Source organism: Thamnophis sirtalis, unplaced genomic scaffold (assembly GCF_051295495.1).
Source record: "Thamnophis sirtalis isolate CommonGarterSnake01/CBP01778 unplaced genomic scaffold, rThaSir2_p1.2 scaffold_10, whole genome shotgun sequence".
Lineage (NCBI taxonomy): Eukaryota > Metazoa > Chordata > Lepidosauria > Squamata > Natricidae > Thamnophis > Thamnophis sirtalis.
Genome location: NW_028261390.1, coordinates 54984460 through 55228118, shown reverse-complemented (window position 1 = coordinate 55228118; position 243659 = coordinate 54984460). Strand labels below are relative to the sequence as shown.

The window sequence follows — 243659 nt, the reverse complement described above, 5'->3', positions numbered from 1 at the left end:
CTGCAAACAGTCAGCATTTTTTTTTAACTTTACTTTAAAAAGGGAAAGATCGGAAAACAACCGTGCCATGTTTGATTTGCAGGAAAAATGTTATTTCTCCTGTTTCCATTTGCTGTATCTTTTCTGTCCTTAATGTTTCTCATGCCTTGGGCTAGGAGTGCCCTCAGAATATGGTTAAATCAAGATGGCATCTGCAATGGTGTGATCAGAGCTCTATCTGGTTTTGATATGTGTTCCATGCATGACGCATATAAAACCAGACTGGAACATTGTTCACACATCACCTCTAATTATACCTTTGCAGATCTCATCTGGAGTTTTATGGACATACATTGTGCATATTCCTGCTATGGACTTAATGTTTCATTAACTGATTGTCACTGAATGTTGTATTTCTTGTTTCTTCATATTCTGCCATAAAATATGGACTTAATCACAGTTTAATTCCAATAAAACATGAAAAGGAAAAGATTGGTAGATATTTTTCCATACAAACAAAAAGTGCCTATGACTAGTGTCTATCATATTACTAAAACTGGCATCAAAAGGCAGGTGTCCACATATTGCATGACCATTATGCATAGATGAACTCATAGATCTACACATCTCCTTTTCAAAGAGTTTTCCAGTTCATAATTCAATTTTCATACACAAAGAGTATGAAAGAGTATGCGCATACATGTTTGCTTACATATGTCAACGAAAACACATCCATGCTATTTATGTTTTCCACTGAGGATTCAAGAAACTCTAAAAACAAACAAAAAGGATTTTGACCATACTTTAAAAAGAGAGGTGGGTCTGTTGATAGTAATATTAATTAATTACTATAAAAAATAATAAAATAAAACAAAGTCAGTGCAGTTTAAATAAACAATTACTTCTTCCAGCACCAGTTAATTTTGACAAGGATGAAAATGATTCTTATGTTAAGCCCTTGTCCTAGGTACTTTTCAAAATGTACATATCTTAATGCTCTATAAAATTGATATATTTTATAATTATAATTGAAACCATGATATCAGTTAATATTTTTGTAGAAATTGGCTGATCTCCGAAACAATCAGCAAAGATGGAAAAATGTAATAAGCCATTTTCATTTCATTTTTTTAACAGTAATTCCCAAGTGGCCTTGATACATTTGTGGTCTAGATGGACTTTAAAGCTTGGCAGCTGTGACCACTATTTCTCATACTGATGAAAGGAATAAAAGTTACCAACACAGTAAATAGATGCAGATTGCCAATCTTTTATCTCCCTTGCATAGCAGAAAGGCAGAAAGAAAAGACCAGAATTTTGCAACTACAGATTTGATAGATAGATAGATAAATAGATAGATAGATAAATAGACAGACATATAGAGATAGATAGATAGATAGATAGATAGATAGATAGATAGATAGATAGATAGATAGATAAATAGATAGAGAAAGATAGAGGTATCTATCATCTATCTATCTATCTATCTATCTATCTATCTATCTATCTATCTATCTATCTCTATATGTCTGTCTATTTATCTATCTATCTATTTATTTATCTATCTATCTATATCTTTCTCTCTAACTCTCTATATCTATGTATGTGTATCTATATCTACACACACACACACACACACACACACACACCCCTACCTTTCTCCATAATACCTTGGATGATGCATGTGACCAGGCTTGCATAATGGATAGCCAGTCAGTGGGTATTAGTGTATAATTGTTATAATAATTGGTTACTGTATAGCAGAGGTTCACAACTGATTTGGGATGGAGCACATATTTGGAATATTGAAAGCATGAATCTGCAATATGGTGGATTCAGCCAATTAGAAAATGAGCTTTCATTAGAAGCAAATTGGTATAATGGCTCTTTGTTATGTTCTAATATTCAGGATATTTTCTAACCACTAGCCAAATCTTTAATTTTTAGCTGGCTAAATCTGACTAGGTGTTGTGATGTATATGCCTATGTGCATCAGAGGTGGGTTCCTACCGGTTCGCACCAGTTCAGTAGAACCGGTTCGTCAAATCTACTGAACCGGTTAGAAGAGGTTCCACCAGTGGACCCGGAAAGCAGGCCACACCTACAGAAGAGGTTCCAAAACTTTTTGAAACCCACCACTGATGTGCCTTTACGTATAGATATAGAGATGACATGATAGTAGTGTTCCAATAGCTGAGGCACTGTCACAAAGAAGAAAGGCTCACTTTATTTCCCAAAGCACCAGAAGGCAAGACAAGAAACAATGGATGGAAACTAATCAAAGAGAGAAGCAACCTAGAACTAAGGAGAAATTTTCTAACAGTGAGATCAATTAACCAATGGAACGGCTTGCCTTCAAAAGTTGTGGGTCTCCATCACTGGAGGTTTTAAAGAAGAGACTGGACATCCACTTGTCTGGAATGATATAGGGTCTCCTGCTTGAGCAGGCAGTTGGATTAGAAGACCTTCAAAGTCCCTTCCAAATCTGTTATTCTTGTATCTGATTCTAACGTATTCTCATTTATAGACAAACACATGATTACATGTTTCTAATGCCATTTCCCCCTTCTCCTCTGAACAATTGCAAAGTCTTGTGAACACTCAATCAGAATAGAGCTGGAAGGAACATTGGAGGTCTTCTAGTAATTAGCATAGCCTTTATTGTCATTGTACATCATGTACAATGACAAGAGCCGAGGTGGCGCAGTGGTTAAATGCAGCACTGCAGGCTACTTCAGCTGACTGCAGTTCTGCAGTTCGGCTGTTCAAATCTCACCGGCTCAGGGTTGACTCAGCCTTCCATCCTTCCGAGGTGGGTAAAATGAGGACCCGGATTGTTGTTGGGGGCAATATGCTGACTCTGTAAACCGCTTAGAGAGGGCTGAAAGCCCTATGAAGCGGTATATAAGTCTAACTGCTATTGCTATTGCTATTGCTATGTATACAATGAAATTGGTTTTAGCCTCACTGGTGAAATCCATGACAAAAAATACAAACAACATAAATAGTATAAAGAATAATCCCTGTGCAAGTAATTGGGGGGGGGGGGCAAGCCAACCCCCTGCTCAAGCAGGAGACCCTATACCATTTCAGATAGGTAGTTGTCCAGTCTTTTTGTAAACACCTCCAATGATGAAGCCCCTACAGCTTCCAAAGGCAAGCTGTTCCACTGGTTAATTGTCCTCCCTATTAGGAAGTTTCTCCTTATTTCCAGATTGTTTCTCTCCTTGATTAGTTTCCATTCATTGTTTCTTTTCTTGGCTTCTGGTGCTTTGGAGAATAAGTTGAGCCTCTCTTCTTTGTGGCAGCCCACAAGTACTGGAATACTGCTATCATTCACTCCTAGTCCTTTTCTCTAGACTAGCTCTACCCAATTCCTGCCACGTTTTTGTCTCCAGGCCCTTATAGTAGCTCTTCTTTGCACTTTTTCCAAAATCCCAGCATCTTTTTTTGTAATGAAGTAACCAAACTTTGATGCAATATTCCAAGTATGGCCTTACTAAGGCTTTATAAAGCGTTACTAATACTTCATGGGATTTTTATTCTATGCCTCTGTTTATACAACCAAGGATTGTATTAGCTTTTTTGGTGGCGGCTGCACACTGCTGACTCATGTTTAAGTGATCATCTACTAGGAATTCCAGGTCCCTCTCAAATTTACTGTTTTTGAGCCAGGTTTTGCCTAATCTTTACTTGCGCCTTTGGTCTTTCCTGCCTAGGTATAAAAACCTTGCTTTCCTCCACATTACATTTCATGTTGTTGGATAGGGCCAGCAGGTTCTGACACATTCTGGAGAACCGGTACCAGAAATTTTGAGTATTTCGGAGAACCGGAAAATACCACCTCTGGCTGGCCCCAGAGTGGAATGGGAATGGGGATTTTGCAGTATCCTTCCCCTGGAGTGGAGTGGGAATGGAGATTTTGCAGTATCCTTCCCCTGGAGTGGAGTGGGAATGGAGATTTTGCAGTATCCTTCCCTTGCCATACCCACCAAGCGACGCCAACAGAACCAGTAGTAAAAAAAATTGAATTTCACCACTGGGTAGGGCCCATTGTTCAAGTCTGTCAAGATCCTTTTGGATCATGTACTTGTCTTCTGAGGTGTTGGATACTCCTGCCAGCTTAGTGTCATCTGCAAATTTGATGAGTTCCCCTTCTATTCCCATTTCTAAGTCATTTATGAAGATATTGAAGAGTATTGGCCCTAAGGCAGAACCTTGTGGTACCCCACTCCTACTTCCCTCCATGTAGACATAGCACCATTAAGGACTATTCATTGAGTACAGTTTGTCAGCCACTTACAAATCCATCTGGTGGTGATGCTGTTTATCCCACATTTTTCTAGTTTACCAAGAAGAAGATTGTAGTCTACTTTCTTGAATGCCTTGCTCAACTCAAAGTATGCTATGTCCAAAGAACTACGCTGATCTTCTAATTTAGTCACTTTATCAAAGAATGAAATAAGATTGGTTTGGCATGATCTTTTTTTAACAAACCTATGCTGGCTACTAGTTATAACTGTATTTGTTTCTAGATGTTCACAGATCTGTATTTTGACTACCTTCCCAGTCTGTAGTTTCCTGGGTCTGTTTTTTTTACCCTTTTTTGAAGATGGGAACCACATCTGCTCCTTTCTAATCTTCTGGTAGTTCCCTAGTGTTCCAAGATTTTTTTTAAAGAAATCATACAATAGTTCTGAGATAACATCTGTCAGTAGGGCATGTCAAATTTTTCAGCTTTCAATTTCTAAACATTAGGGGGTGCTCAAACATTGTGGCATGCCTTGGAAATTGTAAAGATATTTTGGTTAATATAATATAATTTAGATGTGATTGGTAAATAACTACATAAACATCATAATTTTTTAACATTTTGTTTGTTTCATTTCACAGGTTCAACTGTCTTTTTCTTTTTGTTAAATGTTATTTTGTGTGAGAGTATTAATACTGCTGGCCTTGTTTCCTGTGAGTGTGATAACTGATCAGTAATGGCTTCTAAAAAAAGAACAAGACTGGGAACATTCATTCATATGAGCAACCTAATTGGGACTGGCAAAGACTTGTTGCTGTCTGAACTCCAAGACTGTGAGACATTCTCAGATATGGCCTACTGTTAAGAGGACAAAGTAGTGATGATGCTAGAAACTTCTCAGAAGACAGTCTTGGAAGAGCTATATATCCAAAAGTGCTTGAAAGGTGGAAATGAGCAAACAATTATTTTGTGATCCTGTTGTAAATTCACAAGTGACAATCTTGAACAAGATCCAAGAGAGCTAGGAACAAGCCCAAAACATATCTCTTAGTAGAGAAAAACTAGATGTCAAAGAGACTTTCACTATGAAATGTGACAAATTGTTTGACATCCTCAACTGTAAGTTTCAATTTGTTCTACGTGCTGAATATGGCTGCCTTGCTGGCTGCAGAAAAGAAGCTCACATTAACTGTACCTGCCCTAAGGAGTCGAAGATACCATTGAAGGAATTTGCTTTTGTTAAAGGTCAGAGAGACAAGATTGGTTTTTTGGATCACACCAGATTGGCTTGCCAGATGTTTCTGTGCAGAAACAACTAGGCAAAAGTGGCAAAATGCTGAGAGACAAAGGCTCACTAAATATAAGCAGAGAAGTATTCCAGACATTTTGATACTGACCAATGAAGTAATTATCTCTTATGATGGACAGATTATGAGGATGAAGAGAAATGTGATGGAAGTTATGAAGAGGCCTTAGACCAAACACACGTGCCCTCTACTTCAAACGAAAAGACAAAATAGATTAGAAATAACAAATGCAGAGCATAAGATATGGTATTGGTCTATGCACCACTGTTGCCATTACCACAGCCACCATCATAAATGCTGGTTTGATTACCAAAGAAGACAAGAGACTTGTAGTTGAGCACAATAAAATTAAAAGAGCCCAGGAAAAAAATATGAAGTCTCTAGATCCAAAATTTGATGAGCTCTGTAATAGCAATAGCAATAGCAGTAGACTTATATACCGCTTCATAGGGCTTTCAGCCCTCTCTAAGCAGTTTACAGAGAGTCAGCATATTGTCCCCAACAATCTGGGTCCTCATTTTACCCACCTCGGAAGGATGGAAGGCTGAGTCAACCCTGAGCCGGTGGGATTTGAACCGCTGAACTGCTGATAGTAGCTTGCAGTGCTGCATTTAACCACTTGGCTCTTAATATAAGGGAAAAATAAGATATCTTTATCATTTCCCTCCAGAGAAAGGCTCAAAAACAGGAAAACCTGCTCAAGTTGCAGATAATCTGGTGTATTTCATGAAGAAGAAAGCCATTGACAAAAGCTTGAAGGCCACTGGAGGAGATTCTACAAATGTTAATACTGGCTGTTAAGGTGGTGCCATGCACTGAGTAGAGGTCAAACTTGACCAGAGTTGATCTGGTTGGTGTGTACACTCCACATGAATGATTTACCAATCACAAAATTGGATGGGAAGACCTTTTCTAACAACAAACGGGCAGGTAAAATTGGCAACATGCTAGACATTGTAACACAATTTGACATTGATCCTTCATTCACCAGAGTTTCAGTTGGTGATCCCCTCATTGCACTGAGCAACAGACTTATGATCAGACACGGATTTACTATACCAAGTAAAATGTTGTGTGATTGGAAAAATAACAGCAGATTTGAATTCTTGGTGTAAAAGCACATATTTTTAGAACCCCTCACTGAAAAAAAATTGCAAAAATTAATTTTCACTCCATTAAATGACATACCCTAATCTGTCAGCTCCTTCAGAACTCTGGGATGTTATCCATTAGGTCTCGGTGATTTATATTCATCAAGGTCAGACAGGTGTTCTCTTACCATTTTCTTACTTATTTTAATGTTTATTTCTAGTCTTGCTTTTACACTTACGTTTTTGGGTAGGTTGGGCTAGAGTTTCTTTTTGCATGAAGACTGATACAAAGAAAGAGTTAAGTAGCTCTGCTTTCTTTCTCTTACCTGTTACTGCCACCTCCCCTCTTTAGTGAATCAAAAGCTTCCTTGACTTTTTTCTTGTTATTTATATGTTGAAAGAAACTTTTTTATCTTTGACTTTTGTTGCAAGTCTTTGTTCATTCTGAGCTTTTGCTTTTCTGGCTTCATCTTTGAAGATTCAGGCTATCTGCTGATAGTCTGTTATGCATCCCACTTTCCATTGTACTTATCCTTTTTGTCTTTCAGTTTGTCAGAGAGATCTTTTGAGCAATCATGCTGGTTTCTTCTTGGATTTCTTGTCTTTCTTTTTCAGTGGTATTGTGTTGGACTGGACTTTTAGGATAATATATTTCAGTGATTCCCATGTTCTTAAGTTGTTTTTCCTTTTAGCATTTTTATCCATGAGATTTTGCTTAGGGTCTCTCTGAGTTTGTTAAAATCAGCTCTTTAATAGTTTAGGATACTGGTTGGATTATATTCTATTGCTTGTGTTTGCATTATATTGAATTCATATGATGTCACTCTCGGCCAAAATTCCGGCAACAACTCCTTCTATCACTTCTCTATTAGTAAGAATTATATCCAGTACAGCATTTCCTCTAAGTCCCTGCCAAATCTAGTTTAGACTGTAAAAGGTTGATGAAATAAAAATGTTGTGTTTTGTTCCTTTCTGAAGTTTCTAGAGAGCCTTGTTTTCCTCCCAACAGCTTCAGTGGATTTAAGTGCAGTTCACTTTACCCAGAGAGAGAAGCTTATAAAATCTCCATGAAACCAGATGGTATACTCTTGAGCAATCTAATCCTATTTGGGTTGAATTCTTTTAAAAGAATTCTTCTTGTATATCAAACATTTTAAGACTGAAATTAATAAATTCAGCATTTCAGTACTTTTTAGGATCATAGGTGGCTTCCAAAAACTGAGATTTCCTTTCAGCATCTTTGTTGTTCATTTTAACAATAGTTGTTTTTAACTTCGCTTCTGGAGTGAGCTTCACAAATAGCAATCTTATTCTATAAACAATGAAAATCTATCATTATCAGAGAGTTAAAAAGGTGTTATTAAAAGGGCAGCATATTTCCCCCCTAAAGGGGAGGCAGAAACTCATCCCCCCCACTTTTGTCAATGGACCATTAAGGCCTGAGCCAGCCTATTTTACATAACAAAGATCTACCCCATTTCATTGCACCACCCACCATGTTTTAACCAAACTAGCACAAAACCTACAAAACTAGCTATAACCTCTGACAGCAACCAATCAGGATACTCTTCCTGTCCCCCGGGACATTCAAAGCCTATGAGAGGGCATAAAACCCAGGGACTCTCAGCATCTCTCCTCTTTTCAGCCAGGAGCTCCAAGGCATTTAATCCTGTCCACCATTAAACCATCTTTCCAAACACCCTCCATGTTTCCAGTGTCTTTTTCCCCACTTGGAACTGAACCCAGATGGACATTTCTTCCAACACCAGTTTATAGGGTTTGTTTATAGGGTTTGTTTTAAAGTTGCATTGAGGAGAAGCAGACATTTATAGGTTGCTGAGAGGGGTTACTAAACTGGGTTCTTTCCATTCATGTATTAGAGTAACTCATAAATTAGTTGGCTGGGAATGCAAGAATGATTCCTTTGAGTCTTATTATGTGAGAATTTAAGAAAAGGAAACATTGGAAACATTTGACTTTACTTTCATTTCCTGAAGCCGAGAAACTCATTACTGCCCCAGTTAGCATTAAAATCTGCTTGTTTACTTCCCTCTTTTGACTTAAATCTAGGATTAAATGGATGATGACAAAGAAATTAATGTTGCAGGTATTAATTTCCTTTGTTGTTCTTCCTGACTTTGGAAATGCAACAAATCCCTGAAGAGTTGTTTAGCCAGAAGCCATTGAGGGTGAAGAGTGATAAAGAACACACAACACACACACACACACACACTTTTTACCCTTTCAGTGTTTTATAGTAACTATAACCCAACTCACATAACCTTTGCTCAGATAGCCAAACATATTAATGAATTTCCTGATGATACACTTGTGATATTCATTTCTTGGAAAGAGATCAATTAAGGATCGTTTGGAGCCTCTGTAAGTTTTCAGCCAGGGGAGAAGCAGAAACATGAATGATGTGTGTTCCCTGCAAGGAAAATTCATATAGTGGAGCTGCAGCCTGAAGAGAGGTGCTGTTAGTATAGGTCCTCGAGCTGCACAGGTGAACAATTTTCAGTGATCTGACTATGTGTCAAGAACATTGAAGCAACAATACACATCCAGAGATGTACTGGATATATGGGTGGAGATTTGCTATTCCGCCTGGCTTCCCAACTCTGTTTGCAGAAACAAGGGAGAAAGAAAAAGGTTCTTTGTTTGCATACAGGATTAATCTAGTATTTAAGTATCTGCAGACATTTTACAGGAAGAGACATTTCTCCTCTCTGAACACCCCCAAAATAAACCAAAACATATACCTAAAGTCAGATCACCCTATGGAATGTACAAGAACACAGTACAAGAGGCATATATTTTAAAGACACATGTTTTCCTGGGGAGGCAGCTGAAAAGAATAGAGTGCTGCACATTGTCATGGAAAAACTCAGTTTTCTTGCTATTTTCCCCAAAGTTACTGTGTTTACTACAAATAATATCTGTGGGAGAGGACAAGAAATGAGTGAGCAATTTTCCATCATGAAAGTGGTACAGAAAAGGAAGGATTAGATCTCTGTGCTGGATGCTGTGGTTCTGAATTGGATTAGAACTGCTCAATGCAGCTAGTTCTGCTCAATGCAGCTGGTTTTCTCCCTGAAAAGAACCAAGTTAAGCACTTCTTTAAAAACGCTTGCTAAACATTTATAGTCTTATGTTGCAAGATGACAACTTTTAGTTCTTTTATGTTCTGACTTACAATAGTGACATTTTTAGAACTGAACATCCAGCAGTTCTTTGTCAAATTTCTACTAATAGCTTGACATTACAGAATCTAGGATTTAGTGCAAGGAATTGACAGATTCAAAAATCAGTCTTAAAGCTGCATAAAAAAATTGATGCAGATTCTATCCCTAGCTCTGGGAATGAATATTTTCTTTATTACAATCTTATTTAAAGCATTAATTTTTCATGAACGTTCAGATTTTGCTTCTTTGATTGTCTGGAAATTCTGCAAACTCACCATGCCAGTAAAGACTGTCGGATTCAGGCTATTTTGCTCAAACTCATCAAAACCTTCCAATCCATGAGGCCTATATCGCTTATATCCCGCTAAAAATATTTCACCATCAAAAGCCAATGCATCCTTAGCCAAACAAGGGTTCACCATCTTTTCTTTTTCAGGAAAAGTCTGGAAGTAATGATGATGTCTATCTGAGTCTGTCATTGTTGTGTAATATAGAATTATATTTTAGTTTAACCTCTAAAGTTCTAAAATTGCTTAAGAAACTAGTTATCTGAAGAATCATCTTTCCCCTTATAAATCCATTTAGAACTACACAGGAAAAGCTCTTTTGTAAATGTTCCCATTTCAGAGTCTTATTTGGCAGTCATATAGAAAAGGGTCCTTTGTTGAATTGTTCCCAAATTGTAGAACACAATTCCTTGGAGCTGCATAACCTCTTCCATCTTCATAAAGAGAATTTAGATACCTCTTCAGTCTTAAGTTTCTATTAAAATCTATAATTGTTTTTGCCTTACTATTTTCAGAAAACTACCACTTCCTTTTGCTTATCCTGATTGGGTAGGAAATACAAATAGAACTAAAGACTCATAGAAATAGAAATAAATAAAGGGAAAGAGGGTAAAGGAAAGGAAAAGAAAAGAAAAATCAGGGACTTTCAACTTCTTTCAGTGAGAAATAATAGTTTTAATATCAAGTTTATGCTTATCTAAAAGGATAAATATTAGCCATTTCTATTGGGTGGGTTTCGGCTGGTTTAATTACTGGTTCTCAACCCGCGCATGTGCGTTGATCAATGTAAATTGTTTTTTGCACATGCGCAGAACAATTTACAGTGAATTGCACACACACAGTCACTAAAAAACAAAATGGCGGCAGCCCAGTGACGGCGAGGGAACTGGTTCAGGGGCATGGCAGGCTGGGTCGCTGCCAGTTCTGTGCCCCAGGCCTGAATTCCACTACAGGTTTGGCCAAACTGGGAGCAACCCACCTCTGATTTCTATAATCATAATCTACTTAGTTGTCAAAACCCAAAACAGGTAAATAAGTGGCATGTAATTCTTTCCTATTCCAAATCTTCTTTTGATTTAAGGGTGGGTTTACCTTGAATAAAAGGTTATTTCAGCATATATGTAACACTTCCACCTCACAATCATTTCCTTTCTAAGGAAAGCCTCCTGGGGTGACACCCAAAGGGCTATTTTAAGAAAAAAATTCTTTATATTTATTCCAGACCCCATAAGTGAAATTTATTCCAGTCAACTTTTATTACAAACTTTAATAAGCTGAAGAGAAAATGTGTGTGTGTGTTTCACTTAGAATATATACTGCACTGTCAAATGGTAGTTATATAGAAAAAAAGCTATGGATTTAAGCTTACAGATCATTTGGCTAAAGAGATGTCACTATGATGCCACAGACACGTGTCACATAGTTATGATGTTGCATGTGGCTAAAATTAGACCCATTTATCTTGAGTCGATCATTCATTTTTCTTGAACCTGTACAGGAGAACTGATTAAAAAATTACATTCCTGTCACACAGACACACAAAAGCTATCCTGTACTCAGTCTTTGCATACTTGGCCCTACCTAACAAAATGAAATTTAGTAGTGATAAAAGTAAGTTTCTACATTTAGGCAACAAAAAACAATTGCATAGGTATAAAATAGGAGGTGCCTGGCTCAATAGTAGTAACTGTGAGAAGGATCTAAGAGTCCTAGTGGATAATCACTTAAGTATGAGCTAGCAGTGTGCTGCAGCTTCCAAAAAAGCTAACAGTCTTAGGCTGCATTAACAGGGATAGAATCAAGATCACATAAAATATTAGTACTGCTTTATAATGTATTGATAAGAGCACTGAATATTGCATCCAGTTTGGATGTCATGGTATAAAAAAGATGTTGAGATTCTAGAAAGTGCAGAGAAGAGGAACAAAGGTGACTAGGAGACTGGAGGCTAAAACATATGGATTGGATTTGTCTAGTTTAATGAAAAGAAGGACTAGGGGTGGCATGATAGCAGTCTTCCAATATCTAACATCTACAACAAGGAAGAGGGGTTCAATCAGTCTCTAAAGCACCTCTAAAGGGAGAACAAGAAGCAATGGATGGAAAGTAATCAAGAGAACAAACTAGAAATAAAGAGAAATGTCTCAAGAGAGAGAACAATCAGTGGAACAGCTTGCCTTCAGAAGTCGTAGATGCACCATAACTGGATGTTTTTAAGAAAAGTCTGGACAACCATTAATATGAAAAGGTTATAGGGTCTCCCGCTTGAGCAGGGGGTTGGTCTAATAAGGTCCCTTCCAACTCTGTTATTCTGTAGACAATGTTGCTGCATCGATGCTTCTTTTAAATAAAGCTAAACAGTTAATATTTGGAATGGTAGGCTACATAGGAAATACTAGAACTACCAGCTAGGCTGGTAAATTGAAAAATATCCTGGAAGAAGTCAGTGCTAAACCATATCATCTGTTATTATCTGGCTCAAACTAAGCTACTCATGATATGACTCAATTATATTGACTCATGTCTCAGATCATCCTCAAGAACACTGAAGCTTGGCTATTAGATACTATGGGGTTTTAACAGATTATCAGAGTCATCTAGTTATAGGTCATCTAGTTATAGGTCATCTAGTTATAGGTCATCTAGTCCAACCTCCCGCTCAAGCAGGAAACCCTACACCATTTCTGACAAATGGCAGCCCAATCTCTTCTTGAAAGTCTTAAGTGATGATGGTGGTAAGAGACTGCTCAACTTTCAGACACCAGGTGGTAGTGCAGGGGTCACATTCTTGTGAAAACTAATTTCCTTGAAGACAGATGTTGTTTGTGGATGGATTTTATCTCCTGCATTCTCTAGTTCCTCTCCGTGTGGGAGACATTCAGAAGGGAACCTCTCACCCATTGTGGTGCAATCTATTTAGCAACTCAAGACTGTGTTTTAGAATATCTTGAACTGAAGTCTGAGAAAGACAGAGATGTTGAAATGCTGGATGGAAAGAGATGCAGAATGAACTTTAAACTTAAAAAAATATGATAGCTCAGATGTACAATATGTAGAAGTTTATAACATCTTTATTGACCACAATTACGAATCAACTTGTGGCAAATGTAATTTCTTTGTTCTCAAATAGCTGGATTTATTTTATACACAAATACACATGCTGATTGGGCTATTGGATATGAAATATGTTCAACACGTTTTCCAAAGTTGTGTTCAGAAACTGAGCCAATAGGTTATCTTGTTTCACCACTTTCATTAAATGTGGAATATCTTGTACATCAGTGGTGGGTTTCAAAAATTGTTGGAACCTACTCTGTGGGTGTGGCCTCCTTTGTAGGAGTGGCTTGCCGCTCCATGTGACCGGATATGAAATTATGAATTAGTACTTAGGTCGGTCCAAGTAGCTATTCAGAAACTCTGGCATTGAAGCATGCAAGTCTTAAAGCTGTCAAGTTACAAGATCCTTGCCACTGGTGGGTTTCAAAAATTTTTGGAACCTCTTCTGTAGGTGTGGCCTGCTTTCCGGGTCCACTGGTGGAACCTCTTCTAACTGGTCTGGTAGATTTGACGAACCGGTTCCACCGAATAGGTGCGAACTGGTAGGAACCAACCTCTGTTGTACATTAATCCTACCTTGTAAAATATTGTAAATATACTGTAAATTCTTATCTTTCTTTATCAACCACTATTTAGTATCTGGGTTCTAACCTTAAGTTAAAAAAATAAACAGGCAAAGAGACATATTTAATATTTTTATTTAATATATACAGACTTATTAAAACCTTAAACAATATGAAATGTGTAGTGCTATAAATATGTTTCACATGCTTTGTTTTGTTCATTTCCCTAGTCATTCCAAAACCCCATTAATCTTTCTCGTGTCTCCACGAAGAAGTTGGGTTTTGCTGAACAAGTTGTCTTCAGTAACTAATAATCTTGGTTACATTGTCCTAATGAGATTATAATCCATTATTATTATTGTGTGCATTATTTTAGTAACATTTACATCTCAAGACTAAAATATTTCTCCATCAAAAGTATTTTTTTCTTCTGTTCTATGTGTCTGATTTTTGGAGACTGTCTCTTTCCTAGGGCTGAGAGAAAATGACTCGCCTAGTCATTTTCAGGTTACCCAGCTGGCTTTGTGCCTAAAACAGAATTAGAACTCATTGTGTCTATCCAGATGCCTTGACACTACACCAAACTGGTTCTTATCAAAAGTATAAAGACTCAGTAGGAAGCTGAAAATTACCACATGATAGAAAATCTAAATTTGAACACCACTTTTTAGAACTTTTCCTCACTGTAGTGCAGCTCTGAACTGAATACTATTTCATATAATTCATAAATAAAAGATTCGTTTATGAAAAACAACCTTGGGTCCCAAACATAGCAATCTAAAATGCAGATGAGCATCTCAGAGATGACTACTTGAAAGTGGCAGAGAGATAATTTTAGTATTTTTTTAGTATTTTATTGTCACTTATAGGCCGCTCTTTTCCCTGAGGGGACTCAGGGCGGCTTACAACTCATGGGAAGGTGGTGCAAGACAAAACGTAAAAATAATATGTGAGTACAAATAATAATAGCAATAAAACACAACATTCATTCAACATTCGGGTGGGGCGTATGAAGGTCTTATCCCCAGGCCTGACGGGATAGCCAGATCTTAAGGGCTGTGCGGAAGCTCTGGACGGTGGTGAGGGTGCGAATCTCCACGGGGAGATCGTTCCAAAGGGTCGAGGCTGCTACTGAGAAGGCTCTCCTCCGCGTAGTCGCCAGTTGGCACTGACTGGCGGATGGAACTCGGAGGAGGCCCACTCTGTGCGATCACATAATCACATAACACAACTACAACTCCCTTCCAAGATAGGTTTATACAAATAACAGTAAGGCTGCTCTTTTACTTGGGAGTAAAAGTGATTAAGAGCAACTGGGGGATATTTATAAATAGGCTAAGAAATCTTCCAATTGACTCTGTTCCCACATTTATTCGTACAGGCTAATTTCACAGGAGTGAAATCTCCTTATCAGTTGTTAATCAGCACTCAAACATGGTTCAGGGACACAACTCTACCAAGTTACTATTACTACAAGCAAAATGTCAAGACATCCTCATCCCTTTTCTTTTTGACTTGCCAGGCAACAGTTGCCATTGTGACCAGTCAGAATTTAAGAGAAGTCTTTGGTGCTCCCAAATTTGAACAATTAATTTGTAATGAATAAGCTTGCTTTTTTCAACTGTTCTGTTCATTTTGTTGTAGCTCCAGTTAAGCCACGTGGCTTGAGTTGTCCTACAATACAGCAGGCTTGATGGATTGGGTTCTCCTTGTGCAGAACTATCCCTGTTAAATTCACCTCCTAATGATTAATTGATTGAGTCAGTTGATCTCTTTCTGATGATCTTTCTACACATTCATCCATTTACTGTCCCGGTTAATTAAAATATTTGGGGACCTTTTGAAGTGAATCAATAAAATTAGTTATTAAAATGAATCCTGTCTATTAGTTACATTAAAAGATGATGGTGGTGGTGGTGACAATGGAAACTGAATGTGTAGATTCAGTGCTGGTCACCTGATGTGAATCACAAAATCTAGAATAGTGACAGCACCTGTAAATTTATTCCAGTATTGTACAGTTTAATTGTTACCTTATTTGTATTATGAATATCTGTGTTTTTTGGAAAAAAAACCTTTGAAAAAAATCAAGGAAGTAGGTTATGCAGAACTGTTCTTATATAACCCAATGTATGCTGCTGATGTCAATAAAACAATATATTATGAGAGTTCTTAATTATTTGGTGTGTGGCTTGTTTTACTTTCCCCAACAAGACTATGGTTAGCTTTGTAATATAGCTAACTCAATGATAATATTGAAGCTTAGACTTCATTTCAGATAAGAAAGTGGATAAAATATTGCTTTTATGCACAGCCATTTTCACTTCTTTCACTGAACATCAATGCATCACAACAGATGCTATTTTACTGATCCCTTTGTACCAGTACTTCCACACTTCAAACATTCTCTTCAGTGGTGGGTTTCAAATTTTTTTAGAACCTCTTCTGTAGGTGTGGCCTGTTCTGTGGGAGTGGCTTGCCAGCCATGTGACTGAGTGGGAGTGGCTTGGTAGTCATGTGACCGGGTGGGAGTGGCCACGATCATGTCACTGAATTCTTTGCCCCAATGAATGATCTACAAAAAGAAGATATAAAAAAGGAAAATTATTATTTTGTACACTTACTACTTAAATAAAATTAAAATAAGTACACAATAAAAGAGCTACTTACAGAAGGAAGATGACTGTCCTTGTCGGTCTTCTACATCACTGACCACACTTGCTCCAGTGAATGGCCTGCACAAAGAAGAGATACAGAAATGAACTCTTCAATTTGCATGCCCTGCATTAGGATGAAACAAGCACACAAAACAATAAAAGAGCTACTGACATAGGAAAGATGACTGTCATTGCCGGTTTTCTACATCACTGACCACACTTGCTCCAATGAATGGCCTGTACAAAGAAGAGACACAGAAATGAACTCTTCAATTGCATGCACTGCGTTAGGATGAAACAAGCACACAAAATAATAGAAAAGGAAGATGACTGTCCTTTTTTGTGTTGAAGTCACCCACTGACCACCTTGCTCCAATAAATGGCCTGCACAAAGAGACACAGAAAGGAAGACTTTAATTGCATGCATTACTACAATAAGGATGTAATCAGCACACAAAGCAGTAAAACAGCTATTTACATAGGAAAGATGATTGCCTTGCCGGTCTTCTACATCACTGACCACACTTGCTCCAATGAATAGCCTGCACAAAGAAGAAATGAACTCTTCAATTTGCATGCACTACATTAGGATGAAACCAGCACACAAAACAATAAAAGAGCTACTTACAGAGGGAAAATGACTGTCTTGCCAGTCTTCTGCACCACCACCACCACCTCACCACCTTGCTCCAATAACCTGCACAAAGAAGAGACACAGAAAGGAAGACTTTAATTGCATGCACTTACACCTTACATAAGAATAACACAATGAAAGAGATACACTCAAGTACTTACTTGTCTTATTGGTTTTCTGATTGAAGATATTTCCAGATTGTTCTTAGGCTTCCAGACTCCTCAGCTGCAGTTTTCTTGTTCTTTACTCGTGGATCATCAGCCATGAGATGGTGTGATCTGAGCCACTTTTTCACTGCAGGAATTGGGTCCCATCTCTCAACAGGCATGCCAAGAACACTTATCATCATCAGATTACTTACGTTTGGAACAATTAGGTGGGTTCTTTGCTCTGAACATATGAGGTTCATTTTTGAGAACCCACTTTCTATCTCTGCTCAACTAACAGCAATTGTGTTGACAATATCTCTAGCTTTTCTGATACCATCAGGAATTTTGTAGTTGTTTGGATTTTTGAGCACATTTTCCAAAAAAATCTCTGTAGTCATTTAAATTAATTTTGTAATTAAAAATTTCGCTAAATTCAATCAATGCTGCCTCTGCTTCTGCCCATGGAATGACTACATCTTCAATGTTCCAGTAATCCAGCTCCAAATATGTGATAAAGTGTAACTTGTTTGTGGCTGGCAATTGGTTACCTGTTTTTAGATGGTCGCAATCCACTAGCCTTTTATTCAAATTGGTGATGATGCTTGACAAAAGGTTTTCATGAGGAATGGCAACAAATCATTGATTTGGAGCTAAATTTATGTTTTTGAAGGCTTGTGTAGCTAGTATTGCATCAATGTTTTTTTCATATAGGCCCTTCCCTGTCTAAGCACTTCAAATGCTTTAATTGTTCGCAATACTAATTATTTGGCCCTGATGATATCTGTGTTTCTCCCCTGCAGGGCATTTGACAGAAGAGAAATCTCATTTAGAATATCGATCATGAGGGCCAAATCATTCAAAAATTTAAATTTTCAAAACAGGAAGCCATGCCTGGGAATTTTTTATTGCCCAGAAAAAACTAATGTAGCACTGGATAAGCACGCTACACAGCTATGGTTGACCTTAAACTACAGACAGCCCATCTTGGTCCCAAAACTCTGCCAATCTTCACAATTTCAATGCCCAATTGTTCAGAGATTTGGAAAAGGTCATTCTGGCTCTTGCAGGATTTGTGGAAACTGGTGTGTATTTTATCAAGGAAGATCTTGAAGTGGTTGAGTTGTTTTATTTATTTTATTGCATCATCCAGCACAGGTTGGAGACAGTGGTTCAAGCAGTGCCAGATTACGATGTTTTAGAAGTCTTGAGCTATGGTGCTGACTCCAGATTTTCTCACAAGCATAATGTTGGCACCACTGGAGCAGAAAACTATTAATTTCTTCTGCAGATATTCGGTGGTAAATCCATCTTTACATAAGCTTCCCATCACTGCAGAATATATTGTCTCCGCATCTTGTTTCTCCAATTCCAACAGCTCAACAAAAATGGTTGCTGGGCATTCTGGATCCTCCACTTTAACAAAAACTATGAGAACTGCTTTCATTGAAGGCTTCCTCAGTTATTAAACACACCTTTAGAGTCTTTGCAATAATCCTGGAAAACACGGTGGTTTTAATTTTGTTTGCAGTGAATTCAACTATTTTCACTGTGGATCTCCGTGAATGCAAGCCTACTCCAACATCTACTCCAATCGTAGTTAGCAAATTTATCTGTGCTTCAATGTCTGAGAATGGATTGCATCTTTGTGCCAGATCGTAAACAGTAAAAAATAATTTGCAAGTACTGGATAAATGTTTGTCAGTTGACTTATCTATGTATTTGGTTAAAGCATCCTGCTCCCATTGTTTACTGCATCATCCAGCACAAGTTGGAGGCAGTGCCAGATTATGATATTTGAGAAGTCTTGAGCTATTCTGGTGTTGACTCCAAATTTTCTCCCAAGCATAACATTGGCACCATCAGAGCAGAAAATTTTCTACAAATAAGGCGTGCTTTTGATTGAAAATGTTCTTCAATTTTTTTTCTGAGAGATGCTTGGTGATTCTCCTTAGTTGTCCCTGCTGCCACAACCTGGAAATGTTTCCACTCTCTAGAAACATGAATCCCTTTCTCTAATGAGAACATGGATTTTGCATAGTACTCACAACATAACTTTTTGTCAGATATTACTAGTCCATCATACTTCTCCTGGAAGTTTCTAAATTGCTGCAAACTCCAGCAGTCAGGAAATTGTGGAACTTCAGTGGAGGAGATGGACTTGCTGCTTTCTCCAACCTCAAGTGGTGGAAGTGGTTGTGCTGGTGGTGCTGGTGGTGCTGGGACTGGTGGTGCTGGTGCTGGTGGTGCTGGTGATCTTGATGCTGGTGACTGTTGTTGATCAGCTGATTGCCCCTCTCTTGGTTTTTTGGAGAAGAAAGAAGTCATACTCTGTTGCCTCTTCTTCATCCTGTTAAATAATACTAACTGCAAAAGAAATAAAACAATACTGGACTCGATTGTGGTTGTAAGTGGAGGACTACAGGTAACAAAAGGGACCTCTGTTTTCACCCAATAATGTACAGTCTTTTCAGGAAGAATGTCCCCCAACAAACAGGAAAGATATAGTCTTTCATCTAAGAAGTTAAATTAAGAATGAATGTCATAAGTAGATTCACAGAGCAATACAGATTTCTTTTTCTGAAATTTATTCCTCAGGTCAAAAAAACAGGACTATACGAATTAGGTTCAGTACTTAGGTCAGTCCAAGTAGCTATTCAAGAGTTAGTGGTGTCATGGTTAGAAGCAATGGTAAAGCAAGATATGAATTTAAAACCAGAAATATTTTCTTGGGTATTTCAAAGGGAATACAATACATATTTAATTTTACACATGTTAGCAGCTGCTGGAATTGTGTTTGCACAACAGTGGAAAAACAAAGATATGAAAATGAATAAATATTAGAATGTTCAGGAATGAATAAATTGACAATTAAAATGAAGGCATCTTCAAATACTTTTTCACGTGGGGTTTGTTTTATCAATGGCTAACTAACAGAAACAGAAATTAGAAATCTAAAAGTATGAAAGAAAACACCAATTATTTAAGGAAAGGTCACTAAAATGTATAAGGAAATATTATTAGTATTAGTATTAGTATTTTTAATGTGTAGATAATTGTGGGACATTACACACATACTATGACAGCGCCAGGAAAACACCAAAAGAACAACAGTTTTCCCCCAAAAGACTGCAGATAAAACCAGTTTTTCCCCTAAACCTAAGGACAGGAAAGACACAGCCACTGGAATAAAAACCATCAAGGCATTTTGGGAAGTTTTAAAGGACAGTGCCAGGAAGCTCACAGAAACAGAAACCACCAGACAAAAACCAGCTGAAAGGTAAATTTTAAATGCACCCATTAAGACAAATAGCTCTCCTGGCTCCCCTTTTCCTGTTTCCTGGAAGAACTAACCCCCAGGATAGGAAAGGAATAGGAATAAGGAATAAGTTTATTTATAGGCCGCCCTTTTCCCTGAGGGGACTCAGGGTGGCTAACAACTTATAGGGAGGGGATACAAACAGTAAGATATAACATAACACATAATTAAAAAGTAAACAACATTCATTCAACATTCGGGTGGGGGCGGATCAAATCTTTACCCCCAGGCCTGGCGGGATAGCCAGTTCTTGAGGGCTGCGCGGAAGGTCTGAAGGGTGGTAAGGGTACGAATCTCCATGGGGAGATCGTTCCAGAGGGTCGGAGCTGCCACTGAAAAGGCTCTCCTCCGCGTAGTAGCCAGCCGGCACTGGCTGGCAGATGGCACTCAGAGGAGGCCTAATCTATGAGATCTAATCGGTCTCGAGGAGGTAATTGGCAGGAGGCGGTCTCTCAAGTACCCAGATCCACTACCATGAAGGGCTTTATAGGTGGTAAGAAGCACCTTGAAGCACACATGGAGATCAACAGGTAGCCAGCGCAGCTTGCGGAGGATAGGTGTTATGTGGGTGAATCGAGGTGCACCCACAATCACTCGCGCAGCCGCATTCTGGACTAGCTGAAGTCGCCGGATGCTCTTCAAGGGCAGCCCCATGTAGAGCACGTTGCAGTATTCCAGCCTAGAGGTCATGAGGGCGCGAGTGACTGTTGTGAGTGCCTCCCGATTCAGGTAGGGTCGCAACTGGCGCACCAGGTGAACCTGGGCGAATGCCCCCCTGGTCACAGCCGACAGGTGGTGATCAAAGGTCAGCTGTGGGTCCAGGAGGACTCCCAAGTTGCGAACCCTGTCTGAGGGGTGTAAAATTTGGCCCCCCAGCCTGAGTGGTGGAACGCTAACCAAATTATTGGGAGGGAAGCACAACAGCCACTCGGTCTTTTCCGGGTTGAGTACAAGCTTGTTAGCCCGCATCCAGTCTCTAATGGCCTCAAGACCCTGGTTCATCACGTCCACCGCTTCATTGAGTTGGTACGGGGCGGACAGATACAGCTGTGTATCGTCCGCATATTGATGGTATCTTATCCCGTGCCTCCGAATGATCTCGCCCAGCGGTTTCATGTAGATGTTAAATAGTACGGGGGACAGGACCGACCCCTGCGGCACCCCATATGTTAGGGGCCTCATGGTCGATTTCTGCCCCCCGACCAACACCGACTGCGACATGTCCGAGAGGTAGGAGGAGAACCACTGCAAAACAGTGCCTCCCACCCCCACCTCCCGCAGTCGTCGCAGAAGGATACCATGGTCGATGGTATCGAAAGCCGCCGAGAGGTCAAGAAGAACCAAGATGGAGGCGTGGCCTCCATCCCTGGCTCTCCAGAGATCATCGGTCAATGCGACCAAAGCGGTTTCTGTGCTGTAACCAGGTCTGAAGCCGGACTGGAAGGGGTCCAGGTAATCGGCTTCCTCCAAGGACCGCTGAAGCTGGTAGGCCATCACCTTCTCAACAACCTTCCCAATAAAGGGGAGGTTGGAGACTGGACGGTAGTTGTTAAGTACGGCTGGATCCAAAGATGGTTTCTTCAGGAGGGGTCTCACCACCGCCGTTTTGAGTGCGGCGGTGAAGTGCCCCTCCCGAAGCGAGGCGGTAATAACCGCTTGGATCCAGCTCCGTGTCACCTCCCTGCTGTTAGCAACCAAAAGACCTGGGACCAAGATTAGCCCAGGAAAGCAGGGCAATCAGAAACCATCAAAACCCATCAAGCTGCAGGAGCTCACAAAGCAGCACACAACTCAACATATGAAAACAGCCATGCAGTCACTTGGTTATTGCTGCAAGAAGCAACCACCTCACAATTACCTCAACAACTAGGTATCACACAGAAACACACAAAATCTAGTAAAGCTGCCCTGCACCAACCTGACCTGCCCATAGAAAAGCAGCCACTTTGAGGCATATAAATTTTATGTGCCTGGATGAATGAGTTCCGAAATGTATGCTAAAATTCACGAACAGGTTCTGGTGTACCGGTGCGAACCGGGAGAAACCCACCCCTGATTCTCTTTCTATTTTTCATCTTTCTTAGTGGATATCTACCAATATGTATAAATTTATTTCCTTGTTGTAATTTTTAGCTACTTAGATCTAATTTGCAAATATTCACTATTTATCTCTGTTAAACACCATTCATATTCATTCTTGAAATTCTAAATAGGTCAGTCAACTTCTCTGTATTCTATTGTATGGTGCACACTCATCTATTCATGTCCATAGATGAGCAGAATAATTCTATGTAAAATAGGCTATTGCAAGCCAACATATCTTTTCTTGGAGCCCATCAACTGAGAAAAAACATGACTACTTTCAGGAGTTGCAGACAGGTGGTAGATAAATGCCCTGCATGCTCTGAAGCATCTTTTTTGCTTTTGAATCAAAAGCTGCCTGGCTTAATATGTACAATACAGAACCAAAACAGAAAGCTGTATAGGTTATTTCTATTGAGTATCTGTCAGGCTAAGACCAAGAATGAAGAGCAATTGAGTCACAGTTCAGTTCTTTATTTGCTTACACACAACAGACATAATCTTGCCAGACTAAACCCTTACTATTTTCTCCCAACAGAGATACCTTGGAAGATTATAGAGAGTGGCTATCCTTATTCGTTTCCTCAGTCTACTATTCGGTTCTGGGCTGTGCTATATTTTGTCTTGACCCCTTTTAGGGGTGTACTCCCTCCCTGAGAAACTCAAACCACACCCTCACAATGTCTGATTTAATTTTCAAAGGAATGTTAATTGTAAAATCAAGAATGACACATGGTGATTTTTTCGAGATGAGTTCTTTATTGTTTTACAACTACAGAGAAAATCTTGTCAGACTGAGCACTCAACTATCTGCATCTACAGTTTAACATGTGAACTACCCAATATTAGAGAGGGGCAGTCTTTACCCTCTTTCTCTCATACATCATATTTGGACTGAATTATTCTATAATATTTGGACTGAATTATTCTTCTGGAATGCAATACCTTCCTCCTAGGAATCCATCTGATAACATTCCATCACAAATACAGTAGAAAATAATTCACTTGCAATACTTGTTCCCTGAACAAGGTGAGAAAAAGGCATTACTTGAAAAATGCTGGATAAAACCTCATGCAAAATGTGAGTCTTAATTGGAAAGGCAGTGATTGGAAAAATCAACATTTTCTTTCATGCAAGTGGATTTTTAACACTGATTGCAACTGAGATAAAAAATCAAATTAAGTGGAATATTTATGTCAGATCTTACTCCAGTCACTAATGAAATGCTTTGTTATATTTAAGCTCAAACACCCCATTGAGATTTGTAATTGATATATTAGATGTAAGGGAAAATAATCACAATTAAAATGTTTTGTTTTGTGATTACTTTTGTTTTTAAATGAAATGTCTTAAGTGTTCTTCATAATAAATTGTTTGATATTCCATGATCTTGAAAACAATTTCATATAACACTATTGTCTTGTCCAACACCACAGACTCTCTCTTTGATGAAAAAGCCATAAAGATAAAGAGTTGGAGGCATGATGAAAATTGATACTTTACTGTCAGGAAAGCATGGGGCTTTGGACATACTACAGGACATCCTGGCAAAAAAAAACCTCTCTATCCCTTTTCTGGCCATATTAGGAAACTCCTCCCCCGCTTTGGATTTCTCTACCACTGGGAGGTTGTGATACAGAAGGAAATGGCCATCACATCCCTTTGGGGAAGAACAGACCAGAAAATAGATTTCAACGAATAACGAGAATTACATTGTATCACCATCGGCTATAAACAGAGTTTTCTCAATCTCAGCAACTTTAAAATGTGAGCATTTCAATTGAGTAAAATAATTCCATGATAAGTTCCACGATAAGCCAAAGAGTCCCCCCCGGCGGGGGGAATGTGGTTAATTCTCTAATGTTAACCTCTACATTAATCTCTTTCAGGAACCATTTCTCTTATGAGGAGAGGCCGCCTGTCAGGCCTGCAGTCATATTCCTTTCTGGATCTTTGGCCTGCCACACTGTCTATATTTTACTATGCTGTTTCTAATGGGGGGAAATGGGAAGGGGGATGCTATGGAGAAAAATGCTATGTAGCCAAAATAAAATTCCTTTCTAGAATCCAAGGTCATTCTTCCTCTCTACACCTCTGCACCTGACCGGAACTGGATGGGTGGATCTGCCAGCATGGCAGTGGAAGATTGGACATTGTGATAGACCTGTGGATGTAGGGGCAAGATCATGAACTTTCAACTGGGTGGGGGAAACCCAGGAAGCTCAGATTTAGGTTTTCCCAGATGTGCCAACATGACTCTCTTAATAAATTGGAACTTTGAGGAATACTTTACCTTGGACTCTGATTTAATTTTGGATATTATTTGGAACCCTGACAGGAAGATTTTCTGTGAGGAATCCTAACATGCTTCTAGGAGCTCTAAACTGCCCCTAAACCAGCTTCCAGGCATCTTTCTTTGCATTTCATCTTTCTAGGTTCTGTCTGCTTTAATTGCAAGCAAAATACATAACAAATATAACTATTTTTAGAGTGCTTTGAAAGCAGCCAATTCAGATAAAAATAACTCTTTGTGTAGTTTAAGTAGCAGCCTTCAGTTGCTAAACACAGAGATGTATTTTGAGCACTTATGTAAAGGAAAAGAAAAGCATTTGGGGAAAAACTATGAGAAAAATCATGCTTCAAAGAAGTGAGGTTCATTTTCCTAAATCTAAGGCTTTGAGGAGACAAAGACACAATCAAAATCAAAGACACACAAAAGGAAAAAATAGCCCAAACTATCAAAATAGTACTGTAAGGGATAGTTTGGGAAATCAAATCAAAATAGGCAAAAAAGTGGTAAGAAAAAACCCTATCCATTCTAGGCAAGTTCAAACCACCTGGATTACATCTCAGAGTTTTGAAGGAGCTGACAGATGTGATCTCAGAACCCCTGAACCAGTGGTGGGTTTCAAAAAAAATTGGAACCTCTTCTGTAGGTGTGGCCTGCTTTCCAGGTCCACTGGTGGAATCTCTTCTAACCGGTTCGGTAGATTTGAACGAACCGGTTCTACCGAATAGGTGCGAACTGGTAGGAACCCAGTTAAATGCACCTAGGGTGATAGGGTTTGTTTTAAATGGATAAAAAGATCTGTGCTGCTTGTTATCAAAATCCAAGTGGAAGTGAGGACACCACTGATCCTGATGCTGGTAGGCAGAGGCAGAATTCCCCCCCCCCCCATTAAGTTGTGTCTTATACTCCTGTGCATCTTATACTCAAAAAATATTGTTTTGCAACAAACAAAATATTTAGAAACTCTGTACAATCAGCAAAAACATACCCAGGCACAGGTTTACCATCTGATCATAATCTACTATTTGCCAAAGTCCAGCTGAAAGTTAAAATGATGAAAAACCCGAATACTCCTAAACCAAGAATTGACAGTGACTTCATCATTAAATATGGAGATGAGATAAAAGAAGAATTAGAAATTCATTTAAGAGAAACCAACAACGTAAATAATGAAGATGTAGAAGTGAATTGGAATAAATTTAAAAATGCAATAGTAGAGGTAACAAACTGAAAATAAAGAGAGAGGTATCACAAGAAACAACAGTGGATGGATGAAATTCTTCATCTTGTGGATGAAAGACACTCTTATAAAAATAAAGAAAAATACAATGAATTGCTGAAAACAATTAGAAGAAAAATTTGACTGGCAAAAGAAAAGTGGTTTGCAAAGAGATGCAAAGAAATAGAAGAGACAGAATGTATTCATGATAATTTCAACTTACACAAAAAAAGTGAAACAAGCAGCAGGTGTCTACAAAAAGAAAAATAACTTAGTTGACAAGGAGAAGAAATCATTTTGAATGAGGATGAAAAACTAAAAAGATGGAAGGAATATACTGAAGAATTTTTTGAGGACACCAGGGATGATATTGCTATGCGAACTTGTTGTGGCCCAGCAGGAGCCGTTGGAGCTGCCACCAGACTCCGACAGCGAGGGGCCCTATGAGTCGGCTCTGGAGGATGTGGAGGACCCTGGACAGGGTTCCGACTCCAAACAGGGTACAGAGAGGCTGGTTGGCCACCAGGTGGCACCTGAGCCTTGGACCAGTGGGGAGGAAACAAGGGAGAGTGAGCCGGACGCCAGCAGTGAGTTGTTCCTGGATGCATGGCACCGAAGAGCTACTAAGCATCAGGAACAGTTGCGCAGTTACAGGAGGTAACTGCACTCAGCTGGTGGTCATTAGGCTCCTCTCCAGACTATAAAAAGACTGCTTGTGCACACACCGCTCTTGCAGAAGTCAACGCAGAAACGAATGTCGGAGAATATTGCTGTGAGCTTGGCAGGCTGGATTGCTGCCAAGCCTTATCTGTGCTGGATTGCTGCCCAAGCTTGTCTGTGCCGGTTTGCTGCCAAGGACGTGTCTGTCTGTTAATTAAATGCCATAACTTATCTTTGGCTCGGAGTGTGCTTTGTTGGGGAGTGAGGGGGGTCATAACATGAACTATAACAACTGGACCAAACATCACTATGGAGGAGATTGAACACGCAATAAAAATAGCAAAACCAAGAAAAGCCACAGGACCTGATGATATCCCAGTAGAAAAATTTAAATTTCTGGAAGAAATTTTTAGTACAGCTCTTCAGTAGAATATATGAAACAGGAAAGATACCAAATGATTGGCTAATCCCCCCCCAAAAAAAATAAATGCAAAGAAGTATGGAATACAGAACAATAAGCTTAATGAGTCATGCCCTGAAAATATTCCTGAGAATAATTCACACAAGAATATACAACAAAATTGAGGAGTGTCTAAGTAACACACAATTTGGTTTCAGAAACAATCTTGGTACACGAGATGCCCTATTCAGTATTCAAGTTCTTGTACAGTGCTGTAGAGATATCAATCACAGTGTTTACATGTGCTTCATCGATTTTGAAAAAGCATTTGATAAAATAAGGCACAGCAAACTGTTACAAATCCTGAAACAAGTTTCATCACTGGAAATACCCATAAATATCTAATATTGTTAGATGTTGTTATCAATTATGTGGGTCAATGAAAAAGGTTTTTCAAAAAGCCTGCTTTGATGGGAGACATTTCCACATTCTTTCTACATGTGCTTTTCCCACCACAGCCAGGATCCTGGATACATACAAGATTTACAACAAACACAAAAAAATCATTTCAATTTAATCACTTGAACTCAACTGCTTGCCCTTTGTTATTTGGGATGCCCTCTTTTCCCCTTGTCTTATATTGGTATTTTCTTATTTCCATTTCAACCTATGCTATTTTGTCATGCAATATTGCTAAGAATTCTCTTTTCTCCCATGACAGAAACTAAATTGACATATTAAGGAAGATAGATGTCACAGCCAAGTGCAGAGACAAAAAATAATCCCATTGTTACTTCTAAGAGTAGACAGACCCTGCTGAAAAACTAGTATCTTGGGGGTCAACAAATTATGTTAGATAGAGGCCAGCTCTTGTATTCATTTATTAGGTTTTCCACCGATGCTTATTGGGAAGTAACATTTCCTTTGAAAATCTCTCTTCTGCTTCCTATCTCTCAATTCTAATGCTCCTAATTCAAATGCATTCAAGTGAACATTAATACTAGTCCCATTTTTTTTTACTATTCTTCATATTAGATCTGCTAATTCCTGTACTTATCCAACAGCTGAATTCGTAATCATGATTATTTTAGTTTTTGAACATTTTCAGAAATGTTATCCTGGTGTGTGATCTATACAATAATCACAAATTGAGGGAGAAAGGGTCTGAGGTCATGATGGCACGACATGCGATCTTGGTGCTCTGAGATTGCAGTCAATATTTCTGCCGCTGGATGGTCCATTTGGACCTAAACTGTCCCACAGAGATGGTGATTGAGAAGGGCACTTCCTGCTGATGTCAGGGACACCGCAAAGTCCCTGAAAGTTGCAGGAATAGCCTTTTTCCGGCAACAGAAACACAGCTAATGAAGCTGCTGAAGTTGGGACAGCTCCAGAATGGGAATAAAGTGAAAAGAGAAAGTGTGTCAAATTGGTGAGGAAATTTTATTATTAGAAAAAGAGACTACCCCCCCCCAAAAAAAAGTAAGTTAAATTAAAATTGAAGATATAATTTTTTCTTCTTTTTTCACTTTTTTTCATCTATGGATTAAAATTTTCCTTCTTTTTTATAATGCTTGATTGGATTGATTGGATTGTTCTTGATCGCCATTTAAGGGTTTTTTCTTTCTTAAGCTTAGAATTTAAAGAAGATAAGACTATAAAGGGGGTTGTAACAACAGGAGGAAAAGCAGTTACACTGCCACTTAGAGGCTGGAGGCTGGATACATTGTTTTTTCTTCTTTCTCTTTGATCACTTGAGATTCAAGGTTCTTTCAGTTTGTTTACTGACAGTGATAGTAGGAAGAGCACAAGTTGTTTATACAGGTGATTTTTGGGAGTTCTATCACTAGCTATTGGAGGGAAGATAGCACTTCCTCCCGTATCTCTGTCAAGTTGGGTTTTTCCAGCTGCACGTCCGGCTCTTCGATCACCAGTGGAATAGCATTGCTTGCATGGGCTCCTGCTGGCATCGGCACTGGCTCCTTCAATGGCTTACCAGTGGCCTCTTTCCCCTTCTTCTCAGCCATCTCTTCCTGAGGATTTCCCTTCCCCCTAAATTGATCAGGGTGGAAGCTCATGAGTCCTGAAGGTTTGATGAGTTTTAGGTGGGTTAGTTTAATGTCATGTTTCTGAGTAATGCTCCCAACCAGTTCAAGGCGCTGAGGCCTTGGCTTCCTCAAAAATCTGGTTTATTGGGTACATCATATTGGCACAGTCAGCGGTGAAACCAACACTGAATAATTCCCATATTTTTGATATAATTAATGAATAGATACAGTCCACACACACACCCCTAGTGGCAGAGGTCACATTTGCCAACCAAGGAGATGATGAACTTCTCAGCACTCCCTCCTGCCATTGCTAGGGCATGTTGATCTGGCCTTGGTTCTCAGGAGCCTTATTGTTGTTATGTCTGGCCAATTGGAGGAAAACATTCTACATTTCATAAGTCCCCCCCCCCCTCATATAAGCATGGCAACTAAGAAATGAAGCAAGAAAAATACGGCTTCAAGTAGAGTCATTTGGAGAGTTGACATTAACATTGTTTCCTGACAAATAAAAAAAACAGCTTGCAAATATGTTTCACAGTTAAATGAAGTGTTTCCTTGACATGAAGTAGTGGCAACATAATAATCTGGGCTCTTTTGCCAGTTTACACCTGTTGGTTTGGGTTTGTTGATTAAGATAGTGACAGCATGCCAGAAATTCTTGTGATGACATTCTCAGATATTGTGATAATATTCCCATTTTTATGTAACATCATCATAACAGACCCAGGCTGGTGCAGTGGTTAAGGCATCAGACTAGAAACTGCGAGAACGTTGTGAATTCTGGTTCCACCACAAAACCGTGTTCGACTAAAGCGCGCTCGATGAAACCGCGTACCTGACGTCATCACAGCGCGACAAAAAAAGCATGCTGTGAACGCTAAAGCTAAAATTAACCCCTAAACCTAAACCTAACCCCCCTAAACCTAACCCTAAACCTAACCCTAACCCTAAACCTAACCCTTAACCTAACCCTAAACCTAACCCTAACCCTAACCCCTAACCTAATGCTAAACCTAACCCTAACCCTTAAACTAACCCTAAACCTAACCCTAACCCTTAAACCAACCCTAAACCTAACCCTAACCCTAACCCTTACCTTAACTTGAATCGGCTTGCTTTCAAAGCGCTTTTTAAAGTGCCCTTTTTTCTCCGCGTTCGCTGTTGTCGCGCTGCTGATGACGTCAGCGACGCGGTTTAATCGGGCACGCTTTAGTGGAGCGCAGTTTTGTCGTGCCACGGTGAATTCTACCCCCATCTTAGGCACGAAGCCAGCAGTGTGAGTTTGGGCTAATCATTCCCTCAGAGCCCTGGGAAGAAGGCAATGCAAACTATGTCTTGAAAGACCTTGGCAATTGTATGGACTAGTCCAGGAGGTTGCCAAGAGTACAAAACAAAACAATGGACACACAGTGACAAGGGTAGGGCAGTTGCTGTCTCTTGTAATTTTGAGCTGATCAAATTTTTGAAGGATTTCTTCTTCCAGAGTTTTGCATCATCTGTGGATAGAACCCTGCATCTCTGAGTTTTTCCTTTCCATGGTTTTTCAATTCTGCATATTTTTAACAGACAAAACATCTCTCTTTTCCTACCTATATTGTTTCAATTTACCATTGCTACAAAACAAACACGGCATCTCCACCATAACAGTAATTATTCACAATGCAAAATGAATAAAATGCAATTCATTAACTGATTGCTGTCCAAAAACCGATGAAGCGTTATGGATTAGAAATTTCTGTTTCCAGCTTTAATTATAGGATGCGATTCAAAGTTCTGGAAATTATTGAGCTATGTGTGCAATTAAACTGTCAGAAATAACATTAAAGCAATAGCAGTTACTTACTGTTACATAGAATATTAGCTGGTTTGATGGGCATAATATGAGATGTGTGTGCAGAGCTGAATAAGGGCAGGAGAATATTAAAAAGTGAAAAGATATTAAAATTGTGGTTATTACTCCCCCTAGTGCCAATCTCATTGAAGGATATTTTTGAATTTCAGTTGTGTTAACAATTGAGTATTAACTGCAGGCTAAACAGATACATTCCGGAGATCTTGCTTCAATAGAGAATATTTGCAAAAATGGATTCAGAGAGAATCAGTGTCTTTATTTTCTACCTGCCGTTGCATATGGCTGAAATAAGGAGAAAGGAAATGTTCATTGGGAATTATGACACGCTGTGAACATATAAGACAGCTAATCATCTTCAGTGTGTAAATGAAGACTCAATCATCCAGGCCAAAACTATTTTAAAAAGTTAAATCATGGCAACTGCACTGAAGTTTATTAAAACTGAGATGTTTCGTAATTCATCCAAGTAACTTCTTCAATCTAAATGAAATTTTTGGGTAGGCATAATAAAAAAATCATTGGAATGTACTAACTCTTGCCATACCGACTTCAGGGATTTCTTCAGTGGTGGGATTCATATAATTTAACAACTGGTTCTCTGCCCTAATGACTGGCTGGGTAGGTGTGGCTGGGTGGTCATGTGACTGGGTGGGCGTGGCCAGCCCAACATCACTCAGGTTGAGGGGCATCTCTCCTTGCCCCTCCCCTGCAGCCACTCCTCACCTTGCCTGACTTCTCCTCGCAGGGTTGCTCACCTGATCTTTGAAATAAGGACAAGCACTTTGCCACCATTTGGGCTCTTTTCCCCTTAGCCTTAATTAGGGCTGAGGATGGCTAGAGCCATGACTGGACTCCTGGCAGCAATGCCTCCTCCGCTCAGACGAATGGAGCCTAGGCATCTTCCTCCTCACTTTCACTGGCAGCCTCTCATAAGAGAAAGGCCAGTGCCAAAGGCCAGAAAAACTAGGAGGTGCTGTGCTGCCTTACCTGCTGCTGCACATGAAAGAGACTCTGAGCAGCTGCTTTGGGGGCAGCCCGGTGAGGGAAGCCTGCCACATCCAGGCCTGGCTGCATCCTCTGAGCAGCAATCGCAGCCCCGGCCGCCACCACCTAGCAAGACAGCTAGCCTAGCCCGAGCCCACCAGGTGCTCCTAGCCACTGGCAGGGACCTTCTGCCACCTCCTGCCGCTTTCTTTTTTTTAAAATATTTTTTTTATTTTTATTTTTCAAAACAAACACAACCTCCTTCTTTACATGCTGTAGAAAGTGTATCAGTTGGTTACAAAAAGACTTCCGTGCATCTCTTCCACAGTCAACAAACTTAATTTATATTAACTCAAGTATTTTAACTCAGGTATTTATACATGTTACCATCATCATATCTCCATTTTCATTTGATTATAATTGTTTAAACATCTTTCATCATAAAATATACCAAGATTTAATACATAACCACATACTGGCCTTTCATTTACTATTTCTAAAATCCTCCCCTGAATCCTTATGTCCTATTCTAGCTAAACATCCATAATATTTAATAACAAAATTTTCTAATCCTCCTTTCCAAATCACTGTTTACAATTTACATCCAGTTTCCTTATGTTATACCCATATCTATATATATGTTGTTATCCTTATCCCTCCTTTATTTAACTATATCCTGTATCATAACATTTTCTCCCTAATAAACAAAACTTTAACTGTATCTAACTTATTTCTTTTTTTATTAACCTTTATATATAATCCAAAGGGATTTCTAATCTTCCTTTCATGGGTACCATTCAATATTCATATCCAATTATACTCATCATGACACTACACATTGTATACATTAGTAACATTATCAATTATTTATTTAACTATATCTATTATCAATAAATTTCACTAAGTTTAACTAGTTTTAAATTATACACTTCCATCTATCAACCTGTATCTTTCCAATAGCAAAACAGCCTCATATCTTCTGCCATTTGTGGTGTCAGTCCTCTAATCATCTCCTTGATCAACTTTGTATGGACTCCTCTTAGCAATTCCTTGCTTATAAGATCTCTCATGTAATCTCGATGCCCTTCTTCTGTTTCCTTAATCAGCTTATCTTTGATTGTCAGTAGTCTTATCAATGATATTGCTAATAAAATTTCTCTATTTAAATCCATAAATTATTTTCTTTTTTCTTCTTCTGTATTTTGCCATCTGGGCTAAATTTCCCCTCCATTTAATTTCTCTTTCAGTATTCCACTCTTTCCATTTTCAGAGACAAACCAATCACCATAAATATCAGCAAATTTAATTTCTTTATATTTATTTTCCACTTCAAATTTTTGGGTTTTAACCACCACGTTTTCCACTTGATAAACATCCTCAATTACTTCATCATATTTTTCTGTTAGATGCTCCAAATCTCCTACCTTCTTCTCTATCCTCTTATATGTATTTGATAATTTCTGTATTTCTAAGAATATCTTTTGCAAGCTTAAGGTTTCTTTCAGCTGTTGAAATTGTGCCATTATCTCCAGCTAACAAACACAGCTGCTCTAGCTTGGAAGGTTAATAAGATTAAGCATAGATTCACAATAACATTTTGTTTTCACTTTTCTCTAGTTAAAGATATACTTCAAATGGATATCTGTATGCTTTCCTTCTTATCACTCTCTATAACCAAACAGTGAGACTTTGTAGTGCCAAGCCAAAATAATCAGTGAGAAAAATAAGAGTGGTTCATTTCCAATACATAAACCTTCCAGCCTCTGAGAAGCAGTGTTATTGTTGCAACTTTATTTGTTTCTTTTTGTATCTTTTTCATATTTCAAGTTTTAAAAAAAGTCCGATTCTTGAATGAGTTAGAAGAACACCCACAGTAATGAAAGAGGAAAATTTTAGTCCATAGGTTACAGAGAATAATAAAAGAAAAAAAGTAGAAGAAAACTTAATCCATTTATTTTAAAAGGCTTGCATAAATTCCTTCCATGAAGATAGCATCTAAAAAGTAATATAACTCACCAAAACCATTCCAAATTTAATTCCACTGCTTAATTCTTCTGTTCTCCAATTTAAATTAATTTTAAGTTTTTTATAGGCAGTCTCTTTTTAAAACGGTAAAAGTTCCTCACCAGCTGGAAACACTTTTGCTTTCCGTATCCTTCCATTTTGGAGCCGCCTCAACTTCGTCAGCCTTGGCTAGATTTTTGTCACTGGCTTGAAGAACTTTTCTTCATCAATCAGGGACTTTGTGATGTCCCTGAGGTCTGCAAGACGTATTCTTCCTGTTCACTGTCTCTGCGGGACGGTTTAGGTCCGATTGGACCACCCAGCAGCATAAGTATCGGCTGCAATCTCAGAGCATCGAGACTGCACATCTGTATTGTTGCAATGTTGGCTCCTCATCCCCTCCTGCTGCTTTCTGCATTTAACTTTGGGGCCACTCGGGCAAAGGCAGTCTGCCACATCCAGGCCTGGCTATATCTCCCGAGCAACAATTCCAGCCTTGGGCACTGCCAATGCTACCTTGCAAGCCAGACAGCCTAGCCCTAGCCTGGGCCCACTGGGTGCTTCTGACCAGTCTCCCAGAGACTGTGCATGAAGGGACAATTGTCCTGTGTTGCCTAGAGAGGCTGTTGGGCAAGGCCAGTTGGTGAGGACTATGCATCCAACAAAGGGGCCAGGTGAAGGGCTTCCTCCCCTCCCTCTTTTATGCATATTTACAAAGAAAGGGCTGGGAACTTCAAGCCAGGTGTGCCCTCCAGCCCCAGCCTCACCCACCCCTGCTGGCAGCTCTGGGCTGAGCAGAGGTTCAGCTTTCCTGATTGGCCACAACCCCAATCCCCACCTGCCCTTTCCTTATTCCCATGGCTGGTGGCAGAGAGGAAAGCAAGCCAGGGCCAAGCTGCCACCTTTCAACCCTCTCCGCCAGCCCACATCTCCCCCCGGACTCTCTGCAGCTGCTGGGTCTTACCTGCTACAGCTGCCTGTGGGCAGCAGTCAGCCAGGGACTGTGAGGCAGTCACATGCTAGTCTACCTTTATTTCTTTGTCAATAAATATAAATTTAACAACTTCTGCTTATTTTCCCATCAACTTGTCTTTATCAAAATTAGCTTTTAAATTCTAATCTTTCTCCCCTCCCTCACTTTTTATCATAACAAGTGGCTTCCTAATATTACAAATAAAAGTGGCAATCACAAAGAAGAAAGAAACTTGTGAAATATCTGGAATTCTGAAAGGGATATAAACTTGAATGGGCTGACAGCTTTGGCCTCTCTCTCTCTCAAGTTTGTTATTTTTTTGTTTTAGTGTAATTTCTCATCTTTTGCCCTGGAAATAACTGTGAGGTTGGGATGTGAGAAACAAGAATAGGTTGAATGGCAGGGAAGGGATTTTCTTCTCACAATATCAAATTCAGAGATTTTATTTAACAGCTTCTAAACTCTTATGATACATTTCTTAACACAATAGGCATCCAGATATTTGTTTTAGAAATATAGGCGCCATCCCAAATCTAGATGAGCAGAAAATAAGTAAGGCTCCATTGCAAATATCTAGGATGATAACATTCATTCATTCATTCTGTGCCGCCAAGCCAGTATTGCTCTTAACTATCATATATGGCATCTAGATAACTTTTCCAAAGCTTTTGTTGCTTTCCTACCAAGTGCTAATCTGTAGTGTAAATGTCTATGGAGATTCTCAATCATCCAGGTCATGTTTCCCTCAAAGAAGTTCTAAAGAAGTTCTAACTTAAGAAGCTTCTTGGATAAGAAGTGAAACATTTTCAAATAAAAAATCCCCTAAGAAAGTTCAGTTGCCTATTGCAAAAAGCACCTTTGGGACAATCTGTAGTGTAGATATTCTCCTCAAAGGCAGAATATCTCTGAGAATTGTCTTAACTATCATTTCTAAACAGCTGAACTGTTTAGAATTTAAAAAAATGTTTTAAAAGTATTGGGAGTGGCTATGAATTGACTTCATTTGGAAGAATGTTGACTTTAGTTCATAAAGGAAATTTCTAGGCTCAAATGGTACTTAGGCTGTTGGATTTGGATTTGGGTAAATGAAAACCGTACAAATTTTTCCTGGGCTTCTCTGCTCACTTCTAAGAAATTGAAGTATATGAAATCAACCCCCTTAGAACTTATTTTCTGACTATGTTTGGAAAATTAAGAGCAGGCAAATTCTACTGTTGAGGGATGGTCATTGATATTGGATTTTATTGGGTAAATACATGGATGGGTACTTGCTGATGCTCTTTTCTCTTGTGCATACTCAGAATAGGCATACTTATCAACAAGCAGATTTCCACCGATGCCTCTTTTTTATCCATTAACTGAATGTGTCTCCATATTTGTGGAAAATAGTATCTGTTCACAAATTTTCCCCTTTGTTTTCATGAAGTGAGAAAAGGAGGGGAAGGAACATTCCGAAGTGGCGCACTGGTTAAATGCAGCACTGCAGGCTACTTCAGCTGACTGCAGTTCTGCAGTTCGGCTGTTCAAATCTCACCGGCTCAGGGTTGACTCAGCCTTCCATCCTCGGTAAAATGAGAACCCGGATTGTTGTTGGGGGCAATATGCTGACTCTGTAAACCGCTTAGAGAGGGCTGAAAGCCCTATGAAGCGGTATATAAGTCTAACTGCTATTGCTATTGCTATAGCTTCCTGCTAATTTTTTTCTTGTATCCCCCTGAGGAGAGCTCAGAACTGTGTGCTTATGCTAGTCTTCCTTTAATTTTTTTTTGTCAATAAATATAAATTTAACAACTTCTGCTTGTTTTCCCATCAACTTGTCTTTCTCAAAATTAGCTTTTAAACTTTCTTGGTGAAAGTATTCTTCTGATTTTCTCACCACTTCCCCCTTTAGTCAGACCTCAAAGCCATCTCCATCTGTAAAAGCTGTAATACTACAACATTGGTCAACAATTTACTCAATTAGTACGTGGAAGTTGTGTGAACACGTAAAACAGTAGCTGTAAAAGGAATCTGAGGAGTAAAACAGAATACTGTACTGAAGAAAAATAACACCAAAATAGGACACAGATGTCGCAGTGATTTGATAAAATGTTTTTGTCTAGTCTGAAAAATAACTGTAGCAAATACTTAATGTGTTAAAAGTTGAGAAACTGAAAAGTTATACAAGTTGGTCCTTCCAAATTGGCTAGTAAATTAATACAAAATTCTGAGAATGAATGCTCTGATATGTAAATGTTTATCTACAATAAGAATCCACTGTAATGGAGAAAACCTCACTGATATCATTCAAAAGTAGGTTGGTTTACCCTAATTAGATCTGAGCTATTACTTCAGGCATCTGAAATGGCAGTTAGATAGTAAAGCCCCCATTAAGAGTCTCATCGTGTGGACCAGAAATACTAGAAGAATATTTGAACTCTTTTCACTTCTGTTGGTGTGATTTTGGTCTGAATCAAATGGGGAATGGGAATGGACCAGTTGTAGGGCTTCTACAAGGTCAGCTAGATAATGAGGTTCAGGATGAGTTCAGATCATTTTCTTAAATAAGTCAACTTTAAATTTGTGGATTTCAACTTCCAGAAATCCCCAGCCTTCACTGGAAATTGATGTTCACACCTGTTAAAATGTGTGGGGGAAAAAACTTTTAAAAGGTTTGAAAACAGTAGTTTAGAGCATTCTCCTCAGATGAAACCTATTTTGATGTACTTTTTAAAATCTGACAATAATTGTACCCTCCGATATCATAATAAACAAAAGGAGATAGACTAGCAATGCATAAAGCTGAAAATGTTCCAAAAAGCAATGTGAAACAAATGTTTACATTTTAAAAGTGTCATGTCTTCAAATCAGAGTAAGTGTGTCAAAATAGAACTATCCTTCAAAATGTGCACTTCTTTTATGAATTTGTGTATGGAGGCTGGATCCACGAAAGAAAAGTTTCTTGTGTATCTTCTATGAGAAAGTATTTTGGCTTATACACTACACCTTCTGACCTTGGTGTAGCTGTACCACTGATCTTCCAAGATGATGCCTTCATCCCCTACCTCACCTTATGCTAATTCATGAGACTGACAGAATGCCTTACTTCCAAATGTTAGGAAAAAATATGATGAAACTGATAAATTATTTAGAGACTCCTTCTCCTATCTAGAGAAATGAGTCTTCATCTGGAGATAGAACTATCTCACAAGTAATAAATGTTAATTATTTTGTTTTATTGCATTAAGCAATCACATTTATAGTAATGTTAAAGGAGATAACAACTGAGGAATGCTCAAAACAAGGAAAGTAGGGTAAATGGATCTCTAGAAAAAACAGGTAAAGGAATATGGGAGGTTCTGAGTGGATTCAAAAAACAGTTTATTTTTTATTTACTTTATACGTTTACTAAGTAAATAAAGTGACTCTGGGCAGTGTGCAACCATTAAAATAAAACAAATATATAAAAACAACTATTAAAAAACTGAAATTATTGAAAAAACACAACAATTCAATACAGGACAGAGTAGATTAAACATAGTACTTGAGCCATCTAAGATATCCCTGCCCCTTTTGACTCCTAGGCCTGATAACAAAGTCAAATCTTGAGGGATTTACAGAACATTAAAAAGGATGGCACTAATTTTATTTGGGAGGAATAAGAATGTTCCATAAAGCATAAGCCATGGCAGAGAAGGCCTGCCTCTTGGGACCCAGCAAGTGTTAGTCCATATCAGATGGTACCAGAAGTCCAGTGGTAGGATTCAGCCAGTTCGCATCTATTCGGGAGAACCGGTTGGTAACTTTCTAAGTAGTTCAGAGAACCGGTTGTTGGAAGAAATCTTTTGTTTTTTTCCACTTTACAGGGCTAATCCTGTAAGGAAAGCAGGAAGGAAACATTCTAGTGTTGTTTCTAGCCTAATCTTTATTGACCTGCTTACAGAAACTGCCTCTCCGGTTAACCCTTGTTACATTGTAACAGCTAAGGCAAAGCCTCCATCGACCTGAGTGACCTTGAGTTGGCCACGCCCACCCAGTCACATGACCACCGAGCCCCACCTACCCAGATGGTCATTAGGGCAGAGAACCGGTTGTTAAATTATTTGAATCCCACCACTGCAGAAGTCTATGCCAGATCTAATAGGATGGGCAAATATAACTGGGAAAAGGCAATTTTCCAGATAACCTGGCCCATGTCATGAAGGGCTTTAAAGGTTATGTGAGAAGTTTTGAATCAAAATATATTTTATTCTTTATACTGTTTCCATCTTTCCTTAAAACATTAAGAAAATCCACAGTGGTCTGAGAATCAGTGTCTTCACTAGATAATTGATAGTCAAGCTGAAACTAAATTAATCAAGTAAAAATAGTAAATCGGGGGGGGGGGACTTTTACCCAAACTTCCTCAAACTCCTAATAAGTTGCTGAGAGCTAATCCACATATCAAAGGAAAAATAGGGTTAATTAAACTAGGTCTCCCAATGGAACTGCATGTTCACAAGAATGCATACATACATACACACATGCCCCTCATCATAGAATCAGCACCAAGACACTTCCACACCCCAGACTGTCAGCCCTGGATCCATCTTTGGATAGACTTTACAGGGCTGCCACAGTGGGAACAGGAGAGTAGCGAAGGGAGTAAATCATAACAATATTCTTTCCCATGATATCAAGGGGTTGCTGGCACCTGGAAGGGAGTAGGCGAAGTTTGGCAGCAGCTGAGACAGAGGATTGATTGGGCCATGTGGTGTGAATGTCACTGGATAAAGCAGGATGTGTTTTACTGTGGGTGGAGGAAAACACAGGAGTTCAGATTTGGGTTTTCCCCAGATGTGCCAATATGACTTCTCTAATAAAATCTTACTTTGATGGACTTCGTCTCGGAGTTCTGAGGAGTTAGTTGGAATGTTTACACAGACAAGCACTCCCAAGCATTGCCACTTTACTCCATTTCTCTGCAGCTGCATCAGAGTTGGTATTCAGTTGGTTGAGACCAGTTTGGTAGCAGAAATTTTGAGTAGTTCGGAGAACTGAAAAATATCACCTCTTGCTGGCACCGGCCCTGCCTGGTTGCCCGCTTGCCACTCACCCCATCTCCCCCCCCTCTGCTTGCCCCACCCCACCCAGTCATTCCTCATCTCCCCGCCATAGTACACTGTGTGGCTCCTTGTGTTGACCAAATAGTCTCTGCTCTGTGGCTTGCCTGCCTCCCAACATGGTGCCTGCAGCCCAACCAAGTGGCCCTGACCTGCCTGCCTAGGTAAGTAAGCCTGTGAGTTGCACTACCCCCCCCCTTCCCTGGCCTTCAGGTTGCCTGGCTTGCTTTGCTGCCTCATATCCATGTGGGCTGCAGCGCTCATGGCCTAGTAAGCTTCCCCCCCCCCCCCACTGTCCCTGGCCACAAGCTTGCTTGCCTTGCTTCGCCACCACGGCTGCATCCTATGTGGCACCAGAAAGCTGAATGGCTGTGCTGGCTGGAAGAACCTTCTCCCCCTGGCCAGGAAACTGTATGGCTGTGCTGGCTGGGAAAACCTCTCCCTCTGGCCAGGAAGCCGCATGACTGTGCTGGCTGGGAGAACACTCTCCCGCTGACCAGGAGGCTGTGCTTGCTAGGAGAACAAATTCCCCAAGGATTTCTTTGCCTACCTGATTTCCAGTTCCTTTGCGTTTCTTGCCATCGTGTGCAGGGAAATGAAAGTTTGTGGGGCTAAAAAAAAATTCATTCAATCAATCAATCAGCAGGTGGACCAGCACCACCTGCACCAGTACTACCAGCACCATCAGCACCACCAGCACCAACACCACAAGGACCATCAGCACCAAGACCACCAACACCACCAGCACTACAAGCACAACCACTTCCACCACTTGAAGAAAGCAGCAAGCCCATCTCCTCCACTGAAAGTCTTCACAATCTTCCTGTCTGCTGGAATTTGCAGCAATACAGAAACTTCCAGAAGTATGATGGACTGGCAGTGTCTGACAAAAAGTTAGGTTATGAGTACTGTGTGAAACACAAGTTCTCATTAGAGAAAGATGTTCAACGTTTCCAGAGAATAGAAAAATTTCTAGGTTGAGGCAGCAGGGACAAATAAGGAGAATCAGCAAGCATCTCTCATAAAAAAACAAAGGAACATTTTCAATCAAAATCGCACACCATTTATAGAGAGAACATTAAACAACGGGAACAGGATGCTTTAACAAAATCCGAAGATAAGTCAACTGGAAAACACTTATCCACTACTAGCACAATATTTTTTACAGTTTACAATCTGGCACAAAGATGTAAACTATTCTCAGACATTGAAGGGCAGGGAGATTTGCTAACTGCAATTGGAGTAGATCTGGGATTAGGATTGCATTCATGGAGATCCGCAGTGAATTTAGTTGATTTCATTGCAAAAGAAATTAAAACCACCATGTTTTTCAGCATTATTGCAAAGAATCTGAAAGTGTGTTTGAACATTGATGAAGCCTCAATGCTATCAATGAAAGCAGTTGTGATAGTTTTTGTTAAAGTTGAGGATTCAGAATGCCCAACAACCACTTTGGTTGAGCTAGTGGAATTGGAGAAACAAGATGTGGAGACCATATGTTCTGCAGTGATGGGAAGCTTACATAAAATTGGGTTTAACCACAGAATATTTGCAAAAGCATTTAATAGCATTCTGTTCTGTTGGTGTCAGCATTATATTTGAGAGAAAATCTGGAGTGAGCACCAGAATAGCTAAAGAGTTCCCAAACGTTGTAATCTGGCACTGCTTGAACCATCACCTCCAACTTCTGATGGATGACTCCATAAAGGACATCAAGCAACTGAATCACTTCAAAATATTCCATGACAAGATACACACCACTTTCCATAAATCCTGCAAGAGCCAGACAGAACTTTTCCAAATTTCCTCCCATCACCCCCAAATAAATGGAGGGTGTAAGAGAGCCAATTTAGTACTGGAACAATACCTTAGATACTATATTATCAACAATACAATTGGATTGATCTCTTATCATTTGCAGAAGTGGCATATAATAATCCAGTGCACTGGGTTTACTCCCTTTAAGCTGGCCTCAGGTCAGGACTTTGTAGCAATCCCCAAGCTACCCCTGGAGAAAGCCCCAACCCCCTCGTTACTAGAGTGAATGCAACAATTGCAAAATACAATGGCCAATAGCCATTTCCATAAATCCTGCAAGAGCCAGATGGAACTTTTTCAAATCTCTGAACAACTGGGCATTGAAACCATGAAGATTGGTGGAACTTTGGGACCAAGATGGGCTGCAGGTAGTTTAAGGTCAACCATAGCTGTGTGGCGTGCTTATCCAGTGCTACATCAGTTTTTTTCTGGGCAATGAAAAATTCCTAAGCATGGCTTCCCATCTTGAAAATTTAAATTTTTTGACTGATTTGCCCCTCATGATTGATATTCTAAATGAGATTTCTCTTCTGTCAAATGCCTTGCAGGGGAGAAACACAGATATCATCAAGGCCAAAAAATTGGTATTGCGATCAATTAAAGCATTTGAAAAGCTTAGACGGGGAAAGGACCCATATGGAAAAAGATTGATGGAATGATAGCTTCAGAAGACTTCTAAAATATAAAAGTTCAAAATCTACAATTTGTTGCACTTCCTCGTGAAAATCTTTTGGAAAGCATCATCATCATCAATTTGAAGAAAAGACTGATGGAACATCTAAAAACAGGTAGCCAATTGCCAGATGCAAACAAATAAAAATTTCTCACATACAGTATTTGGAGCTAGATTATTGGAACATTGAACATGCAGTCGTTCCATGGGCAGAAGCAGAGGAAGGATTGATTGAATTTGGAGAAATGTTTAACGATGAAATTGATTTGAATGACGACAGAGTCTTTTCCAGATGTTTTGGAAAATATACTCAAAGATCCAAAGAACCACACAATTCCTAACAGTGTCAAAAAAGCTAGAGATATTGTCAGGACAATTGCTGTTAGGTCAGCAGAGGCGGAAAGGGGGTTCTCAAAAATGAACCTCATATGTTCAGAACAAAGAACCTAACTGTTACAAAATTAGTAATTTGATGACAATAAGAGTTATTGGCATGTCTATAAAAAGATAGGACCCAATTCCTGCAGTCAAAAAGTGGCTCAGAGGACACCATAACACAGCCGATGATCCACAAGTAAAGAGCAAGAGAAGTGCAACTGAGGAGGTTGGAAATGAAAGAACAATGTGGAAATATCTTCAACCACAAAACCAATGACACAAGTAAGTACTTGAGTGTATCTCTTTCATTGTGTTATTCTTATGTAAGGTGTAAGTGCATGCAATTAAAGTCTTCCTTTCTGTGTCTTTCTGTGTCTTCTTTGTGTCTTCTTTGTGTCTCATTCATTGGGGCAAGAGGTGTTGAAGACCGTCAGGACAGTCATCTTTCCTCTGTAAGTAGCTGTTTTGTGTACTTATTTTATTCTTATTTAAGTAGTAAGTGCACAAAATAATAAATTTACTTTTTTATATCTTCTTTTTGTAGGTCATTTATTGGGGCAAAGTATTCAGTGAGATCAACTTGGTCACTCCTACCCGGTCACATGACTGCCAAGTGATTCCCACACAGTTACATGACTGCTAAGTGACTCCCACCAAGTCACATGACCACCAAGCACCTCCCATCCGGTCACATGACTGTCAAGCGGCTACCAACCAGTCACATGACTGCCAAGCCTCGTCCACAAAATAGGCCACGCCCATAGAATAGGTAATGAAAAAATTGAAACCCACCCCTGGATCTAATACACATCCAAGAAAATGCTTCTACCAGTATGATGTCATAGGAGACAGGCCAGACCTCATTGGTACATGGCCAAGCAGAATTTATAAGCCTCTCAAATTAGAATCCACAGATCCTTTTAGAGTAATGAATATATCTTTATGTAATGAAACAGGGAGGCTAGACCTTTTTATATAAAATATAAAAATAAAAAGGAAGATTGCATATTAAAATGAAAAAGTACTAATCTTAGCCAAAATTGATTGGTTTCTATAAATACTTTATTGCTTTTGCTTCTTACAGCTTTGTTTGGTTTAAAACACTTGTGAGGTTTGTATCATTCAAATTCTGCTAATCTTTATTGTTTCACTGGTTAAAGCATTTGGCCAAATAAGTATAATAAATTAAATAAAAACATGAAAATATATGTATAGAAAAGCATGCTGATTAAAATACAATTTGGAAAGCTTTCCTTTGTATGCCATTATTGTAGTCTTTAAATACATACATACATACATACATACATACATACATACATACATACATACATACATATGAATTTGAAAAATGTAAGATCAATGGATTAAATGATAAGGGAGCAGGAAAAATAATGTGGAAAAGTTTGATTGAAAGGGCAAAATCATATTGTAAATAAAATTTGTTTTTATTTGCTCATTTAAGGTCTCTTTTCCTTATTTTAAACTTCATATTGGAATTTTCAAAGGGGATATTAGTGACTACAAAAATATGCAGAAAAAAGATTACCACAGATGTGGGGATAAAATCTTGCAAATAATTCATCATACTATGTAGAAGAGCTTTTTTTAGCATTGACAATGCTGAAAAGTTGATCTTTTTTATTATTTTTTATTAATATAAATAGAAAGAACAACATGTTCAAAATCCATATAGACAGGGTGTTGTCTGGTTACAATTCTTTTGAGTAATGTTCATCATAAAAATAATAATAATATTGTCTAATAGTAATCTCATAATGACAGTGCTTTTCCCTCATAATATTAATACATATTTATTGTTAATACTAATCAGAATTAATCAAAATTAATAAGTTACAGTGATCAAGTCTAATAATAAAATTAATTATTCTCTTGTAATTTTAGAAATTCTAACTCCTGTTCCTCTTATTTAATCATCGATAAAACAGATCCCATACCTCAAAATATTCAATGTCTTCCTTTTCTTGAATTTCAAATGTTAGTTTATTCATTTCTGCACATTCTAAAATATTTGTTATTATCTTTCCCTCTGTGGGGATCTCTTCGCCCTTTCAATGTTGTGCTAACACAATTCTGGCTGAAGTTAACACATATATTATTAAATATACATTCCTTTACTGTATTTGTCTGGTATGATGCCCAACAGAAATATTTCTGGTTTTAAATCTACATGTTCCTTTATCATTTTTTCTAGCAAGGTGTGTATTTTGGTCCAGTATTTTTTTTACTTTCAGACATGTCCACCACATGTAATAATACAAACCTGGGGTTCTCCCCCAAAACTTACATGTATCTTCCTTGGGAGTTTGTTCTTTTTAGCATAGCTAGTGTGAATTCTGAACACTTCTTCTATCTCCATCCTAATCTTGTGTGTTGTTATCTGTAATGTTTGAGTCAATAGATCTAACATTAACTCAGCTATGTTTTCTTCTTTCTCTTCCTCGATATTCTGAAACCCCAGGAAGTATTCAGCCTTTTCCATTTGTAACTGGATTACAGTTCCTTCAAGTTCTTTATTGGCCTGTGTTAGTCTCTGACTTATTTTCTCTGTTTTTTTCCCTACTTGTTCTGTTTTTTCTTCAATTATTTTAATCTTTTCTTCATTTTTGGTTAGCATTTGTTGAAAAGTCCCCAGTTTTTCATCCATACTTTGCCTTTTTCCCTTGATCTCTCCCATCTCAGTCCTCATCTCACCCATGTCAGTCTTTAATTCATTATGGTTTTTGGATATGGCCTCTTATTGTGATTCGAACAATGTTTGCATAACTTTTTGAATTGTATTCATTTTTTCCTTATGGATTAAACTTTCTATTGACCTTTGGCTTAAAGGGTTTAATGTTGCTGATGATGGGGCAGATGATGGGGCAGATGATGTGCTGATCCAGTTCCCCCCCCCCAAGTTAGATAGGTTTGAATTTGACATTTTGAACTTTATCAATGTTTCAGCAACTTTAGATAAGGTGCCCTACCACCCTTCAAATTTCTTCCAAATTCTCCACTCCCTCTTCGTGCCATCTTTAATATTAAATGGTAACGCTCTTTCCCCCACAATATTTTTCCTCCCTTTCAATCCTTAACAAATTTCACTACTTAACTTTAATTTTAACTCTACATTCTACACAGATTGTAACTAAAATGCCCAAGTAGTCTCTTCAGTATCCCTCTCAATTCACTTATTCTTCATATAGGAAATTATATTTGTAATCCTCAAGGCCCACAAAAAACCCAATAGTTGCATGTCACTTCTATTCAACAGTTCAAAAAAATCTCCACTTTCATGCTGTCCAACGTATTTGTAATCCACAAAGAGTCAAATGCTCTTAAAGACAAGTCTCTATGTCTTCCCCATCTATTTCTAAGTATCCAGTGTAAGCAGTTTGCAAGTGTTAATTCACAGGACAGCACCCAATTAAGTTTATCAGCTCAGCTCAGTTCCAAGGAACCCAAGTCTTTTTTATTGCATCAGACTATTCAATTGTGCAAGGTCTTCTCCCTTTGCTTGACAGGTTCCACCAGCAGGTGATGTCCTTATTCTATTTCTCCACTTTCACCCAAATCCACTTCAAACCTTCACTTCTGCAAAGTTCACTTTCCAGAATTACAACATATACTATATACCAAAGTGTATCTTAAGTATCAATGAAGCTGGCAAAATATCCACCTGGAACTCTAACCCATTAAAGGTCTATTTTTTTTTTACCAAGTACTCTCTTCTCCTTCACTTGGGTCTGTCCTCAGCTTGTGTATTTAGTTGCTGCAATTCTAGAGAGGTGAATAAAGACCACCTTCTCTCTTTTAGAGTCTCATTTTCAGAAAGAAGTTAATTTCTGGGGTAAATTCCTGAACAGGAGTTGGAAATTAAGAATAGCTCACCCAGATCACACACGCTGTTTACTGCTCATCTCCTTTATTGCTCTTTCATTGAAGCTGTCATAGCTTGGGTCCAGCCAGCTTAAAGTCCATCTTTTACCCCCATCAGAATGAGGAGTTTTCTGGGATCAAACAGTGAGTTTGCAAGCTCCCTATGATGGATGACACTTCCCCCTCTGCCTCCGCCACCTCTCCAAGGTGGCTTGCAATTGGACCTCCTGCCAGGTGGAATACAATGTCTTAACATGGAGTTCCGTGAAAACTTGTCATTCTTGCCACAATGTCAGCTCTGCCTCTCCTGAAGAGTTGGTGTTTTAAATACCAATTCTTTCTTGAAATGATTTTGATATAACAGATAACTATGTATATGTTTTACAGATATATTTGTTGCATTTGTTTCCTACAAATGCAGGTTTGTTTCATAACAAACCTGCAAGATAGGCTAAACTGTGAAATAGTGATTGGTCTCATAATCTTCCATAAGTTTCCCAGTTGAATAAGAATTGAAATTAAGATCCAGCATAAAAGAGAATGTGTACCAATTATAGCAATAGCAATAGCAATAGCAGTAGACTTATATACCGCTTCATAGGCCTTTCAGGCCTCTCTAAGCGGTTTATAGAGAGTGTCAGCATATTGCCCCCAACAATCTGGGTCCTCATTTTACCCACCTCGGAAGGATGGAAGGCTGAGTCAACCCTGAGCCGGTGAGATTTGAACCGCTGACCTGCTGATCTAGCAGTAGCCTGCAGTGCTGCATTTAACCACTGCGCCACCTTGGCTCTGCCATATAGCCATCTGTCAGGCATTTATCAAATCAGTTCACTGAACCATGGTTTAAGGTCCTTCTGGAAGGCCAGCAGAATTCTGTCCAGCCTAATCTCAGGGTAATGATGTTCCATAAGGCAGTGGTCACAGCAAAAAATATTTTCCTCCTAGGTCTTTCAACAAAACTCCACCATAATAAATTCATTATAAGTCTGTCCAGATGCAGTTTGTCTAAGGCATCAGGCTACAAACCATAAGATTGTGAATATTAGCTCCACCGTGGGCACAAAACCAACAAGTAACATTGGACCAGTCAATCTCTCTCAGTCCTAAAAAAAGACAGTAGCAAATTATTTCTAAAATCTGGTCAAGAAAACTTCAGGGACTTGACCAGAAAGTTACTAGGAAACAACATTGGCTTCAAGGCAAACATAAAAAAGTCTGTCTCGAAACTTATTCTTACAGTTTTCAGGACTATGTTTTCTTCCAACATGCATTAAAGATGCCTTTCCAAAATCCATGTGATTCTTGATTCTTTGGCTGGCTAACTACATGGGCTCTAGAGATAAAATTTGGAACAGGATAGAGACACTCTGACATTCCCCCCTCTCAAATTCCTCAAGTGTGACCCCAAGAGAAAGATGGCAGCGGCTCAGAAAGCTGGCAACTGTTCCATTTATTTACCATCTTGTAAAGTGGCCCAGTGTGTGCTTCCCAATGCACACATACACATAGATGTACACAGAAGCAAATGGGAAAGCAGTCGCCATCACAACAGCTCACGTTTTTGTTGTTGTTGCAGAAATTACAAAGGCCTCCTTAAGCCACTTTTGGTAAAGGAATTAGAAATAATTTATTTGTTTAGATTATACAAAGGCTTTGATGTTGCTTCAGTTGTCAAGAATTAAACGAGTTACAAGCAATCAAAGACAATGCTGTGCGAATTTCTCACATAGCAATCTATGGCATGAAAAGCTTTAGGAAAAATTGGAGCTGTTCATCCTTTTAAATAGACTTTGAAGTTGCAATCACTGTGGCTTAAAATGGAAAAAAAACATTTGCTTAAATGGATGACTAATGCCTAATAGAAGCCATCTTATTAACGAACCATCAGGCACTCTGGCAAACCATAAGAGAAAAATAAGAGTTCAGTACAAAGGCTTCTGATTCATCATCCATTCAAACAGTAATGATAAATATTGGTGGTTTCTTAAATACAAGAAATGGTTCCTACATTAAACATTATTTTAATTATTCAGTGTTTTAGGGTGAAATTTCACAATGGAATTCTTTCATACACTTAAAGGCAAAGATATTATATCCAGATTTGTTTGCTAATAGTACAGAACTGTTCCCTTGGATAGCTTACAAAACCGTCAAAAATTCTAATTAATTTTATTTAGATCCATGAGCAGCCTAATTTAATATTTAAAATGATCAGATTGTGAATCTGCCCAAATATTGAACAGAATGAGACAACATTTCACCAAAAGCAGTGAAGTTGTAACCCAATGGTTATTAAATGTTATTAATACAACAAATTTTAAAAAAATCAATAATGGTTATAAATGTTTAATCAAAGATAAATATTTCCCAAATCACAACCCTTTCAAACCACCACCTCAAATGAATTGTTTCACTGAAAAAGAATATATGTTTCTCTGTATGTGTGTGTTTCATACACAGACACATGCACCAGAGGTGGGTTGCTATTTTTTTTACTACCTGGTTTTTTACTACTCTTGTACATGTGATGCTTCTGCACATGCATCAAGGAAGCAAGAATTGCATAGAATTGCATAGTAAAATATCTTTAATGGTAATCTCTGCTGAACACAGAATGTTGGAAACTCTGGGATTTCTAGCATCCATTTTTAGTCCATTCAATAAGACTGAATTTCTTTCAATGAACTGAAATGTTTCCTCCCAGGTTTTTTTGCCATTTGTTCTGAGTTGCTGTTTATAAGATAAGTGCCAATTGACTTGCCTACATTCTCCTGATTATTTATATGTATCTACTTTCCCTTCCATTCCTTCCCAGACTTGCCACAATCTCTTAGAACATTGATCTATTTATTCACTATGCTTGTGGTTAGGGTTTTTTACCATTGAAATTACTGATCTCACAAGCCTGGTAATATGAAATTCTTTAATCTGATAGTGAATGTGTTGCATAGACAGAGCCAGAAAGCTGTGGTGAAGCAAAAGGCATACATATGGTGGCATCATGCCTTTTGCTTCATAAGATAAAGAAAGTGAAATCAAATTAATTCCCTATCTTAGGCAAAGCTCCTGTATTTGAAGAAATGCCCAATTAGTTCCAACCTCATAAATGAATTATTTTAAATATTATTTAGTTTGAATGTATTACGCATATGTATTCTTTTAATATGTGTTTTAGATAGGATTCTTATGAAAAAAAATTAAATGTTATTTTCAAGGAATGTTTAAAAAAGAATTCTAATGTTCTCTGTTGCTATGGCAATGCCTAGTGAAGTGTTTTTTAATTAGAATACGTAATATTGAAACCTTTCTCTTAAACTGCAGAATTAATTGAGCTGCTAGTCCTTATATTTCATGCGACAAAAATAATCTGTTCACATAAAGACAGCACCAATAGGATGGATGAAAATGGAATAAACACAGCTTTGCACACATGTGGGAGTCATATTGAGGAAGATCTTGTGTGGAAATGAGCAGTGAAACTATGCTTCAGACAAGCCTCCAACCCTGCTAAAAAGGCATGCATTAGATGTTGATTTTCTATATGTTTTGGAATCGAATCCTACAATATTTGAAAGCTTACATGAATGGGATCAATATCCATTGGCTTCCCTTTTTAGATACTCATATTAAATGCATGAAGGTACAGTTACTTCTATAGATGATAGCTTGTTTTACAGTTCAGTTGAAAAATGTGAGCTATATCAAGTACTATTTGATAAGACAGCTCCAGATGATGTACTTCCTGCAGGCAGTAGAATACTTCCAAGACTAATGGGATGAAGAAACTAGGACAGTGTTAGCGAATCTTTTCTATACCAAGTTCCAAAATGGGAGCATGTGCATGCAGGGGGAGGGGTTCACTGGAAACTGGAAGACCAGCTCCCCAGTGTGCATGCATGGGAGTGCCAGAAATCAGAAGAGCATGCACGCAGGTCACCTGGTCTTCCAGTTTCTGGCGTGCATGCATGCACAAAGACCAGCTAGCCAGCACACATCTTCATGCTGGAAACTGGAAGACCAGCTTCCTGGCATGTACATGCACGCGGCACGACATAACCACGGTAGTCTAAAGCGCGCCAACAACACCGCGGGGCTAAAACCGCAATGTCAAAAGCGCGCCCACAACAGCGCGCCCACAACAGCGCGCCGACAGAAGCGCGATTTAACTTAAGGTAAGGTTTAGGGTTAGGTTTAGCGTTAGGTTTAGGGTTATTTTTAGGGTTATGTTACAGCGCGCTTCTGTCAGCGCGCTGTTGTTGGTGCGCTGTTGTCGCGCGGTTTTGACGGTGCGGTTTTGTCACCACGCTTTAGTCACACGCGCTTTAGTCTACCGCGGTTTTGTGGTGGAACCGTACATGCATGCCAGGGAGCTGCTCTTCTGGTTTCCAGTGCTCCTGCGCCCGCAACTATTGGCTAGGCATAAATTGAAAAATATTTTGGAAGAAGTCAGTGGATAAATCACTACAGTGGAGCTGCCCTGAATATAATCTGGATATATCCATTAAGTCACTACAAACTAAACATACCCTTGAAGTAGGCTTTGCTGTACATTATAGGTGTGAGAGAACTGATACTATATCCCACCCCCACCGCCAATCCTTCAAGGGGATAATGTTCAAGTCAGATGCCATTGTGGCCTTCATTCCCTTGTTAATGGTGGACAACATGAGAACAATGTCAAAAAAATGCAGGAAAGAATTCTATTGGCATGGTGGTAAATTTTATAAAAAGAAAAGAAAGAACTTGATTGTACAGCACCTTGCATTTCCATTTCCTAAGTGAAAATAATCAAAATATGCTAACATTATGTCACTATTTTGCTTTCATGAGTAAGTTTTGGTTGACTAGTGAGCAGAATATAAAAATATTTTCCCCAACATTTAATAATTTAGGATCACAAGATACAGACTAATTATAGATACCAAAGTAAACAGATAGGAATAGATCTTAGCTGTGAAAAGTTATGCAGTCCAGGAATACCTTGCATTATTTGGCTTACAATTTTTCTGCTGGGATCAGAGACCAATTAAACTCTGTTCATGCAGTTAATTTTAAAGTGTTTCAGTTTCTCAAAAAAATAAAAATAAATCTGAAATGTTTCCATGGAGATTAGCAAGAGATAGTCAAATGACGAACTTCTTGCCTGTATATTTGCTTTGGTTTCTATGGTTTCCAGATGGCAGAAAAAAATGAAGTTACGGATTTGTAAAATATAAAAGGTTAATACAGGTTCAAAGGGAAACAGAAATAGCCTTCTGTTCCATCAACAAGGGAACTCAGTAACTTCTTGTAAATCGTGTGATGATACTGTTCAACTTCATGCTTTTGTAACCCACTCCAGCAGGGGTAACATATCTGTTCAGCAGGCATATTATTTTGTATCAATGATGGATACAATATTTTGAGTGGGCAAAATGCTGCACAATCATCTTAGCCATTTGTTGAATTGTGCAATTAATGTTATCTTAGTTTTAATGAAGCAGGACAAATAACCTGACTACTCAAAGAAGTCAAACTGAATGACATGTAATAAAACACACAGGAGAGCTGTCGAAAATAGCAGCTTATGCCACATACTTTCTGTAACATATATTAATTCTTACCCAATGTGCTATTCTTATGTTTTTCCATGCTTAGGTCAAACTATATTTTCAGGTGTCACAAAGAAAAGATACCACACTATAATTTCAAGAAATAAATAGAGGTTGAACAAGGTAGCCTGTTTTCCACAACTGTCCCCAAATATTGATGCTTAAGCTATGGATCTTCAAGGCCAGAGACAGTTGATCTCAGGCAGATTGATTCAGTCTGATTTATTATCCTTAGTCTATTCAGACTGAATGATGTTGATGCAAACAATACATGAGATCAAAATTAGGTCATATGAAGTCAAGAGAAGTCAAGACAAGCTTCTTGTGCTTGTTTAGTCTTAGCAAGAATCAGATGCTTAGCAATCAAGATCAGGGAGATTCACCAGACTATTCAGCTGAGTCATAAAATAAGCTATTCTGAGCAGATGAACATTGATAATGCCTTGGTTCCACATCTTCTGGAAACTGATTCTAATTGTGTTTCTCATGCAACTTCCAACTTGTGACTGGTTGATAAGGGAAAGTTTTTGAAAGTGATCTTTAAAGACTATTTAAAAACAAGTGGAATAAAAAAATGATCTTGTGGGAGGCAACATGAGACATAAATCCATTATAAAATAAAATATTTGAACATCATTGCTCAATATTGGATTATTCTATTTTTTAAATTCAGCCCATCCAAAACAACGGAATTACATTGGTTTTCATTAAAGAAATGTATTGGATCTAAATTTCATTAAATATAAATTGCTGTAGATATGAGAGTTAAAGAATGGTTTTAAAAATATTTTATCTTGTGTCATTATTACCTCTTCTGTTCTGCTCAGCATATTTAATAAAAAGTCCTATGACAGCAAAGATTTTATTGACAGAAGTTCAAGGGATCAAGGTAGCCTTGCAAAGAAGGGTGGCACCCATGGGAAAGAATAATGTTATATTCTTCATGTGTATATTCTTCTCTTCATAGAGACACCTAATGAGCGATATGAGTGGGTCACTTTCCACCTGAAATATGTGGATTAGCAGGGACACTTTAAGAAGAGGAGGAGAAGACACAGCTGCCATTCTGCAATAGGTTGCATAGGGTTCCTCCAGAGTATAATCTGTAAACAGTGGCATTTTTGAAAAAGTCTTAAATAAAATTGTGCACCTAAAAAGACTTGTATAAAATGTAGGCATTTTATGTCAAGTTCCAATACCCCTCCCTTTTTGTAATTATTATATGTTGTCTTAAAAAGGAACTGCAACAGAAGCTCTTAAAACAGGCATTTGAATTTTGCATCTGATTTCCAAGTCTTCAAAAAAGGGGAAAAAAAACAGATCCAGGAAACTACAGACCTATCAGCCTGACCTCAATATCAGAAAAGATTCTGGAAAAGGTAATCGAGCAACAAATTAGCAAACACCTAGAAGCAAACAAAGTAATAGCCAAAAGCCAACATGGGTTTGTCAAAAACAGATCATGCCAGACTAATCTTATTGCATTCTTTGATAATGTGACAAAATTAGTGGGCCAGAGGAATGCCGTCGATATAGTTTACTTGGACTTCAGTAAGGCATTTGATAAGGTAGACCATAACCTACTACTAGATAAAGTAGAAGAATGTGGGTTAGACAGCATCACCACCAGATGGATTCATAACTGGCTGACCAACCGCACTCAACGTGTAGTCCTCAATGGAACTGCATCTTCATGGAGGGAAGTATGTAGTGGAGTACCCCAAGGCTCTGTTTTGGGCTCAGTACTCTTCAACATCTTCATCAATGATTTGGATGAAGGAATAAATGGGGAACTCATCAAATTTGCAGATGACACCAAGCTGGCAAGAATAGCCAACATTCCAGAAGATAGGCTAAAGATACAGAAGGATCTTGACAAACTTGAACATTGGGCACTATCTAATAAAATGAAATTCAATGGTGAAAACAGTAAGGTTCTACATTAGGCAACAAAAACAAAATTCACAGGTACAATATAGGTGGTACCTTGCTCAACAGTAGTAACTTTGAAAGGGATCTTGGAGTCCTAGTGAACAACCATTTAAATATGAGCAGCAGTGTGCAGCAGCTGCCAAAAAAGCCAACACAGTTCTAGGCTGCATAAACAGAGGGATAGAATCAAGATCATGTGAAGGGTTAATGCCACTTTATAATGCCTTGGTAAGGCCACACTTGGAATACTGCATTCAGTTTTGGTCACCACGATGTAGAAAAGATGTGGAGACTCTAGAAAGAGTGCAGAGAAGAGCAACAAAAGATGATTAGGGGACTGGAGACTAAAACATATGAAGAACGGTTGCAGGAACTGGGTATGTCTAGTTTAATAGAAAGAAGGACTAGGGGAGACATGATAGCAGTGTTCCAATATCTCAGGGGTTGCCACAAAGAAGAGGGAGTCAAACTATTTTCCAAGGCACCTGAGGGTAGAACAAGAAGCAATGAGTGGAAACTAATCAAGGAGAGAAGCAACTTAGAATTGAGGAGAAATTTCCTGACAGTTAGAACAATTAATCAGTGGAACAGCTTGCCTCCAGAAGTTGTGAATGCCCCAACACTGGAAGTCTTTAAGAAAATGTTGGATAGCCATTTGTCTGAAATGGTATAGGGTTTCCTGCCTAGGCAGGAGGTTGGACTAGAAGACCTCCAAGGTCCCTTCCAACTCTGCTATTGTATTGTATTGTCTCCTTCTCTAATGCTTGACATCCATTTTGTGTCTAAAACTGAAGCCCTTTAACACTGCTGTTTCCATTGTATGTTCTTTCTTCTAAGAAATGGATCAGCCACATAAAATGAGAATTATTATTGGGCTGTGCACTTCCCAAGAAGGTGAGAAGTTATTAATTCCCTCACACTCACGAGAAGTTTTTTTAAACTTTGCAAGGTTTTTCCCTGCACAACAGCTGAGAGACGCTCGCAGTGGGGCACAATTTGGGGATGGTGGATGGGGCAGGGAATGGAGCAGGGCAGGCCACGAGATGCACATCTTACCGGAGACGGGCAGCTCCAGCCCTTTCGGCTTTTTCAGGGCTTTCTTTTAAAAAAGCCTCTCCAGATGATTGTAAAAACTTCCAAGGTTGCTTCAGGATGGGACAGTCTGGCAGCCTTTCCCCCTCCCCTTCCCCAGGAACCTGCAGCCTCGGGGCGTGCCCAGGTGCTTGGTTAAAGTGCAGATTGGATCCTAATGCTCCATCACTGGAGGCTTTTAAAAAGGGGAACTTTTCGGCAGCCGACCGGCCAAAAAAGCTCTCAATCATGACCAGCGCTGCTGCCACTCCTGCTGGCCAGGCGGACAAAGGGAGCAGGTGGCAGTGGCCTCGGTATGGCACGAGCTGTGGGCCTGGCCTAGGGAGGTGGGGAGTGACTTGCCTGGGCAGTGCCTGCGACAACCGCAAGAGGAGTGCCCCTTTTGCCTCTGACAGGCCTTCCCTGTGGTTGCAGCCGCAGCACCCCCCTCCTGCTGGCAGCTGAGGGCCCGGTCCCACCTCGCATGTTGCACCCACCTCCCAGCCTTCGCCCGTGCCTCCATGCCATTTTCAGGCAACCTGTTTGCTGGGCTGCCCCCATACCCACTGCGGCACAGAGGCATGGGCAAAGGCTGGGAATGGAGTGTGTGTGCAACACACAGGAGATCCTAGGTGTAGTTTACTCATGAGCAACATTGGTTGGGAGACGTAGGGACAAATGAGCTAAATAAAATTGGAAAGCTCTTCCTAAATTTTAAATTTGCAGCAGTACCAGAAAGAAAGAAATTTGTAGGGATATTGTTCTGTATTTGGCAGACCTTCCATACTTAACCCAATTTAAGCAATTGATAATTTAAATATTCATTTATTTCTAAACTCCAGTTCTGATTTTTTTCCTTAGAAAAAATAGTTTTTGTTCTTTAACCAAGGCACTATAATTAAACGCATCTTTTAGCTCTCTCTATTTTGTTCTTGCCACTGATGAGCCTTCAGAAATGTATCTAATTAATTTCATGTAGCTTTTAGAGTCCTCAAATTAAGTTGATATGACTAGCTAGATTAAAAGTGCAATCAAAACATGAAAAATAAATGATGTTCCAAAACATATCAAAATTGTTCTTCAAGTCAGTTTGCTGGAAATACTCACTAATCTGGTAAACGGCTTTCAAACATCCAGAAATTGTTACCAAAGGTTAATGAAATGATTCTATCCATTTTATTAGATATATCTGAATATTAGCCTTTTAGTTATTCAGAAAACATGCTTTCCATGATATTGATGCAGTGGAGAAACCTTTCTTTGAAAACACAACTCTGATGAAATCAAATGTTTGGAGGTTGCTATTCTCTGTGATTAACACTTAAGGCACACTAATCAGATTTCATCTCCAGCCAGAAAGCTAATGGAATGACTGTACTCCCTTCGATTTCTGGATCTTTGCAACAATCAGGATGAAGCCAGTGCTACAAACATTTGCTATAGGCTTACTGGTGAAGTTTGTGCAAAATATATTGGGAAATGCAAAACAATGCTGTTGTTGCACAGACAGAAGAGCTGGTCTGGTTGGAATGGAGCATTGGCACTGCCTGTTTACCTTCTTTCTTCTCCTGGAGCTATTTTGGAGGCCTCATAATGAACAGTCCATTGCAGATGTCATACTGGGTGACTATGGGGAAAGTTGTACTTCAATCCCAGCAGAAGAGAACAAATGGGAAAAATCTGCCACAGATAGCAACCCAATTTAATATTAAATCTTAAGCTTCAGATTTTTATGATGTCCTTTCCTTTACTAAAACATACCTTAAATTTCATTCTAGGCTAAGGAATCTGACATTCAGTCTCATGCATGCAACCCACAAAATTAGAACATTTTCAAATATTTGCCTCCAAAGCCATTCCTCTTATACCTGGAAATGGAGACTTTTCCTTCCCTCCCCCCCGATCTGTAAATATTCAGTCACATGTTATCAAGACAGCTACCTTTATTGCGTACTACAGATGACTGTGGGATGATAAGGAGCAGAGGTGGTTTGCTCCCTGTTCAGCCCGGATCAAGCAAACCAATAGTAGCGGTGGTGGGAGGCTCCGCCCACCTGCCTGGATGGTTCTGCTCATGCGCAGAAGTGTTGCATGCATACAAGCAAACTGGTAGTAAAAAATGGAGACCCACCACTGGGTCGGCTCTCCCAAGCCTCTTGAAAGAGGTTCATAGCCTGAGACATCATAAGGTTCTCATCATCGGCATCCTGCCAAGCAGCTGCCGGCTGCCGATGTCACCTTGTGGTAACTCCAGCCGGAATTTCCTCAGGGTCATACTTCTGTCCCACTCCCAACGACCATCTGGGGCGGACGGATCATTCCTCCCAATTCAGATCCACCATCCGCTCGATCTCCAAGTGACACGAGGATGCAGCCCCATGTCGTCCTCTTGGTCACTGCCTGGGTAAGACATTCCTTTGAAGGTTTGGGTTTTATTTACAGTCCCCCCAGGAGGTGTTAGATCCGGGATGAGTGTGAAAGTGAGATCTTGCTTAATGTCAAGCCGGCCTCCCTCAGCAACCAAGAAAGAAACCACTTAACTCCATTTTGCAGAATTAAGAGTACTTTTACTGGTTATGAAGAGATAGCAGCTAAGCAAAGCAAGATCTGAGGCAAAAGCGCGCGAAATCATACATATCAATATGTGACCAACCCCCTCCCCCTGGTAACCCTTATCCCACTATCCAATCTGCAAATCCCTTAGGTGTCATGTGAGTTCCATCTTCAAGGAGCATCATCAGGTTGGTATGCAGGACGGTTGGCCTTGACTGACACCAAGCACTAATCTCCAGCATGCGCAGTAGACAGTGAGAACAAAACTCTCTTTTTACAATCTCTCCTGTACTTAAACTTTCCCTCCCAAATACCAGCCCCCTCTCCCCATTTCAATGGCAGCCGAAAGCAAATAGCGAAACAGGCTGATATCATCCCTTTTTTGCTTTTGTCTGCCAATGCGGTGTATAAATTGCCCAATTTTGCATGTTGTTTTTTAATATGTACTTCCTGTAAGTATATAATGTCCAATTTTAATTTCTCTAATTTATTAAATATTCTTCTTTTTATTGCCGAATTTATTCCATTTATGTTGATAGAAATTACTTTTATCTCTTCTTCCATATCTTACTTATTTGTAGGTTTAGTTGATCTAATTGTTCTTATCTCCCTTTGTTCTTTCATCTCCTTTACTTTTGCCTCTTCTCTTAATGCTTTTTCTTCCTGCTCTTTCATTGCCTCTTTTGGATCTTTCTCCTTGACTTCCTGACATTTAGCTCCTCCCACTTCTCTCACCCTCTCTTCCTCCTGAAGTCGTATATATTGTTCATAAAATAATTCTGCCTTCTCTAGGGAGTCTAATCTGTGTAATCTAATCAAATAACAATGTTGGAGGTAATGGAGGGAATTAAAAGGCAAAAGAAGGGGAAAACAACAAGACGAAATCATACATATCAATAGGTGATGAAACCCCCTCCCCCTGGATTACCAGCAGAATTATACAAAACCTTACAAGATGTACTAAGCAACTTAATGTTGGAACTATTTAATTAGTTATTAAGGGAGGCAAAGATACATGGTCTGAGGAGTACATAACTCTTATACCAAAAGAAGACTCAGATTTACAGCAAGTAAAGAACTACAGGCCAATTTCATTACTAAATGTGGATTATAAAATCTTTGCATCAATGATGGCAGAAAGAATGAAGAGACTCTTTAATGAATTTATACATATGGACCAAAATGGATTCATACCTAAGAGACAGATGAGAGACAACATGCTGATTGTACTGAACACGTTAGAGCGCTATGAAGCTCACCAAGAGAAACAAATGGTGCTGCTATTCTTGGACACACAAAAGGCTTTTGACAACATGAACTGGAAATTTATGATAATGGAATTACAAATGATGGAGTTTGGTGAGGGGTTTATTAACATGATTGAAACAATTTATAATAATCAATCAGCAAAGGTGATGGTAAATGGGGATATGACAGGAAAGGTAGCAATCAAAAAGGGAACACGGCAAGGGTGCCCACTATCACCACTATTATTTATATTGACACTAGAGATCCTGAATAGAGAAATAAGACAGAATAAAGAAATAAAAGGAATGAGGATTAAAAAAGAATATAAGCTACAAGCATTTGCTGATGATTTGCTGTTTATTATGGAAGGTCCAATAGACATAGGACCGAAACTAATTGAAATAATAGAAGAATATGGAGAAGTAGCAGGGTTGAAAATAAAGAAAGATAAAACAAATATTCTGGTGAAATTTATAACAGCAAAACAAAAAAAGAGTTAATGGGAAAACTGGATATACAGGTAGTTTAAAAAGTGAAATATCTGGGTATTCAATTGACATCAAGATGTGTAACAATAAAGGAGGATAACTATTATAAGGTGAGAAAACAAACATTAGAATTAGACTTGTACAAGTGGAGAAATTTACAGCTATCATTAATGGGAAGAATGGTGGTAATAAAATGAATATATTACCAAGAATTTTATACCTATTTCAAACAATAATGATGTGGAGCCGTAGTGGTGAAGCTGGAATGGTGGGGCTAGCGCAACTCGCAGGTTTACTTACCTAGGCAGGCAGATCTGGGCCACTCAGTTGGGGGGCAGGCACCATGTTGAAAGGCAGGCCAGTTTGTGTGGCTCCTCGTGGTGAACACGAGGAGCCATTCAGTGTGCTAGGCCGGGGAAGTGAGGAGTGACTGGGTGAGATGGGGCAAGTGGCAGGTGGGGTCAGTGGTGAATGACCCCACCCTTTCTGGCAGGGCCAGAAAGAGGTGATATTTGCCAGTTCTTCGAACTACTCAAAATTTCCACTACCACTTCACCCAAACTGGTCTGAACCGGCTGAATACCACCTCTGATCTAGACAGACCTGAACACTGGGCCCTATCTAATAAAATAAAATCCAGTGTAGAGAAAAATAAGGTTTTACACTTAGGCAAGAAGAACCAAATGTACAAGTACAGATTAGGTGAAAGCTGGCTCAATAGCGGTAACTGTGAGAGGGATCTTGGAGTCCTAGTGGACAATCATTTAAATACGAGCTAGCAGTATGCAGCAACTGTCAAAAAAATGCAATCCTAGGTTGCATCAATAGAGGGATAGATTCAAGATCACATGAAGTATTAATACCACTTTATAAAGCATTGGTAAGACCACACATAAAATATTGAATCCAGTTTTGGTCGTCACAATATAAAAAAGATGTGAAGACTCTAAAAAATATCTGGAAAGAGCAACAAAGATAATTAGGGGGCTCTAGACTAAAACATATGAAGAATGGTTACAGGAATTGCGTATGTCTAGTTTAATACAAAGAAGGAGTAGGAATGACATGATAGCAGTGTTCCAATATTTGAGGAGTGGCCACAAAAAGTTACAGATCACCCATGGAAAACACACACACACACACGCACACACACACACATCCCGTGTAACTCTTGAATGAATAGAATATGATAATATACCCCTTTTTAATAGAAAAAGATCATTATTTTTAAAAACCCAAATTATACAAAATATTACAAAATGGCAAAACGTCAGGAGAGAAAGTCACCACTGGTCATTGTGAAATTGTTTTTTTTTTAAAAAAATAGACATAAGCATTAATTCAAACTTTTGAATTTTTCAAATTCAAACAAAAAATAATTCTACATTTCTGGCTAAAAGCACCCCAGGATCTGTATCAAACTCTAAAAGACATAATGTTATGTTTAGAATAGATGTTGCCATTTGGGTTGTCATGGAAACTTTTAAGGTGTATAATTTTTCTTTCTGCATTACTGGGAGAGAATGAAGGAATAAATTGTCATTCGAAATGATCCAGGTTCACACAGGCATGACGCTTCTTGTTAAACAATAAAAAGAAGAAAACAGAGCTACCTGGCTTCTACATGGAACATTTGCTCATTCACATTTTGCAAGCACTATATATTTTCCTTTATTCACATGCAGTGGAAGCCACTGAGTTTTATTTTATTTTATTTTTTCCTTTAAATGCTGCCTTCTATTTTTGCTATTTTTGCTTTAAATGCTGCCTTCTAATATTGCTACAATTACATCGTAATACTCAGTAAGTTTGGTCCCTTGCTGTAACATCATCTTCTCATGGCTCTCCTGAATTTTCAGCTATTAACCAAAATATTAGGCATAGTTCTACTTTTTTCATCCAGAATTTCCTGATTGAGATTACTGACCCAACTCAGCAAAATATCACATTTGCTAATCAGCATACCGAGACTCAGATAATTCAGAAAAGCTGAATTATGCATAAGGCCATCACCTGCTGATTGATCCAAAATCCATTATATACCTCCATTGGTTTAAATGGTTTTTGGAAGACCACAGTGTACAGAGCGAAACTTCTCTATGCTTTTGAGAAATATGCCTCGCATCATCAAATGGAAAGTGCATTTACTAGCATAGTCAATAAAATAAAGAACATCGGAAATGTATATGCTGCATAATATTCTTTCCTGTTCCCTATATTATTCAAAGTGCCTCCCAACATTTCTTTTTCATGGATAATTGGCCAAAGTCACTTTGGACAGCAAGATGGATGGCATATAAATTTAATAATTAAATAATAAATAGTCAGTGAAGTGTCTACCGTTGCCTTTGATTACAAATTTAACAGTCCTTTTCCTGATCTATTCTAGCTGAGTGATTTGGCATCCAAAACATCTGAAGGCAATTATAATCCAAAATCCATCATATCTGTCTGGGTTGTACTACAGTATTAGAAAATGTTAGAAAACTGCTGTTTTATTGTCTTTAGTTAATATTAGCCCTTTTAACTTTAAGGCAAAATGTAAACATTAATGTTCTAGATAAAAAAATAATACAATATGCACATTTAATTATAAAAATATCAGAAGTTTGATCTTTTATTAAACCTTACAATTCTCCCCTAACCCAGGGTTCTTTCCTTCCTATTCAATTGTTCTTAATTTTTTCATTCAAGTCAAAATTTAGAGGCACCTATGTTAAGTTTTAGGAACATGTTTTCAGATGCAAGTTCCCAGCAGACCCAGCCCAACAGCGCAGCCTGGCATCTCTGCCCAAGAACCTAGAGATTGAGGCAGCTGACTGGAGGCAAGAGCCCAGCAGAGTGGTGGAGGTGAGAGCCCATCAGAGCGACAGGACCAAGTGGAGGTGAACCATCAACCTAGACCCGACAGACCAGGAGACCAGCTGAATGATGGCACTGAGCAGAAGTGAACCATTGACCCAGTCCAGTAGCCCAGGAACTTGTTGAGGAGCCCAGTTGGCCCAGGAACCCAGCCCTGTTCAGCAGCCAGATCCCCACACAGCCCAGGACCCCAGCCCCGCAACCCAGGAGCCACCCAGAGATCACAGATTCAGCAGAGTAGCATATTTGTTAGATTATTGGCATCCTTTGTTAGAAAGAAATCAGCTCTTCCTTTTGTTAGTTTATGTTATGTTATTGAGAAGAGATACAATTCTTAGGGGAGCAAAACCTGTTGTGGCCCAGCAGGAGCCGTTGGAGCTGCCACCAGACTCCGACAACGAGGGGCCCTATGAGTCGGCTCTGGAGGATGTGGAGGACCCTGGACAGGGTTCCGACTCTGAGCAGGGCGCAGAGAGACTGGTTGGCCACCAGGTGGCACCTGAGCCTTGGACCAGTGGGGAGGAGACAAGGGAGAGTGATCCAGAAGCCAGCAGTGAGTTGTTCCTGGATGCACGCCATCGAAGAGCTACTATGCATCAGGAACAATTACGCATTTACAGGAGGTAATTGTGCTCAGCTGGTGGTCATTATACTCCTCTCCAGACTATAAAAAAGACTGCTTGTGCACATGCCCCTCTTGCAGAAGTCAACACATTGACTAAAGAGAACTGTCATAACTAACTTGGCAGGCTGGATTGCTGCCAAGGTTTGTCTGACTTGCTGCCAAGGTTTGTCTGACTTGCTGCCAAGGACCTTATCTGTTTGTTTGCTTGGCTTTCAGCCACCGAGATTTTGGCTTCTTGCTATTAAAAGTACATTCTAGTTAAGCTTGTCTCGGCTTTCGTTACTGGACGGAGGAGGAGGTCAGAACAAAAACCAATCATCCATAGACTAGACATCAGTTTAGGGACATATGCTGTCTTCCTGGAGCAAAAATCAAAGATGTGGCTGAGAACCTTATTAAAATAATCAATCCCACAAATTACTATCCCTTTCTTCTCCTTCACATAGGGACCAACAACACTGCAATGAAGTCTCCAGAGGGCAAAAAACGGTCAAAAATGTAAACCAAAAATCAGCTGGACCAGCGTGTGGATGTGCGCTGAAGCGACAGGGCAACGCCTCACGTGTCCTCAGAAATAGCTCCATGTGGCAGGCGTACCATAGGTTTGCCATCATGGGAATAGGGTTTTCTGCTTCAGTAGGGCATTGGACTAAAGGATCTCTAAGGTCCCATCCAACTCTGGTATTCTGTTTGTCTCTTTGTGTGTGTTTGTGTGAGAGAGAGACTTCAGTGGTATTCCTTTGCATTTTAGTCTGGATTTATCCTTAATAATGCATTTGAGGGCATTCTTGTCAAAAGAACAATCCTATGAAGTTTTATTTAACATCTGACATAGCATATGTCTTTTAAATATATTTTTTATTTATTATTTTTAAATTATTCATTTATATTGTGTGTGAACAGAATTGGTTCTGGGTATCATTCGTATTAATCCAATTCACAATAACAATATTAATTTCTATCACGTTTCTCAAATTTAAGTAATCCTTATTATATTGTTCAAACATATATATTCAAAAAATGCCTAACTCCTCATCTTTATCTCTACCTTCATCTCTATCTTTCTTTTTCTATCGAAACATTTTTCTATTATATATGAACAAATTTAACTTTCATTAAATTGATCCAATTTACACTAACATTGTAAATAATCTCTATCACATTTTTCAAGTTTATATTATCCTCATTATATTATTTATAATCTCCTCTTTTGTACTTCAATTCTTATCCATTTTTTCATTTTAATCCAATTCACAGTAACAGTATGAACAAATTTAACTAGATATCATTCATGTTGATCCAATTAACATTAACATTATAGATTATCTCTCTCACATCAAATTATATAGTCTTGTTACATTGTAAAATATACATTGAAAGAAAAATACCTAACACCTGTAAACTTCTAATCTATTATTTTTATTCATTCTATAAGCAGTTTGTGTTTTAATATTTCCCCTATCTAATTTTATTTCTACCTCTCTAGCTTATAATAGGCTAATTTAATATTTAAGGGATAATTTTACCCATCATCTCTTCTCTTTTTTAGTGCTTCAATTCTTATCCATTTTTTAATTCTGCTCCCTCACTCCTCCTTTTTATCTCTATTTTCATCTACCTCTTTTTTGTTCACTCTAAAGATTTCTCCCAGTAGAATCTTCTACTGCCAATTCTCCCAATTATCTGCCCTTGTCCTAATCTCCTTATCAAAAGTATCTTCCTGCCTCTCCAATTGTTGATTTATCTGTTTTGTTTTCTTCAGTATTTCTTCCTTTGCCAGCTGATTTGTCAGTCCCTGTCACGGCTCCTTCATTTAATAACCAAGAAAGAAACCACTCAACTCCATAGTTCAGAATTAAGTGTACTTTTACTGATTATAAACGATGAGAAGCAAAGCAAAGCTGGATCTGAGCAAAAGAGCGCGAAAGCAATAGGTATCATTACATGATTCATTCCCCTCCCTTTGGTACCCCGGTCCATAGTCCAGTCATATACCACCCATCTGTCAGGTGGGAGACATCTTCAAATATCATCATCAGGATGGAATGCTGGACAGTTGGCCTCGGCGGAAAACTCCCTTTCTCCCACATACGCAAACGGATGGTGAGAACAACTCCCAATCTGCACAGATTATTTCCCTCACCCAAAGTCCTTGGTTTATTTGTTGATATATCCAATCCTTTTGTTCTTTCCGCTCCTTTTGTTTGTCCTTTATCTGATTTTCCTCTTCATCAAGCTGTTGCTTTATTTGCTGATTTTTCTGATCCATATTTTTCCCCTGTTCGTATTCTATTTGCTGACTTAAGTTGTCCATTTCATCCAATCTTTCTGTTGTTTCCACCAGGTCATGTACATTTTGGTCTTTATTTCTCATTCTTTGTGAAATATGGTCCATTTTCTGATCCATACCATCAATTAAGTTCAAAATATTTTGAAACACCAAGGCCATCTCATTAAGAAATTCTCTCGTTCCCAGCACTGTTCCTTCAACTTCAGCCATAATGACATAAACGTAAGGTAAACAATCACGTCTCAATCAAATCCAACATCCAGGGAGTCCAAGATCCTGGGAGTATGCTTTGATAAATAAGACTCTCCTCTACAATTCCCACACTGCCTTCTTTCCAGCAGATATTTATTTCACTCAATCTCTACTTTTTTTCAGAACAAAATCAATTTTCCAGATGGGTCAATCCCAGCATTAACTCTGTATTCTGTTAATCCAAAATATTTTCCGAGTTCCTTGAGTCTACTCTGTATTTTTTAGTCTTTTTTTTTCTAGCTTCCCAGGAGCTCAGTAAGTTTCCAAGAATCTAGGAGTCATTTTCCCTTCCATCAGTGGATGGTGCTCTCAACTTACTTTTCAACATAAATCTCTATAAGAATGGTATTTTCCGCGGCTTGCAATATTATTTTTAGAGTCTCTTCTTTAGGGTTTTTTCTTATCCTTGGGGTAACTTTAAAGAAAAAAGAATCATCTCACCAAGCAGCACAGTTCTGTTCACAGCTCTCTACTTTCCCGCACTGTCTTGGGTATTCTGGCTGGTTCCTGCTTCATAGCAGCCATTTTGACTGCCATTGCTCCTCATCTTCAGATGAGGAGGCTTTCCAAATCAGGGAGCAGAGATGAAGCTCTCCTCGTCCTGCAAGGCGGTCCCACTTTACTCCAGCCCCCCCATCAAGGGGGCTATGGCTCAGATTTGAGCTCTACAAAGGGAAGACCATGGAGCGGGATCATGGTGATTGTGTTCCTCACCTCCGACACCAAAGAAAGCTCAGCCTTATAGCATATATAGCATGTGTCTTTGGATATTGCATGTATTTTTGGAACTCCTTGCTATTGCAAAAGAGGTGATTAGTTGCTGTTTACTGTGTGCACTCAATTTGTTTTCCTTTTCCTTGGAGCCTAGGAAGGAAAGGAAAACATTTATAGAGAACCATTTTTTTTCACGGTTGCGACCACAAGCTACAAGGCGGGAGAACTTTGAGTTCAAATCCTCTTTGGCCATGAGGACTGGCTGGGTGATTTTGAACTGGTTATTTCCTCCCCTGCTCCCAGCCCTAGGAAGGAGGCATTGGTAAGCCACTTCTGTATCTGTTACCAAAGAAAAACTGCTACCACCATCTAGGCAGTTTCTAGCAACATGATTTCCATACCATATTACATCAGCGGGAAGCCCCAATTTAATTTTTCAGGAAAATGTTATGGGAATTTTCCTCCTTTTTTATGCTTTGGAAACTCTTTTACTTCCCTGAAAGCAAATGTTTTGTATCTTTTTTCTCTCCCTGCCTGATTTGGTAGAGTGGGCGACAGGGGAGGCAATATTTTCTCTTCTCTTGCTATGCTGTCCCCAAAAGTGATTTGTACTGTGTTTCCCCAAAAATAAGATCTATCCCGAAAATAAGCTCTAACGTGATTTTTACCCATGCACCTAATATAACCCTTACTCCAAAAATAAGACCCTGCCCACTCCGTCCCACTGTCTGGTTGCTCTAGGCCTCAAGACGGCAGGAGGTCGCATGGCAAACCAGTGCCGCTGCTATCAGATGAGGTGAGGCAGGTGGGAATGGGTGGAGTTGCCCCACATGCCTCGGACTTGTGGACCTCAGGGTGCCCATAGCCAGGCTACTCCCCCACTCAATAACCTACCCCCACCCATTCAATGACATGGCTACCTGTCCGCCTCTTCCCTTTCATTCCCTACCAAGCCAGACTGCCATGCAATGGAGAATGGGCAGGTGAGGTTTGATTCCTTAATTGATCCCCCTCTGCCATTTCTGAGCCAGGGTGAGTGACAGCAAAAGGCCTATGCATAGTAAAGTACATAGTATAGTACAGGGCAGACACCCTGAGTAAAAAGAAACAAAGCAAAATCCCTATGATAATAATAAAACTTTAAAAAAAATAATGCCGACTATGTCAAGATAAGATGACCAGGATATTTCATTTTTAAAAATAAAGGAAAAGGGGGCATTAACACATAATACATTATAAAACATAGCCTAAGTTAAAATCTACAAAAAAACCTTGGACTCTGGTAATGTCAGCCAGATTTCCAGCATGGGTTTGTGCAGCATGCTTGCTTTTGGCTGCCATAGAAACAGGGAGGGAGAATTGGGCATTTGCGATGGGGAAGTGAGCTGTTGTGTAGTAGCCCCTTGAGAACTGAAAGGAAGATTTGCACTCATGAATTATGGCATTGCTGAGTGAAGTTGCTTAATACTCCATCAAGGCCAACCATTCTGAGACTCTAGATGCGAGAAATACCTGAAGAGGAGCTTTCCCATAACATCATACTGGACGTTGATTGGATTGTCAGTACTGAACCCTGGGGGGAAGGATTTGGGGTGACTTTCAATCTAATTTTTATTCTTTACATTCTTTATACATATCACTGCATGAATGGTATGGTAACATACATTTCACTATACATAAACATAGTCTTATTATTCCTAAATATTTCATTTCATTTCCATTGTTTCATATTATTTATGCATATCCTTTTTGAACCATCTTTCTGTCCTTTTGTATATCTTAACATATTAATATATAATTATTATTTTCCCCCCACTATTTTCTATCCCTATTTTAACTCCCCGGCCTTTCATATCGCTATAATATTCAAAGATGTTGTTTTCCACCTGTTTTGTTGTTCATATTTCCTTAGTTAAATCAAAGTTCCATCCTTCATTCTTCCATTTTTCAATATCCCCTTATACAGTTTTAGTATCAATTATGATCATTTATACATTTAGGGTATTTCTATCCATATTCTTTCCAGTTCTTCAATCCATATAATTATACTATTAATATACATGTTTTGATTAATATATATTTATATATATTTCCCTAATTGCCCATTACATTCTAACCTTCCACTGTTATTCATATTTTTATACATATTTAGTAGTAGTCATTCAAAATCTATTTTCCCATTTTCCATATCCATTTATATTACAATATTATCCTGATATCTATCACACTGCTAAAATAATAATCCAACCTGAATAGTTCTGATATTAATACATATTATTGAAATATATTCATACAAATATTATTTTACCCTATTTTCCATTATCTTTCATCTCTTACCCGTTTCCGAACCTTTAATCTTATTTTCTTTTTAATTTCCCTCCCATATTTATTCCTTAGGTCTTTTGTTCCCTCTATTTGACTATGCAATCTAACTTTTCCGCCCAACTCTATCCTTTCCCACTGTCTAATTCCAGAACTACCCATTCCACCTCCTACCTCTTTTCCCCAGTTCTCTTCCTGTTTCTCCCATTCCCTTTTCATATCTTTTACATTATTTCCCTCCTTTTTTAGTTCCTTAATCACTATTCATTTTGGCAACATTTCCTCCTTGATATCTTCTTGCTGATTTCTCTCCACGTTCCCCTCTATTTCGTCTGGTAGCTCCCTTCTTTCTTTCTTCCTTGTCCTGATCATTGTCCATTATTCTTTGAATTAAATTTCCCAATTTTTGGTCTATACGATCAAATATTTTCTCAATGCTTTGAAAAAGCTCCATTCTGTTTAGGTTCTCCTCACTTCCATCTTATGTTGCATCTGTGTTTAGTCAATCTCTTTTTTAGTCTACTGCCCAGAGTTCATTAATTCAAAAAGCCAAGTCATGATTTTAAATGTCTCATCAGTTTATGAATTCATCACTCCAAACAATTTGAATTCACCAGAAGATTATCCACGCCTCTTCAAATTACCTTATATGTTCAATAATATTCAATGATGTTCAGGGGTTCTTAACTGAAGTCCCTAGTTAATAATCAAATCTCTAGTGGTCTTAGAGTAGGTCTGTATTTAACAGATATTTCCAGTCTTTTTGAATAGTTATTTTCAAGTTTGCATATTTCCCTTTTCATCAGCAAATGGCGCTTTTGCTTCTGTTTGCTTCAACCTCTCTGCAATATTGTTAACATTTCAAATTTGAATTATTTTTTCAATTATTCAAATTATTTTTAAAATATAAATCCAATAATTGAGCAATGTTTGTAAAGATAAATTTGGGGCTTTAATTCCAGCATTTTAAAATGCTCTTAATTCCACATCTTTTAGTTTTGAGGAACCAAGTTTCTATTTATTACTTAAAAAGCAATTTTTTCCTCCTTCAATTCTCCAGTATTTTTCCTGTGTGCCCTTTTGCAGCTTCAACAAGTAGCTTTAAATATGCTTCCCCCTTGGATTTCTGGGGTCAACCTCCAATAAAAAGCATCTTCTAACCCAGATCACACTCCATTCGCTTTCTCCTCTTCAGCACAGTCTTGGGTATTCAGGCTATCCCCAGCTTCATGGCAGCCATTTTGGCTGCTCCTGCTCCTTGACTTCAGATGAGGGGGCTTTCCAAGTCAGGGAGGAGAGATGCGGCTCTCCCTGACCTGCCAGGTGGTCCCACCTTACTTCACCAACCCTTCAGGGTGGCTATGGTCCAAAATTGGACCCTCTGACAGGGAAAGGTCAGAGCTGACTGCAGAGCTAGGAGATCAGGCTTCCAAGGGCACCAGAAGAACAACTGGAAGTTGGGGTAACTTTCACACATTTTGAATTAAATTTTGCCTTGCTTTTGTTGCTATCATTTCAAACTTAGTAAAAGTACCTCTTCTCTAATCCAATGGAGTTGGGGGTTTTCTTCTTGAGTTTTGAATGGAAGCAGGCCTGACAGGTAATTGGTTTAACAACTAGAAGTAGTCAGTGCACAAGCACCTTCTCTATATGCCCATTAAAAAAATCTAGGATCCTGTGATTCCAAATACCAATTAGAGACACAGAGAAGACTTCAATTAGCAGTATTGTAATGACATTGACTATTCCCAACAAAAATTACCATTATGTGGAGGGGATATATAGATCTTCCAGAGTCATCCTAGTGACCAAAAAATAAGATGTATCAAGAAAAAGGGACCATGAAGAGCTAGGGAACATCCAACAAAAAGGGTGGTTTACACACTCAGGGGACCATGAAGAGCTAGGGAACATCCAACATTGGTGGTTTACCCACTCAGAAATGTGTGTAAACTCTAAATGTACAACAAGGTTAGAGAACATTTTAAGAAAAAAAATAGTTTTCAAGGTCAATAAGTGACCTTAGTGTAATATTGGCCATCTTGTTTAGTATGTTTCATACAATAGCACTAGCACTTAGACTTAGTGTTATGTTCCATGCCCTGCAGTCCCTCTATTTTATGGAGCAAGAAATCCTTTTGTAGAAAGAAAAAGTAAATACAAGGTCAATTATCCCCACAAGTCACAACTGCTATGCCCAGTCTTCCACAAGTATTTCTTGGAGGTTCACTTGATGATGTTTCTGTAAGATGTAGTTTTCCTATACATTTATGTTTAAATACATGGAACATCAACAATAAATACACATAATCAATGAAATCATATACACAGTTACATACATACAAAGCAATATCCAAATGTTCACCATCCAATTGTTCTATGAAGCTAATATAGCATCAGTCCTAGGACAAAGTTAATATGGCAGGGCAGCAATGGCAATCTTGTTGTAGCTGGAATGGTGACCAGTGTATTCACATCTGTAGTGATCAGCAGGAAAAGTATAACCAAGTATAGTTTTCAGTAGTGTGGAGAACTCTTCCCAAAATGGCTGTCGTTTCTTCTGACAGGTTCCTATTAATATCTACTGAAGCAAAAGACAATCATTAGTGAGAGGTGGTGCTGACTTCATGGTGATACGATGCAGCTCCATGGGGCTCCATGGGATTGTGCTGAATTCAACCTACCAGGAGGTTCCGAGGGACCCAAATCACCCTCGAGTGGTGATGAAGACCCTCGCTGATCACAAGGAGACTGCATACTCCTATTTGACATGGAGGAAGCTCTCAATCCAGCAGGAAAAAAAGATGGCCATTGCTTGCCTGACCAGAGCTGTGGCAGTCAACTGATGCAGCAAGCTTGGAATTTGAGGAACAGTGTGATTGATCTGTGTGAGATTTTTCCAACTCCTGTTCTTTTTTTTACCTAGAACCAGGAAGAGACTCTTAGAGCTATTTGTTAAAGCAGCAAATAAGTACCTAGAGAAAAATCCCTGACCCGGAAGACAGGAACTAAAGGGAGAAAAGTAAAAAAACTTCTAAAACACAGAAAATTGGACTTTTAAATTGATAGGTGCTGGCTTAGGAGAGGCATTTTAAAATGCTGGAACTATTTACTTAAATATAAATTGAATCAAACGTGGTCAAATACATGTCAGACTGGAGACACTGAATCTTAAGCAGAGACCGCCACCCACTGACAAATGGAAAATGTACCATACCTCTAAAAGTCTGGAGAAAAATTGATAAGTGGATTAAACAATACCTGGAGACCTGTAGTGATATCTTCTTCTTCTGGATTTTTATCCACCTTATGACTACTGGAGGTTTAATTGTGAGAGCAAGGTTCTTGGACTATCTAAAAGGAACTGACTGATAAATCCTGGGATATAAAGAACTATGATTATTGTACTCCCTGAGGGACCGAATATATGGTTTTTGGACTATTGAGAAAGAGTGGGACTTATTAAAATAAGATGAGATGCTTCTTCAGAGGAAAATGAGTAGACTTTTACAAGAAATGCCATTGATGTTCCAGAATATTAATGATACTATGACAGAAAACCACAGGGAGATAAGGAATCTAATACATGGTATGGATGGGAAAATAGAAAATGTTTCACAAGAGATAATGAACAAAGATCAAAATGTCCAGAGAAAAGAGAAGACAACAGAAAGAATGGAGGAAAAGATAGAACTGAAAAATCAGCAAATAAAACAAGAAAAGAAAAAGGAAAGGATAAAGATAATAACAACTGATGAAATAAATCTAGGAAAAATATCTTAAAAGATTTTAAAATGAAATCAGATAAGCAGGAAGATACTTTTGAAAGAGAGGTAGGGGCTTGGGTAGATACATTGGAGGACTGACAGTATAAGATGGCAGAGATAGGAGAAATATTTAAACTAGATAGAGATAAAGATCCAATAGAGGAATACAGGAGGCAAGCCAAAAAACAAATAAGAATTAAAGTATTAAAATGGGCAAGAGTTGATGGATAGAAAGGAACTGTCTTAGAAACAAGAATTAGGGGGGTTATTTGTATACACACTTTAATATAATAGAATAAAAATAATAACTAGCTTGGAAGACCAGAGATTGAAAGATGGTATTGTTATATATGTTCAACTAATATTGTGATTGGTGTTAGAATAGCATATTGAAACATTGAACAATTAAATATTGACAGATTATATCTTAATACAAATATGTGTATCAATACTAAGATCACAGAAGTTTGATTAACATAACAAATATTAACATCATTATTGTTATTTATATCAAAATGAATGATATCCAGATGCCATGCTATTCATGCATTGATGTTGATATAAAAAATAAAATAAACCTGGGAGACAGTGGGAGTCAAAAAGAGGAGGTGGAATTTATTTTTCCGCCCCCCCCCCCAAAAAAAAAGCGGTGAGCAAGCTTGTGAGCTATTTATTGAACTGGAAGCAAAGAAAAGATTTTTTTTTAAAAGAGAAGAAAGACATTTAAAAGCTAGGAAGTCAGACTGGGGATTTAAAATACAAGATAGATTAAGTTGAAAACTTTTTGGAGTATGAAATTTGGACACCTGGAACATTTAAAAAGCTTTAGAGCAGATGATACAATTTAAGCTAACAAAAGAGAAGGGAGAGAAATAGAGCAACAGTGACATATATTGAAGAAAACTGCAGAGAAGCGAAAGTAATGAAAGTATGACCTTCACTGTATATTGAAGATAAGCTTGTTTGTTACAATAACACCTGTGCTAGCAAATTGTTTAGAAGAAACAGCAAAGACAGAGAGTAAAACACTGTAACTTTTTAAACAGTGTAGGTCTTTGAACTTAGATAAAACTAAACAGATAAAGTAAATAGAAGCTTGGAAATAGCAAAGAACTTTTTTCCCCTTCCTGTTTGAACTTGTTTTTCTTTTGGGTGATTTATGAACCTGACTGGTTGAACTTAGGGGCTTGGTGGGACTAAGTGGATTGTAAATTTATCACATTTATTAAATCTATCAAGAGAAGAAAGGATTAGGGTTTGAAGAACCTAAAGGTTAACATGGAATTTCATTTCTGTTTTTCTATTTTCCTCTCTTTTGGACTACATAACAGCAAGTGTGTAACTATTTGGAGATGTTGGTGGTGGCTTGATTTATGAAAAAACCCTTTAAGTGAAAATTTGTGGGGGATTGAGGGACTGTTAGAATATTATTTGTATAATTGCTTATTATTCTTTTTAAACTTTTTGAGGATCTCAAGACTACTCGAAATGACTAGTACTTCAAATTTAAGCAAAGTAGAGAGAAAAAATGCAATGGCATTCTCAGCAGCAGCAGCCGCAGCTGCTGCTGCTGCAACTAATCCAGCACGTCAAAGATCTTTGGATAGCAAGTTGCAGCAGGAGAAAATGAACACAATGAATACAATGCAAGCAGAATTGAAATTAATGCTCCAAACATTTCAAGAAGCCACAACAAGATATGAAAGAAAGAATGGAAAAGATAGAGGTTAAAATGGAAAAGATGGATGATAAAATGGAGAACATTCAACAAACAATAACTAAAAATGAACAAACAAAGGATGCAGAAAATAGAAGAGAAATCAGAACAAACAGAGAAGAAAATGGAACAGATGGGTGATAGACTTATACAGTCCAATAAAAATTTTGAGAGAACAGTAATCATGTTGGAGATGGATAAAGCTGAATACTTCTTGAGATTCCAGTATATTGAGGAAGAAAAAGGGGAAAACCTTGCAGATATAATGGCAGAATTGTTGGCAGAAGATGTGGAGGGGAACAAGCAAGAGATGCTTGCTGGGATGGATGAAATATTTAGAGTATACACATGATATGCATCAAGAAATAAATCACCTAGAGAGGTACCTTTGAGATTTACCAAGAAGGCACTAAGAACAGAGATACTTCAAAGAGGAAGAGATAACCCATTGAAATATAAAGGAAGAGACATAATAGTTCTGAAACAAGTCCCTAGAAGAGTAAGAGACACGAGAAAACAATATCAATTTCTGACAAGACAATTAATTAATCATGAAGTACATTTCAGATGGTTGATACCTGAGGGAATCCTGGTAACCTGGATAGATCAAAGGCATAGATTGGATACTATAGAGAAAGCAGAGCAATGTTATGATGAACAATTTGGATCATATGAGGAAAAAGGAAAGAGAGATGAGAGATGATAAGAAACAAGTAGAAGCATCATAAGGCGGAAAAGTACAACAAAAAGAAGATGAAACAGAATTATCAGAGAGAGCCTAACAAGAAGGTGCAAAGACAAAAGAGCAGAGAGAAATAAGAGCGATAAGACCTATCTACAAGTAAAACCATGGAAGATGAAATAAAACTACTGTCGATTAATATAAATGGATTGAATTCTCCTATGAAAAGGACTTTTAACAAATTAGGAAAGTTAAAATTAGATTTTATTTGTCTTCAAGAGGTCCCCATCAAAAAGCAACAACACAATAAATTATTGGAATATCCTAAAATGGGGAAACTATACTCCTCATTAGCATAACAAAAGAAAAGAGGTGTGGTTCTATATATTAAAGAAACAATAATAGCAAGATAAATTTATGCAGATGAAGAGGAGAAAATATTGATGGTGGAGGTAACAATGAACTATCAACAAATACTTTTGGTAGCAATATATGCACTAAATTATAAACAAGATTTTTTTATGAAAAACTGCATAAGAAAATTACTGAGTTGGAATATGAAAATATTTGTGTGGTGGTAGATTTCAACACAATTGTAAATGCAGAATTGGATTATAAAAATAGTAAAGAACATAAAAAGCTAGAAAAATGCTTCCAAAAACTTTCTTTAAAATGGCAGAAGAAATAGGTATTCAAGTTATATGGAGAGAAATAAATCCTAAAAGAAATCAGTCCTCATTTTATTCAAATAGACATGTGCCTTGATCAAGAATAGATATGATATGAATGTCACCAAAGTTAAAATCAAATGTTCAAGAAATAGAAACAGAAGCAAGCACTTTGGCAGATCATAATCCAATTGGAGTTAAATCAAAAGGACAGAAGAGAAAATGGAGATGGACATTGAATCAATCAATACTAAAACAGAGAGGAATTTATACAGAGTATGGAAAAAGACATTGACTTTTTTTCCAGGAAAAATAGAAAAGAAGAAACCTCATTACAAAACGTATGGGACACTGCTATATTCGGGGACTAGTTATAACATATACAGGGGGAAAAACAAGTAAAAGAAACAAAACCAAAAGACGTTAGCAGAAGAACACAAGAAACTGGCATTAGAATTACAGAAAGAACCAAGTCAAAGAGTCAACGCAAAAGGAATACATCAGGAGGGTCCAGAAAATATTAAAATCAAAGCTGAATGCTGGAAACATAATTAAAGCCATTAATACATGGGCAGTCCCAGTGATACACTACTCAGCTGGAATCATCAACTGGACTTTGACTGAACTGGAAAACATGGACCAGAAAACGCACAAATTTTTGAATATGTACAGCGCTTTACTTCCACGAAGTGACAGGTTGTACCTGTCAAGAAAACTAGGAGGTAGAGGGCTATTGCGAATCCATCAAACTGTGGAAGAAAAAAAACGAAGTTTGAATGATTATGTGAATCAAAGTACAGAAAAATTGCTGCAGGCTGTGAAAATGGAGAACATTATAAAAACAACAGAAAAAAGGCAGAATGTAAGGGAAAAACAACAGGATGACAGATTAAACAAATGGAAAACCAAAGCTTTGCATGGACAGCACTTGAAAAACATTGAAGAAAAATGTGATGACAACTTCACATGGACATGGCTTAAGACTGGTTCCACCCCAGGCCCTTGATGGACCCTGAAAGGTTCCTGATGGAGCTTGGGACTTTTCCTGAATCCCTTGCTCACAGCTCGACCAAAGCCCTAGTGGAAGCCTGGGATAGGGCGGCCACTGGGGCCTTGGATTGTGTTGTGCCTTTGCAGCTTCTGACCTGGTGTCAATCCCAGGTAGCTCCCTGGTTTACTGAGGAGCTCCAGGAGATGAAACGCCAGAAAAGACGCCTAGACAGTGCCAAAAGTTTGGATCTGAGTACAGCAAAAACCACGGGGAACATCAGGCTCAGAAGGTTTTAGAGAATGAGAAAGTCAAGATCTTCTGGGACTTCAGAATTCAGACTGACAGGCACTTAGCCCACAACACACCTGACACAAAAATAGTTGAAAAGAAAAAAGTATGGTTCATTGACATTGCAATACCTAGTGATGCGCAAATTGAAGATAAGCAGCAAGAAAAAATCACAAAGTACCGGGACTTGCAAATTGAAGTAGAGCAAAGGTGGAAAAAGAAATCGAGTGTTGGAAATTCTAAATTTATCATACTTGAATATTCTGACTCTACAAAAATACCACCCTACTTAGAAAAGCTTCTATCCTTCGATGTTACCTTAACAGTTCCTAGGTCCTTGGTTAGGACTCGAGCTGTTGAGCTACCAACCAGCCCCAAAGGCTGTGAATATCACCAAAGATTAACATGATAATGATGATGATGATGATGATGATGACGACAACAACAACAACAACAACAATCATAACAACTCTGCCGTTGCCGGTCCCAAGCCCGGATGAGAAAGGAGGAGGGTTGGGGTCAGGTTGGCAACCTGGCCCCATAAAAAAAAACCACCAACCCATACAATATGGTGAAAGAAACGGATAAAAGTTTTATACCGCATTGGTCGTCGCGCGGGTTAACAAGGGCTGTGGTGGATGTTGGGGTCCCTGGACATCCATCGACAAGTGGGCTACAAGTGGACCAGCCAACAAAATGACAAAAAGTGCAGATGAAAACCGTGCCATAATGGCCTGTTACTACAACTCAGAGCCAGAAAAAAGAGGTTATTTAAAGCAAATGTATGAATTATGGAAACAACAATATCCAGATTCAAATGTTAGTGAACAACGACTAGCAGATCAAAGGCGATTTATTATACGGAATAAAGTGTTTAGTGAAGTTGAACTTCAGGAAATTCAAGCAAATTGCAAAACCAAAAAAACAATATCACAAGCGGAAATAACTGATATTCAAGACACAACTAAAGACATTATAGTAGAACTCCCAGAAGAAGCTCTCGGGTAGGAAATAACACCACCACCACTAGAACCAGTTATCACTGAACCAACTGATGAACTAACTCAAAAACAAAAAGAATTGAAGGATAAGATCATGGAGCATTTTCTGCTTAATGAGGAAAGGCAACGTTTACCATCACTAAAAACTGTGCCTAAGAAAATTTTGGCCCCTATCATGAAAATGGTTAATGCAGTGTTTTCAACAATTGAATCGGGATCCATCTTGGAAACGAACCAGTTAATGTACAGCGCAGTTGTAATAGTCACTAATGAACTAGGCATTAAAATCAAAGTACCTAGTCACACAACAGAAAAAGCATCAAAGCCAAAGTGGAAAATCCGATTAGAACAAAAAGTCAAAAAATTAAGGGCAGATGCTAGTAACTTAAAGAACATGCATGAGCAACGGCTTAAAAACAACAAAATCATAGATCGGCTAATCAGAAGATATAGATTGGATACAAGAAACATCAATGAAGCTGTAAAGATTGTAAAACAGCAGATAACAGCAACAGCTAGAAAAATTGAAAGATATGAGACACAAATCATCCAATATAAACAAAATCAGCAATTTCGATCTGACCAACGGCGTTTTTATCAAAGTCTTAATGTGAATGGTGACACCAAAAGTGAAAAACCAGAAAAGCAGGCCACAGTTGAATTCTGGAAAGAATTGTGGGAAAATGCAAAGGACTACAATAAGGAAGCAAAGTGGATACATGACTTTGAGAAAAGCATTGGCAACAAACAAATGCAAGTATTAGAAATAACAACTGAGATGGTCAAAAATCGAGTAGAAAAGGTAAACAATTGGACATCACCTGGAAAGGACCAATTACATGGTTTCTGGCTCAAATATCTGACCAGTTTACATGCAATATTGGCCAGGCAATTGAATGAAATTTTACAAAAGGGCCAAATTGATGAATGGTTGACAACTGGAAAAACATACTTGATTCAGAAAGATGCAACTAAAGGAACAACACCTGAAAACTACAGACCAATAATATGCTTGCCAACAACCTTCAAATTACTCACAGGCATTATTGCAGATAACATGATGGATTATTTGGAAACAAACAACATCTTGCGAGTAGAGCAAAAAGGCAACAAAAGAAGGAGCAGGGGCAAAAAAGATCAGCTCCTAATTGATAAAATGATATTAGAAAATTGTAAGAACAGAAAAACGAACTTGAATATGGTCTGGATTGATTACAAAAAGGCATTTGACTCACTGCCACATAGTTGGATCATAAAATGCTTAGAAACAACTGGCATTAGCAAAAATATTACATCCTTTACTGAAAAGGCAATGAAACAATGGAGAACTGAGTTGGCAGTAGGGAATGAGATCTATGGAATGGTTAATATCAAGCGAGGAATTTTCCAGGGTGATTCACTTTCACGTCTTCTCTTCATCATCGCAATGATCCCACTATCAGTAATCTTAAAAAGAAATGAAATTAGGCTACCAAACAGCCAAAGAAGCTGAAAAAATTTCGCATTTACTATATATGGATGATTTGAAACTCTATGGAAAGTCAGAAATAAAAATCCAATCATTGACAAACACAGTCCGAGTATTCAGCACCGATATTTCAATGCAGTTTGGCATGGAAAAATGTGCCACTGTATCTATAAAAAGGGGCAAAATCACTGCATGTGAGGGAATTGAAATGCCCAATGGCCAACTAATTAAATGCAACGAAAATGAAGCCTACAAATACTTAAGCATTCTGCAGTTGGATAACATCAAGCATGGAGAAGTAAAAACTGTTGTCAGACGAGAGTACACCAACAGAGTTAGGAAAATTTTGAAATCTAAATTGAATGAAATACAATCAAGGCCATAAATACTTGGGCAATACCAGTTGTAAGATACACGGCTGGTATAGTTAACTGGACACAAGCTGATTTGGACATTTTGGACCAAAAAACCAGGAAACTAATGACAATGCACTACAGTTTACATCCATGTGGTGATACTATACCTGCCCCGAAAATCAGGTGGCAGAGGATTATTACAAGTGAAGCAAACAGTTGAAGAAGAAAGACATGCACTGGCTGATTATTTAAAAGAAAGTCAAGAACATCTATTAATCGAAGTAAAGAACAAAAATCTACTGAAGGCCCAACAGACGAAACAAGAATACAGAAAAGATATGATAAAATCAAGAATGGAGAGTTGGCACAACAAAGCACTGCATGGCCAATTCCTGGAAAAAATAAAAGATAAAGTGGACAGTGAACAAACTTGCTTATGGTTAACAACAGGTACATTAAAGAAAGAAACAGAGTCACTAATCCTGGCTGCGCAAGAACAAGCTATCCGCACAAATGCCATTAAGGCCAAAATCGAAAAATCCTCTGATGATGCCAAATGCAGACTTTGCAAAGAAGCTGATGAAACTGTTGATCACATACTCAGCTGCTGTAAAAAAATCACGCAGACTGATTATAAATTGCGGCACAATTCAGTAGCACAAATGATCCATTGGAATTTGTGCAAAAATTATATTAAAACAGCAACAAACTGGTGGGAACATCAGCCTGAAAAAGTCACCGAAAATCAGATGGTCAAGATCTTGTGGGATAAAATAAAGAGCTACATGGGTATTGTATACATGCATCATGCTTTATGTTATTGTATATAAACAAATTCCTTCTATAAATGAATCCTGCTGAATTATTTAGTTGTGTGCTGGTTGGATTGTTGTAAACTCTGACATACAATATCACATTGAATTGCCTCCCACTAAAAAACTCCATAACCACAGGGATGTTTACTCCCCAAACCCTTCAGAAAGTTAAGACCCAAGAGACTGTATGATGACCACCAGAAATAAATATATAATTATTTCCTTTCATTAAAGTAGAATTACCATACCTAATAAAACAACAAAATAACAAGTCTGGGAATAGAAGAAAAACCTACCTATTGTTAATGCAGACTGGAAATTTGCAAAGAGTGAAATTTGGAGAGGGTGAGCACTAAAGAATCTCTGTATCATAGTAGGCTTCTTGCTAGATTTTGCTTACCACCAGTAGCTACTAGGAGGGACTAGTTACATTCTGATAAGAATTCATGAACCTGATTGAATTCCTTGCTAATTTGTGTTCTGTATAAATTGTGGCATTTCAATACTACATGGTGTTAGCTCAGCAGATCCCCCAAAAGCAGGGTTGAAGATGAGGTATCCATATTTTGAATGGGGTTCTCTAGGCTTAGGAATATCGACAAAAAACTGATCACATTTTATGCAAACACCTCACCTTGATTTCCACAGTCTTCTGTAGTGCAACTGTTCAGAAGTGGGAATTGCCTTGAAACATCTTTAGCCTGTGTGAAATTTAAATTATAACAGGGTGAGTTGGTAATTGGATACTTCTTGGAAACAGAACTAGCACTATTTTGATTGGTCTACCTTATGGGCCCTTGTATTGTGTGAATCAGGCACTCCACTATATATTTATTTCCATTCATTTGTTGATTTGCACTTTCATTTGAATGCCCGGCTTCCGGGAATGATTTGGCTTTTGTACTATTTGCATGGTCGCTAATTTCTGTGTTATGCCACTTGAATGTATGCTTAATTCTGAGAATATGTGGGTGGCTAATAGATACTTCTGTCTTAATTCTTTGTTGCAGATATATGTTCTCTGATTCTTTGATATAGTTGACCTTCTGTCTGTCTTATTAAATGTAGCTACAACTTAGGCAGTTTCTCCTATAAATAATGCTGATTCTTCTTTCTTAGTGGTTGGTAGGTAGTTGAAGATGATACACAACTATACTCCCATTTGTCACTCTTGAAAAGATGAGAACAAGGAACTAAAATCACAGACCTACGCTGAACTGTTACAGATCCTGAAATAACATCAACAATCTCACTCTAAATCCATAGAAAATAAAACATGGAAAAAGAAGACAAAATGCTTGTACTACCCACCCCAGCTGCCTCCTCATTTCTAATTGTGTGCATTTGTGTGGTTGGATGCAAAACCATTTCAGCAGTTCCTATGTGGGAGAGCTGAAAATGGGCCACCTGCAGAGCACAGTATCCCTTCCCCCAACAATTCTTTTAAAACAAAATGCATTTGCAGCAGAAATAAATCAGCTCAGCTCTCAAACATAGCCCAAATCATGAGATCAAAGCCAAGAACTGCTTTAAAATTGGTTTAAAGCCTTACCACAATGTATTATTTAGAGCAACATGTTTGTACTGGGTATAGCTAGATAGTGTTGTGGTCCACCGGCAGCCTGCGGATCTGGCAGCAGAGTCGGACAGCAAGGAGGTTGGGGAGGAACATGGGCCAGTCCTGGAGTCTGGGGAAGGCTCAGACAAGGGCTCTGAGTCAGAGGCAGAGTGTGGCCCAGAGCCATCTGGGAGTTATGTGCTGCCTCCAGAGTCGGACAGCAGTGAGGCAAAGGAACAGGCTCCCCCTGCGTGCATGCACAGAACTGCCAAAAGGCAAGAACAGTTAAGACATAAGGGATGACTTGGGAGTAAGGCTTGGAGGTGATTGGCCACTCCCATAGGACATAAAGGAGGAACAAAGGCATATCAGCCATTGCAGGAAGGAACTTGGTTCATGCTGGTCAGTTTACCTTCTGAAGCTCCATTTTGACTCTTTGCTCCATGTGGCCTTGCCAAGCTAATTGCCAGTTAAGTCTATCACAGTGTTTCAAAGAAGACAAAGGGGGGTGCTTATCAGCCTTATCCCGAAGGACTTTGGCAGCCTACTGTAAGACTCTTTACAACTATTTGGGACTCATTGCCGGCTGTGAATGAACACAATTCACAGCCTTTGAAATAAAAAGGTTTTTGTGACTACGCATGTGCTTTTTACTGTATCAGGAAGCCTAGGTCAGAACAGGTAGGCATGTAAGTACATAGATACATTGGTACATAAAGAACTGGCCTTGTTCAATGTACATTACAATGACTATTTGTTCGGTCATAACACATAAAAAAGGGTAGCTGCATCTATCTAATCATCTCTGAAATCAAAAGAGTTAAGATAGTGGAACTTATGATTAAAGTGAATAGTCTAATTTTTCTTACTCTTCCTTCACTGATGTCCTTGTCCCTGCTCCTATATTTGTCAATGTTCACACCATTGTTTTTTTTTTATTCCACGCTCAGTTGGCTGAATATGCATACTGATATGCTGTATTACAATGGTCTCCAACCTTTTTATCACCGCGGACCGGCCAATGTTTGATAATTTTACCGCGGCCCGCTGAGGGGGGGTGGACATTGATTGTTTATATTTTAGATTGTTTTGATTTAATAATTTTAATTTGATTGTATTTAAACATGCCTTCAAAATAAAATACAGTTACATCAAAAAATGAATATAAAGTGATTTAACATTTTAACTCACTAGAATGCTAAATCAATGAGAACCCTGAGCTTGTTTCTTTGCAACGAGACGGTTCCATCTGGGGGTAATAGGAGACAATGACACCCGAAGTGTGTTGCTTATGTCCAGTTTATTCCGTTGTTTTATTTCGATTGCTGTCACTGCAGAAAACCCCGCTTCACACAGATAGAATGTTGGAAATGGCAATAGGGATTTAAGTGCTGTGGTGGCAATCTCAGGGTATTTCGCCATGACTTTTCTTTTTCCCAAGGAAACTTTCTAATGACGTCTGTTTGTACTCATTTTTGCTAATTTGTGGGTTAAATTTGAGCAAACACAATATACACATACACCAAGCACTGTTAAACATGAGAAAGTACCGGTGAACAGAGAGAAGAGCGCCCGATATCACGATATTTTGTGCATGCGCGGTATTGGTGCGGTTTTCGGTGATGTCTCTCAGCTCCTGGTTAATCTCTTGTCCATGGAAAGTCGAACAAACCTGAGAGAAATACACCACAGTAAATAAAATGGAAATAATTTAATGTTCCTTGGGCGGCCTGGTACTATTTGATCCACGGACCGGTACCGGTCTGTGGTCCGGGGGTTGGGGACCACTGCTGTATTAGATCATGTCAAATTTTTCAACGTTCAATTTTCAAACATTAGGGTTTGGGGGAAGGAGGATCCACGTTGCAATGTCACAACGTACAGTCTCGATATTCCGAGACCATCGTTGACACTTTTGCCACTGGACGGTCCATTGAGACCTAAACCATTCCGTAGAGATGGTGATCAGGAAGACGAAGCCTTGCTGGTCTCAGGGACATCGCAAAATCCCTGATTGACCCAAGGGAAGCACTTCAAGTTTGCAGTAAATAGGCAGCCCCCAGGCTGATGAAGTCTGGACAGCTCCGGAAGGAAGGAAGTGAAAAGAGAAAGTGAGTCCATCTGGTGAGGTATTTTTTCTATTTTGCTAAAGACTGCCCAAAGAAATGTTTCTTTAAAGCCAAATTAGATCCTTAAGCAAAAGAATGGAGCAGCGAAATTAACTTTAATTGGATTGCTTTAGAAAGTTTTTTTTTCTTTGTAACTATTCTTTGTGGATTGAAGTGCTCGCAACGTTTCTCATTTCTCCTCTTAAAGTGAATGGATTGATTTTTTTTCTTCAGTTTTTTGTTGCTTTATTTTTTTACTTCTGGATTAAAACAATTCTTCCTATTACTTGTTATTAAATTTCACAAAAAGAAATCTAAAGAATTTTGTTTCCTATAAGCCAGAGATAAATATTAGAAAGTGAAAGTCCCTCGGGAGTGGGGCGGCATACAAATTAAATAAACAAAAGTAGCATACTGCCACTCGGAGGTCAGAGGCTGGGGTTTTTTAAACAATGTATCTCTTCTCTTTCTTTCTTTGATTTCACTGACTTTGTAGCTGAAGGGTTTGCAACTTGTTTACAGAAACTGATAAAGAGCCAAGGGCATGAATTGCTTTCATAGGTACCTTTGAGAACTATTTTGGCAGGGGAAAGAAAGGGGAAAAAACCAGAACCCTTCTCCCTTGAAGAGCATAAAAGAACTTGTGTTCAAGTCAATCTAAAATAAAAAAATAAAAGAGGACTGGAAGGCTAGAGTGGCAGTGGCTATTAGTTTTTTTCTTTCTTTCTTCTGTTTTGGAAACATGGATCAATATTCAGATGAGGAAACCTTAAAATTCCAAAATATCTTGGCTGGAATTCAAAATCTACTGGAAGGATATGGGAGAATTGAGAAGAAGTTGGAAAGACTAGTCGTCCTCACAGCAAAAGATGATGGGGTTGGAGCCCCCAAAATTAAAGGGGAGAATGAAGTTATAGAAGATAAAGATAAGACAATAGATGAATTTATTAATGGAGCAAATGTGAGTGGAATTGGAAAGAAGGGAATAGGGAAAACGGAATTTGACGAATTGGAGCTCTACCCCAGATTTTTTCTGGGGTAGAGCTCCAGAAGAAGAAGAAAATGGTAATGATGATGTACTTAAGAAGAGAATTTTTTTCAGAAGCAAGATTGACAACCAAAGACAAGCTAATTTTAGTACCAGCCGGTGGGCAATGAGATTACCTGAGAGATCCTTCAAGCAACAAAGTGTGGAGAGAAGTCTATAAAAACCTTATAAAGGAGTTAAAAAGAAGATTGACACCACAATTGGCAAGAGATATAAGACTGTTTTGTTACTGGAAAGATACAGGTTGACAATGAAAGTTGATAATAAAAAATTAGTTGATTTTGGTGATTAATAAGTAGGAATTTAGTAACTCTTAGATTGTTTTAGATTGTTATTAAATGTTTATTCATTAACAAAGAATTAACTATAATAATAATGAAATGATAATGGATACAGTTTAATGATATGTACATGTATTGGCAAACTAGTAAAAGAAATTTGGATATAAATTGCAAATTGTGACTTGGGAAAAAGACCTATAAATTTTATTAACAATTGTTTATTTAGATCTTGTTATAAAGGTGTAAGGTTTTTTTTTTGGGGGGGGTGTCTGATGAGAGGCGATGGGACATAAATAGTAAATGATTTTTAGCCAATTATAATAACAACAAGGAAATGTCAATGGACATTGTTTAACAATATACACACACTATGGTATTGGCAAAAGTAACTTGGATATAAATTCTAAACAGTGAGTTGGGGGGAAAGGGGGGAAAAGGTTTAGAAACTTTATTAATTGATTTTTACTTGAAAGATGTCATAAATGTGTAATGTTATTGGAGGATGTTTTGAAATAGCTAATGAATGCCATTATGTGGTTGTGTCTTTAAGTATGAATGATTTGAGGTAAAAGCACCTTCAAATAATTGTAGTCAAATGAGAATTGGTCAAATGGTACATTGATAGTAAGATATACAAAGAATTTTTGATTTAAAGTGTATAATCTAATATGAACTATAAGTAATGACTGTGGAAGAAATGCATGAAAGTTATCTGTAACCAATCGACACACTTTCTACACGATGTAATGAAGGATGATTCTTTTTTGTGTTTTTGTTCAATTAAAATAAAAAAAACTTTTCAAAAAAAGTTGTGCCTTGGGAATTGTAAAGATATTTTGGCTTCTTTAATATAATTTAGATGTGCTTGGTAAGTAACTACATAAATATAATCACTTTTCAGACCAGCAATTCCCCAGCAAACAATTTAGATCAGCAATTCTCCAGTACCATCAAAGAAATACATTATTCTGTGTGCAGTGAGCTGGATGGAAAATATCTTCATCATTTTACTCAAGAGAAAGGCTCAAAATCAGGAAAGCCTGCTCAAGTGATTGCAGATAATCTGATGTATTTCATGAAGAAAAAAGGCATTCACAAAAACTTGAAGCCATTGGAGGAGATTCTATAAATGTTAATACTGGCTGTAAAGGTGATGCCATGGGTAGGGATCAAGCCAGAGCATTCACTCTGCTGGAGCTAATTGACTGATCTGAAAGTGTATATGAGCTATCTTTGACGTACAAACTGATTCAAGTGGAAATAAAGAAGTTCATTGATGGACCAATGTAATTGTCAGCTTCTATCTTGCTTGCTTGCTGTCGGCTGCCATAGTAATGGGGGGAGGGGGCTTAGGTATTTGGGAGGGGAAAAGTGCAGGTGGAGATGTCTCGGAACAATGAGGGACGATTGCTCCCATCATCTACTGTCCAGCTGAATGGACGTATTTATGCCCAGTCAAGGTCAACTGTCTCTGCATAGCATGTGGATGAAGCCACCTGAAGATGCCCCCCACATGACACCCTTGAGGGCTGGGGACTGGGCATTCACTCTGGGCCTGTGGGGGGGGGGGAAACTTTTGATATGTAAACCTTTGCGCCTTTAGCCTCAGACCTTGCTTTACTTTGGTTGCTATCATTTCATATCTAGTAAAAGTACCATTTCTCTAAAACAATGGAGTTGGGGGTCTCCTTTCTTGGATTTTGAGGGAGGCACCTCTGACATTAAGTAAGGTCTGCTTTATTGGCCATCCCGGAGTTAACACTACCGAAGGGGCTGAGCAAAGAATGCCCAACCAAGGTAGTGATCAGGAGGACCTGGGGCTGCCAGGTCCACTCCTTCCTTGTCTTGCCCTGGCTGGGAAGAAATGGAGTGGATGGCTGAACTGAAACTTGAGGAGACGCTGGTTCATGCCAAATGGTCATTGGCAGTGGGACGGATGGAGACTCCAGAGGAGATCCTCCCAGAAGTAACAGCCACCAGACACTGGCATGAAGAGAGTAGGAGAGTTTGTGAAAGGTATACATTGCCAGTGTGTGTGGGAGCTGAGCAGGGAGAAGGGGGAGCAGAAGCCCCTGCTAGCCCAGAATTAGTCCCTGGAGCTCAACCAGGGCCAGCAGACTGCCAGAGCTCAAGCGGTGGCAGCACTCTAGCCCCCACAGTGGGTGGGAGAGTAGCCCAGCGAAGGCACAGAATTCCAAAGGTCTCTCCACTAGGTGTGAAATATGGAGGGGATCCCAAAACTCTGGGATTCTTCCTAGCAAAAGTCTGGAATTACATGCAGGAGTATAGGGAGGACTTTGCTTCAGAAGCAGCAAAAGTGAGATGTGTCACAATGGTGCTGGAAGGGACAGCAACTGAGTGGATGGTGGTCCTTCATACCGAAGATTCCCCACAACTGAGAGATAATGATGTGTTTATGACGGCCCTAAGGGCACCTTTCAAAGACTCCTAGCTGAGTGTAAGGCTAGGACCAGGATGAAATCCTTAAGCCAGGGGCAGAGATCGATGGCAGCATACATCCAGGAGTTTTGCGAGCTGGCTTGCCACATGCGGGGATGGTCCCAGGAGGCTCTGGTGGAATGTTACAAAGATGGCCTTAACAAGGATATCTACTGGCTATGTGTTTCCCAAGAGGTGCCCTGAGACCTTCAGCGCTGGTTTGTGATGGCAGCGGATGTAGAAATTTACCTGGCCAGAAGCCAGCACTGGGGGGCAGCAGTTGGAGCAAACCTTCCCCCTCAGTCTCGAAAGAGGACCCTAGAGCTGCTAAAGGGGTGTCAGCGGCCAAGCCCAGATCAACAGCATGTTTCAGATGCAGAAAGACTCAGATTACCCTGCCTACAGAAATGGAACCCTCATGTGAATTGAAGGAAGAGTTTGCTGCACATCCCGGTGTCCTTGCGGCCAGGTTGTGAAGACAAACAAGCGGAAGGCCGCATGGAAGGCAGGGAAGCATGTTGGGGTCGCTGGCCACGGGGAACGGAGCTAGCAGCCTACTCCCTTCCCTGCAGTCCTGCCATGCTTGCCTGCCTTCCTGGTGGTCCCCCATGCCCACTTACCTTCCAAAGTTGCTGTCCAGCCCAGCCCAGCCCAGCCCAGCCAGTGGGTGGAGACACAGCCATTGCTCTTGGGCTGAGAGGGGGTATGGCGGTACTCTGGGAGGGCAGGCATGTGCAGCAGTCCCATGGCAAGGCTTTGGGGAAGGGAATAGGCTGCTAGCTCCAACCGACATGCTTGCCTGCCTTCCACGTGGCTTTGCCTTGCCTTGCCTGGCCTCTCCGCCATCCTGGAACTGCGCCGCGCTGGGGAGTTCTCCTGCATAGATACCCAGCAACAGCAGCTCTACACACACACACACACAAACACACACACACACACACACAGAGAGAGAGAGAGAGAGAGAAGAAAGAAAAAGAAAAAAGAAAAAGAAAAAGAAAGAGAAAGGAAAGAAAGAGGAAGGGGAGACAAGAAAGAAAGAAAGAGAGAGAGAGAGAAAGAGACAGAAGGAAGGAAAAAGAAAGGGTTGCAAGAAAAGCAATCTGAGCCTGTTAACATAAGGGAATATTTACATCTACCATACATAGATACATTTAAACAGCAATCTATTTCTCAATATTTGGGTGATGCTAATGGTAGGTTATTTGTGGCAATGAGCTTTACTTAACGTAATTACTTGACATGTAATTAAGTTGTTTAAAGCTTTTTTACATTTTTTGAGTTTTTTCAGTGCCATCGCCCAGTACGAATCTACATAGTTATTTAAAAAGAAGTCCACAAAACATCTCAAGCTAAGCTTAAGTTTATGTGAGAAAAGTGAAATCTTTGCTATTGCAAGCTTCATCTACTTCCGATACTCTGGTGTGCCAATTGATAAAGCTGGATTGAATTGTTGCTCACCTTATTTTCCAGAAGTTGTATCAAAGACTGAGCATAGTGCCACAGATCTGCACCATTGCTTTCGCTATAATTTTCATTGGTATGAAAGCTGATGCTATGTTGAACTGGATTCCTTCTTTTTCTTTTCTTTTTAACAATAGTATGAAAGTGATTTTCAACTGCCTCATTTCAAAAAGGTTTTTTTCAACTTCCCAACCTAGTCCAGAGACATTTATTTCCTGATATATTACATGTAAGAACTATTAAAGTCCAACCATGTATCCTTAACTTTTTAAAAACTTTGCCAATAAAAGAGAATATTTGGTGATCTTTGGTGCAAAACTTTGCATTATCCTATTTTAAATAGAATCCAATCATTCTGAATATGCAAAATAATCCAGATATTTTGGGTTATCTTCTTCACTGTAATCCATTACTTTTGTTTTAAATTTTTGTTTTGAATATTTTGAAAACAAATTTGAGAGCAGGATTTGGGGTGGGAAATGGGAAAGTTCCCCATCCACATGTTTGCTGAACTTCACAGCATTAGGTGTACCATAATGGTACCATGTGTATGGTCCTGGACATGTCTCATCAGACCTACAGTATAGACATTTAATCATATCTAGAAAGACTTTTCCTCTCTTTTGGTCATGACATGAAATTTATTTTCTAAAGAGATAGAAGACTGTTTTTCTCCAGTTTAAGAACACTTTAAGATATGTAGTTAGGAAGCAACAATATGCTGCAAAATTATTTAATTAAATGCTATTAAATCAAGATGATTATTGCTCAAAACAAAGTGTCTGTGATAAACACAATTGCTTTTCCATTTCTATTTCTTTGACCCTGTCCGTATACCTGCCTGACTATTGTTCCTTCTTTCCTCATCCTTGCCAGCAATATTTCCCCCCCCCCAGCTCCATATACTGCAACAGCATCATGTTTTAAACCTGGTATCACCATCTGTGATTTTTTGAAGATTTTTTGCCTATTTTGTCTAGCTAATATGATCCTTTAGAATGTAGAATATTACCTTCAATACATTCAATACATCTTCAATATCTTCATCAATGATTGGATGAGGGAATAAATGGGGAATTCATCAAATTTGCAGATGACACTAAGCTGGCAGGAATAGCCAACACTCCAGAAGATAGGCTAAAGATACAGAAGGATCTTGACAAACTTGAACATTGGGCACTATCTAATAAAATGAAATTCAATGGTAAAAAGAGCAAGGTTCTACATTTAGGCAACAAAAATGAAATGCACAGGTGCAGTATAGGTGGTACCTTGCCCAACAGTAGTAACTGTGAAAGGGATCTTGGAGTCCTAATGGACAACCATTTAAATATGAGCCAGCCATGTGCAGCAGCTGCCAAAAAAGCCAACACAGTTCTAGGCTGCATAAACAGAGGAATAGAATCAATAGCAGTTAGACTTATATACCGCTTCATAGGGCTTTCAGCCCTCTCTAAGCGGTTTACAGAGTCAGCATATTGCCCCCAACAACAATCTGGGTCCTCATTTTACCCACCTCAGAAGGATGGAGATCACGTGAAGGGTTAATACCACTTTATAATGTCTTGGTAAGGCCACACTTGGAATACTGCATTCAGTTTTGGTCACCACGATGTAGAAAAGATGTGGAGACTCTAGAAAGAGTGCAGAGAAGAGCAACAAAGATGATTAAGGGACTGGAGACTAAAACATATGAAGAACGGTTGCAGGAACTGGGTATGTCTAGTTTAATAGAAAGAAGGACTAGGGGAGACATGATAGCAGTGTTCCAATATCTCAGGGGTTGCCACAAAGAAGAGGGAGTCAAACTATTGTCCAAGGCACCTGAGGGTAGAACAAGAAGCAATGGGTGGAAACTAATCAAGGAGAGAAGCAACTTAGAACTGAGGAGAAATTTCCTGACAGTTAGAACAATTAATCAGTGGAATAGCTTGCCTCCAGAAGTTGTGAATGCCCCAACACTGGAAGTCTTTAAGAAGATGTTGGATAGCCATTTATCTGAAACTGTATAGGGTTTCCTGCCTAGGCAGGGGTTTGGACTAGAAGACCTCCAAGGTCCCTTCCAACTCTGCTATTGTATTGTATTGTATAACATAGGCAGTGTTTGCTTGCTTCCGGAAATTAGTCCTAAACGGGGCTGGAGTTCTGTTATGATTTGAAATGCCAGCCCATAAAGATAATTGTGAAAACGTTTAACTCTGGCAACTATAGCCAAGTCCTCTTTGTCTTTGTCTAAGTGGCTATAATTGTATTCGGCTGCAGCTAGTGTCCTCGAGAAAAACGCAACAGGTGCTTCATGCCCATTCGGTAAAAGGTGGCTAAGAACAGCGTCCACTCTGTAAGGAGAGGCATCACAAGATAATACAATGGGTAGCACATCACTGTATTGTGCTAGAACGGAGTTAGAGATTAATAGCTGCTTGATGGCCTTAAATGCTTGAGCTTCTCTGTGACCCCAAACCCACGGTGATTTGAGATCTAGTAGCCGGTGCAATGGCTCTGCTATGGAAGCTTTATGTGGTAGGGATATTGCATAGAAATTGAGTAAGCCTAAGAAAGCTTGTAGCTCGGCTCTATTGTTCAATGTGCGCACATTAAGGATAGCCCTAGTTTTGGCAGATGTAGGATGGATTCCCCCAGAGTCAACCAAGAAACCCAGGAATTCCATTTGAGGCACAGCTATGTGGCATTTCTCCCTTTTTATTCTGAGGCCAACGCTCTGGAATTGCTGTAACACAGTGCGAAGACTGGCCATAAGCACAGAACGATCTGGGGCTGCTATTAAAACATCATCAAAGTATGGTATTACTCCGGCAATTCCCTGAAATAGCCCATCAGGCTCTGGAATAAACCGGGTACTATACTAACTCTGAACTGGAGGCGACAACATCGAAAGGCGATGGGTAATGATCGTCTGTGCCTCTGCAGTTTCATTGTCTACCAGCAGTTGCTGGTATGCTTGGGCCAAATCAAGTTTAGCAAACATATGCCTTTTTCCTAAAAAGTGCAGCAAATGCTGCACTACGGGCACAGGGTAGGCATTGGGTGGCAAAGTGTGGTTTATTGTGACCTTATAGTTGGCACACAAACACAGAGATCTGTCTGGTTTTATTGGGGTCACTATGGGGGTCTCCCACTTAGAATAATCCACTGGTTCAAGCACCCTCTGAGCAATTAATTTGTTGAGTTCAGCGTTGACTTTAGCTTTAAGGCCAAAAGGAATGCGCCTAGGCTTGAGGCATATAGGGGCAACAGCCAGGTCCAAATTGAATGATACTGGCTTTCCTGTGTACATTCCCAGCTTCCCATCAAACACAGAAAGGAATTCCTGTGCCAGGATGTCTTTGTCTGTATTTTGTACCATATTCACACCACTAATACCCAGCCCTAATGAATTAAACCAATCCAGGCCAAGGAGACTGGGCAATCATCCTTTTACCACCGCCAAGGGTAGATGGCCAGAGAACTCGTTATATTTAATGCGGAACTGGCCATGTCCCACAATGGGAATATTATTGCCCTGGTAATCTCTAAGGGACAAATCACAGGGTTGTAATTGCCTCTTTGATAGTCTAGGCCAATGTTTCTCAACCTTGGCAGCTTGAAGATGGGTGGACTTCAACTCCCAGAATCCCCCTGCCAGTCTAGCTGGTGGAAGAATTCTGGGAGTTGACGTCCACTGATCTTCAAGGTGCCGAGGTTGAGAAACACTGGCCTAGATTATCAAAGACTATCAAAGACTATCACTAGTCTAGGCAATAATATTTTTATAGTGCTCCAGGACACAATGGAAGTGGCAGATCTCGTGTCCACCTCCATGTCACAATTAGACCCTCCTATTTGTACCATGAGGTGAATTTTCTTATGTAACGTTTGACTAATATGCTGAATAAAATGTCTGGGCACAGCATATATAGCATTACAGCATTACAGTCATTTCCCCCTCAAAGGAACTTTGATTGATATCATCTTTGAAATTTAGGTTTTTCTGTTTTTTCTTCAGTCGGATAAGTTGCTCTACAGACTTTGGCTATGTGCCTTTTTCAGCCACATATTTTACAGACAGCATTTTTAAAGTTACAAGCTGTCCTGGGGTGATTTCCCCCACATCCAAAACAAGTCTCTTATCTAGAACGGGGATAGCATTTATTTCTAGCCTCACTTAAGCAATTCTTCTTCCTTGTCAGAAAAGCTCTCAACAGTAGCCTCACTCTAGTGAATAGCCACATCTGAGGGGGTTTCAACCTTAGATGGACAGTGCGACAGCTGGTTCTGTACAACTGCTAGGGATTGAACTGACATTTCTGCAGCTTTAGTCTCACTCAGTGCTGATTGAAAAGTTACCTCAGGCTTGGCAAGGAGGCGCCGTTGTAGGCGAAGATCCCTCACTCCGCATACCAGCCTGTCTGACAGAGCTTCATCAAGATCTCTGAATTCACAATGCAAGGCTGTAGATCTCAAAGAGGCAACATAATGATTTATAGACTCTCCATCTGCCTGATTCCTATAATAAAACTCATGGCGTCTGGCAATTTTGGAGTGGGTAAGAGCATAGTGCGTTTTTAATTTAAACATTAAGGTGTCCCAAGGGACTGCATGTATAGAGATTGGTGCTGACAGGACTCGGGCCACATCCAACATTTTGGTTCCACACGCAGTCAGGAAGGTAGCACGCTTCCTAACACTGGAAATATTGGTGAGGTGGTTCGCTCTGAGGTAACATTTGAACCTCTCTACAAATGATTCCCAAGTTGCAGTAGTAGGACTGAACCGAGTGAATGGTGTGTGGGAAGCCATCGGCGATTGTCTGTGGTGCTGATTTTAAAATTCTCTGAAGTAATTTTATCGTTTTGTCTGCTGCTTCAGTTTGAGGATCCCACCTTCGTCACCAGTGTTCAATACTTTGAACAAAGGTGTTTAACAAACTGAGGCGAGACAGATCTAACACCAAGCATTTATTTTACAAGAAGAATCACTATCACGCAATTAGCAATTAGAATACAAACTGCAAGTGCCTGTCTGACAGCTCCTTAAATATCCCGCTGTTAGACGACTGGACCAATCAGAATACAGCTCTGTTCCCGCCCAGGGAACAGCCTGCTTCAGATGCTGAATACTAACAGGACACATCTACTGTATGTCCTTTTTTCAATTCCAAGCACTTCCACTCTATCCACCCACTCCAATTCCTGTCTCAGCTTTGAGGCTTCTCTCCTGGTGATAATCAAGCAACAAGTCAACATTTTAACTGGGATTAATTTCTGGGGAGTACAAATTTGCTTGTTCCTGAGATAAGCATGTTTAATGCTGTTACATCAGAAATGGGTAACAAAAAAGGTTATGCAAATATAAGGTTCTTGTATTCACTATGGCCATGTCTTATTTATGAGCACTTAAGTGTCAATTCTCTGGGGGTTATATGTTATAGAAAAAGTTATGATTACTTTTGAAAGGAAGAGGTAAGAGTCTTTTCACCCTGTGAAACCACGTGGGTGGTTTCATTGGAGAAGAGGTAATCGCAGCAGGGCCCAAGAAATTTCAATATTTGGCTTTTCTTCCCTCCTTATTCTTTTTTTCCCTGAGCTTACAAGCTGTTTCAAATGTAATGATTCTGGGCATGAGTTATGAATGCACATTGGAATTTTGCACTACTCTCTGATTTACATGCTCTGAACAGAACTTGGTATCCAGGGAGAAGGCAAAGAAAATCTGTACATGACAAGAGAAGCAAGGGAGAATAAGGTAGCAGGGGGTTGAAGAAATGTGCCAGCACATGGCTCTGACAAGTGAAAGATTAAAATAAGCCAAAAGGCCAGCTTCTGTCCTCAAGTCCAGGGGTTTTCTAGCCTTTTAGCTGGAGAGGAGGGCAAGAAAGTAGCGTTCCAGCAGCACCCCCTTCCTCACACCCGGTCCTTCCCTTTCAAACTTCGGGAGCACGTTTTTACGAAGGGTGTCCCCCCCGGGCTGTCTGGCACTGCAGCAACCTGTTCGGATTTCAACTGGGAATCTTCCAAGGAAGCCGCGAAGCAAGCGCCGAGGCAGACGCACGAAGCCTACCAGCCGCCCCCACATCCAGCGTGGGTTGTAGGTGAAGCTGCTGCTACGTTTGCTGTCCCGGCTCTAACTGAAACAGAGTGGGAGGAGGAAGGGAGAGCGACCCCCACTCCTTTTCCCGGAGAAGCCGCGGCTAAAGCTGCCGCGCTTTTATGTGCGCACAGACTTGATGGATCTAGTTGGAGCCATAACCACGCAAGGGCGAGGGGGCCAGTGCTAAGTCGCCGGCCTAATTCGCACAGCCCAGGGAATGGAATGGGGGTGAGAGAAGAAGACAAGGCTCTCCCTACAAACACGCGCGCGCACATACACGCGCGTGCGAAGCAGTGGCGGAGGCAGCACCGCTGCCCATCGCTAGGTTTAGGAGAAAGGGAGAGTATAGGGAAGCTCCGCGCTAGGACCCAGCAAAGCAAGACGGCGCCTCTGGGCCCTTTTTGCCCTGCGGACCTACGACTGCAGCAGCGCGCGTCATTGCCGGGGTGGCAGCAGGCACAAGGCGCGGCGGGGTGGTCTTTTTTCCTCCTCTCTTCTGCGGCGCCGCCCCTCCCGGTTCCTGGAACTCCAATTGGGGGAAGCGTGCCTACTGCAGCCGCTGCTTGCCTGCTTGTCCGCTCGCTCGGCTGCGCGGAATGCCGACGCGCTCCTCCTCCTCCTCCTACCCCCAAGACTAGACCTGCACGCGGACAGACTGCTGCTCGCCTGCGCTCACCTCGCGCTCGGGTTTCCCCTCCTCGCGCACGCCCGGCCGCGCCGAGCCCGCTTTGAATCCGCTGCTTTTCGTAGGATTGCTGTGTGGGGCGGCTGGTGCTGGTGCTGCAGTCGTCTTTCGGCGCCCCCCTCCCCCCCCCAAGCCTCCCAAGTTTCCCCATTTTCGAGCTTCCTTTTCTCTCCTGGCAAGATTTCTTCAGCCTCACCAAGTCCCCTTCTTCCTTCTCATTATTATTGTCATCATCATCACCACCACTACCACCACCACCACCACCGCTACATCTTCCTCCCTCCCTCCCTCTCTCTCTCTAAGCTCCTGGTACTCCCAAGGTAGGCTTCTCACATCCCCCATCCTTTCCCCTCTTATCTCCATCCATGGAAAAACTCAAGAATGCGTGGTTTTGTGTGTTGATCTGCACAAAAACGGGGGAAAGATGTTAGCCTCTGTTTCCGCCAGTCTCGACTTGGATGTGCTTGTGCATAAAGAGGATTCACTGAACCTTTCCTCACCCCTCAGCTAATGCGAGCCTCCTGTTTTGAGTAGATCCTTTTAAAAAAAAGATCCTGCAACTTTGTGCTGCGCTGTGACGGTTGTTATTTATGAAGTGCATATCTCGTCTTCGTGAACGTGACAGGTATTGTTTTCAAACAGCTGTCAAACATGTTCAACATTTGGAAGCTATAAACTGCATTGGATTATAGGGATGTCTGTAATACCCTTCCTCCTGTTCCTTTCCTCCTCTTCTGTGTCTCTTTTATATTTTGGAAAATATATAAAATTAGAGTAAATGTATATACAAATACCAGTAGTGAAGTGATGAATTAATTTACTGGATAGGGAAAAGTCTGGAATGTTTTTATATTATAAAGAAGGGTGGAAAGAAAACAATATTACTTGGATCTGTCCATATGTCACTTTTAATTAGGCACTGCATGTTCGAGCAAAGCATGATCTCAGTGGGGGATGGCAATATAATAAGTTGCTCACTGGGAGAAAAAGTGCTTCTGAGACCCCAAGATTTAAAGTCCTCCTTGAAGTGATGGTACTTGAGTTGACTGAAAGCATCGATAAATAGATATAAGCTAAGTATCCTCTCCTTTTCAGCCTTTAGGTTTTGCAAAACAGCTGCTCTCAAGAGGAAGAAAATACCCTACATGATGCAGTGGCTTCTCATTTTCTTGATATGCTTTTCTGCAAGGTGAGAGGGAATTTGGATTGTCTATCAGCAACATTAAGGAATATATTGTTTTCTAATGATTGGTGTAAATGGCATATGTACAGAGATGAGTGTATCATATTCCTAACATGAGTTTTCTAATTGTATGCAGAATAAGTAAAGTAACGGAAGAAGTTATGGGGATGGTAAAATGCTAGAAAACTTACAGTAGACCAGTCTTAAATGTCAAATGATATTTGTCATGTTTATCCTAAAATAAAACAAATTAGTTAGGAGGGTTTTTTTTTGTATTTTTTGATGTTTTGCAATGATTTCTGGAGTCATTGTGCTACTATTAATTATCCCAAGCCTGTCCACGCCAAGAATAAGATTTTTCTAACGTCCAGAAACAAGACAAAATAGGAAAGGTAGTGGGGTATTTTGTATATGGACTAGTATTTTTGGTCAAGATAATGGAAAGGACTTGTTTAATCTGTAAACCTCTAGGTGGAGATAGTATACAATTTCATAATCCCTTAAAATAAAATAATGATATGAATTACTAATCAACTTTTCTGGCTGCTGAATAAATGGCAGTTCTAAAATAACAGTATCATAGAGCACAACTTAAAGATGTTCATTAAATTGTCACCTGATCTCATTATGCAATGCATCCAGTTAATAGTGATTTGTCACTACATTTTTGCTTGTAGATTCAAATCTGGATTAGATTGGAGGCTAAATAATTGGCTACATATATTTGTAGCTGGATTGAAAATGTGCTTTCAATTTTATCCAACTAGCAAAGATACTGCAGTATGAGTTTGGCCATAGAGGGCCTGATCTTCCTGTCTTTACTCAAGTGAGTAAGTCATATTGCTGTCAAGGAATCAGCATGAATAACAGAAAATGATTCCAGTTTGTTCATTTTTCTGAATTAGACTTAATGATAGCCATTTTGTGTACTAATTTGTCTATGGAAGAGACCTTCATTGGATATTTCCGCAAAAGTATGTTTTTATACAATATGCATGCATTAAGAATAGTGTTTAGAATATGTTCTCAAGTAACCTGCGGCAAATAGTTTTAGATGATTGAATGGAGATGGTAAAGCAATATTAATGCTATTTTAATGTGGTTCTGTTATTTGAAATTTATATGTCTTTGTCATTTGAATTTGTATTTTAAGAGGTGCTTTACTTTTCAGTAGTAGTCTTAGCCAGGCAGCAGAAGCATATTGGATTTATTATTGCTTTTAGTAAAAGGATAGGAGGGAGCTAAGTGATTTATTGTTGTTGTTTTATTTTCCAAGCATCTTTAAATTCATTCTGCATATAATGTTTCTTATTTTAGGAAATCAATATATGTTTTTCATTGAAACCTGATCGTTGTTTTCAATTGCTGTTGTTGTTGCTGCAAGAATTTTTACAGCAATAATGCCAATCTCAGGTTTTTTTTAAAAAAGCTGAGCAGAACTCTTATTATTTGCTTTGTCATCCTATATGTGCCCATTAATTACAAACATGGAGGCCAATTCAACATAATGGCTTATGAACCTTACTGTCCCTGAGTGCATACAGTAAATGTTTAGGTGGTCCCAAGTAAAATAAATAAATAATGGTCAACATCTTTCTACTGATTGTTCTTGAAGACATTCATTTGTACAGCACCAGTTGGGGAGTTCTGTATAACTCTTGTTTTCATAGGTAACCATAAATCAGCATTGTACAATATTTTGGAGTACTTTATGGACAGCTTTTCTTATGGGGAAAAATGATTATGTTTCCAGTTCTGCAAAGACCGGAAAATCATGTCAACCTCTTCTCTTAGGGGTTGTTACCAGCTACCTATATTTATGTACCGTATTTTTCGGATTATAAGACGAACCTTCTGCCCAAAAAAGAGGGTGAAAATCTAGGTGTGTCTTATATACTGAACACAGCGTTGTTGGCCTCCTGAAACCCCATCCCCTTTGCAAAATGGACATGCTGAGGGTTTGGGAGACTTGCAAAGTGCTCCTGAGGGCTGGGGAGGGCAAAAATGAGCAAAAAACAGGCCATTTTTGCTCGTTTTTGGCCCCACCAGCCCCAGGAGCACTCCACAAGCCTCCCAAAGCTCTGCATGCCCCCCTCTTTTTTTTGCAAAAAACAAGACATGCAGAGTGCAAAAACGTTTTTAAAAAATTAACCTCTTCAAAATCATGGTGCGTCTTATACTCCGGTGCATCTTATAGTTCGGAAAATACGGTAATTGCTAGCAGTAAAACATGACAACATCTAGCTAGTTTTGGTACATCTAGTTAATACTCGGGTAGTAGACTATGAGAAACCCTAGGTCTATAAGTTAGATTGAATTTTGAACAAATCCCAGAAGAAGGTAATGGCAAGCCAGTTTTGTGCTGTTGCCACGGAAGCTACATAGATGTGTCCATGTAGTCACAAGAGTCAGCCTTGACTTTGAAGAATTGTTACTTTTACGTTGCATAAATATTGCAGCTATGCATGCCCGAAATGTTATTTGAAAAAAAAGGGCTTCATACCTCAGTTGAGCATGGCACTTCTCTGCTATTTATTTTTTAAAGCAGCAGATCTTTTTAAAGGTTTCTTTGCAAATCCTAAAAAATGCTACTGCAAACTCATGCAGAAGTGTTTAAAAAGGTTGCTTTAAAGAACAACAACAAAAAAAAAAACCACCTCTGCCAACTCAAGATATGAAGCAGTTCTTTTGAATTGTTTCTGAAACTTAAAAAGGTAAAGGTTCCCCTCGCACATATGTGCTAGTCATTCCCAACTCTAGGGTGTGGTGCTCATCTCCGTTTCAAAGCCAAAGAGCCAGCCCTGTTCAAAGATGTCTCCATGGTCATGTGGCTATGCTGTCATATTTCATATGCATGAAGTATATTTTGTTTCATTGGTTCTGAGTTCTATACATAGAAAAGAAACCCCTTCCTGGATTATATCCACTTATGTAAAGTAAAACAAAGTCTCCCTCAAGTCAGAATTGATTCCTGGTGACCTCATGGACATGATGTGCCGTTTTCTTAAAAATATGGAAGTGGCTGTCACTTTTCTCCTGGGATAGCATTTTCAAAATTCTTATCTTGGCTACAAGTTGAAGATTTCCTGGTGGTCTTCCATTCAAGTACTGACCATATCTAATCCACCTTAGCTTTTTCAACATCATGCAAAGTTATTGGTTAAAGAGTGGAAAAGGACACATAATTTGAGTATTTAATATTGAGTAGAATTTACTGCAGGAAACAGCAGGAAATTAGAAACAGGAAAGTAACTGCTGTTATTTTAGCATTAGATATATATTAAAAGGTGATGTTAAATGAAAGGTCCCATATTTAAAAAACGATTGATCACTACATATTCAAACCATAATGAATGTACATGGAGCATACTTAGTTTATTTTTTTCCCAATGTCTGTTAGATCAGCACTGGCTGACCCCAATGAAGATGAAGCAAAAAATAACATTACCATCTTCACAAGAATTCTAGACAGACTTCTGGATGGTTATGATAATCGGCTAAGACCTGGACTGGGAGGTAATGAATAATTTGATTCTGAAACAAACAAAAGATCCTACAATGTTGCTAGAACTCCATGGTTTAATAATTCTGTTTATTAATGTTCTCCTAGTAGTAAAATTTCCTGCAGGAATTTTTAAGTTGTGGGTGAAATGTTGAGCATAGGTTTAAGAAAGTAGTTTCCAAACCTTTCATGTTTAAAATCACTTTTTAGTACTGATGGTATGAAGTTCTTGGATGAGTAGCACTTTCTGTTTTATATTTGGGATTAATTTGGAACTTAATACTGTATGTAATGCTAGTTATTTCAGTATATATAAACTGCCACAAGGCCCTGGTGTGGTACTTTAATCCTATCAGGGAAAGAACTTTGACTATTAAACTAGCATTGAAATATTGGAAATATTAATGAAAATTAATAGCTTCTCTGTCTAAATAACTAGTGTTAAAAGCACTATGTAGCACAGTTAACATAAATTACTTCTGCTAGAACTATTAAAGAAAGTCATGATGACACATGTTGTCTATTTAAATACCCGTCTTTCATCCATAGCTTCCCAGGTCTCTCTCTTTTTGCAGTTGTTTTTGGAGTGAATTAAACTTACCTATCTCTGATCTGCCTTTCACTAGGGGAGACTTTTGTGGTTCTACCACAAAACCGCGGACGACAAAATCGCGGTCGACGAAAGCGCGTATGTGACGTCATCACAGCGCGACGAAAAAGATCGAAAAAGATCGAAAAATGTAAAAATAAAGCTAAAACCTTCCCCTAACCCCCCCAAACCTAACCCTAAACCTAACCCTAAACCTAACCCTTAACCTAACCCTAAACCTAACCCTAACCCTAACCCTTAACCTAACCCTTACCTTTATGTGAATCGGCTTGCTGTAATTTAATTTTTATTTCAATTTTTCGATCTTTTTCGTCGCATTGTGATGACGTCACATACGCGATTTCGTCGACCGCGCTTTTGTGGAACGCGCTTTTGACGGGTCACGGACTTTTGTTGCCAACCTGGGCAAGGAAATATTTTCTTTATTCTACAAAATTTAACATAGATTTGAAACAGAACTGGACAGTAAGTTGCGGAATACAAGGCTGTGAAATCTGTGAGAAAATCTGTTAAAAAGAAAACAATTCCTACATCCTGATCAAGAGGCAAAGCTTAGGGATAGAAAATTGGCTGTGTTTTGATTGAACCTTTTCTCCTCTTAGCCTTTTACGGAATCCCTTGAAGTTTTCATAGACTTCTAGGATTCTATGAAATACAGTTTGAAAATATCCTGATATAAACTACATGCTATAGAAATATGGTGATTTGAAACACACATACTGGTGGTCCTCTCCCTACAACCACAATTGAGACCAAAATCTCTGTTGCTAAGCAAGGTGGTTGTTAAGTGAGTCAGGCCCAAATTTTTTGTCATAGTTGTTAAATCATTGTAATTATTAAGCAAATCCAGCTTTATGTATTGAGTTTGCTTGTGGAAACTATCGGGCAAGCTCATAAATGGGGATCACGTGGCTCTAGAACATGCTGTTTGCCAAGCTGTGAAATTTTGATCATGTCACTATAGGGATGGTGTGACGGTCCTAAGTGTGAGTACTGGTCCTAAGTTATTTTTGTCCTAAGTGCTCTTGTAACTATGAACAGTTGCTAAATGAATCGTTGTAAACCAAAGAAAACCTGTACTCACTCACAAATAAACCTTCTCAGTTGGCTGAAATATACAGACACAATATAGTACTTTTGTCAACGTTCCGACTGACAAACCCAACCAAAAGAAACACAACCGAAATGGTCCTAATGCAAAACTTTATTATTGAATACACCATTTCAGCACAGATGAGGGCAAAACTAGATTTGACTAATTCCTGCACAAATCCACATAATTAAAGTATAGATCCCCCCCCCCCATTAGACCAGGTCACACTGTCCAATTGAGTCTCATTGTATTTTTATGGGAAAAAGTCTTTGACTTTGGCAAACACATGCCGAAGTGTCCTTGGTTCCCATGGCTGTCTTCTTGATGTCTGGATTCTACGTTCCATCTTCCCATTCCCCTCCCATCTGGTTCATTGGCAAGCTGAGAAGCGATAATGGTTGCAACAGCAAAAGCACACTTCACAACTTGACAACTTTTTTCAAAATCTTTATTGCCACATACGTCAGAAACAGCAGCAGCAGCAAAAAAAAAAAGATTTAAATGAAATAGGCAGTTTATATTTTTAATAGCTAGAACAAGAGAACAGTAATTTAGGAGAAAAAAGAAAAAAAGGCAACCATTTAGTGCTAAAGAATCAGTAGGTTGGGGAAAGAATTATTTCTGTATGTTGCATCAAAATTTTGCATTTGAGTCCTGGAAAAAGTCTAAACATTGACCTTGCTGTTCAGGTAACTGTGTATTGATTTAACAATAAAATAATAGGCTGATACATCTCTTACCTCTTTTGATTATTTCTGGCATCACTGTATGAATAAATGATGATTCACAAATCTTTACTATATTAAAAAATAAAATGCAAGAATATTGTTTGCCAGAAATTATGTAGCCAGTGGTGTACTGTAGATAGAATTTTGTTAATGTGTTCTTTGAATTAAAGATAGTGTAGAATCTTGTCTTTTCTTCTGGAGGCCTTCTTGACTACTACTTACTGATTTAAACTTTCTGTTTTCTTATCTTCTGTTGTTTCTATTTGTCTTGCATGGAGTTCCAACACAGGAACAGAATAACTCTTTATTTGAGCTGTGGCTATGCCAGCTTTTCCTGATCGTATGGTAGATTTGCTGTAAAATGAGCGATCATATATTTTTATATAGTTGTTCAATTCTCTGATGGCTGATTTTGTCAAACATGTAGTGGTTAGATAATTGCTTTTTGCTGAGTTTATAATTTGAACAATATATAATCATGTGGATGAGAACAGTGCAAGAAAAATTAGCTCCAGACTGCAATGGAAAGCTCAGCCTTACAGATTATAGACATGTGAGAGAATAGAAGGGTCCTCCTTTGTTCTGTTAGTAAAATATTCTATTTTGAGGGCTGACCAGAATAGCAGTACAGTTGTTTTGTAGATATAAAGGTGTATGAAAGATAGATGTAGTCTCCATTAAGATTTATTTTGCTCTGACAGAAGAGTTTGCCTGCCTTATCCTAATTTTCATTAGCAAAGAGGTCTAGGAGTTAGGATTATTCTGTTCATTGTGAATAATTGCCTAGAACTGTAGACAGATACATTCTATGGGTTCTTCCTCCGAGTTCTGGGTTTTGAAATGTACAAATGCTGAATGTTGACATCTTATAATGTACAAAGAATAATGTACATACATTATTCTAGGTAATTCTCTTCTTTCTCCTCTGCCATTCCCATAGTTTTCAAACTATGTTCTCAGAACAAAAAGAGAGTTCCTTACTGTAAAGCTTAAAAGGACAATTTAGCTCAGGCAACCTCAAACTAAGGCCCGCCAATGCAAAGTGGAGTGTTGGGATGAAAAGCAACTGTCAGCTTATAAAGTAGTGCTTTAAAAGTCTTTAAAAACACTTTAAAAACAGACTTTCAGATGTTTTTCACAGCCTATTTGTCTGAACCGGCAGAAAAAAATGCTTTAAAAAGTGGGGAAAAAAGAGCTTCCAAGGATCACACAGATCAGCTGTGAGCCGCACAATCATCAGAAGCTTTCCCCCTCACTTTTTAAAGTATTTTTTCCTGCCTATTCGCCCGAACTGGCAGGAAAAAAATGCTTTAAAAAGCGGTGAAAAAGCTTCCGTCAATTGCACAGCTCACAGCTGAGCCATGCAATCCTCAGAAGCTTTTTTTTAAAATACCAGTTCGCAGAAGCAGAGACAACCGTCCCTACCGATTTGGCCAAATGGGAGGATTTCACTTCTGGTTTTATCCCCACTGTATTTTTTTTCCAGAGAGTAAGTCATCTATGTAGAAAGTTTGGTTGAAATTGCTAGAGGCATTCCAGAGTTATACTGGAACACATACACAAAGACACACACAAACATCCCACCCAGGGGTCTCTTATCCCCACAGTGTTTGTCTCTGGAGGGTACGTCATCTGTGTAGCAAGTTTGGTCAAAATTACTCGAGGCGTTCCAGAGTTATGCTGGAACATATATATGCCCATCCATCCATTTAGCCTTTATATGTATGTATGGGTGTGTATATGCATGTTTATATAGATGTAGGTCTTTGGTTATTCGGGTTTTCTCCCACGTAAAATTGGAGGTTTATATAGATATAGATATATTAATACCATGGAAACAAATGTTTTAAATTTTGATGATTTTTTTAGTATATGAGAGATACTGCTGTTGTTTTATGAGAAAGCACCAAGCCATTTGAAAAAAAAAGACAAGTATTGTTCTTTACCAAAAATTGTTAAAATTTTATTAAAAATATTTGCAAACACATAAAAAAGGAAAGGATATCTTATATAGCAGTAGTCTTATGTGAAGATTTAGATTTGTTCATTCAACAATAGTTATGTACTTTATTTATAGTGGAAATTAACCATATAAATAAGTTTATGTGCTGAAATTAATTTTCAAAATACAACTTTTGACAGTGAAATACATTCTCACATATGTTAAAAAGGCAGGTTCTTTGGGCTAGGTACATTTGGTGGAAGACAGCATGTGCTTCCACCCTTATAATGCCTTTTTTTGGCAACTGTAAGAACATGCAATAGCTATTTTCTTCTGTTAATTTCTATCTCACAGATGTGCAGAAGAACAAAGACTTCATCAAGAATATGAGTCTTCAAGAACAATCTTATCCTAATGTTATTTGAACACATAAGAGTCAGCTTAACCCACCACCTAGGAGACCAATGGATCCAAAGCAATAGCTTTTTAAAAAATTAAACTTAAATTAAAATCTTAAAAAATGATATACAAAATTAGTTTTGCACTGAGGTTTGCACATTGAAGTCTAGTTCCTTTTCCCCATAGCTTTGTAAAAAGCATTTTAACTGTGATGCTACAGAGGATTCTGAAACACTTTCAGTTGACTCATATCTAAGTGATCTTGTACTTTCTAGCATAAGTTACTTATACTGTAGCTCCTGAAATAATAAAAATTCTATAGTTTGATCTTTTTGGTGGTTCTGAGGAATGCGTAACATATGCTTAAATCTGAAAAATGTAGTCCTCCTTCTCTAACTGGTTAGTTTTTTCGGAAATGAACCACTTTTCTCAAAGTACATTTAGATATAAGGTATAAGGTAAAGGGTAAAGATTTCCTCTGTCCACTTGTGTCCAACTCTAGAGGGTGGTGCTCATCTCTGTTTCTTAGCCAAGGGAACCAGCATTGTCTGAAGAAATCTTGGTAGTCATGTAGCTGGCATGACTATACACTGAGATGCATGAAGGCTGTTACTTCAATTTAGTAAATTAATATGTATCATCAGGTTGTCTCACTGCCTGCAAATATGATTAAGATGCCAGAATACCTGTCAGGTCCCATATATTTCTACAGGGACACTGGCATTTTGGTGGGAGAAGGAGGGGAGGAATGGAGTGATCTGTATATGAAGTTTCTGTTTCTTGCATTACTGTGTTAATCTCTATGTAAAGTTTCTGTTTCCCTGCAACAATGTAGTATGGGAGGGGTTTGGTTAGAATTGCTTTTAAATAGCTGGTTTTAAGTGAGAAACTTCAGATCTCTTGTTATCACAAACCTTTCAATAAAAGCTCTTTTTGGAACAACTACAATTGCAAGAGTCTTGCTTTCTTGGGAAGATTGGAGAGGCAAGCTCTTACAATACCCTTTAATTAAATCATTGGTATAATTTAATGCCTCTATTTTCAAGAAGCAACATATACTCTACTCCTGTTCTAGTTCCTGGTGTCCCCCTTTCAGGAAAAGGAAAAACAATTGGTTGTTAAAATAAATTTCCAGCATAAATAGTCACTTTGGATAGTGAGATTGGTGGCATATTAAATAAATATAAATAAATATTCTGAGTGGAGGTGAATGAATAATGAAACAGAAGAAATGGGATCATGGAAGTTGAATAAAGTCTATTTAGGATGTATAGCATAGCATAGTCATTTATTCTGAGGCTTAATTAATGCAAGTTTTAAACTAAATGTGTTGAACTTATAGCATTAAAAATCTGAAACATTCTGAAATTTGTTTACATCCAAAACTGAAATATTTCATATGAGAAAATACATAACTGATTTTATAAATAAATGTCAGAAATAATCTAATATATCACACCAAGAGTTTCACAGCTGTAGAGTGGTGATATGATAGACCACCATGTTGCTGCAGCTACCAATATGTTATGGTGCGGTATGTGAAAATGGAAACTCCCCAGCTGCTGCCACCTCCTTGCCACCTATCCCAATGTGCTCTGCCCACCTGCTCATTTGCCTACCCACCCAGCTCTCCCTCTGGCCAGCTGCAGCGAGTTATCCATGTAGGGAGTTTGCTGTGCAGAATTGTTCTGAGATGGCCATGGAGAGTTATTCTAGACCTCTTCAGATATGGGAATTGGGAATGACCGTGAGGATCAGAAAGAAGATACTCTAGTAAGAATAGTGTCAGATAAGAGCTTGAGCCCATCTCAAGAAAATAACTTGAGAAAACATCTCAGACAAGCCCCTCCCTAGTTTGCACTCATGATAAACTCTAGGAGGGGGGAAGTACATCCAGATTTACAAGATTCTGTTACATGTAGTCCTTGGGTTACAACCACTCATTCAACAATTGTTTAAAGTTACAACAGTATTTAGAGAAGGAAATATGACTGGTCCTTGTAGTTGCAGCCATTGCATCATTTCTGTGTTCACATGATTACAATTTGAATGGATAGATATTGATAAAAATCAAAGAGAAGAAAGAGGGAAAATCAGATAAATCTTATTCAAAGATGATGAATACTCCAACAGAAGCTTCCATCTTAACCTAGAAAAAGGTTAAAGGAAAAATCTTCACGTCAAACTCAGTTGCTCGTGATTTAATGGAACATGATTCTTTTGCTCCAAATATTTCTTTCAAAGTTAAAAACACTTTCTAGTTGTTGTTTCATTTTCCGCGGCACTGATATTTCTTATTCAGTCTTTGTGCTTCAGGATCACCCAAGATGAACTATGTGCTGACATCTTGATGGACATTCTGGGGGGGGGGGGATTAACATTCATTGCACACATGTTATAATGTATCACCAATCTGTGATATTAACATAGTTTTAAAGGACTGTGCAAGAGCAAGTTTTATAAATCAAACTTCTTCACTGTCCTCAAAGTTCAGAATTTTGCCTGAACCTGATAAAAAAGATGACAACAGATACTTTAGGCATTGAGCCATCCAAGTTTTTATGACTCTTAACCCAGCACTATAATTTTATAAGCTATGGTTGCCTGCAAACATTAGTGTACTTTAATGAATAGTGGAAAAGGAATATGCTTACATTACACAAGGTCTCTTGCATTTCTGTTGAATTATTTTAGCAAAAATCTTTTGGAGCAAGTATTATTTGATGCATAGTGATTAAATCATAACAGATCTCTGTCTAGACTTGTAAACATGACAGTTGGAAGTAGACAGTATGTGTGACACAATATAATTTGTATGAAATTATTATGTTTGTGATACGACAGTTTCTAAAACTTTTATTTTACAAAATCAGCTTGGGAAAAATTTACAAGATAAAAATTAGAAAGAAAATTCATTATTATACAAAATGGGGCATATTTATTTTAGAGGAAAAGACCGGTGGAAGATTAAAACAGAGCAAGATGCAGAATTGATATGGAGCTACCCAAATAAATCTGCTGTCTGACTGAGAAAAGATCTTGCCAAAAATAAATGCTCCTAATAAATGACTAATTTTCCTTTGAAGTTTGGTCTGAGGCTCATGAATCAATTAGGGCATTTTTTGGAAACCTGACAGACAGTCAGATCTAAGCTTTGTTTGAGTTATATCTGAACTTTACCCCTGTTCCTCCCCTCCCCTCAGTCTGTGCCATAAATCATATTCCCAAATGAGGTGCACCCCTTCCAAGCCTGCTGCAGTAATCTGAGATCCGACTTCAGTCAATACTATGAGTGGAATGCGCTCCCCCCCTTCTCTTACTATGGCAACTTTAGGAGTTGACATCTGCTGGAATTCATCCTAATAACATTTTATCCAATCATAGATAGAACCCGTTTCCTATCTTTTTAGTCTTTTCTCCCATTTTATCAAGGGGCAGAGTTATCCTCTTAATAATTATCAATCCAGATCATTTTGTTGAAGAGTCATGCATTTCCCTTATTTTTAATTTTTCTTTTTAACCAAACCATGATATTAGAGATGCATATCACATTATAGCAGATTATTTATGGCTACAAATAAAACCATATTTTGAGCTCAACTGTGTTTTTAGCAAAATAGTGCTAAAAATAGTGGGCTAGAGCCAGACCATGCCATACTATAGCCTGCTAAAATAAGTTAGACTTAATATTTTTTTCCATGAAGGTGAATGTACAAAGACATTTGGAAAGATAATAACTTGTAGTGACTGCAAGACTTAATTATTAATAAGATCACATATCTTGAGGTGTTTTTCCCCCAAGAATGGTCAGAATCCTCTTAATAGTTTCAATATCAGAAAATAAAGAAATTACAGAAACAAGATAGAACACATAGGAGGTTTGACTAAATTTGGAAAAAAATGCAAAAAATAAGAATATTGCTGTGGTTTATGCACAAGGCCCAGTTAAATACAACTCAATAACTGAACAAGTCAGGCTATATGATTAAATGGATAAAAAATTCATACAGAACAATTGACACGCAACAGTGGGATAATAGGTAGAAGGAAATTATTAAATTTACATTGGATATTACATTTTGGGAACTTGTACAAGATGTAATGACTAGTAAAAATGATAATTTATTCTCTAAAAATAGTTGTAAAGCTAATAATCGGATGTGTCATTGTTGCACATTGAACAGCAATGCTGTAAAGTCCAACAATTCTGTAAAATGATTTGCTGCATTAATTAATTAATTAACATTCCTGCCATTTTTATTAAATTTTCATCGCCAGATTAAATCCTTTATTCCTCTGTGAATAGTTGTTATTTAATTGTTGTCTTAAGCTCTACAATCTGACAGATGTTGAGATTGGGCCTCCAAGATCTAGGCTACAAAAATTCAGATGATAACAGCGAGTAATTTAAGAGTTTAAGACAATAGTCTTAACTACACTTCTCAGAGATGTACATTTAATGTCCACCAACAACTTCAATTAGGCAGGATAACTCATACTCGTAATATGCGTGATTGCAGTAGCTACTGCACTTAAAATTCTGGCAGCTTTGTGCTGTGCAAGCTGCTGTTTCTTAGTCATCCTCCATGGATGTATCGCTCATAGAATATACTATAATCATCTCTTTGTATAATTATTAGAGTGTAAATAACTAAAATATGATATTATCTTAACTGACAGATTAGTGAAAACTGGATCAAATCACAATTTGTTTGTTGAAAATGATTCCTCAGATAGGATAGTTCTTTTAAAAGGAACCAACTTATTTATAAGAGGTTGCCTTTCTAATTCCCAGTATTTACCTTTTTCTGCTTGTCAAGATCCATCTTCAGTTCATTGACTATATGAAATAATTTTGCTTGGAAAGTTTTTGATAACTAAACTTGTGACTACCATTCTGGAAGATTCATTATTCTGTTGCACAAATAAAGTGAATGCAAAATATAAAAACAGAGCTTCTCTGGTGTTCACACTCCTCTGGGGAGCCACCTGACTTAATAGCCCCACAGCTGGCTGGCGGACTTCCAATAGCCATACCAGCCCAGTCAGCAGGCCCCTGGGCTGACCGCGATAGCAATCTCAGAGGCAATATTAAGGCTAAAATTTCCAGGACTCCGGAAAAGCAACATATCCGACTCCAGGCAGAGTTGAGGTCCAAGGAGAAATGCTCAGGCAGCGGCAAGAGGGCTAGAGTCACTGCCCAGTTCAGGCTGAGCATACTCCAAGCAGCAGAGAAATTGAAAGAGAGAAATAAAGCTGCCGCAGCAGCAAAATTCCTTGCAGTGAGACTCCTTTGCCCTAGAGTGAGACAAAGCGCTTAGATGGCTGACCAAGAGGGTTCAGCAACATCAAGCACCCCTGATGTGGGGTGGATCAGCAGTTCCCAGAATCCAGATCATGCACAAGACTCCAAAGGGCTGAAATCGGCCACTAGAGGAGCAGCGGCCAAAATACTAGCCAGAACGTTTTCCACTCAAAGAGCTTCAAAAGCTGAGGAAAAGGATGCCAGTAGAAGACAAGAGCCTATTGATAAGAGATTTGCCATGGCTGAGAAGGAGGCAGAGCGAAGGGGAGGCGGGAACAAATGGAGAGGAAATGTTTGGAAATTCCCACGTTTCATCAGCTCAGCCAATGGAATTAATGCAACAGATTATTTGTGCTCAAGCGCCAGATGGGCTAGAGAGCAACTTCTACAGCCAGCTCTTTGTTTAGATGATAATGTGAGTCTGACTGATTGACAGGAAAATTTCCAGGCTTGGAATCAGTGGGAGCTGCAAATAAAGAGGATAAAACTGGTTCCTGAAACCACATTTACTCCCACAACAGCGGATCTTTGATCACCTGGGATTATGGACCAGATGAAAGCTCTGATATCAGAGGGCTTAACACAGGTCATGGCTGAACAGGGGTGTTGACTGCTTCTGTGATGCCAGAAAAAAGCAGAGACCAGGATTACTTCATGGCAACAAAACAGCGAAGAGAATTGCAAATATTTCAATGGTGACACTTAACCTTCTCATCCATGCAGAGCAAAACATCAGCCTCAGGGGATGAGGACCAGAGGGAAGCAGAACTCTCAGAAGATGCGGGGATGGCTCCAGATAACCCAGTTTTTGCAGGACTTTTTCAGCCAGCCCTGTTTAAGTCCTTGTTATTTAAAGGCAGTAACACACATGGGAGGTGACCCAACTGCAACTGAGCCAACAACAGAGTTAGCAGATTCAAATGAGCTTCTATTTGCCAAACCAACCACAGAGAGTAAGGAAATTCCCTCACCAGAGTTGTTCCTAGATGTAGTTCTAGGACAATGGACTCAACCAGGGGTATTCCCAACTCCAAGCAGGAATGATAAGATATTTTATAATGTGGCCCCAGATACCTCCAAAGCTCCAACCACCAACAATAGATGGTCCAGTGGCAGCCTCCACATCCTCCAACATCCTGGCCAACAATGCTGAGGATGGTTTAAAGGGAGAGGATAAAAAGGCAGAGCTGACCCTTCACAAGGTGCATCAAGCAGCCACCTGGACAGTCAAAGCGACTACAACTGCCTCATTCTTCAGCAGGGCCTCTTTGGTCTGGCTTCACCAGATGCAGGAGAGGGTGGCCCCCAGAGATATCCAATTGCATCAGAACCTCAACAAGCTGATAGCGATGGTGAAATTTATGGCAGACACCACTTTGAATGGCACAAAATTTGCCCCCAAAGCCATCGCAGCCTCAGTTGCGGTCCAATGCCTGGTTTGGTGGCGCCATTGGCAGGGGGACTTGAAACATAAATGGAAGCTAGCTACTGCTCCCTTCAAAGGGAACAAACTCTTTGGGGAGGCAATAGAGTCCATTTTAGTGGAGACTAAAGACAAGAGAAAGTTCCTGCCTTATATATATATAGGTTTGTTGACCACCGTTCCCCACCTTATTTCTGCAAACTGTTCTTTCGGTCCACAAAAGAGTTTGGTTCGCAAAGAGCGTATGCCCACAAGCAGGATCAACAACCAGATAGATATGTGTTCTGACCCCCTCCTCCGTCCCATAATGAATGCCGAGACAAGCTTAGCTGGAATTCCACAGCACTTTATTAGCAGGAAACATAAATCTCGGTGGCTGAAAGCCCAAGCATAACAAACAGATAAGAACCTTGGCAGTGACTTCGACAGATACAGATAACAGCTTCTCCAGTTTTAAGAATTAAGTTGAATCCTGCAAACCAGACTCCTCCCAGAGTCTCTCCTTAAATACAATCCTGAGAGGAGCCTAATTACAACCACTTGGGTCCAATTATCTTTTGTATCTGCGTAGCTGTTCTCTACATTGATCTGACCGGCATTGCCGGGCATCCAGGACCACCTCCCTTGTCTCCTCATCACTACTCCAAGGCCTGATGTCAGGAGCACACTCCCTTCAGCTTTCACCGCTGCTCCATGCCTCAGGAGCCTCCTGGTGGCCAACCAGCCTCTCTGCACCCTGCTCAGAGTCAGAATCCTGTCCAGGGTCCTCCACATCTTCCAGAGCCGACTCATAAGGCCCTTCGCTGTCAGAGTCTGTTTGCAGCTCCAACAGCTCCTGCTGGGCCACAACAGATACGGATTTAGGGGACAGGAATGGATAATGTTTCCAGGGAAAATGCCCATTTCGGGGCAGAGCCAGCTGTCCACAACAAGTGCCACCATAACAAGTGATGACAGGCCCAACCCGCCCATCGGCGGATGGTTGGGCCTATTTGCTGACTGATGGGAGACAACCACCACAGACATCTGGGTCTTGAACACAGTGACACTATGGCTTATCCTTGAATTCCCTTCCACACCCCTGAGCTTCTTCATAAGTTGTCCGGTCTCAAGGGACAGGGCAAAAAGAAGCCTCATGGAAGCAGCAGTCCAACATCTATTGGACATCCAAGTTATTCAACCAGTCCCACAGGGTGAAAAGGGAAAGGGGTTCTACTCCATCTTGTTTGTAGTTCCAAAGACCTCAGGGGGAGAGGGTGGGGAGCAATTTTGGATCTGAAGAAATTAAACACATAATTTACAAAAGGTTCAAAATTGATACAGTCCCCTTCGCCTCTCAGGGCAACGGTAGACATATGAATCACAATCTGGACCCTACAGAACCACAGGTTCTCCGTAAATTTCTACAAGAGTTATCTGACTCCTACCAGTTGACTACTACATCTGGGAGCAGTCATAGATACCAGGGCATGTGAAGTCTATCTGTCGCAAGAGTGCCAAGTCAGCATAAAAGCATTAACAGGCCAAGTTCTGACAACCTGAACAGTAACCCTGGATCTTCTCTCACAGCTCCTGGGCAAAATGGTGTCCTGTATATCGATCATGCTTTGGGCATGGCTTCATGCAAGAACTTTGCAGTCGTTCCTCCTGCCCTACCAAAGATCAGGCAGAAGCAATGTGAAGGTCAAGGTTCATGTTAAACCAAGGCTACTGCAATCCCTTCAATGGTGGCGGTCGCGTGCCATAAGATGTTTTTTCAAAGAACCAAACCACCTGACTATTACCCCAGATGCCAGCCTATTTGGCCTGGGTGCCCACTGCTAGTCCCAGAGAGCACAAGGACAGTGGTCCCAAGAGGACCTCAGGAACAAAATCAACTGGCTGGAACTCAGAACGACTCATATAGCCCTCAGAGGTTTCCAGGAGATTATAGTGGGAAACCACATACTCATTCTGATGGACAATGTAGCCACCAAGGCCCATATCAACTGTCAAGGGGTGACTCATTCCAGAGCACTCATGCAAGAGTCAAGACGGTTAGGGATTTGGGCAGAGAAACACCTTCTCTCTATCAGAGTGGAACACATCTCAGGGACAGCAAATGTGCAAGCAGACTGGCTCAGCAGAACCAAGGTCGACCACTCAGAATGGCATCTACAGCCAGACCTGTTCAGGAAACTGTCGAAAAGATTTGGAAACCCAATTCTGGATCTCTTTGCTTCCTCAGCAAACACTCAGTTGCCAAGGTTCTACTCCAGGTTCCTGATACCAGGGGCGGAAAGAGCCAATGCTCTCTGCAACTTGTGGTTCCTCCACTTCCATTAATTGCTAGAGTAATCAAGAAAGTGAACAATGGAATGTCAAGCTGCATTTGAAAAACTTAAATGGCTGTTTGCAGCAGAGCCAATTCTAAAGCATCCAGTTTCCAGTTTCCAGCTTATTGGTATTTGCATGCCGCCCACTCCCAGGGGACTCTGGGCGGCTTACAGACAAAAAGGGAATTAAAAATTAAAAATAGAAATATGATCATTTTTAAAAATACACAACATATAAACACTTAAAATGGGGCTGGATGCTGATCAACAGCCCCAAGCCTGCCGGAACAGCCAGATCTTAGTGGCTTTACGGAAGGCCGGAACAGTAGTGAGGGTCTGGATCTCTATGGGGAGATCATTCCATAGGGCTGGGGCAGCAACAGAGAAGGCCCTCCCCCGGGGGGGTTGTCAGCTGACATTGACCCGCCGATGGTACCTGGAGGAGGCCCAATCTGTGTGATCTAATTGGTCTTTGGGAGGTAAATGGCAGGAGGCGGTCTCTCAGGTAGCCAGGTCCTAAACCATGTAGGGCTTTAAAAGTAATGACTAGCACCTTGAAGCGTGTCCAGAGACCAATGGGAAGCCAGTGCAGCTCGCGGAGGATAGGTGTAACATGGGTGTATCTAGGTACACCCATTATCGCTCGCACGGCTGCATTCTGGACCAACTGCAGCCTTCGAGTACTCTTCAGGGGCAGCCCCATGTAGAGCGCATTACAGTAATCCAGTCTTGAGGTGATGAGGGCGTGAGTGACCGGTCCAGATAAGGTTGCAACTGGTGCACCAGGCAAACCTGGGCAAAGGCCCCCCTGGTCACAGCCGACAAATGATGTTCTAACATCAGCTGTGGATCCAAGAGGACTCCGAAATTGCGAGCCCTCTCTGAGGGGCGTATAACTTCGCCCCCCAGGCTAAGAGATGGAATAACTGGACCATCCTTGGGAGGGAGCATCAATAGCCACTCAGTCTTGTCGGGATTGAGTGCAAGCTTGTTCCGGATACAGAGAAACCATTCATCATCCAAGAAGATGTCAGTGATGTGGCAATAGGAGCAGTCCTGCTTCAGAAAAATGAACAAGACCAATTACCACCATGCACTTACACATCCAAAAAATTGAATGAAACTGAGCAGAGGTGGACCATTTGGGAGAAAGAAGCTTACACAATTCGGTGTGAGCTTTGGGGAACTACCAGAGGACTGGAAAAGAGCTGATGTTGTTCTCATCTTCAAAAAAGGGAAAAAAAACAGACCCTGGAAACTACAGACCAATCAGACATCAATACCCTGGAAGATACTGGAAAAGATAATAAAAAACAGATTTTCCAACATCTAGAAATGAGTAAAGTAATAACTAGCAGTCAGCACGGGTTTGTTAAAAACAGATCATACCAAACCAATCTTATTTCATTCTTCAACATAGTGACTAAATTAGCAGATCAGCGAAATACTGTGGACATAGTATACTGAGACTTCAGCAAGGCATTCAACAAAGTAGACCACAACCTACTTCTTGGTAAGCTAGAAAAAAGTGGGATAGCATCACCACCAGATGGATTTGTAACTACTCAACGAGTAGTCCTTAATGGGTCTACATCTACATGGAGGGAAGTAAGCAGTGGGATACTATAAGGTTCTGTCTTAGGCCCAGTACTCTTCAATATCTTCATAAATGATTTAGATGAGGGAATATAAGGGGAATTTACCAAATTTGCAGATGATACTAAACTGGCGGGAATAGCTAACACCCTAGATCTATGATGGTGAACCTATGGCATGCATGGCAAAGGTGATACACAGAGCCCTCTCTGTGGGTACATGTGCTGTTGCCAGCTGCTCTTCTGGGTTCAGTCACGCACAAGTGCACCGGCCAGCTGGTCTGGTGTGCATGCACACTGACCATCTACTCCCTTCCGTGTTCTGGTGCTCTGACGTATGACACTCGGTGCCAAAAAGGTTAACCATCATTGCCCTAGATGATAGGCTCATGATCCAGATGGATCTTGACAGACTTGAACACTGGCCCTATCTAACAAAATGAAATTCAATGTAGAAAAAAGTCAAATCTTACACTTAGACAAGAAAAACAAAAATTACACGTATAGACTGAGTGAGGCTTAGTAGCAGTAAATGTGAGAGGGATCTTGGAGTCTTAGTGGGCAACCAGTTAAATATGAGCTAGCAGTGTGCAATGCAATCCTAAATTGCATTAACAGAGGGACACAATCAAGATCAAGTGAGATACTAATATCACTCTATAAAGCCTTAGTATTACCACACCTAGAATACTGCATCTAGTTTTGGTCACCACACTATAAAAAGATGTTGAAACTCTAAAAAAAATGCAGAGAAGAGAAACCAGAATGATTAGGGGACTGGCGACTAAAACATATGAAGAATGATTACAGGAACTGGACATGACTAGTCTAGTGAAGAGAAAGACCAGGGGAGACATGATAGCAGTGTTCCAATATTTGATGGGCTGCCTGAGAGACAAGGGGGTCAAGCTATTTTCCAAAGCACCTGAAGGCCAGACAAGGAATAATGGATGGAAACTGATCCAGGAGAGATTCAACCTAGAAATAAGAAGAATTTTTCTGACAGTGAGAACAATCAACCAATGGAACAGCTTGCCTTTGGGAGTTGTGGGAGCTTCATCACTGGAGGCTTTCAAGAAGAGATTGGACTACCATTTGTCAGAAATGGTGTAGGGTCTCCTGCTTGAGTAGGGGGGGGGGGGTTGGACTAGATGACATGCAAGGTCCCTTCCAACTCTTAATCTTACCTCCACAGATTTGTTTTTGGCCAATGATGAGTCATCTCATTTTGAAGGAAATAGCTAATGTCAAATTGGAACAGTTTGTATTTTAAATGCTAGATGGGAATTTGTTAAAATGTTTGGCATTAAGACTATTTTTTTCTAAAGTCTTTATGCAGTTGTATAAAACATAATACCACTGATTTTTATTGTTACTCACTATTCTATACATAATGTGCATTATTTTGAATTAAATTAAATTTGCAATGATAGGAATGAGAAATGTGCTAACATAAATTGTAAAGGTAAAGGTTCCCCTCGCACATATGTGCTAGTCGTTCCTGACTCTAGGGGGTGGTGTTCATCTCCATTTCAAAGCTGAAGAGGGAGCATTGCCCGGATACATCTCCATGGTCATATGGCCAGCATGACTAAATGCCAAAGGTGCATGGAATGCTGTTACCTTTCCACCAAAGATGGTTTTCTATTTGTATTTTTACATGCTTTTGAATTGCTAGGTTGGCAGAAGCTGGGACAAGTAACGGGAGCTCACTTTGTTACACGGCACTAGGGATTCAAACTCCCGACATTCTGATCTACAAGCTCAGTATGTTAGCCACTGAGCCACTGCGTCCCTGTAGCATAAATTGTACACACACATATATATTTAATATTTGCAGTTTTAGAAACAGTACTTGAAAGGTTTTTCCAAACTCAATAGACATTTTTCATAGATAGATTTCTGAAACTGGCACTAAAACCTGTTTGAAAGTACCAGTGATTGAAGAATCAATAGAGGAATTGCCAGTGTCATAGATTAAGTAGTTTGGATTGTTTCCCTTGGATCTTGTACTCTGTAGTGGGGAGAGCAATTTATGGAAGTAAGCAACTTTCTCTACTAGCTTCCTCTTTATTTAGCTAGTGGGAAATTGACAGAGGAGGTAGCAAATAGCAGGCATTTGATTGTGGATCACTGCAACATCATAATTGTAACCTGGGAGCCTAAGTGCCCAGATTGTGATCACATGGCTGCAGGGACACTATGACAGTCACAATTTCAGAAACTGTTTATTAGTCCCCCTCGTTCAGTTCTGTTGAATAATTGCTAAATGAGTGGTCATAAATTAAGGATTATGTGTATGACTAAAAATATCACACAGGATATACACATCATATATGTAACATCTGTGGGTGTGTGGGTGTATGACAGAGATTGAAGGGTAGATTTGATATGCCATTCTTGTAGATTCTTGATCTCTTTTAGCATTCTCATTGTCAAAGGTGGTGACTAAATCTTGGATTATTAGTGGGCTACAGAATAAACAGGCATTACATGCTTATGATTTAGAAAACCTGTTGTATAATAGCTGTCTCTATGGTTCTTTCTGTGAGGATGGTTTATATTTTCATGGCTTATATGATCAATTCTAATGGGGCCTGAAATTTGGAAAGTAGAAGGCTTTGATCCAGATAGATAGCTTAGCCATAATAGGTGATAAATGAATCTTTATGCGAATGTAGCATTATTCTCCCATCTCTTTTTTATGCATGCATCAAATAAGATCAGATGGTAATTCCATCTGGATTGAATTTAAGACTCCATATATGAATTTCTGAAAATATATTACAAGGTGGTATTTCACTAATTGATCAGATTAACAAAGAGTTTTATTACTAGTTGTCTTTCAGGATATTTAAATGCATTCAAAATGTCCAAAGCTTTAAATGATGAAAGGTAGAAATCTTTATTACAATAGAAACTGATATCTTATGTGAATTATGTGAATGTATATCTATAATCTGTATGTAAGAGAATAAATGACAGTAAAAATATAAAGCATAATATAGGTAAATAATATTTGGTCATAAGTAGCTAAGTTTAAATAAATAAAGAAATGTACATAAAAATGGATAATGAATAAGGAGATTATGAACGCAAGATAGAAATGTATAGTAGGAAAAACACTAAGTGCAAAGAAACCGATTCGGAACTGCAGTATGATATATGATGGAACTTATTGTTCCTATGTTGTTTTTAAGTTATGTGTTTGTTTTTGCTGATATGCTTATGTGTTTAAAATAAAATAAAGAATTTATCAGGGAAAAAAAAGAAACTGATATCTTGCAGTTTGCCATATAATTTCAAGCAGATGATTTGCTCATTTGTACTTATTAGTATTAGACTCAACTCTATTTAGTCTTTACTCGTTTTATTTTTTGCTACTTTTTGAATTTTGCATACTAGAAGAGCATCTCACCTGGATTTCATCATGCCATTTCCATTGTCTACCACATTTATTTTCTAAGTCTCAGTCTGCAAGTCTTCAGGCTACTTAGATCATTAAGCACAGTGTACAACATGGATATAATGATTTTTTGCTTCTTGTGTAAAAATTGAAAACAAGAGTAAAACGGAGGCGGGGCTGTGTCGAATTGGTGAGATAAATTTTATTATTAGAGAAGGGAACACCCCAAAAGATCAAAAGTAAAATTAAAATTGAAGACGGGAGAAGTTAAGCGGTGAGATTAAGCCTGCGTCAAACTTACTGTGTTATCTTTCTTTAATTTTTTTTTATGGATGAAATTTTTATGAATGCTTCTTACTTTTTAAACTGGTTTTTTTCTTCTTCTATTTTTCTTTTTTTAATACTTATTGATTAAGATTTCCTTTCTTTTTTTCCAACGCTCTATTGGATTGTTTTTCTAAGAACCTTTCTCCTTAGGATTGGAATATAAAAGGAAGCGAAAGCATAGGAAAAAGAAGTAACACTGCCACTTAGAGGCTTGGAGGCTTGGAAACATTGTTTTTCTTTTTTCTCTTTGAACATTTGATCTACATTTCAAGGTTTCTGAGCTTGTTTATTGAAAATGATAGCGGGAAGAGTACAGATTGTTTATACAGATGCTCCTCTGGGGTACTATCATTAGCTGGACTGGAGTGAAAAGAAAGCCTTGACTTGAAAGATTGCAGTGAACTTGTTTGGAATTTAATAAAAAAGCTTTGGAAGTTGTAGTGGCAGTGTTTACTATCTGGAGGAATGGCGCAACATGAAAAAGAAAAGGAATTAACATTGCAGATCATTATGCAAGAAATTCAAAAAATACAAGTAAGAACAGAGAGCATTGAAAAGAAAATGGAAAATGTAGAGCAAAGAACAGAAAAAATAGATGAAAAAAATGAGAATATTTACCAAACAATGATGAAATTGGAGGACAGAGTTAAAAAAATTGAAGAAAAAGATGAACAAAGAGATAAGAAAATTGTTGATATTGACAGCAGATTGAGCGTGGTTAGAAATGACAGGAGTGGAATATTGAAATGGGAGATGGACAGATTGGAACTTTACCTCAGATTCCAAAACATAGAAGAAGAAAGGGGAGAAAATTTGGCAGAAGTAATGAGAGAAATTTTGGCAAAAGCGTCGGTAATAACCAAAGGGAAGTTGATGGAAGGATCAGATGAAGGGTTTCGAGTCTTTACAACATATGCAATGAAAAACAAGTTGCCAAGAGAAGTCCATATAAGATCTACCAAGAAAGCAATCAGAACACAAATACTACAAATGGCAAGAGATATAAGATTGCACTACTATTGGAAGGATACAGGATGATGTAATGAAATGCTATAATAAAAACTAATTTAAATTTAGTTAAAGATGTAATATTATTGGATGGTTTTAGGATGAAGTAATGAAACGCCATAATATAAATTTATTTTAAATTTAGAATATCTCACATAAAAGAAGAAGAGCCAAGGTGGCGCAGTGGTTAGGGTGCAGTACTGCAGGCCACTTCAGCTTACTGTTATCTGCAGTTCAGCGGTTCTAATCTCACCGGCTCAAGGTTGACTCAGCCTTCCATCCTTCCGAGGTGGGTGAAATGAGGACCCGGATTGTTGTTGGGGGCGATATGCTGACTCTGTAAACCGCTTAGAGAGGGCTGAAAGCCCTATGAAGCAGTACATAAGTCTAACTGCTATTGCCATTGCTATAAAAGGATGTAATAATAGTTATAGTCAAATGAATGTTTAACAATGATAATAATTGTATACATATATATAGACATATAGATTGATGATATGTGATTCTATATAAATTGCAAGTGAAGATTATTGTGAGGAAGCACAAAAGCTTTGTAACCAATCGACATACTGTATGTAACTGGAGGATGGTTTTTATGTTTTGTGTGTGTTTATGTTTGTTTGTTTTAAAATAAAAAAAAATTATAAAAAAAGAAAAGAAAACAGGAGTAAAACTAGAAAGCAAGGAAGACAGAAAACTTTTTGGTAACCGTCGTTATATTGTAAGTGTTTAATACAATAAATATTTTAAAATGTTCATGAAAATAATACACCTTCCGATAAATAGCTTTCATGAAGTAAAGAAAAAAAATACATTAGAAAACCAAAAACAAAGTTCAACACATTAACAGGGCATTGTAAAAGGGAAAATTAGCATTACTTAGAGTGGATATCTTCAAATTTTGTTTGGAAAGAAATTCTGTAGTTTTGCATAATAAAATATTCTCCTGCAACAAAGTACAGTATATCAAAACCATTCTTTTATCTATAGTCTCTGCCATCCCCTGCCATCACATAAAGTATGTTGCCTTTTACAGCAGTATTTTGCAAGTATTAAGGAATATTAAACCAATTTCAGGATTATTGATTGTTTTCAATTTCTTTACAAACTTTTGACCAAAGTTTGTTTAATGTAACATGCAATGATGGATTGGATATTTGGAGAAAAGATAGTAAGTTGTATTAAAACGTTTACACTAACGTATTTTGCAAAAGTCAGGCTATATACATACATACATACCAGTGATGGGTTCTGGATCCTGTTTCAACCGGAATGTGCAGCGTCCACATGCATCTTAGCACCTCTGTGAGCCTCCGTGAAGCTCCAGCTGCTCAATGGAGCATCGTGCAGGCGCTGTATGTGCTGTGTGCGTGCGCGGAAGCACCAAAGACTTAAAAGACCAGTAAGGAGCTCGGGCGGGTGGGCCCTCCGGAACACCGTACTGGAACGGTATCCGGTGCTCCGGGCAGGCTCCGGTACACCTGTACTGGGGCGTACCGCCTGCAAGCCATATATCATAATTTTACCGGAGTTTAATGTTGGTTTTGGATTATTTTCACAGTAAATTCTTGATGGTTTTTACAAATATGTAGATTTGAATCGTGCCACATAAAGCAAAATCCAGTAAAATTAATTGTTAGAATTCAAATAATTTTCTGAAAAGAATTTTTGTTAAGAACTTATGTTAAAAACTCACTCTCTTGTGTGTTTTTTTTACAAATGCTTGCAAATGTTGTAAATGTTTCAACCTTATTCTTCTGAATTCAGGTTGTTACTTGTATTAATTCTCTTTGCAAGGTGTATTCAGAATACTTCTATAAATAATCCCAAGGCATATTACAATTGTGACTGAAATAAAATACATTTTATGTTAAGCAAGGTTTTAAAATTTATTTTGAAAAAATTATTTGCTATATTAATTCACATTAAGAAAGAAATACACAATTTATTGGGCTTTTATCAACCCAGATGGCTTCAGATATGTAAAAGAGATTCTTAAAAAAAACTTGGCACCATTTAAAAAGATGATTTAGAGATGCTTTATGAGCAAAGGATTAAAGCAATGGTTTTAATTGTATATTATCAAAATAGTACGAGGTAAAAATATTTTTTTACGTTTTTATTTCAAACACTCCAATTTCCATTGCCTGTTTATTTATTGGCAAAGAAATATTTCTTAATTTATGCATAATTATAAAAAGAGCCAGAATCATAGAATCAGAGAGATGGAAGGGATCTTGGAGGTCTTCTAGCCCAATCCTCTGCCCAAGGCAGAATACCTTATATCAGGGGTGTCAAACCCATGTTGTCAACCAATCTCCTGGCTTCTTTCTTTCACCAAACACACACACACACACACACACACACACACACACACACACACACACACACACACACACACACACCATTTATATATACATACATAGACAGACTAATACTTTTAGGTATTAATTATCAATAGAAAGTAAATTAAGTTAGAGAATAAAATAGAATTCTTTAATGGCCAAGTGTGATTGGACACACAAGGAATTTATCTTTAGTGCATATGCTCTCAGTGTACATAGAAAACAAGATACATTTGTAAAGAATCATAAGGTACAACACTTAATGATAGTCATAGGGTACAAATAAGCAACCAGGAAACAATTAATATCAATATAAAGTGTAACTGTACAAGCAACAAAGTTGCAGTCCTGCAGTCATAAGTGGGAGGAGATGGGTGATAGGAACGATGAAAAGACTAATAGTAATAGTAATGCAGCCTTAGTGAATAGTTTGACAGTGATGAGAGAATTATTTGTTTAGCAGAGTGATGGCGTTCAGGGAAAAATGTTCTTGTGTCTAGTTCTCTTGGTGTGCAGTGCTCTATAGCGTCGTTTTGAGGGTAGGAGGTATGTCCAGGATGCGAGGGGTCTGTAAATATTTTCTTGGCCCTCTTTTTGACTCGTACAGCGCACAGGTCCTCAATGGAAGGCAGGTTGGCAATAATTGTTTTTTTCTGCAGTTCTGATTATAGCAGATGCCCTATCTAGATTTCCCCAATACTTTTTGAATGTTTTTATTTCATTTTTTTAAAACACAAATATCAACATTTGCAACATATCCACATTGGTAAACCATCATCATACTCTTTTTATCCATACATGTATACCTTTTATTGAAGGTGCATTGAAGTCACCTAGTCTTATATCTCTTACTCTCCTCAGAACCTGTTTTAGTACTACAATTTCCTTCTCCTTATATTTTAAAGGCTCATTTCTTGCTCTTTATAAAATTGCTGCCTTCATTGCTTTTTTTGTAAATTTCACATCTACCTCTCTAGGGACTCTATATCTCACCACAGATCTGGTGTTGACTCTAAATATTTCATCAATGTCAGCCAAAAACCTTTCTTTATCCACTTGTAGTTCATTATGAAAAGAAATATAAGAATGAAAGAAAATACAAATTATAATTTATTATTTCCCTCTGCCCAAATAACTTTCTCAAACCAAAAAATTATATTGTTTTGCTGGTTTTGATTCATTACTGAATATTTCAGTGCATAGATAGATTTTAAAAACTTTGGTGACACTGTTACTAAAGTGCAGTATTGCGGGCAAATTCTGCCCACATTCTGGAATTCAGTCCTGATGGGGCTCAAAGTTGAATCAGCCTTACATCCTTTGTTGTGGGCAATATGCAAATAATGCTTATATTGTAAACCACCCAGAGAATACTGTATAATGTTATGATTATCATGAGCTGAGGTGGCACAGTGGTTAGAGTGCAGTACTGCAGGCCACTTCAGCTGACTGCTAACTGCAGTTCAGCGGTTCTAATCTCACCAGCTCAAGGTTGACTCAGCCTTCCATCCTTCCGAGGTGGGTAAAATGAGGACCCAGACTGTGGGGGCAATATGCTGACTCTGTAAACCACTTAGAGAGGGCTGAAAGCCCTATGAAGCGGTATATAAGTCTAACTGCTATTGCTATTATTCCAATCAGAAATTTGTTTATAAAATCCTCTCACCAAAAAACTGAAAATGTTTTATACAACAAGATGCTTCATTAATTTCAGGGTTTTATGCAGGCTTGACCATTTCTTTTGGTGGTGTGGGGAATATACAGTGGACCATTTGGTAATGTACCTATGAAAAAGGTACTTATGTTAAGCAGAACACGTAAACTAAAAAAATGATAAGAATTTTGTTCCTGAAGGATGTACTTTGTTTTCTGGCCTCTCTGTTTCCATTTTATTTTCCTATGATCTTTTGCCTCCTTTTCAGTCCATTATACTTGACTCTAAAAATGCTGTAAATAATTTCCATTACTTCAGATAACAAATGTGTATTAATGCTTTGAAATCTCAGAAGTTAGGTATCCAGAACTATTGTATAAAATTTTCTGATTTATAAAATATTTTTGTTCCTTTAAGCCTTTCTGTAGTTTCAGACTTGGAGTTAAGATGTATAGAATAAAATGTGAGATGGATATGAATATATCTTGCTATTCACCATTCATTTCATCCATTAAAATTTTGATTTAACATTAACTTTCTCCTAACTTAAGAAAGTGAAGACTCTTGAAACAGAGTATTTCAAAAGGAACCTTTTGTTAAAATGGAAACCATTAAGTTCAAAGCAACATCTGAATCCCCTTAGGCAATACAAGTAGAATTAAAGCAGTAGAGATCCCTACCATTAGTTAGAATACATATTTTAGCCAATACACAAGTGTGAAGATGTTTCCTTTATCAACTGCCCTGAGAGCTGAATAAACATACATTCCCATGGCTATCTTCCATTAGACATTAAAGTGAAACATCCCACATGGCCATCATAAACATTCCCCCAAAAGGTGAGGGGATCTCAAGGCACTTTGGCACCAGGAAACCAGTTGTAAAATATCAGTTTTCACAGGCACTGCTAACAGTCGACTCCAAGGCCCCCCTCCTCCTAATTGAATGGCAGTATCACTTTTAGGGATCTGACACCTTCCTTTAACCAAATGCAGATTCAGCCAATCCACAGATGTGAAGATGCCATCCCACCAGCCACCCTAAGAAACAGAATAAGCATACATTCCCATAGCTATCTTCTATTGGCTATCCAAGTGAAACAACCCAGATGGCCATCATTACTATACATTCCCCAAGAGGGGAGAAGATCCCAGGGTGCTTTGGCACCAGATTAGAAGCTATAAATTAACAGTTGTCACAGGCAATACTAACGAATTGAAACCAAGCCCATCCCGTCTCCCAATTGAATGTCAATATCACTTTTAGGGATCTGACACTTCCCAAGAGAAAATTCTCATAATTTTTTATTTTTTTATTCCAGATAGTACAACTGAAGTTTTTACAAACATCTATGTGACCAGTTTTGGACCAGTTTCAGATACTGACATGGTGAGTATGGCAACTGAAATAACATCTAAGATATATGTTGTGACTCAGCAGCAGTCTTCTGTGAGTCTTTTTGGGATGCAAGATTAACGATGCAGCTGGGGCTCGTTAGTGGGGTTTTGGAGATGAAAGGACAGATGGTGCCACGCCCTGGTTGCAGGAGTCAACATTCCTTCGTTCATTCATGCATTCAGTGATCATCGGTCGTGGTTTATTTGAGATACACTTGGAGAAGTGATTTGCTTTCTGTAACCCTGATTCAAGGAGGCATTTGGAGAAGTGCATTGCTTTGTAAGAGTTTTTGTTTTGTATTCTGTTATCTTCTTGAAAGAGACTTTATTTCTGTTTATTTTTGGGCTCGCAGCCAGTCTGAGCCGAGAACTGATAAAGAGAGTTCCTTTTAAGTTTGTTTGCCTGTCGTCTGTTAATGAGCGGAGAAGGGGGGACAGAACAGATATATATGATGATATGGCTGAACTGAAGCAAAAAGCTATCTATCTTCCAGTGCCAGATTTAGGCATAAGATAAACAAGTTATAGCTAAGGACCTCACATTCTGTAGGATCTCACAAAATTTCAGATTTGGGGGGGGGGCACGGTGGGATGAACGACATTTTAAATTTTTATGCAGCTTCTATGTGTACTTTAGTTTTTCAAATATTGTATAGCAAATTTTGTGTACTTTTTAAATGGTCAAACACACAGGTTTTAGAAAGTTTTAGGTTTTAAAAAGTTTCAGATGGATCTCAGCATGTGGACCTGATCCATGTATTGAATCAAAGAAACCCTGAAACACAACTGACCAAAAGACAAATGTTTGATAGTAATATGTACAAGTGTTCAAGAATATATATATGGTTTTTCTGAAATACACACACACAAACACACACACACACACACACACGATTCCGAGTAATGCTCCCAACCAATTCAAGACTCTGAGGTCTTTGCTTCCTCAAAAATCCTGTTTGTTAGGTTCATCATATCAGCATTGTCAGAGGTGAAATCAACACTGAATAATTCATTTTTGATATAATTAAAGAATAGATACTGTCCAACCCCCCTCCCCACTTGTGTCACAGGTCACATTAGCCAACCAAGCAGGTGATGAACTTCTCAGCACTTCCTCTTGCTGTTGCTAGGACATGCTGATTTGGCCTTGGTCCTCTGGAGCTTTATTGTTGTTATGTTGGCACATTGGAAGAAAACTGTGATGACCTGAGGCTGGGCATGGACACAACACAGCTGGAATGAAGGCTTAAGTCCCCTTTATTGCTCCAACTTTCCCCCAAAAGTCCCACCATTCACCATCAATGAACAAAGCTCTAAACACAAACCTCTAATAGTCCCTACCTTCTATTAGTCCAGAGGATCAGCACAGTTGAGAGCAGCCACACTTCAATGAATTTTGTTCCAAGGAATCCTTGTCACAGGAAGTGTCAGGGTACTGAGGATTTAATAGCTGCCACTGATGAAAGGTTGTAAGCTGTAATCAGTAAGCTGATGCAATGAGGATCATTCAGCAATAAAGACATAGCCTCTTTTAAGACTGTTATGGAAGGTCCACACAAGTCTCTATATAAGTGGCTATTAGACGTGTTTTCCTCTCTCTCATCATGTATCTCATTTTCTCCCCCTGTGTTCATAGTTGGTAAGGGATTTATCTCTGCATGTATTATATGTCTGTATATATGTATATATAAACCACTGTTAATTGCATAAAGGCTCTTTGTGTTGTATGTTGTGTTATGCTGCTGGGTATATATCATGGTTAGCAAGCAGCATGGCCTCCATTAACGTAATGGGAGGAGGTTTCCTGGTTCTTGGTTGAATGAGACTAACTACCTCTCCTGGAGTGTGAAGATCTAGATGTACCTATGAAGGGAGGATTTGTGGATGATTGTTACTAATCCACCAGCAGTCCTGAATGATGGTGACCAGAGGAGAAATGAAAAAGTATTAGCCAGCATAATTCTTACTTTAGAAGACAGTCAACTGTTACACGTGAGAGGTCTCCAGTCTGCAAAAGAGTGTTGGGAGGCATTGCGCATTGTGTGTGAGAGAGACTGCGGGTAGTAAGGTGTTGCTGACTAGGAAACTGTATAAGGCACAACTGAAGCAAGGAGAGTCTATGTCCACACATTTGCAGACTATGAGAAGGACATTCCTTGAGTTGGAAGAAAGGGGAATGACTTTTACTGAAGCACACAGGGTATATGTGGTGCTTAATTCCTTGGACAGTTCATGGGATGTTATTGTGACTAGTCTAGAGTCCATGCAAGAACAGGATTTAACCATGGCATATTTAACTGGTCAGTTGTTGGAGCAGAAATGGCTGGAGAGGAGACCAGGAAAGGGAGGAGAGAGCGTTCAGCACAGACCATCATCTACAACAGTCCAGGCTGCCGGAAGAGCAACTGAAAGAGTTAACTTTGTGAAGAGATGCTACATGTGTGGTTCTACTGAGCATCTCCAGAGATGCTGTCTTGAGAGGAGGAACAGAGGAGCAGCAGGACAAGGGTGTAGATCTAAGCAGCAAACGTGGAACGGTTCTCCAGCATTATTTTCCCTGGCAGCATCAACAACTAAACACACCGGGAATATGTGGTTTTTGGACAGTAGGGCAAACCAGCACATTGTTAATGATCCACATGTGTTTTCTGGTTTGAAACCAGCAAGGCAAACGTGGGTTAATCTGGTTGATGGACAGAGAACTGCTGTAAAAGGGGAAGGTAATGTGTATGTACCAGAAATAGATGCAACATTGTACAACATGTTATATGTACCTGCTTTAGAGCACAATTTATTGAGCATATCCATGTTAGACTGGCAAGGTTATGAAATAGCTTTTGCTGGGGGACTATGTACCCTTAAGATAAATGGACAGGTATGGGATGTTCTGGGAATACAGTAACATAATTGTGCATGTATACTTAAGATGCTCCTGCACATGACAATTGTATACACCTGTTACATAGAAGATTGGGTCATGCAAGTTTTAAAGTATTGAAAAAGATGCCTGACATAATTGAGGGACTGAAATTAAAGAGCTGTAATGTATATTTGCATTGTACTGTGTGTAAGGAAGCAAAAGCCAAAATATATCTGTAAGTAAGAAAAATGCAAGAACTACACACAGGGTATTACAATTAGTTCATGCTGATTTGGTTGGTCCTATAGCACCCTCTTTAAGAGGAGCGAGATATGCCTTAGTCATAGTAGATGATTATAGTAGATATGGATATTGTTATTTACTGAAAGATATGACTGAGGTATTGCAACAATTCAAGCAATGGATAACACTCGTAGAACGACAGCATGGATGTAAGGCATGCCAGCTGCAAACAGACAGAAGAACAGAGTTTATGTCTGAGAGGTTTCAAAAGTGGTTAAGCAGTCTAGACATACGGCATAAAAAAAACCAAATCCATATTCATCTGCTGAGAACGGGGTGGCTGAGAGAAGAAATTACAGATGATGAAAGGCACATTGCTTGTTGATGCAGACATGAGTAAAGCGTACTGGGGAGAAGCCATAAAGACAGTGAATTATATTGTTAATAGATTATGGAGTGAGGCAACACAGGAAACACCATATTTCCTGATGCATGAAAGGAAACCATCTTTAGTTCATTTTAGAACATTTGGTAGTTATGCCTGGGTACATGTGCCAAAAGCTACTAGGAGAAAAGGTCAGACAAAAGCCAAAAAACTTCAATTTGTTGGGTATGAGCTAGGAATGAAGGGGTATAGGTTTACAGATGGTACTAAGCGAGTAGTGATCTCAAGATCTGCTAGCTTTGCAGAACAGAACAACTGGAATAAGATACAAGCAAATCATGATGTGTTTAGCCAATACAAAGTTCTAATGTGTGGGGAAAATGATATCAAGTCAGACAGAGATGTAGAAGAGGATAGAACTTTGATAAAATGCGAAAGCACAGATGACATAGATGTAGAAGAGGAGAGACCAGAAACAGTGACAACAGGAACACATAATACCAAGACGATCTGAGAGGAGTAACAAAGGTGTACCTCCTGAATGGTTTACTGCAAGTAAGGTCAGGGCATACAGTGTTGGATATGAACCTCAACAGTACCAAGAAATGTTGGTAATACCCAAGGTATAATGTGAGAGATGTAAATGTTAATGTAATGTAAACATGTAGACATACTGTAATGTGAGAGAAGCTGTAAAGGAGAAACTATTATATGAAATATGTTAACAAAAACCTGTGTGTGTAGGGAAAGTATAAAGTATATGTAAAAGTGTTTGAGAGTTCACTGCAACTGCATCATAACCCGGAGCAGAACCAGGTTGCTGTGAACTCGTACCTAGCCAGGCCAGGCATCCCAGTCTTGGGATTTTCCCTTGACGTATTTTACCTGCTGCACAAATAGGGCAGCTAACTACATAGCTCTCTATGTCCTGTTTTTAGTGATGGCCACCAAAATTGTCTTTTAATTAGATGTAAAGTTTTCACAGAACCAAAGTGTCATAATTTAGACTTATGGCACCTTGCCATTAAGCACAGTTTTTGGCTAGCTGGAACATACAACTTCCCTCCCACCCAAGCTAAGTTATCTTTCATCAGGCTGCTGTCTTTGTAGCTCAAAAATTCGTTGGTGGCCAAAGCTTGTTTAAAAGTTTGGGTGGTGTCATTGTCCATCAACGTTTCTTGTTTTGCCTGGGATCTGGTGGTTACTTTAGCGGCTAGCTGATTGTTTTGTACTATGTGTTTGATTATGTCTAGCTTTTTACTGTTGTATTGTGGCTTTCTGGATAGTGCATCTGCCAGAAAGTTTTTCCCCCTGGGAGCCATCTGAGTGTTAACTCAAACCATTTAACGTACTGGGCCCATCGTACTTGTTTTGGAGAGAGTTTCCTTGGGTCTTTAAGACTTCTAAATTTTTATGATCCGTCTAGACTTCAAAAGGGATCTTACTCCCCTCTAGGAAAATGCTTCCAGGTTAAAAGTGCCCACCAAACTGCATAAGATTCTTTCTCTCTAATGGCCCACCTTTGCTCAGTTTCATTCAATTTTTTGGATATGTAAGCACATGGTTGTAATTGGTCTTGCTCATTTTTCTGAAGTGGGACCGCTCCTATTGCCACATTGCTGGCATCTGCTTCTGATGAATGGTGTCTCTGTGTCTGGGTGCTTTAGAATTGGCTCTGCTGAAAACAGCCATTTAAGTTTTTCAAATGCAGCTTGGCATTCCTTTGTCCAGTTCAAAGGCTGCTTCGGTTTTGGGTTACCCTCCCCCTTCATTTTTAAAAGCTTGGTGATGGGGAGAGCAATCTGGTCGAAAGCGGGGATAAACTGATGGTAAAAGTTGGCAAATCCCAGGAAGCTTTGTAACTGTTTACATGTTCTGGGTAGTTCCCAATCAAATACCACCTGCATTTTTAAAGGATCAATTTCTATGCCTTGGTGTGAAATGCGGTATCCTAAATAATTGATTTTTTCTTGGTGGAATTCATACTTAGAGAGTTTAGTATAAAGTTTGGCAGAGCGGAGTTTGTTCAGAACAGCCTGGACTAGTTTTACATGTTCTGCTTTGGTCTTGGTATATAATAAAATGTCATCTAAATATACCAAAATGCCCTTATACAAATGCTCATTTAGCGTTTTGTTTATTAATTGCATAAACACTCCAGGGGACCCCTGTAGCCCAAGTGGGAGCACTTTGAATTGGTAGCATCCAGGAGGGGTGTTAAATGTCATTTTACATTCATCTCCCACTTTAATTCTGATACGGTAGTAAGCTTAAATCCAGCTTTGAAATTTTTTTCCCTTTAGCAAGGTGTGCTAGCATGTTTTTCATGAGGTGGAGAAGTGTACATGTTCTCCACACTGATAATATTTAAGTTTCTAAAATTGACATATAGGCGTTTAGAGCCATCTTTTTCTCTCTCTAAATAACACTGGGGCTGCAATTTTTGATTGGGCTAGCTCAATGAAACCGCTTGCTAGTTTTTTCTCAATGAATGCCCTCAGTTCTACCAGCTCCCTTGGAGACATGCTAAACGTCTTGGATTTAGGGAGGATTTCTATCACACAGACAGTGGAGCGGTGGGAGTGGGGCTTGTCAGAGGCTTTTTTGCTAAAAATCTCAGCCAAGTCTTTGTATTCTTTGGGTATGCCCTGGATTGGCATAGTATAAACAGACATTGCTTTTACTTAGTGCTCTGCTCCCTCAGTTTCTTTGTGTAGATTCTCAGGAAAAGTCACGTGCATCTGAACTTTTATGGTGCCTTGCTTCCAATTAATTTTGGGCTTCCATTTTTTCAGTCATGCAAGGCCCAAAAACTAGTGGCCATTCCATGCCAGGTGCCACTATGAATGTAAGTATTTCTTCGTGAAGCCTATCTGTAGCGGCTCAGTGGCAAATGAAGCTGACTCCTTCCCTGCTATTGACCCATCTAGCTGACAAAAAGCTATGGGACTTTTCAGATTCCTTACATTAATCCTCTATTTTCTTACCAGGGTTGGGCTGATCAAACAGCGGGTGCTAAAACAAAGATTTTTATCCCCCCTCTCCCAGTTAGGGATAAAAGTCTTAGGAGGAGGGTAAGTGGTTTAATTGACTTGCTTACCAGTGGTTCCTCTTCTGGGTCACTTTCGAATGAGTATGGTTCCTCCTGCTGAGAAGCTGGGGTTTCCTCAAAAAGGGGAGGGGTTGAAGATACTACAATCTCCCTGCTCTTTAAGGCCATCTTCTTCCCATTCTGGCCAGGTTTCATAGGTTCCCCCTTCCCCAATAAGCACTCTGGTTTCCTAACTGGTGTTTGAGAATGGCATTCTGCAGCTCGATGCCTCTCATTTCCTCACTTGATACAGGCTGAGGGTTTAGGAGAAGATGCTAATTGCAGATTGAAAGATTCTTGCTTCCATCGGAGTGGGGATTTCTTCCATACTTGCCCTGCTCGGTACTCGTTCCTGACCATGTCAATCTCAGCCTCTTTGGCAGTGAAATCCCACTCATGTAGGTGGTTCGGTGCAACTCAGACCACACAGGTATTGTAGACGTCATCACTCAGCCCATCCTTGAACCAGCTTATCAGGATATCCTCTGGCCAGTTCACACAACACTCCAGGTCTTGGAATTCTTTGGTATACTCTACCACTGGCCGCTGTCCCTGCTTCACAACTTTAATATGGTCGCATGCTTTGTGGTCTGCGAGGGGGTCCTCAAAACGTTGTCGCAGGGCCATCATGAAATGGTTGAAGTCCCGCAGTTCTGGTGCATCGGCATCATGTAGGGTCACCATCCATCTGGCAGCAGCTCCTTCCAGGGCTAGGATAACCACTTGCACTTGGGATCCTTGGGTTTGAAAATCACACCCATATTCTTGCATGTAGGTGAGCATGTGTGCCACAAAGAATCCCAGTTGTTGCATCCCCATCAAACTTCACCCCAAGGGAAGGAGTTTTTTTTTCTAATTGCAGGTTTCAGGTTTGGTTGGAAGTGGGTCCCTATCCATGCACTGACTGGGGGCATGATTTGCTGGGTCCCCTGCTGCTGATGCTGCACCATCTGCTCGATCAGCAAGGCCCAGAGGGGGGTAAGCCCACCTGGCATCATCCGCAGCTGCTGCCCTTCCCATGATTCTTTGCTTCCCCCGGATGTTGAGATTTTCCAAAATCTCCATCACCAACTGGGTTACATGTCTCTTCAGACGATCCTCCTTCAGCGATGCTTCATTTAGTTCCTCCTGGTCAGAGGGGACTTCCAGCTCCAATTTCCACCCCGGTTTTCGGTTACCATGCATGCGGGTGACTCCTCTGGTCTCAGCTGTCTTTCATCACGATGCCAATCGACCAGTGGAGCTTTTTGGGGTCCTCCAGGTTCACCTCATTCTCTCTGACAGGGTACATGGAGCAGGCCTCCAGTTGCCGGGGGGGGGAGGGATGACATCTCCCTCCAGCATTCAGCTTCCCCTTGCTCACTGTTGTGCTTGGACATGGTTTACAGGGTCCCCTTGGTAGAGCAAAAATTGCTTCTCCAGGCTGACCATTTTGCAGAGACATTGCTTTATGTAAGGGTTCCTCTCCTAATTTAAGAAAGTAAAGACTTTTGAAATGGAATATTTCAAAAGGAACCTTTTATTATGTAGAATGGAAACCATTAAGTTCAAAGCAATATCTCAATTCCCTTAGATGGGGACTCCAAGGCCCCCCTTCTCCCAATTGAATGGCAGTATCACTTTTAGGGATCTGACACAGGCAATACACCAGAATATAAACTGACAGCACTTCTTACTAGTACGACTAGCACTGATGATATTACCTAGTTAAAGAAATTTCTTCAAGAAAACAAGCAAGCTTATAGAGCACCTAGGACCCACCCACCCCCATTGTTAAAGTGTACAGTATGCATTAAAAATGTGGACTCTGGATGTGAGAATATGCTTGAGGTGATAGTATTTTTGGCTTATTGGTATTTGTCAGTCAATTGCTTATTGCATATTTTTTTTGCATGAATCTAAATCTAATATAAACAAAGCAGCTTCTCATATAAATTGGAGACCAGTTATTTTTTTTAAAAAAAGCCTTGAATGAGTTAATGAAGGAAAATTGAATGGGCCTATGTAACAGAAATGCATTATAAGTTGTTTGACCATTAAATAAAATATATATATATATATATATATATATATATATATATATATATATATATATATATATATATATATATATATATATATATAAAAAAATATATATATATAAATATATAAATAAATATCTAGATGTTGATTTAACAGTCTGGATTTGATTAATATCAAATTTCATATTGTACTTTCAGTTTTTATAGTTTAAATCCTTCACCATTGTTATTTTTACATTTTTAATCTTGCAGACATTTCATTACTCTAACTAGGTGATATCATCAGAAATAAATAAATAGATTTATAAATTGGTGCTTCAGTAACAATAATTAAAAAGTCAGTATCAGTCTCTGTAGGAGACTGTTTGGACACAGCCTTCTAATTTTCTTGGAAATGCTAATAACATTGCAATAAAAGGCAACATATAGATAGTCCTCAATTTATGACCACAGTTGGAATCAGGATTTCTATTGCTAAGCAAGGTGGTTATTAGGCAGATTACACCAAATTTATAACCTTTTTGCCATTGTTGTTTAGTGAATCACTGCAGTTGTTAAGTGAATCATAGCTGTTAAGTGAATCCAGATTCTTCCATTGACTTCTGTGGAAGCCAATTGAGAAGGCCACAAATGGTGATCACATGATCCTGGCATGCAACTGTCATAAATACATGCCAGTTGCCAAACACCCAAACTTTGATCATATGACCTTGGTGATAGTTGTAAGTGCGAGGATTGGTCAGTCATAAGTTACTTTTTTCAGTGTCATTTTAACTGTGAATGGTTGTTAAACAAATGGTTGTAAGTGCAACCATATGTAGATAGGGTTGCAACCAGTGGTGGGGTCCGGATCCCATTAAAACCGGCATGGTGCAATGGGGCCCAGCATCCACCACATGAACACGTGCAGCATGCGCGCACATGTGCTCAGCACATGCATGCATCCTTACCTCCTGCGATGCCTCCTGTGACACTCCAGCTACTCGGTGGAGCGTTGTGCAGGCGCCATATGCTCTGTGTGCAGAAGCGCCGAAGAACTCAAATACCGGTAAGGAGCGTGGGCGGGCAGGTGGGCCCACCATACAGTGCTCCCTGCAGGTACCGGTATGCCTGTACCGGGGCGTACCAGTCTTAACCCACCACTGGTTGCAACATTTGCAATGAAATGTCCTTGGAGGGATAAATTTATCACTTCAATATCTGTAATAAAAGGAAAAAAAGGAAAAAATTGTCATGAAAGTGCATCATCCACATCCTTGGAAAACAGCTTTGCAATAATAAATAAAATATCAGTGGGCTGGTACTACAGGGTTTTTTTTTAACTCCATTAATTTAGAATAGAATGAATCCAGGATACTAAAGTAGCATTTGCATATTTACTTTGAGCTGTAATTATTATTTCAAGCTCTGTGAGCAAAATTAAATACTGACCCACTATCAGAATCACCAGATCCAATTACTCTGGCATGATCTGACAGGCACATCTGAAAACACAGCAGGCAATTTGGGGGTTACCTTTTAAATAATCGGCAGGCTGACAGCTTGAAATGGCTGGCATCTCAATTCCACAAGAATAACATTTCTCCCATGGGAATCACATGCAAACTCAAGTTGGCTCAAATAATTAATTGAGATGCAAATAAATAGAGAAATGGACAGCAGATGAACAGTTGAATAAGCTGTTCCTGAAACAATGTAGAGGAATCATGTGTCTTAGTGAAGGACTTTGAGATAAGATTGAACTAATTTGGCTAATTAATAGTTGGGCTAAAATGAGAGCTTTACTTACAAAGCATGATACAGAACAAATTGATAGATTGGTTCTATGGCAAAGTAATTCCTGCCCCGGCACCATCTCAAAAATCTGTTGATAGTGCAGAAGGAAGCTCTTATAACCTAATGAACCAAATCTCAGATAAACTCAACCTTTACTGGGTTTTGAATATGGCTTGATCTCCTGCTTCTCTTTGAGCAGAGTACAATTTGAAGAGTGCAATTTCCAAAGTATGCTATCAATAGGCTGATTGGTCTTACATTTGAAGGTTGTATTTATTCTAACTGCAGTTTTTAGGTTTTCCTTTCCAGTTTATCAAGTTTCTTTTGAACATCATGTAAAAAACCACTGCTTCCATAAAAAACACTTTTTAAAACTTGTTTTTCCTCTCTGAGACTTATCTTCCTTCTGAGGAGTTTTCAGGGAGTTCTCCCTCTTTTCTCCTTTTCTTGCTTTATTTTAAATTCTGTAATGACAAGAGGTGAATGCTTAGGATGGGAGGAAGTCTCTGCCTTCATCTTTTGTTGGCCTCTTGGTTGATTATACATTCTGGCCTTGGCTTTCTGGCTTCTTGTATATCTTTGGTAGTTACTGCTGCTACCATCTATTTCCAGAGGAATGCCTTTACCTGTCATCCTGCACCTCAGACCTGTTAAATGAAGCATGCAGGGCCCTCACAGCCACATGATCCATTAGCTAATATTGAAGAAAGAAAAAGAGAATAACTAAAGTGAAATAAATTTCCTAGTGCCATCTCTCTGGCTTTTGGATGCATGTGCCTAAGAAAATTAACTATCCTACTTATCCCAAGATATATATAATCAGAATTAAGCAGGAAAAAAAGGAAAGTGAAATAATTATTGTTAAGTTTAAGTAGACATAGAATCTGCAAAAAGAGAGACTTCCTGTGGTGACGTCGTCGTGCTTGGAGCTGAGGAATGGGAGCTCTCCTAACCTCTAACTCTAACTTCTTCATTTGGGCTCATTTCTGAGCACTGTGGATCCTGAAGGGACCAGCAGATTAAGGGGGAAACTCTGAAGACACTGGGGTGATAAGGGAAATCCCCCAGTGGGTAGGAAAAACCCACTAAACGGACGAGGATCTATCCTGCCATTTGGTTAGGACCGGAGCGATGGCGACCGCATAAGAAGGAAGCAGAGAGAGAAAGCAGTTGAAATCGAGACATCTGTTACTATTATTGACAACCCAAAGAAGAGGAGGGCAATGCAAAATTGGCAGAGAGGGTGAGCTGGAAAGAAAGAGGCTCTGGGAAGGAGACTATTTTTGCAGTTCAGATTTTTTGCTGAAAAGAAGTGAGAGCATAGACACTGAGTTGGAATTGACAGCCTGAATAACTTGAAGGAATTGGCCACAGTGAGAACAAAAACCCAGCATGGACAACAGGAGTAGAACATAGTAACTGCAGAGAAGACTTGGAAGGCACAAAGGATTGTTTAACGGTCGGGTTGGTAGTTGACTTTTTTCTTCTTGCTCTTACTTCTACTGTTTTGTTTTTCCCAAAGAATAGTTGAACTTACAAGTATTTGGTATTTATTCGCTTCGGAACTTGGAATGGTACCAGAGACAGTAGAGAGAGGACTGTTTTGGAACAATTAGAGGGTGTCATTACCCACCCACTCCCTTTATTTCCTTTTGCCACTGGACTTGTTGTATTAACGGATTGACACTAACAGTGATACTGAGGAGAGGGTGACACCTAGTGGATTATAAATTTGAACCGTGAAGTCTGATGCAAGAAAACCAACAGTGACATAAGCTGATATACATACAAAGAGAGAAACTAATTACTAGAATTGAATACCTGTATAACTGATACAATTGAGAGGCATCTATTTGTATAAAATAACAGTGTGATATATAACTATGATATATAATAATTAAGGATCAAAAACAGAATAGAATAATACATAGGAATGTTTAGATATTGAAACGTGATATTAAGGAAGGTTAATTATTGTTAAATATTGAGATATATAATTATTTATACCATTGATATTGCTGATAAAATAGAAGTAAAGTAGGATTTATATGCAATTGTAGGCAAGGATAAATAGGGGGATAAAAATGGCAACTTCAGTAAAGTTAGTGAAAAAAACTACACCCAATATGATTTCAGCAACATCCCCCTCCTTAAATCAAAGGTCAACTGAGATCGCATGGGGGCTGGAGAAAGGTGGAACAATGGCAGGAACAACGGGACCAGCACCAACAATGCAGAGTATACAATTGATGCTCCAGATAATACAAGAGACATTGACGAAAAGCCAAGAAATGATGGCTACAAATCATGAAGAGATAAGGAGGAATCATGAAGAAATGAAAAATGAAATGGGAGAATTGAAAGGAAATATCAAAAACGTGGATGACAAAATTGAAAGGATACAGAATGCCTTAGCAATCAATGAACAGAAAATCCAGAACATCGAAACAAAAATAGAACAAACAGATCAGAAGAGGGGAAAAATGGAGCTGGAATATAGACAAGTTAATGAAGAGTTAGAGTTATCAATAATCTGACTTGAAAATGAAAGAGCTGCATTCTATCTAAGATTCCAAAACATACCGGAAGAGAAGGAGGAAGACCTGAAAGGAAAAATGATAGAAATCTTCACCAAAATTTTACAGAGAAAAGAACAAGAGTTGAGAGAGGACATCGATGAAGCTTACCGTGTGTATACTAATTATGCCAGAAGACATAGGCTCCCGAGAGAAGTGCACGTAAGATTTGCTAAAAAAACAACTAGAGATGAAGTATACAAAAAAACAGAGAAGGGACAATTACATTATAGGGAAAAGAGTTGATCACGCTTAAACAGATTCCAACGTAGACAATACCAATTTTTAACAAATCAGTTAAATAAAAACAGAATAATGTACAGATGGTTGGTACCAGAAGGAGTACTGGTATCCTGGCAAGGAAAAAGATATAAGATAGAGAATATAGAAGAAGCGCAGAAATTCTAGGAAGAATACTGCAAAGGGGAAGAAGAACAAGGAAGTAAAGAGGACCTAGAAAGTAGAAGTCAAGAGGAAGAAACATCAGAAGATAAGGAAAGAAACAGGAGAGAAGAACAGAGGCAAGAAAGAGAGGGAGCAGAAAAGGAAGGCGCGAGAGGAAAAAATCAGATACAAACCAGAAGCAACAAAAACACCCCATCTAAAGATGGACCAGGAAATAACAATTATTTCGATAAACTTGAATGGACTGAACACACCCCAAAAAAGAGCGCAGATGTTTAATAAACTTAAGAAACTGAAGGTAGATACAACCTGTATATAGGAAGTGCATATTAAAAGGGAACATAGGAACTTACTGGAAAACAAAAAAAGTAGGGAAATTTTATACAGCACTGGCAGATAAAAAAAAAGGGATAGCAACCTATATAAAGGAAAAATAAATTCCAAAGAAGTCTACTCTGATGAAGAAGGCAGGATGCTAATGATTGAATTAGAGACAACAGAAAAACTGATATTATTAAAAGTCATATATGCACCAAATCAGAAACAAGAGGAATTCTATAGGAAATTACATAACAAAATAAATGAATTAGAATATGAAAATATTTGCTTAATTTGGGATTATAATGCAATACTGGATAAAAAATGGACTATGAAAGCAAAAAGAAAAATAAAACAAAAAAAAATACATTACCCAAATCCTTTTTTGAGATGGCAACGGAATATAAACTACATGATATTTGGAGAGAAAGGCACAAAACAAGAAAGCAATATACCTTTTATTTGAACCTCCACCAGTCCCTATCGAGAATTGACATGCCTTGGATCTCATCTGGTCTATGTAATCGATTAGACGAAATTTAAATAGAAGCAAATGAGTGGGCAGATCATAATCCAATAAAATTAATATAGAAAGGTCAAAGAAGAAGAAAAAGATGGATGATGAATTCAAATATTGTAAATGAAATAGAATACACTCAAATGCTGGAGAAAGAATTAAAACTATTCTTTAGAATAAATAAAAAAGAAGACACCTCAATTCAAAATCTCTAGGATACTATGAAAGCATACCCAAGAGGCCTTATGGTTGCCTACATGGCGATAAAAACTAGAAAACAAAAACAGCAACAAGAATGTATGCAAAAAGAACTTAGGGAAGCCGAAGATGAACTACAGAAAGACCCAAAGAATAAAATTAAAAAAGAGAAATGATAAAACATAAGATCAACTTAATAACTCAAACAGAATTAGCACAGAAAATTAAAAAGCCAGACAAAATTACTTTGAACAAGCCAACAAACCTGGATGATGGCTGGCATACAGATTGGACTTACTTGGACTTAATCTTCGTAAACATCAACGTCCACAAGGCAGTGACCGTTGCATTGTGAAGGCCAAAGGCAGAACATCACGGATTACAGAGTTGTTTATCCATGTGTTGTCCTGCCATTGGATTCTCAGCTTGTTTCACGGTTCCGTCGCCACGGGAACTAACACTCCCCATTTATCCGGGCCTGTGACCCGCTATGGTTTCCCATAGGCTGGGTTGACATAAAGATTGAAGAATGAAAGAGAAAAAAGGATGATATATCAATTAAAAGATGATGAGGGAAGAATTCAATACAAAGCAGAAGAAAAGAAGCATATTATTCATAAATACTTCACAAAACTATAGACGCAAGATATTGTGGAGGAAATCAAAATAAAACATTATTTAAACACAGAAAAGATAACACCAATCTCAAAAGAATAAAGGGAGGCGATAAACAGGCCAATAACGTTAGCCAAAGTGGAATTAGTCCTGAAAAACCAGAAAAATAATAAAACCCCAGGACCAGAGGGAATAACGGTGGAGTTATACAAATATTACAAAATAATATTGGAAGAACTAGGAGTGGAAATGTTTAACGAAGTTTTAGGAAAAGCCAAGATACCTGAATCATAGACAGAAGCAATAATATCGCTAATCCCAAAAGAAGAAACCAACCTACCAGAAATTCAAAATTACAGGCCAATTTCATTACTAAACTCCAATTATATTTGCAGCAATTAAGGCAGGAAGAATTAAACAGGTTTTAAATGAACAAATACACCCAGATCAAAACGGATTTTTACCTCACAGAGACATTAAAAATAATACGAGAATCATCCTAGACATAATAGAGTATTACGAGGTGCATCCAGAAAAGCAAATGGTACTGGTTTTCCTTGAAGCACAAAAAGCATTTGACAACGTAATCTGGAAATTTATAATAACACTATTGGACGAGATGAAATTTGGACAAAATTTATAAAAATGATAGAAGGATTTTATAATAGTCAGCAGCCAAATTTCTGATGAATGGAGATCTAACAGAGAAGATTGAAATAAAAAAAGGAATCAGATAGGGATGCTCCCTCTCTCCTTTGCTGTTTATATTAACTTTGGAAGTTTTATTAAATGAAACTCGGAAGGACCAGGGAATAAAAGGTTTAAGACTCAAAAATGAAGAATATAAGGCCCAAGCCTATGCCGATGACTTAGTATTTGTTCTAGAGGACCCATTAGAATCCAGCTTGAAATTAATTCAAAAATTAGAAGAATATGGCGAAGTGGCAGGACTAAAGACCAATAAAGACAAAACAAAAATGATAACCAAGTACATAACAAAAAAGCAAGAAGAGGAACTGAAAGTAGTAACCAGAATGCAAATAACTAAGAAAGTGAAATACTTGGGATCTGGGTGTCAGCAAAATGTTCCACAATTAAAGATAATAATTATAATAAATTAGTGATACAAATAAAGAAAGATTTATAAAATTGGGAAAATATTCAGTTATCACTCATGGGACGTATAGCGACAATTAAAATGAATATTTTACCAAAAATCTTATTCCTGTTGCAAGCCGCACCTATTAAACAGGGTAAAAAAATATTTCAAGAATTAAACAAAATAAGTGCTAGGTTCATTTGGCAGGGACAAAAAGCGAGGATTAAACTAAAGTCAATGCAAGACAGCAAGGAGAGGGGAGGCTTAGCATTACCAAATTGGGATTTATACGTCTCAGCAGTAACAATAACATGGGTGAAGGATTGAATAGAGCTAAAGAATAAAAGAATTTAGAAGGCCACGATTTGCAAGCAGGCTGGCATACATTCCTATGGGATGATAAAAATAAAACGCACAAATACTTTCAAAATCATTTAATCAGAAGAGCGTTATTGCAAAAAGGGCTCAAAATAAAAAAAAATCCACTATGTGAAAATCCCGAATTGGCTATCACCGACAGAAAGGATGACTCACCCAAATTTTATAGATTTGAACAAAATGCTAAGATACAGAGACTTAATTGATAGACAGGGAAAGTTAAAAACATTTGAAGAATTGGCAGAACAGAACATGAAAGTTGACTGGCTAACTTACCTCCAAATCAAAACTAAATACAATAATGATACTAAATTATATGACATGGAAACAGAACCACATGAATTGGATAAAATTATTCAAAGCTCAGATAGAAAGATGATAGGGAGAATATATAAATTTCTCCTGAATTATAAAATGGAAGAGGAAATTGTGAAACAACAAATGATAAAATAGGTGCAGAACTTTGGCTATAATATTGAATTAGACAAATGGGAAAAATTTGGGGGAACAAACGTGAAAATGACACTATCAGTTGCATACAAGGAAAACCAGTATAAAATGTTTTACAGATGGCACCTGGCACCAACAAGGTTAACTAAAATCTTAACAAATACCTCCCCAAAATGTTGGAACTGCGAATCAATACACGGAACATATTACCATTTATGGTCTATCTGTGAGGAGGCTAAAGTTTTTGGGAAAAGGGTCAAAAATTGGCTGGAGGCAATAACAGGGGTTAAAATAGAATGGAACCCGGAAGTTTTTTTTTTATTAGGAATAATGTCTGCGAAATGCAAAAAAAGAAATCCAGTATTTAATACTACATATAATTACGGGGGCAAGGATTGCCTTTGCCCAGAAATTGAAAAACAAATTAATTCCAAGCGAAGATGAAACAATAAGAAGGTTATGTATTGTGCTGAAATGGACAAACTAACTAAAGAATCAGAATTCTACCAGATATGGGATAAATGGTATAGGTGGATGGAGGAAAGAAACAAGAATCAATGAAGGAATGTAACAAAACTCAAAAATAATAGTTATGAATAAAATAAGAGGGTTAAGAATGGTGAAATCCAAATGAAATATAATAGAAGGGGAAATAATATAAGGTGAGCATTATCGATTGTGTTCTTGCTATTAGAAAGAACAGGAAGCTCCTTTTCGTATTGTATTGTGTAAATGTGGTGAACGTCTAGGTTTTGTGTGTGTGTATTTTACAAGTTTGTTAATTAAAAAAGAATCTGCAAAAAGAATCACAGGTGTATGAAATAAAATCTCAAAAAGTGCCTGAAAGGAATGTTTCATAAAAGATTCTAAAGAAGTTATGAGGAATGATAAATCTGCTCCTCAGAAATCCCAAGACATATTAAACATTAAACAATAAGTGGATTTGGTGTATTGGTGAAAATGGAGGTGATATCCACTTCTTTTTTCAACCAGAATTGGAACTGGCAACTCAGTTGTTAAGCAAAGCAGCCATTAAGTGAAATCACAACAGTAGTTACGTTACTACTGTTAGAGCCGAGGTGGCTCAGTGGTTAAATGCAGCACTGCAGGCTACTTCAGCTGACTGCAGTTCAGCAGTTCGGCTGTTCAAATCTCACCGGCTCAGGGTTGACTCAGCCTTCCATCTTTCCAAGGTGGGTAAAATGAGGACCCGGATTGTTGGGGGCAATATGCTGACTCTGTAAACCACTTAGAGAGGGCTGAAAGCCCTATGTAGCGGTATATAAGTCTAACTGCTATTGCTATTGCTACTTTAGCTTTCCTTTGCTTTACAGACTTGCAAAGCTTGAGCTCATATTTTTCTTGCACAGAGAACATATTTTTCTGTGTATGCACAGAAGTGGCACGTGCGAATATGCACACGAGCAAACCAGTAGTAAAAAAGATGGAAACCCACCACTGGTTGAGTCTGTGAACAAGGATTTTAATGTACTTTATAATGCAAAGTATATAATGAAATACTTCATTATATCAAAAATTCAGCATATAAGCAGCTTAAATGAACAAGTAATATATAAAACAAATAGTAGCAGATTAATAATAAACAACATCAATCAGAAGCAAGCTAAAAATATTCATAAAAGAAGTTCACTTCCTTCTATCCAGGATATGGACTATAAGCAATGCTTGATCAGGATATGCACGCATCCTTTCCATGACTGGTTTTCCTGGTTACCTTCTGGGAGGAGGCTTCGTGATAATTGAAGCAGAATAACTAGATTCTGTAATAGCTTTGTAACATATAGTGCCAACCTTGTTAACTCTCAAGACTTCTTTTTCTGCTATGTATTCAAAATGGACTGGATGGTGTAAATGTGTTTTTATTTTCCATTTTCATTTTCATACAGTCACATATGTACTGTGCATAACCGGGGCCATATAACATTAAACAATAAACACAGCCATTCCTCTTGTCAACAATACTCCCCAAAATAGAAACCCAATGTACCTCTTCGACCCTCCATACACCCTTTCTTTCGCCCCCCCTCCAACTTTCCATCTTCCCTCCATCATTCCCCTCTACCCTACTTCCCCTCCCCCTCTACCACTTCTCTCTCCCGGTACACTCCCTCCCTTCCTTCTCACCCTCCCTCCAATCCTCTCTCCCACCCTCTCTACCCCTCTTTCTTCTATCCCTCTACTCCTCCCTTCGGTGTATTTCTACTATCTATTAATATATTCAGCTTGTCCTATTTTTACAGTGGGATTAAAGAGCAACAGTATACAAGTGCAGTCGCGTTACTTTGAAATCTAACACCTACTATATATCCCCCCTCCCCCCTCCCCCCTCCCCCATAACACCCCACAGAATTTCATTTTTAATGTGTTCCACTGTGTACACAGGAAAAGTGACAATAAAAGTTATCTTATATTCATAAAGGCCTGAAAACAGATGCTTAGAATACTGTATTTTCTAGGCAATTTCAAAGTTGATGATCCATCATTTAAAAGCTCCTACTACTAGTGTTTGACAGACTCAACTGATATCAAGAGAGTGGGAAGAGTATTAAGACAAGTTATATGGATATAAAAATGGGTTCCTACTGGTTTGGACCAGTTCGGCCAAACAGGTAGTAACTTGGTGGCCTGAGTCGCTCGAACCGGTAGTGACCCAGGCCTGTTATGCCCCTGAACCAGTTCTCTCAGTAGCTTCCTCCTGCGTACACACACGTAAGCAGCATTCATGCTAGCCTAGCTCCCCCTCCCCGCCGACTGCAATTCTGGCCCTGCCTGAATGGTCTCCAACATTCCATTCTGCTGCATCTCCAGCTCCCAAGCCATTGGGGGGCCCTCAACAGCTTCGGGGCCTTCTCCTGACTGGGATTGGAGTTAAACTTCCTGCCGGAGAACTTGGAGCCTCCGCAGGCTCAGGCAGCGCCTCTTCTTTCCCACTGAGAGAAGCCGGACCGCCACGGCCGCCTTTCCCCAAATCTGGACAGCGCTACTCCAGCCTCCCCGGTGTCCAAGCTGCAGCAAGCAAAACACCACTTCAGCGGCAGTCTCTAGGTTGCAAAGCACAGTCAGTGCCTACTCCATTTGACAAATAGCATTGTCTTGTGAGAACTACAGCAGAAAAAAACCATCCCTTGTTTTAGGGGGGAGAAAAAATGGAAGGAAAACTTGAATAGCTCTAGAAAAAGGTATCATCATATTAATGTGGAATAAAAATGTGAGTGTTGGAGAAACTGACCTATAGGTAATCTAGATTCCAATATATAAATACTACTAAGGCAATCTCTATAATGTAGACCAGAATCTTTTCAAAGGATTATAAATTCAGTCCCCATATAAATTTGTTATAATCTCCTGAATTATTTATTTTTCAGTGGATTTTATTTTTTAAAAGAATTGTTATCAAGGATTGCCTACCTGCCTTGTTGTTTTTAGTTGACTGTCATGTTGAAACATTTTTTTCCACTACAGGAGTACACAATAGATGTTTTCTTCCGCCAAAAATGGAAAGATGAAAGGCTAAAATTCAAGGGTCCTATGAACATTCTCCGACTGAATAATTTAATGGCCAGCAAAATCTGGACTCCAGATACATTCTTTCATAATGGAAAGAAGTCAGTAGCTCATAATATGACTATGCCAAACAAGCTATTACGAATCCAAGATGATGGTACTCTTTTATATACTATGAGGTATGAGCTTTTCTTTTCATTTGCTTTTCTCTTTGTATTTCCTATACAGATAATCCCCGGGTTATGAGCATTCCCTTAGTGAACATTTGAAGTTACACGATAAGCACACCCTAGTGTTTAGGAACAAGTCCTGAAATTATGCCTCTGCAACATTTGCCCTGCCTATCGCCTCTCAGCCAGGTCTTCACAGGCACTTTACCTGTGGAGACTCAATTACTGTCATGTTTCCTTGCCTGCTTCGTTGCTTCAGGTTTTTGTATTTGCAGAGAACAGATCTAACGTACTATGAGATCACATGAGATCAGTAGCATGAGATCTCTCTGCGAATTGAGGCTCAGATGTTTGCAAATGGAGGTGTTCTGACCCAGCTTAGCAGAACCAAGAAACAGACTTCTTGTTCCGAAAAACCCTCTTTATTTAGCTCCTGTGAATTACTGGCATTCACGCACATGGAAAGTCGAGGCAATAATCCTTCAAAGGGTTAATTGGAGTAACAGATCTTATCAGTTGTGATACCTGCCAGGCCAGGAGCCTCCAGTCGCAAAACTGAAAGTTGCCATATTTCTCAGAGTATAAAATGCTCCGGAGTATAAGACGCACCTTAGTTTTTGAGGAGGAAAATAAGAAGAAAAAAAATTCTGCCTCTGCCTACCAGCATCCATGGTATTCAGCTGGCACATGGTAACAAGGTCAGCCAATGAATAGGCATAGCAACTAAGTCAGCCAATGAAGGCTATTTGGACTCTCAAATTTGCTGTGTGAGCAAAGAGACAGGAAGGAACTGAAAGTGAAACTGCTTGTGTTTTGCTTGTATTTACTGCTACCTTGGAAAACCTACTTTTGGTAATGTATTGTATATTATTATTATTTTGAATCCTGCTGAATCAGTTACTTGTGTGTGCTTTCTGAATGCAATTGCTATTGCAAACTCTGACCAGCCAGGTCAGCTTTGGCACTTATTGCAGCCTGATCCAGCACAGCTGATTGGCAGGTGGATCGGACTGCCAGAATACCCCCAATCAACTGTTCCAGGCTGCAGGGATTGCCACAGATCATTGCTGCCTCCATGCCTCATGTTTTTGGCCTCTGGTGGGAGTGGGTGGGAGTACATTCAATGTATAAGATGCACCCAAATTTTCACCCTCTTTTTTGGGGGGAAAAGGCGCGTCTTATACTCCCAAAATATGGTAAGTTCTGGCAAGCAGTTTCTGAGGCACGAACCATGATAGGCAAATCTTCAGAAAAAAGTCTGAATGGTTGTCTCCTGCAACCACCCCTCCCCTTCTATTTATTTCCCAGCCAGGGAGGGGCCATTCAGTGTCCATGTATGCCTTTATTCCCTAGTTGGCTCCTTGTTCTCAGTTGTTCTCCTCTCCTAACCAGCTCTGTGCATCCACACATCTGGAACAGGCCTTTAGGGCAGGGGTGAAATTCAGCAGGTTCTGGAGAACCAGTAGCGGAAATTTTGAGTAGTTCAGAGAACCAGCAAATAACACCTCTGACTGGCTCCAGAATGGGAATGGAGATTTTGTAATATCCTTCCCCCAGGAATGGGGAGGGAATGGAGATTTTGCCATATCCTTCCCCTGGAGTGGGGTGGGAATGGAGATTTTGCAGTATCCTTCCCCTGCCACGCCCACCAAGCCATGCCCACAGAATCGGTAGTAAAAAAAAATTGAATTTCACCACTGCTTTAGAACCTCCTTTCTTTTTGTAGATCCACTTGATGAGGCCTTCTGTGATGAAAAAGGTTGAGACGGTTATGCATGGCCCTCCAGGCCCCCTTTTTCATTGCCACAGACCTCATCAAGTGGATCTCTGGCAAGAAAGGAGGCCAGGCCTCCTTTTTCATCGCCAGAGACCTCATCAACCCTTTGCTGATGAGAAAGGAGGAAGCAAGTAAAGAAACAGGCTGGAGAGGAGACAGATCTTCATAAGTTAAGTCTCCCAGTGCAGCAGGATGGGTGGGGCGAAGCAATTGTGGGGACCCCAGGGAGGGAGAATGAGGTATTTATGGGTTGGGGTAGGCCTGCACCATCACTAGCAATAGCAATAGCAGTTAGACTTATATACCACTTCATAGGGCTTTCAGCCCTCTCTAAGTGGTTTACAGAGCCAGCATATTGCTCCCAACAACAATCCGGATGCTCATTTTACCCACCTCGGAAAGATGGAAGGCTGAGTCAACCCTGAGCCAGTGAGATTTGAACAGCCGAACAGCCGAACTGCAGAACTGCAGTCAGCTGAAGTAGCCTGCAGTGCTGCGTTTAACCACTGCGCCACCTCGGCTCTTATCCCTCCCCTATGGCCTTTCCCACCCCAAGATACTTCATGTGCACTTAATGAGCCGCACATTCAATTATCGAATGCATGGGCGAAAACGGAGTGATCTCATTCAAGGTATGAGATTCACTCTCACCAATCCTTGGGTTAGAAATGGAATGGACAGTCTCCATTATATTCATAACTAGAGGACTATCTGTATTAGCTGTATGTCATGTACAGTAAACTTATACTATATATTGACATATGACATTTGGTCTAGTGATTAAGGCACCAAGCTTAGGAGGGAGTTCTACTTCTGCCTTAAGCATGAAAATTGGCTGGCTGACTAGGTCAGTCGTTCTCTCTCACCCAACTCACCTCACAGGGTTGCTGCTATGTAAAAATAAAATGAGGAAGGCGTATTAGATATGTTCAACATATTTATAAAAATAATAAAAGTGAGATTTAAAAAATCTAGAAGAAAAATTACAACCTTCTTGCAGTAATTCAAAGATTGGGTTATGTTTTGTTAATGATGGTTTCCAGGTCTGACAGTTATATTTGAATGGGGCAACCTAAATCTTTATACTGTATTAAATGCTCCAAATAATGACATAAAAATGAGACAGCTATCCTAATTATAGTGTATCCTGTGGTATGTTTATCTCCATTTTTATCATGGAATTATTTGCTTGCTTCGGTTGAAACGGCAGAAATTAAATTACCCATTAGTTTCCTCTGACTATGAAAGATTTGCCTGGACTATGAATTCTTTATCCATGTGGCATAGACTTCTAATTGTTATTAGACAAGCTATGATTCTATAATTTATATGTTTATTCAGTTGGTCCTTCCTAATAATTATGAATAAAGTATGTCTAATGTTTTGACATGATAAAACAGTGTCCATTGAAGGAGCCTATAACATAAACCAGCAAATTGCATTAAATTGATATTTAGTTTAATATAAATTATCTTTGTGTTGATTCCATTAATTTTTGAGAAATTGATTTTCATGATCTCTTAGCAGAAGATAACCATAAATTGGCATTTTCACTTCTAGGCTTACAGTCCAGGCTGAATGTCCAATGCACTTAGAAGATTTTCCTATGGATGCTCATTCATGCCCATTGAAATTTGGCAGCTGTAAGTAAGATTACTAATTCAGCCCTATATGATAAATATATGATATTTTTTCACCTAGACTTATGAAGAATAAAAGTGTGGTAAATTCTGAATGAGAGCCTATTAAGGTTAGGAGTGATTCTTGGGAAATAATAAACATGGAAGAAAAATAAATAAATAAAAGTATACAAAATGAAAATAGAGCAATTACAAGAAAGGAAAGTAAAAATCCTATTTGAAAAAATAATCTAATTTTGTAATACAATGAATGTAAAGTTTAAGAAAAGATGGTTTTAATGCTGCTAATAGTAGAGTGAATTTTTGTGTGTGTTATAATGGCACAAATATGTGTGACATTTCCTAGTGGAAATGCTTGATGGAATGATATGAACGAGGCTATGGATGAGAAAAACGCTGCAAAAAGATGTGGGGTGAGTCAGAATATTGCTAATAATCCACAAACATTTTCTGGCTTGAGGCCAGCTAAGCAAACATTTGTTATTTTGGCCAATGGACAGCGATCTGCTGTTAAAGGGGAAGGTAAAGACTATGTACCAGAGATAGGAGAAACATTAGACAATGTCTTATATGTTCCTCAATTGGATCATAGATTTGAATATTTCCAGGTTAGATAGTCAAGGGTATGAAATACTGTTTGCTGGAGGATAATATCCATAAGGAAGGATGGAAGAATTTGTGCACAAGGAGTTAAGCAGGATGGTCTGTACATTCTAGGGAGGCAGGAGAATGGTTGTGCACAAACACTTATGAACACTCACACACATGACAACTGTGTACATTTTTGGCACAGCAGATTTGGGCACACAAGTTGCAGAGTACTGCAGAAGATGCCAGCCCTAGCTGAGGGGCATACGCCAAAACGAAAGCCAAAGCAGTGCAAGATTTACTTAGAGTGTGATGTTTGTAAGAAGGCAAAATCTAGGGTGTATCCTGTGAGTAGGAAAAACTCAAGGCAAACAAACAGAGTTATACCTAGGAGACCTGAAAGACATAATAAAGGTATTCTTCCTGAGTGGTTCACTGCAAATGAAGTTAGAGTAGGTAGCATCAGTAATGAACCCAAGAGATATGGTCATGGTCATTGCCTAAGGAAAAGCAAGATAAATGGAGGAAGTTAAAGAGAATGTCAAGCCGACAGAGAAACCAGACTGACCTGGATAGAGAAAGTGAAGGTATTCAACCAAGAGATGGTAAGCAGTATGTAATGGAAAATAATGAGACAGTCAGATCCCTATCATAATACTGCCATTTCTGTGGATAGGGGGGCCTGGATCATTTATTCACTTATTACCCTGTTCCTGTTTTCTACATATCCTGTAATCCCTTAGTTTATAACTCTAGCTCTGACACCTATCTACCCTCTGCTTGGATTTACCTTTGGGGAATGTGTAAGGTGAAGGGTCATTGGCTTTGTCTCAGTTCTGAAGCCTCCTGAAGGAAGCGCCTGGGAACAGTCCCTTATCTCCTTCCCAGGATGACCACCTTCACAACATCTTCACACCTGTGGATTGACTCATTCAACATCGGACTGAGGTGAAGGGTTTCTAACTCCTTTATCCTAACAGAATTGCCTAAGGAGACCTTAGAGCCTGCTTTGCTTTTGTATTGCAATCACTCATTTTCAATAAAAGGTTCCTTTTGAAATGCTGCTGTCTCAAATGTCCGTACTTTCTTGATTGGGGAGTAGAGGCAGGACCTTTTGCAGCAGGGTCTGCAAAAGTGGTCAACTCAGAGAAGCAAACTCGCTCTACCTTGGGGACCCTGCACACAATGTCTGAGCAAAGTGGTGAGCAAGGAGAGGAAGAATGCTGGGGTGAAACCTCCACCACCACGCAGCCAGAAGCCAGCTCCTTCTGCCCCATCAAAGACATTGAAGCCAACTTGGAGGCCCCCACAAAGCTCAGATGGTTGATCGGAATGGGGAAGAAGGATAACTGGCGCGGAGGAACCTGAGCAGTCACCCTCACCCGGGGCAATCACCAGGCTGGAAATGTGAGCTGGGAGCCCTGTCGGACCAGGAAGAGCCAATCGAAGAACTGGGTGGAGATTACCACCTCAAGAGAAAGGTTTTGTGTTTTGTGATGGAGACTCTTGAAAACCTCAGAACCAGGGAGGAATTAGATTGACACCAGAGAGGAGGCAAGGCAGAAACAGCAGCCAACGAGGCTGGGACCACTGCTCCGGATCCAGCAGCAGCAAGTAAAGCAGACATGGCAGGGGGGAAGCAGCCATCCAGGTGAATCCACCATGAGCAGCACCAGCCTTGCAATGTTCCTGTCCAGCCCAGAGTGCCACAACTGGAGAGAAAGACCCCCTCCCCAGGAGGGAAGTACAATGGCAACCTGCAGCAACTGGGGGTTTTCCTGGCACAAGTCTTCATGTATATGCAGGAGTACAGGAGGGATTTCCATACCCAGGGTGATCGGGTCTGAATTATCACCTTCGCTCTGGAAGGGGAAGCTGCCCATTGGATGGTGACTCTCCACACTGCAGATGCCCCTGAATTGTGGAACTTCAACCGATTTATGATGGCTCTCCACCACTGATTTGAGGACCCCTTGGCAGATTGCAAAGCTTGCATCAGAACTGTGAAACAGGGGTGCCGGCTGGTAGCTGAATACATTGAAGAATTCCGAGACCTTGCCTGCAGAATGGATTGGCCAGAAGATATCCTAGTGAGCTGGTTCAAAGATGGCCTGAATGATGACCTCTACCATGCCTGCCTGGCTCAAAGGGCCCCAGACCGCCTGCACGACTGGTACATCCTGGCTGAAGAAGTGGAGGTTGACATGGCCAGAAACCAGTACTGAGGGGGAAGAGCTTGTAAGAGATCCCCACCCCACAGGAAGCAAGAGCCATTCAAGTCACAAACCCCCCTGATGCCAAGATCATCTGCCTGCTTCAAATGCGGGAAGGAGGAGCACCATGCAGCTGAGGGTCATTCAAAAACTCCCACTCAAAAGCCAGAACACCTGTCCAGAGGAAAGCCCATGAAAACAATGCCCTGAGAAAAGACACTGCACTGAGAAGTGGAGAGGCCATGGAGGTTCACCCCCTTGCAAAATTAGGGGAATGAACTCTGGCATCACCTGGGGAGGAAGTGGGCCCATCTGAGAGAGACCCTGAAGACGACCCGCTGGTAAGCAAACCAATTTGAGATCTCACCCTGCCCCTAAGACTATTCGTCCCCAGAGCAGGAAAAAGTAAAAATGCTAGCCGTCATGGTGCACCCAGTATTTGATTAGCCCAAACCTGGTAGGAAAATTGGGCATATGCTTATGGAAGTTTTAAAAAATCCTATCGCGTTCTGCCAGTTAGAGGGGTCAGTCACAGAGGGTGAACTTGCCATTCTTGCCAGAGAACCCCTGGACATAGCAACGAGAGACTCGCTTTCATTGTGGCACCCAGAATGGAGTGGCCATTAGTCCTGGGACTCACCTGGCTAAGGAAATGGAACCCCAGAGTAAACTGGCAGCAGGGAATCCTAAGGTTCCAATGGACAGTGACCAGACCAGATGGCTGAAGGGAGGAAATTCAAATAAAGAAACAGCTTTGGATGGTAGAGCTGCACCAATGCAGGGCATTCCCAAGGAGTATAAGAATTGAGTTGAAGTGTTCAGCGAAGAGCATTTCGACGAGCTCCCCCCCCGCAACCATCACGTAGACTGTGCTATTGAGATCCTCCCAAATGCTAAACTACCAAAGCTCAAGATGTATAGCATGTCCCCCAGAGAACCTGAGGAATTGAGGATCTTCATAGAGGAGAACCTGGCTAAGGGATTCATCGAACCAACACGACCAAGAATCACCGCCCCGGTGTTATTCCAAGAAAAGAAAGATAGGACTTTGTGCTTATGCATGGACTATAGAAATCTAAACACTGTAAGCATAGAGAATGTGTACCCTCTTCCCTTCATGAAGGACATGTTACCCGCCTGTTGAAGGGGAAAATCTTTTCAAAACTGGACCTAAGAGAGGTTTACTATCGAATCAAGATTAGGGAAGGGGACGAATGGAAAACAGCTTTTAAAACCCACTTGCGGTTTTACCAATTCAAAGTGCTTCCATTTGGACTACAACGGGCTCCCACTGTGTTCATGCAACTTATAAACGAGGTGCTCCATGAGCATTTATACAAAGAGGTTATGGTGTATTTAGATGACATTTTAATATACACCGAAACAAAAACGGAGCACATAAAACTTGTCCAGGCAATCCTAAACAAGCTCTATGCCATTAAGGTTTATGTAAAATTGTCTAAATGTGAGTTCCACAAGGATAAAATAGACTTCCTGGGATACCGGATATCCCATGAGGGCATGGAGATGAACCCAGGGAAAGTATAAGTGGTGATTGACTGGGCCCCTCCCTTCAAGTGCAAGCAACTGTAGAGTTTCCTGGGATTTACAAACTTCTCTCGACAATTTATCCCAGCTTTCATGCAAATTGAACTCCCCATCATTAATCTTTTGAAAACAAAGGAGACAAGCCAAAGCTAATGCAACCCTTAAACTGGACTATGGAATGCCAGGTGGTGTTCAAGAAATGGAAACAATTATTCTCAGCTGAGCCAATCAGACCCAGAAAAACCTTTTGTCATACAGGCAGATGTGGCTGTCAGGGCAGTCCTACTCTAAGAAAATGAACAGGACCAACTACAACCCTGTGCATAAACCTCCAAAAAACTAACAGACACTGAACAGAGAAGGGCTATTTGGGAGAAAGAGGCATATGCAGTGCGATGGACTCTCCTTAGCTGGAGACATTTCCTAAAGAGGAACAAAATCCCATTAGAAGTGTGGACTGATCATAAGAATCTGGAAGCTCTTAAAACCCCACGGAAACTCTCCCCAAAACATGTGCTCTGGGATCAATATTTTAAATGTTTCAACTTCAGCCTCAAATATTTTCCTGGGGGAAAAGATTTCTAACAGATGTGTTGTCCAGAAAACCACAGGTGGCCAAAGTGATAACCAGGTGCAAGCTAAAAAGACCCCCTAGCAGACAATGCCACCTTTCAGGTGTTCAAACAAGCCTTACTAAATGATGAATGGTTCCAAGCCCATAGAAATACTTAGAGATAACTTAGCTTGGTTGGGGGGGGGGAGTAACTTATACATTCCAGCTAGCCAGAGGCTGCCTTTCATGAAAGTATGCCATGATTCCAAACTGGTTGGCCACTTTGGCTTTATGAAAACTTTGCACCTTATTAAAAGACAGTTCTGATGGCCATCCCTCAAGAAGGACATAGAAAGCTATGTTGTCAGTTGCCCTGTCTCTGCAGAAGCAAAAAAGGATGCAGGGAAAAACCTCCAGGATTCTTACAAACCGTAGCCAAGCCTTCAGCACCCTGGAGAGAGATCTCTATGGATTTAATTGTAGAGCTGCCTGAAAGTGTGGGGAAAACTGTCATTTTAACCAATTTCGCTGTATTTAAGTACAATGACAATAAAGATTATACTTATTTGGGTTGTAATGGACCTGTTTTCCAAGCAGGTCCATTTTATCCCCTGCCAAAAAATCCCCACTGCCGAGGCACTTGCAAAAATGTTCTTGCAATACATCTATCGTCTGCATGAGGCCCCACAAAGGAAAACATCTGATCGGGGGTGGGAGGGGGGTCAATTCACTTCACAGTCCTGGAAACCTTTTTGGGGCCTTCTAGGTACTGGACAGGGCCTAAGTTCCAGTCATCATCCTGCTACTAATGGTGGATTGGAGCGGGCTAACAGTATTTTAGAGCAATATTTGAGATGTTTTATTAATTATCAACAAGATAATTGGACTGACATCCTGCTTTTTGCAGAGTTTGCATACGTACAATAACTCTGTGTATTCTAGCACTGGATTCACCTCCATTCTGAGTTGCAACAGGCCAGGATTTTGCCCCAATGCCAGAGCTCCCAGTAGAAAAGACAACCATACACTCCCTTAAAAAGTAATGCAACAACTGTAAAACACCTTCCCTGTACTAAGATTGGTTCTGAGCAAGGCTAGGGCTGTTTTTAAAGCTCAGGCTGACAAAAAAGTACAAAGCCAAAACCTTTTAAAATAGGGGATAAGGTCTACTTATCAACCAAGTTCCTACAGTCCTTGCAACCCTCCAAAAAGTTGGGACCTAAGTTCATAGGACCTTTTCCTATAACTAGGATTATTAACCCAGTGACAGTGGAATTACTTCTCCCCAAAATACTTAGGCAAGTCCACCCAGTATTTCACTGCAGCCTGCTGAAATTACCTTACCCCTAAGGCCACCTGCAGACATTCCTCCCCCTCATGATTGAGGGGGAACAACACTTTGAGATTAAGGAAATTCTAGAGTCTCGCATGGCTCCACACAATATATAGTAGCCTGGAAGCATTTACCACCACCCCTCCCAGAATGAGTATCTAAAAAATATGTTAGGGTCCCTGCATTATTGAAAACATTCCACTCGCAGTACACTAACAAACCCAAATAACTTACTATGTTGTTTCTCTTGTGCTTTCTTTACAGATGGACCACTCATTTTTCTAGGGGGGGGGGGGGCAATGTCAGATCCCTATCATGATACTGCCATTTCTGTGGGGAGGGGGGGCATGGATCATTTATTCACTTATTAACCTCTTCTATTAGAAAGTCTCCTGAATGAAGTGCCTGGGAACAGTCCCTTATCTCCTTCCCAGGATGACCATCTTCACACCTGTGGATTGGCTCATTCAACATCAGACTGAGGGGAGGGTTTTTTAACTCCTTTACCCTAATGGAATTGACTAAGGGGACTGTAGAACCTGCTTTGCTTTTGTCTTGCAATCACTCCCTTTCAATAAAAGGTTCCCTTTGAAATACTGCTGTCTCAAGAATCTGTACTTTCTTGATTGGGGAGTAGCGGCAGGACCTTACAGAGACAGAGTGTACAGAGTCATTAGAAAATGAAACTAGGAGCAGTTCTAGCAGCAGCAGTAGTAATGGTACTAGTAGTGTTTGTAGCAGTGAGAGTAGAAACCAAAGCAGGAAGCAAGGACATAATAGAGATAGAAGGCATCATGAATATATTAAAGCATTCAGCTGTTCAACTTTAAAGGGGAGGAGTGTCAGGGAAATACTTTAAGAGCTGACCAGCTGCTACAATGATGTAAGTCAGCAAGGTTTTTGGGCTGTTACAGCTTTAAGAGGCTGTATAGATAAGAAAGGCCCTGTGAGGGTGTCCCTCTCTTCAGGTGTGCTTCCGTGCTATAGTTGATTGATCGCCTGACTTTGCCTAGTACGTGTATGTATATATTCCTTGTATATAAACTATCATTTGAAAGACAACCTCTGTTTACTGTATTTTGCTCTTGGGTTGTCTCAAAGTAGATACACTAACATAGTTCTCGAGTTACAATGATAAATGGGACTGGAATTTCTGTAATTAAGCAATGTGGTGATTAGCTGAAATATCACATAGCAATAGCAATAGCAGTTAGACTTATATACTGCTTCATAGGGCTTTCAGTCCTCTCTAACTGGTTAACAGAGTCAGCACATTGTCCCCACCATCTGGGTCCTCATTTCACCCACCTCGGAAGGATGGAAGGCTGAGTCAACCTTGAGCTGGTGAGATTTGAACCGCTGAACTGCAGATAACAGTCAGCTGAAGTGGCCTGCAGTACTGCACCCTAACCACTGCGCCACCTCGGCTCTTTTATGACTAGATGTTGATGGTAATCCCAAGATTCCCCATTGCTATCATTAACTGAATCCTACCACGTGGGCCTAGCGACATCCAAGCCTCTTTGGAGATGACACAAGATGATTCAGGAAGAAGACTTGGCATGGCCAGCTACAAAGGGCCAGCTTGGGTGTGCCTCATCAGCAACGGGAGGAAAATAGCTAAGATCAGCTGAGTGCAGCAGGGTCTGCAAAGTGGAGAGTAATGGGACAGTGGTGGGTTCCAGATCCTGTCGCAACCGGTTTGCTGGAACAGGGCCGGGCATCGTCGAGCATGTGCATTGCGCGCGCATGCGCACACTACCACCCTGCGACACCCCAGCTACTCGGTGGAGGTCGTGCATGTGCTGTATGTGTGTGCATGTGCGCAATTGGCCTGTTTGCCTCAAAAATGCCTTAAAAGCCAGTAAGGAACGCAGGCGGGTGGGTGGGCCAAACAAGCCACCATTCCAGTACAGTGGCTGCTGCTCCCAGCTACCACCGGTATTCCCATACCAGGCTGCACCTCCTGGAACCCACCACCGTAATGGGAGCTCTGCACAGTGGTTCTAAGGTGGTTGGCTATAATGTGGAGCTGGAGACAGCATTCAGCAGCAATAGCAGTGCTGAGGCTGAAGAAGATGCCTGTGTGAAATGATACTGCTAAAGACCCCAGACCTCTAGTGTCACTAGATGTTGATGGTAATCCCAAGATTCCCCATTGCTATCATTAACTGAATCCTACCAGGTCACTGGTAGAGGTGTCACTGCTTATAAGGATGTGCCTAGTGTCACTGATTACAAGGCTATGCAGAGAAGCCAAAAGGGCATAGATGTGGAACAGATATTGGGGGTGGGGGGAATGAGGTGAAGCATCCCTACGGATGCATAGTATGTGCAGGCAGGCTGCCAAGTGCCTGAATTTTGATCATATGAATATGAGGGCATTATTGCACCCATAACGTCAGGGACTGGGCATCAGTACTATTCATTTAATGCTGCTATAATTTTGAACAGTCACTGAAGAAATGGTTTTAACTTCAGCACTACTTGTATTATATTCATAGTGTTAATGTTTGAACATATTAGTGTATTGCATCACAGAACAAATTGTGGTGATCACAAACTGTCTAGCAAGTTTCTTTCCTATAGGCACTGTATTTAATTGATAGCTTTAAATTGTTATTGATATTTTAAGAGTTTTGACAGAGTTTCTTACCAATATTAAGACAAATATAACTATCTACCTGTTTAACATGGAACAGAGTGTTCTAAAATATTGGGGAATGTATGTGTATAAAGTTATATTCATTTAAGCAAATTTAAATTCATTTTCATATTAAAATTAATTCTCTTAATTGGTATAATCAGTGAATAGACTTGAAAGTAAAAATCTGTATGAAATAAGTGTACACTTGTACATAATTATAAAATAATTAAGTACAACTCTAAGGGTACATCAAATCTGAGGCCTAGAAGGTTACTTCCTGGGAACATGGCTAACTGAACAGATGCCCAGGGAGAGATCTCTGAATAATTTGAATAATTTTTCTCTGGGGTATAGCTCTTCTGCCTTCTAACTGAAGGGACTGGCATCCCATCAGTTTTTATGACCTACCTGATCAGGGTATGTCAAAGAACTCCCCTTGGAATCTTTCAATACAGCTGTAAGCCGGCAAATGGTTTCTGGAGTTGAACTCCAAAGCTATCTGCATGTCAAAAGCTGGGAGGGGAGGGGCTACAATGTGTTTGGTGTTGAATTCACCTTTGAAATGGATAGTAAGCTATGCCTTTCTCTTCTTAATCACCTTCAATGACTGTTAATCTTTTTTGTTTAAGTCAAGAGGCTCTTTCTAGCTACAGCTTGCTATACCTTTTTGAAGACTTGCACCATTTTAGGGATTTCTTTTTGTCTCAAAAAACAAAAAAGAAGGCTGTTAAGGCAAGCCAAATAAGAAAGTGTGGTGAGAAAAAACTGATTGAAAGCTGTGATTTTAGTTTACTATTGTAATAACTGGTGGCTTGATCTTAGCTGTGGATGGCTAAAATCTCCTGATTCTGATTAAAAGAGGAAGCCAAGGTGGTGGAAGAAAGAATTAGAGATATATTTGAATGGTCTCTAAATAAAATACGCCAATTTGTTTTTTTAATAAAGTTTTTTATTTTTTCATTTTCATAACATATAATCACATGTATACTGTTACATAGCCAACATCATATTGTATTATTAAATGTTTACATCACTTCATCTTACCATCAACTCCCCGAAACAATTATTGGCTCTTCTGCTTTCCATATAACATGTTTGCACCTTATCCATCACTTTCTTCTCCCTCTCTCCTCCCCCTCCCTACCTCCTTTCTTTTCTCTGCCATCCTTCCCTTCCCCTTCCTTGCTCCTTCTCCTCTCTCTCCTTTCCACTCCTCATTTCTCCCCTCCTCTCCTCCCCCCTTGCCCTCTCTCCTATCCCTCTCTTCTTCCCTTACCTCTCTCCTTTACTTCCCACTCTTCATCTAATTTACTTGGTAAAATATGCCAATTTGTTGACCAGCTGTTCTCTGATGATAAAAAATCCTCTCAAATTACTTCTGAGATGAAAATGTGGGGAATGTTACCAAACTTCCGAGGCAACTTCACAAGTAGCTGAAAATGCAGAGGAGTTTATCGCAGTTTTAGAAGAACCTGATATTAACTTTCACTACTATGGTAGTGTAAATCTTTCAACACAACTAAAAGAAAAGCGTTAAGAAAAAGACTTTCTTTGGGACTTTTTCTTTAAGGACGTTAACAAGGTTGAGGATTTCATGATAAAAAGAAAGGTCTACAAGTTTTTGATACTTCCAGAGAAGAAAACATTTTACTCCATGAAGATAAGCTGAAAGGAGTGACTTAAATTTAATGAGTTAACTGGAATCAGAGTGCATTTTTCTCTGCTCGATATGTGCAACTGAAAGAAAGGTTTAATCCAAAATTTGAAAATCTATTTTTTTACATATACAGGTAAAACTTGAAAAATTAGAATATCATTTATTTCAGTAATGCAACTTAAAATGTGAAACTAATATATGAGATAGACTCCTTACATGCAAAGCAAGATAGTTCAAGCTGTGATTTGTCATAATTGTGATGATTATGGCTTACAGCTCATGAAAACCCCAAATCCACACTCAGAAAATTAGAATATTGTGAAAAGGTACAATATTCTAGGCTCAAACTGTCCCACTCTAATCAGCTAATTAAGCCATAACACCTGCAAAGGGTTCCTGAGCCTTTAAATGGTCTCTCAGTCTGGTTCAGTAGGAATCACAATCATGGGAAAGACTGCTGACCTGACAGTTGTGCAGAAAGCGATCATTGACACCCTCCATAAGGAGGGAAAGCCTCAAAAGGTAATTGCAAAAGAAGTTGAATGTTCCCAAAGTGCTGTATCAAAGCACATTAATAGAAAGTTATGTGGAAGGGAAAAGCGGAAGAAAAATGTGCACAAGCAGCAGGAATGACCGCAGCCTGGAGAGGATTGTCAGGAAAAGGCCATTCAAAAATGTTGGGGACTTTCAAAAGGAGTGGATTGAGGCTGGAGTCAGTGCATCAAGAGCCACCACACACAGACGGATCCTGGACATGGGCTTCAAATGTCGTATTCCTCTTGTCAAGCTGCTCCTGAACAACAAACAACGTCAGAAGCATCTTACCTGAGCTAAGGAAAAACAGACCTGGTCTGTTGCTCAGTGGTCCAAAGTCCGTTTTTCTGATGAGAGCAACTTTTCCATCTCATTTGGAAACCAAGGACCCAGAGTATGGAGGAAGAATGGAGAGGCACACACTGCAAGATACTTGAAATCCAGTGTGAAATTTCCACAGTCTGTGTTGATTTGGGGAGCCATGTCATCTGCTGCTGTTGGTTCACTGTGCTTCATTAAGTCCAGGGTCAATGCAGCCATCTACCAGGAGATTTTGGAGCACTTCATGCTTCCTTCCGCAGATGAGCTTTATGGGGATGCTGACTTCATTTTCCAGCAGGACTTGGCATCTGCCCACACTGCCAAAAGCACCAAAACCTGGTGGGATTACTGTGCTTGATTGGCCAGCAAACTCACCTGACCTGACCTCTCATCTTTCTCTTGGCATTGCCAAGAGAAAGATGAGAGACATGAGACCGAACTATGCAGAAGAGCTGAAGGCCACTATTGAAGCAGCCTAGTCTTCCATAACACCTCAGCAGTGCCATAGGCTGATAGCTTCCATGCCACACCGCATTCAGGCAGTAATTGCTGCAAAAGTGGCCCAAACCAAGTACTGAGTACATATGCATGCTTATTCGTTTCAGAGGTCCGATATTGTTCTATGTACAATCCTTGTTTTATTGATTGCATGTAATATTCTAATTTTGTAAGATTGTGGATTTGGGGTTTTCATGAGCTCTAAGCCATAATCATCATAATTATGGCAAATCACGGCTTGAACTATCTTGCTTTGCATGTAATGAGTCTATCTTATATATTAGTTTCACCTTTTAAGTTGTATTACTGAAATAAATGAACTTTTGCATGATATTCTAATGTTTTGAGTTTCATCTGTATATAATGCTTAAGTAATTTTTAAAGTAGGCAAAACCAATTGAAAATGTATTTGAGAGTACCTGTATTAAGAAAAAGTTAAAGAAAATGTATCAGTTTAAAGAAAAACTATGTATGTTAAAAGATATGTTTATAAAAGAAAAAAATCTATAAGGGTACTTTGGAGGTAGGGATCTAAACACAATACCGAAGTTTAAAGCTTGTATGTTAAGAAGTCAAAGAAAAAGAAAGAGGCGGAGCCTGACAACATGACATGCAATCTTGGGGCTCCAGGATTGCTGTTGATATGTCTGTTGCTGGACGATCTAAACCATTGGATCTAAACCGTTCTGAAGGAATGGTGATAGGGAAGGGCACATCCTGCTGATCACAGGGGCATCGCAAAGCCTCTGATTGATCCAGGAAAAAGGTCTTTTTGCCAGCTACAAGAGAAGCAGCCAAAATGGCTGCAGAAGGTTGGGACAGACCCCTGAAATGGAAGCAGAATAGGAGAGACAGTGTGTCAAAATGGTGAGAAAAAATCCTTATTATTAGAGAAGAAAAAACCCAAAAGACTTAGAGTTAAAATAAAATTGAAGACAGAAGGAAGCAAGCGGTGAATTAACCCTGGTTTAAAACTATTGTGTTATCTTTTTCACTTTAATTTTGTTTATTTTCTATGGATGGACTTTTTACAAATGCCTCTTACTTTTAAACTTGACTGGTCTTTTTTCCCCCTTCTTCCTCTATACTTTTTCCATTTTTTGTATTTGTGGATTAAAAGTTTCTTTCCTCGCAAGGCTCGGCCGGATTGTAATCTTTAAACTTTTTTTTCTTCTCTTTTGGAGTTCGGAGCTTAGAAAGACAGGCAAAAACAGAGGGAAAGGATGTAACACTGCCATCTAGAGGCTAGAGGCTTGGCAACATCTGATAATACAAACCTATTGGCTTTGTTTACTGAAAGGGTCAGTGGAAAATGTCTTGTTTATAAAGGTGTTTCTTAGAAGGAAAGAGAAAGCTTTGACCTGAAAAACTTTACTGAATTTGTTTGAAACCTAGCAAAAGCCTTGGATGTTTTAGTGGCAGTGTTTATAACCTGGAAAAATGGCCCAACATGAAGAAGAAAAGGGACCAACAAAGAATTATGCTAGAAATTCAAAAAATCTTAATAATCACAGAGAGAATTGAAAAGAGACTTGAAATTATAGATCAAAATACAGAAAGTATGGAGGGAAGAGTTGAGAATACTTACAAAATAATGATGAAATTTGAGGACAGAGTTCAAAAAACCACAGAGACATATGAAAGTGATAAGAAAATTGTTGACACTGACAGTAAATCGAGAGTGGAGGGAAATGATAAGTGCAAAATACGGAAAGGAGATATCGATGAACTGGAACTATCTCAGATGTCAAAATATAGATGAAGAAAGGGAAGAAAATTTGGCAGAAACAATGAAAGTAATTTCAGCAGAAGCACCAGCGATAACAAAAGTCAAGCTGATGAAAGGAACAGATAGAGGGTTTCGAATCTTTATAAGATATGCAATGACTAAAAAGTTGTCAAGAGAAGTCCACATAAGCCTTATCAAGAAAACACTTAGAATACAGATTCTACCAATGGCAAGAGATATTGGACTGCACTATTTCTGGAAGGATACAGGATGATGAAATGAAATGTCACAATAAAATTTAGTTAAATGTAGTTAAATTTTGAGTACTATGTATAAGAGAAAGTAATAATAGCTATAGTCAAATAAATGATCAATAATGAAAATAAAGCATTTATATATACTAGATTGATAATATGAAATTTTATACAAACTGTGATGATGGAGATGATGTTGAAAAACCTTTTTATAAAAGATAAATAATTCTATATAGAATAGAAGATAAAGATGTAATATCATTGGATGATTTCAGGAGATGTAATGAAATGCCATAATATAAATTTACTTCAAATTTAATGTTTCATATAAAAAGAATGTAATAATAGCTATGCTTAATGGATGTTTAACAATTATAACAATTTGTATACATATATATTAGATTGATAATACTAATAATGGAAAAAACATGGAATTGAAAATAATTAGAGAATGTTATCAATGCAAAAATAATAGAATGACAGGATATAAAAAATCTTTATTATTGGATATATTGAAGATAACATAATGAATCATTATAATATAAATGGATACATATTTAGAATACCTTGTTTAAAATGGAGAAACAATAGTGATAATCAAAGAAATGAAGTATAATAATATTGTATACAAAGATATTTGATTGACAGTATGTGATTTTTGATGAAGCTCAAGTGATGACTATGGAAAGGACGCAGAAAGACCTTGCAAACCAATTGACACACTGTATGCAGTTGAAGAGGTTTTTATGCTATATGTTTTGTGTGTGTTTGTTTGAAAATAAAAAATTTATTTAAAAAAAAGAAGTCAAAGAAAAAGATGTATTAGAAACTTTTGATTTTTTTAAAAAAGTGGTTTTTTAAAGTTTAGCACTTTGAAGGGAAAAAGGGTGAAAAAAAGGTTTTTTTCTCTTTTCAGTAAGGTCAAAGAATTTGAAAGAATACAATAAATTTTGTAAATAAAAATGGTGACAATTCACAAAGATTACTAGTTGCAAATAGAAATACCTGTTATTTCCATAGCAAGGAAGATAAAGCAGGAATGGTTTAATTGATTGTTTTATTCGAAGAGGAAAATATGTTCTTATTTGGATATCACTTCTGGATTTTGTGCTTTGACCCTGGTTTTGTTGATCAGAAAGATTTGGTGTTATAGGAATGGTTAGTTAGATATCAATGTGTAAAAGCAAAAGCTGACGTTGGAGTATGTTCATCTTGTACTGTGCTAAGAGTTGAAAGTCAATGCCCCCTTTTCTTTTTCTTTTCTCTTTCTCCTTGTATTTCACACACCCCTTTTCCTGCTCCCTTTCCTTCCCTTAATTTCCTATTTTTTCTTCTCTTCTTTGTATTGATGAAAGAAATGTTCTTCTGGGTTCGGGTCCAAGTGGGGAAAAAGACACTGGAGACATGGAGGCTGCTTGGAAAGATGGTTTATTGTTGGACAGGGCCACATGGCTTGAGTCCTGAACAGAAAAGGTGATCACATGCTTCAATATTGATGGAGAAGAAGAGAAGGGCTGAAGGAGGGGCTTGCTAGGCTTTTTATAACCTGTTCAGTCCCACCTCTCTGTTTTCTGTTCCTGTGTAAGAAATGTATTCTGATTGGTTGTCAGACTCCCTAGGGCCCTGCAGGGGCAACTCTCTGGGCTGTGTTTTGAATCCAGGTTTAGTTGAGTTCTCAGATGCCATGTGGTCAGTTGAGTAAAGTGCCAATATTATCATGCCTTTACTCCCATCCCCCCCTGGGGCTGCAGTGGAGAAGTCTTTATTATGTAAAAGGGACTAGCTTGGCCTTCTTAATGGCCCATTAACAGTGGGGATGGGCAGGAAGCTACAGGCAACTATTCTGTCTTTTAAAACATGTTTCTTTCTTTTCATATCCAGAGAAATATTCTGCCTTTTCAATATTTCCTAGGATATTTCATTTTTCTGGGAGAGGGCTGGATGATGACTTCCCACAGTATTTTATATAATAAAATAAAAATAATAAATGGTAAAAATCTGAGGCCTAGAAGGTCAAAATGTCCTAAAATGCAATCCTGTTTTATGTTAATCTGAAAAATAAGACTCATTTAATGTAATTGCCCATTCTTCTAAACAATCTTGTTGATGATTGTACTGTCAATTGGTAATTTTGCTGATTTAGAGTTCACATGGGTGGGCCAAATATATTGGCATACTGTATATATCTCTAGCTTTATGTCCCATACAAGAAAAACTTAAAACTACATATTTGTACCTTGAAAAAGGATGAACACTATGTCATCTTTTTTCAAGCTACAAAGATATAATTTTTATGTTTGCCACTCACCCTTACTGAAATAGATTTTAAGCAGCTAATAATAGGTGAGAACCATAATGCAGTATACAAAAATAAATTCTAACAAGGTAGGATAATGCATTTTTTATGTTTCAATTGCATAAGAGAAACCAATTCATTGGGTAACATGAGCATATGTTGATAAACAGAGGTTTTGGAAATAAAGTGCTTCATTTACCACAAAAGAAACATTTATCAGGTAGTAACAAGTAGAGATGTTAAATTATCTAATTTGTTCTGATACCTAAATTGTGAAGATTCACAGGTGAAGTTTTAAACTTGAAAGTATACAAAGAGAGATTTAAAGATGTAGCTTTTGATGAATCATTATTTTATTGCAGATAGAAAAGCCAGTAATAGTGAAGAAAACATCTACTGCAAATTGTAATATTCAGCCCACGTATTTATAACAGATTGAACATTCAAATGAGGTACTCGCTTTTTCCCAATTATGCATTGTAACAGATTGATAAATCTTGTTTTTTGGTGGGAAAAGCAAGCAGCATCTCTGCATAGTTATTGTAACAAGCCAGTCTAGTCTCACCAACTTTTCTTCTGATCTTGTCAATTTCTAGCTCTCATTTCTAGCTCTCATGAGGAAATGTGGTTGACCAGTAAATGGGAAGATATTTTCAAAGTAGTTGTGCATTCCAAATTGTAGCTTGAAAAATATTCTTGGTATACTTTTTATTTCTTGTTCTTTGTGCTCTGAAGCTTTGCCCTTTTGGGCAGCAGCATCTGGAAGAAACTGCAATGACATCAAAATGATGAGAAAATCCATGCAGTTATACAATTATTTAGATGAATGTCACAGCATTTGCATCATGATATAATGGTAGACATTTCATCATTTGCTCTTCCTTAGCTCCCTTCCTCTCCCTTGCATGAATACCTATGCTTTCTGGAGTATTTTAAAGTTTGAGTTTCAGTTTGAGTTTCATTTTATTTATATGCCACCCTATTCCCGGCGGGACTCAGGGCGGCGCAGAAACCCAAGGAGGGGAAGGGGAAAACACAAAAACTACAAAGTACAGGGTATTTAAAAACAACCAACAGCCACACAATTCAAGAGGGGAAGGGAACTCATCGACCCCAGGCCTGCCGACACAGCCAGGTTTTAATGGCTTTTCGGAAGGCCTGGAGAGAGGTGAGGGTCCGAATCTCTGCGGGGAGTTCGTTCCAAAGGGCCGGAGCCGCCACAGAGAAGGCCCTCCCCCGGGTAGTAGCCAGATGACATTGGCTGGTAGATGGAACCCGGAGGAGGCCTGCTTTGTGTGATCTAATGGGTCTTTGGGAGGTAATTGGCAGCAGGCGGTCTCTCAAGTACCCAGGTCCAATACCATGAAGGGCTTTATAAGTGACGACTACTACACATCTCAGCAAGAAAACAAAATTTGTGCCAACAAACAATTATCCATGTTTTCTGGCTTTAATGGGCTTGCTTGAGGGAGCTCATGAAGAGGCAAGACTCAGCATTTGGGCTCTGTCGCACTCTTATCCTCCCGGGGGATGTTAGTTTCACGTGCTGTTCGCTGAGGCACCCGATCTCCTGTGAGAGGGGCTGGAGCTCATAAACAGGAGGCCAAGCTAAGTGCCTGAAGGGCCCCATCCCATCACTGCAAGTCCAGGTGCTTCAGAGAGCAGCGCGTGAAACTTCAGCCGGCCTCGAAAGATAGGCTGGCTACAACACAAGCATACATTGCACATCTCTGGTCCAGGGGCCATAGTTTGAGGAATATAAAAAATACAAACAACTCTTATGCGAACCACCAACATTTTCTTGAGGACCACCAGTGGTCCACGGACCACCAGTTGGTGACCGCTATTCTAGGAGGTTTTAATCCTTAGTTTTCTGCATTTCTGTAGAAATGTAATGATCTTCTACATATAATTCAACTGCACTCCCTCTTTTGTTAGGTCTGTTTTTTTTAAAAATAGTTTGTATCCTTCCATTGATCTGTTCAAGTCATGAGTTTCATCCCACCAAGTTTTGATAATGGTAGCTATATTGTACTGCCCTTATGTACTAGTACTTCAAGTTCACCGTGTTTGTTCCCTAAACTTTGAGTGTTAGTGTATAAGCATCTGAGTTTTTTATGGCTGGCACTGGGTATGCTTCCTACATCTCCTAATTTGTATCTTGGTTTTTCTTCTTTCCCCTCTCTAACTCAGTTTGATTGGTTATCTTGGAATTTTTGCTTGGAATTAAGTCCCAAAGATGCAAAAAATTGTTTTAAAGATCCTAAAGATTGGTCACCCTCACCCTTCATTTTTAGTTTAAAGACCTCCTGATAAGTTGAATCAGTTGTTTTCTGAATACATTCTTCCTGGTTCTTATGAGGTTCAGCCCTTCCCTTGCCAAAAACTCTTCATGTAGATAATGCAGACCATAGTTATGAATCTAAAGTTCGCTTTTTGGCATCAACTCTTAAGCCAGTGGTGCAATTCTAAAATCCTGTTGATCTTTCATTGGAAATACAGATTAAAAAACCACTTGTGCTCCTTGCTCCTTCACTTTCTTGTCTAACTGCTTGTAATATCTTAATATTGTTTTTCAGATTCATTGTCATGAATCTGACACATTTGTCCCTATTGAAGGAGGAGAAAGGGATTGTAATCTGTGGGCTTGATTATTTTAGTTAGATTCTCAACTACATGCTTCCTAAATGTCCAATCTGCAGATGGCTGGTTCTGTTCCCCTGAGAATTTAATCTCATATCACCAACACTTGCCATTTTTCCCTAGGAAAGTCTGGACTACTTCCAATCAATGTTCTAAGTCTGGGATGCTTCCAATCACTGGATTACGATCACTGTTCCTTTTCATCTGACTCTCCATAGAATTGGTTTTGATGTCTTTGGGTAATTTCCAATTCATCAGTTTTGTCACCAGTTCTTTAAAAAAATTAAGTTCCCTGGTAGTGAGTATGACACATTTCTTAAATGCTAACATTTACTTCTATTAGAAGTAGAAAATGATTTCTAAACTTTCTAAAATCAACATGATGCAGTAGCTGGAGAAATACCCAAAGGCTAGAAATATCAGTCTGCAACTTATTCTTCCCTTAGAAAAATGTCAACATTTGTAAATATCAGAGTTGGCATAAACGTAGCTGACATAACTAGTCATTTTAGAACCACAGCAATTGTACCTCTTAATGAAGTCAAAGTAATGTACATTGCGAAGGGCGATGAATGCCCTGGATAAGAGAGGCCTACTGTTCAAATATCTGCTTGCCAAAGGAGGAATTGTTTCTGGTGGAACTTTATTTGGTCCAGGAAAGATCATCTAGGTTCCTGATTATTTTGGAGTATAGCACAACAGTGGAAACCAGTCATACTGTGGATCTGCAACCCTTTATTTAGAATATGAAGATTGATCTTGAGCAGGGGTGGGTTTCAAAATTTTTACTACTGGTTCTGTGGATGTGGCCTATTTTCTGGGTGGGCTTAATTTTGTGGGTGTGGCTTCATGGTCATGTGACTGGATGGGAGTGGCTTAGTCATGTGACCGGGTGGGAGTGGCTTGGCACTCATGTGACTGGATGCGAGTCACTTGGCAGTCATGATCAGGTGGGAATCCCTTGGTGGTCATGTGACTGGATGGCAGCGGCCAAGTCGATGTCACTGAATTCTTTGTTCCAATGAATGACCTACAAAAAGAAGATTTAAGATGACTGTAAGGAGTGCCTTTCCTTCTGCTCAAGAAAGTGAAGACTCTTGAAACGAAGTATTTCAAAAGGAACCTTTTATTAGGTAGAAGTGAAAACATCCAGTTCAAAGCAACATATAAATCCCCTTAGGCAATGCAAGTAGAATTAAAGCAGTAGAGACCCTTCCCATTAGTCAGAATGCAGATTTTAGCCAATACATAAGTGTGAAGGTGGTTCCTTTACCAGCTGCCCTGAGAACCGGATATTCATACATTCCTATGGGGATCTCAAGGCGCTTCGGCGCCAAGAAACCAGTTGTAAAATATCAATTGTCACAGGCACTGTTAATAAATTGACTCCCAGGTCCTTCTCCTCCCAATTGAATATAGTAGAATTGCCAAAAAGTGGGGGAAAACATGATGATTTGGACTGTACTAGACCTGTTCTCCAAAGAGGCACACTTCATACCCTGCAGTGGACTACCCTCAGCTCACCAGCTGGCCAAACTTCCTGAAGCACATCTACTGCCTGCATGGAGTACGTCAAAAATTATCTCAGACAGAGAGGTCTAGTTCATGACTAACTTCTGGAGGGAGTTCCTGCAGTCCTTTGGGTCATCCCAGGACCTTAGCTTGGCTTTTCACACAAGCACCAATGGGAGGGGGCAGAGAGACTGAACGCCACAAAAGGTAAAAGTTCAGTCCAGTTATCCTATTGAAAATTAATAAAACATCTTAGATATTGTTCTAGTAAATTGACCGTTAGTTTGGGTGTGGTGTGAAGAGCTCAACCCCTGGGTGGTGCCAAGTAAATTTAAAAATGCCCTCCAAAATTTGGAGGTGAATTGATCACCTCTGTCGGAGATGATTCTCTGTGGGGCTCTATGAAGATGACATGTATCAGGAATAACTTGGGTAGGCTTTTGGTAGTTGGAATCGTTTGGCAAGGTCTGTTTTTGAAAACAGGTCTGTTTCCAACCCAAATGACAATATTCCCTACAGTTTGTGGCAGTTCTGAAGTCCATAGCAATCTCTGTCCAGGGTGCTGAAGATTCAGCTACCTACTGTAAGAGTCCTGGGGTTTTCCCCTAATGTCTTTTAGATGCCGCACAAATAGGGCAGCTAACTACATAGCTCTCTATGTCCTGTTTTTAGTGATGGCCATCAAAATTGTCTTTTAATTAGGTATAAAGTTTTCACAAAACCAAAGTGTCCAGCTAATTTAGAGTCATGGCACCTTGCCATTAAGCACAGTCTTTGGCTAGCTGGAACATACAACTTCCCTCCCACCCAAGCCACATTATCTTTCACCAGGCAGCTGGATTTGTAGCTCAAAAACAATTCGTTGGTGGCCAAAGCTTGTTTAAAAGTTTTGGTGGTGTCATTGTCCATCAGTTTCTTGTTTTGCCTGGGATCTGGTGGTTACTTTAGCGATTAGCTGATTGTTTTGTACTGTGTGTTTGATTATGTCTGGCTTTTTACTGTTGTATTGCGGCTTTCTGGATAGTGCATCTGCCAGAAAGTTTTCCCCCCAGGAGATATCTGAGTGTAAACACAAACCGCTTAAAGTACTGAGCCCATCATGTTTTGGGGAGAGTTTCCTTGGGGTTTTAAGGGCTTCTAAATTTGTATGATCCGTCCAGACTTCAAAAGGGATCTTACTCCCCTCTAGGAAATGCGATTTAAAAGTGCCCACCAAACTGCATAAGCTTCTTTCTCCCAAATGGCCCACCTCTGCTCAGTTTCCTTCAATTTGGTTCTAATTGGTCTTGCTCATTTTTCTGAAGCAGGACCGCTCCTACATCTGCTTGTATGATGAATGGTTTCTCTGTGTCTGGGTGCTTTAGAATTGTCTCTGCTGAAAACAGTCATTTATGTTTTTCAAATGCAGCTGGGCATTCCATTGTCCAGTTCAAAGGCTGCTTCAGCTTTGGGTTACCCTTCCCCTTCGTTTTTAAGAGCTTGGTGAGGAGGGGAGACCAATTGGGCGAAAGCGGGGATAAACTGGCAATAAAAGTTGGCGAATCCCAGGAAGCTTTGTAACTGTTTACACATGCACGGTGATTCCCAATCAAGTACCACTTGCACTTTTAAAGGGTCCATTTCTAAGCCCTGGTGTGAAATGTAGTACCCTAAATAATCAATTATTTTTTTGGTGGAATTCACATTTAGAGAGTTTAACATAAAGTTTGGTAGAGCAGAGTTTGTTCAGAACAGCCCGGACTTTACATGTTCTGCTTTGGTCTCTGTATATAACAAAATGTCATCTAAATAAACCATGACCCCCTTACACAAATGTTCATGTAGCACTTTGTTTATTAATTGCATAAACACTGCAGGGGGGGGCTTCTAGCCAAATGGGAGCACTTTGAATTTGTAGCATCCAAGTGGGGTGTTAAATGCCATTTTCCATTCATCTCCCTCTTTAATTCTGATGTGATAGTAAGCCTCCCTTAAATCCAGCTTTCAAATGTTTTTCCCTTTAGCGAGATGTGCAAGCATGTCTTTAATAAGGGCTAGAGGATATATGTTCTCCACTATGATCATATTTAAATTTCTACAATCCATCCAGAGATGTTTTGAGTTCTGTTCTGCCAATTCTTCAAATGTTTTTAACTTTCCCTGTCTATCAATTAAGTCTCTGTATCTTAGCATTTTGTTCAAATCTATAAAGTCTCCCAAAGTCTCTTCTTATATATTCTCTTGCGGGGAGCCTAATCACAACCATCCGACCCCAATTATCTTCTATATCTCCATAGTTGCTGTCGGTACTTATCTGCCCATCTTTGCCTGGCATCTGGGACCACCTCCCTTAGCTCCTCCCCACTGCTCCAGGGCCTGACATTAGGGACAAACTCACTTTGGCTTTCACCGCTGCTTCATGCCTCAGGCACCTCCTGGTGGCCAACCAGCCTCTCTGGTCCCTTCTCAGAGTTTGAACCCTGTCCAGGGTCCTTCACATCTTCCAGAGCCGACTCATAGGGTCCCTCGATATCAGAGTCTGTTTGCAGCTCCAAAGGCTCCTGCTGGGTCACAACACATTCCCATGGTTATCTTCCATTCATTAAAGTGAAACGTTCCACATGGCCATCATAAACATCCCTCAAAAGATATGGGTATCTCAAGGCACTTCTGTTCCAGGAAACCAGTTGTAAAATATCAGTTGTCACAGGCACTGCTAATAAATTGACTCCCCCTTCAATTTGGAGGAGGTTCCCCTCCTCCAAATTGAATGGCAGTATCACTTTTAGGGATCTGACAATGACTATCATTGCCTGACTTTAACATCACTGACCACCTTGCTTCAATGAATGGCCTGCACAAAGAAGAGACACTGAAATGAACTCTTCAATTGAATGCAGTACATTAGAATGAAACTAGCACACAAAATAATAAAACAGCTCTAAATATATGAGAAATTGTAATTTCTTTGCGTCTGGCAATTGGCTACCTATTTTTAGATGTTCACAATCCATCAGCTTTTTTTTTTCAAATTGGTGATTATGCTTTCCAAAAGATTTTCATGGGGAAGTGCAAGAAATCATTGATTTTGAACAAATTTTATATTTTGGAAGGCTTCTGAAGCTATCATTCCGTTAACCTTTTTTTCATATGGGCCCTTTCCTCATCTAAGCATTTCAAATGCTTTTATTGATTGTAATACCAATTTTTTGGCCTTGATGATTTCTGTGTTTCTCCCTTGCTGGGCATTTGACAGAAGAGAATATCAATCATGAGGGCCAAATCAGCCAAAAAATTTAAATTTTCAAAATGGACAGCCATGCCTGAATATTTTTCACTAACCAGAAAATACTGATGTATCACTGGATAAGCACGCCACACAGCTATGGTTGACCTTAAACTACAGGCAGCCCATCTTGGTCCCAAAACTTTGCCAATCTTCACAATTTCAATGCCCTGTTGTTCAGAGTTTTGGAAAAGTTCCATATGACTCTTGCAGGATTTATGGAAAGTGGTGTGTATCTTCTCAAGGAATATTTTGAAGTGGTTCAGTTGCATGATGTCTTTTATGGAGTCATCCAGCACAAGTTGGAGGCAATGGGTCAAGCAGTGCCAGGTTACAATGTTTGGGAACGCTTTAGCTATTTTGGTGCTGACTCCAGATTTTCTCCCAAGCATAACGCTGGCACCATCAGAGCAGAATGCTATTAAATGCTTTCGCAGATATTCTGTGGTAAATCCAACTTTATGTAAGCTTCCCATCAGTGAAGAACATATGGTCTCTGCATCTTGTTTGTTCAATTCCACCAGCTCAACGAAAATGGTTGTTGGGCATTCTGAATCCTCAACTTTTACAAAAACTATCACAACTGCTTTCATTGATAGCGTTGGGGCTTCATCAATGATCAAATACACTTTCAGTTTCTTTGCAATAATGCTGGCAAACATGGTGGTTTTAATTTCTTTTGCAATGAATTCAACTATTTTTACTGCAGATCTCCGTGAATGCAAACCTACTCCCAGATCTACTCCAATTGCAGTTAGCAAATCTACCTGCCCTTCAATGTATGAGAATGGTTTACATCTTTGTGCCAGATTGTAAACTGTAAAAAATATTGTGCTAGTAGTAGATAAATGTTTCCCAGTTGACATATCTATGGATTTTGTTATAGCATCATCCTCCCATTGTTTAATGTTCTCTCTACAAATGGTGTGTGATTTTGATTGAAAATGTTCCCTCATTTTTTTTTATGAGAGATGCTTGCTGATTCTCCTTATTTGTCCCTGCTGCTTCAACCTGGAAATTTTCCCCCTTTCTGGAAACATAAAACACTTTTCTCTAATGAGAACCTGTGTTTCGCACAGTACTCACAAGCTAACATTTGTCAGACACTGCCAGCCCATTATACTTCTCCTGGAAGTTTCTGTATTGCTGCATATTCTAGCAGTCAGGAAGTTTTGCAAGACTTTTAGTTGAGGAGATAGATGCTACTTTCTCCGACGTCAAGTGGTGCTGGTGCTGGTGGTGCTGGTCCAGCTGCTGGTGCTGGTAGTGCTGGTGGTACTGGTAACTGTTTTGGATCAGCTGATTGCTCCTGTCTTGGTTTCTAGATGAAGAAAGCAGTCATACTCTGTTGCCTCTTCTTCATCCTGTTAAATAATACTAACTGCAAAAGAAATAAAACAATATTGTGCTTTGGACTTGATTGTGGTTGTAAGTTGAGAACTACAGGTAACAGAAAGGATCTCTGTTTTCACCAACAATGTACAGTCTTTTCAGGAAGGATGTACCTCAACAAAAAGGAAAGATATAGTTTTTCATCTAAGAAGTTAGATCAAGAAGAATTAATTTCATAGGTAGATTCACAGAGCAATACTGAATTATTTTTTCTGAAATTTATTCCTCAGTTCAAAAAACAGGAATATATGAATTAGGTTCAGCATTTAGGTGAGTCAAAGTAGCTATTCAAGAGTTAGTGGAGTCATGGTTAGAAGCAATGGTAAAGCAAGATATGGATTTAAAATCAGGAATATTTTGTTGGGTATTTTAAAGGGAATACAATACATATTTAATTTTGCACGTGTTAACAAGTGTTGGAATTGTGTTTTCACCACAGTGGGAAAACAAAGATATGAAAATGAATAAAGAAAATATTAAAATGTGCAAAAATGAATAAATGGACAATTGAAATCAAGGAGAAGCTTCTAATACTTTTTAATGTGAGATTTGTTTTATTAATGGCTAACTAACAGAAACAGTTAGAAATCTAAAAGTATGAAAGAAAACACTAATTATGTAAGAAAAGGTCACTAAAATGTATAAGCAAATATTATTAGTATTTCATTATGTGTAGATAACTGTGGGACATTACCCCCCCCCCCACACACACAAACACACACAAACAAACTATGACAGTGCCAGGAAAACACCAAAAGAATAGCAACAGTTTTCCCCAAAAAGACTGCAAATGAAACCAGTTTTTTCCCTAACCCTAAGGACAGGAAAGACAAAGCCACTGGAATAAAAACTATCAAAGCATTATGAGAACCAGAAACCACAGCAAACAGTGTCAAGAAACTCAAGCCAGCCCATCCCACTTTAAGAAAGTCCCAGGCAAAAGCACCAGCTGAAAGGAAGACTTAAATTCTTAAGTACACCCATTAAGACAAGGGGAATCAGCAGGCTAAAAATAGCTTACCTGGAACTGCCCTTTTTCTGTTTCCTGGCAGAACTAACCCCCACAAAGCCCTTCATGAAGGTAATATAGACCTGATATTTGGCAGGCAAGCACACCAAGCTGCATTTGTGCAAACGGCACATGCACATATCAAACCGCTGCTGCTGCTACCTGTCAGTGGTTCATAGATCCAGAAAGGTTGGGGACCACTGATATGGACTGTTAGGAATGTAAGCTAACAGTTGGGTTAGCAATATATAAACCATGATGGTAGTGCTGTACCTTTAAGTATATGTGTAAATCTGCTGTAAATGTGATTGGTTGCTGTTACCTCAAGCGGCCATAAGATGGAGTCAGAATGCATTCTTCCAAACCACTCTCACTAAACTTCTCTGTACGCACTCGTTCTCCTAATGGGGAGCTTACCTAAAATGGACCATGCTCTTGGAATCCAAAGTTGTTTCGATAGCATCATCACAGGGACCACAGATTTACTTCTAAAATCATCCATTCCTTCATTGGATGTTCACCTTATGCTGGAAGTATGATGAAAAACTACCTGTGCTGCTATCTCTTTGGCTTTCATGTCCAGTTGCTCATAGTTTCTTGATTTTTTTTCCAGGCTCTTAGGTGTATCATTCGTCCCCAAATGAAAGAGGAGAAAAACATAATAATCTGTGGGTTTTATTATTTTAGTAAGTCTCTCTGTCATATCTTTGATCTTTGCTCTTGGGTAACAGCATATCTCTCTTGATAGATTATATGGTCTGTCCCAAATTATATTTGCCTTTTTGATCAGATCTGGTAGAAGAGGCATGTTGGGCATCCCATCTACTAGGGATCTACAATTGGCAGGTCCCCAGCCTTTTCTGCTGTGGCATATATGGAACATCCTGCCCCCTGAAGTGAGGCTGTCTCCATCCCTGGTGATTTTCTGGAGGCTCCTCAAAACCAGGTTATGCCCGGGGGGGGGGGGGGGGACAAATGAGGTATTGAGGTGGCTCCATTGTTGTTGTTAACTGCTACCATCTCTTCAAATTGTGATTATTTGATGCATTTTGAATAATAATTATTTTTATATATTGCATTTTACAGTTTTATTGTATGCTGCCCAGAGTCACTTTTTTGTGAGATATATGGCCATATAAATTTGATGAATGAATGAATGAATGGTTGAGCTTGATTTCTTTTTTTAATTGTTTTAAATTTTTAAACAAACAAACAAGACATATAACATAAAACATCTTCAATTATGTACAGTGTGTCAATTGGTTACAAGGTTTTTGTGCGTCCTTTCCATAGTAATCTGCTTAAATTTTATCTAAAGTCACATGTCATCAATCAAATATATTTGTATACATTATTATTATAGTACTTCATTTGTTTGATCACTATTGTTTCTTCATTTTAAACAAGGTATTCTAAATATAAATTCATTTATATTATAATAGTTCATTATATCATCTTCAATATATCCAATAATAAAGTATTTTTATATCCTATTCTAAGTCATTATATTATTTTAGTATTGGTAACATTCTCTAATAATTTCTAATTCCATGGTTTTTTCCCCCCATTATTAACATCATCAATCTAAAATATATGTATACAGTTTTTATATAAAATTTCATAGTATCAATCTAGTATATATAAATGCATTATTATCATTGTTAATCATTTATTTGACTATAACTATTATTGCTTTATCTTTTACATAATACTCAAATTTTCTTATCACTTTGTTCATATTTCTGTGCAGTTTTTTGAACTGTCCTCAAATTTCATTTCGACAACTGTTTGAATTAGTAGTTAAGAAAATCTATCTGTGTATTCTAGCCATGTTTGTTTGTTTGGACTATCTGCGTTGCTTTGTTTGAACTATCTGGGTTGCTGCAGAACTACTCTATTGAACGTGAGTTGCCTAGGTCCTCAGACAAAGGATTTGTTATCTCAGTAATTGAACAGTGGCAAACAGCCAAGCCTGTGTTCTGGTCTATTCACAGGCCGGGAGGGGGGGGGTCAGAACACATAATTATTTGCAATGTTAATTCCTTTTCTTCTTCATGTTGTGCCATTTTTCCAGGTTGTAAGCACTGCCACTAAACCATCCAAGGCTTATTGTTAAATTTCAAACAAATTCACTATAATCTTTCAAGTCCAGGCTTTCTCTTTAATCCAGTCGGGCTAGTGATAATACTCCAAAAGAGGATCTGTATAAACAAATCGTGCTCTTCCCACTGTTCCTTTCAATAAACAGAGTCAAGGACTTTGAGATATAAAATATAAATCAAATGTTTATAGGAATTAGTGTTTCCAAGCCTCCATCCTCTAGGTGGCAATGTCACCTCTTTTTCTCCTGCTTTTAGCCCTTTCTTTGTTCTGAGCTTCAGAGGAAAAAAAATTAAAAGGTAAAATCCACCCGAACATTAGCAAAAAGAAAGAGTGAGCTCCACAAATACAAAAAGTGAGGAAAAATAGAAGAAGGAAGAAAGAGACCAGTCCAATTTAAAAAATAAGAGGCATTTGTAAGAATTCCATCCAAAAAAAAAGAAAATGAAGTTAAAGAAAAAAGATAACACACTAATTTTAATACAGGTTTAATCTGTCGCTTACTCTCTTCTGTCTTCAATTTTAATTTTGCTATAAATCTTTTGGGGTGTTCTCCAATAATAAAATTTATCTCACCAATTTTGACACACTCTCTCTCCTGCTCTGCTTCCGTTTCAGGGGTCTGTCCCAACCTTGTGCAGCCTCAATGGTTGCTTCTCTTGTAACTGGAGGAAAGAGCTTTTCCTGGATCAATCTTTGCGATGCTCCTGAGATCAGCAGGGCATGCCCTTCTCTATCACCATCTCTTCGGGAGAGGTCCAAGAGGACCATCCAGCAACAGACATATAGACAGCAATCATGGAGCCCCAAGATTGCATGTTGTGTTGTAGCGATGTCAGCCCGCCTCCCCATCCAGTTGAGCTTGATTTCTTTTTTTAAAATATTTTTTTAAAAGAGTATAAATTATTTACTGCAATCAGATACTAATAGAACAAATCCACACAGACCAGAATGGATTTCTACCACACCGATCAAAAACAATATGTGAATTATATTGGACATCCTAGAATACTATGAAGCACACCTTGACAAACAATTGGCACTGGTTTTCCTTGATACCAAGAAAGCTTTTAATAACATAAACTGGAAATTTATAATGCTACAATTAGAAATAATGAAATTTGGAGAGAAATTTATAAAAATAATAGGGGAAATATATAAAACCCAAACAGCCAAAGTTTTTATGAATGGAGGTTTAACAGAAAAGATCGAAATAGAGAAAAGAGTAAGACAAGGATGCCCCTTTTCTCCTCTGCTGTCCATACTAACATTGGAAATACTCCTAAATAAAATCAGGAAAGATCAGGAGATAAAAGGATTAAAGATCAAAAATGGAGAATATAAAATTCAAGCCTTTGCCGATGACCTAGTGTTTATATTGGAAGACCCCCTGGAATCTGGCCATAAGTTAATAAAAAAATTAGAAGAATTTGGAGAGGTGGCATGTTTAAAAGTTAACAAAAACAAAACAAAAATAATAATTAAAAAAAATGATGAAAAAATAAGAAAATGAATTGGAATTTACGACTAAAATGCAAATAACTAAGAAAGTTAAATACTTGGGGATCTGGGTGTTGGCAAAGTGCTCTTCAATTAAGGAGGACAATTATAATAAATTAATAATACATATAAAGAGTGACCCACAGAGTTGGAAAAATATACAATTATCGCTAATGGGGTGTGTAGCCACAATGAAAATGAATATTCTCCCAAGAATTTTATTTGTTTCAAGTAGTACCAATTAATCCAGGCAAATCATTTTTTCAAGAATTAAATAAATTAACATCCAAATTTATACAGCAAGGGAGAAAACCAAGGATCAAATTAAACCTAATGCAAGATAGTAAGGAGCGGGCAGGTTTAGCACTCCCAGATTGGGAGCTATACTCTCAAGCAACATCATTAACATGGTTGAGGGAGTGGATAGAACTGAAAAACAAGAGAATCTTGACCCTAGGAGGACATGATTTGCAAGTGGGATGGCACGCATTTCTATGGGATGGAAAAAATAAAACCCGCAAGTATTTTCAAAGGCACCTGATCAGAAATGTGCTGCTTTAAAATTGGCACAAAATAAAAAAAAGCCCACTATACCAAAATTCCAAATTGGCTTTCCCCGATAGAGACACCCAAATTTTATAGATATAAACAAATTGACAATATATAAAGATTTAATTAGCGAACAGGGAAATTTGAAGACAATGCAAGAATTGGCAGACCAAGGCATAAAAGTAGATTGGCTTACATACAGGCAAATTAAATCTGGATACAACTACGGCATCAAAACATATGAAATACAACCAGAACAACATGAATTAGATAAGATCATCCAAAGCACGGAAAAGAAAATAATTGGGAGAATATACAAATGTCTACTAAAATGCAAAATGGAAGAAATAGTAAATGAATCCATGATAAGGTGGGCACAGAACTTTGGCTACAATATTGAATTGGAAAAATGGGAAAAGGTTTGGGGAATAAATTTAAAATTGACTGTGTCTGTGGCATACAAGGAAAACCAAGGTTTTGGTTTTATAATGTTCTATAGATGGTATCTACCACCCGCAAAATGTTCTATAGATGGTATCTACCACCCGCAAGACTAGCAAAAATATCATCTAGCATATCACTAAAGTGTTGGAAGTGTGAGAAAGCACATGGAACATACTACCACACATTATGAACATGTGAAGCGGCCAAAAAATACTGGGTGTCAGGCATGCCTCCTTCAGCAACCAAGAAAGAAACTCCATTTGTAGAATTAAGAGTACTTTTACTGGTTATGAAAATATAGCAGCAAAGTAAAGCAAAGTCTGAGGCAGAAACGTGCAAAATCATATATATCAAACATTTGCCCAACCCCATCCCCCAATTCCCCAACCCAATGTCCAATCTGCAACTCCATAAAGTGTCATGTGGGGTGCATCTTCAAACAGCCTCATCAAGGGGGTATGTGAGACAGTTGGCTTTGACCAAGTCCAAACATCATCCACTAGAATGTGCAGAAGATGGTGAGAACAAGACTCCTCCAGTACAATATTATTCCCTTCCCCAATACCATGCCCCCCCTTCCTATGGCAGCCGATAGTATGCCACCGTAACAAAGCAGCCGTAAGCAAGTAACCAAAACAGAGGCTAACATCCAGCCCTCTTTAAGAAAGAGATATCATCCCTGCAGGAAAAGAGAGAGGAAAAACAATACAAAATAACAATATAGCATATACATCTATTATAAAATCAAGGCTTATCAGGATAACTGGTGTAGAACTTCCGCAAAAGTCTGGGAGCTCTAACATGAGATTTGAAGCCTCCTCCAACCCACCCCGCATATACACCGACAGTTCACTAAACTCTTGGATGTATTCAGCCCCTGGATTTTTTCCCTGAGTAAGGGTTTTCATCTTGGTTCTGGCCTTTTGCTCAGTGAGCGGGTGATCAAAGCGTTTTCTCAGGGCGGCCATAAACCTATTATAGTTCCAAAACAGAAGCTGACACTGGGTAAAAGTTAAAAACTGGCTGGAAACCATAACAGGAAAGCAAATATATTGGAAACCTGAGATGTTCTTATTGGGCATAACGATGACCAAATATAACAAAGAGACCTTATATTTAATCTTACATATTATCACAGTGGCTAGAATAAGAGGGTTAAAAATGCGAAACTGTATAGAAATGTATTGTGAGGGAAAATAGTGTATGTAAAGAGGTACCGATTGATAGCTGTTACAAAAAGGAATGTGAAGTTCCAGTGTGATGTACTGTATAAATGTAGTTTATGTCTTTGTTATTGTGTGTTCAAAATAAAACAACCTTTAAAAAGAAAAAAAAGAAAGAAATGAATTAATTTGGGAAAATAATTTATTTTGGGTTGTACTTTTTCATATTTGGTTATATTGTAAAATACCTTCTGTTTAAATGTCCCTATCATTATTTAGAGATTTAAATATTTAATTCATACTTGAAATTATTTAATACTCTCAAATATTCTGAATCCCCCTTTTTTTGTCCTTGCTAGATGCATATACAACAGCAGAAGTAACCTACAAGTGGACATTCAATGCATCAAATTCAGTAGAAGTAGCTCCAGATGGTTCAAGGTTGAATCAGTATGATCTCCTAGGCCAAACAATTGGACAGGAAACTTCCAAATCCAATACAGGTTAGTAAGGGGAAGAAGAAATAACATACAGCATTGATGAAGAATCCAGTTTAATATTTGTACTTCTTTATATTAACAGTCAAGATACAATTTATTTCTTTTTCCTTTTTCTTAAAAAATATGCAATATGGGATCAACCTGCCAGTTTAATTTAGAATATAAAACTAGGTAAATAATAACATTGGAAAGGACCTTAGAGATGTTCTACAGGTAGTCCTCACAATCACAATTGAGCCCAATATTTCTGTTGCTAAGTGAGATGTTGGTTAAGTGAATTGCTGCAGTTGTTAAGTTAGTGTCAGGCTTATTCCAGCTTAGGCACTTAGGAAAGAAAAGCCCTCGACTCCATGGTTGATGTGAAAGCAGTTTCATTGTAAACAAAGCTGGATCTGACTATTCCCACACAAAGCCTGAGATTTTCCCATCTTCCTGGGCCTACCCTAGTCCATCAGTGTCCAATAGTATTTAGTTTTGGTGTTTTGAGAATGGCTTTGAGGTTTGGCACCTCTTTGGTTGAGTTTCGCATTCCATTCTCATGATTCTGTCTTTGATCGGCCAGTTCATTCTGGATTAACAACTCTAGTTCCTGTCACCCTGCCATTCCCTCCCTCTGCCCATTCCCTACTTTCCCATCTTCTTCCCTCCTCCCCTGCATTTTATGGCAAGATGTCAGCAAAGCGAGCTATAGTAAAGGTGGCAGACCTGACAGATAGTATTGTTAAGTGAATCCGGCTTCCCCATGGACTTTAATTGTCGAAATGTCGCAAAAGATGATCACATAACCCCAGGACACTACAACTGTCATAAATACATGCCAGTCAAGCATGAAAAGAAGAACAAGGGGAAAACATGATAGCAATGTTGCAAATATCTAAGATGCGAACGCGTGTTTCGCATGCGCCCCAAAAAAACAGCTGGCCAGTGGGACGGTGCACGCACATGCAGGTCAGAGCTGAGCTGGGATGGCAGCTCATGTGCCTGCAGAGAGGGCTCTGTGCGCCATCTGTGGCACACGTGCCATAGGTTTGCCATCACGGATATAGGGTTTCCTGCCTGTGCGGGGGGCTAGGCTAGAAGACCTCCAAGGACCCTTCGAATCTGTTATTCTGTTATAGATATATCTATCTGGTTCTGCTAATATGTAATTTTTCAAAGTGGCTTATCTGAGGAAGAATGAATAATTATTCTTTTGTTATTAATCTGGTCTCTGTTTTTTCAGGTGAATACACAGTGATGACAGCTCATTTCCATTTGAAGAGGAAAATTGGTTATTTTGTGATTCAGACCTATCTTCCCTGCATCATGACCGTCATTCTGTCCCAGGTGTCCTTCTGGTTAAACAGGGAATCTGTTCCTGCAAGGACAGTTTTTGGTATGTAGTAAGTAATAACTTATTATTTCATACGCTAGCATAGAAGGATGTATAATCCTTTTCCCCTGTTTTTCTTTTAATAATATTTTGTATATGATTGAAATTCATGAACATACTCATTTCTATCTAATGCTGTTTTAGGTTCAGTCTACAATTTTCCAGGAAGTTGGAAAGAGAATTAAAATGTGAAATGGGTCATATTTAAACCCATATTTTTTTTTGCCAAGATGAGAGGAATATATGTATTTGTATAATTGCCTCTCTCAAATCAGTTACTTTGGGCAGCAAACATTCACAAACAATTAAAAATACAGTACAAAAATAAATTAAATGGAAATAACAGCCAAGAGATATTACACTCCATTGGTGTCAGTGGTTTGTAGAAAATGTGTCTTTAACATATTCAGAACTCCTGGCCAGGCCATATAGCCAGGTCTTCATGGCCTTTGGCAAGGCCAGCAGGTTTAAGGCCATTCTACTCTCTAAAGGGAGATTGTTCTGGTAAGCAGTAGAGTATAAATAAAATAGCAGACAAAAACACAATGTACATTTTATACAATGAGCTGAAAACTATCAGGACAGGAGTCTCTCATAATTTCATAGCTCTCAACCTTCTCATCTTCCACAAAGTTGACTGTATCCATAGGCTGGAAACTAATGATTGTGATTTTTTAGAATAATATGGATGTTTTTTTTTAGGGTGCTGAGTTGTTTTTTATATATTGGCTTTTATTGTTGTTTTTTTCTCAGCACTCTGGTAGACCCACCCAGAATTAACAGAACATAAGATGGGCAACTATATAAGTCTTGTGAATCAGTAAATAAAATGGGTTCATTTTCAATGAAAATTTCTTGAAGCAAAGTGCTGTGTAAAAAGAAATCTATGTCATCTTCTCTTAATGAAGAATTAATACAGTGTACTTCACAAAAAAATCAAAATCTTTTGAGTAATGCATCTGGAATCTATATAGGACTTCCTATCCTTAACAGACAACACAATCTTATGTTGCTTAACTTATTCAATTGACTTTCTAAATCTCTTCCCTTTTGCCAATTTTGATTTAAAATAGTATGATATAAATTCTGGTTTAGAAGTATAAACTTGTTAAGCTTGCATTCATTCATTCATTCATTCATTCAATCAATCAATCAATCAATCAATCAATCAATCAATCATACATTCATTCATTCATTCATTCATTCATTCATTCATCTTATACGCCAAAGATAGAATACAGAATACAGAATAATAGGTTGGAAGGGATCTTGGAGATCTTCAACCTTATGCTCAAGAAGGAGACCTTATACCTTTCTGGACAAATGGCTATTTTTTAAAGTAATATGGGTGTTTTTTTTAGGGTGCAGAGTTGTTTTTTATACTTGGCTTTTGTTGCTTTTTCTCAGCACTACTGGTAGAGCCACCCTGAATTAAAAGAACATAAGATGGGCAACTATCTTATGAAGACCTCCAATGATGGTGCACTCACAATTTCTGGAGATGGATAGGATAGGATACATTAATAACGGAACAGAGTTGGAAGGGGCCTTGTAGATCATCTAGTTCAACCCCCTACCCAAGCAGGAGAACTTACACCATTTCTGACAAATAGCAGTCCAATCTCTTCTTGAAAGCCTCCAGTGATGAAGCTCCCACAACTTCCAAAGGCAAGATGTTCCATTGGTTGATTGTTCTCACTGTCAGAAAACTTCTCTTTATTTCTAGGTTGAATCTCTCCTTGATCAGTTTCCATCCATTATTCCTTGTCTGGCCTTCAGATTCCTTGGAAAATAGTTTGACCCCTTCCTCTCTGTGGCAGCCCCTCAAACATTGGAACACTGCTATCATTTCTCCCCTGGTCCTTCTCTTCACTAGACTAGCCATGCCCAGTTCCTGTAACTGTTCATTGTATGTTTTAGTCTCCAGTCCAGAGGTGGGTTCCTACCGGTTCAGACCAGTTCGGCTGAGTAGGTAATAACTCGGTCTGCCACACCCCTGAACCAGTTCTCTCAGCGGCACTATAGGCAGCGCCATGTTGTTTTTTGCTTTTGTACATGCTCAGAAGCATTTTTTTAGTACTGCACATGCGCACATAGTGCATGCGAAGCATGGCCCTGAGCAAACCGTCAGTAGCAGCAGCTGGAACCCATTCCTGCTCCAGTCCCCTAATCATCATGGTTGATCTTCTCTCCACTTTTTCTAGAGTCTCAACATCTTTTCATAGCGTGGTGCCCAAAACTGGATGCAGTATTCTAGGTGTAGTCTTACTAAGGCTTTATAGAGTGGTATTAATAACTCACTTGATCTTGATTGTATCCTTCTGTTAATGCAATTTAGCATTGCATTGGCTTTTTTGGCTGCTGCCACACACAAGTTGGAAGGGGCCTACAGGGGCCCTTCCAACTCTGTTAATCTCTTAAGAGTGATGGCACAAGGGAAAAAACTGTCTTTGTGTCTGATTATTTTGGCATGTAATGCTGTGTAGCAGCATCTTGAGGGTAGGAGTTGAAAGATTTTATGTCCAGGATGTGAGGGGTGTGTAGATATTTTCTCAGCCCTCTTTCTCACCTGTGAAGTATACAGGTCATCAATGGAAAGCAGTTTGGTTATTATTATTTTTGTAGTCCTAATTATCCATTGAAGTCTGTACCTGTCCTATTTGGTTACTATACCAAACCAGATAGTTATAGAAGCACAGGTGTCAAACTCTATAATTCCTTTAAGGGTATCAACAATTCCTGGAGCAGTCTGAACTTTCTGAGTTGATGCAGAAAAACATTCTTTATCGTTGCGCCTTTTTAATGATGGTTCCAATGTTAGCTGTCCATTTCAAATCCTGGGAGATTATAGAACCCAGAACCCTGAAGGTCTCTACTGTTGATACTGTGTTGTCTAATATTGTAAGAGGTGGTAGAATAAGAGGGCTCTTCCTAAAATCCATTTTCAACGCTACAGTTTTTGGTATATTCAGCTACAGGGCCACTTGTTCAATCTCCTATCTGTATGTAGACTCATTACCTCAAATGAGACCAATGACCATTGTATCTTCAATAAACCCACTGATTAATTGATCTCACTGTCAGGAAATTTCTCTTTAATTCTACATCGTATGTGTCTTTTATTATCTTTCACTGATTATTTCTTGTCCTGCCCTCAAGTCCTTTGGAAACTAGGTTGACTTCTTCTCTGTGACTCAGCCCCTCAAGTATGGAAGACTGCTATCATTCACCTCTAGTCCTTCTCTTTGTTAGACTAGGCATACATTGTTTTTGCAACCATTCATTGCAGTTTAGCTTCCAGACCCCATATCATCTTTGTTGTTCTTCTTTGCACTCCTTCTAGGGTCTCAACATCTTTTCTGTATCATGGTGGCTAGAAGTGAATGCAGTTTTCCAAGCATGGTCTCATCAGTGCAGAATAAAGCACTGTTATCATTTCACATGATCTTGAAACTATCCCTTTGTTGATGCATCTTAGGATTGTATTAGCAACATACTGCTGGTTCATGCTTCAGTGGTGGTCAATTAGGTCACATATATGCCTCTCACAGTCACTACTGTTGAGCCAGGTGCCACCTATTCTATACCTGTGCATTTGGTTTTTCATGCCTATGTGTAGGATCTTTTCTCACCATTGAATTGCATTTTGTTGGATAGGGCCCAATGTTCAAGTCTATCAAGATCCTTCTGAATCTTGAGTCTATCATCTAAAGTGTTAGCTATTCCCCCCAGCTTGGTGTCAACTACAAATTTGATGAGTTCCCTTCTATCCTCTCATCTAGATCATTGATGAAGATTTTGAAGAGCACTGGGCCTAAGACAGAACCTTGAGGTACTGCACTACATGCTTCCCTCCATGTAGGTTTAGTTTCATTGAGGACTACCTGCTGAGTGTGGTAGGTCAGCCAACGGTGAATCTATCTGATGGTATTATCTGTTCTACATTGTTCTGACTTATCAAGAAGTGGGCTGTGGCCTACTTTGTCAAATGCCTTACTGAAGTGAAAGTATACTATCTCCACAGCATTTGTCTTACCCAGTAATTTAGTCGACAAATGCAATAAGGGTTCATGATCTATTTTTAACAAACTCATGCTAGCTTCTATTAATTGTCTTGTTTATTTCTAGTTGCTCACAAATGCACTAGTTAATTATCTTTCCCATGATCTTCCCAGGTATTAATGTCAGGCATTTCCCTTTTTGTAGATTGGAACCACATTAATTCTTTTCCAGTCCTCTGGTAGTTCCCTGGTTCCCCAGTATCTTTGAAAGATATGATTCAGTGGTTCTGAGCAGAGGTGGGTTGCTGCCAGTTTGGCCCGGATCGGCTGAACTGGTAGTAGCAGCGGTGGGAGGCTCCACTCACTCGCCTACACGCTTCTGCACATGCGCAGAAGCATCACGCATGCACACTAGTGCATGCAGGAGCGTGTGCAGGAACACGCCTGAACCGGTAGTGGAAAAAAAATTGGCAACCCAGTTCTGGTTCTGAGGTCACATTTGCCAGATATTTTAGAACCCTGGGATGTAATCCATCTAGTTTTGGCAAAAGGAAATCATATAGAAGGATAGGTTTTCCTTTACCATTTTCTTGCCTATTTTAACTTCCATTCCTATTCTGCCTTCTCCTGTACTGCTTTTGATAGGTTGGATTATTTTTCCTGGCATTTGTTGCAAGACGTAGTTAATTCAGATTTCCTGAAGTTATCTTTGCAGATTTCTATTTTAGTTATATGTCCCCTTTTCCATTTTTTATACTTGTCCTTGTTTTCCTCTCAGTTTGTCAGAGAGTTCTTCATGCAATCATGCTAGCTTCTTCTGGGTTCTCTTGGTTTTCTTTCTCGGTGGTATTGTGTTAGATTTGGCTTTTATACTCTTATTTTTCAGTGTTTTCCACTGAATCTTTAATTCTACATATCAAAGATTAAGAAAGCAAGACATAATTCAGCTGAAAGTATTTTTTAGTGCAAAAGAAAGTACATTCGTAGTGAAAATAATTAATAAGACATAAATTTGAACATCTAGTAAAAGCATATGAATCTGGGAGTTTTATTTGGATGGTAGTGTGGTATGATCTAAAAAGGGCAAATGAAATAATCTACAACTATTATATGACCTCACCTCATATTCCATTTTTGAAAACAATTTTATATAGTGAACATAAAAAGTCTACACTCTGTTAAAATTGAGATGTCTGTGAGATGTAAAAAAATCAGATCTAGATAAATCACCTTAGATTTTTTTTTCTACCTTTAAATATTTAAGTTGTACAATTCAATTGAAAAGCAAACTGTAATCTTATAGAGGAAAACAGCAATAAAAAACTAGAATAATGTCTCTGCATAAGTGTGCATGCCCTCTTATATAATAGAGATTTGGCTGTGTTCAAAATTAACCAATCACTTTTAAATTGATGTTGAATAGTAATCAGTATACACTGCCATCAATTAAAGTAACTCCAAACAAACCCATATAACGTTCCGCTGTTGTAGTAGGATTTTTCTGACATTTATTCAGTTGCCTGCCGCAGTAAAAACAATGGTTTTCATCAGAGGGATCTCGTTCTTAGGAGATATCGGTCAGGAGAAGGGTACAAAGAAATTTCCAAGGCATTAGATATACCATGGAACACAGTGAAGACATTCATCGACAAGTGGTGAAAATATGGCACAACAATGACAGTATCAAGATCTGGATATCCTTCCAAAATTTCTGAAAAACAAGAGGAAGATGGGTCCAAGAGGCTACCAAGAGCCCCACAGCAATATTAAAGGAGCTGCAGGAATTTTTTGCAAATACTAGTTGTGTACTACATGTGACAACAGTCTTCCCTATTTTTCATACAGTATGTCTGGGCTGTTGGGTATGGTGAAAAGACAGAAGCCTTTTCTCACAAAGAAAACTATAAAAACCCAGCTACATTTTGCAAAAATGTATACATCACATGTGACAAAAACATGTGGGAAAATGTTTTTTGGTCTGCTGAGATCAAGATTGAACTTTTGGGCCACCATTCCAAAATGTATATTTGGTGCAAAAGCAACACTACACATCACCAAAAGTACACCATACCCACAGTGAAGCATTGTGATGGCAGCATTATGTTTTGGGGGCTGTTTTTTTTTCCAGCTGGAATTGGGGCTTTAATCATGTTGAAGGGAATTATGATCAATCAATTTTGGCACAAAACCTTCAGGCCTCTGCTAAAATGCTGAAGAAGAAATGGAATTTCACCTTTCAACACAACAACAATTCAAGCCATATCTCCAAATCAACAAAATAATGGCTTCACCAGAAAATCAAAGTTTTGGAATGGACCAGCCAGAAGCTGGACCTGAATTCAATTGAAAATCTTTGGGGTGACCTGAAGGGATCTGTGCACAGCAGATGTCCCTCGCAACCTGGCAGATTTGCAGCACTTTTCCAAAGAAGTGGGCAAAGTTTCCCAAAGCAAGGTATGCTCTGATGATAGTCTACAACACCAAAAGACTGAATGCTTTGAATAAAATGCTTCAACAAAATATAAGTTTCTGCATGTCCACACTTATGCAGTCACATTCTTGTAGTTTTCTATTATTATCCCCCCTCCATCTCTTTCAGTTTGTTTTTCAATTGAATTGTACAGCTTATATGTTATGATAAAGGTGGAAAAAATTCTGAAGTGATTTATTTTGGTCTGATTTTTTAATATCTCAAATATCTGGCATTTTTAACAGGGCTTAATATCCACCCTATTTGATCTGTGTAATCCATGGTTGGACTACATAGATTTAGAAATGCTAAGCATTAATCAGTCAACTATTAGTCTTCATCTGATAATTATACATAAATGATGTTGGTAACATAAGTAAACCTTTCACATCCAGGCTTTCTGTAATCATGTCACTGCTCAAAATACATAGAATCCGTGACCCGACAAATGCGCGCACAACAAAAGTGTGCCGACAAAACCGCGGTGAGAAAACCGCGACATCATAAATGTGCCCACAACAACGCGCCGACAAAACTGCGCCCACAAAAGCGCGATTTAAGTTAAGGTAAGGGTTAGGTTCAGGGTTAGGTTTAGGGTTAGGCTTAGGGTTAGGTTTAGGGTTAGGCTTAGGGTTAGATTTAGGGTTAGGATTAGGGTTAGGGTTATTAGGTTGTTATTACTTGTTTGTTGAAGGTGCGCTTTTGTCGGTGCACTTGTCGGCGCGCTTCTGCACTCATTCATCGGCGCGATTTCAAACTCGTGGTTTTCTCGCCGCGGTTTCATCGCCGCGCTTTTGTCGAGCGCACATTTGTCAGTGAACCCATAGAATCAGAATGGGACACTGCACTGTGGCCAGCTCACTGCTACCAGTTTGTTGCAGCCAGCTTGCTACGACCAACTCACCTCTGCCAAGTTGCTGCAGGACAAATGTATATGATCAACTTGCCTTGGGGACAAGTCACTGCAAGTGGCCAAAAGGAGAGCCAGGTTGGTGAACGAACAGGTGGGCAAAGTGTAGAGCATAATGGAGTGGGGAGTAGGGAGGCGGTGGTGGTCAGGGGCTTCCCATTTACACCCCTGCTGCTGCTGCACCAGGCTCTGAATGGAAGAAGTCAGCAGCAGCAGGGAGCTTCCAATTTTCACACCACCCACTTGTGCTGAGTTCCATGCCCAGCAGCAGCTCCGTAGCTGGCACATCAGCAGCATTGATGGTTCCATGCAGAGCATGGTGGCGGTGGCAGCAGCTCCGAGCCTGGCACATCAATGCCATCAGTGATGGCTCTGAGCCCAAATCAGCAGTGACTCCATGTTCAGCATGGCAGCAACAACAGTTCTAAACCTGACATGGCAATGGCAGCAGGAGCAGCAATTTTGAGCACAGTGGCAGTGGCAGTGGCAGGGATGTGTGAAAATAGAAAGCCCCCAGCTACCACTGCCTCCCTGCCATTCGCCCCAACACTGCAGCCATTATTGTCCCTGGCTTCTTCTGCATGAAGCCTGCATGGCTGCACAAAGATCTATCTGACAAATTGAAAGAGAAAAAGAACAAGTACAAAAAATGGAAAGAGGGACACATAATTAAGACAGGATATCAGCAGATAGCCCAAATCTGCAAAGACAAAGTTTGGAAGGCAAATGCTCAGAATCAACACAGACTTGCAAGAAAGATCAAAGATGATTTAAAAAAAGTTTCTTTCAACATATAAACAACAAGAAAAAAAATCAAGGAAACGGCCAGTCCACTAAAGAGAGAAGATGGCAAGGAAGTAACAGGCAACAGAGAGAAAGCAGAGCTGCTTAACTCATTCTTTGCATCAGTCTTCACGCAAAAAGAAACTATAGTCCAACCTACCAGAAACATAACTGGAAATAACAGACTGGAAATAAAAGTTGAAATAAGCAACAACGAAAAACCAGTAAGAGAACACCTGTCTGATCTTGATGAATACAAATCACCAGGACCTGGCAGATTACATCCCAGAGTTCTAAGGGAGCTGGCAGGTGTCACTGCAGAACCATTGTACCACATCTTTCAAAAATCCTGGAACACCGAGGAACTACCAGAGGACTGGAAAACAGCTCATCTTCAAAAAAAGGGGGGGAAACAGATCCAGGAAACTACAGACCAATCAGCCTAACATCAATGCCCTGGAAGATATTGGAAAAGGCAATTAAAAAATAGATCTGCCAACACCTAGAAATGAGTAAAGTAATAACTAGCAGCCAGCACGGGTTTGTTAAAAACAGATCATGCCAAACCAATCTTATTTCATTCTTCAACATAGTGACTAAATTAGTAGACCAGCAAAATACTGTGCACATAATATCTTCAGCAAGACTTCAGCAAGTCATTTGACAAAGTAGACCACAACCTACTTTTTGGTAAGCTAGAAAAAAAGTGGGATAGATAGCATCACCACCAGAGGGAAAATTGGCTGACAAACTGAAGTCAACGAGTAATCCTTAAATGGGTCTAAGTTTACATGGAGAACTTACCAAATTTGCAAATGATACTAAACTGGCAGAAATTGTTAACATCCTAGAAGATAGGTTCAAGATCGAGATGGATCTTGACAGACTTGAACACTGGGCCCTATCTAACAAAATGAAATTCAATGTAGAGGAAAATAAAGTCCTACACTTAGGTAAGAAAAACCAAAAGTACAGACATTAACTGGGTGAAACCAGGCTTAATAGCTGTGACTGTGAGAGGGATCTTGGTGTTTTAGTGGACAACCAGCTAAATAAGAGCCAGCAGTGAGCAGCAGCAGCCAAAAAAAACCAATGCAATCCTAAATTGCATTAACAGAGGGATATAATCAAGATCAAGTGAGATACTAATACCACTCTATAAAGCCCTAGTAAGACCACACCTAGAGTACTGCATTCAGTTTTGGTCACCACACTATAAAAAAGATGTTGAGACTGTAGAAAAAAATGCAGAGAAGAGGATGATTAGGGGACTGGAGACTTAAACATATGAAGAATGGTAACAGGAACTGGGCATGACTAGTCTAGTGAAGAGAATGTCCAAAGGAGACATGATAGCAGTGTTCCAATATTTTAACATTTGGCTCCCACAGAGAGGAGGAGGTCAAGCTGTTTTGCAAAATACCTGAAGGCCAGACAAGGAATAATGGATGGAAACTGACCAAGGAAAGATTCAACCTAGAAATAAGGAGGAACTTTCTAACAGTGAGAACAATCAACCAGTGGAACAGCTTGCTTTTGGAAGTTGTGGGGGCTTCATCACTTGAGACTTTCAAGAACAGATTGGACTGCAATTTTCAGAAATGGTATAGGGTCTCCTGCTTGAGTGGTGGGTTGGACTAGATGACCTATAAGATCCCTTCCAATTCTGTTAATCTGTTATCTGTTAAGCCTGATGACAGTGAACTGTATGAAAATGGGAAGCTTCCACCCATCCTTATGCACTCGGCCTACTCTCTCATTCATCCATCTGCCTAGCTCTCCTTTGGGCTTCCCATAGCAAGTTGTCCCCACAAGTTGGTTGTGTGGAATTGACTTGCATTGACTTGGTATTAATGAAAAATGGGTGAGAGGAATCAAGGAGAAATGAAACACAGTAAGAAACCATCCAGACTTAAAGAGATTATAAACTGATAATTTTTCTCTGTAACCAAAGACCTAGAGAAGCAAATAGAGTTATATAATTAAGAGCCAAAAATAAAGAAATCGGACAGGACAGAAATGAATGTAATTTCTAAATATAATATAGGTGAAAAAGAGTCTGTTTATTTCAACCAGCATTTAAAGTTTAAGATATGTTTTGTCTTCATTGTTATGAAATTATTTCTAAGTATTAATTGATAATTTCAGAATAAAACTTGTCAGATCACTGATTTTTTAAAAGTTATTCTTTCAACTGGTATTTTTGCTTCTGTGAAACATTTTACTCCACTGTTGGAACTTTTTGTGAAAAATGGGCATAAGGTGAGATGGCCATGTGATTGAGTGTGTGTGAGTGACATCAAGTTGGCCATGCCCTCTTTCTGTTTCCTTATTCAGTTTGTCTTTGATTGTAAGCCGTGCTATCAAAACTTTTGCTAGTGGAATTTCTTTCTTTAAATCCATAGGTTCTTTAATTTTATCTTCTTCTATATTTTGACCTTTGAAATAGATTTCCTCTCCATTTAATTCCTCTGTCTGTATTCCATTCTTTCCATTTTCAGGAACAAACCAATTACCATAGATATCAGCAGCTTTAGTCTCTTTATATTCATTTTCCACTTCGGTTTTTTTGAGTTTCAATCATCCTGTTTTGCATTTGATGAACATTTTCAATTTTTTCATCACATTTTCTTGTTATGTGCTCTAGGTATTCCAGTTTTTTCTCTACTATATTTGATAATTTCTGTAGTTCTGAATATATATTTTGCAAAGTCAAGACCTCTATTTTTCCTTGGGATTGTAGCATTCTGACAAACACAGCTACTCTAGCTTAAAAGATGAACAAAATTAAAGTATAGATTCATAAAGAACGCTGCTCTCACTTCTCTCTAGTCGAAAACATACTTCAAAGGGACATCTGTGCACTCTTATCAGTCTGTAGCCAAACATTAAAGCCTTGTGGTGCCAAGTCAAAGCAATCCGTGAAAAAAAAAGTTCCGTTTTGAATACACAAAAGTCCGATCAACAATACCTCCCAGCCTCCGGAGCGGAGCCACTATTAAAGAGTTTCTTTTTGTATCTTTTTTGTATATAAAATTAGAAAAAGAGGTCCAATCTTTAAATGAATTAGAAAAATACCCACAACAATAAAAGAGGAAAACTTTAGTTTGTAAATTACAGAGTCACAAAGAGAAGGTAATAAAAGAAAACGTAATCCATCCATTTCAAAAGGTTTGCATAGATTCAATCAATGTAAATAACATTTAAAAAGTAAGATAACCAGTGTCCAAAACCATTCCAAATTCCATTCCGCCGCTTGATTCTTCTATTCTTTAATTTAAATTGGTTTTTGAGTTTTTATAGGCAGTCTCTTTTTTTAAAACAATAAAAAATCCTCACCAGCTGGAAACACTTTCTCTTTCCATATCCTTCCATTTTGGCCAACTTTGTCAGCCTTGGCTGGATTTTTTGTCACCGGCTTGAAGAACTTATCTTGCTTGTGATATCCCCGAGATCAGCAAGACGTATTCTTCCTGTTCACCGTCTCTTCGGGAAGGTTTAGGTCCATTTGGACCACCCAGTGGCAAAAGTGTTGGCTTTGGTCTCAGAGCATTGAGACCACACAACCATCTCATCGTGACATTGGCTCCTCCTCCATAGTCCAGAGTGTTTTATAGTCCAAAATATATGGTACTTATAATCTTCCGAAAGAGCAAAATCAAAGCTCTAATAAAGCTAGTCATCTGGCTTTTTCAACACCTGATGTAATTATGTCATTTATATGTGAGTGTGAGTCTCCAAAGACTTGAAAACCCTTAACCACATATATTAAATCAGTGACAGATTCATTGACTGACTTCTCATGTGAGCTGGAATCTATTCTCAATCATATCTATTTTGGAACATAAATTCTAACATGGTCTTTAATAGTGTTATATCTTCTGTAATACGAAGGTGTGTAAGTTTGTTATGAAAAATTTTAGACTGCCTGCTATCTTCTCTTCAAACATTCTTGAATCAAAGGTAGACCTAAGCACTTTTGTATTTTTTCCAAAGAAATGTCTTACTTTCCTTCAATGTAGTATGCAGAGTGATGCACGTTGTTTATATCAGTTTTTAAAATCTTGGTTAGATTTAAAAGAAGAGGATTTCTATTTTTAAACTGATAGTGATTTGTTGTTGTTGTTAGTATTAGTATTATTGTTATTGGAAATCTATTACTTTCTCCTTTCCCTGTTTCATTCTCCACACATAATGTACAGTACTTTCAAGCAGCAAATTACACTTAATCATTTGAGATAGTGTGACTAACTTAATAATCAAATTTTTCAGTATTTTTCATTTATGACATCTCTTTAATATGGTTGACCTAAGGCATCATGGTGAATTGTAACCAAATGATTTGTTGTCTTTTCTTGCCTCACATTACTTTGTAAAGGAAGTTACAGTCCAGCTAATTGGATAAATCTGGAATGTTTTTTTCATAGATGATGTATTTAGAAAACAGGTGATTGTGCCTTCAAGGACTAGGAAAGAACTGTCACACAATTGCCTGATTTTTTTTCAAAAAAATTAAATATATGTGCTATTAGTGAATTCCTAATGATGAAGAACGTGTTAAATGACAGTCTTTTTCTAAGCTTACACCAGAGCCAGTTTGGTAACTTGGATCACCTTGCGTGGTTACTTTCTCAGCCCCAGAATGTAGGCTTGCCAATTCTGAATAGCTTGCAAAGAAAACCACTGGGAGTTGTACAGTGGAGTGATTTTATCCAGGAGTAAAAAACTGATTTGAACACACAAATGCAGCCACACTACATATATTGAGTACAAAAATAGTTTGCAGAAACAGTTGAAATTTATTACCTGAAAACCCCTAAAAAAATCAATTATTCTTGTTTCATGAGTTCCTTCCAGCATGAAATTCCTTGTTTCTTCCATCATGAAATATTCTTACTATTTCAGAACATAATTTACTTTTGTGGAATTACATTCTTATAATTTGGAGACTTCTCTTATTACACTATCCAATACATGTTACTTTGTGACATATTGTACACTGACATTTAATGAAGTATTTCACTATTAATCCCCTTTTCTTTCCAATTCAGTGTTAGTAATAATGCAATGCATTACCAGTTACCAACAATCCAGTTATTTCTGCAGCATTTGTATCAAAATACATCCAGTATATTTACAGACCTCACTTTTTTTCTCTCCTTTGAATTGAAGAAAGATAAAAGCAATCTTACTATGAGCCATTCTAGACTTCAGAGACCAAGCCTGGTGTTGTTGCAGGTTCATTTTATAACCTGTTTCATCATGAACTGAAGGTATTCTGTCTGTTACTGCAACTTTTCTCAGTGTTTGCTAAGTAGGTGAGCGCAATTTTTTTTTTCAGATGTATGATGTATAGAAGAATCAAAGAAACATGAAAACCACATAACATACTCCTTTATAGGCACACTTAAAGTTTTTATGCATTAAAAGTTTGAAGAATCAAATAACTAATGCACAAAGTAGTTTTCTATTTTAAGAGCATACTTATTAAACCTTTTAACTATAGTGTGTTGTAAGCAGTCCTTCAAAATCAGATCTGAATATAAAAAGTGTTTTCCCTAGATATGGGGAAATTTAAGTTTAAAGTCTAATACATTTAAGTCGTGATCCGACAAAAGCGTGCACGACAAAAGCGCGTCGACCAAACCATGTCGCTAAAACCGCAACGTCATCAACGCGCCGACAACAGCGCATTGACAGAAGGGCAAAATAAGGGCGATTTAAGTTAAGGTAAGCGCGTCGACAGAAGGGCGATTTAAGGGCGATTTAAGTTAAGGTAAGGGTTAGGGTTAGGGTTAGGGTTAGGGTTAGGGTTAGCGTTACGTTTAGGGTTAGCATTACGTTTAGGGTTAGCGTTACGTTTAGGGTTAGGGTTAGCATTAGGGTTGGCGTTAGGTTTAGGTTCACAGTGCGCTTCCATCGCCGCGCTGTTGCCGGCGCAATTCAGCGCTCATTCATCGGCGCGGTTTAGAACTCGCGGTTTTGTCACCGCGGTTTAGTCAGGCACGGTTTTGTCGGTCGTCCTTTTGTTGGTGAACCCATTTAAGCATATTTATAGCTCAGGGTTGAAGTGAAGGATCTTTGGTGCTCTCTTGGACAACCTTTGTCTGATTGGACAGCCATTTGTCTGAAATGGTATAAGGTTTCCTGCTTGAGCAGAGGTTTGACTGGAAGACCTCCAAGGTCCTTTCCAATTCTGTTATCCTCTGAGCTTGGTTATTTTCTTCCAGATGTTTCATTACCCAAACTAGGTAATATCATCAGTGCCAGACTGATGATGTTATCTAGTTTGGGTAATGAATTGCCTGCAAGAAAATAGCCAGGTTCCGAGAGCACCAAGGACCCTTCACTAATACATTTGAACTTATATTTGACAAGATGCTTTTCTTTAAAAAATAATAGGAATAGGAATGTAACATGAGGGAAAAGAGAGAAAAGGGAAGCAGAGGCAACAAGTTGATCTGAACTCCATCCCACTGAGGGTGTGTGTGAAAAGGAGGAGGTTTTGGTGAGAAAGAGGAGAAAAGCAAAGGAGAGAGAGAGGGTGAGAGAGTTAGGTGAGGCTTCATTGGGGCAAGCTTTAGGAAAAGGTAGAGAAAGAGGCCTGAGGGAAAGGTAGAGAAAAAGACTTGAAGGAGAGGGAGAGAAAAAAGCTTCTTTTCTCTAGAAAGGGGAAAGGGAGAGGTCAAGTGAAAGAGACACAGGCAGGGGAATTAATGAAGGAGCAGAGACAGTGCAGGGGTGGGTTTCAACCGGTTCGCGGCGGTCCCCACGAACCGGTTGGTCGGCAAACCCGGAAGTAAGTAACTTCCGGGAACGGCAAAGGGCCCGCCCGCCCGCGCTCCTTACCCAGTTTTGATGAGTTCTGCGCTTCCACACATGCGCAGGACGCATACAGCGCCTGCGCGATCCTCCAGGAGCAGCTGGAGCATCGCACAGACGCTAGTATGCATGCGTGCACTGCGCGCATGCACGAGGACGACGCCAGCCCCGTTCCAACCGAACTGGTTGGAACGGGGTGAGAAACCCACCCCTGAGACAGTGGAAAAAGCAGCAGAAGATGGAGAGAGAGGAAGAATGGCACGCCTGCTGAGAGGAGACTGACCACTTCCCCACCATATGACCTGCCTGCTAGGAGAAGAGTGTCCAGAGGGATCAGCTAAATGACAAGACAGCTGACCCAGGCAAGTGGAGACGCCTGAGCAAGGGAAAAGAGTGAACCGGCAGCTAAAACTATGGATCCTCCTTTCAATTCATTTATTTTCTCTCATGGTAATAAGGCTTAGTAACATGGCACCAATTGTAGGAAGTTAGCACCCACCCATCTTCTAGTAGAATCAAATATTTTGAGAAATATTTAAAAGGAAGAATATATTTTCCTGGATGAGAAATGGAGAAACATGGTTTTTTAGAGGGAGAAAGCAGCCTCCGCCTTCCTTAATAGCCAGCAGCAGATGTCAGCACTTAAGAGATAAAAGGATAGATAGCTCTGGTCACAGGCAAAAATTCCCTGCAGCAAGGTCTGAGCAAAGGCAGAATGGATGGAATTAGCCCTCACTCAAGATCTAAAACAGGAGGAAAGACATTAAGACACAATAGGACTTGCCAAACACCCTTTCAGTACACAAGCCTCTTCATTACATCTCAGAGAGTCCAAACCTCAACCAAATCCATGTGGTTCTGGTTCATCATTAAACCATCTCTCCAAGCAACCTCCATGTTTCCAGTGTCTTTCTCCCAGCTTGTGTAGCAGGTTAAAACCCACCTCTTACAAAAATGAAATATCCTGGGAAATATTGAAAAGGAAGAATTATTATATTTTCCTGGATAAGAAAGGGAGAAACATGTTTTAGGCAGGAAACAGACTCTCTCTTAATAGTCCCCACCTTTGTCAATTGGCCATTAAAGGCCTGGGGCAGTCTATTCTGCATAACAAAGGTATGCTGCCTAGTAAAGCAAGATATGTTGCATTGGAGGGTCTCAGAAGTAGGAGTCCCCAGGGCTCATTGTGTGTAATTTTTAAAATACTAAATAGCCTGGATTGCACACTGGCTAAACTCAATTTAGTCTCACTAAAATAAGAGCTAGGGTAGGTTCAAAAACCACCCCTTGCTAATGGGTGGCTTGTAGTTATTTAAAAGGCAAAACCATAGCTGTGAAGAATTTTGGGACTTCTGCTTTCTTGTAAACTGTCTGGAAGCTCACAGAAAGCAATATCCAACATCCGAAATTAATTGGCATAAAAAATTGGATACTGTAAATTTCTTTCCAGAACTTTTGTCCTGGCTGCTAGACCTTCATGGTTGAAAGCTCTCCTTTTGGGAGCCACTGAAGAAATCCTTCTGCTGCCTCTCAATGCCTCCCCCTTTGTATCAGAAAAAAAAAGTCTCCCTGATCTGACTAATTTTAATCTTTTGTCAAGAACATGTGTGTCCCACTCACATGTTTTTTTAAAAAAAAAGGAGGGATTGTAGAAGGTTAAAACCCACCCCTCTCCTAGAAAAATGAAATATCCTGGGAAATATTGAAAAGGCAGAATATTATATTTCCCTGGATAAGAAATGGAGAAACATATTTTTAGGCAGGAAACAGACTCACTCTTAATAGCCCCCACCTTTGTCAATGGGCCATTAAAGGCCTGGGCCAGTCTATTCTGCATAACAAAGATAGGATTAGCCTTCTACAGAAACTAACCACAAGGCACCTGGGAAAATTACATCAGCCAGCAAGGCAATCAAACTTGGACTCAAAGCACAGCCTACAGAATTGTCCCTGCATAACCCCATGGGTGTCTGACAACCAATCAAAGTACAAGATCAAAGGCTGGAAAGGGCATAAAATCAGGGACTTTCAGCATCTCGGCCCTTCTTCACCCAACATCTTGAAGCATGTGATCACCTTTGTCCCCAGGACCTCAAACCATGTGGTCCTGTGTACCATTAAAACTATCTTTCCAAGCAGCCTCCATGTTTCCAGTGTCTTTTTCCCCACTTGGAACTGAACCCAGAAGAACATTTCTTCCAACACAGGTTTGAAGTTTATTTAGATATCTGTGGCATGTACTAAGTTTATTGTGATCCTGACAAGCTTGGGGGGGGGGGGCAGAGACTTGAATCTGGGTCCTCTATATATTTTGTTGATTTGTCTCTTTAGCTTGGCATTTTGTAGCTCAAGTATGTCCACCCACTTTCTGGAGAACTTAAATGACCTCTCTGCTAAAGGGTTTCACTTTGTGAGCAAGAGTTGGCTGTTGATAGTTATCATTGCATTTTAACTATTTTAATTCCTCAAGATGCTCTGGTGCCCGCCTGATTTGTAACTCTGGGTTGCATGTATTGCTGATGAAAAGGAAGATATTCAGACAGAATAGTTTAGGTTTCCATGACGACTGTGATTGTCACTGATCTTCAGTGTGTATTCCCCCATTTCTAATCTAATGATTGGTATTTAGGGCAGCTTTTTGCAAGCAAAGAAGCTTTTTGTATTTTTGTACAGGTAATCCTTGACTTACAACTGTTCCGTTAATAACCATTCAATTTTACAATGGCACTGAAAAAAGTGACTTATGACCATTTTTCATACTTATGACCATTGCAGAATCCCCACAGTCGCAAGAGGCTGGGTGAGGTGAAGCCCCCCTCAATGTGAGTGATGTCGAGTTGGCCACACCCACCCAGTCACATGACCACCCAGCCACACCCACCCAGCTGGCCATTAGGACAGAGGACTGGTTGTTAACTTATTTGAATCCCACTACTGGAAACGTGGGACATTGGTTCAGCTTTTTTTGAGTGCAAACCAAAACAGGACTTAAGAATGGAAGCTCTTAAAGCCAGTTTGATTTCAGAAGAAAACAAATGCCATTTTAGAAGAAGCCACAAGAAAAAATTCTTGAGGTGGAGACCCAAGGAGCAGAGAGAGAAAAGCAACGGACAGGATGTCTGCAAAGGCCAAAGTAAGAGAAGAGATTGGATTGTAGCCCAGCAAAGATTTTCCAACAAGACAGAACAGCAACAGCAAATGCAAAGTTTCATCTGTGGTGATAGGACTCATTTGAACAAAGACTGTTTGCAAAGAAATGATACAACAGATGGACAGGCTGCTGTTGTAAAAGTTATCTATTTTAATAGCAGAGACAAATGGTTAATAGACAGAGGGGCTAGTCAAACAATTGTTAATAATTCTAAATTGTTATTCAGAATGGATCCAGCTGGAGGAGATTCAGTAGCCTTGGCAAATGGCCAGAAAGCTAAAGTCATTGGAAAAAGCAGAGTGGTGATTCCATGTCTGAAGGAAAAGTTTAGTAACATATTGTGTGTGCCTGAAATGGAGCATAATTTACTGACTGTCTCTAGTCTAGACCAGCAAGGATTTGAGGCCACATTTGTAAATGGGAAGTGTCTCATAAAGAGAAATGGGAATGTAAGTACACAGGGCATAAAGCAGCATAATCTTTATGTGTTGCATGGACAAAAGGTTCAATGTGCCCAAACAACATGATGCATGTGTTCATCTCTTGCACAGAAAGCTTGGACATGCCAGCTTCAGAGTTTTGCAAAAGTTGCAATAGTTTGGAGAAGGGTTAAACTTAAAAGGGTGTAAGGCATACTTGGATTGTGCAGTATTTAAGTCATCAAAGTCCAAGGCATTCCCAGTAAGCAAAAGTAGCACAACGCAGACAACAAGAGTTCTAGAGCTGGTACCTGCAGATTTGGTGGGGCCAATGCAAGCCAGTTTGAGAGGAGCAAAGTATTTGCTGGTCATTGTAGATGAGTACAGCAGATTTGGTTTCTGCTATTTACTAAAGACTAAAACAGAAGTGCTACAGAAATTTAAGCAATGGGTAAGCTTCGTAGAAAGAAGGTATAAACAACAGCTGCAAACTGACAGAGGTTAAGAATTCATGTCAGCAAGGTCAATAGTGGTTGGGACAGTCAGGAACAAAACACAGATGCACAAATCCATACACAAGAGCTGAGAACAGTGTAGCTGAGAGGTGGAATTGTGTCTTACAAACAATGAAGGACTCACTGCTGGAGGACTCTGGTCTGAACAGGTCATATTGTGGTGAAGCCATATTGACTGTTAATTATTTAATCAATAGGCTATGGAGTTCCTCTACTATTAATACTCCATATGCTGTGCTATATGGGAGAAAGCCATCTCTGGCAAATCGAAGGGTTTTTGGAAGCAATGCATGGGTGCATATAGGGCCAATGCATGGGTGCATATAGGGCCAAGGTGGCGCAGTGGTTAAATGCAGCACTGCAGGCTACTGATAGATCAGCAGTTCAGCGGTTCAAATCTCACCGGCTCAGGGTTGACTCAGCCTTCCATCCTTCCGAGGTGGGTAAAATGAGGACCCAGATTGTTGGGGGCAATATGCTGACTCTCTGTAAACCGCTTAGAGAGGGCTGAAAGCTCTATGAAGCGGTATATAAGTCTACTGCTATTGCTATTGCTATTGCTATTAATATTCCAAAAGCAATTAGGAGAAAAGGTCAACCAAAGGCTAGAAAGCTCAGGTTTACAGGCTATGAGCCTGGCTCAAAGAGCTATCGCTTTAGCAATGGAAGCAAAAGAATAATCATTTCCAGGTCTGTTAGCTTTGCAGAGCAAAGTTGGAACAGAATTGGTGCAATTTTTTGGAATGATCCACTTAATGATGACGGCACACTTAGTGATGGTAACTCACTTAGTGATGGTGTCAGCATTCAGTGGGGAGACACTTACAAAAGAACAAGAAAAGGAGTCAGGAGAAAATGATGACTCAGATATGAAGCAAGAGAGGGTTGAGACACAAGAGCCGTCAATGCCAGATAGATCAGAGCAATGGAACAAGGTGATTCCACCTGAAGGTATTCTGCTAGGAAGGTTAGGATGTATAATGTGTGGTATGAGCCAAGAAACTATCAGGAAGTATTGAGACTACCCAAAATTGAACAAGTAAAGTGGATAGAAGCCATGGACAAAGAAATGCAATCCATGGGTGAACATAACGTGTTCACATCTACGGTTTTCCCACACGGTTGCAAAGCCGTAGGGTGTAAATCGGTATATAAAAAAGAAAGTACTGCCCAACAATGAGGTACAATATAAAGCAAAATTATTGGCACTAGATTTTTCACAAAGGAAAAACAGGCACTATGATGAGGTTTTCGTGCCAACTGTAAAAAGTGAAAACATAATTTTGGCACTAGCACTGGCAGCAGTATGTGGCATAAAATTTGGCATTTTGATATAACCATAGCATTCCTAAATGCAGAATTAGAGGAATAAATTTACATGGTTCAAGCACCAGGATATGAAAGTAAAAAGCCTAACACTGTACATCAGTGGTAGTCAACCTGGTCCCTACCGCCCACTAGTGGGCATTCCAGCTTTCATGGTGGGCGGTAGGGGTTTTGTCCGATACTGAAGCACTTTCCTTTTTTTAAATTTAATTGACTTTTAAAAAAAATGTCTTCGCATTATTTAAAAACATTTTCATTAAGTTTTTATAAAACCACCGTTACTGTGGAACCGGTGGGCGGTTAGAAAATTTTACTCCTAACAGAGATACAAAAGTGGGTGGTAGGTATAAAAAGGTTGACTACTCCTGCTGTACATAAATTGAACAAGGCCATTTATGGGCTGAAGCAGTCAGACAGAATATCTGTTTAGATACTGCATTGAAGGGTTTGGGTTCAAGAGTTGCAAGGCTGATGATTGCATATATACTAGAAAGATACAAGGTGGGGATTGTCAATTATTAGCATTTGTACATGATCTCTGTTTCATTGCAAAAGATCTGTCACAGAAAAAGGAATTTGCTAATCAAGTAGAGAAAAAAATTGAATTAAAAGATTTGGGTGAAATGCAAAATTATCTCGGTGTAGAGATACAAAAAACTGAGAAAGGTGATTATGTCCTCAGTCAAAGAAGGAAAATTGAACAGCTGTTGGAGAGATACAACATGAAGGATTGTAATTCTGCTCCAACACCTGCGAGCACAGATTTTCACAACAATTTGGGTGACGACAAAAGTGAAGCCTGTGATCAAGAGATATATCAGTCTGCAATAGGGAACTTGTTACATCTGTCACAGTGGTCCAGACCAGACATAGCTAGAGCAGTAAGCATCTTGAGTCACTTTATTGCTGCACCAATGCAATTGCATTGGATGAGTGTAAAAAGGTGGCGCAGTGGTTAAATGCAGCACTGCAGGCTACTGCTAGATCAGCAGTTCAGCGGTTCAAATCCCACCGGCTCAGGGTTGACTCAGCCTTCCATCCTTCCGAGGTGGGTAAAATGAGGACCCAGATTGTTGGGGGCAATATGCTGACTCTCTGTAAACCGCTTAGAGAGGGCTGAAAGCCCTATGAAGCGGTATATAAGTCTACTGCTATTGCTATTGCTATTTTCAAGTATTTGAAGGGAACTGTGAGCTTGGGTCTTCAAATACAGTCTCTGAAGAATGGAAATTAAAATGTAATGTTGACAGTTATAATGCCAATGATGTAAAAACCAGAAAGTCCAATTCTGGGATTGAGATATTGTTTGGAGAGACTTTAATTGGTTGTAAGTCCATAAAACAAACAACTGTAGCCATTTTTAAGGCAGAGGCAGAATTTATTGTTCTGCCTGAGCTTTGCTCAGAGGTAACTTGGTACGTACAGCTGTTGAAGGATTTCAACGTAAAAGTAACTGAAGCTGTAACAGTGTTTGAGGATAATGCTTTCATTAAAATGGCAACAGGTGCCAGAGTAAATAGAAGCAAGCATGTGGATATTAAATACTGTAATGTAAGAGAAGCCATCAAATGTAAATGCTTCACTGTTCTTCAGAGGAAAATGTGGCAGATATAATGACCAAGCCATTGGGTGGAGTGCACCATGGGAAGAATATTAAATTATTTGGTTGTATGTCTACTCCAATCATGAAGGGAGGAATGTCAATATATAAGGGTTCATGAATTGGAATAGACATGGTAACAGGTCAGACAATGGGGACCCAGACGACTCGAAAGCTGGGCATGGCTTAGGTTAACTCTGTGTGTGTGTGTGTGTGTGTGTGTGTGTGTGTGTGTGTGTGTGTGTGTGTGTGTATCAGTGATTACTAACTTTTGTTGTTGGGTGCCAGAAATGTGAGGGCGCACATGATAGCGCATGTGCGTGCCAGCACCCATACTGCAAAGTGCACCCCACATGTGCATGCATGCACAATCCCCCCATGCTCTTCCCCATGTGCTGCACTGCTTGCCTCCAAGCTGAGCTTGGGATTTCCCTGGGGGGGGCCAAGACAACCTGTTTTCACCCTCCCCAGGCTCCAGGAAAGCCTTCTGAGCCTGGGGAGGGAGAAAAACGGTCCCAATGGGCCTACCTGAAGTTTGGAAATTATCCATTTCCGGCTTCCGGAAAGCCTCCGGGGGCCAGGGGAGTTCTGAGGAGGTTGAAAATGGCTTCCCTCGGCCCTCCAGAAGGCCGAAAATCAGCTGAGTGGTGCACGCATACGCACCGGAGCTGACAGATCACATGCCGGCAGATATGACTTCATGTTCCACCTGTGGCATGCATGTCATAGGTTCATCATCACAGTTCTATAGCTTCTGTGAATATTGATTCTGTACTTCTGGATTCTGAGTTCTGGTTTTGGCTTCTGCTGTATGGTATTGTATATAAAGAAGTTTCTTATATAAATGAAACCTGCTGAATTATTTACGTGTGTGCTGGTTGGGTTGCTGCAAACTCTTAACAAGTTCATTTCTTCTTTTTCTACCCTACAGGAGTAACAACAGTGCTAACAATGACAACACTAAGCATCAGTGCTCGTAATTCCCTGCCCAAAGTCGCTTATGCCACAGCTATGGATTGGTTTATTGCAGTTTGTTATGCATTTGTGTTCTCTGCCTTGATAGAATTTGCCACTGTAAATTACTTCACAAAAAGAGGATGGGCATGGGATGGAAAAAGTATAGTCAATGATAAGGTGAGTGATCAAAAATATGTTTAAGGTTTCTTCCAATTTGAAAAAAAAACATTTTAGCAGCATCTCTGTTGATAGTTTTCCATTACTGAAAAATAATTAAAGTCTTAAGCCAATATCAAGACAGGGTATGATAAACAAGAATGATTATGAAAAGAAGTAGAGAATTTGGGTCTGCATTTCAGCAGAAATTAAACATAGGGAATCTTTATCTGTTTCATCTTAAAGAAACAAATATTATCCCAAAACCTTCAACCACATTTCATTATCTTTAACAATTTTCATAAGGAAACTAGTGAAACAAAAGGTATTTTGCTAAAATAATTTTAACTATGGTATGTTGAGCATAATAAAGGAAGAGCTGTCATAGATTTATATAATCTTTTTATGTAATTGTACAGATTCTCATTTGACTAAAGCAAATTGTTTATTTTAAAAATGGTTTTCATTTTCAGAAATGTTTGGTTTCAGTAGAGGAATTATGTGTTTAAAATACATAAATATCATCCCTTAAAAGGCATTTAACAGCAATTATTATACTTTATTCATTGAACATGAAACTCAATTAATTCTGTTTATTATTATTATTATGTGGTTAATCTTTGGTGAGATTCACAGCCTTTGGGGCTGGTTGGTAGCTCAACAGCTCAAATCCTAACCAAGGACCTAGGAACTGTTAAGGTAATGTCGGAGGAGACAAGTTGTTCCAAGTAGGGTGTTTTCTTGTAGAGTCAGAATGTTCAAGTCAGGTAAATTTAGAATTTTCAAATAGTGAGGTAGCCCTTTAGGTATTGCTCCAAGGGCTCCAATTGCAATCGGGACAACACACGATTTCTTTTTCCACAGTCGCTCAACCTCAATTTGCAAGTCCCGGTATTTTATGATTTTTTCTTGCTGTTTATCTTCAATTAGCGCATCACCAGGTATTGCAATGTCAATGAACCATACTTTTTTCTTTTCAATTATTGTTATGTCAGGTGTGTTGTAGGCCAAGTGCTTGTCAGTCTGGATTCTGAAGTCCCACAAGATCTTGACTTTCTCATTCTCTAAAACCTTCTCAACCTGATGGTCCCAGTGGTTTTTGCTGTCCTCAAATCCAAACTTTTGGCACAATTTCCAGTGAATAATTTTAGCAACACGGTCATGGTGTTGTAGTCAGTTTGTGAAATTTTGCTGCACCCGCTGATCAAGTAGTCGACTATCTCATCTTTCTCATTACAGAGGTGACATTGGCTGTTGGTGGTAACATGTTGAATTTTTGCCTTCATGCAGTTTGTGGCTAAGGCTTGTTCTTAAGCTGCCAAAATAAAGCCTTCTGTTTCTTTTTTCAGTACTCCTGATCTTAACCAGTTCCAAGTTAGTTTTTGGTCAGCTTTGCCTTCAATACTTTTCAAGTATTGGCCATGCATAGCTGTGCTTTTCCAATTTTCAGCTCGCTTCTCAATTACTTCTTTCTTATATTCAGCTTTTAACTTAGTTGTCTTCAAAAGGCCTCCTTTATTTACTTCCTTAATCATTGGTTCTTCACTTTTCTGGATGTAATCATTCAAGCTGTGTTTTTCTTCTTCCACAGTCTGCTTTACATGTAGGAGTCCTCAACCACCCTCTGCTCTTGGTAGATACAATCGGTCAACATCACTTTTAGGGTGCAAAGCATGATTCATTGTCATAATCTTCCTTGTTTTTCTGTCCAAATTGTCCAGCTCCATCTGGGTCCAGTCAATTATTCCTGCAGAGTACCGAATTACAGGTATAGCCCAGGTATTTATGGCTTTCATGATGTTTCCTCTGTTCAGTTTGGACTTTAATATCTTGCGAATTTGTCGAATGTACTTGGCTGAAGTGAATTCCTTGACTTTATTATGCATTAAGTCAGAGGCCTCTAAAATCCCCAAGTACTTGTAGCCTTCTTCTGGTTTTACTGCCTTTATCATTTCTTCATTCTCAAGTTGTATTCCATCATCTTCTAGGACCTGGATCTTGCCTGCCTTGGTTGCCATTGTATTATTATTATTATTATTATTATTATTATTATTATTATTATTATTATTATTATTATTTTGGTAGATACCGAGGATGCTGGCAGCAATCTGTATCAACCATTAGCACCAATCAATTGTATTTATTAGACATCTTTAAATGTTCAGTTGACTGAGTTTCATGTTTAATGAATAAAAGAAATAATAATAATAATAATAACAACAACAACAACAACAAATAATGACAAACACAGTCCGAGTATTCAGCACTGATATTTCAATGCAGTTTGGCATGGAAAAATGCGCCACTGTATCTATAAAAAGGGGCAAAATCACTGCATGTGAGGGAATTGAAATGCCCAATGGCCAATTAATTAAATGCAAAGAAAATGAAGCCTACAAATACTTAGGGATTCTGCAGTTGGATAACATCAAGCATGGAGAAGTAAAAACTATTGTCAGGCGAGAGTACACCAACAGAGTTAGGAAAATTTTGAAATCTAAATTGAATGGTGGAAATACAATCAAGGCCATAAATACCTGGGCAATACCAGTTATAAGATACATAGCTGGTATAGTTAACTGGACACAAGCTGATTTGGACCTTTTGGACCGAAAAACCAGGAAACTAATGACAATGCACTACAGTTTACATCCACGTGGTGATACTGATAGACTGTACCTGCCCCGAAAATCAGGTGGCAGAGGATTATTACAAGTGAAGCAAACAGTTGAAGAAGAAAAACATGCACTGGCTGATTATTTAAAAGAAAGTCAAGAACATCTATTAATCGAAGTAAAGAAAAAAAATCTACTGAAGGCCCAACAGACGAAACAAGAATACAGAAAAGATGTGATAAAATCAAGAATGGAGAGTTGGCAGAACAAAGCGTTGCATGGCCAATTTCTGAAAAAATAAAAGATAAAGTGGACAGTGAACAAACTTGGTTATGGTTAACAACAGGTACATTAAAAAAAGAAACAGAGTCACTAATCCTCGCTGCGCAAGAACAAGCTATCTGCACAAATGCCATTAAGGCCAAAATCGAAAAATCCTCTGATGATGCCAAATGCAGACTTTGCAAAGAAGCTGATGAAACTGTTGATCACATACTCAGCTGCTGTAAAAAAATCGCACAGACTGATTATAAATTGCAGCACAATTCAGTAGCGCAAATGATCCATTGGAATTTGTGCAAAAATTTTAATATTAAAACAGCAACAAACTGGTGGGAACATCAGCCTGAAAAAGTCACCGAAAATCAGATGGTCAAGATCTTGTGGGATTTCTGTATACAAACGGACAAAATACTGGCGCATAATACACCAGACATCACACTGGTTGAGAAAAACAAGGTTACAATCATAGATATTGCAATACCAGGTGATAGCAGGGTCGCTGAGAAGGAACATGAAAAAATCGCAAGATACCAGGACTTAAAAATTGAAATTCAACGACTATGGCACAAACCAGCAGTGGTAATTCCAGTGGTAATTGGCACACTGGGTGCTATTCCAAAAGCACTGGAATTACATTTAAAACAGTTAAAAATTGACAAAATCACCATCAGTCAAATGCAAAAAGCCGCACTGCTTGGATCTGCACACATATTACGAAAATACGTTATGACATCCTAGGCCCCTGGGTGGGGCCCGACTAGTAACCAATGCCAAATCCGGCGAAACAACTGGCTGCTCTGATACAATTGAATAATAATAATAATAATAATAATAATAACAACAACAACAACAACAACTCCGCCGTTGCCGGTCCCAAGCCCGGATGAGAAAGGAGAAAGGTTGGGATCAGGTTGGCATCTGGTCCCGTAAAAAAAAACCCCGCCAACTCATACAATATGATGAAAAAAACGAATAAGAATTCCATACCGCATCGGTCGGCGCGCGGGTTAACAAAGGCCGCGGCGGATGTTGGGGTCCCTGGACATCCGTCGACAAGTGGGCTACAAGTGGACCAGCCAACAAAACGACAAAAATATAGTGCAGATGAAAACCGTGCCATAATGGCCTGTTACTACAACTCAGAGCCAGAAAAAAGAGGATATTTAAAGCGAATGTATGAATTATGGAAACAACAATATCCAGATTCAAATGTTAGTGAACAACGACTAGCAGATCAAAGGCGATTTATTATACGGAATAAAGTGTTTAGTGAAGTTGAACATGAGGAAATTCAGGCAAATTGCAAAACCCAAAAAACAATATCACAAGCGGAAATAACTGATATTCAAGACACAACTAAAGACACTATAGTAGAACTCCCAGAAGAAGCTCTCAGGGAGGAAATAACATCACCACCACTAGAACCAGTTATCACTGAACCAACTGATGAACTAACTCAAAAACAAAAAGAATTGAAGGATAAGATCATGGAGCATTTTCTGCTTAATGAGGAAAGGCAACGTTTACCATCACTAAAAACTGTGCCTAAGAAAATTTTGGCCCCTATCATGAAAATGGTTAATGCAGTGTTTTCAACAATTGAACCGGGATCCATCTTGGAAACAAACCAGTTAATGTACAGCGCAGCTGTAATAGTCACTAATGAACTAGGCATTAAAATTAAAGTACCTAGTCACACAACAGAAAAAGCATCAAAGCCAAAGTGGAAAATCCGTCTAGAACAAAAAATCAAAAAATTAAGGGCAGATGCTAGTAACTTAAAGAACATGCATGAGCAACGGCTTAAAAACAACAAAATCATAGATCGTCTAATCAGAAGATATAGATTGGATACAAGAAACATCAATGAAGCTGTAGGGATTGTAAAACAGCAGATAACAGCAACAGCTAGAAAAATTGAAAGATATGAGGCACGAATCATCCAATATAAACAAAATCAGCAATTTCGATCAGATCAACGGCGTTTTTATCAAAGTCTTAATGTGAATGGTGACACCAAAAGTGAAAAACCAGAAAAGCAGGCCACAGTTGAATTCTGGAAAGAATTGTGGGAAAATGCAAAGGACTACAACAAGGAAGCAAAGTGGATACATGACTTTGAGAAAAGCATTGGCAACAAACAAATGCAAGTATTAGAAATAACAACTGGGATGATCAAAAATCGAGTTAAAAAGGTAAAGAATTGGACATCACCTGGAAAGGACCAATTACATGGTTTCTGGCTCAAATATCTGACCAGTTTACATGCAATATTGGCCAGGCAACTGAATGAAATTCTACAAAAGGGCCAAATTGATGAATGGTTGACAACTGGAAAAACATACTTGATTCAGAAAGATCCAACTAAAGGAACAACACCTGAAAACTATAGACCAATAACATGCTTACCAACAACCTTCAAATTACTCACAGGCATTATTGCAGATAACATGATGGATTATTTGGAAACAAACAACATCTTGCCAGTAGAGCAAAAAGGCAACAAAAGAAGGAGCAGGGGCACAAAAGATCAGCTTCTAATTGATAAAATGATATTAGAAAATTGTAAGAACAGAAAAACGAACTTGAATATGGTCTGGATTGATTACAAAAAGGCATTTGACTCACTGCCACATAGTTGGATCATAAAATGCTTAGAAACAACTGGCATTAGCAAAAATATTACATCCTTTACTGAAAAGGCAATGAAACAATGGAGAACTGAGTTGGCAATAGGGAATGAGAGCTACGGAATGGTTAATATCAAGCGAGGAATTTTCCAGGGTGATTCACTTTCACCTCTTCTCTTCATCATCGCAATGATCCCACTATCAGTAATCTTAAAAAAAATGAAATTAGGCTACCAAACAGCCAAAAAAGCTGAAAAAATTTCGCATTTACTATATATGGATGATTTGAAACTCTATGGAAAGTCAGAAATAGAAATCCAATCATTGACAAATACAGTCCGAGTATTCAGCACCGATATTTCAATGCAGTTTGGCATGGAAAAATGCGCCACTGTATCCATAAAAAGGGGCAAAATCACTGCATGTGAGGGAATTGAAATGCCCAATGGCCAACTAATTAAATGCAAAGAAAATGAAGCCTACAAATACTTAGGCATTCTGCAGTTGGATAACATCAAGCATGGAGAAGTAAAAACTATTGTCAGGCGAGAGTACACCAACAGAGTTAGGAAAATTTTGAAATCTAAATTGAATGGTGGAAATACAATCAAGGCCATAAATACCTGGGCAATACCAGTTATAAGATACACAGCTGGCATAGTTAACTGGACACAAGCTGATTTGGACCTTTTGGACCGAAAAACCAGGAAACTAATGACAATGCACTACAGTTTACATCCACGTGGTGATACTGATAGACTATATCTGCCCCGAAAATCAGGTGGCAGAAGATTATTACAGGTGAAGCAAACAGTTGAAGAAGAAAAACATGCACTGGCTGATTATTTAAAAGAAAGTCAAGAACATCTATTAATCGAAGTAAAGAACAAAAATCTACTGAAGGCCCAACAGACAAAACAAGAATACAGAAAAGATGTGATAAAATCAAGAATGGAGAGTTGGCAGAACAAAGCACTGCATGGTCAATTTCTGGAAAAAATAAAAGATAAAGTGGACAGTGAACAAACTTGGTTATGGTTAAAAACAGGTACATTAAAGAAAGAAACAGAGTCACTAATCCTGGCTGCGCAAGAACAAGCTATCCGCACAAATGCCATTAAGGCCAAAATCGAAAAATCCTCTGATGATGCCAAATGCAGACTTTGCAAAGAAGCTGATGAAACTGTTGATCACATACTCAGCTGCTGTAAAAAAATCGCGCAGACTGATTATAAATTGCGGCACAATTCAGTAGCACAAATGATCCACTGGAATTTGTGCAAAAATTATAATATTAAAACAGCAACAAACTGGTGGGAACATCAGCCTGAAAAAGTCACTGAAAATCAGATGGTCAAGATCTTGTGGGATTTCCGTATACAAACCGACAAAATACTGGCGCATAATACACCAGACATCACACTGGTTGAGAAAAATAAGGTCACAATCATAGACATCGCAATACCAGGTGATAGCAGGGTCGCCGAGAAGGAACATGAAAACATCACAAGATACCAGGACTTAAAAATCGAAATTCAACGACTATGGCACAAACCAGCAGTGGTAATTCCAGTGGTAATTGGCACACTGGGTGCTATTCCAAAAGCACTGGAATTACATTTAAAACAGTTAAAAATTGACAAAATCACCATCAGTCAAATGCAAAAAGCCGCACTGCTTGGATCTGCACGCATATTACGAAAATACGTTACGACGTCCTAGGCCCCTGGGTGGGGCCCGACTAGTAACCAATGCCAAATCCGGTGAAACAACTGGCCGCTGTGATACAATTGTATAATAATAATAATAATAATAATAATCAACCCAAACTGCCGACTTTACAATAACAAAGTCAAAACTGTTTCACATTTAATATGTGAATGCAGCAAAATCGCACAAACTGATTATAAAGTTAGACATGACCGACTTGCTAAATTAATCCACTGGTCATTATGTAAAAAATATGATTTACCTGTATCCAGAAAGTCATGGGAACATAAAGTGGAAAAAGTTATTGAAAATGAGAAGATGAAGCTCTTGTGGGACTTTCAAATACAAACGGATCGCCATCTGGAACACAACATGCCAGATATCACGGTTGTAGAGGCCGAAGTGTACAGTTTATTGATATCGCTGTTTCTGGAGATTCCCAAGTCGAAGAAAAAGAACTAGAAAAAATAAGGAAATATCGCGACCTGGCCATCGAAACTGCACGGCTATGGATGAAGCATGTAACAGTGATACCCATTGTCATCAGGGCACTTGGCACCATGTCCAAGAACTTTACAAAATACATCAACAAATTTCAGCTTCCTGCAATAACTCCAGCGGAACTGGAAAAAACTGTGCTACTCGGAACATCTTATATTTTAAGAAGGTTGTTGGTTGATACCTAGGACACTGGCAGCAAACCGTATCAACCATTAGCACCAGTCACTGGTATTTGTAATGCATTTTTGAATGTTCAGTTGGCTGAGTTTCATGTTTAATGAATAAAGTATATACCATGTTTTCCCCAAAATACGACAGGGTCCTATTTTCTTTTGCCCCATGAAATATGGCCTTGGGCTTATAATCAGGGAGGGCTTTTTGTTTTGGGGTTGCTGTGTGGCTGATCCCTTGTGAGCGTACTCCCGAAGATCCGGGCACAGCCTCAGGGTTGAAGCAGCCATGAGGTAACCATCTCACGAGCAGCCGCCCGGCAAATCCCCTCTCCAGCCGGGCAGAGCACCATTCACTGACCTAGGTGGTATCACTAAGACACCAAGCCACATGACACTCTGCCCACCCCCCAGCTCCCATGGCTGGGCACATTCAGGATACCCCCTAGGTCAGTGCATGGAGCTCTGCCCGGCTAGAGACAGGAGTTGCGTGAGCGCCTGTTCCACCCCAGCCTCACCAAGCCCTTGTGCAACTCTACCAGGGCGCCGCCACCGCTGCCACCCTCTGAGCATAACTTCCAAACTCCAAAACTCCACTGCCGAGTCTTCCAGCATTGGCCGCTTTAGGAGTGCTCTGTGTGGTGGGCCGGCTGCCGGACAGAGTCTTCTGGACAGAGAGTCTTCCGAACAGAGAGTGGGGGTGGAACAGGCACTCGCACAACCCCCCTCTCCAGCCGGGCAGAGCTCCATGCCCAGACCTAGGGGTTATCCCGAATGTGCCAAGTGGCGGGAGCTGGGGGGTGGCCAGAGCGCCACGTGGCTTGGTGCCTTAGTGATACCCCCTAGATCAGTGAATGTGCTCTGCCTGGCTGAAGAGGGGATTTGTCGGGCAGCTGCTCATGAGCATGGTCATCTCATGGCTGCTTCGCCCCTGAGGCTGTGCCCAGCTCTTCAGGAGCCCACTCACAAGAGAGCAGCCGCCCGGCAACTCCCCCCTCCGGCCAGGTAGAACGCCATTCCCCAACCTAGCAGTATCCCAAAGGCGGCAAGCAACGTGAGCACCTTTCTGCCAGCTCCTGCGGCTTGGTGCCTTCGGGATACCACTAGATCGGTGAGCGGTTCTCTGCCTGGTCGGAGGGGAGGTTGTCCAGTGGGGTTATATTTGGGGGTGGGCTTATATTTTTGCCCACACGAAAAATGTGGCAAAGTGTTTCGGGACAGGTCGTATTTTCAAGGAAACACGGTAGTAATAATAATAATCTAGGTTTAATAAATCAACCTTTTTATTTATCAAGAAGGGTTTTTAATCAAACAAAAAATAGAATGGCTGGTTCTATTGATCCAGCTGAACCAAAACATGTTTTTGATGTTTTCAGTTGGAAGTAGAATGAAAAATGCTTATTCGGTTCAGGGATATGAACCAAAATGTTGTTGTTCTGGAAGAAGAGGTTACAATGATGGATATGAATGGGAAAAAATCAAGGATAAATGTCAGGGTCCCAAGTAATAGATTCATAGCATGCAAAACTCTGAGGCAGGTAGGTTCCTCAAAGAATAGCTTTATTGGAAATATCATATTGGCGCATATGATGAAAGCTGACTCTGAAGGGTCCCTCGATTTTCACCTAATTAAAAGTGAAAGTTTTTTCCTCAATCCCAAACAATCAGTCACATGGCCCAATCAAGGCAGCATCTGCTGGACATCACTCCTCCTTCTTCCAGCCAGGTGTAAGAACGTCCTTGGATCTCAAGAGAAAGTATTTTATTTTGACTACACAACCCTAGCTATCTCTAATCTCCCCTCCCTATCCCTCAGCTCCAGTGTGGCAGCACTGAAGCTCCAAGGTGGCTTCAGCCAGGCCAGCCACAGCGTTGACAATAAAGACTTTGGCATGTTATTCTAGATAGCTAGCCACAACCACCCCTAGTTTAGTGAAGGGGAAAACCCATGATGATACATCATGTGATGACATGATGCCATAAGTTTGACACCCCTGTCCTAGAGCAAATGAGTCAGTGACAAAGGAATATTGGAATAGTGTTGATACATAGACCGTACAGAGGAGAAAATAAGAGTGGTGTGATGTCCACCAGCCTTGCTCTGCTCACCCAATAAAATACCTCTGGAAACCCTCTTGCTTTAACCAAAACCTTGAACAAACCAAAACATCTGGGTTTTGTTTCTCCAGATTTATGGCTGACTCAAAACAAAGTAAAAATAAATTAGATTTCTAAGCTCCCTAAAAGGGCATTTTCAATTATTTGACACCTACAGTTCTTAAAAAGAATTTTCCTCTTTTAAAAAGTCCTTTTTTAGTGCTAAAATGCTGTTTTGAAAAAATGTTTCTTTGTTTCTACAAATTCCATTGAGTGCACAAGGAACTCGAGGAAATGAAATTTTATTTATCAGTTACATAGCAATAAGAAGACACAAGCATTCTTAACATGCTAGTAAAACCATAGTTGAGGTGGAGTTCAAGTGAATATACTTCAAATTGCAATTCAAGTTAAAGTACGGGATAATTGTGAGGGAAAGCATGAAAGAAGGGGAAAATTGAACCTCTGTGTTTGGATTTTATATCATTTATCTGCTAATTTATAGATATCAGAGCATTGATGTCCTTTTTGGGGTGGGAAATTCCATGTCACTAACCCGTGGCTTATAAACTAAAAAATCAAAAGTAGAAGGGAAAAGGAAGTACCCAAGGAAGTCAGGAAGTACCCTGACTTTTCATGAATTTGTTACATTATCACATGTCTGTTTTAGAATTATTCAGATAGCTCAATTCCCGTTTAGTTGATGGTCCATCCATTCTTCTTCACAAATAATTTATTTCAAGGTCTTTCAATAGAAGAGCTCCAGAAAGTAATAAGCAAAAAGAACAGATAACATTTATTCTGCCGTTCCTCCAAAAGAGCTTTGACCAGCCTTGGAAAACTAAACAGGTTTGGACCTAGTTAGTAAATGAGAGACTACCAGAAAATTCTATGCTGGGAAATTAAAAAAACATCCTGGAACAAAGCAATTCCAACTGCTTCCATATTGTGCTGTTCTTAATAGTGAAGAACACAGTATAAGAAAGAAGTATATTTCTCATCATTGCAGTTACTGGTTACCTTGACCATAATGTGCATTTCAGATCCTCTAACTTACTCCTTTTCTTGAAGTATAAATAATATATCTATGCAGATTGAATAATAACAGTCTGTGATACTTTCCCCATCTCTAGATACTGCAAAATAATTTGTTTTATTAAATAATAAATACAAATATTCTGCCCACTTGCATAAGAGTTGGTTCACATTGAAGCATAGGTACAGAAGCTTCCAATTTGGTCAGCATGAAAACAGCATTACTCCATCACAGTGAAGAAAATGAATCATGTTACCATTGAAGATTCACACATAGGTACACATGGCCTTAACCAAAAGTTGGAGAAGCTTTCTACAATGGCAGTACAATAGTCAACAAGGTTAATCCGAGGCACATTATTGTGAATTGAATGAAGTAGATAGTACTATTGGTGCAGAAACTTTTGAAGATATGTATTATTAATATTATGTTTTAACAGAAAAAAGAAAAGGCCTCGGTCATTAAGAAAAACAATGCCTACGCAGTGGCTGTTGCCAATTATGGACCAAATATCACCAAGGATTCTGTTCTCCCCACCATCTCCAAGAGTGCTACCACCACTTCAGAACCCCACAAAGTCAAACCAGAAACCAAACCACAAGAAGCAAAGAAAACCTTTAACAGTGTTAGCAAAATTGACAGAATGTCCAGAATAGTATTTCCAGTTTTATTTGGCACATTCAACTTGGTGTATTGGGCCACATATCTAAACAGGGAACCTGTCTTGCATGGGTTTGCACCCTCACACTAAAACCTTAACTTTCTGCTGAGGGTATGTAACATCATTATGATCAAGTTGTTTTCCTATGTACAGTATGACTAATAACTGCTAATCAGCGAACTAACATGTACAGGATGTATATAGATGTCATGTTTGTTTATCTCCAAAGGAGGTGCACAGAGTTTAGCCATGGGATCTGTAAGCAGATGGCACCCATGGCAAATATATTCTGCTCTCCTATCTATGTGAGTTCTCCTAAATTTGGATTTAACTATGCTGAATTATATCCATACAAACCATATATGGTCCTACATAACTATTTAGTAATGCTATTTTTTTAATTTAAAGTGTAAGATATTTTTCTATGAGACAACTGGTTCTACTTAATGCAAAGAAGCTATCATTTAAAAAGAGAAGGATTTTTTAAAAAAAAGAGTAATCTTAATTTCTTACAGTATCAGTGCCCGTGTAAATATTATAGATATGTGGTGCGCATAAGTACTCTCTTGTTAGCAATCATTAAGAATGCAAGTTATGCATAAAAGATTCAGAATGGCAGGAATAATTATTTCATTTAATCAAGTTTTGAAGTTGCTAATTATTGGCTTATCCTATGGTATGACCAGTGGTCTGTTGATAAACTAAAGGGTTGCACTTCCAACAATACAAGGAAACAATTAAATCCATACTAGAGGTGATATTTAGCAGGTTCTAACCAGTTCTAACCATCCACCAGTAGTGGAAATTTTGAGTAGTTGGGAGAACCAGTAAATACCACCTCTGACTGGCCCCACCCTCATCTATTCTCTGCCTCCCCAGTCCCAGCTGATCGGGAGGAAATGGGGATTTTGCAGTAACCTTCCCCTGGAGTGGATATTGTTTTTGTAGATTGCTTCATGTCAACACCTTTTGATGTCCAACTGGGACATCAAAGTTGGAAGCCTATGTCTTAAGTTGGCAGAGGCTTAAACAGGATAGAATTTAACCAGATAATTTAATCCAACAGGAAGGCTTGTTTCTTCCCAGGGAGATAAACTTGCTATTAGAAATAGAAAAACCTACTGAAAATAGAACATCATATATGCAGATAACTTCAGACATCACTGCTGAAATGCATGGATATTTTTGAACATTAACATGAAGATTTACTGTTGTTTGGAAAGAAGTTTCTTGTCTGATAAATTTAACAGTTTAATTTCCAAACAACACTTCTCTCTTCTTGTCCTGTCCTGTCCTGTGCTGCAGAATTACTTTTTCTCTCCTTTCATCCAATTTTTTCTGTTCCCTTCATTCCATTTCTATCCCTTTTCATATTTTTTTCTTATTGCTTCATGAAGGAGAGAGAAGGGAATATGCATGTATGTGTGTGTCTGTACTTACATATTTCTCTCTATAAGAAAGTTTACGGTTTGAACATGGTTGATATGTGCTGATGGGAGTTCATATCAATAAATTTGGTACTTCATTTTAAAGAAATTGGTTTTAATCAGTACGTATTACTTAAGGTTTTTTTAAAATGTTAATTTGTCTGTACACTTTTTGGGATAGAAGTATTCCCTCTCCCTCCCTCTCTCTCTCTCTCTCACACACACAGACAGACACACAGACACACGGGGGGGGGAAGCTCTGGGAACAGGAGCAACATCCAGCTTCATATTTGCTTCCCCATTAACTTGCATTGTAGAAAGCTGGCAGGAAGAAATCATGATTGCACAACTTTGGCTGGTAAATCATAACTTTACCAATTTTCAATCTAAGAGGGATTCTGTGTTTTGGATGCATGATTTAAGTTAGCTCATTTGAGGTACATTGGTTCAAAATTGTTGCCCTGTGATGAACCACTTCACCCAATTGAAGGTTACAAATAATCAAACAGATAGAAGAGTTTTAGCAGTCTATAGGTATAGACACAAACAGGAGAAACTGGCATTGTATTGTATTTTTGTCTGCATTTATTATATACTGTATTTTTCTAACTACTCTACATTTTGGGGAGGGTCTTCTTAAATTCATATTTCAGGTAAATATGATCCTTCAAATAAGCCATTCAGTATTAAGGATATAGTAGTAGCAATAAGGTAAGGGCAGTTTTCATTTTATTATTTGAAATAACTAGAAAAATATTTGTTTTCAATTATTACATTTCTGATTTTTTGAAATGAGCAGCCTTAGAAATCATTTGCATTGATTGCTGTGCATATGATAATTTGCCACTAATAGAATCAAGTAACTTCACTAATAAACTTAAAAAGGAATCCAAAGTTTGGTGCCAAAGGATGGATACAAACGTTCACTTTCATATGATGAAGTTATCTTTTGCTCATGGAAAAGCTATTCTCAGTCTCTAGAGTATTGCATGAGAAAAGTGCAATTCAATCCAAAGATGTTCTTCCATTTATGCAACCTCCTTCTGCATAATCTTGCTCAAGCAGAAGCATAAAAGCTACCATCACATTAGTAAGTGCTTGAACAAGCAATTTGTAGATCAGCCAAAATATTCATTTTCTTTCTGTATACTTGTTTCTTGGAGTGTGTTCAAGACCATGTTTTGTAGCCCTGGTTTGATATCTGTAACATTAACCCATTCAACTACCCAATAATGAAAAAAACTTCTGACACTTTTTTTAGATTACTATAAGAAGTTCCAGAAACTAGACAGAAAAAGAAACTTCAATAGGGCATAATCTCATGGATAATTTGCTTGTCATAATGCCTTGAGAAGCAAAACTTTACATTTTTACATATAGATATATAACTTTATCTAGAAGTAACTTACATGTAGTAGACAGTCACAAGGCAACTTTGAATATAAAATCCACCTTGTGAATTTCCATTTTTTATAACTTTCAAAAGAAATGCTAAGTACTTAGAATATACAATACATTCGGATAATGTTCACGAAATTAAAATGTTACATTGGTAACATTTTTGTGCATTTTTTCCAAAGTAAAGTTCCCATTAATTCTACTCTGAAAGCCTTCCTTCATATACTATTTGTTTTTCAATGTTGGTTCCATAATGATAGTTTGATTAATTCATTTATCATAAATTATTATTACTGCTTTTGTAAAGTACAATTTATCTTTTCCTGGCATAAGTGTAAAACAACTTTTTTAAAAAAATAGTTTTTCTATGAAGTGGATTATTTTTTGTTTTGTTTATAAAGAAAAATCTTTAATGCTTCATAAATACTTATAAAAACAAAATTAAAGCCTGTATTTAAAATTTTTGTATTGTATTTAATATGATCCATTAATTTAATCCTGAAACTTGTCCCAAAGCCCTTATAAACAGTATCATCACTGATAATTATTTATATTTTTAAATATTTCAATAGATTTGGTCAATCAAAAGTATTTGATTCACATATCGGTACATATTAGCAGTTATTAGTTGCTTTTTAAAAGAAAAAATACACCAGAATGATGGTGTCTTTATATTAAAACTGTGTAGTTGTCTAGTGTTGTTTACTGCCGTTTTGTACAGTGCATAAACTAGATATTGCAAAGTTGAATAATATTGTATATTTCTAAAGCAAATTTAAAATTAACGTGTGGAAACTCATGTATATGTGTGTTTGAATGTATGAGGTTAGAATGCAGTATTTTGGCTGATTCTGCCCACTTGATAGGAATTTGATCTTTATGGTTGATTCAGCTTTCCATCCTTTCAAGATTGGTAAAATGTGGATCCAGGTTGTTGGGGACAATATGCTGACTCTGTATATCAATAGCAATAATCTATTGATATATGTGTATGTATGTTTATATGTAGATAGATAGATGATAGATAGATAGATAGATGATAGATAGATAGATAGATAGATAGATAGATAGATAGATAGATAGATAGATAGATAGATAGATAGATAGATAGATAGATAGATAGATAGATAGATAGATATTGTAAGGGCTCCTCTCCTAACTTAAAAAAGTGAAGACTCTTGAAACAGAGTATTTCAAAAGGAACCTTTAATTAAGAAGGATGGAAACCATTAAAGGCAAAGCAACATCTGAATCCCCTTAGGCAATCCAAGTAGAATTAAAGCAGTAGTGACCCCTCCCATTTGTTAGAATGCAAATTCTAACCAATACACAAGTGTGAAAATGTTTCCTTTATCAACTGCCCTGAGAGCCGAATAAACATACATTCCCATGGCTATCTTCTGTTAGGCATCAAAGTGAAACATCACACATGGCCATCATAAACATCCCCCCAAGAGGTGATGTGATCTCAGGCATTTCGGCCAGGAAACCAGTTGTAAAATATCAGTTGTCACAAGCACTGCCAATAAATTGACTCCAAGACCCCCCCTCCTCCCAATTGAATGGCAGTATCACTTTTAGTGATACTAGATATACATCTAGTACATATACATATACATATACATATACATATACATATACATATACATATACATATACATATACATATACATATACATATACATATACATATACATATACATATACATATACATATACATATACATATACATATACATATACATATACTGTGCGTGCGTGCGTGCGTACATACATACATACATACATACATACATACATACATACATACATCTTCTAGTACCAAATCTTCTAGTATTTACATTGCAATCTTATACATTTCTACTCGAAGTAAGTTTGATTGAATTCAATAGGGTTTGTTCCTAGGAACTTCAACATAACATTACCCTAAACTAAAGACATTTCATGTAATAGGAAAAAGTGTAAAGGATGGAACCATATTGCCCCATAATGTATTTATCCCCTCTAATAAATTATCCTTTCTTAATTAACAGTACCTGAAAATATAGTTTATTTCAAACATTATTATAGAAAATCCTTATTTTTATATCTGTTCATATATAATGTAGATCTATATTACTCAGAAATGAGTGCAACAGTATATTGATATTGTGAAGGTGAGCAATAAAAAGTTCTTCATGGTAGAGTTATACATATTTTAAAATGTTTTATTTGTAAATTAGCAATTGGCTCTCCAGTGCTATGCTATCCAGGTACAAATACATGTATAAGTGTGTATATATGTAAATCAAATGTAAATACCACAACGTAGACAGTTTTTAATTTTATTGTTTTTGGACAAAGGGCTGCAACAACATAATTCAAAGGCAAAGCCCAAGTTATTGATCTGAATTCTTCTCTTCAAATGTTACAAATGTTACATCTATGTTGTTCTTGGAAACCTGCAAACAAATTACTAATTAGTAGGAAAGGTAAAATAACCACCTTTTATTATCAGGGACCTCTTTCTCTTTTGTCCTCCAGTGTTAATACTTTTGAGGCATTCTGAGTGTGATGAAGTGTGAACCAACATTTTCAAAAGACCCAATACAATCTGATTCACCTGTTACTTTGTCCTCACTGGCACTGGTACATGAAACCCAGTAGTGAATCATAATAGGTCATAATATCTTCCAAGTATGTAATATTTGAGCGTTCACAACCAGTCAGGGCTCTTCTGCTGCAAACTGCTCTATGTTTTTACCTCTCATTAATTTCATAGGAGATGACAGATCATAGCACTGCACAAGGTTTGGAGGTTTGGTCTTTGAAGAAAGAGAATGTGTTTTATAACCTATATATTTTCTTAAAAATTGATGTGATACCAGAGACTTTTTTTCCTTCCAACAATAGCAAATTAGAAGTTTGCTTCTCAGAAATTAGGAAAGAGGGAATCTTAGATGCAACTGATTTATGCAGTAGATTTTCTTTGTGCTGTCTAGATTGATATATCAGGGCTGGAATTTCCAATTTTTCAGGCAGCAGGTAGGATAAAACTAAACAATATTTGTCTGGATGAAATTCTTTTTAAACTTTGTGGGACCTAGTATCAAATAATCATGCATATTAGTGAGCTTGCAATAAACTTCACACATACAGTTATTATAATTCCATGCAACAATAATGTAGTTGCTCTTTGCTTTTAAAAAAACCATACTTGAATGAACTGTCTTGAATTTTATAATAATATCCTGATTCTAAAAATAAGGATACCTACAGTCATGCTATTATCAACCAATACCCTGTTTTACACCAAGTAAATTATGTAGGTACATTTGATTATGTTGCCTATGAACTAGGACTGCATTCTAGTGGATGTCACTAACAGATCTTGATAATTGCACTGAAATTGTTGGCCCTGATGCCTATATATAAAATATAGGTAGTTGTTAACTTGAACATAGGATGATACATAGCTTATTTGTAATTTTCAGTTATTTCGGTTCAGTTAGTTCAGTTGTAGCTTCTCTAGTTTTTAGTTACACTCATTCATGCTACTAACATTGAAGTCAGCCATTAGTATAAGTGTTTTTAAAATTCAAGGTTAAAACCTTTATCTTTCTTCTGTTTGCTATTCTAATTCTTGCTGGCTCTGGTGCATACAATGCTGTACTTTTTCCTTTACTTTTTCACATTAAGTTTAAGAAATGTCTACCCATATTTACAATATTGTGATTTTTTGTTTTGTTTTAAGGGAATAAATTAAAAGCAATTTTGAGCAACTTCTGTATACCGGGCAGGAGAAATACTGTATATTTCAATAATTATACTGCTAAAAAAACAACGGTATACAGATCTGCTTTGATGATAAACTTTACCAAAAGTTCTTTTGGACAAGCACATAAATGCTCAAGTAAAAATGAAATGGTCACATTAAACTTTCAGGAGGATCTGATGGCTTTACAACTCTAGCAGTAAATTGGTACACCAAACGTGTGAAAACACAGTATCTCCAAGTGCTTTGCGCAGCCCTACAAGTAAATTTTGTTTACTAGATCTTTTTCTATGTTTGGTCCAAAATTTCAAACCTGAATCAAAAAGAAATACCTAAGCCATTTCATAGTTAGTTGAAATGAGCATTTTTTTCAACATTTCCATTCCACTACTCATTATTCAGCATTAACAGCTTTTAAAAAAAAACATGCCTAGTAATCTAGGGTATTAATATATTGGTGCTACAGTCTGCGCATTTGATCTATTCCTTCATACAAGGCAAACAAATGCAATGTAGAGTGGATGCAACAGCTGTACCTAGCACATATCATGTGAATAATACTTGAAACAAGATTATAAACTAGAACATAGAATAACAAAGTTGGAAGGCACCATGGAGGTCTTCTAGTCCAACTACCTGGTTGACCAAGAGATACATATAACATTCCAGACAAATGGTTATCCAATCTCTTCTTGAAAACTTCCAGTAATAAAGCACCTAAAACCTTTGGATGCATTCCACTGATTGTGTATCTCAACCTTGACAACTTTAAGATGCTGACTTGGGAATTCTGGGAATTGAAGTCCATGTATTGTAAACTTGCCAAGGTTGAAAGCACTATATAACAGAATAACAGAGTTGGAAGAGACTTTGGAGAACTTCTCATCCAACCCCTTCTAGAGCAGTTCTAGGAGACCCTGTACCATTTCAGACAAATGGTTATCCAATCTCTTAAAAACTTCCAGTGATGGAGCCCCCACAGCTTCTGAAGGCAAGTTGTTCAACTGATTGATTGTACTGTCAGGAAATTTATAGTTCTAGATTGGATCTCTCTTTGATGATTTTCCACCTGCTACTTCTTGTCCTGCCATTAGGTGGTTTGGAGAATATGTTAACCTTCTCTTCTTTGTGGCAGCCCCTCAAATATTGAAATACTGCTACCTAGTCCCACTTTTCATTAGATTAGACATACCCAGTTCCTGCAACCATTCTTCATATATTTCAGCCTTCAATCCCCTTATTATCTTTGTTGCTCTTTCCACTCTGGAGTATCAACATCTTTTTTTATATACTGAAATCAAAACTGGATGCAATATTCCAAGTATGGTCTTAACAAGGTATTATAAAGTGGTACTTCACATGTTCTTGATTCTATCCATCTGTTCATGCAGAATTGTGCTAATGTTTTTGGCACTGCTGGCTCATATCAACCTAGTGGTTGTCCACTAGGACTCCTAGATGCCTCTCACAGTTACTACTGTTGAACAAGATGCCACTTATTCTATATCTGCACATTTGGGTTTTCTTGCCTAAGTGTAAACCCTTACTTTGTTTTACTTATATTGTAGGACAGTAAATTGTAGGGCTCCTGATATTTTTATTTTGTGAGGGCAAGCTTTTGGCATTACAAAAAAATATATGAGTCACATATGTTACATTTACAATAAAGAGTGTATTTCATTATAAAGCCTCTAAACCTCAAATCAGTGTTTGAGATGATTCATTTCATGATATAAATTAAAGTATATAGAGACTGTAGTACTATATGAGTATATTTGCAAGATTTTTTTTTCTGGATAGATAGAAATCTTCCTTATAGTAAATCAGATAATCACAAATAGATAAGCATTGTCTGCATCAGTTGCCTCTTGGTTTCCAGAATTTTAAACAGAAAGGTTTCCTTTCCAAAAATGTCTGTGTCTATTTTGCATAAAATGCAGATGATCTACCATTTGCTGTCACTTTTCTCCATTTGTTTGCTTGGTCTGAGTGTCACATTTTCATGTAAAATGCATTTACAAGTGTAAGCTACATCTACGAGGGCAATTATTTCAGCAGCATCTGCAAGGAAGGTGGTCAAACAAGCGAATTGTGGTTGTGGCATTGCAATCAAAGCCCTGTCCTTTTAATGTGACTGTGGATGCCATTTTGCGTGGTTTGACTCTTTTGTTTTCTTCAGACACTAAAGCATGGATCCTTGTTTCTGCTGTATTAGAAGATAGCACTGTACAGGTGAAACTCGAAAAATTAGAATATCGTGCAAAAGTTCATTCATTTCAGTAATGCAACTTAAAAGGTGAAACTAATATATGAGATAGACTCATTACATGCAAAGCAAGATAGTTCAAGCCTGATTTGTCATAATTGTGATGATTATGGCTTACAGCTCATGAAAACCCCAAATCCACCATCTCAGAAAATTAGAATATTGTGAAAAGGTGCAATATTCTAGGCTCAAAGTGTTCCCTCTAATCAGCTAATTAAGCCATAACACCTGCAAAGGGTTCCTGAGCCTTTAAATGGTCTCTCAGTCTGGTTCAGTAGGAATCACAATCATGGGAAAGACTGCTGACCTGACAGTTGTGCAGAAAACCATTATTGACACCCTCCATAAGGAGGGAAAGCCTCAAAAGGTAATTACAGAAGAAGTTGGATGTTCCCAAAGTGCTGTATCAAAGCACATAAGTAGAAAGTTATGAGGAAGGGAAAAGTGTGGAAGAAATAGGTGCACAAGCAGTAGGGATGACTGCAGCTAGGAGAGGATTGTCAGGAAAAGGCCATTCAAGTTTTGGGGATTTTCACAAGGAGTGGACTGAGGCTGGAGTCAGTGCATCAAGAGCCACCACACACAGATGGATCCTGGACACAGGCTTCAAATGTCATATTCCTCTTGTCAAGCCGAAATAAATGAACTTTTGCACGATATTCTAATTTTTCGAGTTTCACCTGTATATGGCCAAGCTGTAAGGGGAAAGAGTAGGAACGTGACAGTTAATCTAGTATGGACATGTTCTGGTAGAATTTGAATTATTTGAGAATTGTATCACAGAAAAGAATGAATGATTTCTCCATTCCTGTTTCAATGCATAGACTTTTTAAAAATGGTGCCTGGGTTTATTTAGAAAGTAGAGTAATGTATATTTTCTTATGCGTTAGGTGATGTTTTAACTGAAATAATTTTAAAGGAAGGAAGGAAGGAAGGAAGGAAGGAAGGAAGGAAGGAAGGAAGGAAGGAAGGAAGGAAGGAAGGAAGGAAGGAAGGAAGGAAGATCTCCTAACTAAACATAAACCTTATTTTCAGTTGATTCTTCCTTACATATACCATTTCTCATATTGTGGATCCAACACCTTGTCTGATATTGTTTAATAAAAAGCTCAGTGATTTTCTGATGTTTCTCTGCATAGGGAAAATGGTACTAATTACAATAACAAAGTAGTTTTTGCAGTTTTGAAAAATTTGAATTTAGCACCATAGGGACATTGGATGATAAATTTGAGTAATGACATTTCGTTCAATAGGAATCAGTAGGAAAATTTAATACTAATTTTACCAAGCCAAAAATTAACTTTCTTCTATGCCCTTCAGAAATGTACTCAATTTCTAGGATTTGTGGTTCTATTACACAGCATGTTAGAATAACCAGCAGTTATGGATGCATTAAAACTGTTGTTGCAATATCTCTACAACAAGGATAAAATCTTATGTTAGCTTCTTGTGACAACTGCAAAAACTACTATTACTAATCTTTTTACCTTTTGGGTATAACTTCACCAAACCCTGACCTAAAAATAAAAGCACTTAGCCACCTAAAGCATATTGCACTTAGCTATCAGGTAGTAAGGTGTTTTTTTTTTCCTTCTTAAAATAATGCATTGCTTGCTACAGAGTTCCATCCAGACATTTTATCAGGATGTATTTTGTCTTCTAGTGTAAAAACAAGTATTTGGAATAAATGTGGATGCTAGGATTGATCACATAGTTTCAGAGATTTTATAGATGTGTAAGATATCAATTTCTTCCTGCCCATTTATAATCAAAACTTAATTTAGTATAAGACATTTATTTATTTTTATTCTGTAGATACTTAACTTAAGTTGAATTCTTCAAAGCCATTATGAACTGATTGATAAGATTTGATAAGGAAAAAATAATAGAAATTGCTTTAATAAAATAATAAAGCATGGACACTAAGCCTTAATTTTATTTTTATATCAAGTAAGATAATAAATTGTTGGAAGCTTATTTGTAAAATGAATGCATGTATTTCAGAGAAATGTGTATTAATTGAAATCCTAGGATGAGATAATTTTTTTTTAAACATACATATAATTTTCTCTCAGAAGCCTTAGAACAGCTGCAAACCAGAGCTACTTCGCAAATATACTAAGAGAAATGGGGTTTCAACCTGTTAGTTAGTTGCAAATCTGATAAACAGATCTTCCAGTAATACAATATTTATAATTAATAATACTTGAGTTTCTATAAGCATTGTAGTTCATTTATCTCCCCACCACCACCACATATGTTTGCATATTAATTATGAAGGCACCTATCCTACTTAAACCAGAAAATTGTTTTAAAATGTAATTTGGAAATATGTAGATAATCTGTTTTCCAGAAATCCAGATCTAACTGGATTAGCAGAATATGAATAATTATGTATAGACTTAGTGTAGAACTGACCAATTAGAGCACCATATGACTGGTTCACAAGTGTATAAAGTCACTTTACACTTAAAGACTGGATAGATGTGTGAATCATATTTATTATTTAATGCCACATCTCCGTCTGGGTGTCTTACAATATAAATAGATAGAATTATGACAATCTAGGTGCATTTTAAAAAGGATGACTGAACGCGTGGAGGCTTTTTTAAATTTGTCTTTTCTGTAACATTTCAATGTCTTCAAGTATTGTAATCATAGGACCAAGTAGATGAATTATTCTATGGAATCAATGCGTAGCCAGAAAATTTCCCATGCTACACACCTGAAAGCACCATGTTTGAAATAAATATAAAAGGTAATATTAACCTTCTGCTTCTACATTGGAATGGCTCATTCACATCGGAACAATCACACAATATTGTAATAATCAAGTGACAAGCATATATTGATGAACTAGCACAGATATATGGTTTCATATTTAGTTTGGTTTAGTTAATTTTAAACGAAGACTGTGCTATCTCCTGGTAGTAAATGTTCCAGGCCTTGCTTCTATATCAAGAATATCACACCCTTATACATTTCTTTGTAAAATTAAGGCTTGCACTTAGTAACTTATGGTCTTCTCGGTTCCTTACATGATAAAAATAACCATATATGATCTGCAGGAGCAACTATATACCCATGGTTTCAAGATGAGTATAGGATGTCTTTTCAATTTCTTATCATTTCAATTTAAATAGTGGTGACTATTCTCCTGAATAGCTTAGATTCTAGTGGTTAAACTAAAAGAAACTACTTTGAAAGAAACTGCTTTTTTTTAAGTTTAATTTAACTCAACTTGTATTGTTGTAAACCAGAAACACCAAGATAATGTTGTGCATCTTTGCTTAATATATTATTTCTGAAAAGTATGTAAGTTGTTTAATACCACAAAAATAATTTCATTTATGTAGACTGTAGATAGTTATGCAGTCTGTAGCAGTGGTGGTTTGCAGGCGGTACGCCCCAGTATGGGCGTACTGGTGCCTACTGGGAGCACCGGGTACTGTTCCGGTACGGTGCTCCGGAGGGTCCGCCCACCCGCCGTCCCTACCTGTATTTGAACTCTTTGGTGCTTCTGCGCATGCGCACAGAGCATACAGCGCCTGTGTGATGCTGCACCAAGCAGCTGGAGCGTTGCAAGAGGTAAGGATGCCTGCACGCATGCCGCGCACGTTCATATGGTGGACACCGGGCCCCGTTGCACCGTATCGGTTGCAACGGGATCTGGAACCCATCACTGGTCTGTAGCTAGTTTTTATCATTCCTTAATTGCTTTGTTGCTATTAAAGTGTTTAGTTGGCTTGGAGCTCATGTGATTTCTGTTCAAGGTGCTCAGAATTGCACTAAATTAAATGTAGTTAATGTTCAAAATATGAGCTTCCATATACTATGTGGCCAAGACTTTTGCTATGCTGAGCCATTGCTGCTGAAATGCTCATGACAAATGAAAGAGAGAATCCTGTTTTTGGCACTGCTATTTAAGATGATCATGTTAATTGCATCTAAGACTCAACTTGCTTATAGTATTTACTTTTTAGCACATAAAGCAGCAAAGTATTTTATATTTATTTATCAAAAGATGTACGTACAGAGAAAAAAAGCTAAAGAAAATATAATTAAATAGAACTATATAGAAAATAGAATTAGTTTACGAGAAAAAATAATTTGATCACACATCTGTTTAACACAGGAAGATTGAAGATTAATTCACTTGCATTGTTTAAAAATAAGATGCTATTTTATGGAGAAAAGTGATGGCAAATGAGGGCTTCTCTAAGGCAAACCAATGATCTCTAAAATGTTTACAACAAGCTTGTGCAATGTGTCTCACTAAGTCAAATGTAACCTCACCAACCAGACTTGTGGTAGAAAAGGCTGTTTGACAATTCCATTCCTTCAGGTCTACATCAGCAGCAGAAGTGTGTGTAGAGAGGTCCCCATGTGATTAAGCCATATTTGGCTGCTGGACTATATTTGCCTTCATTGATAGCCAATTATTCAAGCCTGGTTTATAGCCAGTACATTTTTGCATATTGTGTGGCTTAAGAAACATGGGGGATAGGGCTGTCAAAACTAAGACTTTGAATTTGGCTTACAAATAAATGGAAGGAAAACAAAGGTGATGCAATAACTTAGCACATTTCAAAAAAAATAAAGTGATATCACAGTCAGGTGAAACAGTGACAACTGCCATGTTTTCAGGAAATGCTAGTTAAGTTGTACAAATGCACGTAGTCTTGGAGTTCAGAAACAGTGGGAGAATTAGAAGCCTTCCCAAGCTTTAACTTTTTATTACGGTTTTCATTTGGTTGAATAACAAGGAATAAAAGGGGGAGGACTGTTTCTTTTCTGAAATAGTGAAACTTACTATTGTTCTCACAGACATCACTTAAAGATTTGCACAATAAAAAAAAATCTGCATGATAAATGTATCTCTGTAATTTAAAACCTCAGTATCATTAACACAAATCTCTGGATGGCAGTTCATTTCTTAATGGTTAAGAAGAACAAAATACAAACAAAAACAAAGGGATAATAATATTCTGTAATTTGTGATTGTGTTTAGCTTGGAAAAAAGTTATTGCTTTCATAAAAATGTAAAAGAAATAACTGGACCAATGTTTGAATATATCACTTTGCTTGCTAAAGAATATGTATTAACCCACATGCAAAATAAAGCTTATCTTTTTGGTACTTATTAAAATTAATTTAAATATATTACATTCTGTTTTGTTTTGGCTGTAATGGTGTACCTTCTCTTCATCTTTCTGGATCTTGCAAAATGGAAAGAAAAAAACTAAAATGATGAAAGGTGTGCATGTTAAAGCTAAGGGAAACATGCTCTGTTACTTCCCATTTATTTATTTATTATTTATCTTTAGGCATTTTTAATCCCACTTTTATTATTTTTATAAATAATAAAAAGTGACATGTATAATACCATTTTCTCCACAACAATCACAACAAATACACACACATGTTAAGCACAGGAAATCAGGAGTTTGTCCAGGCAGTTCAAATAAATATAGGTTTATTGTATGCTAATGCTCTCTTTAAAGAATCTGAACTACCATCAAAGTAAATTGGCGGTAGATAAGAGTCAATGGAATTCATGGGTTTACTTAGAAATCTTGAGGGCGTGAAGTGACTCGAGACTGATGATGCATTTGATACATACATACATACTTTTTACACACACACACATTCAATATATATGTGTGTGTGTGTGCACGCGTGTGTGCGTGTGTGTGCGCGCATGTACATACATATACATACACATACACACACACACACACACACACACACACACACACACACACACACACACACACACACACACACACACACACATATATATATATATATATATATATATATATATATATATATATATATATATATATATATATATATATATATATATATATATATATACTGGTCTTGCTGTATTTGAGAGCTTAATAGAGCTCAGGATGTCATCACACAGCCCATTACCCAGCTCGTTACAACACAAAAGAACAATAGGCACACAGCGAGTACCTCAGCCACACAGGATGTTATGAAACAGCCGACTAATCTGCAAACATCAACTCCATCAACTAATCAAGATGTTACAACACAGCCAACCAATCCGCTTACAGCAACAAAGCCAGCACTCCACACACACACCAATATTTATATAAAGACGGCAGCTACGATCATGCTTTGCTTGCAGAAGCACGAAGCCGAAGGCACCAGCCTGAAGATGGCGAGTGGGACCTTGTCAAAATGTCGGCAAGACAATCTCAGTCTTACACAGGAAAAGACCCGAATACAACAAGACCAGCATATCTACACCCGTGAAAATCTACATACATATATATATATATATCACGATATATTTGTGTGTGTGTGTGTAAGTACATACAAACATGTATGTATGTATGTATGTGTGTATGTATGTATGTATGTATTGTGGGAGATGACCAGATACAGCCCAAGGGAGGGATCAAGTGCATATGTAAAAATTATATTATAATTATTATATTATATTTATAGGAAGGTTGTATATGTATGTATGTTTGTTTGTTCCAGCAAAACTCTAGAATGCTTCAAGCAATTTCAACCAAATCCTGGGGAGGGGAGGTGTTAAGACACCCCTGGTGTGTGTATATGTATGTGTTCCAGCAAAGTTCTGGAATTCCTGATCCATTAAGGAGACCAAGCGTGGCATCCTAGAGTGGCAATGGTTTGTGATGTCATGGGAGGGAGAAGGGAGAGTCTGGACCATTTAAGCAGAGCAAGTGCAACGTCCTAGAGCAGCAATTGTTTGTGATGTCAGTTCTTTCCCAGCTTCCTCTGGAAAGCCATCCATGACATTCACACTCCAGTGGACCAATGGTGAAGCGCCTGATGAAGTTGGGGCAATGTGCCAGTATTGTAGACAGGGCGGGAAAGAGGAGCACATGGTAGAGGGAATGGAGAGGGCTGTTCTGATCTAGGCCTCCTGATACAGTAAAAAGCACACACTTAGTCCCCAAAACCCTCTTTTTATTTCAAAGGCTGTGAATTATGTTCATTCACAGCCTGTAATGAGTCCCAAATAGTTGTAAAGAGTCCTACAGTAGGCTGCCAAAGTCCTTCGAGACTGATAAGGCTGATAAGCACCACCTTTATCTTCCTTGAAATCCTGCCAAAAACTTAATTGGCAATTAGATTGGCAAGGCCACACAGAGCAAAGAGTCAAAATGGAGCTTCAGAAGGTAAACTGACCAGCATAAACCAAGTTGCTTTCTGCAAAGGCTCATGTGCCTTTACTCCTCCTTTATGTCCTATGGGAGCAGCCAATCACCTCCAAGCCTTACTCCTGAGTTGTCCCTTCTGTCTTAATTGTTCTTGCCTTCTGGCAGCTCTGTGCATGTGTGCACTGGGAGCAGGGAGAGCCTGTTCCTCTGTCTCACTGCTGTCTGACTCTGGAGGTTCTGGAGACAGCACATAACTCCCAGATGGCCCTGGCCTTCTCTCTGCCTCTGTTGCAGAGCCCTCATCTGAGCCTTCCCCAGACTCCAGGACTGGCCCATGTTCCTCCCCAATCTCCTCACTGTCCAACTCTTCTGCCAGCTCTGCGGGCCGCTGGAGGACCACAACACTATCCTTCACCACCAGGGCCCTTCCCCTGGGTCTGGCGATGCAGATGCAGCCATGACAGGAATTGGTCATGGAATGCTCTCACCAAAACAGGTGCATGCATGGAGGTCGCATCCTCCCCGGTGAAATCCTCTGGCCCATACCCCTTCCACTGAAACCATCCTTTCAGCCACCAGGAGTCACCTCATACTCAGGTGGTCCATCTCCATCATGTGGTGCTGTCTGGGGGGGGGGGGTCAGTTTGGCAGAGCAGACAGGGTGGCCGTTCTGGAACAAGGAGGGCTCTATGGAAGACCGGATGGACTCGCATCAAGTGTGGCAATGTCAGATGGTAGGTGATCAGGTTGATAAATGCTTCAACAGGGAATGGGCCAACGTACCGCTGGTCTAGCTTCCTGACTGGCTGGTCTAACAGAAGATGTCTAGTGGACAACCATATCCAATCCTCCACAGCCAACAGCAGTGGTGCCCACCAAGATTCGTCAGCGACTCTCCAGATACCGTTGCAACAATTGATGGATGGCCTGCAACTCAGACAGAGAGTCATTAGCCATCAGAATCAGTGAGTCAAGTTGCGTAAGGGGAAACAACTGAGGATGATAGCCCACATTGGCCAAGAAAGGGATCGTTTGCGTGGAGATGTGCTGCAAGTTGTTAGACGTGAACTCTGCTACTGCCAAATAATCCAACCAATTGTCTTGCTGCTGGTTGATGAAGCAGCATAGGTATTGCTCCAGGATCCCAATGACTTTCACAGTCCTGCCATCAGTTTCCGGATGATGCACCGACGACAGGCAGATTTTCACATCTAAGGTCGTCATCAGCCCTTTCCAAAATTGGGCTGTAAACTGAGCCAAAATGAGATATCAGGTAGGCCATGCAGCCAGAAGACATGTTGGATAAATATGTGGGTTGTGGCACAAGCCGTCAGTAACCCATGACATGGAATGAAATGTGCCATCTTCGTCAGAATATCTACCATCATGAATACAGTTGTGAATCCAGAAGACGGAGACAAATCCATCAAGAAGTCCATGGAAATGGTGCCCCGGGGTCTCTCTGGTGGCATCAATGGCTGGAGCAGCCCTTGGGGGGCTCCTGTTGGCATCGAACACAGGACGTGACGTAAGCCTGGACATCGTGTCGCAATCGGGGCCACCAAAAGGTGCTAGAAACTAGGTTCAATGTCTTAAAGAGGCCAAAGTGCCCCACCACAGGATTATCATGGCACTGCGACAGGATAAGTCTCCAGAGCGGCCCCACCGGCACATATAGCCTGTCTCGGTACCGCAAGAGTTCCTCGGTAAATGTTCATGTAGAGGCGGGCCCCACCTCTTTTACTCCACATAAGCATTGTGCTGTAAAAGGTCCTAACAGGGAAGACTGTAATAATGAAGCTGTTAAGGCCAACTGCTTCAGCACATTCTTCAGTTCAGTCTTTGTCAACAGCAATGACTTCTACCCCTCATTTCCTAGTGGTACTACAACTCATTACAATGATCTGCTACATATTGATTTTACAGTAGAGAACGTTGAAATGGCACCACACAACTTAAAGCCATCTCTGACTATTGGCCCTGATGGATTATGTGCCTACTTCTTGAAAAAGCTTTCCACTACCATAACAAAATCCCTAAGCACAATCTATGAGGTATCTTTCAGAACCAGCTCCCTGCCCGACCTATGGTCATTAGCTATGACCATACCTATCTTCAAAAGGGGAGACCCCAGTCTAGTATAAAATTACAGACCAATCTCAATGTGTGGTGGCACCTGTAAAGTCATGGAATCAATTATAAACCAGTCCGTCACCCTTCACTTAGAGAAAAACAACCTGCTTTCTAAAAGCAATTTGGTTTCAAGAAAAAATTGTCCTACAGAAACATTTGGACCACACAATTCGACCAGGGTAAAGCAATAGATGCAATTTACATAGACATCTGCAAAATCTTTGATTCAGTGATACATGACAAACTACTGTTAAATCTAAGCTCTTATGGCATTTCCAGAGCCCTGCACAAGTGGATAGTCGTGTTCCTGTCAAACAGGCAACAAGTAGTCAAAATAGGGAATGGCCTATCAAACCCAGCACCAGTTAACAGCAGTGTCCCCAAGGCAGCATTTTAGCACCCACACTCTTTCTGCTTTACATAAATGATCTTTGTGATCATATTATAAGCAACTGAATCCACTTTGCTGATGACATAAAACTATTTAACACCACCGACAATGCTGCTGCCCTACAAAGCAACCTTGATTATGTGTCACAATGGTCATGTAATTGGCAACTCCAAATCTCAACTAACAAATGCTCTGTCTTACACACTGGCAACAAGAATCAGAACACCAAATACAATCTGGGCAGATACAACCTCGTAGACAACCCTCACTCTATCAAGGACCTAGGAGTACTCATCTCAAAAAACCTAAGCCTCAGTGCTCACTGTAACAGCATTGCCAAAAAGGCATTAAGAGTTGTTAACCTAAGACATTAAAACAATTATGTGGATCCAGTGGTGTTTCATGAGAAGAGTACTCCATTCCTCTGCTTATAATAGAATCCCGTATGCCACCAGGCTCGAAATGTTGGGCTTGGACAACTTGGAACTACACCGCCTATGGTCTTACCTAAGCATAGTACATGAAATTGTTTGCTACAATATGCTACCTGTCAATGACTACTTCAGCTTCAACATCAATAATACACGGGCAAACAACAGATACAAACTCAAGGTAAACCACTCCAAACTTCATTGCAGAAAATATGACTTCAGCAACAGAGTGATCAATGCCTGGAATACTCTACCTGACTCCATTGTTACATCCTCAAACCCGCACAGCTTCAACCTTAAACTGTCTACCATGGATCTTACCACATTCCTAAGAGGTCCGTAAAGGGAGCGTGCATAAGCGCACCAGATTCCCTGTCCTACTGTCCCCATTTATTTGTACTCATTTCCTTTGTTCATAGCCATGTTTATATTTACACCTGTTATCCTGTATATGTTTGGCAAACTAAATAAATAAATCAACCTCATATGGCTACCAAAAGCAGCTCCCTAGGTAATAGAACTATTAACACCCTATCTGCTGGGTCTCATAGGATGGGCAGATGAAAGTGGGAAGAGGCTGCCCCTCAAATAACCTGGTTGCATGACTTGAAGGGCTTTAAAGGACAACAACAACACCAGTGAAGACCTTGAACTGGATCCAGAAAAATGCTGGTAACCAATGCAGCTTGTGATGTGCATTGAATTCTTAAGGACTGCCCAGTAAACTTGGCAGTATTACTGTCCTTACATTGCTCTCTCGACTCAGTTCAAAACAACCTCATTTCAACTCTGCTAATTAGGGCATGGTTTATTTGAAAGCTAAATCGGTTCATTTCAAGCTCAGGCCATTCCCAATTTTAGAAAGTCCTATTGTCTAAAGTTATCAACTGCAGAAAGAAGCTTCTCTCTGTGGAACATAATCAATCCTGAAAGCCTCCAGATGGTGCAGTTTGCTAAAGTGTGCTTGCATATACATGTGCATAAATTAGGAATCTCAAAGCTAAGCTGCAAAGAGCTACGTAGCATTAGATGGCAGGAAAGAAATACACAGAATGCTAACATTCAGCTTTCAGAATTTCCCAAACAACAGGGCTATTAATGAGAATTCTGGGAGTTGAACTTAGTTGATCTGCCTGGAAATCATCATTGACTGAAAAGCACAACATGGGACAAAAATTAAGTTAATCTGATAAAATTTAGCTTCAATTCATTTTAAATTTGAGCCAAGGTGGCGCAGTGGTTAAATGCAGCACTGCAGGCTACTGCTAGATCAGCAGGTCAGCGGTTCAAATCTCACCGGCTCAGGGTTGACTCAGCCTTCCATCCTTCCGAGGTGGGTAAAATGAGGACCCGGATTGTTGGGGGCAATATGCTGACTCTCTGTAAACCGCTTAGAGAGGCCTGAAAGGCCTATGAAGCGGTATATAAGTCTACTGCTATTGCTATTGCTATAAAATTTGGTGTTTTTAATGTATAATTACTATTATTTTAATTGAGTAACTTCATTTAGTTTCATCTTCCTGGTGTCTTGGGAGGATTTTATTTTTCACAGCTTTAAAATAATCCCCAATGACAACTGTAAGTTCCTGAATTAATTGAAGCCACAACATAGCTTGGAATTGAGAAGATTATATTTTTAGGAAGAAAAGTAAGAGCAACATCTTGGAGGGTGAGGAAAATGAGAAAGCACATAGGTAGAATATCTTTTCCTGTCCTGCAGTGTTAGGCTGCATCAAGCTTAGTCTTGCTGGCTTTGAGCGTGTTGCAAGTTCTTTTATTGTTGTTGGGAACAGCAGAGAGACAGACACTGAATGCAGAAATATAACCATGATTTTAGTAACAGCAACAGAATCGGAAAGGACCTTAGAGGTTATCTGGTCCAACCCCCCTGCTCTCACAGGAGACTTATACTATTCTGATAAATGGCTATCTGGTCTCTTCTTAAAAGCCTCCAGTAAATGGGGTGCACACAACTTCCAAAGGGAACTTCTTTGTACTGGTTAGGAATTTACTTCTTAGTTCTAGGTTGCTTCTCTCTTTAGTTCGTTTCCATCCATTATTTCTGCCTACAGGTGCTTTGGTTAAAAAAATGGCAGCCTTCTTGTTCTGACCCCCCTCGTTCCACACCCAAGCACACTCTGAGCCAAAGATAAGTTACGGCATTTAATTAACAGACAGACAGGTCCTTGGCAGCAAACCGGCACAGAAAAGCTTGGGCAGCAATAAACACAGATAAGGCTTGGCAGCAATCCAGCCTACCAAGCTTCTAACAATGCTCTCCGACATTCAATCCTGTGTTGACTTCTGCAAAGAGGGGCGTGTGCACAAGTAGTCTTTTTATAGTCTGGAGAGGAGCCTAATGACCACCAGCTGAGTGCAATTACCTCCTGTAACTGCACAACTGTTCCTGACGCCTATTAGCTCTTCAATGCCGTGCATCCAGGAACAACTCACTACTGATGTCCGGCTCACTCTCCCTTGTCTCCTCCCCACTGGTCCAAGGCTCAGGTGCCTCCTGGTGGTCAACCAGCCTCTCTGCACCCTGCTCGGAGTCAGAACCCTGTCCAGGGTCCTCCACATCCTCCAGAGCTGACTCATAGGGCCCTTCGCTGTCGGAGTCTGGTGGCAGCTCCAACGGCTCCTGCTGGGCCACAACACTTCTATGGCAGTCCTTAAAGTATTGGAAGATTGTTATCATGTCACTTCTTTTCACTAGACTAGGTATATCCAGTTCCTACAATCATTTTTCTTTTGCTTTAGATTCTAGGCTAATCATTTTTGTTGCTCTTCTTTGAATTCTTTCCAAAGTCTCAATATCTTTTTTCTATTGGGGTGACCAAACTGGATGGTCCCATCAAAGCTTTGTAGAGTGTTTCTTTATATGATCTTGATTCTATTCCTCTGTTAATGCAACCTGGGATTACATTGCCTTTTTTGGCTGCACGCTGTTTGTCAGGCCTTAAAGCCATATTTTGCATTGGGCCTTCAGGCCTGCCACATTCAATGCTGTGGGAAAATGGGAGGGGGGATTATATGGAGTATGGGAGATATATAGTCACAATAGCTTTCCTTTCTCGGAGTCAATGACATTTTGTCCTGAACCTGGAGGGCTATGACTGGGAGGCATCTCCAGTTGGGATGGTGCCTGATTGGGCCATGCAATGGACATGTGGGTGCTGGGCAGGGGTTTGGACTTTCATTTGGATGGAGGAAACCTGGAAGCTTTCAGATTCAGGTTTTCCCAGATGTGCCAATATGACATCTCTAATAAAATGTAACTTTGAGGAACTTGAAGCCTTGGAGTCTTTTTTCGTTGGAGGTGTTACTTGGAACCCTGACATTAACCCGAATCTTCTTTAAAACTCCAACCAGCTCCCCAAAGGATAGAGGATCGTGAGCCCCAAACGTCAAATTGGCACCAGGTGGCGTGAAGACTCAGGGAAGATGGAGGAAGAATAGGCGCCCACGGAGGGAGCTACAGGGGCTGGTTCAGAGATTTATGTCAAGACCATCTATTCCCCTTCCCAAGCCATGGTGGAAGCAGAGATGGCCATAGAAGCAGAACATCAGCTGGGTGCCTGGGCCAAAAAGCCAATACCCAAGCAAACTGTGAAGCCAGACTTTGCTCTATGGGGCAAAGCCACAGTAGCCACACTACCCCAGGAGACGATGACCAGGATGATGTTGCCAAACCAGCAGATGGGATTGAGCAGAGTGGAGCAGACCCGAGCCCTTGAATGGAGGACCTCAGGACCAGCAGACCGTAGGTACTCCCGAGAATGCAGTTTCTTGCTGCCATCATGCAGCCAGTCATTGGCAAGCCTCCCAGAACAGTTCAACCAACTCAACATGGGTGTCAGCTTTGGAAGCCATATTAACACTGGATGCTTCCATGCTGCCACATTCTTGTGCCTAGAAAAGCAGGAGGGGGGATTTGGTAGAGGGGGTGTAGTTAGATAAAGTAGCATTCTTCTTTTCGGTCAAGCTCAGGGTATTCATGCATCTGGAGAAGGAATGGTTGGAGTGATGTCTCAAGTTGGGATGGATTGGGATTGGACCATGTGATGGACTGATGGGTGGATGGGATGGGTTTGAACTTTTGACCTACTGAGAGAAAATCTGAAACTGTCAGATTTGGATTTTCCCAGATGTGCCTTTATACCTACTCTAATAAATGGGAGCTTTGAGAAAATGCCTGTCTTGGAGTTTCATTGGAGTTGGGGTTTTCAGGAACGCTGACATTAACCCGAATTCCTAAGTAATCAAACAACACCATGCAAGGGGGCTGTCTGGGATGCTGAGCCCCAGCACTGACCTGAACCTTGGGGTGTGAAGACTCAGTGAAGATGGAGGGGAGAGAGGAGATTGCAGAAGGAGCTGTGGAAATGGATACCAGAGAACTTAGCGAGGTCCAGTATTATCCTTCTGAGGACATGAGGTGAGGCCTTGAAGCTGCAGAGGCAACACAAAGGCTAGGTACCCGGCCCAAGGAGACATATTCCTGGAATAACTGCCAGTCTGATCCAACTCCAGAGATGGGACAGGTGGAGAGACCACCTGATTATCATTCTGGCTCCATCCCAATGCAGACAACTCATGGGCCAGAATAGAGGGATGTGGGAACCTGATGCCTCCGTCCCGAAGTCAATCATTGACTGGGTTCCCAGAGGTATTTCACCAGCTTGAAATGGGAAGTTATGCACTGCAATCCCAGCCTCCTCAAGTGAGATGGAGTTTAACACAACCCACATTCACTTTTCCTGCCCCAGGACATCCCAATGGAATTAGCGTGGCATCAAACCCTTTCTACTCAGCCAGAGATGACTGAGAGATCGGCTTGGGACAGCAGGCTTGAACAGCAGGACAGAGATAACAGATGCAGACAGTATCAGGGATGCTACAACCGCCAGCTGCCCCCCTCACCAACCTGCCTTCATACTTCCCCCTGCGGAGTGTATCCCCCCCCCCACGCTTGGGATTCTATCCCAGCCATGGGTGGGTCCAGTGCCAGTGGATGCCAGCCCCATTTCCTCCACCTTTTTTGGGATCTCCATGGGCCCAACATGCCCCAATGATCCTGGCATAGCAGTGGGGTCTGATCCAGCAGCCAGCTGGAGCCCCCCTCCTCTTGCACCTCAGCTGCCCACACAGCAGCCAGCCGCATCGCCATAGCAGATTCCAACTCATCCCCCAGCATTTGCCCCGCTGCCCGCTGTAGCACCCCAACAGGACCCTGTCGGGGAAATTCCACAAGTAAGACCACCACCCCCACAGTTTAAAGCAACGTTTGATGGTAAACCTGCGAAACTGGCTTATTTTCTCAGCCGGGTCTGGGCTCATATAGACCAATATCAGGAGCTGTACGAAACAGATTGTGACTTCGTATCAGCGATCACAGACGGGATGAATGAAGGAGACACTTCCGAGTGGGTGGCCCAGCTGCACAATGAGGGGACTGCTGAACTAAATTACACTGAGGGCTTTGTAGAATTTCTTTGGGCTAGATTCGAAGACCCCGACTGAGTCAATGAAAATGAAACCACAAAAAGATGATGAAGCAAGATAACCGACCCATAAAAGACTTTGGATGGGATTTTAGATGGGTTGCAGGAAACTTGGCCATGATTCTTAACTAGGGGGGCACTTTGGGTTTTTAAAAACCCTCCATTTAGTTAGGGGACAATTCTGGTGGACATGGATGAAATCTGACGCAGAAGGTTATGTTAGAAGCTGCGCTATTTGTGCCACCATGAAAACCAGAACAGGGAAACCCCCTGGCCTTCTCCAGC

The 243659-nt window shown here is 39.2% G+C and overlaps 1 protein-coding gene across 1 annotated transcript; it reads left to right on the top strand.

The window, feature by feature from the left end:
• The first annotated feature begins 95924 nt into the window (after positions 1–95924).
• GABRA2 (gamma-aminobutyric acid type A receptor subunit alpha2) lies at positions 95925–223391 on the top strand. Its single transcript, XM_087724643.1, has 10 exons — positions 95925–96818; positions 97289–97382; positions 100777–100892; positions 126350–126417; positions 146841–147061; positions 150390–150472; positions 182577–182720; positions 183940–184092; positions 207018–207220; positions 218680–223391. The coding sequence occupies exons 2-10, from the start codon at positions 97339–97341 to the stop codon at positions 218989–218991; spliced, it is 1344 nt and encodes a 447-aa protein (XP_087580769.1). The 5' UTR covers positions 95925–96818; positions 97289–97338; the 3' UTR covers positions 218992–223391.
• The last annotated feature ends 20268 nt before the right edge of the window (positions 223392–243659 follow it).

Bases quoted from the DNA above. Each gene is read 5' to 3' on its own strand.
- GABRA2 (XM_087724643.1), top strand. From the start codon at position 97,339: ATGATGCAGTGGCTTCTCATTTTCTTGATATGCTTTTCTGCAAG. The intron at 100,893-126,349 runs GTAATGAATAAT...TTTTTATTCCAG, and splicing joins GCTAAGACCTGGACTGGGAG to ATAGTACAACTGAAGTTTTT. The intron at 207,221-218,679 runs GTGAGTGATCAA...ATGTTTTAACAG, and splicing joins AAAGTATAGTCAATGATAAG to AAAAAAGAAAAGGCCTCGGT.